Source organism: Argopecten irradians, chromosome 3 (assembly GCF_041381155.1).
Source record: "Argopecten irradians isolate NY chromosome 3, Ai_NY, whole genome shotgun sequence".
Classification (NCBI taxonomy): domain Eukaryota; kingdom Metazoa; phylum Mollusca; class Bivalvia; order Pectinida; family Pectinidae; genus Argopecten; species Argopecten irradians.
In genome coordinates, this window is record NC_091136.1 from 32,691,850 (window position 1) to 32,972,734 (window position 280,885).

The 280,885-nt window shown below is 35.5% G+C and overlaps 9 protein-coding genes and 1 long non-coding RNA gene across 28 annotated transcripts; 4 read left to right on the forward strand and 6 right to left on the reverse strand.

Annotated features, from left to right (window-relative positions):
- Positions 1 to 3,460: 3,460 nt before the first annotated feature.
- On the reverse strand, positions 3,461 to 12,712 carry LOC138318280 (tubulin epsilon and delta complex protein 1-like). Its single transcript, XM_069260485.1, has 8 exons — positions 12,515 to 12,712; positions 10,803 to 10,902; positions 10,418 to 10,623; positions 9,732 to 9,896; positions 9,140 to 9,238; positions 8,745 to 8,831; positions 7,995 to 8,177; positions 3,461 to 7,350 (listed from the first exon to the last, which is right to left on the reverse strand). Exons 1-8 carry the CDS (start codon positions 12,626 to 12,628, stop codon positions 6,970 to 6,972), a joined length of 1,335 nt encoding a protein of 444 aa, XP_069116586.1. The 5' UTR covers positions 12,629 to 12,712; the 3' UTR covers positions 3,461 to 6,969.
- An 86-nt stretch (positions 12,713 to 12,798) lies between these two features.
- LOC138318281 (UPF0696 protein C11orf68 homolog) lies at positions 12,799 to 25,560 on the forward strand. Of its 3 annotated transcripts, none has more exons than XM_069260486.1 (3): positions 12,799 to 12,987; positions 17,237 to 17,405; positions 17,907 to 25,560. In XM_069260486.1, exons 1-3 carry the CDS (start codon positions 12,951 to 12,953, stop codon positions 18,565 to 18,567), a joined length of 867 nt encoding a protein of 288 aa, XP_069116587.1. In that variant the 5' UTR covers positions 12,799 to 12,950; the 3' UTR covers positions 18,568 to 25,560. The 3 variants fall into 3 exon arrangements, with proteins under 3 accessions (XP_069116587.1, XP_069116588.1, XP_069116589.1); XM_069260487.1 differs by having other exon boundaries at positions 12,802 to 12,962; XM_069260488.1 differs by having other exon boundaries at positions 12,811 to 13,118.
- A 9,642-nt stretch (positions 25,561 to 35,202) lies between these two features.
- On the reverse strand, positions 35,203 to 58,599 carry LOC138318284 (ryanodine receptor-like). 2 transcript variants are annotated; one of them, XM_069260501.1, is made up of 33 exons: positions 58,415 to 58,599; positions 58,125 to 58,218; positions 57,753 to 57,923; positions 57,510 to 57,581; positions 56,069 to 56,168; positions 55,702 to 55,781; positions 55,503 to 55,579; positions 54,926 to 55,080; positions 54,369 to 54,586; positions 52,805 to 52,909; positions 52,596 to 52,677; positions 52,201 to 52,271; positions 51,941 to 52,006; positions 50,760 to 50,839; positions 47,631 to 47,949; positions 47,192 to 47,290; positions 46,876 to 46,961; positions 46,336 to 46,536; positions 45,839 to 46,048; positions 45,367 to 45,516; positions 44,722 to 44,812; positions 42,269 to 42,355; positions 41,674 to 42,039; positions 41,370 to 41,488; positions 41,098 to 41,158; positions 40,467 to 40,613; positions 40,115 to 40,246; positions 39,355 to 39,403; positions 38,742 to 38,849; positions 38,330 to 38,394; positions 37,813 to 37,913; positions 37,485 to 37,536; positions 35,203 to 37,076 (listed from the first exon to the last, which is right to left on the reverse strand). In XM_069260501.1, exons 1-33 carry the CDS (start codon positions 58,591 to 58,593, stop codon positions 36,978 to 36,980), a joined length of 4,092 nt encoding a protein of 1,363 aa, XP_069116602.1. In that variant the 5' UTR covers positions 58,594 to 58,599; the 3' UTR covers positions 35,203 to 36,977. The 2 variants fall into 2 exon arrangements, with proteins under 2 accessions (XP_069116602.1, XP_069116603.1); XM_069260502.1 differs by lacking the exon at positions 50,760 to 50,839 and adding an exon at positions 51,341 to 51,420.
- A 4,585-nt stretch (positions 58,600 to 63,184) lies between these two features.
- On the reverse strand, positions 63,185 to 68,628 carry LOC138318285 (UPF0696 protein C11orf68 homolog). 2 transcript variants are annotated; one of them, XM_069260503.1, is made up of 3 exons: positions 68,547 to 68,628; positions 64,414 to 64,582; positions 63,185 to 63,911 (listed from the first exon to the last, which is right to left on the reverse strand). In XM_069260503.1, exons 1-3 carry the CDS (start codon positions 68,569 to 68,571, stop codon positions 63,251 to 63,253), a joined length of 855 nt encoding a protein of 284 aa, XP_069116604.1. In that variant the 5' UTR covers positions 68,572 to 68,628; the 3' UTR covers positions 63,185 to 63,250. The 2 variants fall into 2 exon arrangements, with proteins under 2 accessions (XP_069116604.1, XP_069116605.1); XM_069260504.1 differs by lacking the exon at positions 68,547 to 68,628 and adding an exon at positions 68,391 to 68,540.
- Positions 68,629 to 71,991: 3,363 nt separating this feature from the next.
- On the forward strand, positions 71,992 to 77,963 carry LOC138319632 (tubulin epsilon and delta complex protein 1-like). The gene is given in 8 exon segments (XM_069262783.1): positions 71,992 to 72,108; positions 72,110 to 72,187; positions 73,819 to 73,918; positions 74,100 to 74,305; positions 75,639 to 75,746; positions 76,100 to 76,210; positions 77,225 to 77,306; positions 77,803 to 77,963. Coding segments are annotated over 8 exon segments (882 nt in total). The 5' UTR covers positions 71,992 to 72,072.
- Positions 77,964 to 86,431: 8,468 nt separating this feature from the next.
- LOC138318283 (ryanodine receptor-like) lies at positions 86,432 to 195,661 on the reverse strand. Of its 10 annotated transcripts, none has more exons than XM_069260491.1 (83): positions 165,462 to 166,844; positions 157,218 to 157,340; positions 149,872 to 149,973; positions 142,018 to 142,089; positions 141,392 to 141,467; positions 140,070 to 140,182; positions 139,575 to 139,671; positions 139,098 to 139,191; positions 137,950 to 138,024; positions 137,487 to 137,643; positions 137,136 to 137,303; positions 136,588 to 136,709; positions 136,326 to 136,450; positions 136,067 to 136,131; positions 135,624 to 135,759; positions 135,056 to 135,157; positions 134,781 to 134,899; positions 134,258 to 134,391; positions 133,664 to 133,902; positions 133,104 to 133,290; positions 132,605 to 132,815; positions 132,203 to 132,307; positions 131,277 to 131,380; positions 131,063 to 131,149; positions 130,601 to 130,760; positions 130,381 to 130,454; positions 129,965 to 130,056; positions 127,654 to 127,698; positions 127,091 to 127,175; positions 126,671 to 126,791; positions 126,466 to 126,562; positions 125,896 to 126,032; positions 125,675 to 125,739; positions 125,215 to 125,319; positions 124,772 to 124,891; positions 124,141 to 124,319; positions 123,212 to 123,367; positions 122,446 to 122,514; positions 120,683 to 121,517; positions 120,233 to 120,416; positions 119,862 to 119,948; positions 119,483 to 119,748; positions 119,015 to 119,136; positions 118,324 to 118,579; positions 117,963 to 118,112; positions 117,430 to 117,539; positions 117,073 to 117,125; positions 116,685 to 116,783; positions 116,268 to 116,366; positions 115,564 to 115,843; positions 114,191 to 114,315; positions 113,684 to 113,832; positions 113,132 to 113,351; positions 110,338 to 110,467; positions 109,928 to 110,167; positions 109,455 to 109,680; positions 108,895 to 109,157; positions 107,561 to 107,757; positions 106,847 to 107,067; positions 106,516 to 106,606; positions 106,070 to 106,207; positions 105,536 to 105,699; positions 105,342 to 105,420; positions 104,874 to 104,963; positions 104,496 to 104,630; positions 104,117 to 104,182; positions 103,924 to 103,999; positions 103,572 to 103,695; positions 102,773 to 102,805; positions 98,473 to 98,716; positions 98,043 to 98,161; positions 97,502 to 97,612; positions 97,012 to 97,250; positions 96,552 to 96,633; positions 95,244 to 95,270; positions 92,576 to 92,724; positions 92,124 to 92,259; positions 91,450 to 91,494; positions 91,137 to 91,255; positions 90,778 to 90,953; positions 90,044 to 90,202; positions 88,996 to 89,268; positions 86,434 to 87,015 (listed from the first exon to the last, which is right to left on the reverse strand). In XM_069260491.1, exons 1-83 carry the CDS (start codon positions 165,525 to 165,527, stop codon positions 86,887 to 86,889), a joined length of 11,700 nt encoding a protein of 3,899 aa, XP_069116592.1. In that variant the 5' UTR covers positions 165,528 to 166,844; the 3' UTR covers positions 86,434 to 86,886. The 10 variants fall into 10 exon arrangements, with proteins under 10 accessions (XP_069116595.1, XP_069116592.1, XP_069116590.1 ...); XM_069260489.1 differs by having other exon boundaries at positions 115,555 to 115,843; XM_069260490.1 differs by lacking the exon at positions 165,462 to 166,844 and adding an exon at positions 195,276 to 195,661 and having other exon boundaries at positions 86,435 to 87,015; positions 115,555 to 115,843.
- LOC138318287 (uncharacterized) lies at positions 167,369 to 198,180 on the forward strand. 2 transcript variants are annotated; one of them, XR_011207862.1, is made up of 5 exons: positions 167,369 to 167,640; positions 186,641 to 186,694; positions 196,896 to 196,974; positions 197,202 to 197,322; positions 198,033 to 198,180. It is a non-coding gene; the product is annotated as an uncharacterized lncRNA (long non-coding RNA). The 2 variants fall into 2 exon arrangements; XR_011207861.1 differs by lacking the exon at positions 198,033 to 198,180 and having other exon boundaries at positions 197,202 to 197,866.
- A 9,859-nt stretch (positions 198,181 to 208,039) lies between these two features.
- On the reverse strand, positions 208,040 to 221,484 carry LOC138318289 (TAF6-like RNA polymerase II p300/CBP-associated factor-associated factor 65 kDa subunit 6L). 2 transcript variants are annotated; one of them, XM_069260510.1, is made up of 12 exons: positions 221,338 to 221,484; positions 219,212 to 219,668; positions 218,945 to 219,031; positions 217,855 to 218,005; positions 217,408 to 217,467; positions 214,754 to 214,842; positions 212,884 to 212,961; positions 212,358 to 212,459; positions 211,476 to 211,600; positions 210,420 to 210,552; positions 209,869 to 209,997; positions 208,040 to 209,242 (listed from the first exon to the last, which is right to left on the reverse strand). In XM_069260510.1, exons 2-12 carry the CDS (start codon positions 219,380 to 219,382, stop codon positions 208,088 to 208,090), a joined length of 2,280 nt encoding a protein of 759 aa, XP_069116611.1. In that variant the 5' UTR covers positions 219,383 to 219,668; positions 221,338 to 221,484; the 3' UTR covers positions 208,040 to 208,087. The 2 variants fall into 2 exon arrangements, with proteins under 2 accessions (XP_069116611.1, XP_069116612.1); XM_069260511.1 differs by having other exon boundaries at positions 219,212 to 219,393; positions 221,338 to 221,446.
- On the forward strand, positions 221,457 to 263,270 carry LOC138318288 (pyruvate carboxylase, mitochondrial-like). 4 transcript variants are annotated; one of them, XM_069260506.1, is made up of 22 exons: positions 221,457 to 221,594; positions 235,818 to 236,100; positions 239,468 to 239,652; positions 240,056 to 240,221; positions 240,461 to 240,606; positions 241,690 to 241,807; positions 242,082 to 242,352; positions 243,526 to 243,688; positions 244,099 to 244,281; positions 244,554 to 244,788; positions 245,266 to 245,292; positions 253,912 to 254,136; positions 254,299 to 254,455; positions 254,838 to 254,944; positions 255,313 to 255,446; positions 256,064 to 256,313; positions 256,710 to 256,838; positions 257,402 to 257,517; positions 257,855 to 258,034; positions 258,429 to 258,677; positions 258,949 to 259,089; positions 259,338 to 263,270. In XM_069260506.1, exons 2-22 carry the CDS (start codon positions 235,902 to 235,904, stop codon positions 259,596 to 259,598), a joined length of 3,642 nt encoding a protein of 1,213 aa, XP_069116607.1. In that variant the 5' UTR covers positions 221,457 to 221,594; positions 235,818 to 235,901; the 3' UTR covers positions 259,599 to 263,270. The 4 variants fall into 4 exon arrangements, with proteins under 4 accessions (XP_069116607.1, XP_069116609.1, XP_069116606.1 ...); XM_069260508.1 differs by lacking the exon at positions 221,457 to 221,594 and adding an exon at positions 221,706 to 221,796; XM_069260505.1 differs by lacking the exon at positions 221,457 to 221,594 and adding an exon at positions 234,744 to 234,900.
- An 11,764-nt stretch (positions 263,271 to 275,034) lies between these two features.
- On the reverse strand, positions 275,035 to 276,507 carry LOC138319633 (GTPase IMAP family member 7-like). The gene has a single exon (XM_069262784.1). The coding sequence runs from the start codon at positions 276,505 to 276,507 to the stop codon at positions 275,167 to 275,169; it is 1,341 nt and encodes a 446-aa protein (XP_069118885.1). The 3' UTR covers positions 275,035 to 275,166.
- Positions 276,508 to 280,885: the final 4,378 nt, after the last annotated feature.

Genomic DNA, 280,885 nt, shown 5'->3' on the forward strand with positions numbered 1-280,885 from the left:
TAGATTTGTTTTGTCGGCGTTGATTGGCTCTCGAAAATTAATTGACCAATCAACGCCGAGAAAACAAATGTACTACACACATATGAATATGACGGCTAGAGATACACATTTTTTCAATCGGAAATTTCAAAAGGCTGTATTGAGCAAATGGATGGTATATAGATAAACACTAACATACCGGTAAGTTTGTTTTTTACCAAACTTTAATTCCTATGAAGCTGAAATGTTGACATGCAGTGGTTTTTGAGCTACCCATTAGAGCCCTGGCGTGTTTATCGGAGGACACCACAGTGTCCGACCAGTTGAAATCTGGCTGTTTTCCGATGTTTCTGGATACCTAGTGACATTAATACGGCATGCTATATATTGTATCATATACCAAATTAAAGATAAATTATCTGGCTGTCGATTGAGAGTATTCCTATTATTATATCCTATACGGTTGGTTAATAATCATACTTTTTCTGAAATTGGGTAGTGTTATATGGCCGGCCGAGTTATAGACCTTGACCCAGTATTACAGTTATACTTATATTAGAAACGAACACCTGTGATCTAATAGAGAAAAATAGTGCATCCTCTGTTGGCCAGAGGACTTCGATCATGAAACGTTAATGTTAGAATTAAATGAAGTTTTCTTTGTTTTAATGGTACATTTCAAGATGTTAGATGGACGTGAGGGTACCCGAAACAAGATTATAAGTGAAATGGGTTGTTTGATGTTGACATTATGGGTTAATATCTTTGGACATTTCTATAGTGTCCGCAAAGCACCAGACATCTGTAAACCAGAAACCTGCATCATCCTAGTGTTGCCAGGATTCCGGAGAGTAAAACAGGACATATCTTCAACAAAGTGTGTACCGAATACCTCGCCGTTGTACCGTGTATGATTTTATAGGACGTAATCCACGAGTACTATACCGTATGTCAAGAGCATGCCATTTCACATGCTAGATGTATGTACATTTCGTGGTGCGTAAGGATATTCACACATAAATCACTAAACACATCAGACAATGTGGAGTTCTGTTTTCATTCGTTCGTGTGTAACATCACCATGTAACACATACTAAGTATGTGTGTGTCCTATGTATACTGTTCTAAAACACACACACACTCATCGCAAAAGTAAAATACGGAGACCTAATATCAAATCCCCATCAAATAGAATTAGACCAGTGGCTGCAAGGAAGTAAATTCACAGATAATATAAAAATACATTGGCACTGTCTGATATTGACTAATCATAGTGTAATGGATGATGTAAACTATCGATATGCTAGGCACCATTCGGTGTAGCTACTGACAGTCAGAAGGTGATATCTTTTCCGCTACAAGTCAGTCAGAAGGTGATATTTTTTCCGCTACAAGTCAGTCAGAAGGTGATATCTTTTCCGCTACAAGTCAGTCAGAAGGTAATATCTTTTCCGCTACAAGTCAGTCAGAAGGTGATATCTTTTCCGCTACAATAGTCAGAAGGTGATATCTTTTCCGCTACAAGTCAGTCAGAAGGTGATATCTTTTTCGCTACAATAGTCAGGAGGTGATATCTTTTCCACTTCAACAGTAGCTACATTCGGTGTAGTTTGCTGGACGGGTGGTATGAACAAGCTGTAATGTTTGTTATGTTTTATAGTTCATTTGAGCAGAAATTTAATGACTCATGTGTCCCCAATTCTTCTCTGACGTTAACATCTTGGAGTGTAGAAGCAGGAACCATATAGCAAGACGAATGGAATCAATCACATTGTCAATGACAAGTTAACAAATTCCTCAAAGTGTTGGGAAGATCTTCAATCTACTGAAGTGGCTGGTTAGGTATTTTCCATGGTTCAGTGCTATATCACTACTGCCGCTGTGTCAACCATAGGTACTGGAAAAAAACTTTCTTCAATGTTGCAATAAACAAGTTTGGCGTAGGGATTGTCCTACATATGTTGTCACTTGGTGCAGTGTTGCATTAAGCTGCAGTTTTGTAACGACACTTTCCACAGGGAGTACTTAATGAATGTAGTCAAATGACTGATAATACAAATGCCATGAAGAGTGTAGAAACCATTTCGTGCGTTAAACTATTTTTCTTTTGCTTATAAAGTGAGAAGAGTGGTGGAATGTTAAGGAAGTCCTTTTAAGATATTGTTTGGTGTTAACATTTGTTGAAATGGTAATCTTTTGAATGTCAAATGTTTTTGGACGTGACCGAGAAAGATATATTTCCATGGGCGGTGGTTGTCCCATTCTAAATATATCAGTAAGAATATGTTAAAGCTGATGAGTTAGGAACTTAGGATGCTGATGAATGGGAATAACCAATAATCTAGGACAACCAAGGCAACACATGCTTCACTGTTAAGGGAAACGTGTCCAATGCGTTTGTTCCACGTATCATCTGTCTGGTTTCTCTGAAATTATCTAACCATTCTATACTTTATCAAATGAAGGGTCGTCATGAAACATCGGATACCCACACCTGTAGATGTGAGAATTTGCGTGCATATATATATGGTTCCAGACATTCGTAGGTAAAGGTAGCGGATGGCTTTAATATCAGCTTCAAATCAGCAAAGGAGACCACCATATTATTGCCTTTTTTATAACTAGACAACATGGCAGATTAACTGAGACCATGTGGAGCCTACCTAATATCTCGCCTCCGTAAACAATCTAGAACTGGATATCAACAAATGAATGAGGTTTGCTGCCTTGCTGGTATTATAAACTTTTAACATCAGCATGTTCTGGTTACAGTGTAACATCAATGTCAGTCTTCCCATAGTCCCAGCTCATGATAGGGTAGACTATACATTGAAGCTGCTATTGCAACGCTGTGTTTCTGTACCCTTGATGTGATCATAAATGGACATCTGATCTGTTTACTCTATGTCAATTAATTAAAATAATTGGCAATTAACAAAGTAGAAATACATGAAATAAATTTTGAGTTTAGAATGTAGAATATGTGTACAGTGAACAAAAGAATCTAGACGTTCATTGGAAGTGAATGATTAAGATTAACCAAATGATATCTGGAACTGTCTAAGGGAAAATAGTCCCAGTAAAGGAGTCTCTATCGGTACTAGTGATGGTAGTAATTCCATATTGTATCTTAATTTTTTTTCTTTATTTGAGAAAAGCACAACGAAACTAATAAAAGACTAAGAATTTATGAAATCAATAGCCTTTTTTTGGTGAATTATATATACATGTATGTCCTTTGTACTGTACTTTTGAATTACAGATCATTTGTTAATTATAACAAATTTTTGGTAATATTTTCCCTCCTTTTGCCAGAAGTCCTCTGTTGTTGACATTTGTACTTTCCAACTGACAGAGAGAGTGGTATTGATGATGCGACATTACAAGCAGGCTCAGCAGCTACTATCATCTTTTATGTGACATGAATGGTAATATCTCGAATATTTAAGAACGAGGGCAATGCATGATGCCATCTCGTAAGGCAATAGGCCTGAGCACTAGAACACTTTTTTTTTCAAAGAAACAAATTTATTTAATCTAAAAGTTTGAACATGAAAAAACAAAGTATCTCTAATGAACTTTAAAATAAATTAAACAACTGCATTAATTATAAAACACAAACAAATTAACATTACATAAAATATACCACATGGAAAGGATTTACTTTTCTATATAATGAAGGAGCTCTAAACCTTTCATTAATTCATTGGCTGAGTCTATACAGAATGATAAATAGAGACCGTAATTGTGTTTACTGACGGACATTTTCTTTATCATAATAAATGTACCGTACGTATGTCAAACGTTTTCAGTTAAACAAGTGATCACTATTGACTTTGAGACCTTCAATATTAGCTCTATTTTTTCTCTGGTAAAAGTTATTTGTTTGGTAATGTTTTAAAACCTCCCAAGGTGCTTTCCTTCTTGGACATGCTAGGATTTGATGGAGAGACCAAGAAAAAGAGTCAATCTGACAGTAACTGGCAATAGCACTATGTGAATGTGGTTCTCATAAATGACTAAGAACAGGAAGGTTTGTTATATAGAATATACGGACACCTAATTAACAACTCACAGAAACCCTAGAATGTAGAAATTTCACAAACTTATATAATTGTCATACTTCTACACATTAACGACAAGTGTAAGGTTTTCAGCAAGATAAACAACAGTTACAGACCAAATATATATACATGTATAGATATATACCTCATATAAATAAACATATATGTACTGTAATGCTGATGAAACATATTTCGTTAAAATAGTATCACTTAGTTAATGAAATACATATGATGTTTTTCTCGCTGAATTATGTTATCAACTTAGCAGGAAACAAAGATCTACATGTAATCTTTTAATTCATTATTCATGTGTGAAAGAAATATTATCACATTACTCACAACGAAATCTTTAAATAGGTTAAATCATATAGCAAAACTTGTTCCATGCTTGTATCATCACAATGAACATAATGCTTTACCATTACAAACTCAAAATAAAACATCACAGTAAAAACAAACAAATCAATCACAGATATAGGTGATCACAAGTAACTGTGGTCCATCTTGTCCTGACAAACATGTCTCTTTATATATAATATACAGCTACTAGTCAATTCAGGACAAAATATTTCTTCACACTAGTAAATTAACGACAAAATATTTCTTTTATTTCTACTAGTGAATTAATGACAAAATATTTCTTTAATTTCTACCAGTAAATTAATGACAAAATATTCCTTACTTTAAATTCATTAAAAATTGTTTCATATTATTATCCATATTGTCATTCATTAAAGGAACTCATTTAAATTGGTTATTTTAGCTGCTATCCATCTCGATTAATTTAATGAACAAAGCTTGAATATTTATTTTTATTATTAACTTTGCAGCATGCAATTAATTTCAGTAAAATCTTAGCATGATTTAGGATTATTTTTCCTAGCCTCCATTGTTTAGTGCCTGGGAATAACAACTTAACAATAATTAAATATCATGCTTATATCAAAGGTGAAGATACATTTCAAATTAATCATATTTGAATATAATTCCGTTTAATTTGGATAGATGATGAAATGAAAATCCAATTGATAGCAGTATATAATTGGGCATATAATCCAACTTGAGTATGTGTACTATCACAATGCTGACCTTATACTATGTACATAGTGACTATGGCTTTTCTATAATGTTAAGTAGTATGTAAAATGTACATTATGTAGATTGCACAAAGGGACATAACTGTAACTCGTACAGATACAGATTATTGCAGAAAATACTGCCTTTAGTTCAGCAAACAACAAACATTAGAGAAATATACCCAGAGTAACATTATGTTTCAGGAAAGTATCCTTACTGCCGTTCTATCATAAGATTGCACGATTGTGTTACAGTACTAGTGTATCGACTCACTGTAGTAGATTACATCGCTACATGTTACAAGTGAAGTGTCTATGTAACACGCATTGTGATTGGCTGAAGTGTGTATAAATGTTACACAACCTAGTTGTACATCCCCGGTAAACAATTACAAATGTTCAAATAGATAAACATCTGAAAAATTAATAGTTGTAAAATAGAAGTATTACACCGTAAAATAAATAACGTTGATATATAGAATTCGTGCTGTAAAAATATACATAATTGTTTTGATCCAGTGTGTTTTTTCCGTAGTACACCTAGCACATGTGACGAACTTGACGGACCGAGTTTCCTGAAATAGCTGTTGTAAATATATAAATACTATAATTGCAAAAAAAATCAAACATAGAAAGAGATAACACAAAATCAGGTTATACTAGCTGTAGAAGAATACATAATATTGATTTAAACATAATAATTATGGTAGTGAATAAATATGAAGGTCAGGAAGAAAGTATCTGCTTAAACATAGCTGTTCAGTTTCATAATTATGTGTGTTTGCACATGTGTACGTTACTATTTTAATATCTCGCTAAAACTGCACCAAAACTAGAAGCGGTTCAACCGATCACAGCCAAAATTAGAAGCAGTCCCCAACCGATCATATGTCGACATGTCAAAGCCACAAACCGATCTAAAAGTATGCGAAAGGGTAGTGAAAATGTACAATGATGGGGTGTCATATGGAAATATATCTAAAGTGGTCAGCGTTTGAAAATCCACCTGTCGAAACATCGCAAAATTGTACGAGGAACAGCATGGTTCTCTGCTTCCACGTGTTCGGCCTATCAAGACACCAACAAAGGTCAGTGAAGAAGTTGTTATATTCGTTGAACATCACAAGAAAATGAAACCAAGCATAAATGGTTGTGAAATCCGAGAGAAACTTATTGAGGCAAACGTGTGTACTTGTATGTAAATGAAAATGTGTCTGTTCTGTCGCAGAGCAGGTGAACAAATGTAAACAAACGTGCTTGAACAACGTGGACTAAATCTTGTCTTCCAACCACCATACTCTCCTCAGTACAATGTTGCCGAGTATGTATTTCATGCCATGAAATACAGGCTTCGTAACATCCGAGTTCACAGAATTAGCTATCATCGATGCCCTGTCTGATATTCAGGTTCGGAACTAAGTCGCTATTATGGACTGTGTGGTTATGTTTGAGATTAGTCCTGTAACATGTAGCGATGTAATCTTCTACAGTGAGTCGGTACACTAGTACTGTAACACAATCGTGCAATCTTATGATAGAACGGCAGTAAGTGTCATTTTTCAAATATGTTTATATAATTTGACTATTATAACAGAAAACTCTCCTAATTTAAACTTTTAAAATTGTCCTTTCTAGTACAAGTAGAAGACAGACAAACTGACTTGATAATAAAATCATTAAATATGAATACTGTATGATGCAAGTAATATCATTGCTGTTGTTGAATATTCCCAAGATTCATCACTCTGTTAAGGCCATCCCCTTTTTTGTAGAACAACAATGTTATAGACTCCCTGGGGGAAAGCTCTATCACACACACACACATACATATACACTAGTAACTCACCACATTACCGATATCCTTTTGGCTGAATACAAATAGAGTCTGGTATGCTACTGGCTATAACATCCAAATCAGAGCAGTAATGAGAACGTTTACGCTGAGTCTCCAGTTCAAGTCTTTTAAGTTGTGCCTCCAGAACAGCGATTTCTGATCGAATGTCTGTGGTTGTATCGGCACTATCTCCTTGTCCAGACCGCTCTCTCGCAGACACCTGTATGTTTGAAACCTTCTTACTGGTTGTATTCCTTTGATAAAACAGTTCTGGGTCCTTGTAAGTCTTCAGCACTTGTTCTGTGTTGTCCAGAGCAAGGTTTGCTCTTTGTAACGAAATCTCCATATTGATGGAAGTTAATAAGTTGTCTAATTCCTGTTCTGTTATTGTGCTTCTCTGTAACAAATCACAGTGTATTTGTAATAAACATCGTATAAACCAAAATAAAAGTCATAATTATAACCCTAAATCTACTACATGTACATTACTGGCCAAAAATATCTCATGGTCAATACAAATTAGAACAGTCTACAATATATATACATACATTTGTATGTATATGGCATTAATGAATTTCCTCAGTACATGTACGTTTTAATTTTACAGATTTCAAATTTAAAGGAAATAAATCATAACTAGTTTACGAAAAATTTTCTAACATAATTAATCCCTAAATGATCATGAGAGCCACTGATGATTTCTTTTCTCTCTTGTGATGCCCTTTGATTGTTTGGAGCAAGAACATCTTCAAATTTTGCTATTATCATAAAAGACAAGTATTTATGTATGGAAGTTCTTTATTTAAATTGAATTTTCTGCTAGTGTAGGGTATATAAGAAACAGTTTTTTGATTCCTTGGGGGTTACTTTATTCAATTCACAGTAAGGCTCATTTAAGGATGGGCCAGGTTTAGAAGGCAGAAAAAAGCCACAGTATCTGGATAAAAATCAGCAACCTATGGTCAGTACCTCACAGCTGCCCAACATGGGTTATGAACTTGGTACCCAGAGGTGGACTGTTTAGTGGCAGGCATTACTTACCTTGGACTCCCAAACATCCTCCAGTTGTTCAATGATAGACTCGTATTTAACAATAGCCTCCTCTAGCTGTAGTCTGGCAGATTCCATGCTGCTCACACTGTCAGGTGGAATGTTGTAATACATCATCTTCCCTGTAGTTTGACCAGTAGAAGAGTCCTGCATCTTAAGGTCCAAGACACTTTCCTATAGACAAGAGTTCATTAATTTAATTTTGGTTGTAACACAATGTTTCATCAGTAAAATCTTCTCTGTCTCAAATCATAGACCAAGAAAATAAAGCACACATTTCAATGATGTCATAAACAAACGACAAATGACCCTATCATTTGTTGATTTTTGGAATCAATAAAAATTTGATATGTCATTGTATAGACTGAAAACTGAAGAACATCCTTTTTCATAAACTACTTTGATGGTTTATTCAGAGTGCCTTTTGGAGTTTTATCTCATTATCCTTATATACCCTAGTATAAAGGTAAAAGTACATTTCATTTTTGTATCAATTTTCTTGACATTATAGGGCCTAATTTTGCAAAATAAGGAGACTACAAGATATAAGAAATGTTTTGGTGAAAAATGCATGTACCTGGTACAATAAACTATAGTATAAGAAATAGGTACAAGGAACGATTCTGCAGGGCAGTTCTTTTACACATCATCATTATTAAAATGGTCATAATATTACATAATTTATAAATATGGAGCAAAGACTCAATTCCAACAATGCAGACATAGAGCCATGATAATTACCATCCATTTCCAAAACCTCTCCTCTTGCTCAGACCATGACAAAAGTATTTGTAGTCGTTCGTTGTCTTTCTCCAGGAGATGAAATACCTAAAGTAACAAGCACTGTCATCCTTATTGAAGATTTATTAAAGAACTATATGACTTTACTTATAACAATGAAATACTTATCTTTGATTGTTATAAGTTACCAATACTTTTTATTCTATTTTTGATGCTAAACTGAAATGATCTCTGATTTTAATCACAATTTGCATGCTATGTCTAAAATATTACTTTAATACACGAATCAAGCCTCTTACCAAAAATGGTGTTAAAATATTACATCCAATCTTGAATCAAGTGTTGAAAACAAATGAAGCAAATTGTTACTTATATTTCAAGTTATAAGTATGTACCTTCTTCAAGAGGTCTGGATGCTTGAGCATGTGGACTTCAAGAGCAGTGAGATGTGACAGGCTTGGGGTTAAGGACACTCCCTGAGTACACTCACGGACCTTTGGTATACAAAGTTTTACTTATTTTATTGATAAACCTTTTTCAACCTGATTTTAATGCTTGAAGTTTGTACTAAAACACAAATGTGCTCATCGTGCATGGTACTGACACTTATCATGGAAATTTACCAAGTTAAGTAATATTTGTGAGTACATTTTGTATTTTATTTGTTCAAATTATCAGTCTTCTTGGATGTTATGGAGCTTCTAGTATGTAAAATATAATAAGTGTATTTTTACAACATCACCAAAAAGCACTAGCTGACCTCTGTTGGTCTGAGCTGACCATAGAGAGACTACCTAATTGCCCTTCTTCCTGTAGTGACTTTTGTGGCTGTGTAGTCCAATACTGCAGTAACAGTCTCTACTGTAGCAGTCATATATTTAGATAGCCATGTGCTTTTATCTTGTTTGTCATCATCATTCATGTTAAATTTCCTTTTCTGTGTATTACCCTTTTTGCATTTTTAGCATTTGATGAATAATTATGTACCTTGTGGTCAAGTTTGAACTTTTCTCTCTGCAGGCTATAAAGGCGTTTGAGACTGGACCTCATCTTGCCGTTGAGGAGTTGAAGATGCTGCACTTTCTGTACAGGGTTCAGAGACTTACTGCAGGTAAGGTAGTTAGAGGAATGGATATTCTCTTCCAAATCAAACTGCAATATAAACAGAACAAATTTCTACATTGTTTCACTGGATAATGTTGTTAATAGTATGATATTTCTGACATATGTTTTATAATCAGTGTAGTAAAACCTTACCTTGCAAGACAAGACCTTATTTGTATTTCTATATGCTTATATTATTATAAGTCCTATAAAAATGTATTAAAAAATCAATAATTCTCCTGTTTCATGGTTGTAATGTTTTGACCACTTTCAAAAAGATATTCTATGATATCGCAATCAGAACATACCTATTGGGTGAAAATGCCCTTTTAGCTGATATTTTAAATTTTAGTTTAAAACATTTTCATTATGTTCAGGGTTCTCGTTAAAAGTCGGTTGCCGGCAAAAACAGCCATCTATTTCTTGGTTTGCAACCGGCTATTTTTTTCAGAAATAAATATTGGCCACAAGGGGAGCTTGTGGACCCATACCACCTATCATTAATTTTCAACCATTTATTAAAAAACTTGTTGAGAACCCTGATGTTACACAAATTGTTCTTGACTTACTTCATAAACCGATAGGGTGTTTTCATCAACTGGAGAAGAACATTGCTCCATAAATTTGACAATAACATTTTCTTTACACATAAGCCAGGCGAAGGCCAACAATAGCTCCCTGCTTCCTGAACTCATATCATTGGGGAGCAATGAAAACTCTTTTGAGTAGAATCCTCGACTCTGCATACTCTTCTTCACATACACAGCTAGCTCCTCTGAAACATCATACTTTACAGTAATAAAAGGTATCATGTATTTTTGCCATTTGGACAAACAAGACTAAAACTATATACAATTTATAAAGTCATTGATTTCTTTTGTTTCATCTAAAAGGCAATTGTATTCTTCCACACAATGACAATAAAGTTTTGTTTTTTTTGTACTTTTACTGTACCTTGAGTAAGCTCAGAATATGCCTTGATTGTAACATCATCAATAACACCATACTTCATGAAATATAGTAACTCAAACAAGAGTCTCCAGAACGGGACAGTCTGAAACGAAAATTAAATCAAAAATTTATAAATGGCAAAACAAAGTCACTAATTAAATATAAAACAATATGTAGATACATATACATGTACTGTATATTTACATCTGGATTTATTAAATAAATTACTTTGTTACCACCTGAATATAGCTACAAAGATACAATAACATGCCAAAAACGGCTCTTGTCTCCTACATATAGCTACCTCATGCAAGTATAAAAAGAAATATTGATGTGACACAGTGTATATAAACTCTATTTTAGGGGATCGTAGGTAGATTGTGAGTTCGAGGCCCGGATAGGGCACGAGTCAATAAATTGTCATGCTTTGTTAAATTGTGTTTTTTTGATATTTAAACTCTATTTTACATTGATTGCCAAGCAAGTTATACAACTTCATTACAAATCACTTTCGATGGCCCGGATGAAAGTGCGCGAGGAGTCTTAAGAGTGGGAGGAAATGGGAGTGCCCGGAGAAACCCACTGATGTGTTTATACCATGTACACATGTACACATGGACCTATATAGCAATCTAGTAACTTAGCTGGCTACGCAATACTTAGCAATGCTTCTCAAAATTGTTAGAGGTTTTTTGAAATGGCACGTCATGTTTAACACCCAGTAAAAATAATGTTCAATATATAATGTGCATGTAAATAACAGGAGCTTAATTAATATTCTATTGCCAAATAGGGTTACTTCTAAAGACTGAAGAAAGAGCAGGCCTATGTGATCCAGTGGTAGCAATCTACGTCATCAATCTTCTTCTTCCTCCAGATCAAGAGTCAGACTCAAAGGGTTGAGTGCATTTGACTCTGAAAGGTGGCATGAAATTTAATATTGGTTAAAAAATTTTGAATAATTATACATAGATCTAGTTGATGCATTAATACCACAGAATTTCAATATAAAGAGTAGTCTAGTGTGTGGAGTGGAACTTTATCAAACGCTTTGGAAAAATCTAGGAGTGCGATATCAGTTTGTTAATTATTGTTTAGGTTTTGGCGAAGTCATCAATAGTGTGTATGAGTTGGGTTTCAGTGGAGATTTTTTTGTCGAAAGCCATGTTGGAGATTTGTGTTCTGATCTAGATGTGACAATACAATCTGACAATGTACTGTGAAATCGGCTGTGTTGTGGGTCGAAAGTCGGCAATTTTGTATGATCTCGCTTTAATTGTAAAAATATTTATCATTTTGAATTACAGCAAAAAGATCGAGTTCACGGGCCTACTGTACATACAGATGTAACAGGAGAGGAGAAAATGTAGCGGCCAGACCGAGATTCGAACCCGGGACCCTCAGAATACTAGCCGAGTGCTCTACCGACTGAGCCACCCGGTCACCGATGATCGACCCAGTCCAATCCCGCTACACTCCTCCCTCCTTTCTCGAAGTCTTCGCCCTTCCAAACACCACCACCGTGGGTTATTTAGTTGGGCGCCAATTCTGTAACAGGAGAGGAGAAAATGTAGCGGCCAGACCGAGATTCGAACCCGGGACCCTCAGAATACTAGCCGAGTGTTCTACCGACTGAGCCACCCGGTCACCGATGATCGGCCCAGTCCAATCCCGCTACACTGAAGCTAACCACAGGCGCCTGTGCAAAAACTTACAGCTTCGTCACTGTTAAACTTCGCCAATCTGAAAACTTCTGCCTTAATCTTAGAAGTTCCATTTCTTCTCAATAGTTTGGTCAATAATTCGATCGTTTCTCTTACTTGTGACATAGCTTATGATTTAACCATAATATTATAGTCTGCAACGGAGACTGATTTTTAACGACAAAACATGTGCCGTGATGTACTATATATTGTAGTTAGGATATATTATATTTATAATCGATTAAATTATTTTTAATTCTTATTGAGTGGTATTTAGGATATCTTTCATCAATACTGATTTCTAGAAAAAAAAATAAAATAACAATATATTTTGCATATATGTGTATATCATAAAAATAGCCGAGGCTATCGCAACAACCGGAAGAGTACTACCGGGCGCATTCGAACAGAAAGTCAACGTTCATTAATATCAAGATGTCGGCATCAGATGATAGCAGTTGTACGTGTGTGGTTCATTAAGACAAGTGGATATTTTAGATTATATGCAATAGTTTAACATGGAAGTCACTGATAAAAAAGAAAACTCGAGAGATGACTCAATGATGCATTGTACTTTACACATTGACATTGTACTTTCGATTTACCCGTGTTTAAGGTGTTTCCCCTCGTTTAATTTTCTTTTAATTTGCTCACTGAAAGATTGGTTGATAAACTGTTTATTAAGGCTTTTGGAAATATTGTACTCTCAATAACCCTACCTTACCGTCTGTTTTTCTCAAAATACAATTTTACACACATATTTTCAAAGCTTGGTAATTGACTGAAATATTACAAACAACAACGTTTTAAGCTCACCTGGCCCGAAGGGCCGGTAAGGTGAGCTTATGTCATGGCGCGGCGTCCGTCGTCCGTCCGTCCGTCAACATTTCCTATAAATCGCTACTTGTCCTAGAGTTCTGCATGGATTGTAACCAAATTTGGCCACAAACATCCTTGGGGGAGGGGGAACAGAACTTGTATAAATTTTGGCTCTGACCCCCCGGGGGCAGGAGGGGCGAGGCCCAATAGGGGAAATAAAGGTAAATCCTTTAAATCGCTACTTGTCATAGAGTTCTGCATGGATTGGAACCAAATTTGGCCACAAACATCCTTGGGGGAAGGGGAACAGAACTTGTATAAATTTTGGCTCTGGACCCCCGGGGGCAGGAGGGGCGGGGCCCAATAGGTGAAATAGAGGTAAATCCTTTAAATCGCTACTAGTCATAGAGTTCTGAATGAAATGTAACCAAATTTGGCCACAAACATCCTTGGGGGAAGGGGAACAGAACTTGTATAAATTTTGGCTCTGACCCCCCGGGGGCAGGAGGGGCGGGGCCCAATAGGGGAAATAGAGGTAAATCCTTTAAATCGCTACTAGTCATAGAGTTCTGCATGGATTGGAACCAAATTTGGCCACAAGCATCCTTGGGGGAAGGGGAACAGAACTTGTATAAATTTTGGCTCTGACCCCCCGGGGCCAGGAGGGGCGGGGTCCAATAGGGGAAATAGAGGTAAATCCTTTAAATCGCTACTTGTCATAGAGTTCTGCATGGATTGGAACCAAATTTGGCCACAAACATCCTTGGGGGAAGGGGAACAGAACTTGTATAAATTTTGGCTCTGACCCCCCGGGGGCAGGAGGGGCGGGGCCCAATAGGGGAAATAGAGGTAAATCCTTTAAATCGCTACTTGTCCTAGAGTTTGGCATGGATTGTAACCAAAATCAGCCACAAACCTCCTTGGGGGAAGGGGAACAGAACTTGTATAAATTTTGGCTCTGATCCCCCAGGGGCAGGAGGGGCGGGGCCCAATAGGGGAAATAGAGGTAAATCCTTTAAATCGCTACTAGTCATAGAGTTCTGCATGGATTGGAACCAAATTTGGCCACAAACATCCTTGGGGGAAGGGGAACAGAACTTGTGTAAATTTTGGCTCTGATCCCTCGGGGGCAGGAGGTGCGGGGCCCAATAGGGGAAATAGAGGTAAATCCTTTAAATCGCTACTTGTCCTAGTGTTTGGCATGGAATGTAACCAAAATCAGCCACAAACATCCTTGGGGTAAGGGGAACAGTAGTTGTATAAATTTTGGCTCTGATCACCCAGGGGCAGGAGGGGCGGGGCCCAATAGGGGAAATAGAGGTAAATCCTTTAAATCGCTACTAGTCATAGAGTTGTGAATGGAATGTACCCAAATTTGGCCACAAACATCCTTGGAGGAAGGGGAACAGAACTTGTATAAATTTTGGCTCTGCCCCCCCCCCCCCCCCGGGGGCAGGAGGGGCGGGGCCCAATAGGGGAAATAGAGGTAAATCCTTTAAATCGCTACTAGTCATAGAGTTCTGAATGAAATGTAACCAAATTTGGCCACAAACATCCTTGGGGGAAGGGGAACAGAACTTGTATAAATTTTGGCTCTGACCCCCCGGGGGCAGGAGGGGCGGGGCCCAATAGGGGAAATAGAGGTAAATCCTTTAAATCGCTACTAGTCATAGAGTTCTGCATGGATTGGAACCAAATTTGGCCACAAACATCCTTGGGGGAAGGGGAACAGAACTTGTATAAATTTTGGCTCTGACCCCCCGGGGGCAGGAGGGGCGGGGCCCAATAGGGAAAATAAAGGTAAATCCTATAAAACGCTACTTGTCCTAGAGTTCTGCATGGATTGTAACCAAATTTGGCCACAAACATCCTGCGGAGAAGGGGAACAGAACTTGTATAAATTTTGGCTCTGATCCCCCGGGGGCTGGAGGGGTGGGGCCCAATAGGGGAAATAGAGGTTAATCCTTTAAATCGCTACTAGTCACAGAGTTCCGCATGGAATGTAACCAAATTTGGCCAGAAACATCCTTGGGAGAATAAGAACTGAGTTTGTATAAATTTTGGCTCTGGTCCCGGGGGGCAGGAGGGGCGAGGCCCAATAGGGGAAATAGAAGGTAAATTCTTTAAATCGCTACTAGTCATAGAGTTCTGTATGGATTGTAACCAAATTTGGCCACAAACATCCTTGGGGGAAGGGGAACAGAACTTGTATAAGTTTTGGCTCTGGCCCCCCAGGGGCAGGACGGGTGGGGCCCAATAAGGGAAATAGAGGTAAATCCTATAAATCGCTACTTGTCCTAGAGTTTTGCTTGGATTGTGACCAAATTTGGCCACAAACATCCTTGGGGGAAGGGGAACAGAACTTGTATAAATTTTGGCTCTGACCCCCTGGGCGCAGGGGGGGTGGGGCCTAATAGGGGATTTAGAGGTTAATATTAAAATTCCTTCAGAAAAGAAACAATGAACCTGTATTCAGAACATTACTTGGCATTACAAACCAGGTGAGCGATACAGGCCCTCTGGGCCTCTTGTTTTAATAAGGTTTGCTTCTTTCTAAGCGGTCCAATATTTAGTCCCGGACTATTCTTTGTATAATTATGTATGAATAAATGTCGGGCTAATTGGACGGTATAACTTTGTTGTGGTTTCCACTTTTAAATAAAGGAGATACATTAATAATGGTATGGCAATCTCCTGGAATTTTGCTTTCATTTCATGATGACTTTTGGGATATAACAGAAACATATACTCTCTAATATATGTTTCTGGATATAACTTCTAAAGGTCCGACAATTTTTCGTAAATAGCTGTCACTAATTTGAGATGGAAAATATCGGGGCCTGGCGATTTTTTAAACCAGTTCCTTTATAAAGTTTTTGTCGATATTTTGATTGACTTCAATACAGTTACCGTGTACTTACAAAATTTGGATGGCTCATCAGTGATAGACTGGTAGAAGACTGATCCAAAATATGTATTAATTTCATTGGCAGTGTTACGGTTTTGTTGATACCATCAGCTTTCTCGACGTTTTTTAAAGACATCCTTATTCATGTTTTGTCTCTTACGTATTTCCTAACAAATCTTGATGTTATCTTTGATGTTTTCCACCAACTCTTTCTCATAGATATAGTGGGAAGGTCAGATAGGCTTTAAAATTCCTTTCTGTTTTACAATGTACATGTATCTTACCCATTGCGCCTTTTATGGCAAATTGACAGCTTCGAATTAATCGCTTCAATGTCAAGATGAGATTTCAATCGTTTTTTAACGTGCAATATAATGTAAATGTTCGTGCATTTTGCTAGAACTTCTTGACGGTACTTGGTTGCTGGCTTTCTGACCTTCATTTTGAAATTGACCAAAAAACCGAATAACAAATTGCTGAATTGTCTTGGGACCTTTGGAACTATAGTGTACACCAACAAGCATTGGTAGTTTCTATACAAAAATTGTGAATCGAGAAGGAAACTATCTTGATTTGTCACGTTGTAATACTCATAAAAATGTGTCACTGTTAACTATTCCACATCCTCAATATTCCGGAGGTTCCGATCACTTACGATCTATACACCCCTGGACTATCTCATAGTAAAATTGAAGGCAGCTCAGCGGAAAACATCTGACCAATCACATGCTAGCAAAGATTTCCTCTGAAGACTACAGAGAGAGCGACGCCTAACATCAACGCCACACAGTCGACCACAGTGTACCGTTATACGGCTCTTTTGATGTACATCAAATGACTGAATTACCTGTACTGTTCTGTTGCCTCCAGTTTAACTATGAAATAGTCCAGGGGTGAAGAGATCGTAGGTAATCGGAACCCCTTGAGTATCGAGGATGACTATTCCACTTCAAAAAGTAATGAAAACCCTTTGTCATTTATCATTTATTATATCTTTCCTTTTACAGCCACATTGACTTTTGAACAGTTTATCACCAAGCTGACGGAGCTCTCTATTGACCCCGCCGATTTTTATAAGAACTACGTGGAATCTACTTGTACCTATGTTGTTGGACGTACCCCAGCACCATTTGACATGTGGTTGGAGGCTAACATGCCTTCTAGGGTCAGAGAAGGGTAGGTTTACACAACCAAACTGTATTGCATGGATTATTTGTTTGTCTTTTGCTTTCTTTCAAGCAATCTTTTTAAGTTTTATTGCAACTTGGCACAATTGTATATGCTAATAGCTGAAGTTATTTGTGCCATTATTTTCATACTCACGAATCAAGAGGAGCTTTTAATATTTAATTCAAAATACAAAATTACCAACATATTCAGAATTACAATATTTACAATGCATATGTTTTAATTTTAAAAGTCCAAATATTAGCTGAAAATTATATTTGGTAGTACTTTGAGTACCTTGTTTTCTGAACAATGTTCAGTACTTTTCATCGCTGTTATTGATGTTTGTTCAGTACAGTTTGCTACATTAAAAACAACATTGTCAAGTCAGGTGATTGAAGCTTGTTCATTTAATACACAGTCATTAATTTATTTCATAAGTTAGTAAGAAAACCCTTGGGTTTGTCACTGGCGAAATATTTAAGTTAAGAAAGATGTGTTTTCTTACAGTGATGACATACCTCAGTTTGTTGGGGTCTTAAGACCACGATATAAAGAGAAACAGAAGCCCGACAGCGACACGTATGAAGAAGAGTCCTCATCAGAGGAAGAGGAAGAGAGTTCGTCAACTGATGACGATGAATGCGATTCTTCAACAGATGATGAAGAAACCGTGTATCCACCACATGTGATGAGGATGTTGGCTAAATTCTCAAAAGAAATTTCCTCTGGAAAAGAAATAACTAAACAGCTTGTTTTTGATCTAGCTGTTGAATTTGGAATTACGACTGGGAAGTGGATGCTGATTCCTGTGCCAACTGGGGTCAAGGTCGATGTACTGTGGACCAAGATTGCTCGGTCCATCGTTGACGGCAGCATTCCAGGTTGTCATTATGCAAAAGTATCCACAATGACTATTGAAAAGATGCTGGGAAATAATAATCCAAGTCATGTCATATGTATCTACAATGACAACTTTCTTGATATGGATGAAGTGAGAGCTTTAGAAAGCGGTATCCGTGCCATTGGGATACGCGGGAAGCTATCGTACAAACCTGATATTTTTACATACTGTGGTGTGTATAGAAACAATCGGTGGAAAATCACTCCAGTCATCTACCAAAGTAACTATGACGTCAAATCGAAACAGTCTAAGATTGATGTGTTTTAGAAACGTAGCTTAACATTATTGCAGCACACAGCATGTGAAAAGGCAGTTAACATTTATAACAGGAGCGAGGTCTATCCTGTATTTAATCAAATTACATAAGATATCTTATATAATTATATAAGATATCGTATATATAGCATATAAGATATATGATATAGAAATTAGATAATATGTCTTATTTAAGTTAATAAGATATCTCGTATTATATATAAGATACCTCGTTTAATTTTCTATATAAGATCCTGCATCTTATATCAAATATGGGATATTTAATTACAAATGTAATATATAATATAATTTCTTATATAATTTTAATTTCGGTGTTAATTAACGTATCTTATATAGAATGAGATTTTGTTAAATTAAAAACCTTTTGGCCCTTTCATGAAAAATCGTTGCTATTAAAATATCTTGTATAACAACGATATTTTAATTATGTAAGATATCATATTTATATAAATAATTGAACGACATATCTTATATACGATCCTATAAAGAATCCCTTTTGATTTCTCTATAAGATATTTTATATAGTATATGAATATATTATATCGTATTCAAGATATCTTATATAACAACGATATTTTAATTAAATAAGATATCTCGTTCATATAAATATCTTCTATCGTATTCAAGATATCTTAAATACATGCATTGAAATTAAGGATCGACATTGCTCCTTGAATAAATGTTATGTTGGCTTGCCAGATACATTAAGCTGTTCTCATAATCGATCTGATTACGTAGGTCATCTGTAGACTTATACAAGTCACCATATAATATATCCATCACTGCATAGTATCTGGTATATATGTATATGTTATCTTTTCATATTTTAAGTTCTTCCTGTGTTATTATGTTAGACTGGCTTGAAATGACGCCAAAATTTGTTGACTTAGTTTAACTTTATTAATAATGTGCCAACATCAACCTCGATATTCCAGGGCCTAGACAATTTCATAGTAAAACGGGAGGCAACAGAATAGAACATGTAACTAAATCGTTTGATATGCATCAACGATACACTGTGGTTGACTGTATGGCTTTGAAGTTGGGCGTCGCTCTTCCTGTAATCTCTACAGAATTTTTAGCTCACCTGGCGCGGCGTCCGTCGTCCGTCCGTCAACATTTCCTTTAAATCGCTACTAGTCATAGAGTTCTGCATGGATTGTAACCAAATTTGGCCACAAACATCCTTGGGGGAAGGGGAACAGAACTTGTATAAATTTTGGCTCTGACCCCCCGGGGGCAGGAGGGGCGGGGCCCAATAGGGAAAATAAAGGTAAATCCTATAAAACGCTACTTGTCCTAGAGTTCTGCATGGATTGTAACCAAATTTGGCCACAAACATCCTGCGGAGAAGGGGAACAGAACTTGTATAAATTTTGGCTCTGACCCCCCGGGGGCAGGAGGGGCGGGGCCCAATAGGGAAAATAAAGGTAAATCCTATAAATCGATACTTGTCCTAAAGTTCTGCATGGATTGTAACCAAATTTGGCCACAAACATCCTTGGGGGAAGGGGAACAGAACTTGTATAAATTTTGGCTCTGACCCCATGGGGGCAAGAGGGGTGGGGCCCAATAGGGGAAATAGAGGTAAATCCTATAAATCGCTACTTGTCCTAGAGTTCTGCATGGATTGTAACCAAATTTGGCCACAAACATCCTTTGGGGAAGGGGAACCGAACTTGTATGAATTTTGGCTCTGATCCCCCGGGGGCAAGAGGGGTTGGGCCCAATAGGGGAAATAGAGGTAAATCCTTTAAATCGCTACTTGTCCTAGAGTTCTGCATGGATTGTAACCAAAATCAGCCACAAACATCCTTGGCAGAAGGGGAACAGAACTTGTATAAATTTATGCTCTGACCCCCCGGGGGCAGGAGGGGCGGGGCCCAATAGGGGAAATAGAGGTAATCTTATAAATTGCTACTTGTCCTAGAGTTCTGCATGGATTGTAACCAAATTTGACCAGAAACATCCTTGGGGGAAAGAGAACAGAAAATTGTATAAATTTTGGCTCTGACCCCCTGGGGGCAGGAGGGGCGGGGCCCAATAGGGGAAATAGAGGTAAATCCTGTAAATCGCTAATAGTCATATAGTTCTGCTTGGATTTTAACCAAATTTGGCCCAGAAACATCCTTGGGGTTAACAGAATTTGTATAAATTTTGGCTTTGACCCCCTGGAGCAGAAAGAGTGGGGCCTAATAGGGGAATTCAGAAAAGAAACAATGAACTTGAATTCAGAACATTCCTAGGCATTACAAACCAGGTGAGCGATACAGGCCCTCTGGGCCTCTTGTTTTTTCAGGCCTGTGATTGGTTCTGATTTTTCATCAGATGGTGGTCATGGGCTATTCAAATCGCCTTTCGTCCGCGGTCCGTCGTCCGTCCGTTAATAAATCTTGTTACCACTATTTCTCAGAAATCACTGAAGGGATCTTTCTCAAATTTCATATGTAGGTTCCCTAGTTTTGCATATTGCATTTTTGAGACTGACCGGTCAACAAGATGGCCGCCAGACAGCCATCTTGGATTTAAATATTTAAGTTTGCTTCCGCTATTTCTCAAAAAAAAAATGTTTCCGTAGGGCCATAGTTGTCCATATTGCATTTTGGGACCGATTGATCTACAAGATGGCCGGCCGTCCGCCATCTTAGATTTTGATAGTTGAAATTTGTTACCGCTATTTCTCAAAAGTACTGAAGGGATAAGTCTCAAATTTCGTAAATATGTTCCCCTAGGCCCTAGTTGTGCATATTGCATTTTGGGACCGAACAGTCAACAAGATGGCCGACTGGCCGCTATCATGGATATTGATAGTTAGAGATTGTTACTCCTATTCTCAACAAGAGGCCCAGAGGGCCTGTATCGCTCACCTGGTTTGTAATGCCAAGTAATGTTCTGAATACAGGTTCATTGTTTCTTTTCTTAAGGAATTTTAATATTAACCTCTAAATCCCCTATTGGGCCCCACCCCTCCTGCGCCCAGGGGGTCAGAGCCAAAATTTATACAAGTTCTGTTCCCCTTCTCCCAAGGGTGTTTATGGCCAAATTTGGTCACAATCCCAGCAAAACTCCAGGACAAGTAGCGATTTATAGGATTTACCTCTATTTCCCCTATTGGGCCCCACCCGTCCTGCCCCCGGGGGGCCAGAGCCAAAATTTATACAAGATCTGTTCCCCTTCCAAAAAGGATGTTTGTGGCCAAATTTGGTTACATTCCATAAAGAACTCTATGACTAGTAGCGATTTAAAGGATTTACCTCAATTTCACCTATTGGGCCCCGCCCCTCCTGCCCCCGGGGGATCAGAGCCAAAATTTATACAAGTTCTGTTCCCCTTCCCCTACGGATGTTTGTGGCCAAATTTGGTTACATTCCATTCAGAACTCTATGACTAGTAGCGATTTAATGGATTTACCTCTATTTCCCCTATTGGGCCCCGCCCCTCCTGCCCCCAGGGGATCAGAGCCAAAATTTATACAAGTTCTGTTCCCCTTCCCCCAAGGATGTTTGTGGCCAAATTTGGTTACATACCATTCAGAACTCTATGACTAGTAGCGATTTAATGGATTTACCTCTATTTCCCCTATTGGGCCCCGCCCCTCCTGCCCCCAGGGGATCAGAGCCAAAATTTATACAAGTTCTGTTCCCCTTCCCCCAAGGATGTTTGTGGCCAAATTTGGTTACATACCATTCAGAACTCTATGACTAGTAGCGATTTAAAGGATTTACCTCTATTTCCCCTATTGGGCCCCACCCCTCCTGCCCCCGGGGGGTCAGAGTCAAAATTTATACAAGTTCTGTTCCCCCTCCCCCAAGGATGTTTGTGGCCAAATTTGGTTACAATCCATGCAGAACTCTATGACTAGTAGCGATTTAAAGGAAATGTTGACGGACAGACGGACGACGACGGACGCCGACGGACGACGGACGACGGACGCCGCGCCATGACATAAGCTCACCGGCCCTGCGGGCCAGGTGAGCTAAAAATTGGTGACTGGATATGTCTCAAATTTCGTATGTACGTTCCCATAGGCCCTGGTTGTGCATATTGCATTTTGGGACCGAACAGTCAACAAGATGGCGGACCGGCCCTAGTTGTGCGTATTGTATTTTGGAATCGATCGGTAAACAAAATGGCCGACCGGTCGCCATCTTTGGTAGTCAAAGTTTGTAAAGCAGAGAAAATATCTCTTCTTTCAATTATCAGACATAGATCATTCTTTGGTGGGTGCCAAGATCAGTCTGGGATCTCTTGTTTCCTCTGAGCTGCCTTCAGTTTAACGTGAGGTTATCCAGGGGTGTAGAGATCGTAAGTGTTCGAAACCCTTGGAGTATCGAGGATGGGCCAACATATGTTACATAGATAATTCTAGCCAGGTGTTTTTGTTCTTTCCCAATACCTTTGTTGCTTGAACTCTAATAGCTACCATTTTAAGATTGTCTGTACTTGGATGTGGAAAGGCAGGTTATGGAGTTCCACAAATACGACGGTTCAGTCCTGTCTAAAATGGTTCTATGATTACAGGGTTTAGTACAAACCTTATAGCCGGTAATTTTAACAGGAATGTTATTTTCACTATTTATGGGTCAGTGTCGAGATTGCGAAAGTTATGATATGCTAGTAAATAAGTAATAAAGTTTACTCTTATCGTAAGATCACAGAACTGTAATTTTATGGCAGGAAAATGTTTAATTGTCTCGGAATAAGTAAAAAAAGGGAAAGTTTGGACCAGAGGCGAAATAACCGGCTATACGGTACATGTTATTATTTTTCAGGTCAGTCCAATCCTCGGAGACCTATGCATGGTTGATTGTACTACGCTACGTATACACTACACTTATCACACGTGTAGCGTAGCGTAGTACAATCAACATTGGGTCGCCGACAATTCACACTTGATGATTATTCTAGAACATACAATCATGGGGAATCATGAGGTTTTATTAGAATATCTATTGTTCTATTTTGAATGAATTGAAAAATTTTACTTTAATCAACATAAAAGAGTGATTGAAGTCCAGAGCATCATATAGTAAACAGCATTACTACAATAATGTATTTCGTTACATTCTAGTCATTATCAGGATCTAGTCGTCATATATAATTTATAATGTGTCAATGTGGTTAAAATAAGTTTGAAATAAGTTTAAAATAAGTGTGTTTTATGAAATGTAGAGCTTGTTCATGTGTTTTTAATCATATTTAAATTTAATTTGTTTGTGGTGATTGAATGTATTGTTCATAAAGTACATATACATTTTAGTTTCATTTAGTCATCATCATAAAAATTCTGTAAGAATAGATTTAAGCTGGCCTTTTAGTTCACCAATACAGGATTATAAGTGTTTTGATGAGTATATTAAAACAATAAATTACTTTTAGAAAAAATTGCTGGATTTTGATAATTTCAAGAAGCTCACTATAATGACCCGAAATATCCAGGTTAAGGTTTTGGTGGAAGTGTTGAAATACTGTATACATAGCAACTGATATTGATTTCCACGATAAAAAAGGATTACAATTGTTGTGTATGGACAATCAATTTACTAATAGTGAAAACACAGTATTTGAGAGAATTACGAGATGCCAAATGGGCAGAAATAGGCAGGTTAAGATTTTGATTTCCTTAAACTGTGGATTATTTATAACTCAAAACAGTTCTATTATTCATTTTAAGATGACATGCATGATCTTCTACTTAACTGAGTACATTTTATCATTAGCTGAGAGGAATTTACCCTAAAAATGGATTTGGTTATTTGACATTTAGAATTATACTGTAATTCGTTTTTGTATGCAGCATTGCTAGGAACACCTTTGTCTGAAGTGTTAAGTAAGATTCAAAATGAAATTGTGTTTGCATTTCTTTGAAATTTTCAGTTGAAAGTTTCATACTATTTACTTGTTTGAGTGTTATATTTGAGTTATTTGTTACGCGATTAATCAATAATTCTGGTTTTCAATTCAATTTTGATATAATATTCAAATTGAATTTCTCTTGTATGTGTGATAAATTGATGCCATGAAGATTTATGTAATCTATGTCAAAATCTTAAAGGGCCACTATCTTTCCGAAACGGCTTTTAATTTTTAAAATAGGAATGCAAAACGAGATCAATGATTTTGTAGAGTCGCAGAAGTTATTAACTATACGTTTACTAGCACACTTATCATCACCTTCAGAACTGTTTAATTAGAATAAATAAAATGTTAATTTTCATAACGCGGGTCGTTTTATGTTTCCCGTCGTCGTCCTAAATGCCGCGCGGTAGTTGACTATCACTGCGCCAGACGGCAAAACAGCGAAATAAATCTCCACTTTTATCGTACATTAGACAGGAAATCTTGCATATGTTTGGTGTTGTAACCTCATCTTAAGCCATCGATATATATTTTCTTTTGTTATTAATGTTTTTAAGAAACCTTTAAATTTTGCGACGGAATGGTAGTGGGCCTTTAATAATCTAAATACACAAGACAATTATGAAAATAAAATAGTACTACATTTTTCCATATTTACTTAAAACATATGGTGGTTATTTTGGTATGTCAAAATTTCAATATCAACCTGATGTTAAAATTTCTTAAACTGGTATTCATTTCTCAAAAACATAGCGTAATACAATCAAACCTCATTAACTGAAGATGACGAATTATCTGTGTACTAGTATTCAACTTAATTTTACTAATGTATATAAAGTTTTTGTTTCATGTCCAACAAAAAATGAATGTGACTTAAGTTAAATGGAGTCATGATTGAAACGAAATTATCTTCCAGTTACGAATTCTAGTTAAAAAATATTTTCACTTTCAGGTTGATGGTCAAATGTACCTATGCCGTATTGATTGTAACATTAATGCTTTTACGATATTATTGTTTTTTTTTGTGTGTTTGTTATTCAATTGATAGTTCAATTAAGAATTATAGTTATTATGTTAATCATGTGCCTTCAATAAAGCTTAGTTAATTAAAAAAAATGCTTAACAGATTTGTGTGGAGTTAATCATACATCCTTTATTTGACCTGCCCTTCCTGCCCCAAGGGGTTGGGAGGGGATCGAGTTACCGTTTATATAAAAAAAAGATCCCCCTTCCACAAAATATTTCAAAGTTGAGACTAGCTTTTGACCAAATTTGGTCAAAATCCATTGCAAACTCTATGATAAGAAGCATTTAAATGAATTCACATGACGATCAAGGAAAGTCAAAATTTGTACTAAACCTACTTCCCTTCCACCAAATATATTTCTGACCAAACTTTGTTAATGCAAACGAATTTTGTTTAAATGAATTGACTCTATTTGTTATAGCGCAGCCATCCTGCTACGTCAATGCATCAAAGTCACCATTTATGTAAAATCTTTTCTTTCACAAAGGACGTTCTTACTATTAACGTATTATGGGAACTTTATGACTGGTAGTGATTAAAATAATTGGGCCCTCGTCCCTCCTTCCCCATAAGGGTTAAAGTCCCCTTTGGTACACAATCTATTCCCCTTTCGCCAAGCATGTGTCTTACCAAATAGTTAAAAATAATTTTTATATAAATATCGATTTAGATTAATTGATCAATTTGCCTCCATCCAAGATGAATAGAGTTGCCATCCACACAAACTATTTCTCCCAACGATAGTTGTGACCAAATTTTAACAAAATCTGTTGAGAACGTATGGATAATAGCGATTTAAATGAATTTACCTCTTTCCCTTTTTTGGTCCCTTCCCATTTGATTCACTATCAGGCTAGGTAAGCAAGATATGCGGAGGTTATCAACACCCGGAAGATATATACTAGGTATCGATTAGGACCTAACGTTAACGTTATCATTCATCTAGACGGTCAAGATGTCAAAACGAACTAGGTATGGCTAATCAGTCACAGATTCTATGGGTTTTTTTGGGGTGCTACAGGGACCGTCCTCGCCGTTATAAAATATCTAAAAAAATGATGTATTATTTTTACGTTAACTCTTCATTTTTCTACAATCATACAATCGCCAGAGGAATTTGAAAACTATCGTGGTTTTCTGAATCCGCAACTAACTCCCGAACATTAAAGATAAGCTATCGTTTTAGTTTAAAGATGCTCGACCGCTGAGAAATAGTATTTTTTCACTATCAAAAACAGGAGCAGACGATTCAGTATTTTTCTTCAGTTACAAAAGTTACTTACTTTACACCATAACCACCATTGAAAAGTTTGAGCTTCTAATTTTACTTGAAGTTAAAAATATGAAAAATAATTAATTGCATCCCGAAAAAATTCCGTGTCACTATATCATATATGGAATGAAGTACTAATTGCGCATGCACAAATGGCGTAATAAATTATTCTTTACTATTTTAAGTGTTAATTAGACATATATATTATACAATTATCGACCTATTTTCAGGTGGATACGGTGAGTTATCAACCCGAGTAAGTGATATATCCCGAGGCCGGAGGCCGAGGGTTATATCATTTACGAGGGTTGATAACTCACCGTATCTACCTGAAAATAGGTCGATAACTGTTTTATTATATGAAAATAACATATATTTACCCGGCTATTCAAAAAGAATTAACTACAAAAACAGGATGGTATTTGCAAACTTTCTGTTTACAAAAGTAGTTACATGTAGTATTAATGGTAAATATCCAAATGCTCCTTGCTAACGGTGTAGACTCACTGACTGGTAGAACCGGAATATTGTATCAACTGCAGCCCGTCTGGCATTCTTGAACGTTTTCTATAAATTGCAGTTTGCAGTTCATTTCTGTTGATAACCGTTGATCGCAGTAAACTTGCTGCCTTCCGCCATAATAATGACGTCACAATAGACTGTGCCGACGTCATTGCATGAGGGAAACTCCCGTTACGCTATATTTGGGTACGACTCGACGTCAAAAGTGATTATGACGTCACATCTCAAGGGAATTTTCCTCGATCTATTTTTGACACAGCTGTAGAAAGTGAAATCCGTGCCATTGGCATACGGTGGAAGCTATACTACAAACCTGTTATCTTTACATTCTGCAAAGTAGATAGCGGAAGTAAATGGGGAATCGCTCCAGTCATGTACCAAAGTAACGTCAAATTAAGGCAGTCAATGATTGAAGATTATATTAAAAAATGTACCTCGACAGGTGAATAAACTGCTGTCAAAACTGTTATAGGTGTGTTGTCTATAGCTAGTATGAGTCAGCATGTGCCACTATCCATCACTGCATTACATTGCTAAATAAATCCCTTTGAAGTTCCTCCTGAGTGGTTCAGCTTAGACTGTCCTGAAATGATACAAGTATGGGTTACTAATGGACCAAGTGTTATTATTGGATTAAATGGCTGATGATATGGTTATAGTACATTCTTTTGGCCGACCATCATCAGACGTTGGTCTATCAAAATCGCCTTTCATCCGTGGTTCATTGTCCGTCCGTCCCCAATCTTATTTGAAATTAGAATTGTAGTTCCGCTCAACTACTGACCATATTAATAAATGCTGCATCTATTCAACTATTCAACCACAGTGAAACCTTAAATGTTAACTGAAACCGGAGGCGCTAGGATAATGTTTTGAGTAATCCTAGCATTCGAATTTAAATTAATTTGAATACCAAAATATTTTGAAAGAAATGGGCGCATTCGAGTTAAATGAGCTCAAAGTTATGAGTTTCAGTTATATATTGGTAATACCTCATAGCTGGTTATTTACGTATGTTAAAAAAAAAAAAAACAAAAAAAAAAAAAAAAAAAAACGGGAAAATGGAATTAATAAAGAGATTAAAAATTTTCCGATCTAGCTTTTATTGTATATATAAAGAAATTAACTTTAATGTTCATTAATGTCTTCTGGCTTTATAGAGCCTTTTGGCATTTTTGGAATACCTTTAGGATTTTATTTCATTCAGTAAATTATGTTTGTGTGACCCACATAAAATGCATTCCTTTGTTTTCAGTCAAAACCTTTTTAGTTACACTTTGTAGCTTTACTTTTGTTTTAGACTTATTTTTTTTACGTTATTAACTTAATTTCAAATGAGTTTGTGCTTTGTTGACTTCTGCTATTTGTAATGTCAATTCAGCTTACAACGTTTAACATAATATTTCACCTCATTCATGTCTAGTATATACATGTATATTCACAATTTTTAGTTCAATTTAGAATCTTAGTTATTATGTAAATAAAGCGTAGCTAAACAGAAAAATTATCGGATAGATTTGGAGTTACTTATTTATCATTATCTAGCAATTTGTTGGAGAATCAAATGTTTCGTCCGTTCCGTCCCTCCGAAAACAATTCTTGTTACCGCTATTCCTCAGAACGTAATGGAGGGATCAGATCTTTCTCCAATGTCATATGCACATTCCCTTTGATCCCTAGTTGCATATATTGCATTTTAGAAGTGATCGGGATAAGCATAGTCGAAATGTAGTCATCAATAATTTTGGCAGTGGAAATTTGTTAGCGCTATTTTTTAGAAAGTGCAAACGGGACCTGTCTTAAGTTTCAATGTAAGCTTACATTTGTTTCTCTCAGAAGATGCTGTGCATATTGCATTGTGAGACCGATTGTCATCAAGATGGTTGAAAGACAACCAACTTGGATTTTTCATCATGCTTCGTCCGTAGTCGTCCGCCGTCAGAAAGCTTTTCACATTTTAAAATTCTCCTCAAGTTCTACCAGTGCGATTTGGCTTAAACTGGCCTGAAATGATCCTGACATGGTCTCAACAAAATGTTATTTTTTTCGGGTCAATCCGAAATTCAGTATGACCGACACAGCCGCCATGTTGAAAACACATTTTGAACTTCCTCTCAGGTTCTACCGGTGCGATTTGGCTGAAACTTGCCCGAAATCATCCTGACATGGTCCCGACAAAGTGTTATTTTACAGGTTGATACGAAATCCAAGATGGTCGCCCAGCCGCCATCTTGAAAACACATTTTGAACTTCTTCTCGGGTTCTACCGGTGTGATTTGGCTGAAACTTGCCCGAAATGATCCTGACATGGTCCCAACAAAGTGTTATTTTTCAGGTTCATCCTAAATCCAAGATGAACGCCACAGCCGCCATCTTAAAACACATTTTGAACTTCTTCTCAAGTTCTAATGGTGCGATTTGGCTGAAACTTGCCTGAAATGATTCTTATCTTGACAAAGTTTTAGAATGCCAACCATAACACCATTTCTAGTTAATTTCATCTTGCCAATGTAGTCAGATGACCGTTAAGGCCCTTGACCTCTTGTTATGGTTGTGGATTGTTAAATTTTTTAGAAGGTATCGAAGGAATCTTCAATTTCATATATATGCTCCCTTTGGTGTTGGGTTGCCATTATCGCATGGTCTGATCGATCGGACAAGATTGCCAAAAGTTAGCCATCTTGGAATTTTTGAAAGGAAGTTTGTTACCGCTTTTTCTCAGAATATCTTGAAGGGGTGAACATTAATATTAGCTTTCCCCTAGCTCTCTGTTGTTCATATTGTATTTAAGAAAGGACAAGGAAAACTATCTAGACATGTAGCTATATTAGATTTGACAACTGAATATTGTTACCGCTATTTCTTAGAAAATTTAGCTTTCCCTCGCTCTTCGTTGTGCATACATGAAAGGTAAGTTGCGGTAAATACGGACGTCCGGTCAATCCTTATTAACTACCTCGTTTGAGAAATTCATTATGACGTCATAATCCCTTTTCGTCTATGACGTCATAATACCTTTCGTATCTATGCGCAAGGTTTGCCGCAGCATTCTCTCGTTTGCCTGAACTACAAGTAATTAGCACAGCTTATACAAAATGGGTTGTTATAACTCAAAGACGGACGGAAACGAAAAGAAACATTTAAGACTGCGCTTCTGGAGAAAACGAAACAAGGTAAAGTTTAAAAATCATTTATAAGTTGATACACTGTCGCATAAACATTTTCGATCAGTTGAGCGTTATCCTACATGTAGGTTTCATCCTCAATGGAGGCATTGATCAAACTTAACCACTTAACGTGTTCTTTTGAAAGAATATTCTTATATATAGCCATTAGCTCTACCTACTGAATGTGACCGTGTGGGGCTTAAAAACCCTGAAATGGATCCTCCTGAAATTACGAATAATGTTAACAATCAATTGTTCTTTATTTCTCGTTTAGGTCATGTCCAAAGGTAAGGGGAAAGAAGTACAATCCATTATGGATTCTGATGTTGAAAACACTACCTGCAGGACGAAACAGCTTGTTTTGATGCAACTCAAATCGGAGGGGATTAATCCCAAGAAAGGAAATGGAGGAGTGGCTTTTGTCGTCGAGATCTCTGAACCCTCACCCTCTAATACCCTTCCCGGAGTCCCAGAATGTGATAACTACAAGTGCGCCACATATTCCCAGACACCGTTCCCACGCGCAAACCTTCCTCCTCGTCGTTTGCCTCCAATCATTAACAGAGCTGTCATGGAAGCAAAGCAGGAGCGAGCAAGAAAGAATAGGGAAAGGAAAACGACTGAGAGAAAATCAAAGTGTGCAAGACAACCACGCAGAAAATGACTTCCTATGATCTTTCTCTCTCTTTTGAAATTAAAAACATCAAACAAATATCTTAAGCTCTTTGTAGTTATTTGCCTTTATCTAAACAAAAAGCAATAACATTTCGTCTAGTTTGAAGCGGTACTTTTCACGCAAACAACCTAATGGTTTTAAGACACGCCTGGAAATAGGATAATTCAAAACTGAGACGAAATCAAAGTGTGCGAAGCAATCATGTAGAAAATGACTTTTTAGATATTTCTTTCTCGTTCTATCTCTCTTTAAAAATATGTTTTTCTTTGTTTAAGTCCTTTGTGTTTAATTACCTATATAATAGTTAATAATTATGTCAGTAAACTACCTTTTTCTGTTTGTTATGTTTTTGACGATCCAAATGATGTATATTGGGTACATGAAACTCTTTTAAAAGATCTGTGAACATGTACCAGTAAAGGAAAGACGTAATAGGACCAGAAAGTTGTCATATATAAATGGTGATCTCAGACGAGCGATCTACAGGAAAAGAATGCTTTTTAATAAATACTGTAAGTCCAAAACTACAGCTAACTTGGAAAACTATAGAAAACAGAGACATTTGGTAAATAAATTAAAGAAACAATCTATATCTGATTATTTAAAGCAAAGTGTAGTGAAGGCCCGCAGAATAAAGACTTTTGGTCCACTATAAAGCCATTTTTATCCAAAAAATCTCTCAAGGGTGATAACAGCATTGTATTATCTGAAAATGATAAAGTACTGGTTGATCGAAATACAGTTTGTGAAATTTTTAATACTCATTTTAGTACTGTGGCTGACAGCATTGGTGAAAACATGGAAAACATGAATTGCGAAACACATGAAGCCATTGTAAATATTGACAATCATATTGATCCATCTTTTAACAGGTGTAGATGGCATATCATGCAGAATTCTGAAATCATGTAAAAACTCTATCAGTCCCATCCTTGCAAATCTTGTAAATTTCTCCATTTCTAAATGCGTTTTCCGCGATCGTTTAAAGTATGCTCAAGTAACTCCCATTTTCAAAAAAATGACCCTTTGGATAAAAGTAATTACAGACCAGTTATCATACTTCCCAGTATTTCCAAAGTTCTTGAGAGAATTCTGCACCATCAGCTTTCTACATATTTTAATAATATTTTCCATCCATTTTTAGGGGCCTGTAGAACGGGCTTTGAGCGCCAGACCACATTACTGCGCATGTTGGAGGACTGGCGGCAGGCCTTCGTTGATCACAACAATGTTGGGGCTATTCTGATGGATCTTTCCAAGGCCTTCGACTGTCTTCCACGTGACCTGTTCCATCGGGGGAAGCTACATGTATATCCCTCATGAGCGGCTATTTGGGTTACAGGAAGCAGAGGGTGACATTGGGAGGAATCACTAGTGAGTGGATGTCTCTCAAGAAAGGGGTACCCCAGGGCTCAATACTAGGGCCTCTCATTTTTAATATTTTTATCAATGATATTTTTTACATTATTAAGGAGGCAACTCCGTATAATTAAGCGGTTCATAGAAAATGTTATGCAAGCAAACCCAGAGAAATTTCAATCTATATGTTTAGGAAAGAAACCTCTTGAAAATTATACTATTTCAGTCATAACATTGTTTGTGGAGTGTAAACCTTTAGGTATTGATATAGACAAGCTTTTACAATTTGACAAACATGTTTCTAATCTATGTAGGAAAGCCTCACAACAGTTATCAGTTCTAAAAAGGATTGGACATTTCCTTCCAAAAGCTACCAAATTTTGATTTATAAGAGTTTCGTAATATCTAATTTTGATTAGTGTCCCCTTATTTGGCATTTCAGCAACCAGGAAAATCGGAACGGTGCAAGAAAGGGGCTTGCGATTTGTTTTAAATAACCATACCTCCAACCTTAAAGAACTGCTTGCTAAATCAAATCTATCTTTTCTCCATGTTCACAGGATGAAACTCATGGCTTGTGAAGTTTTTAAGATTTTTAACAATACTGATCCGAATTATATTTGTAATATTATCAATAAAAATGAAAACTCATATAATTTCAGGTCAGAAACACCACCAGGTATGGGAAAATGTCCTTCAGGTACGAGGCATCCTGCTTATGGAACAGCCTCCCAAACAACTTACGTAAGGTGGATAACTACGCAGAGTTTCGGAGGCTGCTTCGTACTTTTAATTAACCTACATGTAGTTTTTACTGTATGTCCTGTGGTGTATTTAGACTAACACTACAACTTTCTGTTTCATAAACTGATATGTTTTAAATCTTCTCCATAGAAATTTTGTATACTGCTCACTCTTTCATGTATGTATCTAAAACTTTGTGCAACTTTTAGTTTCTACTGCATTTAACCTTTCTTAAATTATCAACATCAAGATACAGCTTTAACCACACTATTTTAGTGGATATTCTGTTGATTCTTACTTTCGCTATTTAGTTTTAATGCACATTACACCCTCTGGTGTTTTATTTCTACTTAGCAACTCATGTTTCTTTAGTATATTTGCTGCATGCTGTGATATCTCTCGTTGCCATATGTGTTTCTTTTGCTGTTTTTGTATATTTTATATATCTGCATCCCTGTACGTATATCATAATACTAATTTTACTTATGTTATGTCGAAATATAAGCTCTTCGTAGCTTATGTTCTTTGTTTAACATATTCGACTATAAATAAAGTTTCTTGTATCTTGTATCTATATTGAAAAAAAAGAAATGATGTTTGGTCTTTTGCAGTTCAAACTTTCGTCTTCAAATCTAAGAGTTTTGAGACATAATTATAATGGAATATATTCATGTCATAAAATTGCCCTTACTAATTACATTATTGATTTATGAATAATTGAAACGAATATTGAATAAATCAATTAGCGCAATCTTAAAGCCTTCAAAAAATTCCCAATGTTAAACATTCCCGATTACTTTAAAACCATGCATGAAGAGAAACATAATCCTTACAAGGATCGTATTGAAATAGCACAACTTTTAAAAAACGGTCTGTTGTGTTTTCAAAAATTAATTGTTGAAGATAACAGCAATAACACAAAATGGTGTAAACGTTAATAAGGGTACATGTACGTAACTAGCTTTATATACATGTAATATATAGCTGTAGTGGAGTATCCCAGGGCAGCGTCCTAGGTCCTCTTCTGTTTACAATCCATCAGTCTGATACAATATTCTCCTAAGAAACAGTCAGTGACTCCAAACTTTTCAAATATAATATCAGAGTCCTATAAAGAACTGCATACAGACATGTTAATGTACATCACCTCACTTTTGGCCTTTGGTTGAGCGCTTGCCTCTGTGAGGTAGGCTCTGGGTTCTGTCCTCTGGTCGAGACACACCAAATTCTATAAAAGTGGCAGTTTCTGCTCCTGCTTAGCGCTCAGCATACCGGGAGTGGGACGACTGGTTCGCTCGTTGTTAGTATGTGACCGGGTGAGTGTGTTGCTTGGTGTCTTCGGTGGCATGCCTCAGTGATATAGCACTATAAAAAGGGCTACAGTTCCACTATACAAGAAGACATGACACATACCGCAGTCTCCCAAAACCTGCACCCCACACTTACATACACGCGACACACCGCAGACATGGGAGGCCGTCCTTACATGACCCTGGCTGTTAATATGACGTTAATTAATCAAACAAACAAACAAACAAGCAAGCACAAAGGCGCACAACTTTTTCATTAACCAATCTTGATAACAGCTTTCTTTAAAATTGGAATAGCAATCAAAGAAAGAAATAACATATTGATGTCACTATGATACACTTAGTGAATTCCACTTACATCTATGATAAGGGAATAGTATAAGATTATTTAATAATTCTTTTTCTCCGAAAGTACTGACGACGGACGTATGTTTCAATTCCATGGCAGGCTCCCCCTTGGTCTTGATAGTTTATTTGCTATCTCTATTTCTCAGAAAGTTCTGAAAGGCTCTCTCAAATTGTAGTAATTTTGGTCTGATGGATGACTGCACACACCGAACTCGATTATTTAAATTTCTCACATAAACATGTTTTGTGGAGAATATGAACAAAGAGTAATCTTTATCATTTTAACTCTAGTTGTTGCTCAATGTGGTCTGACCCCCGTGTAAAATGACAATGCAACAAAATTTCTTCTTTTATATAAAATCGTTTTATTCAATAGGGTAACCATTACCATGGTAACTGTTCGACCATGATCTGGAGGCGGTAACAACAGCATCAAATTGACCAGCAAGTGAAAAAGAAAAAAATAATAATGAAAAAAAATGCACAGATATTGTGGAGGATTTTGATTGATATAAATAGAACATTCCCATAATAAATGCATTGGTAAAAATGAGAAATGAGGCCAACACACCCCAGATTTATGAGAACACAGCACATTAGTCATGCTGACAACATCCTCAACTCTAGTTAAGTGTGTACATACATTGTATACATTAGGGTTCTCTATACATGATATGTTGATGTTCTGGGTAACCAGAAAATATGGGGATGAGCAAATGGAAGACTAATTCTCTCTGTCGCTTCAAACACTTTATCAGAAGTTTGCTATATATTATATTCTATTGCACAATCAAATAATTAACAAGCTTAATATGTTTTCAAGCTGAAACATATTTTTAGATACTTTTTAAAATCTATCAAGAAAATATATAACACATTTATCAGACATTTGTATATAAGGGGGGACACACCTGTCTTATTTACAGCAAACACCTATAGCGTGCAATTATTTTCAATTAAACAGAAATCAATAAAAATTTGGCAAAATAACCCAATATCAGCTAAAATTATAAAATTGCAGGCAAGGATCTCCTACAGAGATTTCCTGACTTTAAACAAATGAAAATAAAACTTTCCAGCATACCCTGTATGGTAATTTAAAAATTAAAGAGTTTATATATAAAGGGCATCAAAATACAAGATTTGACAGCACTAATTCTTTCTATGAAAGGGAACCTGTCTTACAAACAATAAATAATATGAAACCATTTACAAGAATATAAATAAATATCCATCTAACCACAAGGGTTTACACCATAAAACTTCACACCCTGATGTCTGTCTACGCCTGTCAAATAATGGCACAGGTTCAGAATAAGGGTTGTTATTGTATAAATTAATTGTTAAGCATTCTTAACATGTACATAAACTAAAAACAAAACATTGCACGCTTTCCCATTCTCACAGCAAAATCAAACGGTATTCTTAACAGACTACTTGCAACTTTCCTGCTACAGAAAGCATTTGCCAATTTTGACCAAAAACAAACTTTCAACTCTACATCACATTTGTCAATCACAAAATAGGGACTCTTTTGCATAATACTGATTTTTTTTCAATAACAAGTGCAAAGTTTATTTCTGAATTAACAAGTTTTCATACAAATAAATCTGTAAATGAAGACTTTGTTACTATATATAGAATCAGACCAGCAGTACAATTAATCTGGTAACCTCTGACCTACAACGATCAGTGAAAGAATCCAAACTTATGGACTATTAAAACTTATAGACTATCAAGATAATGTATCACCCATGTGAGTATATATCACATAGCACACCAGGTATGGGTAGGGTCTGTGATGGGGCACCATGTTGATGCAGTCTCACACTGAGGCTGGTCACCATGTTAACGGAGAGATAGCTTTGCTCCAAGGCCAGTCACCGTAGGAAGGTTGATGAAAAGCTCACATGCTTGCACCTTTATTCCTGAGGGGAAATTCCGCGGATGGACTTGTTTTGATCCCCAAACTTTGAGCAGCTAACATCCTCTCCTATTGGGGACAGAACTACTGAAAACATCCAAGGTCATACTTTGGTAGATGACCTTGATGGTCAGGACTGTCAGCCTCCATTTGAGAATTTTCGGACTGTCATCAGTCTCTCTTTGGTTTGTATTAAGTTGAGGCTTCATCCTCGTACTGCTTCCTGAAGCAGTCACCGACAGGGAAGAAATCCCAGCACCTCTGCTGATACAGCTCCCACACATAGGACTCCTGGGGATACAGAACATAGACATCACAAGTCACAGCAGATAATACAAAATGTCTTTTGTACCAACCCAAGAGATTGCAGGTATTAGACTATATAGCTAGGTTAGTGAATTTCATATGTTTAACTATATCCTGTACGTAGGCTTAGAGCACATACTAAATGCATCTGAACATTAGACTACATATTAATACTGGGGTTGCTCTTGTATCTCCTTATCTTGATTTTGAACATTTCTTTCAGTCTAACAAGTTTCTGCAGATGCCTCTTATACAGGTGATATAATAAAAATTTTGTCCTTAAAAAAATGATAGAAATTTAGTTCAGACATTGATGAATTCACTCAAACTTATCATTTGTTGTAAATTATTTGGAGTTTTACAGACTATCAACAAAATGAAGAAACAGCTCACCTGTCCCGTGTATTCTGTATCAGGCTTGTTAATTAAATGCATCAAGAAGAACCTGAAACAACATGATTCATTTATCTATTAATTATTTGAAGTCAAATTTTATTTATTGCAATTTAACTCATTTACCTCCAAAATTCCAATGAGGACTATTCTCTCCTTTGATCCTTTGAAATAGAAGAATCTAAATGAGTCTTCAGAGGTGAACAGATTTATAGATGAAAACGATTGCCTCATATTGATCAAACTTTGTGATCTAGGTATTTTTAAAGTAAAGAATTCACAAAATAGATTTTAGTATACAATAAACAGCATTTTCAGCAATACTTACATGTAATTTGCGAAATTATGTTCATTCTTGACATGGGTCTCAAACCCATGCGGTATCTTATCAAAGTATTCTTTTCCGATACCACAGATGAAGCATTTCGACTGAAAAAGAAAAAAAAACGTATATATAAAATATTAAATATTATAACTTTTATCACATCTGCAGTGAGTTCACCAATAAATAAGTACAAATTCTTGCTGAGAAGTACACATGTGGATTAGGAGTTACATTTATATAGTACCAATACAATATGAGTGGTCCTAAACAAAATCTAGAAGAAATTGAAGAAGAATTTGATTGCATTGTATATATAGTTCATGCTGATAGTTTCAGTGTCACAATAATTATTTTTTAAATATTGATTCCAAATCCCAGGTCACAGTTTGTGACAACAATCAGAACCACATATTGCAAAACCTGCCTTAGTGACCACCTCCATATAAACACCATCTGCTTAGTCCATTGGGTGGTCTTTATAGACAGGTTTGACTGGTAACGTGATAAGCTATACACTTACCTCCATATCTTCTTTGACCTGTTCTAGCTGGTCTCTGAGCTCACCAAAGGCATCAATGATCAAACCTGTGATGCAATAAGATCATCAGACTGAATGTGACATATCAGATGTAAGTCATTTCAAAACTACAAAGTTTGTTAATATAAATGACCTTGGTCTACTTTCAAGGTCAATTGGGTCAAATAGGCTAAAATCTTTAAAGGACAGATTTTCAATCCCAATGCATGTGTGCATGTCCAACAAGCTCAATGTTGACCAGGAGTAGGTTTCATGTGCCAGCATGCAGTGATATAGGATATTCAAATCTGATATTATGATCAATAATAAATGTACATTGATCTAAACAAGGAAGACGACTTCCCATTGTCTTCAGAGACTGATGTAGAAGGATAGAAATGTACTGAATATTTACCCTGGATGATGGCCAGCAGGATGACAATGACAAAGAAGAAGAAGGTGATATCGAACAGGATCCTGTACACTTCATACGCGTCTCCGTCAGCAGGCTCAATCTCGTCACCTGTCATACAAAATAACATATACCATTCAATTGTTTCATTTATAGAGAAGTTTCACAATCTTCAGATCATGTAAAACATCAGATAAAACCAGTTATGTAATGGAGGTCTAGGCATAAACAATCAGCAGCACTCTACAACCTTATTAAGGTTCCGCTTTTGGACTAAATCAGCAATGATGCTCTAATAACACTTCAACAAAAGGTTTATTCCGCACAGCAGATGCTACTAATTGGGTTTTACAATATTCATTATTTTTTCCTTTTGTATATCACTCTTGTTGTCATAAATGGAAGTATTTGAAGAGTCTTACAGGAAGAAACTGGGCACAATAGGAAAATTTCTGTGCTTCCATGGGCAGACGACACTGGTATACTGTAAAGAGATTTTACTACTAGGTGTGTGTTTTGGGGTCTGATACAGGGATTGAACCAAAGGCTTATGTATGTACAACTAATGTACCATATATGAAACATTAACCCCTAACTAGGAAGAATTCTGACTTACCTATACCACCACCAGCCCTGACACCAGTGTGGAGATGGTACACAAAGCACTGCAAAGATAAAAAATAATGATACTCTTAAACTAGTCAAGCTATATACAGTAAAATGTTTGCGAGTGTTTTATTGCCACTGGTTCTACTTGAAATGTTTAATTCACTTTAACATGTTCATGTCTACATAGAACAGGTTACAGATTGTAAAGTCCAACCTTCCCATCTATAAAGGACACCAAAGGCAATTAGCAATATTGTCTTTTATATGTCCTTTATTTAGAGGTCAACTATGTAGCAAATTGAACCAAATTGGGTTGATAAGTCTGTCCTTTATAGACAGGTGTCCCTTATATAGAGGTTAAATGTATAACTTAACCTGCCTAAAAAGGACTACTGAGACACACAGCGTAATTGTTCATCATTGACATCATAGATAGGTGTCCTTTAAACAGAGATTGTTTATAGTTCATCTTACTTCTAATTGGTATCATAAGAACAACATCCTAATACTGTAAATGTACTTATTTTAGCGTTAGTTTTATTTACAGCACTTTTCATGCTGTCTTAGAAGTGCTAATTCATATACAACACTAAATTTTGTAAAAGAGTATTTGCAGTATTGGACAGCGGAATTGCACGAATTTAAATCATACTTGACAGTTTTTTGCATTTGCGCTCAAATAAGTACTTTACAGTAACACTTGTAACAGCATTAACTCTGAGAACAGCTGGTAGAATAGCAGTATAACCTGACAATAGAGAACTTACGGTAGCCATATCATGACACTTGTAGTCTATGGAACCATCCTCCTCCTTAACGTAGAATTTACGGAAGAAGTTGAAGGCTATCACAGTGTAGATATACACAATCACACTCGTCAGCATCACAGTCAATACAAGCTGTAATAGATAGTATATAGTTATATCATCTAATTCAGTAAACTGTGACACAAACATCAGAAAATATCTGGTGTTATCTCTACTACAGAATATCTTATTATAAGTTGAGAATTCCTGAATAGAAATTTGTACTTCACAGACTGGTGGCCTTTATCTCCTTATAACAATTGGATAATGAGGTACATGATACACAGGCCTTGTTTTAGTCAGACATACATACCTGTTTTCCATTGTGTGTGACAGATTGCAAGATTGTTCTTAATGTCTTGAAACCAATAGCAACATCCAACAAGTGAGCGGCGAAGAAGAAATTGTTGAAGTTGCCGAGGACGGAGAAGATGAAGTACCACAGTAAGTACAGGAATGACTGTAATATAGAGTATGGTTATAGTTACAAAGTACACAAATACCACAAACTCTTCCTGTTCAGTATGCTATTGTTCTGCAAATAAACCTATCTGAATTCCTTATTTCATTATTCTGTCTGAATCAGGGCTCAACTCCCAGCAGCATGTAAAAGGTAGAACAGTTTTGGTCTGTTGGTGTTTTAAGCTAATGATGTGTCAGATTATACTGGTAGTGGAAACCTGGAGTTTTTAACAATAAACCATTGACCACCAACCAGTATATATCAATCAACACCCTCCCATAAATCATGATTCAAAAGTTTAGAACAAGAGGTAGAAAGATGGACATCTAAACTACTTGGGTACTTAGATCCTATACAACGGTCTAACAGGAATAACATTCAGACAGTAATAGCTACAATAGTAGACTGTAAAAAACTTTAAAACATCAAATTATTAATTATGATAATATTTCAAAATGGAGTTTGTTAAAAGAAGACTTACATTGTCAGTGAAAATGACACCCCACTTCCAGAACTGGTACTGCCAGTCAAGGTTACGAAGGCTGGAACAGAAGGGACGCAAAAACATACAATTACTTTTAACATACCATAATTAATTCTAACTGTATGTAGTCCCATTCAAACAAGCTCCTGCTCTTAAAATCTGTTTTTGAGATAAAGAAGTGGTTAATATTGTAAAAATCATTACAATTATAGTTTATAATTTATTTACATTACTTACAGATTTGTAATGATATTTTAAATGATACGTACAAAGCAGGGAGGATGCTGGAGCTTTGCTGTTCACCAATTTTGATGGAATCACCCTTATCCATTCCCAGGAGATTACTGATGGCTTCGTAGTCGTACTGGTCAGCATAGCGGGCTCGAACCTGTTGGTATAGTGAAACAAAATCTTTCATAGCATAGTCAACACAAGTTACATAACATTTTTAAATGTCAAAAAATTTCAAATTTTTCATATTGGTGTCCATGTTTGTGACAGACTCTTAAAAATGAAGTTTTTTAAAACATTAGACCAACAAAAAAAAAGGGTTGTCTCAACACAATACTTTACCTTCTTCTTGACAAACTTGTCCCAGTAACTTTCAGGGAAGGAACATGTACTGAGAACCAGTTTGTCCCATCTTCCCTTGATATCCTCTTCTCCTGGCTGTTCGGCGATCCACATGCCCTCAAATTCCAGGTTACGTGCGATGTCCTTTTCACGTTTGAAGATGACTAGAGGTACTTTAAGACAGTAATAGGCTATAAGCATGGAGAAGGCTGTGAGTGTGTGAAACAACGCCAGACCTAACATTAATGGTTCTCTCCAGTTCACCTCGCCCTCCATAGATATGTATTCCTCATCATCATCATCAGCCTCTGTTCCGTTCACCGCATTGTCTAAGTCGCCTGTGGCCTCGTGATGTACCTGGTGCACCTGTAGTGGAAAATAAGGGGCATTTTTCTTACGGTTTTTCTTGAGTGTTTGTTTAATGAGAAAATGAGGTCTGGGCTTTGACCTGGTATATTTCAGCCCTCATCTTGAAAAGCATTCTTCAAATCACTGTTATAGTTCTTTTGTATGTATAATGCACAATCTTGTATAATATGCAAGTACACCTTTTAATTTTATTTTGGAAAATAGTGGATACTCTGTAATTTGTTACCTTGTAGGAGAGCAGCATGATGTTGATACCAAAGGCCAGAGCCAGGGCAACGTATTTGAAGTTGTAGAAGTTCCTGGCAAACAAGCTCTGGAAAAAAGAAAAAGATCTCACTTTTTAGAAACAGTGTCTAAAATCTTTCTATTCTACTATCTCTCCATTCAAGACATCTCTGACAGCGTCATATATCATTTTTGTTTCCTATATCTTTAATTTGAAGTTGAAAATAAGTAATGCTCATACAACAAAATCTAATTGAGTACTGATCAAAATTTTGTGTTTTTACTATCAAATACTTATATATATTTACTACTGCAGAAGATTATTGGCAATCAGAGGTTATTCAAACGAGCTAAAAAATCTTTTAAATAATATACATGTACAATGTACATCAAAGAAGGAAAGCTAATATTTCAGTTTCTTCCCAAACCCAACCTTTGCCCATGCAAACGGAAGGATTATATACAAATCACCACAACTGTAGGATACACATATAGTGACCAATCAAGGAAATTCAAATGATAAAGGTCAAAGGTGACTATGATGTGATCATTTTGGTGTGTAGCTAGACCTTCAGTTACCAGTTACCATGGAAACCATGCAGGCATCATCGTCAGATATCTTAAGGAAAAGTGTGAATCTGATTTTGTTTAAAACTAGAAATATCTGTAAGACATATAAATGCCCAAGCCACCATATACATGTAGCAAAGCATGATGCCGCCATGCGACAAGACAAGACGGACATGGGTAACACCTGTATAGTGACCTCTCACCCTCATTTCATGATAAACATTTTTTGAATTGAGAGTCAAATAATGTGTGTGTAATTTACATCCAAGTATAGGCAGAACTAACCTCAGACCTTAAATTTGTACTTTACTGTTTGAAATAAAAATCTTTTTCATAAAATTCAAACTGGTGCAGTAAACAAAATGCGGACTTTCAGAAACTGACAGAATCAGAAGGACCTTGTTCAGTAATGTCAGTTTGACCGAGTCATAAACATGATATTAGTAATCATAATAAAAAAATAGTTAATTAATACATGTATAAAAATTAAGTTAAAGTGAAACAACTGTTAATACTATTATGTATATTGGGGTAACAATTGAAAGGTTTAGCTAAAAATGATCATAATGTTAGTGCCACTGATTCAGTGGAGATACTGCTGCCCTGCCAACTCTCAAATTTTACAGAAGTATTTGTTGATATTTAAAAAATGAAGGTGTGAAACTTTGAAAGTTGGCAGACATTGCTTTTTACATCTTGATTATATACAGTATTTGTTAGTAACATAGAATTCACAACAAAAGGAATTTAATCTAAGATATGTTCAAAATTATTTGTAAAAAATAAAAAAAAATACACGCAGACAGTTAGAGCCTTATATACATGGGTGTGCAATGGTTAGTGAAAACTTATGTGTGTCCCATCTCAATTACCATAATACACTGAAAAATAAAAACAATATTTCAAAATAAATTAAAAAAGAAAAGAAAATAAACCATTATTCAATGTGAAATCATGACCGGGGTTAAAAAAAGGTGTCAACATCCGCTCCTTCATCTAATCATCAGTTGTAACATTCACACTCGCTACAGGGAGATGCATGTTAACATGGGATTGGCTAAAATTAATAACTTCCAAGTGTCCAACACATTTGATTGGTTAAAGTTGATAAAGTCTCATGTGTCAATATACATGTAATTGGTTAAAGTTGATAAAGTCTTATGTGTCAATACATGTGATTGGTTAAAGTTGATAAAGTCTCATGTGTCAATATACATGTAATTGGTTAAAGTTGATAAAGTCTCATGTGTCAATATACATGTAATTGGTTAAAGTTGATAAAGTCTCATGTGTCAATACATGTGATTGGTTAAAGTTGATAAAGTCTTATGTGTCAATACATGTGATTGGATAAAGTTGATAAAGTCTCATGTGTCAATACATGTGATTGGTTAAAGCTGGTAACTCCTATATATGCCAACAAATACGATTGTTAAAGTTAATACATATCTCCAATGTCTTAAGACATGTGATAGGCTAAATTTATTTTTTCATATTTTCATTCCATAATTTGCAAAATTCACTTTCAAATATAATCATATGAAATTAAAACCGAAATAAATCTGGCATAATGGTATGACACACTTACATCCATTGAATGAAAACATCATTCAAATATTATCGCTAGACAATAAAAACACTTTGAAGACAAAAATAAGGAAACCTCCTCTTAACAAAACATTGCTTTATGTCTTTAATAGTGTGTTAAATAGTTTACTTTCATTCTACAGATACTTTTCAAACACAGTCGTGACAAATTTTAAAATCATGTCAGATGTTACAATAATAAGGTTAGTTATCTACAACACTCAGGCACCATAGGTACTACAACATAATCTATAAGCTACATCCCAGCTACGACAACTACACTGTAAACAACCTTACCAGCACATATTTTCCATAGTCGAATCCTTTAGTTTCGTAGGGGATATCGTCCTCGTCAACAGGTGGAGGTGTAGTACTACCGTAAGCTGCCCTGAAAATTACAAAGTGTCAAAACAATACTGAATATCGGAAGATTAAATTCGTAAATAGTTTGAACAACAGGTGGTAGGTGAGTGAGCTCCTGTAGCTGCCCTGAAAATCACAGATTCAAAACATTGTTTAAGATCAATTTCGAAAAATAATTAGTAAATAAGTAACTTTTTAACTTTTTTTTTTATTTCTGCATGGTACTGGCTCATATAGAATATATACAAGAATATATACACCAAGTCATTTTTGCTAGCTTCAAAGAGGAGTAGGCAAATTGTAGGGATCATAACACTTAATTGGCTAGAGAAGATGCTACAGAGTAGTCTGTTTACAATTTCAAATCTAAAATATTATCCAATATCATATCTATCCTCCAATATACTCCTCCCCTTTAAAGTATTCAGACAACAAACCTATTGGTGAAACACGGTAAATTACCAGACACCTGAACTATTTGGAAAGTCACTGGAAGAATGTCAGCCACCTTAACCACTTAGCCCAGAGGTGAGATCTATAAGAGAGGAGTGTCTGAAACCATGACAACTAGTTACTCACTTGGCCATCTCTGGTGAAAGGAAGGACTGTTCTGTTGTTTGTGCGTCATGTGTTGTGATAGCTGGTTCCTCATGTGGTACTCCTGGAACAGTTCCTTCTGCTGTGGTGTCGGTACTGGGTTGAGTTGTTGTGTCAGAGTCCAACTGTATTCTGTAAAATGTACAATATATTTTGATTATATACTCTTATTCTTTTAATACCTGAAAAGGGGTATAAACAGTGAAATATTGCACACAAATGTTAATACAACAATGCAACTAAAACTAATAGCAAATTATTAAAATTGGAACTATCTGTAAATGTCTGTCCTCAATTCTATATAAAATTGCAACAAGACTGGATGGGATGGGAATTGACATGTACAACACAGTAGGACGGGACAGGAGGAAAGACATGGGCAATGCTATGTCCCTTAACATGGCATAGCCATAAAAACTTCTTAAAAGTTTAATTCTTGAGGAAATAGACTTACGTTGATTCACCATCTTCTGTTGTGATAGCCACGCCGAAAGCTCTAACAGGTTCAGCAGTCTCGATCTCCACTGGTGGTACAACGATGGGTGTTTTAGGCGGTTCCTTAGGCTCCGGGGCCGGTAGGGCCAGTATCTTGGGTCCCTGGGGCGCTGTAGGTTCTGTAGTCTTCTCACCCATCATCATGTTAGCAACAAATTTAAGTAACGTCCTGTAACAAAGAAGATACATCAGAATAGGAACAGGTAAGATTTGGGTGTTTTTGTAACAGATACACTTACAAACATCTTGAAATATCTCATCATACAAGTCTAGGAGAATTCTGTTCTAAGTGAATATGAATCACTTAAGATAATACACAAACCGTATCCAGTACACCATGAACATACAAGTAACTTATTCACTCCTTAGAACACATTTGAACTCTTCCTATTTTATAGCTGGGACAGTTCATTATGAAATTGCAGGGGTGAATGAGTAAATAAAAGTGGAACTCACCAGAAGACATGGAAGAGGAATGTGAGGAGAGTGAAGAAGATTTTGAAGTTGAGTTTGATGAGAGCCTTGAAGAGCTGCCAGTAAGACATACTCCTGTACATCCTGTAGCCAGATTTGAGGTTCGTCCAGGTGAAGAATGATAGAAGTGTAAACACACTGTCCATCACAAATCTGTAGCCCATCTTCAATGGCTCCAGCATCCTACCATCACACACAAACTTATCAATTGCAGGCAAATTGCATTTCCTTAAATTTTCTTTACATTGATTATTCATTTACTGAAATCTGACGTTAATTTGTTAACTTGTTTGTATGCAGCTTATAATTTCACTGCTGATGTAAATTTTAAAATTCTAGACCTGCCTTGTATTTATGTCACTAAAAAGTTATGGGTATTTTGGCTTAATTCATGCTTTTTTAATTACAAACCTTAATAATTCCACTGTAGATTTTATTGAAATTTAAAGTTCAATTTTGTGTCTTAGTGTTAAATCTCTGAGTACTCCACAGAGTTAAATATAAATATCTCGGTGTGCTTACCCTCCACCTCCTCCCTCTGTACCCACTCCACTTCTAAGGGAGGCAATCCTTTGTTCTTCTGCACTGATACTTGTGGCATGTTGCATCTAGCAATAAATCGTTTTCATAGTAAGCTGTGGCTGTTTTTATGAAATAGTCATGGTATAAATCTTTAATACCTATCATATACATTTATTATGTAATTAGCTAAAGAAGAGCTTTCTGGCATTCAGGAAAAGCTTTCTGTCATTACAGTTGAAGATTCCACAACTTTTTAACAGATACAAACAAAATGATTTGATAAATTCAGATGATCGAGTAACATGCTTCTACATACCTCAAAGATGGTGTCCTCACAGAAGTTGACGAAGCTCTCCAGTTTCTCTTTGTCTCCTCCATCGTTGACCACACTATGGAGGAAGGACCGTTTGGACTCCTAAAGATATCAAACGTTATCTATCTAATTTTAATAACATTCTTTTTCAACATATTTCTACTAAAGAATACCTAGAATTACAACCTGTTATATTCAAATGCAACTTTCAAGTAGGGAATTAACCAACTGGATTATCTAAATGAAGTTACAAGATTTAAGTAATTAAATTCCTTAATGATTAATTGAAAAGTACCTTGACACAGTATACATTCACATAATTCAAATGAAACAAAACATATTATAATTCTTACATGTGCATTCTAATATCTTATATGTTGAACAGTGTTTTTTTGCCATTATCTTAGACATTTGTTTTTTTTATTGATTCATTTAAGTTTACCTTGATCTGTGGTTTTTCCCATTGGTCAATATGAGACTGCGTGATCTCAAAGTAGACACGCTCAATCCTGTTGGCACTGCCCATAATCTCAATCCTTCCCAAAAATGGCTCAAAGTAATCCAGAACACTGCGAGCCTTCTCCAGGAAGCGCTCCAGTCGCGGGTCATTGGGCATGTGCTCCGACAGATTGGTCAGTAGTACAGCCATGGTGAAACCAATGTCTTTGGCAGGATTGTGGAAACGGTCAGTGAACTCGTTAAAGTCGACCTTGCCATCCTGGTTGGCGTCTACACACATCATGATGTATTCGATCTCCTCTCTAGAAAGACAGAGGTCAAACAAAGTTATGACATAACATGATGATAGGTATGGCTCATCATCAAATTTGGATGGATGTAAAGCAATGTGATATGACATAATGTACAGTGGACCCTTGATAATCCAAACACTTGGCCAAATCATCCGGATTGCTAATTATCTGGATTGCCGGATTCAGTTTATTCATTTAATAATCAAATATTTTTCTCGATATTTCCATAAATATCTATCAAACTAATTGTGAGCTGTTGGCCTCCAGGTTATTGCGAGTCCACTGTAATGATAAACAGGAGGCTTGTTCATAGTGGCAATATCTTTCAGCTCAGAAATTTAAGTCTTTAAACTTGTTTATCCCCTGTTATAAAACAAACAGAAGACACTTTGAAGTACCTGGTATTTCTTATGTTAAATATGATAAGTATAGATATAAAAGACACTCATTATATCAAACAAGCCTTCGAGTTGTGCATACACTGATAAGCCAGTAGTGCAGATTTAAAGCCTTGGGCCTGAAAAGCCTTTTCAAGAGAAAGTTGAGCAGGATTTGTGCTGGAGTTTGTTTAAAGCTAGTTGTACAATAAAGAATACTTTCCGACAGCTTTATATCTGTAGAGCATATATCAAGTCTGAATTGGTTATCAGAATAATGATGGTACAATGGTAGCTATGCAATCATTTTTACAAAATGTATGATAAATCATTTACACACACAAATATCAAAATATTGAAACATCGAACCATTTTCAACCTAATAAATCTATTGAAGTTTTTAAACAAAGACCATTTAGCTACATAAGCACTAATTTTAATGGTCAAAGAAGAGAATAAGTACCCATGTATTATATGTGTGTAAAAGAATTAGATTTTAGATATTAGAATATATCCATATTTTAGAATTAGATATATACATTTACAGTATAGATACCTGTACAGGAAGCTGTCCCTCATACGGGCATCTCAATTTAGGGTAAACCAAAGTTAGGGAGTAAAACCCTTGGTGATTGGATAATTGTATGTACCTTTTTGCGTAGGAGTTGGGCTTCCCTGGGTAGGGGTATAAAAAGGCCTGCTCCAGCCAGTTCTAGTCGAGTCTAAGGCTTCCATTTAGCTGTGACTTCACCTCCCCTCCCAAAAGCCTCCATTTGGCTGTGTCCCTTAGGTCTCCCTTGTGGACCTGTATATTTTAGTTAGGTGAGTATTTATGACCCCCTCCCCTTCTCCCAGTGTAGTGTATACCCCATGTAGTGGTGGTTAGGGATTCATTGATAAGCTAACTCGTATGTGTAGTAGCCGTGTGTAGGGAGTAGGGGGATGAAGCTGAGAAGGTCATTAATCACATCTATTTATAGGTAGATGGGGCTGTTATAGGTGTGTCGTTTGGAGAATAGGGGCTAAGCGGTGTAGGTAGGCATTGTATCATTATTATATATCTGCATAACCACAGTTACATTTATGTCTAATAAATATAGGTGTCATACACATTTGCATTGCCTTTAGTCTTTCTGTCATCCAATGGTATCCTTTTTGGTAAAGCTAACAAATTAAGCCCGGACAGAACCTTGGGCCCCCGAACCTGGGTTGACCTTACACAGTGACGGTGTGTTCGTACACGTGTGGGAAATTCCTCGCACGTGTGACGAAAACTGGTACTTTTACATATACCATACTGTCTAAAGCGAGGATTCCTCAGCAAAAAGATGCCTATTGACTATTGGGCTCAAATAAATGGTTCAAATGGTAATAATGCCTTATTGTTTATATTTATATAAGGTTGTAAGCTTATTAGGTTGATAATGGACACAATGTCTTCTCCTGTAATATTATAACATAAGACAACATTGACACTAACTAAACTAATGGAGAACAAACAGAATATTCATGCCTTAGTACAATCAAAGAATGGCTTAGATAGAATACACAAATCACATTATAGCAATTAACTTTGATAATATTACATATTTTGCTATTTTGGTTAATGTATATGTACTACAGAAAGAGGATTGATGTCATTATACAAATTTGTAGTACATATCTCTGGTAAATGCAGCATGCATTTTTCCTATTTACATATTGCCATGCAATGTAGATGACAGTCTTTCTGATACACACCACAAAAAAGTTCATGAAAGAAGAGAAAAAAACGTGTCCTTCCTTTAAAAGCAAAAGAGAAACAGTTGAGATGTCAGAAGAAAACATTAGTTGGTAATTTTTTTTAGAAAAGAACTTAACACCAAACACATGTTTTAAAGAACCTGATGAGTTTATTAAATGCTACATCTGGTTATCAAACTATATAAGGAAATATGGAATGGTGCACATGAGTTTTTAATATCTGGAATTTATTTCACAACTAATCAATGTATGGAATAATGATGTCATGTGAGAGAATATTTTCATCTGACCCAAGAGCTAAAATTAGAAACATGTCCCACAATGATAGGCATAGAGGTGAATTGTTGAATCTTACAGTAGAGTGATTCTAAAAGTATGTGTTGTTTCAAAAAGTTTGATCCTCACCATTTCTGCAATTTCAGAAATTTCTTTATTTATCTAAATCATTTCTGTCCCTTAATTGTTTTTAGGTTATGACCACAGACAAACCACGGGATGTTTATTTTTTTTCAATGAATTAAGATTCATAATCTTATACATGTGCAATGTTAGTTGGTACATAAGGATCCTAGGGCAACTTTCGGCGGAATCAAAATAAATTGATGCATCACTCTGCAAGTGTTTGCATCCGAAATAAATCTGGTGATGAATGGAAAACATCATTCCATGCTGGCTGGGGGTTTCTGATAACACACTTACTCCGAGTAGACTTTCATTGACTCCATAGCTTTGCGGAACTCTTTAGGCGAGATCCAGCCATCTTTGTTAGCATCAAATTCCTATTGCAGACATAAAGAGACGTGTCGTACAGGCAGAGACAGATTACAATATTATAGATATATAGTCAGTCCACAGATACTGTGAAGAGAAGTTAGGTTACTGAAGCAGGCAATTCTGTACCAGTTCTCCATGCATCAGTGCTGTACACATAAGAACCTACCAACATTAAATTTTTCTCCATTCCCTTTATGCACTTTTTTTCAATTGCAAACCATTTTGCTGGATTATGCATAAATTTGCATCAAACCTATTTGCTTTTGGCTTAAAATTCACAAGGTTTGCTTTGGATTGTTCAATAATGTATGGATTTTACCAAAGCTTCAGCAGATTTTTTTTCGAATGTTGGAGCTATTGTCACAATTTTAGTGGTAGTTAGATATGATAGCTGGACAGAATTGCCGACTTCACAAGCAAGCACGCAATGACAGTTCTATCTATACAGTGTATGCACACATGTGACGAGTGATGTTATGTGAGTCCATGACAGCTGATATACGGACCGTGTATACATTTTCTGGGCCTCCATGGCTTTCCTGAACTCTTTAGCTGATATGTAACCATCCTTGTTCGTGTCAAACTCCTAAAAGTGGACCAACACATTCAACAAATCTGACTACCAGTACAAATATACCCCTGCTCCGCCAGGTACAGTATAAAGGCAATGTCATTATACTACATGTCTGACCCTCACAATTAGCACTCTTAACTCATGTATCACATCCGACAATAAGTACAGTTGAATCTCAATTTTGAAATTTACAAAATTAGAATCTATTAGAATTTGACATTTCAGTTTTCACCATTGCGCTGGTGTACTGCATTAAAACACAGTAATCATTAATTTACAGAATCATTAATGTACCATTGCAAGACGCAAGTATAAACGCATTAAATCAGTACAACTTTGTGATTTTTTTAAATATTAAATGGCAGACAATTTTTATATTCAATAGATATTATGTGTGCATTCCCTCAATATTACATAAAATATCAATTTTCATAACTTATATAATAGTAATTTAGTTTTGTTGATTTTTTTTTGGTGCCAATAAAACATATCTAATGTAATAAAAGCATGCTTATCAGATCAGAGTTATTACCAAGAACGCTTCTGAAGATGTTAGGTCCTTCATCTTAAGGAAGATGTCAAAGAACTTCAGAATCATCTGAAAATAGAAAATAAACAGGCTATGTCTACCACCAATGTTAATTACAATATATCAACTTGAGAAACTATCAAGAACTACAGATTCTATTATTAGAACTTCTGATTCTAGGTTAGGATATTTGGTATTGTTTTTTTGTACAATACCAAATATCCTAACTATGCCAATTTTGTGACTGTTTTAGTTTTACCAACCTCTACATTTCCTGACGACTCTACCAATGTGTCCACCATCTGTTTACCAATGGCACCGTTCATCACATTACCTGTAAAATTCAACAATAACCCCATGATTTAACCCATGAAGTAAAAGCTAAGGTCTACCGCATTTCAAATACCTCAAGATCATATATAACTCCCTTTTAACTCATCAAATTAGTTACAAACAGATAGATATTTTTTCAGTGAAGTCAACATCAAGATCAAATCACATTTAAAATACATTCAAGGTCATTTATAACTCCCTTTTGCATAAAAAATAGTTACAAATAGAAAGCCAACATCCACTGATTTAAATGTCAAGGTCAAATACAGTTCAATTACCTCAAGGTCATTTAAAGCTTCCGTTTAGCTCAATTACAAGAACCTACCTTCCAGCATGGACAGCAGCATGATCATCATGTCCTTCTGAAGTCTCATAAACTCCCTCAGCAGTTCCAGTTGTGATGGATCCTAGCAATACAACATTTACAATTATTTTATTAAAATTCATATAGTTCAAAAAATCATATACTTCAAGCAACAACTTTCAATTTAAATATCAATACATAGAATACTTAAACTAAAGCCTGTAACATACCTTTGATAACTTGTCCTGCATGTGAGCGAAGATGTAGAGGAATCCTCCAACAGCGTCCCACAGTCGACTGTGGGCCAAGGCCAGCTGGTTCTGAGAGCAGGGACCCTATCAATAGAAATGTGTGGAAATTATAAGGACTTATAAACATCACATCGGTTGTTACATTTAGAAGGATGAAACATTTATACATTAGCTTATAAAACGTCATAACCATTAGAGTTACGTTCTGATTGGTCCATAAACTTCTAATAAAACATCACAATCATAGAGTTACGTTCTGATTGGTCCATAAACTTCTAATAAAACATCACAACCATAGAGTTACGTTCTGATTGGTTCATAAATAAACTTCTATCACAACATAGTTAGTTATGTTCATAAACTTCTAATTCAAAAGTTATTGGTTCTAAAAACATCAAACGTTCGATCATAAACTTCTATAAATCACAATCATAGATTAGTGATTCATAAACTTCTAATAAAACATCACAACATAGAGTTACGTTCTGATTGGTTCATAAACTTCTAATAAAAATCAACCATCATAGATTATTACGTTACGTTGATTGGTCATAAACTTCTAATAAAAACTCGTTCAAATTCATAGATTACGTTCTGATTGGTCCATAAACTTCTAATAAAACATCACAATCATAGAGTTACGTTCGATTGGTTCATAAACTTCTAATAAAACATCACAAACCATAGAGTACGTTCTGATTGGTCCATAAACTTCTAATAAAACATCACAACCATAGAGTTACGTTCTGATTGGTCCATAAACTTCTAATAAAACATCACAACCATAGAGTTACGTTCTGATTGGTTCATAAACTTCTAATAAAACATCACAACCAGTTAGATTGATTTCATTCAGATTGGTTCATAAACTTCTAATAAAACATCACAACCATAGATTACGTTCTGATTGGTTCCATAAACTTCTAATAAAACATCACAACCATAGAGTTACGTTCTGATTGGTTCATAAACTTCTAATAAAACATCACAACCATAGAGTTACGTTCAGATTGGTTCATAAACTTCTAATAAAACATCACAACCATAGATTACGTTCGATTGGTTCATAAACTTCTAATAAAACATCACAACATAGAATTATGTTCAGATTGGTTCATAAACTTCTAATAAAACATCACAACCATAGAGTTACGTTCAGATTGGTTCATAAACTTCTAATAAAACATCATCACAATCATAGAATTATGTTTCAGATTGGTTCATAAACTTCTAATAAAACATCACAATCATAGAGTTACTTCAGATTGGTTCATAAACTTCTAATAAAACATCACAAGCCTTGAGTTACGTTCTGATTGGTTCATAAACTTCTAATAAAACATCACAACCATAGAGTTACGTTCTGATGTATAAATTAAAAAATGGTTCGATGGATAAACTTCATATCAAATCACCATCAAATCAACAGTTCTGCATTTTGATTGGCTATCTTTAGTACAGCATATCCTTAGCTTATGAAAACTGCCATTTCACAATACATTTTCTTATTCATCACCAATGCATTCTGAATTGCCAGACCTACCTGAATGTACTCAGTGAGAGATCTAAACATTTGCTTGGCCACCTTGATGGCCCGTACAAAGTTCTCCTTGCCGGCCTGGTCGATGAGATCCTTGCCAGAGTAGTGCCAGTAGAAGTCCATGATGGACTCCTGGAGACGGAGAAGGTAGTCCACAGTACAGATGACTACATTTACTGTGGTATTGTTACCCACTTGTGTCCGCAGGTAATTCTGGAACTCTGCATTACATGGAAACACACTCAATATATAATCATCAAATAATGAAAGTGAAGCAAGCAAGAATTCATTTAGAGATTCTTCTATACAAAAAACCTCATAACCTATAATCTTGATCAATATTTAGCAATAATTCTTGAATATAATCATAATCTAATCTGCTGATGATCTGTTTTTGACACACAATATATTTGAAAGTACTGTATATAAGACCTTTACATTATCATTTTAATAATAATCACATTATAATGATGTAGAATTACACAGGATGATATTACCATCAAAATGAAGAACATTTCAAACATCTGAAGATACCTCAGACTGATGGATCAAGGCCTTACCTAAGTTGTGACCTTCACAAAGAAGTTGAAGGAATCTGAACAGTTTGATGGTAACCTCAGCATCATGGAGATTTTTCTCCCCAGCTCCTGCATCAGAACTCACACCCAAACCCTCAGCCTTGTTGGTCCTCTCAAAGGCATCAAGGTTAAGGACACTGAAGAGAACAAATGATACAAGAATGTTATTGACATTTATCAAGAGATATCAAGGACAATGACACTGTGGCAATAAGATAGTTGATGGGGGTAGGCAAAATATTTCTATATGTTTAAGATGCTGTAAGACTAGACTTTACACCAATGGTGAGCTTTGTGAAAGTTACACTAGCAGATTTCAAGATTAGCCAGTAATATGGAATGAAGATGGGATGGATATTGGCAACTCTTCATGCCCCTGCTCTCCATTTTGAAACAGGGCGAGGCTAGTGTGCTGCCAGCCAGACTTCAAACCAATACTAGAACATTTAACATTTTATGACGGGCATTAAAACTGTAAAACTTAAGATTTGCTAATTAAACCTCCAGCTATTTTTAGACCACTAAGAAACAGATGTTGTTTATCTAGTTTATAACTTACCCACACTGTTGCATTAGACCAGCAATGGAAGTGAAAAATCCCACATCCTTCTTATCCTTCAGGTGGTTCAGCATTTTCTGGAACAAAGAAAGAGGTACAATGGAATAATTCAAAAGTCTTATGTATACAAAAGAGAAAATATAATATTCAAACATAACATAAAGAGATTGTTTAAATGTAAACTTGTTTATGGGCTTACCTTTTGTACTTCGACGTTACCTCCTCCGAGAAGGGAGATTCCAAGCTCGATCGTGTCAACCACCATTGGACTGAACACACCTGTAACAGTGATATAAAGTCAGCAACTTTCCATATGAAGATAAGTGACATTGATTTGGAACTTGACGGAGACAAGAGTTAAATATACCACACCAATTAGGGTAGCAGTAGTCTGTGTTTGACCAAAGTCAAAGAAAATCCATGTTCAGAACATCATACATACATGCTTACCAGGTAAATCCTTTATTTACAAAAGTTGTTTTGTTTCTATTCTGTAACATATATGCTGCCAAAAAAACCTAATTAACACAAACTTACAGAGAGGTTAATAACAATCGGTCACCTACCTCGACTAGCACTAATGTAGAGAAGCATCATCTCTGCTGATCCCCGGTCAGCCAATCGTGACTGCTCGAACAGCAACTGTTGTTTCTCCATTTCCTGTTCCTGTATGGCAAAAAGGTTAAAATTTAAAATGCTAGGAAATAAAATAGAAAGTTTTTCTTTTCTTTTTAATATTTCAAGTGTATGTATACAGGAAAGTAGTAACTGAAGTTTTTGAGCAATTAAATAGTATTTTATATTTTCTCCCAAACTGCCAACAATCAACATTAAATGGAGCATGAACTATTTATATTACTATAAAAATTATTTGATTTGGTGCGGTCATATTTTAGCTTTAGCATGATCTTAACAGATTAGACAATTATGAATTAGCGCAATCACTATAACGGTTTTATATATAGAAAAACAACTAGCGCAGTCATATTATAGCGCAGCATTTCTAACGCAAAAAGCGCTAAATAAGATTAGCGCTAAAATGTATAATATGCTGCTTATTGAAGGATACAATACTCTGATGTAAATGTATTATAGCACCTGTCTGTTTTACAACAAACCAATTTATCTGCTTTCATACAAATAACAGCTTGAAATGTTTAAGATGATTGCAATGAACACAATGATGCATTTAGATTTGGAAGTATACCTAGAACTAATTGTTATCAATTTTACACAAAATGTTATACACAGTATTGAAAGTGCTTCACATATGACTCATACTACCACTGTAATAAAGTTCCATCTTTGAATGAGTGCTTTTTGGATTACAGAAAGGAAGGTGATGTCCAAGGATAATGAGATCTTAGCTGCCATAGTTGTTAAAAAATTCCTGCTTGGTGTTAAATAAAATTTAATTCTCTTAACATTTTAATTCGTTTGAAATCAGTGTAAATGTACAATTTTAGAAATCAACACATAACAGAGTATATCGATATGAAACACAGCTATGACAAGCTAAGAACGAAAGTGATAGATAAAGTTGTAAGTGAGGGAAACAAGACAACAGAATAGAGGAAGGGGAGGTAACTATATAGGGTGAGAGGTCAACTGAAGGTCAAGGCTATACAATGACATTGTCTACAAAACTAAAATGATCTACCCACAACATATTGTGTGTGTGGTACAGTGATTTGATACCTTCAAATGTTCCGTTTGCAGCTGTGGTGACATCAAAGTTTCATCGGATATTGAATTACGTTTTGACAAAATGTGATTATTTTTTTTTGAAATCTGCATATGACCTCATATATTTTATATCAGTCTTTATACAAAATGGCGACTTTAACCTATGACCTTTAAGACGTGTCATGCTATTTAGAGTGTATATCAATGGAGGAAGAGGATAGAGACGAGAAACATGACCAGACATTATAGAGATGTTTTACAGGTAGAGAACTTGATAGAAGAGTAAGAGGTAAGGGAGATAAAGCAGACAGGTAAACTTACCTGGAATGAGGATCCTGGTCCCTCAGCATCACCACCATCATCATCCTCATCTTCCTCTTCACAGTGGCAACTCTGGGGAGATAATCACAAAGAACGTTTTATAGATCCTTTGTGCTAGTTGTTCTTTCACTCACTGGTAACCCCCTATTTACCCTCCAACATTGAATTATAAGCTAACATTATTTTTCAGTTAACCAAAATCTTTAGTTCACCTTTGCATGACTTTCAATGTAATAGACTTACCTGAGCCATGATCTTGGAGTAAGCCATGTACAGTTCATCCTCTGGCAGGCTGCCCTGTTGTTCCTTGGTTGCGGCCCGACTCAGACATGTCATCAGTTGTTTTAGGGAGTCTGGCTTCTCCTCCTCATCTGTCTCCTTCTTCTCAGCATCTTCTTCAGCGTCATCAGATTTCTACAAAGGTCAAAGGTCAAGGTGAAACTTTTAAATGTATTTGTAAGTTGTTCAAAAATGCATTGCAGCTATAATCTTTCAGTGTTTTGTTGTGTAAAATGGAACAAGAAACAAAAATTGTAAGAGGAACGATTATAAGTGTGAATTAAAAGTGTAATTTGACAAAATTCAGATGATTATATTCATTTTGACAGGTCTTACCGTGAGGTCTTCGATGAGAACCTTTTTCTCACACTCCTCCATGTCCAGCCATTGTTTCTTGTAAGACTTCATAAACAAGTTAATGGCTCTGTGCCTGTAATTATAGAGGTAAATACATTAAGTAAGTGTTCTAAATTTTGAAGCCAGGGCAAGAGCCTTTAATGGATTTGCCACAATGCAAAACTGATGCTGACTTCAACTCTGATGCTGACTTTACAGTACAATCCCACTGAACCGCACTGCCAAAGAAATATGGTGGGAGCAGCTAGGGATCAGTTGTCTTTACCCACCTTGGTAGGTTGTGGAGAGGCACCATCCTGAAGCAGGCCATTACAGCTCGCTTCCTCTGACTAGAGATCACTTTCTTCCAGGCATTCTTGTGTGACGGAGAAGGGTGTTCAACCTGTGAACAGAGATAAAGCCTATATAGCATCACAGATTTATATACCTTGTGAAGCATTGCTTGCATCCAGAAATTTTTCTCCAAGCAAGCATTAATCATGTAAACCCCAAAGTTGTTGGGACAACTGACTGGACCCAGATAAGATCAATATTTGTGGATAAAATACCTACGATGGCATCAGGGTAAGACAATTTACACTATCCTTTAGTACTTGTTACAGGGGGGATACAGTTATAGTCAGCAGATGCTGCAGCAAAATAAACAGAAAGGAAATCAGAAAGGAAGAAATGAAATAAAACTAAACTAAAATCAAAGCAAAAGAAATCTTACAAAGACGCTAAGCAAAAAAACAACACAGAAAATTCATGATTCAGAGTCGAGTGTATTGTTAGTCATATTATTTGCCTGTGCCTTCAGAGATGTGAAGTGTATCATCTGCAATGCAAACATCTGAACTGATCAGAGAAGAAAAGCAGAAAAAGCATTCTACACAAAGTGTACATATACTATTATAAAGCAAAGGGATAGGAAATACAGTTAGAGAGAAGTAGTTCTAGTGCTGTAGGCTTTTATATCACAGCCAGATATAGGTAACCCTTCCTCAGCTATCTCTTATAGGTAACCCTTCCTCAGCCATCTCTTATAGGTAACCCTTCCTCAGCTATCTCTAATGGATAACCCTTCCTCAGCTATCTCTAATGGATAACCCTTCCTCAGCCATCTCTAATCTAAATAATTTTCAATTGATACTTTTTCATATGGATATTCAACAGAAAATTGATCTATCAAACAGAAAGATTTAGAATATATCAAAATTTTATTACAAAACTCTTTAAATAATGTTAAACCTGAAACTTTTCACTGTCCTCCTTTAAGAACTTTTAATTAGTAAACCTTCACCTTTACTTGTTGGACTTGCAGAAATCTTTAGCAACATTTCCTATAGCCACAATACTTTGATAGCAAGTTTGATAATCCTTGACCAATGTAATGTTCTTTTTATTATTACCTATAGTATATCCTTGACCTCTGTAGTCTGTAATATTCCAAGGTTACAAGGTTTGTCACCTTGACCTTTCAAAGAATATTTGTATTATATTGACCTCAATTATATTCAAAGGTTACAAGGTTTAGTAACCTTGACTTTTCAAAGAATCTTTGTGTAACCTTGACCTCTATAATATTCAATTCATACAAGATTTAGTTACCTTGACCTTTCAGATATCCCCTTGATAGAATATTTGTGTAATATTAACCTCTATGGTTGACCCTTCAGTTATATAATAAATGTATAATTTGCACTTTTCTTCTGCAATGCCAACACCCAATTCTTAATCAATTGACGAAGTGTCATAATTATTTCTGAAGAAGCAATATAATAGAAAGGACAACTTACAAAGGTCGACAACACATAATACATATTGAAAGACAAAGAGTATATATTTGGATAGTGATTATACAATAAAACAAGAATCGGTTACAAACACACTATCCTAACACATCACAAACTGTGTTACAAATCTGCAATGGTTATTCCATCATGTCAGATGGCAAATGAATGTTACTTAAATTTCAAGTCAATGATTTTCTCCCATTTTTCATGAAATTATTGTCTTTTAACAGATGAACAGATGGAATTCTTGGGGTCCAATCTCTTCATGACCATCCAAGGGTCAAAGACAAAAATTATCTTTATTGGCCAATGCATTTACACATTGGTCTAATTGGTTTAAAATTTGTCATTTGGGACCCTAAGAAAGTGGTCTTGATACTTTTGATGACAGATTCTAATGCAACATAGTTGAAAAAATTCAAAATGGGAGAAATTGTGTATGGCTATGATGTTAGTGAATTCACACCATTCCAACAGCAGCCCATGAGAGTGTTTTTACCTGTAACTAAGAAAACAATGTTAATGAATATATAAGCCAATGATCAGGAACAGCCATCTCGAGTATAACCTGAAGAACCACACAGGGATGGGATGTATATTGACAAGATAATGCAGACTTTTGATAATATCACTTCTCTGGTTTGAAAATTTTTTTTCTTCTGAAAATACAATATCTACCATGCATTCGAAATGTCTTCAGAAAGATTTTTTCAAAATATTTTTATCTGAAAATGCAATACCTATCATGTGTTTGAAAAATATACAGAAAGATTTTTTTTCAGAGATATTAACGGATGGACGACGGACCGCGGACGAAAGGTGATTTGAATAGCCCATGACCACCATCTGATGAAAAATCAGAACCAATCACAGGCCAGAAAAAACAAGAGGCCCAGAGGGCCTGTATCGCTCACCTGGTTTGTAATGCCTAGGAATGTTCTGAATTCAAGTTCATTGTTTCGTTTCTGAATTCCCCTATTAGGCCCCACTCTTTCTGCTCCAGGGGGTCAAAGCCAAAATTTATACAAATTCTGTTAACCCCAAGGATGTTTCTGGGCCAAATTTGGTTAAAATCCAAGCAGAACTATATGACTATTAGCGATTTACAGGATTTACCTCTATTTCCCCTATTGGGCCCCGCCCCTCCTGCCCCCAGGGGGTCAGAGCCAAAATTTATACAATTTTCTGTTCTCTTTCCCCCAAGGATGTTTCTGGTCAAATTTGGTTACAATCCATGCAGAACTCTAGGACAAGTAGCAATTTATAAGATTACCTCTATTTCCCCTATTGGGCCCCGCCCCTCCTGCCCCCGGGGGGTCAGAGCATAAATTTATACAAGTTCTGTTCCCCTTCTGCCAAGGATGTTTGTATATGATTTTGGTTACAATCCATGCAGAACTCTAGGACAAGTAGCGATTTAAAGGATTTACCTCTATTTCCCCTATTGGGCCCCACCCCTCTTGCCCCCGGGGGGATCAGAGCCAAAATTCATACAAGTTCGGTTCCCCTTCCCCAAAGGATGTTTGTGGCCAAATTTGGTTACAATCCATGCAGAACTCTAGGACAAGTAGCGATTTATAGGATTTACCTCTATTTCCCCTATTGGGCCCCACCCCTCTTGCCCCCATGGGGTCAGAGCCAAAATTTATACAAGTTCTATTCCCCTTTCCCCAAGGATGTTTGTGGCCAAATTTGGTTACAATCCATGCAGAACTTAAGGACAAGTATCGATTTATAGGATTTACCTTTATTTCCCCTATTGGGGCCCCGCCCCTCCTGCCCCCGGGGGGTCAGAGCCAAAATTTATACAAGTTCTGTTCCCCTTCTCCGCAGGATGTTTGTGGCCAAATTTGGTTACAATCCATGCAGAACTCTAGGACAAGTAGCGTTTTATAGGATTTACCTTTATTTTCCCTATTGGGCCCCGCCCCCTCCTGCCCCGGGGGGTCAGAGCCAAAATTTATACAAGTTCTGTTCCCCTTCCTCCAAGGATGTTTGTGGCCAAATTTGGTTACAATCCATGCAGAACTCTATGACTAGTAGCGATTTAAAGGAAATGTTGACGGACGGACGACGGACGCCGCGCCATGACAATAAGCTCTCACCGCCCTTCGGGCCAGGTGAGCTAAAAATTCTGTAGAGATTACAGGAAGAGCGACGCCCAACTTCAAAGCCATACAGTCAACCACAGTGTATCGTTGATGCATATCAAACGATTTAGTTACATGTTCTATTCTGTTGCCTCCCGTTTTACTTATGAAATTGTCTAGGCCCTGGAATATCGAGGTTGATGTTGGCACATTCATAATAAAGTTAAACTAAGGTCACAAATTTTGGCGGTCTATTTATAAGCCAGTCTTACATAATAACACAGCGATAGAACTAGTTAAAATATGATACAAGATTTAACGGTATACATATATACCAGATACTATGCAGTGATGGTGTATTATTAGATGGTTGACTTGTCATAAGTCTAACAGCCATGACCTACGAGTAAATCAGATCGGTTTATGAGAAACAGCTTAATGTGATTCTGTGTGCAAGCTCACAAGCTATAAACCTTTATTCAAGGAGCAGTTTGTCTGATCAACTATTAATGTTTCAATGCATGTATTTAAGATATCTTCGTGAATTCGATTTAGAAGATTATGATAGTGTGAACGCAGCATATCTGCGATTTAATTTAAATATTCGTTGTTATATAAGATATCTTGGATACTAGACCCGAATTATGTATATTCTTTATAACTAACATGAAAAGATAATCTTATAGAGGAAATCATAACTAGGGCTTTTCTTTACTAGGATCGTTTATAAGATATGTCGTTCATCAATTATTTTATATAAATATGATTATCTTACATATTTAAAATATCGTTGTTATACAAGATATTTTAATAGCAACGATTTTTCATGAAAGGGCCAAAAGGTTTTTAATTTAACAAAATTCTCATTCTATATAAGATAACGTTAAATTAACACCGAAATTTAAATTATATTAAGAAAATTATATCTATATATATTACTTTTGTAATAAATATCAATATTTCGATATATAAAGATGCATGGAAAACTTTTATATATTGAAATTTAACGAGGTATCTTATATATATAATACGCGAAATATCTTATTAACTTTAATAAGGGACATCATTATCTAATTTCTATATCATATATTCTTTATATGCTATATATACGATATCTTATTTAATTATATAAGATATCTTATGTAATTTGATTAAATACAGGTATTAGACCTCGCTCCTGTTATAAATGTTAAACTGCCTTTTCACATGCTGTGTGCTGCAATAATGTTAAGCTACGTTTCTAAAACACATCAATCTTAGACTGTTTCGATTTGACGTCATAGTTACTTTGGTAGATGACTGGAGTGATTTTCCACTGATTGTTTCTATACACACCACAGTATGTAAAAATATCAGGTTTGTACGATAGCTTCCCGCGTATCCCAATGGCACGGATACCGCTTTCTAAAGCTCTCACTTCATCCATATCAAGAAAGTTGTCGTTGTAGATACATATGACATGACTTGGATTATTATTTTCCAGCATCTTTTCAATAGTCATTGTGGATACTTTTGCATAATGACAACCTGGAATGCTGCCGTCAACGATGGACCGAGCAATCTTGGTCCACAGTACATCGACCTTGACCCCAGTTGGCACAGGAATCAGCATCCACTTCCCAGTCGTAATTCCAAATTCAACAGCTAGATCAAAAACAAGCTGTTTAGTTATTTCTTTTCCAGAGGAAATTTCTTTTGAGAATTTAGCCAACATCCTCATCACATGTGGTGGATACACGGTTTCTTCATCATCTGTTGAAGAATCGCATTCATCGTCATCAGTTGACGAACTCTCTTCCTCTTCCTCTGATGAGGACTCTTCTTCATACGTGTCGCTGTCGGGCTTCTGTTTCTCTTTATATCGTCGTCTTAAGACCCCAACAAACTGAGGTATGTCATCACTGTAAGAAAACACATCTTTCTTAACTTAAATATTTCGCCAGTGACAAACCCAAGGGTTTTCTTACTAACTTATGAAATAAATTAATGACTGTGTATTAAATGAACAAGCTTCAATCACCTGACTTGACAATGTTGTTTTTTAATGTAGCAAACTGTACTGAACAAACATCAATAACAGCGATGAAAAGTACTGAACATTGTTCAGAAAACAAGGTACTCAAAGTACTACCAAATATAATTTTCAGCTAATAATTGGACTTTTAAAATTAAAACATATGCATTGTAAATATTGTAATTCTGAATATGTTGGTAATTTTGTATTGTGAATTAAATATTAAAAGCTCCTCTTGATTCGTGAGTATGAAAATAATGGCACAAATAACTTCAGCTATTAGCATATACAATTGTGCCAAGTTGCAATAAAACTTAAAAAGATTGCTTGAAAGAAAGCAAAAGACAAACAAATAATCCATGCAATACAGTTTGGTTGTGTAAACCTACCCTTCTCTGACCCTAGAAGGCATGTTAGCCTCCAACCACATGTCAAATGGTGCTGGGGTACGTCCAACAACGTAGGTACAAGTAGATTCCACGTAGTTCTTATAAAAATCGGCGGGGTCAATAGAGAGCTCCGTCAGCTTGGTGATAAACTGTTCAAAAGTCAATGTGGCTGTAAAAGGAAAGATATAATAAATGATAAATGACAAAGGGTTTTCATTACTTTTTGAAGTGGAATAGTCATCCTCGATACTCCAGGGGTTCCGATTACCTACGATCTCTTCACCCCTGGACTATTTCATAGTTAAACTGGAGGCAACAGAACAGTACAGGTAATTCAGTCATTTGATGTACATCAAAAGAGCCATATAACGGTACACTGTGGTCGACTGTGTGGCGTTGATGTTAGGCGTCGCTCTCTCTGTAGTCTTCAGAGGAAATCTTTGCTAGCATGTGATTGGTCAGATGTTTTCCGCTGAGCTGCCTTCAATTGTACTATGAGATAGTCCAGGGGTGTATAGATCGTAAGTGATCGGAACCTCCGGAATATCGAGGATGTGGAATAGTTAACAGTGACACATTTTTATGAGTATTACAACGTGACAAATCAAGATAGTTTCCTTCTCGATTCACAATTTTTGTATAGAAACTACCAATGCTTGTTGGTGTACACTATAGTTCCAAAGGTCCCAAGACAATTCAGCAATTTGTTATTCGGTTTTTTGGTCAATTTCAAAATGAAGGTCAGAAAGCCAGCAACCAAGTACCGTCAAGAAGTTCTAGCAAAATGCACGAACATTTACATTATATTGCACGTTAAAAAAACGATTGAAATCTCATCTTGACATTGAAGCGATTAATTCGAAGCTGTCAATTTGCCATAAAAGGCGCAATGGGTAAGATACATGTACATTGTAAAACAGAAAGGAATTTTAAAGCCTATCTGACCTTCCCACTATATCTATGAGAAAGAGTTGGTGGAAAACATCAAAGATAACATCAAGATTTGTTAGGAAATACGTAAGAGACAAAACATGAATAAGGATGTCTTTAAAAAACGTCGAGAAAGCTGATGGTACCAACAAAACCGTAACACTGCCAATGAAATTAATACATATTTTGGATCAGTCTTCTACCAGTCTATCACTGATGAGCCATCCGAATTTTGTCAGTACACGGTAACTGTATTGAAGTCAATCAAAATATCGACAAAAATTTTATAAAGGAACTGGTTTAAAAAATCGCCAGGCCCCGATATTTTCCATCTCAAATTAGTGACAGCTATTTACGAAGAAATTGTCGGACCTTTAGAAGTTATATCCAGAAACATATATTAGAGAGTATATGTTTCTGTTATATCCCAAAAGTCATCATGAAATGAAAGCAAAATTCCAGGAGATTGCCATACCATTATTAATGTATCTCCTTTATTTAAAAGTGGAAACCACAACAAAGTTATACCGTCCAATTAGCCCGACATTTATTCATACATAATTATACAAAGAATAGTCCGGGACTAAATATTGGACCGCTTAGAAAGAAGCAAACCTTATTAAAACAAGAGGCCCAGAGGGCCTGTATCGCTCACCTGGTTTGTAATGCCAAGTAATGTTCTGAATACAGGTTCATTGTTTCTTTTCTGAAGGAATTTTAATATTAACCTCTAAATCCCCTATTAGGCCCCACCCCTCCTGCCCCCAGGGGGTCAGAGCCAAAATTTATACAAGTTCTGTTCCCCTTCCCCCAAGGATGTTTGTGGCCAAATTTGGTCACAATCCAAGCAAAACTCTAGGACAAGTAGCGATTTATAGGATTTACCTCTATTTTCCCCTATTGGGCCCCACCCGTCCTGCCCCTGGGGGGCCAGAGCCAAAACTTATACAAGTTCTGTTCCCCTTCCCCCAAGGATGTTTGTGGCCAAATTTGGTTACAATCCATACAGAACTCTATGACTAGTAGCGATTTAAAGAATTTACCTTCTATTTCCCCTATTGGGCCTCGCCCCTCCTGCCCCCCGGGACCAGAGCCAAAATTTATACAAACTCGGTTCTTATTCTCCCAAGGATGTTTCTGGCCAAATTTGGTTTACATTCCATGCGGAACTCTGTGACTAGTAGCGATTTAAAGGATTAACCTCTATTTCCCCTATTGGGCCCCGCCCCTCCAGCCCCCAGGGGGCCAGAGCCAAAATTTATACAAGTTCTGTTCCCCTTCCCCCAAGGATGTTTGTGGCCAAATTTGGTTCCAATCCATGCAGAACTCTATGACTAGTAGCGATTTAAAGGATTTTCCTCTATTTCCCCTATTGGGGGCCCCTCCTGCCCCCGGGGTCAGAGCCAAAATTTATACAAGTTCTGTTTCCCTTCCCCCAAGGATGTTTGTGGCCAAATTTGGTTACATTTCATTCAGAACTCTATGACTAGTAGCGATTTAAAGGATTTACCTCTATTTCCCCTATTGGGCCCCGCCCCTCCTGCCCCGGGGGGGGGGGGGGGGCCAGAGCCAAAATTTATACAAGTTCTGTTCCCCTTCCTCCAAGGATGTTTGTGGCCAAATTTGGGTACATTCCATTCACAACTCTATGACTAGTAGCGATTTAAAGGATTTACCTCTATTTCCCCTATTGGGCCCCGCCCCTCCTGCCCCTGGGTGATCAGAGCCAAAATTTATACAACTACTGTTCCCCTTACCCCAAGGATGTTTGTGGCTGATTTTGGTTACATTCCATGCCAAACACTAGGACAAGTAGCGATTTAAAGGATTTACCTCTATTTCCCCTATTGGGCCCCGCACCTCCTGCCCCCGAGGGATCAGAGCCAAAATTTACACAAGTTCTGTTCCCCTTCCCCCAAGGATGTTTGTGGCCAAATTTGGTTCCAATCCATGCAGAACTCTATGACTAGTAGCGATTTAAAGGATTTACCTCTATTTCCCCTATTGGGCCCCGCCCCTCCTGCCCCTGGGGGATCAGAGCCAAAATTTATACAAGTTCTGTTCCCCTTCCCCCAAGGATGTTTGCGGCTGATTTTGGTTACAATCCATGCAGAACTCTAGGACAAGTAGCGATTTAAAGGATTTACCTCTATTTCCCCTATTGGGCCCCCGCCCCTCCTGCCCCCAGGGGGCCAGAGCCAAAATTTATACAAGTTCTGTTCCCCTTCCCCCAAGGATGCTTGTGGCCAAATTTGGTTACAATCCATGCAGAACTCTAGGATAAGTAGCGATTTATATGATTTACCTCTATTTCCCCTATTGGGTCCCGCCCCTCCTGCCCCGGGGGGGTCAGAGCCAAAATTTATACAAGTTCGGTTCCCCTTCCCCCAAGGATGTTTGTGGCCAAATTTGGTTCCAATCCATGCAGAACTCTGTGACTAGTAGCGATTTAAAGGATTTACCTCTATTTCCCCTATTGGGCCCCGCCCCTCCTGCCCCCGGGGTCAGAGCCAAAATTTATACAAGTTCTGTTCCCCTTCCCCCAAGGATGTTTGTGGCCAAATTTGGTTACATTTCATTCAGAACTCTATGACTAGTAGCGATTTAAAGGATTTACCTCTATTTCCCCTATTGGGCCCCGCCCCTCCTGCCCCCGGGGGGGCCAGAGCCAAAATTTATACAAGTTCTGTTCCCCCTCCCCCAAGGATGTTTGTGGCCAAATTTGGTTACAATCCATGCAGAACTCTAGGACAAGTAGCGATTTATAGGAAATGTTGACGGACAGACGGACGGACGACGGACGACGGACGCCGCGCCATGACATAAGCTCACCGGCCCTTCGGGCCAGGTGAGCTAAAAACGTTGTTATTTGTAATATTTCAGTCAATTACCAAGCTTTGAAAATATGTGTGTAAAATTGTATTTTGAGAAAAACAGACGGTAAGGTAGGGTTATTGAGAGTACAATATTTCCAAAAGCCTTAATAAACAGTTTATCAACCAATCTTTCAGTGAGCAAATTAAAAAAAATTAAACGAGGGGAAACACCTTAAACACGGGTAAATCGAAAGTACAATGTCAATGTGCAATGTACAATGCATCATTGAGTCATCTCTCGAGTTTTCTTTTTTATCAGTGACTTCCATGTTAAACTATTGCATATAATCTAAAATATCCACTTGTCTTAATGAACCACACACGTACAACTGCTATCATCTGATGCCGACATCTTGATATTAATGAACGTTGACTTTCTGTTGGGTCACACTTAATAACGACAAGAAACGACAAGAAACGACAACAAACGACAACACGTTAAATATAAGGAAAAGTTAGTGACAACACAAGATATGTCATTCAGTACATTAAAATGAATATTTCTACCAAGTTTTATGAAGATTGGAGCAAAAATGAAGGAATTAGAGCGATTTTAATATTCTGAAATCGGCCGCTGGTCAACGATAAATCGAGTGACAAGAGGTTTGCCGTGACGGTATACCGACAACACGTTGAAACATCGAAAATGTTTTAAAAAACCTAACGACAACAGAAGATATTTTATTTGTCATACTATATTGCATATATGTACAAAATTTCATTAAGATTGGAAAAAAAATGAAGACTTTATACCTGTTTTAATGTTACGAGATCGGCGACTGGTCAGGTTTACTACCGACAAACAGATCGACGACTCACACACGCCTGTACACACGCGTGTGTACGAGTGCATAGGGTCTCGATACTGTTTGTCTAAGCCATTATTGTGTAAACATCATTATAGTCGGTGTAGAACTCTAGGCCATACTCAATACACGAACACTTTTGAAGATAATTGTAAAAAAATTTCTTACATGTGGTTGAATCCAGATTGTTTTCTTAACATTCCACAAATAGATGCTTTTATTAATGATTTCATGGTTTGTTTACTTGTCAGCCCTGTGTTTCAGCAGATTTGAGTACCCAAAATGGAACAACCTCCTAAATAATTAAAGTTTGATTAATAAATGTCCAGGCATGAAAAAAACTGTTTGAATTCATTTAAAGAAAGTTCAAACATATTTTAGTTTATTCAGGGCACATGTCTTTCAAAAATATTCCATTCAGCATTTATTTTCTCATTTTAAAATATATGGTGTTTTTAGGGGTGTCGCACGACGTCGTTTCCCGGAGTTTTTCAAAATTTCATTATTTTTAAACACAGATAATAAGCAACTGGAAAGAAAATTGTCACAAAATAGTCAGCACCTTAGTTTTTTGTTCAGGACTGTTATTGTTAGTTTAGATTGCAAACTGAAAATTCTGTATCACATATTTTAAAAGTGTTTCATTTTGGGTAGCGTTCCAAATTGGGTAGCGTCACGTTAGTTTTTTTGTGTGTGTGTATTTTTAGCTGCGTAAATATTTTTATATTAATTCACTTTTTTTATTAACGCGGTAACTTTATTTAATACGTTTTATTTGAAAGATTAAGTTTAAATATCTTGAATCCCGTCTTGCGGGCACACAAGATTTCGCTTGCGTATCGTAAGTTTTAATTTCGGGAAGCTTACAAATATTACGTTTATTTAACACTTTTTATTACTGAACTTACACATTTTATTTATTGAATGATTTTTACTGACACATACATACGTGTAATTCATTTGAAAAGTATTAGAAGGTCAACGAATTTTAACTGTTACAACATCTTGAATCCCGTCTTGTGGGCACACAAGATATTTCGCAAACATATCGTAAAATGTCCAACTGATAATTTCGCAAACTTATCGTTTAAAGTCTAACTGTTTAAGAGAAACACAATCCTTAAATATCTTGAACCCCGTCCTGCGGGCACACAAGATTTCGCTAAGACATTTTTTCTGTTTAGACGGACCGTGCGATTCTGTTCATTTCCACGTACACGTTTTCGTGTATCCGGTTTTTTCGCGATGGCTGATGTTTTTGTAATAGTTAGCATTCCATTAGTGGAAGATATAAGTTCCTTTTTCTGCTTCACAAGTTTCAAAAACTTGTGCACGTTCCGTTGTCGTTGTCTTTGTCTTTGGCAGTGTTCTCCAAAATACTGAACTGATTTTTAAATGTTGCGCATGCGGAGCTAATTCGTACTCTCCTATTCCGTGACGCGATCTGCGCACGTGGTTGTACTTCGTGTTTTGTATGTGCTCTAATCGTTTTTCGAAATTTTCCAGTCACCAACAAGCTTTATGATGTCATTCATTGATTCGCAATTGTTGTTTTTCCAGCCTTTGGGTATATGGGGGCATCGTACTCGGGCCTCAACCACCCTGCGCCGGATAGTTGGTAAAGTTTTTTCAGACCAATATGTACCCATACGTTCACCATACATATTGTCGATTTTGCTTGATACTGAATCAAATTCTTTGATAGTATCCAAATTGATCAGTCCATCCTCGCCAAAGATAGACGACATTATCGGCGCTTTTTCATTGTCGTTCATTCATGCTCCCGAAAATATACGCAAATATTTTATACAAAAATGTACAATAAAAAAAACATATATTAATGTATTTCTTAAGATAACATATGGGAAGTATATATACACACCATATGTTGACATAACAATAAATACAATCGCGAACTGTAATCACTCTGATAATATACACACGTGTGTGCTTCTTCTATGTATACTGTATGCAAGCCGTCGTAGACGTTTCAATGACCATTACTCATTCAAATCTTCATCAATAGTCATTACAATTGACATGAATTACTTTCTTTAGATATAGGTTACATATATTATTATTTGCGGGTAACATTACTGCGTAATTTCGTAAAATAATTTGTGTTGTCGGTCGGATCTAGATCTCTACATGTAAGCTTGGCTTACACACATGTATACACTCTGCGTCTCTTCATATTTGAAATCGTCATTACTCCGGTATTTTTACTCCAATCTTAATGAATTTTTGTACAGAGATGCATTATGGTATGACAAACAACATATCTTATGTTGTCGTTAGGTTTTTCTAATTTTTTAATGCTATGATGTGTTGTCGGTAATACTGAACATACACACTCGCGATATAAATCTGACCAGTCGCCGATCTCGTAACATTAAAAACAGGTATAAAGTCTTCATTTTTATTCCAATCTTAATGAAATTTTGTACATAGATGCATTATAGTATGACAAATAACACATCTTCTGTTGTCGTTAGGTTTTTAAAACATTTTCGATGTTACAACGTGTTGTCGGTATACCGTCACGGCAAACCTCTTGTCACTCGATTTATCGTTGACCAGCGGCCCGATTTCAGAATATTAAAATCGCTCTAATTCCTTCATTTTTTGCACCAATCTTCATAAAACTTGGTAGAAATATTCATTTTAATGTACTGAATAACATATCTTGTGTTGTCACTAACGTTTCCTTGTATTTAACGTGTTGTCGTTTGTTGTCGTTTGTTGTCGTTATTAAGTGTGACCGCTTTCTGTTCGAATGCGCCCGGTAGTACTTTTCCGGTTGTTGCGATAGCCTCGGCTATTTTTATGATATACACTTATATGCAAAATATATTGTTATTTTTTTTTCTAGAAATCAGTATTGATGAAAGATATCCTAAATAACACTCAATAAGAATTAAAAATAATTTAATCGATTATAAATATAATATATCCTAACTACAATATATAGTACATCACGGCACATGTTTTGTCGTTAAAAATCAGTCTCCGTTGCAGACTATAATATTATGGTTAAATCATAAGCTATGTCACAAGTAAGAGAAACGATCGAATTATTGACCAAAACTATTGAGAAGAAATGGAACTTCTAAGATTAAGGCAGAAGTTTTCAGATTGGCGAAGTTTAACAGTGACGAAGCTGTAAGTTTTTGCACAGGCGCCTGTGGTTAGCTTCAGTGTAGCGGGATTGGACTGGGCCGATCATCGGTGACCGGGTGGCTCAGTCGGTAGAACACTCGGCTAGTATTCTGAGGGTCCCGGGTTCGAATCTCGGTCTGACCGCTACATTTTCACCTCTCCTGTTACAGAATTGGCGCCCAACTAAATAACCCACGGTGGTGGTGTTTGGAAGGGTCTCGTGTGTCTTCGAGGGCGAAGACTTCGAGAAAGGAGGGAGGAGTTTAGCGGGATTGGACTGGGTCGATCATCGGTGACCGGATGGCTCAGTCGGTAGAGCACTCGGCTAGTATTCTGAGGGTCCCGGGTTCGAATCTCGGTCTGGCAGCTACATTTTCTCCTCTCCTGTTACATCTGTATGTACAGTAGGCCCGTGAACTCGATCTTTTTGCTGTAATTCAAAATGATAAATATTTTTACAATTAAAGCGAGATCATACAAAATTGCCGACTTTCGACCCACAACACAGCCGATTTCACAGTACATTGTCAGATTGTATTGTCACATCTAGATCAGAACACAAATCTCCAACATGGCTTTCGACAAAAAAAATCTCCACTGAAACCCAACTCATACACACTATTGATGACTTCGCCAAAACCTAAACAATAATTAACAAACTGATATCGCACTCCTAGATTTTTCCAAAGCGTTTGATAAAGTTCCACTCCACACACTAGACTACTCTTTATATTGAAATTCTGTGGTATTAATGCATCAACTAGATCTATGTATAATTATTCAAAATTTTTTAACCAATATTAAATTTCATGCCACCTTTCAGAGTCAAATGCACTCAACCCTTTGAGTCTGACTCTTGATCTGGAGGAAGAAGAAGATTGATGACGTAGATTGCTACCACTGGATCACATAGGCCTGCTCTTTCTTCAGTCTTTAGAAGTAACCCTATTTGGCAATAGAATATTAATTAAGCTCCTGTTATTTACATGCACATTATATATTGAACATTATTTTTACTGGGTGTTAAACATGACGTGCCATTTCAAAAAACCTCTAACAATTTTGAGAAGCATTGCTAAGTATTGCGTAGCCAGCTAAGTTACTAGATTGCTATATAGGTCCATGTGTACATGTGTACATGGTATAAACACATCAGTGGGTTTCTCCGGGCACTCCCATTTCCTCCCACTCTTAAGACTCCTCGCGCACTTTCATCCGGGCCATCGAAAGTGATTTGTAATGAAGTTGTATAACTTGCTTGGCAATCAATGTAAAATAGAGTTTAAATATCAAAGAAACACAATTTAACAAAGCATGACAATTTATTGACTCGTACCTTTCCGGGCCTCGAACTCACGATCTACCTACGATCCCCTAAAATAGAGTTTATATACACTGTGTCACATCAATATTTCTTTTTATACTTGCATGAGGTAGCTATATGTAGGAGACAAGAGCCGTTTTTGGCATGTTATTGTATCTTTGTAGCTATATTCAGGTGGTAACAAAGTAATTTATTTAATAAATCCAGATGTAAATATACAGTACATGAATATGTATCTACATATTGTTTTATATTTAATTAGTGACTTTGTTTTGCCATTTATAAATTGTTGATTTAATTTTCGTTTCAGACTGTCCCGTTCTGGAGACTCTTGTTTGAGTTACTATATTTCATGAAGTATGGTGTTATTGATGATGTTACAATCAAGGCATATTCTGAGCTTACTCAAGGTACAGTAAAAGTACAAAAAAAAAACAAAACTTTATTGTCATTGTGTGGAAGAATACAATTGCCTTTTAGATGAAACAAAAGAAATCAATGACTTTATAAATTGTATATAGTTTTAGTCTTGTTTGTCCAAATGGCAAAAATACATGATACCTTTTATCACTGTAAAGTATGATGTTTCAGAGGAGCTAGCTGTGTATGTGAAGAAGAGTATGCAGAGTCGAGGATTCTACTCAAAAGAGTTTTCATTGCTCCCCAATGATATGAGTTCAGGAAGCAGGGAGCTATTGTTGGCCTTCGCCTGGCTTATGTGTAAAGAAAATGTTATTGTCAAATTTATGGAGCAATGTTCTTCTCCAGTTGATGAAAACACCCTATCGGTTTATGAAGTAAGTCAAGAACAATTTGTGTAACATCAGGGTTCTCAACAAGTTTTTTAATAAATGGTTGAAAATTAATGAATACGGTTGTTGGGGTCACACAAGCTCACCTTGTGGCCAATATTTATTTCTGAAAAAAAATAGCCTGGTTGCAAAACAAAGAAATAGATGGCTGTTTTTGCCAGGCCAACTGACTTTTATACCTCGTAACTCGAGAACCTGAAACATAATGAAAATGTTTTTAAACTTAAAATTTAAAATATCAGCTAAAAGGGCATTTTCACCCCAATAGGTATGTTCCTGATTGCGATTTCATAGAAAATCTTTTTGAAAGTGGTCAAAACATTACAAACATTGAAAACAGGAGATGTTATTGAATTTTTTAATATATTTTTATATAGGTTTTTATATGCTTATATGAAATGTACATAATAAAATGGTCTTGTCTTGCTAGGGTCAAGGTTTTTAATACACTGATTATAAAACATTATGTCAGAAATTATCATACTTATTAACAACATTATACAGTGTCAACAATGTTAGAAACATATTTGTTCCTGTTTATAATTGACTGATTTGTATCTTGTAAGTGAACTATCCATTACTCTAACTAGTCTTACACCTGCGTATGTAAAAGTCTCTGAAAACTCCGGTTCACTGAAAGTGCCGAGTCATCTACAAATCCTCAACGGGGGGGGGGGGGGGGCGGGGGGGGGTCATGATGAGGTCCTAGTCTCAAACGCCTTTTTTAGCCTCTGCAGAGAGAACATAAGTTAAAACTTGACCACTAGAGGTTAGAATAAATTGATTCATTCAAAATGCTTTATAATAATGCAAAAAGGGTAATAATACACAGAAAAGGAAATTTAACAATGAATGATGATGACAAACAAGATTAAAATAATGAACATGGCTATCTAAATTTATGACTTGCTAACAGTAGAGACTGTTTACTGCAGTAGTTGGATCTACACAGCCACAAAAGTCACTACAGGAAGAAGGGCAATAATTAGGTAGTCTCACTCTATGGTCAGCTCAGACTAACAGAGGTCAGCCTAGTGGCTCCTCCTTTTTGGTGTGATGTTGTAAAAAGTACACTTATTATATTTTACATACTAGAAGTCTCCATTAACATCCAAGAAGACTGATAATTTTGAACACAAATTAAAATACGAAAATGTACTCACAAATATTACTTAAACTTTGGTAAGATTTCCATGATAAGTGGTCAGTACCATGCACGATGAGCACATTTGTGTTTTAGCACAAAAATTTCAAGCATTAAAATCCAGGTGGAAAAAGGTTTATCAATAGTAATAAGTAAAAACTTTGTATACCAAAGGTCCGTGAGTGTACTCAGGGAGTGGTCCTTAACCCCAAGCCTGTCAAAATCTCACTGCCTCTTGAAAGTCCACATGCATCAAAGCATCCAGACCTCTTGATAAGAATGGTAATACTACTTATAACTTGAAATCATATATGTATACAATTTGTCCTTCATTTGTTTTCAACTCTTGATTCAAGATTGGATGCAATATTTTAAACACCATTTTTGGTTTAAAGACCGGCTGGATTCGTGTTTTAAAGTAATATTTTAGTACATGAGCATAACCAAATTGTGATTAAAATCAGAGACTCTTTTCTGTTTGCCTTGCATCAAAAAATAGATTTAAAATGTGATTGGTAACTTATTAACATATCAAAAGATAAGTATTTTTCATTGTTTTAAGTAATAGTCATATAGTTCTTTTAATAAATATCCTTCATATCAAGGTATTGACAGCTAGTGCTTGTTACGTTTAGGTATCTTACATCTCCTGGAGAGAAAGGACAACGAGTGAACGCGAACTAGACAAATTACCTTTGGTCATGGATCTGAGCCAAGAGGAGGGGTTTTTGGAAATCGGGGGATTGGTAAATTATCATGGCTCTATGTTCTGGCACTTGTTATGGAATTGAGTCTTTTCTTTGGACCTCCTTATTTTATTATATTATGTTTTTATTATTGGACCATTTTAAATAAGGGATGATGTGTAAAAGAACTGCCCTGCCAGTATCAGTTCCTATTTGTACCCTTTTTCTTATACCTATTTAGTATGTATTGTACCAGAGTACATGCATTTTTCACCACAAACATTTCTCTATGATCATTGTAGTCTCCTTAATTTGCTCAAAATGTAGGCCTTCCATCATTAATGTCAAGAAAAGGAAAATTGATACCAAAAAATGAAATGTGACTTTTACCCTTATATTTAGTGGGCTATATAAGGATAATGAAGATTAAATCTCCAAAAGTGCTACTCTGGAATAAAACCATCAAACAGTAGTATTATTGAAAAAGGATGTTCTTCAGTTTTCAGTCTTTATACAATGACATATCAAAAATTTGTTATTGATTCACAAAAATAAACAAAATCGATACGTGGTCATTTGTCGTTTGTTTATGACTTCATTGGAACATGTGGTGCTTTCTGTTTTCTTGGTCTATTGATGTTTGAGACAGAGGAAGATCTATTTTAACTGATTTTGAAACATTGTGTTCAACATACACAAAATTATATTACATGAACATCTTTGTCTATAGGAAAAGTGTCTTAGTATAGACCTTAAGAGGGCAGGACCTCTTCTATCTGGGTTAAAACTACCAGGGATGATGATGTTTTAATGCAAACAATTCAACATGACAGTCGTGTGTGTGTGCGCTATGGAATCTGCCAGGACCTACAGCTGAGAGGAAGGCCATTGTTGAATTACGAGTCTATAATCTGAAACAAATTGAGATGTTGTGGTTGGGGCATTGCGCCAGTGTAAACAGTTAATGCCCTGCCTCTTAAAGAACTGTCCACCTACTGGGGTACCAAAGTTTCTATAAACCATGTTGGGCAGCTGTGAGGTACATGACTCATAGGTTGCTGATTTTTATTCCAGATTACTGTGGCTTTTTTCTGGCCTTCTAAAACCTGGCCATCTTCCTTAAATGAAGCCTTTACTAGTGAATTGAATGCTAAAAGTAACCCCCAAGGAATCAAAAAAACTGTTTCTTATATACCCTACACTAGCAGAAAAATTCAATTTAATATAACAGAACTTCCATTCATAAATAACTTGTCTTTTATGATAATAGCATAAAATATTTGAAGATGTTCTTGCTCCAAACAAATCAAAGGGCTTCACAAGAAGAGAAAAGAAATCATCAGTGGCTCTCATGATCCATTTAGCAGGATTAATTTATGTTAGAAAAATTTTTATCGTATTAACTAGTTATGATTTTATTTCCTTTAAATTTGAAATCTGTAAAATTAAAACGTACCGTACATGTACTGAGGAAATTCATTAATGCCATATACATACAAATGTATGTATATATATTGTAGACTGTTCTAATTTGTATTGACCATGAGATATTTTTGGCCAGTAATGTACATGTAGTAGATTTAGGGTTATAATTATGACTTTTATTTTGGTTTATACAATGTTTATTACAAATACACTGTGATTTGTTACAGAGAAGCACAATAACAGAACAGGAATTAGACAACTTATTAACTTCCATCAATATGGAGATTTCGTTACAAAGAGCAAAAACCTTGCTCTGGACAACACAGAACAAGTGCTGAAGACTTACAAGGACCCAGAACTGTTTTATCAAAGGAACTACAACCAGTAAGAAGGTTTCAAACATACAGGTGTCTGCGAGAGAGCGGTCTGGACAAGGAGATAGTGCCCGATACAACACACAGACATTCCGATCAGAAATCGCTGTTCTGGAGGCACAACTTAAAAGACTTGAACTGGAGACTCAGCGTAAACGTTCTCATTACTGCTCTGATTTGGATGTTATAGCCAGTAGCATACCAGACTCTATTTGTATTCAGCCCAAAAGGATATCGGTAATGTGGTGAGTTACTAGTGTATATGTATGTGTGTGTGTGTGTGTGTGTGATAGAGCTTTCCCCCAGGGAGTCTATAACATTGTTGTTATACAAAAAAGGGAATGGCCTTAACAGAGTGATGAATCTTGGGAATATTCAAACAACAGCAATGATATTACTTGCATCATACAGTATTCATATTTAATGATTTTATTATCAAGTCAGTTTGTCTGTCTTCTACTTGTACTAGAAAGGACAATTTTAAAAGTTTAAATTAGGAGAGTTTTCTGTTATAATAGTCAAATTATTATAAACATATTTGAAAAATGACACTTACTGCCGTTCTATCATAAGATTGCACGATTGTGTTACAGTACTAGTGTACCGACTCACTGTAGAAGATTACATCGTTACATGTTACAGGACTAATCTCAAACATAACCACACAGTCCATAATAGCGACTTAGTTCCGAACCTGAATATCAGACAGGGCATCGATGATAGCTAATTCTGTGAACTCGGATGTTACGAAGCCTGTATTTCATGGCATGAAATCATACTCGGCAACATTGTACTGAGGAGAGTATGGTGGTTGGAAGACAAGATTTAGTCCACGTTGTTCAAGCACGTTTGTTTTACATTTGTTCACCTGCTCTGCGACAGAACAGACACATTTTCATTTACATACAAGTACACACGTTTGCCTCAATAAGTTTCTCTCTCGGATTTCACAACCATTTATGCTTGGTTTCATTTTCTTGTGATGTTCAACGAATATAACAACTTCTTCACTGACCTTTGTTGGTGTCTTGATAGGCCGAACACATGGAAGCAGAGAACCATGCTGTTCCTCGTACAATTTTGCGATGTTTCGACAGGTGGATTTTCAAACGCTGACCACTTTAGATATATTTCCATATGACACCCATCATTGTACATTTTCACTACCCTTTCGCATACTTTTAGATTGGTTTGTGGCTTTGACATGTCGACATATGATTCGGTTGGGGACTGCTTTCTAATTTTGGCTTGTGATCGGTTGAACCGCTTTCTAGTTATTTTGTGCAGTTTTAGCGAGATATTAAAATAGTAACGTACACATGTGCAAACACACATAATTATGAAATGAACAGCTATGTTTAAGCAGCAGATACTTTCTTCCTGACCTTCATATTTAATTCACTACCATAATTATTTATGTGTTTAAATCAATATTATGTATTCTTCTACAGCTAGTATAACCTGATTTTGTGTTATCTCTTTCTATGTTTGATTTTTTTTTGCAATTATAGTATTTATATATTTACAACAGCTATTTCAGGAAACTCGGTCCGTCAAGTTCGTCACATGTGCTAGGTGTACTACGGAAAAAACACACTGGATTCAAAACAATTATGTATAATTTTTACAGCACGAATTCATATATATATCAACGTTATTTATTTTACGGTGTAATACTTCTATTTTACAACTATTAATTTTTCTGATGTTTATCTATTTGAACATTTGTAATTGTTTACCGGGGATGTACAACTAGGTTGTGTAACATTTATACACACTTCAAACAATCACACTGCGGTGTTACATAGACACTTCACTTGTAACATGTAGCGATGTAATCTACTACAGTGAGTCGATACACTAGTACTGTAACACAATCGTGCAATCTTTATGATAGAACGGCAGTAAGGATACTTTCCTGAAACATAATGTTACTCTGGGTATATTTCTCTAATGTTTGTTGTTTGCTGAACTAAAGGCAGTATTTTCTGCAATAATCTGTATCTGTACGAGTTACAGTTATGTCCCTTTGTGCAATCTACATAATGTACATTTTACATACTACTTAACATTATAGAAAAAGCCATAGTCACTATGTACATAGTATAAGGTCAGCATTGTGATAGTACACATACTCAAGTTGGATTATATGCCCAATTATATACTGCTATCAATTGGATTTTCATTTCATCATCTATCCAAATTAAACGGAATTATATTCAAATATGATTAATTTGAAATGTATCTTCACCTTGTGATATAAGCATGATATTTAATTATTGTTAATGTTGTTATTCCCAGGCACTAAACAATGGAGGCTAGGAAAAATAATCCTAAATCTTGTGCTAAGATTTTACTGAAATTAATTGCATGCTGCAAAAGTTAATAATAAAAAATAAATATTCAAGCTTTGTTCATTAAATTAATCGAGATGGATAGCAGCAGCTAAAATAACCAATTTAAATGAGTTCCTTTAATGAATGATTAATATGGATAATTAATATGAAACAATTTTTAATGAATTTAAAGTAAGGAATATTTTGTCATTAATTTACTGGTAGAAATTAAAGAAATATTTTGTCATTAATTCACTAGTAGAAATAAAAGAAATATTTTGTCGTTAATTTACTAGTGTGAAGAAATATTTTGTCCTGAATTGACTAGTAGCTGTATATTATATATAAAGAGACATGTTTGTCAGGACAAGATGGACCACAGTTAACTTGTGATCACCTATATCTGTGATTGATTTGTTTGTTGTTTTTACTGTGATGTTTTTATTTTTGAGTTTGTAATGGTAAAGCATATATGTTCATTTGTGATGATACAAGCATGGAACAAGTTTTGCTATATGATTTTAACCTATTTAAAGATTTCGTTGTGAGTAATGTGATAATATTTCTTTCACACATGAATATATGATTAAAAGATTACATGTAGAATCTTTGTTTCCTGCTAAGTTGATAACATAATTCAGCGAGAAAAACATCATATGTATTTCATTAACTAAGTGATACTATTTTAACGAAATATGTTTCATCAGCATTACAGTACATATATGTTTATTTATATGAGGTATATATCTATACATGTATATATATTTGGTCTGTAACTGTTGTTTATCTTGCTGAAAACCTTACACTTGTCGTTAATGTGTAGAAGTATGACAATTATATAAGTTTGTGAAATTTCTACATTCTAGGGTTTCTGTGAGTTGTTAATTAGGTGTCCGTATATTCTATATAACAAACCTTCCTGTTCTTAGTCATTTATTGAGAACCACATTCACATAGTGCTATTGCCAGTTACTGTCAGATTGACTCTTTTTCTTGGTCTCCCCATCAAATCCTAGCATTTGTCCAAGAAGGAAAGCACCTTGGGAGGTTTTAAAACATTACCAAACAAATAACTTTTACCAGAGAAAAAATAGAGCTAATGTTGAAGGTCTCAAAGTCAATAGTGATCTCTTGTTTAACTGAAAACGTTTGACATACGTACGGTTACATTTATTATGATAAAGAAAATGTCCATCAGTAAACACAATTACGGTCTCTATTTATCATTCTGTATAGACTCAGCCAATGAATTAATGAAAGGTTTAGAGCTCCTTCATTATATAGAAAAGTAAATCTTTCCATGTGGTATATTTTATGTAATGTTAATTTGTTTGTGTTTTATAATTTAATGCAGTTGTTTAATTTATTTTAAAGTTCATTAGAGATACTTTGTTTTTTCATGTTCAAACTTTTAGATTAAATAAAATTTGTTTCTTAAAAAAAAAAGTGTTCTAGTGCTCAGGCCTATTGCCTTACGAGATGGCATCATGCATTGCCCTCGTTCTTAAATATTCGAGATATTACCATTCATGTCACATAAAAGATGATAGTAGCTGCTGAGCCTGCTTGTAATGTCGCATCATCAATACCACTTTCTCTGTCAGTTGGAAAGTACAAATGTCAACAACAGAGGACTTCTAGCAAAAAGGAGGGAAAATATTACCAAAAATTAGTTATAATTAACAAATGATCTGTAATTCAAAAGTACAGTACAAAGGACATACATGTATATATAATTCACCAAAAAAGGCTACTGATTTCATAAATTCTTTAGTCTTTTATATTAGTTTCGTTGTGCTTTTCTCAAAATAAAGAAAAAAATTAAGATACAATATGGAATTTACTACCATCACTAGTACCGATAGAGACTCCTTTACTGGGACTATTTTCCCTTAGACAGTTCCAGATATCATTTGGTTAATCTTAATCATTCACTTCCAATGAACGTCTAGATTCTTTTGTTCACTGTACACATATTCTACATTCTAAACTCAAAATTTATTTCATGTATTTCTACTTTGTTAATTGCCAATTATTTTAATTAATTGACATAGAGTAAACAGATCAGATGTCCATTTTATGATCACATCAAGGGTACAGAAACACAGCGTTGCAATAGCAGCTTCAATGTATAGTCTACCCTATCATGAGCTGGGACTATGGGAAAGACTGACATTGATGTTACACTGTAACCAGAACATGCTGATGTTAAAAGTTTATAATACCAGCAAGGCAGCAAACCTCATTCATTTGTTGATATCCAGTTCTAGTTTGTTTACGGAGGCGAGATATTAGGTAGGCTCCACATGGTCTCAGTTAATCTGCCATGTTGTCTAGTTATAAAAAAGGCAATAATATGGTGGTCTCCTTTGCTGATTTGAAGCATAATAAAGCCATCCGCTACCTTTACCTACGAATGTCTGGAACCATATATATATATGCACGCAAATTCTCACATCTTCAGGTGTGGGTATCCGATGTTTCATGACGACCCTTCATTTGATAAAGTATAGAATGGTTAGATAATTTCAGAGAAACCAGACAGATGATACGTGGAACAAACGCATTGGACACGTTTCCCTTAACAGTGAAGCATGTGTTGCCTTGGTTGTCCTAGATTATTGGTTATTCCCATTCATCAGCATCCTAAGTTCCTAACTCATCAGCTTTAACATATTTTTACTGATATATTTAGAATGGGACAACCACCGCCCATGGAAATATATCTTTCTCGGTCACGTCCAAAAACATTTGACATTCAAAAGATTACCATTTCAACAAATGTTAACACCAAACAATATCTTAAAAGGACTTCCTTAACATTCCACCACTCTTCTCACTTTATAAGCAAAAGAAAAATAGTTTTAACGCACGAAATGGTTTCTACACTCTTCATGGCATTTGTATTATCAGTCATTTGACTACATTCATTAAGTACATCCCTGTGGAAAGTGTCGTTACAAAACTGCAGCTTAATGCAACACTGCACCAAGTGACAACATATGTAGGACAATCCCTACGCCAAACTTGTTTATTGCAACATTGAAGAAAGTTTTTTTCCCAGTACCTATGGTTGACACAGCGGCAGTAGTGATATAGCACTGAACCATGGAAAATACCTAACCAGCCACTTCAGTAGATTGAAGATCTTCCCAACACTTTGAGGAATTTGTTAACTTGTCATTGACAATGTGATTGATTCCATTCGTCTTGCTATATGGTTCCTGCTTCTACACTCCAAGATGTTAACGTCAGAGAAGAATTGGGGACACATGAGTCATTAAATTTCTGCTCAAATGAACTATAAAACATAACAAACATTACAGCTTGTTCATACCACCCGTCCAGCAAACTACACCGAATGTAGCTACTGTTGAAGTGGAAAAGATATCACCTCCTGACTATTGTAGCGAAAAAGATATCACCTTCTGACTGACTTGTAGCGGAAAAGATATCACCTTCTGACTATTGTAGCGGAAAAGATATCACCTTCTGACTGACTTGTAGCGGAAAAGATATTACCTTCTGACTGACTTGTAGCGGAAAAGATATCACCTTCTGACTGACTTGTAGCGGAAAAGATATTACCTTCTGACTGACTTGTAGCGGAAAAGATATCACCTTCTGACTGACTTGTAGCGGAAAAAATATCACCTTCTGACTGACTTGTAGCGGAAAAGATATCACCTTCTGACTGTCAGTAGCTACACCGAATGGTGCCTAGCATATCGATAGTTTACATCATCCATTACACTATGATTAGTCAATATCAGACAGTGCCAATGTATTTTTATATTATCTGTGAATTTACTTCCTTGCAGCCACTGGTCTAATTCTATTTGATGTGGATTTGATATTAGGTCTCCGTAATCGGTATTTTACTTTTGCGATGAGTGTGTGTGTGTTTTTAGAACAGTATACATAGGACACACACATACTTAGTATGTGTTACATGGTGATGTTACACACGAACGAATGAAAACAGAACTCCACATTGTCTGATGTGTTTAGTGATTTATGTGTGAATATCCTTACGCACCACGAAAATGTACATATATCTAGCATGTGAAATGGCATGCTCTTGACATACGGTATAGTACTCGTGGATTACGTCCTATAAATTCGGTACACACTTTGTTGAAGATATGTCCTGTTTTACTCTCCGGAATCCTGGCAACAGTAGGATGATGCAGGTTTCTGGTTTACAGATGTCTGGTGCTTTGCGGTCACTATAGAAATGTCCAAAGATATTAACCCACAATAAAAAAAATCAACAATCATCAAACAACCCATTTCACTAATAATCTTGTTTCGGGTACCCTCACGTCCATCTAACATCTTGAAATGTACCATTAAAACAAAGAAAATTTCATTTAATTCTAACATTAACGTTTCATGATCGAAGTCCTCTGGCCAACAGAGGATGCACTATTTTTCTCTATTAGATGAATTTGTCGTGAAACTAACAAACTTTATCTTCTCGATTAGACATAATTATTACAAATTTACAATGCCTTTTTCTGTTGGCCTTTATATATATATTTAACAAAACAACTCTCATATTGTAGTAGTTCTCAACTACGAAAGTCATTTAATGTTTTTGCATTTCATTCACTCGTGAAAAAGTGGTCCGCTAGGTGCTCCGGAAGAATGAGCGTTGTTTTTGTCATCAATGAAACCTGCCATACACATCGACTAACAAGTTGCAACCTCGGATGAGAATGAATTTAGAGAAGTTCTGGTTCTATTTAAAAAGGAACAAAATACTAGTTTGTTCTACTCAAACAACCGATCCATTAAAAAATTTCTCGTTTCATCCATATCGATGGTGTCAATGATAATTGCGAGTTATCAAAATAGGTAGACAGTAATACATTTGAACAGTTAGAAACATTCAGAAATTATTTGAAGACTTTTTAAGTGGGACTAGAGATTTGTAGCTTTCCAGTAGATCGTGCAGCAACAGATATCAAGTAACAATACGGAATACGTGGTAAGTTCAAGGACTTTTTCACTAAAATTGCAACTTGACCTTTGGTAAGCCTATATCTGATTTATGAGTGTCATTGATGAAACATTGAACGTTTCCGTTACCAGAGAACTTGGTTATTCGTTTTGTACGTATCCAGTTTAGTTATATTAAACATTGCCATCTACGATTCTCTCCTGGTAATAGATATTTGGCTGGCAAATATCACCATTAGAGTGGCGGAAACTACTCCTGTGTGGTACCAGGTCGAGTATTTTCCCCTTCTACTTGTATTATTCGTGCTAGATTTTTCATTTAAAGGCTGTCTCAACACTGTGTTGTGTTCTTAGGAAGACTTCTATTGATATGTACAGTATTGGATACATATCCTTAATAATATTTGGATCATATATCAGACATAGGACGGGAGACGTCCACATGCACCTTCATCTACAGTGCCGAACCATTTTCTTTTGCTGTAAAAAGATTTAGAAGGGATAAATGTGCATATTTCAATTACAGTCAGCCTTGATGCTTTTCTAAGGTTGCAAATCTGAATCCAGTCATCTTCCTTTTGATTTATGATTTATACATTCACTTCTGTTTATATTTTTAATAGCATGTACAAATATTAATTTAGATTCTGACGTATTTTAATTCACTCCATTGTCTTATACCATAAGTAGTTACAGATAAAGTTAATGGCTTTATTTTTGCAACATTGATCATAGAATGATATCAGCTGCTGCTCACCGTGTTATAATTAGTATTATGTATCTCATATTTTTAGAAAACCATTTATACTTAGACCTTAGTATATAATTCTATGGATTTTCCACGTAAAGCGATATACCCCACTGTAATTAGTTACTTTACCATATGGCAAGTAAATTAGCACTTGTATTAAACACTAGTTACAACTTAAATCAGCTGATCATGTCAGCAATTGTAGAAATCTTCTCATTGACAAATAAGTACTCGTGAAAAAAAATCTGGTGAATCAGAAATGATAAAGTTGAAGACATCAACATAAACAATATCATGCAGCTTGATATGCATGAATGGTGTAAAACACATTGATATATATACAACAACCTCTACTGTAGATATATAACAACATGTAGGGATGGATATATAGGGTACATATAACCCATGGTTCATACCTACAACACGATCACCAATCTGAAGATTAACAAAAAATCTCACCCAAAATAGCAACATGCAACAAAGACAGTTTATAGCTCTGTGCAGCAATGATCAAGAGGATTTTCTTAAATATTGGTACAATATTTTATCAATTAAGGATTTTTTTTGTCAAATTGATATAATAGAAAATTTAATTATTTCATTTAATATCAAATTTTTGGTATTTAATATTGCAACCTGTACCAACTGAACAATCAAACATGCTTTCTCAAAATGACAAATTATCTCCCCTTATTTTCCAACATTTGATTCATAAATAGAATTACCGCACAGAACTATGGGAAACATGGACAGAAGAAGAAATAAATTGGCAAGGACCATCCACTTCAATAGTTCAATAGTTCACAGCATTGACATAGGGCAGTCATTTTGTGATATCATGTTTTAACATTAATTTTTATAAACAGGGTTATCATTTAAAAGATTTCATATGTTGTTTTTATCAGTTAAGTAATTTTGTTGAGGCACAAAATGTCTGCCACATGTCATCAAGTGACCAGTACAAGACAAGAAAACTGGCAATACCCCGGATATGATTTCCTCACGATCGGTGTCCTGAAAAAGCAGTGACGTGGCACATCTTAGTATGATAGCAATAACCTAACAAATCCTACAACCTGCCTGTTCATAATCACACATCAGCAACATGAAGATGGAGGAGAGGTATGATGTTATAGGTAAGGAAGCGGGGTTTGTCACCATAGCTACACAGCTACATGTAACCACTGAAAGCATTACTATCCAGTCTCTGCATGTTATAGAGTTATCTGCCCTTCCAGGCAGGTATCAATTGTGATGTCATAAGCGTGTAAGTTGAAATTATGTTGTTCAAGTCCTCTGAGAAATAGGATGATGTTATGCTTGCAGACATGACATAACAATCAATATCTACCCACAAGGGCAGTTAACTCTTTAATATGCAAATACAGAAGAGTTGAGGGTCACACTGTTTCAAGGTTGAGGGTATATTAGCTACACAAGAGGCATGGTAGAAGCTCATTATACTGACAATTTTCCATAGGACTTTTAGACCATAGACAATACTAAAACTTAAATTTGATATCATACATAAACATTTACTGATTTTGTTACAATAGATTTTGTTACAATATTAAAGACAAATGGAGTAAGTTACTAATTTGAATTCATAGCCCGCTTCTTATAAAATGTTTTATGTACTTTGTTTATGCGGTTATAAATACTACGGTAGATTTTATTACCAAAAATAATAAGAAATTATTAAACAATTCTTGGTGAAAAGTCTTTTCCCTTTTAAGACTTTCTCGCTTGTCAAAGGAATGAGGAGATTGAAGGTTGTATTGGTGTATCTGATCAGTATGGTAACATCATCAGGAGAAATTATGTGATCTATTGTCAGGTAGTGAGGAGGGGAAGAGTTTTTAATGATATAATGACATTTTTGTATGATACATGAGGATGTATTAGCCGATACCACAGTTAGATGTATGATGTGCAGTTAGAGTATAATTATTATACACAAACATAATACAGATAAGACTGGCCCATCTGTGTTTGTTTATTACTACATAGTAACAGTGCTAAGTATTAAAAGTGACGTAGAATCCTATACACATGCGACGACCCTTCTCCCTACTGAATGTGATACCCTATTGCCTAGATAAAACCACTACCAGAGAGACAGACAGCTCAGAATTAATCCTACTTTTAATACTAAACATATATAATACAGTTTGTTAATATGCTAATGAAGACTTATTAGGTGAAAACCTGAGGGAAAATATCAAAATAACAAGATATTCATAATGTTTAAAGCTTTAACACTGATACATGTAAGAACCTGGGAAGAACAACTCTAACTATGTAAAATATCCACCACATGTATCAAGCACCAATGAATACATTCTAGTGCTTCTGTATGTGGTGGTAACAAGGGCACCTGTTCTTCCCGGACACATTCCTGTTAATTTCATTGGTCTATCAAGGAAGAACAAGTTCTAATCCAGGCAATTTCATTGGTCAAAACTATGAGAAAATAACCAATCAACAGCCATTTTCAAGGGAGCTCAAAGCAATGTGCTCAATCAAAGAGTATATTTTGGAATATTGGTTAGGATAAGAAAGAGAAATCCATGTATCTGGTTAATTCATTTTTTTTCCTATATCAAATATAATTTATTTAAGGAATAAATTCTATATGTAATGAAATAACCAGCTACATCATAAAGCAGTTTTGAGGAAGAGAGAATAATATTGGACAATAGCTAGATGTTTAACTCATAAGTCATATAGTCAATATGGTATATATAAGCCACATTCTGTGAAGCATACAGCATACACAAAATTCAAATAATCAACAAAGAAATTCATCACACAGAGCTCAAATTCAAACACAAAGTTTATTAACATAATAAATAATGATTTACTAATATTTTCTTGATTTAAAACTGAGCAGCTGCGCTTGTGAAGAAATTCAATGAAGTGGTTGATATACACCAGAGTTGAGCCGAGAACAATTTTTGTTATGTAGGAATAAATCCCCCACACAAGACTTACCTCAATTAACTTCTGCTTGGCATGCTGTAGTAACTCTTGTTCCCGTCCACTGAAGAAACTTAGGCCAATGGGAAGGAGTCGTTTGAGACATGCCACATTGAGACTGTTGTGAAGTTCCATCCTCTTTTTCTCACGTTTACGCCCATGGCGTTTGCTGGTAGTCACGTTCTCTGGGTTGTTTGCTGACACAGCTTTATTCTGGCTTGGCATGATCAAGGCCATGTTGTCTATTTCATTGGCCATCACAAAGTTCTGTTCCTCTCGTTTAAACAGCTGTTGTAAAATACAAATTCTATAATGGTATCCACAAACATGTTTCCTAATTTAAAGATGCTCCACCGCTGACAGCGCATAAATGATATTCATTATATGAACAATAATTGGTGTTTAATCGTGTATATCTAATTTTTTCAGGATGCAATTAATTATTTTTCATATTTTTAACTTGAAGAAAAAATTAGAAGCTCAAACTTTTCCATGGTGGTAATGGTGTAAAGTAAGTAATTTTTATAACTGAAGAAAAATACAAAATCGCCTGCTCTTGTTTTTGATAGTGAAAAAAGACCATTTGTCGGCAGTGGAGCATCATTAAAAACTGTATCTATTTTGTTAATTATAGCCTAAACGAAAATAAAATACAAATCAGTCTTGAATCAAAGTTATGAAAATAGTCTGAAGATATCAAAGTACTGAAAGCACTTATGCAGTATTCTATGATAGTCTGAAGATATCAAAGTACTGAAAGCACTTATGCAGTATTCTATGTGTGTTAGTTGGAATTAAACATATTTCACCACAGTAAAAAAAGGTGTATTATCCACTACTTCATCTCATTTGAAAAGGTAATATTGTTCTATCATGATTGTTTTTTTTTATATCATTTAATTGGCTATACTTCTAGACACTCATAAATTGCATACCTCCGGATAAGGGAGTTTTAGTTTTATAGTTTAAAATTATTTCAGTTATTTTTTTAACCAAAGCAATACCATTAAACAGTTGAAGGTTGTCAAAGTGAAGTTGATTTTCTCCAAAGTGGAATACTTACAATTGATCTTGACCAGAGACCAAACATGACTGCGACACATGTGAAGAGCTCTTCAGCTTCTACGGACGGATTCTTCAACCACTGTGATCTGTGTAGGTCTACATACTTTATCAACAGTGGATAGAATGCATAGATGTCTCTTACCAGGATTCCAAAGGCCTGAAGACAACAAGGTCAATGTTATCATCATTGTCATATGCAAAGCTATATTGCAGCTTAGATTACGCGTTTGAAACCAATGTCATTATTAATAGTTGGTTATTATTTACCTGACTGTGTAAATAGTTAGTAAGATATTTCTTTGATAATTCAAGGTTCATAATTTGAAGTCTTGCCTTTATTTTTGTTTATTATAACTATCCATAGTATAAATATTGATTTCAATCACATCTTTATAAAAAAAAAAAACATTCCAAGGAATCTATACATGATTACTGTATTCGACCCAATAAGCGCCCATGTCACTATAAACGCCCCTCCCCCTATTTCAGGCCTCAATTTCAATTGCCCATGTATAAATAAGGACCAAAATTACATAAAACGGTATAGATTTGCAATAATTTCGACTTAGCACCTTTTCATTTTTATCAATTTTTTAAGTGCCCTGGGCACTTATTGGGTCGAATACGGTGCATAAAATGCTGTTAGAAAAGAAGTTCTTCAATCACACGGAGATTAGCTTAATATGCAGTATAAGATCTGGTATTTAACTCAATGTAACTAATGTATCATACCTCCTGTGTTTCCTGTTCAAGGTCAGCTACATCTGTTGTGCTATGTTTACTTGCCAACAAACGTTTCTCCAGCTGCTCTACACCAGAGTTACCTTCCCTTAGCTTCATAGCGATGGGCAGGAAGTGCTCTTTGATCATGTCTGGGGTAGAGTTGACAATAATAGGCTGTGTTCGGGCTGGAAATAAAAGTTTACCTCATGAACTAAAATTCCAGATTTAGATTTTTGTAACAAGTTACAAATTTGAACAAAGTGTTTGATTTTAGTTCTTCAATTGTAACCATACAAAAGAATCTTTGTTTGTAATTTTGATACCTTATGTATGACAAAATAAAAATTATGTGTCAACATCATACTTACTGGCAATCCTGTTCATCCAGGGAGCGTCTGCACTGCCAACATTGTTTCTGATCAGTTTGAGTACGTTACCAAGGACATTGTTCATCAACTCTCCTGTTACCGTGGTAACTTGTGTCACTCTGAAATATAACAATGATACATGCATGTTCTTCCTAATAAATAATAACACTGTAAAATATTTCATCAGAAAGTTCATTCCTTAAATTTTGTCATGAATCTGACAAAACTTTTTAGAGAAACCTTCAATTTTTGAATCACATCAATGACTACATCTGTGTTCTGCTTTTAATAATATTGGGTAGGTAATACTTACGAATCTATGGACTTTTGTCTTTCAACCAGCCAGAATGGTAAGTAGCTGAAAAAAGAATTCAAACCATGATGAGAACAGAAGATATCAGTAATTGTAGATAACATGACTTTGAATTTCCTAAATTGTAACAACAAGAGATCCCAGAGGGATCTTGGCGCTACCAAAAATGATCTATGTCTGACAAATGAAAAAGAGTTCTTTTTTCTGCTTTTCATACTTAAACTTCTATTCTCTGCTTTTCAAACTTAAAGCTATCAAAATCCAAGATGTTAGTCGGCCATCTTGTTGATCGATCTGTCTCAAAATGCAATAGATAAAACAAGGGCCCTAGAAGAACCTACAGATAAAATTTGAGAGAAAAATCCTTCCAGTGCTCTCTGAGAAATAGCAATAACAAACTTCAATTATCAAAATCCAAGATGGCGTCCTGTTGGCCATCTTATTCATCGATTGGTCCGAAAATGCAATATGCACAACTAAGACCCTAGGGAAACCTGCATGTGAAATTTTAGACAGATTCCTTCAGTACTTTCTGAGAAATAGTGGTTACAGGAAGTGTTAACGGACAGCCAACGGACCATGGATGAAAGGCAATTGGAATAGCCCACCATCTGATGATGATGGTCTAAAAACTATAAAAATCACACAAGTTAATTCTTAACTATAAAACTAACCTGCAGAGCATGGGTAATGTGACCTCGATGACGTGAGGGGCCTCCTGATATTTACCGCCCGATTGAGCCAGCTCCTCAATCTCCAGGATGATCTTGTCTAGTGTTGGTAAGTTCTCATTGAGCTGGTCCATCACCTCTGTGAAATAGAGTATAATTTGCAGTAGTACTACAGCCATACTATATATACTGATGTGGGCTGGTAGCTAGACAAGAAAGACAATCACAATACATGGCAAGATTATTTCCATGACATTTTTTACAACTAGTATGTGTGCATGACATATTTCTACCTATACCTTTTGGAATCATCTGATAGATAATTGCCTCCTGTTTTCATCACATAATCATTGGGTCCAGTTTTCCCCTGCTGAATATTCATATATAATAAACTTGATAATTTAAGCACTTTTGAAATGTTGTATTACTGGTAAAAAAATATTCTGGAAGTATACCTTGAGCCTCCAATGAGTGTTCTGATATCTTGCCCTCCAGTCCGTACAGTATAGAAATCTTGTTGTACTTATTCAGGTCAGGTTCGAGGAATGCTACAGGGAAACAGGCAGCAAATGATCCAAGGCATTCTCCCAGAGCTGGTCTATGTCTGTTGGAAACACATATGTCATTTTATACTCAGATACAGCTCATCTATGTACAGATAACAAAATCAGACTTTTCATATAGTAATAAAAACATATCCTCGTTTCCTTTTGGTTCTCTTTCATAAGGTAAAGAAATACATAGCAAACAATGTTAATATTTTTTCACATATATTGAGTGGTTTTTAACTTACCCAGGAGAGACCAAATACACATTGATAAAAAATAACAATTTCTTTGAATAAATTTTCTGCATATAAGGTAATAAAGAAATATTCCAACCTTACAGAATGAAGTTTTTATGTCAAATCTGACATTCACAATTACAGACCTAGATGTATGAAGATTGATAAGTTAAGCTGCAAAATACTGGCTTTGTATGTCTGTTAGCTTAGTGTTTGGTCATTAGCAAATAATGGAGAAATAAAAGGTGAATTGGTGTAGTGACTGAATGAAGCGGAGTTCAATTGTTGGAGTATAAATGTGATATAAATAGTTAGTTGAAATTAAATGAGTAACAGTTTTTGTAAAATAGGGGACGCATTCCTATACTGGAACAATAATTATGATTCCTGTTTAGAATTTCAAAAACAACTTGCAATGGCTATGGCAAAATTAGTTAAATTTATTCTGTTACCAATTCTAAAAATTTGAAAATCATTGCAACCGATTTTAGAGAAACTGTACAGCAGAATGAAATGATTCAAAAATTGTATCTCTAACTACGAAGCTAGAAATTTTCTTTTCTTGGGAAGATGATAGTAAATAACTAGATTCTGTTTGATAGAATGATAGTACTAAGGACAAAACTATATGTCCAGATCCTTGATATAACAAAGAGTGCACAGAGGTGTCAGCTAAAGCTTCATGGGGAGAGCCAGTAGGCTGTGACATACAGTGTCATGCATGTGAAATGTTGATATACCATGAGTGTCCTAGTATAAAAGTGTGAGATTTGTTTTAGACTTAAAATAGTAGCTTGAAGATTGAGTCACCCAATTAACTGCAGAACAAATGTGTGACAAATAAGTGCAGATAAATCATGCAATAACTGTATTAATATCACCACATTCTTAATAACACTTCAAACTTATATTTGAGCGATTAGTATTGAGACATGAAATTTACAAAGAACAAAGTTATGATAAGCTAACCAGTGTTATTTTAGAACAAATATTATTTTAACATGTATTCAATTTTAAACACCTGTGCAGATATCATTCACCAGATGTATAGGTACCAGGCATCAAGAACCTGTGCAGGCATAGGTACAAGATATCAAGAAACTGTACAGGCATACATGTAGGTACAAGATATCGTGAAACTGCACAGGTGTAGTTACCAGATAGCAATCACCTGTGCAGATGCATGTATCCAATAAGAAAATCCTACACATATATCACATGTACAGTTCATAGCTATCTATAGATACAATACCATGTCTATCTGTATGCCTGAACATCATGTATCTATAGCCAGTGGTATTTACATCACAAAAACAAAACAACAGAGGCAATTAAGTTAGTATTCAACAGAACTGGGAATTGTCCACACCTCGTACATGCAAAGTAAGACACCAACTAATAGGCCTGCAGCCAGCTTTGATTTTTTTCTCTCTTAATCACAAGGTTAAAATTACCAAACATTTAGAATTCTGCAACAGCAACTCTTAATTTTCAATATTTGTGTTAATTGCATTGAAATATTAGTTTTATTAAGCTTTGAGGGGACGTTACACACAAAATCAGCACACACTGACTTATAAAGGGTTTTTTACACAACAGAAGCACACTTATTAGTAGGGTGAACATTTTAATGGATCAGACATTTTAATTGGTTTATAAAATCATTTCTAAAAGAGATATACAACTGACTTACCAATACTTTCTTTCTCAGTCTTTGAATTAAGGTCTAACTACATTGTAGATATAAATCTAACTCAGCCATTGCAAGTTGGTAATTTTCGTTTAGTTAAAAATTTTCTGTGTTAAGAGTGGTTAAAATGATAACAGGAACAGCTGAAAATTTCTACTGAAGTGATCTCAACACTACACTAGAAAGCAGAAAACAGTAAAGTAACTTGCCACTGTTATTTTGTTTTTGGAATTAATGGTATGTTATCTTTCAAAGTTAGGTAACAAGTATATATATGTCAATTAATATATTAATTAACCCATCAACAAATAATTGGTAAATAACAAAGAAGTAAAAAAGAATTGTTTCTATGTGGGAAGCAAACAACATTCCATCAAATAGTCATATCTAACTTTGTCTAGATAGCGGTGAGGCCAACGGGAATTCAGACAAGAACTTTAGAATTGCAAAGCATTATGGGTAAGGAGTTTCTGAAAGATCTTCTGAATAAATGGATGATGAAATAAAAAAGTAAAAAGTAACACAGCCTGGCTTGGTATGCTAACGGATTATGTACAAAATATAGACAGGAATCAGCTTTAAAGAAAATTCACAACATGCGGAATAAAACATGAAATGAACGTCACACGCTGAAGTACAATGGCTATACCTGGACAACTCCGATAAGACTGATTCCCTACAGCACAGGACGTTGAAAGGGGGAAATAAAGAAAAAAAAACACAACTGTACAGTCATAATCTTTATAAATGATAATAAAACAAAACATTCATAGATGTGAAAATACAACTACAAACCGAGACAGCAAGCCAATTTTCTATACACTAAGTTAGCTGAAACTATAATTTGAAACAAAAAGAAAATTGTTTCAAAAATGTATTATTTCAAAGAATATTAATACAAATTTTTTTGACCAATGTATTTCATACTTTAGATTTTGTATATAGAAGGAGATTTCTGTTTGTTTGAACATCTGGTGCAACTTCCTTCGATAACAGATCTTGACTCTGGCAAATATTAAAATTTGCATTCTAAGACAAAAGATAGTTACTGAGTAAAATATGTTAAATAAAATTAGCAACATAGTGCCATAGTATAAATATATGATATGATGCTGAAAAATATCTATGGTAAAGAAAGGTTAAAATCCTCACGGTCCTAGAATGGCATCTAAATAATTCAAATTAATCTTGGTTTCTGAATTAAAAGGAACATAGTCCAAGGCTTGACTGTTGATTTAAAAAAAAAAATTTCAGAATCTGTCATATTCATTCAGGGTTAAACATAGGAAAAAGAAATATGGAATAAAATTTCTATGAATTTGATGTGAAATGGAGACAACACTATTGCCACTTGGACAAGCTGGGTGCCTACATAGTCACTACCATACTGTATAAAATGAAAACTGAGGAAGCATATGATAATACACAGTGATATATGCTGGACATTCATAACGACGACATTCGACCACTGCCAGTATATAGGGCAATCATGTACCTAGCTTCCTGGGCTTTATTGAGAAGCCAGCTTGGAAAGGCAATTCAAAATGTTCAAATTAATACATCATTAAATAGAAGAGTATATAAGGAAAATTCTCTGGTTAATGACTAAAATTTGAAAACCTTTTCACACTGTAACAAAACAATTATTAAAAATATATTCAATATCATATTATTTAAACTATTTGAATAAACTATTTCCTAGCTATTCAATTTCTGATTAAATTTGACTGACAATGTTTTCTAGAAATATCCAATAAACCATGTCTTAAGAGTGAAAAAAGGTAAAAATTGAATAAAAATCAAAAAGAAATTTACTTGAAAAATCAATTTTTACCATGAAATATGAAAAAAATGAAAGGAATGATTCAAAAATTTTTTTCACAAATGCTTATATTTTATTTATTCCCTAGCATCAGATGAGCAATATATAGATGATGAAGGGAGTCTGTAGGCTTACCTTTGTACGATCTCCGAACTACTAGTACCAAGAGAGTACAGCGAGTTAAGGATTCTGTAGCAGCACAACTGGATATCTCCCACTGCAAACAGGATTTCATATTTATCATTAACCTAAACAAAACAATATAAAGCAGGAAGTCTTTTGCTGCAGGAATTTTTTGCAGAAAGAAATTCTTTGCAGCAGGAATTTTTCGCAGAATATTACTAATGTTTTTTGTGTAACATTCTTACACAGACAGGGTCATTTAAAGATTTGCACCCAAGAGAAAAATAGTCAGTATCCGGCAACTGCCTTACGTAAGTTTCCAAACACAACATATAGCAGGGTAAAGACTTAGTGTTATAGTATTAGCTATTGTTTTACGATAAATAGTCTGTAGGAGTTAGAAATTTGAGCTGAACATGTTACATAATTCCCATCATGCATTCTATGTACACTATGATCCTTTTACACATACCGATGACGTCTGCTCCAAAGTGGCTGCGCCCTAGGTGGTCAAACAGTGATGACAGCACCGGTAGAACGACCATGTGGACAAAGTCAAGACTGGTGGCGCCCTTCAGAATGGTGCCCTTGATATGACTGAATCGGCCTCGTTTGAGATTGTCAACGACCTGGGCAAGGTCATCTGCTGTGTTGTTGAAGAATGGCAGAAGAGACGATCGCACCATTTCTGGGCTGTTCTTCATGACAGACCTAGGACGGGAATTGAGTAGCATAATTATCATAAATGTTATTCCTGTTCAGGCTAAAGCAGATTATGATGTAATGTTTACAGCAGCAATAGCAATGTATTCATGTATCATATTCAAATATATCTACTCCCGTAATCCAAACAATGATTTTAATTAAGTAACATTGCGAAGGGCTTATTTGCCAACCCCCTTCAGCCAATTAGCTTGTTGACAGTACTGACAAAACCTAACGATACATAAGATATAACCTACCTGGCATCCACAGCTTGGATTAGCACCTGTAGACATCGAACTGAGATGTTTACATCATGTCCGAAGGCCTGGATCCTTGTCCTCAGTGTCTGGGCCAACTTACAGAACAGGCTACAAACAAGGTCATACAACATGTATATAGCTGAAACCACCGCATCATCCCAATAATGCTTTAAATGATAGAACAAACCATCAAAATAAATAATTGTGTAGACCATATTTTAAATATTTTGTATATTTCTAGAGTCTTCTGTCATTGAAGGTTGATTTGGTAATGAAGGTGTGTAAATTGTTGCATGATTCATACACGAGAATATCAGTTTTCATTGAATTTTTTTCACACCCAAGTTATAACATAACAGGGGTACATAACTCTGTTCCTAAAGGTAGATAACTCTCTCCTAAGCATATGGGTAGATAACTCTCATTAGGGTAGATAACTCTGAATAACAATAGGCCTTGATCAATGGTGGAATCCATAATCTGGTACAATATATTTATATTTTTCAAAATTTTTCCATAATTTCTACTGAAGACCTACCTGGCAGTCATTTCCTTCTCCTTGACTGAGGCTGAAGCACTGCTGGTAGGCGAGTTGGGTTTGCCTACAAAATACTCACGATGAGCTGCAAAATACTTCTCTACAAAAGGCAGTACCACCTGTTAAAATCAAATGTACATTGTTAAAATTTTTTATAAAGCTATAAAGATATGAGACTTAATTATCACCAGTAACTAAAAGATAGACTGTAGAGATCACCATATGGATGTAACCTGTTATTTTTGGTCTACCTTTGTCTCACTCTCAAATAGCAACTATCATTTCAAGAAAACAATTTCAATTTTATGATGAATACTTCATTACCTTTGAATCAGCAGTATAAATGATTACTAACTTTACATATAAATTTCTACATGATTAAACAAAATTAAACATGGTAAACCAGAGAGACATCCTTGTTTTATGTTACCTTTCCAAAGAACTTGACATCCTCTGTAGCGATGCTGTAACTCTCACGGCGAGAGAAGCGACTGCTAGGTCTATTCTGAGTCATGTGGATTGCTGCATCATCAAAGTATTGAAGAAGTTTCTCCAACAGGCTGTAGGCAAAGCGCTTTTCTGTCGCTGAAACACCGACACCGCTGTCTGCCTCAGAGTCCTTGCTAGGCCTGGAAGATGATTTTTTCTGGCTTGGCATCGATGTTGCTGTGTCACTGTGGTGAGCCATGGACAGGAGAAAAGGTGTGACATTTACAGGGAATCACAGGGGTGACATAGACACAAGCATCGGGTGTACGTACAGACGGAGAGAATTTAACATTTACAATGGGATGGACGGAAACATTACAACATATATACAGAGGAAAAGAAGGATTTTAAGACAAATACAAAGAGAAGACAAATACAACAAGTATTGGGAAAGAAAGGAAAAAAAAGAGAAAAGAGAAAATAATTAAGTGTGGTATAAGCAGAATTTGCAGAAAAAGAAATTGAATAAATTTACCCTCCAATTTGAAATATTCAGTCAACTTAGTCAACTAATTGAACCAATGGCACCGTATCATAATTCAATACTGACTAGCCATTCATGTAAGTTTATAATATATAGACACATTGCAACAATATTGTATACTTTATTAACATTCTGTTTGTTATCTTAATCTAGTGGTCACATTAAAGTCATTTCACAATCAGTGGAGAAAATAATAACTCATAATCCAACCTAGAAACAACCAAATCCATTGTTCATTTTATCTATCTGCTATTTCAGATTATTAAAAACAAATGTAAGATAGTTTTTTCTCAAATTGAAGGGTAATTCTAGTGAGCAAAATTATTAAAAAAATTATTCAATAATTTTTATTGTAACATTCATCATAGCATACTCTTCAGAGTAAATTACATGTACATATATATAATGTACTTAAAATTACTGTTTTCTGAATATGTAAATTATGCATGATGATAATCATGAATCAAAATCATTTTTCAAACATTCATCAAATTTGATTTTGCTTCCATGGCAACAACAAGCCAAGCTTAATGGTTATGATATATCAAAGGGAATGGTCATAGCACTTAATGTATCTGGGTTTGGTTAACTCGTGCACCTCTCACACATTAGACATGCAACTACTGGTAAGGGAGCTACACATATATCAATTACTTAGTAGGTAAGCACTGAGTATTCAAATCTGCATTACAAATCCTGACAAAAGATTATTTCTACCAGCAGTATCTCAGTTTGGTATGATTACTCTTACATCCTATCAACAGACAGGGTCATTTAAGGACGGGTCATGATCAGGTTTAGGTGGTGGAAGAAAGTCAGACTGCCTGGAGAAAAAACACCAACCAGTGGTCAGTACAGGCAACTGCCCCACATGGGATTTTAACTACTTATATTAGAGGTGGAGGACTTGTGGTAATATGCTGGAAGATCTTAACTCATCCACCATGACCCCAAATATCTCAGTTTTGAAGGTAACTTTGAAAATCAAGATTTTTTTCTGCTAGATCATGATGTTTTTATATAAAAAACTAGAACTGTCTCTGAGACATAAATGCTCCCCTGCAGAATGTTATGGGATGGAAATGTGGGTAGAACTATATGCACCTCTCAACATTTTTCATATTCTGAATATAAAACCATTACCAGGGTTTCCGTTGGAAAGATGCCAGAATTGGTATGTTTGAGAAATCCTACTTTCTATGTCAGATGGAATTATACATGTACCAGATATTACTCTTCAGGTTAAAAACCATGAACATGATCATAGAGTTATAGAGTTTGGAATTAAAAGTTACAAGCCAAATAAAAATAAGGTTTAAAACAAAATTCAATGACAAAGCAGAAAATGTTAAAAGCTGATATACTGGCTTGTATATATGGGCAAGCACACACAAAATGTAAAAGTGAGAAAATGGCCGACTCACACACAGCAACAAATGCAATGATGTTAAAATGTTATACAGTTAGTATAATTAGAAATATTCTCAGGAAAGGGTACAAGTGCAATCTAAAATCTAAAAATTAAAATTAAAAACTGTCAAATTTTCCTTTTTTAATTCATCCATATTACAGAGGGATATATTAAAAAAACAAGAGGCCCAGAGGGCCTGTATCGCTCACCTGGTTTGTAATGTCAAGTCATGTTCTGAATACAGGTTCATTGTTTCTTTTCTGAAGGAATTTGAATATTTACCTCTTATTTCCCTATTGGGCCCCGCCCCTCCTGCCCCCGGGGGGTCAGAGCCAAAATTTATACAAGTTCTGTTCCCCTTCCCCCAAGGATATTTGTGGCCAAATTTGGTTACAATCCATGCAGAACTCTAGGACAAGTAGCGATTTATAGGATTTACCTCTATTTCCCCTATTGGGCCCCACCCTCCTGCCCCTGGGGGGTCAGAGCCAAAATTTATACAAGTTCTTTCCCCTTCCCCCAAGGATGTTTGTGGCCAAATTTGGTTACAATCCATGCAGAACTCTAGGACAAGTAGCGATTTATAGGATTTACCTCTATTTCCCCTATTGGGCCCCGCCCCTCCTGCCCCCGGGGGGGTCAGAGCTAAAATTTGTACAAGTTCTTTCCCCCTTCCCCCAAGGATGTTTGTGGCCAAATTTGGTTACAGTCCATGCAGAACTCTAGGACAAGTAGCGATTTATAGGATTTACCTCTATTTCCCCTATTGGGCCCCGCCCCTCCTGCCCCCAGGGGGTCAGAGCCAAAATTTATACAAGTTCATTCCCCCTTCCCCCAAGGATGTTTGTGGCCAAATTTGGTTACATTCCATGCAGAACTCTAGGACAAGTAGCGATTTATAGGATTTACCCCTGTTTCCCCTATTGGGCCCCGCCCCTCCTGCCCCCGGGGGGTCAGAGCCAAAATTTATACAAGTTCATTCCCCCTTCCCCCAAGGATGTTTGTGGCCAAATTTGGTTACAATCCATGCAGAACTCTAGGACAAGTAGCGTTTTATAGGATATACCTCTATTTCCCCTATTGGGCCCCGCCCCTCCTGCCCCCAGGGGGTCAGAGCCAAAAGTTATACAAGTTCTGTTCCCCTTCCCCCAAGGATGTTTGTGGCCAAATTTGGTTACAATCCATGCAGAACTCTAGGACAAGTAGCGTTTTATAGGATTTACCTTTATTTTCCCTATTGGGCCCCACCCCTCCTGCCCCTGGGGGGTCAGAGCCAAAATTTATAAAAGTTCTGTTCCCCTTCCCCCAAGGATGTTTGTGGCCAAATTTGGTTACAATCCATGCAGAACTCTAGGACAAGTAGCGATTTATAGGATTTACCTCTATTTCCCCTATTGGGCCCCACCCTCCTGCCCCCGGGGGGTCAGAGCCAAAATTTATACAAGTTCTTTCCCCCTTCCCCCAAGGATGTTTGTGGCCAAATTTGGTTACAATCCATGCAGAACTCTAGGACAAGTAGCGATTTATAGGATTTACCTGTATTTCCCCTATTGGGCCCCGCCCTTTCTGCCCCTAGGGGGTCAGAGCCAAAATTTATACAAGTTCTGTTCCCCTTCCCCCAAGGATGTTTGTGGCCAAATTTGGTTACAATCCATGCAAAACTCTAGGACAAGTAGCGTTTTATAGGATTTACCTCTATTTCTGCTATTGGGCCCCGCCCCTCCTGCCCCCGGGGGGTCAGAGCCAAAATTTATACAAGTTCTGTTCCCCTTCCCCCAAGGATGTTTGTGGCCAAATTTGGTTACAATCCATGCAGAACTCTAGGACAAGTAGCGTTTTATAGGATTTACCTTTATTTTCCCTATTGGGCCCCGCCCCTCCTGCCCCTGGGGGGTCAGAGCCAAAATTTATACAAGTTCTGTTCCCCTTCCCCCAAGGATGTTTGTGGCCAAATTTGGTTACAATCCATGCAGAACTCTATGACTAGTAGCGATTTAAAGGAAATGTTGACGGACGGACGGACGGACGGACGGACGACGGACGACGGACGACGGACGACGGACGCCGCGCCATGACATAAGCTCACCGGCCCTTCGGGCCAGGTATTGTAAAAAATTGAAAACTTCAAATGTATTTTTCATTTTTCAGATAAATAGGTAAAAATAAGAAATAAATGTTCAAATCATTTTGTTCACATTCAATTCAAGTAATTTTTAATGGTGAAGCAAAATATAGGGTGCAGACACCACAGCAAAAGTTGATGGCTGTAAAAAAATCTGAAAACGTGATTTCAACCGATTTGGTTTGAGAAGGAGAACACAACACGTTCTGTTGTACTGTATATACCTAGCACCTTCCTCCCAAGAGCCAACATTCTCACTAAACAGAGCAACGTTATATGTTACTATCACCAGCAAAACAACCAAAATCTCGAGGTAATTAGAAGTCAAATATATTCCATCTGTGCATATTATAGAGTTACCTGCCTTTTTGGGCGGAAACTGGTTGCAATGTCATTACTTTGCAAGGCAAACTTACACCACTCTCTTTGGTATTTGAGAATTACCCATGTAACACCACAACCAAATTCTACCTGCAAGGGCAGATAACTCTATAATGTGCAAATTCAGAATATAAAAGTTAATGTTAGTCTGAATTAGTTAGTTGATTTTCCATACAAAAAAATTAATTTACTTTGAACAGTAGTTGATACACCATATTTTTATGTATTATTGATATGTTATATGCCGAATAACTTAGCATATACACATAACTTGCACAGATACAAACAAATACAATCAAATGCCTTAGTTAGCATTTGTTAGAACATCATCAAATTGTTCATGCTAACAAATTGAATTTAATGTTAGATTTTTACAGACTCAGATGTTATGATAACAGAGGTCATGAAGAAATCACAAACTTGATAACACAAATATATATAAGTTGTTTGTAGACTTGCATTTGGACAGTACTATGTTAGTTGTATCTACTCAGGCATCTACTAAGACTATTATTATATCATGAACACTTTGACTACTAGTCGCTATGCAATGATATTGGTTAACATGGATACAGTACCATCTAATATGAATATCATTCTGACGTAACCATAGTAACCAGATCTTACTACAAATCTACCTACCTGTGAATTCTGAAGCCAAGGAACTGAAGGAACTTGAGGAGCTCATGAGCGTGATCACGATCTTTCTTCTTTTCTTTGTCTGTGAGGGTATCGTATGGCACCAACTGTGGGTGTACTCCTCCGCCTGTTTCATACAATTAACATTACATTTATAGATCCGAGAATGTCTATATCATCAATGAGCAAATACATTAAGCCTAAGCTTTTACGAAGTCATTCATATTGTTCAGGACAAATACCACCAAGTCTCCCTAAATTGATCATTTTTTTCTGTAAGAATTTCTTGAGAATAGCATAGGTCGATCACGTCAATATAAGATATTAAGTGAATCCTTCAGTTATCTGATTTTACCAATTTCCTCTAATTCTTCTTTCTTCTTCTTAGCCCACATGTCATGAGAATTTTCGGCCAGTCTCTCCGCAAGAGTCTAAAAATAAGTAAACATAGGATGTCAACATTTGAAATGGCTTCTTGAACAATCTTTGCATAAATATTATCTTGACAAATAAACAGTACAGAAGATAAAGCCATAGTAGTCACTTACCTGCATTTCCCTAGTGATGGTCATGTTCCTGAGGTCATAAGGTCGTGGGCTGTAACCATGGTCGTGCTAAAACAAAAGGAATGTATACAACGAGTTAAATGAGGTAAAAAATATTGAAACAGTTGTTTCTCTACTTAAACCTGACACATAATTTGAATGAAAATTATAAATGAATAATGATAATTAATCCACAAAGTTACATAAATAATCTTGAATAATCTTTCAAAATTCATTTCTTTTCCTAAATATAATTGTTTAGATGCTTACTCCTATCCAGTATTTCCACCATCATCGCTATAGTTACATATCTCCAGTATCATCGCTGTGGTTACATATTTCTAGAATCATTACTATGTTTAAGTATTGCTCTGCTACCTACCCCATCCTTGGACATGCGCCGTTTCATGCTCTCCCTGTTGGCGGCCAGCCTGCTCTGGTCCTGTGTGAGGGTCCAGCCCCAGGCCAGCATGGCTTTTACACCCTCCCTAACAGGCTCCTCATATTTGACCTTGTCCTGCAAGGGAGGATATACAACAGATAACAAGGGCAGGAGGGGAATATTTCAAGATCCACTGTCCATTGAAAAGTTGTATCTGTATCCACTGAAGAAAAGTGTATTATTTCGATAATGGAACCCGTAATAGATGGATTTGAAATACAATTTGATAGATCAGGTTCGACTGTATACCGAAGTATTATCCACATGAAGTTACTTTATAACTTCTCTGACTATTGTACCTTTTTGTGGTATACTTACGCTCTCGTTCAATAGGTGATAGGGTTTGAGCATGTAGTGTGTTTTCCTGTCATCGTCATAGTTTGTGCCAAACAACCATCCACCATCAATCTGGAATTACAATGGAAGATTTGTTTTTTCCTCAGTACCATCAGACAAAAAATGTAAAAATCATACACATAGTGGCCTCCATTTCATTTTAGATTATCTCCCCAAAGTCAAATTATCTTCCTTAGTTCTAACATTGTGTGTATCCACAGCAACATTCAGAAGATTTCATGTTGAACATCTAGAAAATTACTGCCATGCACAGTAATGATATAAGCATGGACAAGCCCATTACTCAGTCTTTCTGAGGAAAAATATTTTTGTTCAAAAGAATATCCTGAATCTAAACATCAGTTTGTGCAGACTGATGTCCTAATTCACAAAATTAATGCTTTTACAATCTGTTTTTAAAAACAAATATACAATTACTACATCCATTACCTTTTTCAATGCCCAGTTGTCATGGAAATGCTCAGCAAATTTAGTAATGGCAGAGTCCAGGGACTGTGTTAGGTGGACCCTGAAAGTAAATGTAAAGTGTTGAGATTTGATATAAAAACAATAATCTTTGAACCCACCTGATATAGGATATTTTAAAATTCATCAATCTATGAATATCATAATAAATGACTGACCTGTAGGTGTTGACAGGGGTTGGGTTGTAAGTGCCCTCAGCGTCCATGTTTGCCTGTCGTAGCCAGCTGTCATCCTGGTAGGTTAGTGAGTAGTCAGGTGACAGGGCACAGCCAATGGCAGACAAGCAAGGTAGAGCTTTCGAAAATAGTTCTGGGTCATAGGCCTGAAAATGATGGAAAAAAAGGTTTAATCACACATGCAGAGTCTATGTAAAACTACAGTCTCCTGATTGATCACAGTGGAACCTTGATAGTTCAAACTTGAAAATCTCAGAGACCCTGAATAATTTAGAGTGTTTGTTCAGTACCAAGTAAGCTTAAATACTGTCAGTTGTTAGCAACTTAAGTTATGTCCATTTTTCAGATTTCAATTAAAAGGGGTTTGACTGTAATTGATGACATGAGCTTCAGACACGAAGTATAGATGTGTAAAGTTACCACGATATAAAATCATAATTTCGATATTTTAAATATTAGCGTCAAAATTTAAATGGTGATTTGATATCAAAGCTCACAAATAACATATCCACTTACTCTGTGACCCAAAGCGTCGAAAATTCCATTGAAAAGCACCATGGTGAGCCTCTTCTCTTCCTCTGTGGCAGATCCGTAAGACCCCCAGCCTCCGGCACTGTAGTAGCGACCACATCTCTCATAGTACGAGGTCAGCACCTGTAAGGGTAGACAACCCATAAGCATATCATCAGCATCCTTGATTTACACCAATTTATTGTACATAATCTTTAGCAGGTCTTAGTTGTAAATGATGTAAACAGTGATACGGTCCACTTGGGGAATTTTTTTGTGTCAGACTAGCAAGTCCAAGGTCGTGGATTTGATCTTTGCTAGTAGCAAACTACTCTTGCCCTGTTAAAAATCTATGTTGTGTAATGTACATGAAAAATCGTTTATTCTAGTTTCTGAAATGATTGCATGTCATATTACACAGTTTTTTAAGACTTAGGACTTGCTTCACCTACCCTCAGGGGTACGACTGTGTTCTCGGACAGTGCAGGTACATCAAGGGCTAACTTCCTCAGCAGTCTGGTCATGGTGGGGGGACGAAGTTGGCTGAAAAAAAAATATATTAAATTCACGGTGAATTCAGACCTTTAGCTTGTCTTTGAAATGCAAAAAGTACTTTCATTCTGATATCTTCCACATTTGATAAATGTCACAAATACATTCTACATGTGATTTAATCCATTACTTTTCAAGTCAATAGGAAAATTTAGCAAAGAAATAAACAACTTTATTTGATGTCAATTTTTAAATGGGTGTAAGAATCAAGTTATAGAATGTAACACTTACTTAGTGAAAGCGACGAGGAAGTCAGAAACAGCCTCCATCTGACCTTTGGTGAGTGATCGACACTTGGACAGACGGTAGACCGTGTTGAGAGTGGAGTCGAGAAGTGTGGAGGCGTGGTCAGCATCACCGAAAAAGTGGCTGTAGTTGGTAAGAAGTGGAAGGATGGAGCTGCCAATGTACCGGTTCAGGGCCAGTGCAGTGTCACTGTCTGATCCAGTAGCCTGTAATACCAAAAATTTGTTATATTCGTCTATCTCTTACAGCCACCTCATGTTCTGTGGCAAGGGTAGGGCAAGCACATGCTAGTTATATACACACCAAGTGTTAGCATGATTTATACATTGAATTTATCTACTGTAAACAAACTTTCTTTTGTTTCTGATTTGCTTTTGCAATCAAAGTAAATTCTCAACAGTTGAAATCGAATCAATATCTACAGTACTTATTTTATATTCCCAAATTTTAATCTTCGCTAACTTATTTTGAAATTGAAATCACAAAAATTTAATAGCTGTGAAAGAAAGTCTGTTTACAGTATTATAAGTATCATTATAAACAGAAATATTTTGAGTTTATCTGTTCTTTAACAGTGTCTTCATCCATAAAATTGACTTTATTCTTTATCTGAATTCAGGGGTTGGGTGATAAAACAGGGTAGAGAACACACAGGGTATAAGTATAAAAGTGTCCTGTCACCCCTGTTTTATACATTACATTAGCGGGACGTACAGTATCCAGCGTTGTCGCAGCACGTAAGTCGGGGAGGATACCATCCTCTAGGATCCTGAAGAATGTGGCCTGATCTTCAATGCCGTACACTCGCTCCAGGAACAGCATCACTGAAGCTTTGTGAGCAGGGGAGAGGCCAGGAGGTAAATCCATAGCAGCAGCCCCACCACCCTGACTCTCACCTACAAATACATAGTGGCTATCATTAATGAATACATGGACAATGCTTTGTGAGCAGGGGAGAGGCCAGGAGGTAAGTCCATAGCAGCAGCCCCGCCGCCCTGACTCTCACCTACAAATACATAGTGGCTAGTGTTAATGGATACATGGACAAAGCTTTGTGAGCAGGGGAGAGGCCAGGAGGTAAGTCCATAGCAGCAGCCCCGCCGCCCTGACTCTCACCTACAAATACATAGTGGCTAGTGTTAATGGATACATGGACAAAGCTTTGTGAGCAGGGGGGAGGCTGGGAGGTAAGTCCATAGCAGCAGCACTGCCAACCTGACTCTCACCTACAAATACATAGTGGCTAGTGTTAATGGATACATGGACAATGCTTTGTGAGCAGGGGAGAGGCCGGGAGGTAAGTCCATAGCAGCAGCCCCGCCGCCCTGACTCTCACCTACAAATACATAGTGGCTAGTGTTAATGGATACATGGACAAAGCTTTGTGAGCAGGGGAGAGGCCGGGAGGTAAGTCCATAGCAGCAGCCCTGCCACCCTGACTCTCACCTACAAATACATAGTGGCTAGTGTTAATGGATACATGGACAATGCTTTGTGAGCAGGGGAGAGGCCAGGAGGTAAGTCCATAGCAGCAGCCCCGCCACCCTGACTCTCACCTACAAATACATAGTGGCTAGTGTTAATGGATACATGGACAATGCTTTGTGAGCAGGGGAGAGGCCGGGAGGTAAGTCCATAGCAGCAGCCCCGCCACCCTGACTCTCATATACATATACATAGTGGCTATTGTTAATGAATACATGGACAATGCTTTGTGAGCAGGGGAAAGGCCAGGAGATTAGCAGTCCCAACCTGCCTTACACATAGCCAATAGTTTGGTGTATGCATGGATGAATTATGATTTTTTATTTTGATTTCGTAGACATTGTAGGTTTGTTGTTTCTTTAGCAAAGTAACAGATCCAGCTAGTCTACTGTAAGTATCGATTATGAAACCAGATTTTATAGGCATGGTGAAAAGAACTTACAGTAGGTCAGTTCTTCCTAGAATGTTCTGTAATGACCCAGGTGGTAAATCCTAAAAAGTTTTGGATGGCATTTGAATTTTAACAGATATAAGTTGTCTACACTTACTGTCATCTCCTGGTGTAGTACTCTGGTTGACAGGCAGGATAAACTTGAGACCTAAAACACCCTCTAGGTCCTGCATGGACACCAAACTGCGAAGGATGGCTCTGGCTCGGATGGAGTCACTGCGACCTGATTTAATTGTCTCAGCATCTGGAGCACAGCGGCCCAGTAAGTCCACAAGTCCAGCGTAGAAATTTAGGATGGCTCCTCCCATGTCGATGTAGTCTTCATCATCCTCAGGTGGTAACTGGGTGAAGTTGTACTTCCTGTTAAGATTCAAAGGTTAACAGGTCATATTATTTTGAAATTTTCATAGTCCACCAGTTATGCTGTTAAACTATTAAGGGTATAGAGAAACATTAGTTCAGATAAACATTACCCAATATAGGTTCTCAAATACCAGAATCAAGTAAACCATTTTAAATACGCTTAAATAGTTACAACAGGTCTTATTGCAAATGTAGCTGGATACAAGATGCATTTATCGATTCAAATCAATTTTCACATTCATATTGTTTCTTAGATTATATTTTTCCATTTATAAACTATCACATATAACATACGTTTGGAACAGATATCTTCCACCCGAGTCGTCATCGTCATTCAAGGCTGACAGGAAGCCAGCAGACAACCCGTCTCGAGCGGCTGTGATCTGTTCAGACATCCTGATACCGTCCTTCATGGCCTTGAGCAGGCCACCACCCTCGCCTTTTAGTGCTGGGCCGAGACACTCGGGGCGACGGATCAACAGGCGTACCACAAGGTTGGAGTTCTCCTCCACACTCTCACCTGTAAATCACACATGTTATTAAACAATCGGATATATAGATTACTTTTTCATAACAATTGCTTCGAAAATATCAATATTCCAAGTTTTTTGTGATAGCATATCACTCCAGATCTCCAACATTTGTTTGTCACAGAAAGACGACAAACATTCAATGTATGAATTGACCACAACATGAATTATTATATTCTCCTGAATATCATAAAAATATGAAATATTCTTACATCTGCAGCTATTTTGGAAACTTACCATTGACCCAGACACAGAATCGGAGGAAGTCGATGAAACGTTCTCCCTCGACTGGATCCCATCCAATGTCAGGGTAGTTTTTCTCAAGGAGTTCTGCGTTTGACTGGAGACCACAACGTGACAGGTAGACAGCTACTTTCTCCAGATGTGCCTCCCTAAGGGCCAGGGCCAGCTCATTGTTGTCCATCAGGGAGGAGTATGCTACATCCAGGGGACACGATCCTCGTAGTGAAGGGCGAGCTGTGGGGGTCAAGGTCACATACAGTTATTGTTATATAACAGTTGAAACGAGTTGAGAAAACATGCTGTATAAAATTTCCATTGGTTGCATTATGACTTCACATGTATGAGGAACTTAAAGAAATGAAATTACTAGTGTTATTTGAGATTGTGACAATGTTAATACTTACCCAAAAGCATGCTACTGTTCTCCAAAAGATAACTAAGATGTTCAAACATAGCACGTTGGTTCTGGCGACTTGTACGACAGAAATAACAGAGGAATCGACAACACATGACCACCATCTCAGCCGCAGCATCCTGTAACAAGTAAGGATGAGGTCAGAGGTGAGAGAAAACACATAGACATGTGGCCATTGGTAGTAAGATTGGCATTCAAATGAAGTTATTTGGAAAAGTTTAGCCAAACCTTTAACAAATACATGTATATATTAAGATTGTATTTCTCTGCAAATATGACAAAAAGTCTCTTAAAACACAAATTGTGACCTTTTTGTCAAATCAAAATTGCTTTATGTTGATGCTCCAACTGAAACATAAATGCTGCAATGTAGTCCTACTAAGATGATGTCAGTAATATATGAAGAACCAATATTTAAATCTTATGTACCGTGCATTTATGAGTTTAGGCAATAATGGGTAATACTGGACAGATTGTACACAGGAAATGCACCAACATATTCAGAGTCAAGGCCACTTCATACCTCAACAATATATGGCAAATGCAAAAGAAAGAAAACTGTCTAAATGAGGTATAACGATAAATAAGTGTTTAAAATAGAAGCAGCACCATGCAATACTACACTATAAATGGCACAGCATGAGTTAGCATTGGGATACACCATACCATACACTAAAACAGGAGAATCTCAGAGGTCAGCATCTTACCACTACTAAACAACAGTCCAGTGATGTTATAAATACATCTATATACAACATTCTTATGTCATATGAAGCGGGGAATGGAATATATATTCATCAGAATGCCAATAAACACACTGCTACAACAGCATGACAGGAGTGTTGGTAGCCATGGTAACAATACAACAAAGGTCAAGGTCACTTCCAAAGGTCAACTAATATATGAGCATAGCAATGACTGGGATGTGCATATCCACTGTTCCTTAAGTTGCCTGTTTTATTTCACCTTTTGCTCCATAGAAACCAGATTTTATCTTCATATTGCTATGGTTACTTTCATCAATACATTTGGTCAAGGAGAGGTTTCTATTCTATATTTGAAGTACATAGTACATACACATAAATATGTTATATATTGTTGGATAACTATTTGTTTTATGTACTGCTTTAATGTTTATTTTTGTTTTGACAAATTGATGTGGTAATGTGTTTATTTGTGATACCAATTCCTTACTTATTATCTTTTAATTCTATTTTTCACATCTGTAACAACAATGCAATGTAGCACTGCAATGCTAATATCCCCCTGTAGTTGAAATAAAACTAATATTGTCTAGACCTTCTCCCAGTGCATATTATATCCAGGTTCACCTAGTGTATAATGTATATAAGTTAGAGTAATTTTTCTATACCTGAAAGTTTTAGGGGATAAAATCTGGTGTCTTGAAGCATGTGAATGCAGACAAGGCAATCACTTACCCAAAATTTCTTCTTCATTTCCTGCATAGACTGCATGTATATGAGAAAAACTCAGCAATGAGACTCACACCAGCACCAAATACCTTATCACTTAATTACAAATCTCCTTAAGGCTGCATTATCTTGCATCCCGATAAAGACATGTGGAGCATGACACATGGAGTCGTTCCTCAGCCATTAATGTTCTGAATACAATCTATTTTGTGTGACAGCTACATTATTTCTACAATTTCCTTATCAAAAGTCGTACACAAGCCGTATCTTTTCAACAATGTATTGTGCAACACACCTTTAAAGAAGGCATTCAAGTGATATTAGTATTAAGTTTCTGTATGTTAAAAAGGATTCATGCTTTAAAATAGTAGTTAGTGAAAGTTTTGACATCTGAAACAAGAAAACCTTTCCCAAAATCAAAATGTGCATGATAGCATACACAAGATTATTATTATTAGTCTGAGATTCTTTTTATTTATAGAAACATGACATGCTTGTCAATTATAAACTGGGACAAATTTATCAGCATTTGGAATTTTGGCATCAATGCAATAAATAATATCATTTCACGATTCATTTTCTTGCTTCAATTCCTACAAAGTTACATTTGATAAAGTTTGTGTGTGATAAAGTCTCCAGAAGTACTTCATACTGTATGCATCAATAGATACAGGAGACATATCATCAAAAGCTGGACCAAGAGTCTCAAATATGCATCAACTACTATGTCAGGAATGTTAGAATGACACAGTATCAATCTTTGGATAGCAAGCAAAAAGCAAACTTTTGACACTAGCAGAATTAATGCAGATCACAATCAGTTCTACCTCTCGATAATAACAAAATGCAAACAGAACTTGATCGATGAAACACAATGCATACAATGTATGTCAACAAAGTTTAGTAATAAATCGTTTATCAACTCAACCATCAACATGTGTAACTTCCTATATTATCAGGTGAAGGGAGGAATTTTATGAGTATTTTTTTATAAGTTCAGACAACATACCAAAATTATACTCTACATAAAGTACCGTAATAAGATCATCTTTCTAATGAGAAATTTCCTTGAATGCTTGTTTTTTTTCCCCTTTAATGCTTGTTTTTTTCCCAAAGTGAATTATTGATCTAAACTGAAGAATGACATTTTCAGTTATGGTTGAGCTGAATATAAATGAGAGAATAATGATTTGAAACTCAAGCTAGTATGATAGCTACTTATAGCTCATGTGGTGAATGAAAGTTAATGTGAACAAGATTTAAAAAGAGTCATAAAGATAAAATGCATACCGTAAACACATAAAACCTAAACCAGTATGACAAAGTTTAGGGGCACCCAGACCCACTGACCTTGGTGTGTTCGGCTAGACTGTCCATGGTCCCTGCAGGGATGAAGGATGACCGCCGCCCTTGGGTTGTTGTTAGCTCGGCCACACCACTCGTGGCAGATTGCTGCTGCTGCTGGGCTTTATTGAGAGTGTTCACCATCAACTGCATGACGGTCTCGTGGACACAAAGAGCTCGCATCAGGTCAGGGTGCTGGAAAAACACTTTGTTATCCATCAAGTCCCTGTGTGGATAGAAGCAATTCCAAATGATGTCAAAAGCTTTCAGAGACAAAACTTTCATAATGTAGTCTTAATTGTCAAATAAAATGTTTGCATATTTTGTATTCTTTGCATTTTTTTGTGTTCTTTGCATTTCCATGATATAAATACTGTAATTTGAGGCTTTGTATTGTTAAGATACACATCTTTTCTTCTTTGTTGTTTGGAATTTTTCACACTGATACTTAATACTGTTCCTGAGCCTTGATTATTGAGTGATCCCTCATTCATACATGCACATAGTGACAGTATCATTAGCAGGTATTTCCTTTTAGAACCAAGAGAAGTGACTCACTTGAGGCTGTTCTTCATCAGCTCCTCTTCATCAGGACCAGCCTGTACCAAGAGGAGAGCCCGGATGTTACCAAGGGAGTGCAGTAGCTGGTCAATGTCTTCCTTACTGGCACTGCTGATCACGTACGCCTTCTCCATGGCGGTCCTCAACTACAACCACAATGCATTTCCTCAATATATCGGTCAAAGGTCAATTTGATCAAAGACATAGAAACATGGAGGAAGTGACAGCTTTCAATCAATCAGTGATTTCTAATAGCAATCAAGAATCAATCAATGTTTAGAAATACCTTTCTTATCTATGTGTGCTATCCCTTTCACATTAAAGAAAATTGATAATCTACATTTTCATCTAATTTGATTCAATCAATAAAAGGACAAATAATTCCAAGATAGTTATATTACACAGGTTGTGACCATAAATATGAAAACATGAATAATCTGTAGATATACAAAGTTGAACTTGTCCTTTTCTTGATCTGATAAAAAAAAACCTCCTTAAGCATACCTCTCCAATGCCGTCGTACTGGCGGTGAAGCAGACCAAACATTTCTCTGACCAGGTCCTGGTTTGTCATGAAGGCCTCCTCCGCCCAGGATATCATGGTATTCTGTATCAACTTCTGAAGACTGTCTGTAATCCACCAATCAAATCATCTCTTAAATACATGACTTGGCCGAGACCATTTTTCATTTAGCTGGTCAAAGTATTTATAGTGATAAAGAAATTTTTGCACTATGAAATTTATTGTTAACACATTTAAAGTACAAAAATGTTATTTTTTACAAGAAAATCATAAATAGCTTATCAAGGAAAAGGCCTGTATGAATTACTGGTACAAACAGTTTATATAACTCATTACAGAAGAGTTGAGTTAGGCACAATAACAAAACTATAATTAAACAGACATTGAAAAGCAATTCTGGATAAACCACATCAACTTCACTAAGCACAATGCCTACAATATCTAATATTTGATCAGACTAACACATCATGTTAATTAGGCTTATTTTACTTTCAAATCAAGTTACATCTTCAGTGACTATCTATCTAACAATGCACTCCACACTTCAAGACAGCCAGCAAATTTCTAATGATTTAATATTTTCAAAATTTTTAAAAGATAAATATATCATTGTCAAAAAAAATTACTGCAGTGAATCATTGATTCTATGTCATAATCATTTGATAAAGAAAAATATCCATAATGGAAACTCCTTTACCAAGCAATAGATAAAAAAGACCTTTAACAGAAAAGGAAAATATACCTTAATCTAGCCACTTTAAAGCTTAGGAAAAGACAGTTAACAAAATTAACTCATTTTGATTAAGCTACCATTTTTACAATGATTTTTTTGTGTAGAATTACTTCAATTTTTCTTAACATATTTTTTTTTAACATGCATTAATTATTTATGAAATTGAAATGAAGTAGAAATTAAAGAAATATATTTTAGAGCAGATTTGTGCAAGATTATATATACAATAACTAAAAAGTATTTTGATATGAAAAATAAGAAAGATATGAAAGTTAAATCTCAGCAAAATTTGTGAAGAATTTTTGTTTACAAAGTGAAAGTAAATGAAGCAAATTTTGTAAAAAGTGAGTTGATTATAATTTTCAAACCACTACAGTGTTACCAATAAAATCCACGTCTAGATGCAGCTGAAGTATACCAAAGTGCAGATGCAGATGAGTAAAGCCTTTAGCCGCACTGGAATAACTGGTCCAAGCTTTCGAAAGACCATGATCATCAAAGCAGGTGCCCCGACTATCTGAAAGCTAGCTAGCTGCTGGCCCGCTAACTACCACTACACCTAAGGCGTGCTGTGAGTATCACGAGAATCGCAGTGAAAACACTCATGCATTACCTATCTTACCATCTCTTGGCTTGGACACTTCTTGTTTCTGCTCTTCCTCCTTCGCCTTCCATACCAGTTTCAGGAGTTTTTCTCCTACACTAGGAGATGGTGGTGCCTCTTTTTCATCTAGGGCCGCCTCCATACCCTCCTCCTCGTCCTCCGGCTTGCTTGGCATGGAGCAGTGTTGTAGTAAGTTGGCGTGGAACGTTGTTAGTCTGTCCTTCAGGTCTTCTCGGCACGGACATGGCATGTTGGGATCAGCATCTTCCTCAGTCTTGAAGGCTAATAAGTTCCTCATCTACAGACATAAACAATCAATGAACTCTGTTGGAGAGCCTATAGGCAAAAGGATAAGTTTTACAGCTCCTTCCAACATCCAATATTAGGATGAGTTATACTCTATCTAATGGAAAACAAAAACTGAAACATATTTGTGGTAGAGCTTCAGTATAGGGTTAGACCTGTCTATAAAGACCAATCAAGTGACAAAGAAAAAGGGTCTTTAAAACCAAGTGGTCTATGCAGACCGGCCAAATTCAGTATAAACTGGCTACTTGTGACCACAAAAAGGTGGTCTTAGTAAGCAGGTGGTCTTCATACGCAGGTAGTCGGTAAGGCAAGTCTCACTGTATTTGATATGTAGATTAGCAGTCTAATGCTAAACCGGAAGGCCTTGGCCAACTGAAGTGATATAGGATACATTTAATCTTTGTTTTCCTTACCTGTTCGTGGGGTGGGCATCGGAACTCTTTTGTGATCCTAGCAGTTACAGCAGACGATAAGTTGGACTGTTTAATTTCTTGGTATCGCCTCAACTGATCCTGAATGAGCAAAACCAAGATTTTCACGTTAGCATCAAGTCGACAACTTCTCAACAATCAACCTTATTATTATAATAATACAGAAATCATGGACGATACTAACTGCAAAGAGAGGAAATCTCTCGACAAATGAAAGTAAATCCTCCACCTATAGTGTTTGAAAAGGTCATTTTATGATATTTCAAATACAATCTGACATGATTCGTTGCTCATTTTGTATTAGAGAAAGAAATGTGTTCCTGTGATATTCAAATATAATTTGTCATAACAATATAGTAAAATGAAGTGCTAATTAAGATACTACTAAACGTTACTAACGTTTTGGCAGTCTCCTACAAATTCGTCAGAGAAGGAGACAATGGACTCGACTCTGTGTCTGAGCTGCAGGTTACACAGGTGCTGGAGGATCCTACACATCTGAAAGTAACAGGAAAATCAGTAGTATACAACATCAATTTGATCATCTGTCTTGATATTTTTTCACTTTCTGATTTTGATTTATTTATATCATGTGTTTATAAACATCTGAATATGTTTCCAGGTGAGCCAGGATTTGATGGTGGAATTTACAGAGAAAAACTCTGACCTATGGCCAGTTCCTGAGAAAGTCTTTACTACTTAGTCACTCAAGTTGTCAGCATTAAACTAACCTGCCTTGAAAATGCATGATTATCTGATAACCTAGTTACGAAATGTTCGCACATACCTCTAATTTTACAGGCTCATCCAGCTTCATTTCCAATAAACCGGGAATGTCAGCTGTAAAATGATACAAAGAATTAATAATTCAGAAAAGTTATAATGCCTATTTAAAGTAAAATATATCAATGTAACTGGTTTCTATATATAATCATAACGGTAATATCTCATATAGATAGGTATATTCCATAATCATCTGTGTTGAAAGGGTATATAGGGAGGTTTGGCAAATCTATTATCACACCAGCACAAGGTACTAGGGTATTTCGAAACAAAGTGAAACTTTTTTTTATTTGCAAACATATGAAAAAAAATTAAAATTAATGAAATTGATTTTCTAATCCAGAAGATAACATTAACATACTATGAATATCTGGAAATGCCTTTGGATTGACGAGTTGTAAGAGCTCCAGGAGATCGTCATCGTTGAGAGAGCCCATGACAAGCAGACGGTCAATCACCTTCAGTAGTGGTCTGTAACACAAACAGATTACATCTAAAGGTCTCTGTCCAACTATAGGGCATCAATGACAAATTATAAAATCCTAAAGACAAAATATCATTCCAAGATCAAACTTTGTAATGTTTATAAGACTGGAATTGAAGATAAGTATAACCTATGTTATAAATTTTGAAATACAATCATTTAATTGGTGTCCTTAGTCCGGAACACAATCTACAATTCTCATCACATGTCCTTATGAAAATAGGCTTTATACAAGAGACAACATGTGAGACAAATAAGGCTTCTGAGTCCTGGCTTTACGATCACAAAATAATTTTAGATTATTAATACCGGTAATTTAATCCATAACACAGTTTAATAATCCTAGTGCCAGATAGTGTCAGATATCCATATGGGATCTCTGCTCTGAGAAATCCTATTGGTATACTTACACAAACAGATTGGCATTACTTCCTCCAATTGGATCACGGACATGAGCACCACCATTTTGTACAGCTTCTTTGACAGCCTTCATTACAAAGAACTTGAGTTTATCCATTGGGAAGTAAGGTGCTGTGCAATCCTTACCTCCACCCTTTACCCTACAAGAGAATATCAAAATACATGTCGTGTAATCATATCTGTGCCAGAGAACTCTTCAAAACAAGGAAGAATAGATAATGTCTAAACAATTACTCAATTCATCTACTCTATTTTTAGATTAACTTGAACATTTTTGTCTTCGAAGCGTACTTACATCTGGGCCATAGTTTATTGTTTATATACAAAATAACAGTGTAGGTCATGCTTTACCTTGCTTCGATGTCCTTTTCTGAGATGGCTAGTTGTGGTCGGATAGACACACTGTTGTCCATGCTGGGAATCGTGTGTTTTGTCTGGTGTAGCTGTGTGTCAGTACTGATGGTGCGGTACAGACTAAGCTTGGGGCTTTGTGCAGACAGCGGGATGATAAACTCGTTGGTGGTCCCGAGTCTGGACTGGGCATGTGATTCCAGGTGCATGGCAATCAACAGGTTATGATAGCCATTCCTTAGTGGACCTGACAAGCCTAAAACAACAAGTCAATCTAATTATAAACAAGCATTTTTAAAGGACAGCAAGCTCTATAGACACAACAAGGTACCATATTTGCAGAATATGGCTCATCTTCTTGATGGCCTAATGTTTACTCAAAGTTATTCTAAGCTTCACACTTTGTTAACAATTACTTATGAGTAAAAGTGTAACTTGTAAATAAAGTGCTTTATGTGTTCCCTATCATCAGTTTTATTTGACAGTGAAGTGTTATATACTGTGTTGTCATTTGTACTATGTTTAGTTCTGACACCATTTAATGTACTGTTTTACAAAAACAGGAAAACAGCTAAGGAAATAGACACTCCAATGGAACAAAACAAAATCCTATAATTCTCATATGTCTAACCCTTGTGCAAATCTTATAAATTTGTGCTTATATATATATAATAAATCCCTGAGTACTTACTCTCACTCTGTATACAGTACATCAGTTGTTTCTCATTGATGTGTTGCTGGAGGACATTGGCTACTCTGTGGTTGCCATGGGAACAAACACTGTTGTATAAATCCAACGTTTTGGCATGGAAGCTGAAAGAGATGAAAATAAAGAATGCTTAGATTATATACCTAGAATTTATATCATGTAATTGATTTTGTAGAAATAATAAGAAAGCCAGAATGAATCAAAAGTATTGATAGATTTTCTACCAACCTTCATTGCCTTTAATCCTTCCCAAACTTCATAACACCAACCCAGTTCAATTTGTTTTCAATGATTTACATCTTAAGATTAAATCTTCATGAAAAGTGGGGCAAAATTTTTTCTTGAAACATTAAAACACTATGGTAACTACTCAGTATCTTTTATTTTGCTGGTCAGGCTTCACTTATAATCCATAGAACCACCTATGAAATCTAAGTATGGAAGCCTTACTCCAATAAAGTCTGGTGTTCTATAAGCTCCAGTATGTCCAGACTGCGGTCCTCCTCAGGTATGTATAGTGACATCATATGCTCTGGATTACTACACAGCATACTGTAGCCACGGGTGGCCATTCGTAGTGTGTGGATGTCCAGCGTCTTTTGGGGTACACGAGCCCAGCTACTGGGGCGCAGGACTTGGACGTCTAGGCGGGACGGGCAGGCAGGCACCACCTGTTTACGGCCACGGAACACAGCTGCTGACAAGGGCAGTGTTTGCTTGGAAAAAAAAGAAGATTCTTTAAGAAGTTTTAGTATATAACATTGAGAATGACTCAATGGATTATCAGTTTCAAAAGGGTCCATGTAATATTTAAATGCTGTGTACTCACTTTTGTGTGGCCAAGTTCAAACTGAAGCATCTCCTTAATGGTAGGCTCACAGATCACAGCTGGGAACAACTTGGTACCTGGTTCCACCTGGTACAAAAATTTCACGTATGTAGGAGTCTCTTTTTCCAATTATAAAATACAAAACTCTCTTTATGTTGCAAGTCTTTTCCACATAATAGAGCTCCTCTGCTTATCCTGTATGCCATGCCCAAATAGACAGTATCACAAAAAGAGATCAGATTCAAATAGATAGCTTCATCTTTCTTTAACACAGGTTCTCTTGCCCCTTTATCGTGTTCCCTTTGCAAAAAAAAAAAATTTCACCCTCCCTTTGCTGAGGCATATACCAGGGAAGTGTATCTAGGCCTTACCTGGTATTTGTTGGCGACCTCTTTCCCGTTGACAGAGAAACTGAGAATACCAGTGGATATGTCGATGTAACAGCCAATGACAAGTCCTGGTGAGGATCGTTTGGAAGACATCTCCTGATTTGTTCCTCCGTATCTCTGCTGGAGGTCGCCGGCAGATACCATGTAGGTATTCTTTCGGCTGACACTGAAAAAAACAACAACAACAAAACAAGGCTTTTAAATCACAGCAGAAATTATCAAATAAAAGATATCTTCATCATGCAGTTACAACATGTATTTATTAAGTCAGAAATGCATCAATAAGATTAGAATGCAAAAGATTTTTTTGTACGTTTGTATGAATATAGTACACGCAATTTAAGAAATTTTTACTGAACATCAATTTTCTGCTCTTTTCAGTAGATTTTTTAGTCTTGCTTCAATATCTTTTATTATATCTTGATTATTTACCTCTGTTTTATGGCATAGTTGTTATCGAGAACAGACAGGACAACATGTCTGGTCTTCTTCATCTCAAAGTTGGATTCGTTGAAATGGAAGCCGGGAGTGACCCAGCCAACGAACACTTGAGCAGGGTCCTGACCAGGGAAGATTCTCACTGAGAAGTTATACTCATCAATGGAGTCAGCAATGGCCATCAGCTCCTGAAGGTCACCTTCAGAGTTGTCTGGGTCAGAGCCCTCACTTCCTGTGAAGTCTCGGCCAAACATATGACGCTTTCCCATTGCATCTTGGAACTCATAAGGAATAATCCCTCTGGGTGCCTCAATATTGATAACAGGCCCCTGTGATGTTGGTGTTTCTCCGTTTGTTGTCATGGAGTCGGTCGTTTTTGATGGTGGAAGAGTTTGTGATCGTGGCTGAGGACTGGGTTTCTTTTCCCTCTGCATTTGATAACCTGGCATCTGCTTCCTGTCAAGGCTGCCGTACTCCACACTGCGGGTACGTTTTGAGCCCTGAGGGGAAATGTCACGAGCCTTCTTTAAGAATGCTCCAAAGGGTGACTTAGACTTTTTGGCTTTCTTTTCACTAAGCTGTTTGGCAGTGTCTATCAGTTTGTCACCAAGCAGAGATAATTTGGAGGAAGACTTCTTTTCATCTGGAACAAGCAGACCACTGCTCTGATCTCCATTGAGCTGTGATTCACTGATGGCAGTTTTGAGTCCAGTGGAAGCGCGATCCTCAGGATGAGCTTCGTCTAAAGAACGCCCACGTCCTTCTGGTTTAGAGAAGTTTTTGCGCCGGTTACCAGCTCGCATGTCATCATCATAACCTCTCTGCATAGCTGTGAAGTATAATGAAAGATTTAGTTTCAAATTGCTCTATATAAAATTTCTTAAACATAGTTAATACACTTGACACACATCTCTGCTGCAAGCATACATAATTCATTATTCATTTTGATAAAGAGCAGCAGAGCTAGAAAATGTGTATGAATTAAAGAAATTGTATTTTACAAAATAATTAATAGATTCTAGTGATCATTCTATTTTTATTTTTTGACTTACCTTTTAATGACAAAAAAGGACAGATAATTTCTCAATGCTGTTCAGTAAGAGTTTATGATGTATACTCCACTATTATCTATTTCATTCTTTTATGGATCAAAGATTTCTTACAGAATGCAGAGAACTTACAGTTGTCACACATCAATAGTTTTGAGAAAGGTTCATGCTTGAAATAGTTCAGCATGCAAAGGTAAAGTATTAGTCCTATTTCAATAAGAGTCCATTAGGAGATAGTCTTTATTATGGTAAAAAATGAAGCATGAATGAATCTACCTCATTTTGATGTGAATAGTAAATAATAATGAATGACAATATATTTTATAAATATATACTGATTTGACGTTATGCAACTTGTAGTGCACTTATTGTAATTTGTGAAATTGAAATCAGTTTTATATTATTTTCTCTGCACACTAGATCACAACTCCTGGAAGACAATATTTGCACTTTCCAAATGGAAAGAAGAAACAAAACTTGTGTACAGAAATAAACCCTTGACTAACAGCTAGTCTATAAATTCTGAAGACATCTCAAACAGTGAAACATGCATCTGAAAACGTAATTCTTTATACATGTTGATAGACTGACCATAAAAATGAAGGAGTTTGATGTTAATCCATCTTAACCTTGAGTTTACTTGTAACATGTAACTATACTGTACAACATCAAACATCTGAACAACATTAATCCATTGTGCTTCCTTACGCTTGCGGATCCTGATGTCCGGACCACCATTCAGCATCCCTCTCGGAGTGTAGTCATCATCATCCTCGTCTGGTGAAACCATAAATATCGAATCAGTACGGAGTCTTACCACAATCTTAGTGATATGATTTACCATGTTCTCACATAACCTACTGTTACCATGGTTACAGTGACCTGTATTATATCATTAATTCTGGTTAGTAGATAATCAACATTTTTTGTTTTGTTAAAGCGTATTAGGGTCTGGTTTACAATGCAAAGTTATTAAGAAAATATTAGTAATGTGTATAGCAATTTGTCTGGATAAAACATTCATTTGGTTTGTTAGATGGGATTCATTTGTCAACAGATTACATCCTTGACCTTCAAGACAAAACAAAGGACAGACCTATCAAGACATTAGTCAAAGGAGAAGGATCAACACCAATACAAATGTAAATAGGCAAAAACAGCAATGTGTCAGTCAGAAAATAAAGGACAACACTAACTTGCACAATAAATCAAGGGAGATAACTCTTAGGTTTATTCTACAGAGGAACAGATCCCTATTCAAATATGCTGGAATAAAGATTGTGGGAATGGGTAAGAATCCAAAGGGAAAAGTTTGAAAAGCTGTACAAGAATGGAAGGAACCCAGAGGGTGGCGTATTTCAGTACAAGAATGGAAGGAACCCAGAGGGTGGCGTATTTCAGACAGACCATCATATGGACGGGATAACCAGGATTTAAAAGATAAGGGCCAACAAGGGGGATAACCTGGACTTACGAGACGTAGTAGTCTGGGACTGTGACCCTGTTGGACTTAGAGATTTCTCTTCCATAGGAGTAGTATCGCCCGCGTTGCCGTTGACGACAGCTGACCCAGGAAGGTCGACCCCTGCACTGCTGGTGGGACTTATATCACCTACCCTCTGCTTAGCCTCTGTATGAAGATAAAACCATGCAAAGCATGCAGCGTCTGAGAGCTCCCATATGGTGGTACTGCCCATTCCATATTGTGACGTAACACTTATGGTAATTTATTCCAGTTTCAAATTGCCAAATGGGATGAAAATACTTTCAAACTGATTGAGTTCTATTTCTTGAAATATTATGTTCATGCAGCAAAGAAACATATTTTGTTTCTTTCTAATTTTTCTTTCATTTTGAGCAGGATCTTTATCTGTGATGATTAGGAGTACAGGTGACAGATAATAGACTAGAGATGTGAAGCAATTTTTTAGTTATGAAGATTATAGAAAAACAATATAATCTGTATATATGATAAATAATAGCATTATCCTGGTTACAAAGCCTCTACACTATGTAAGCTAGTCACAATCAGTTATTACACATTCATGCTTAATATTCTAAAACCAGATGTTAAATTCATGAAAGCATTTCACTCTGAAGATGTCAACTCTTGCTCATGTAAATCATACAATATTCCAATAATGTACGAAGCCTCAAACGTATAAACAGAATACAAATGTAATTTTCATAACAAGTCGTGACATTTTCCTTACTTACAAATTCATAATTTCTTTAAATCATTTCTTTAAAACAAAGCAAAAGATAATACGTTTAAAAATGTTTGACATGAAAATTTAAGATAAAGACAATCTGTAATCTTCTATATTCCATTCTTTGGTTCTAGGAAACACAAATCATTTAGTTATATGAACATTTGGTCTACTGGTAGCCCTTTCTATTTACCTGCGATAAGCCTGCTGCGTCGTTCTAGGGATCCCTCACTGATGTTAGCATCACTAGACTCCTCTCCTGGGTAGTAGTCATCGTGTTGTTCCTCCTCGATATCCATCTCATGGTGCCGAATATTCTCAAGGTTCATTCGCCTCTCGTAGGATGAGGGGTAGCCACTGGATCGCTGGTCCCTTCAAATCAAACATAATGACTCATGTAGTCTTGTATTAAGTGTATTAAGTATTAAGTTTATTTAAAGCTGCTCAATTCAAATCATCAGAGGACTTCTAGGATATTAATCTATTTAATCCTTCATCAAGTAACCTTGAATTTGACCTCTACATTGGATGACCTTGACTCAGCCTTTATCATTCCCCAGACTAACCGTGGTGTTGTCCTTAGTTAAGCCTAAAATAAAGTGTTTCCTAAACTATTTCTTTTGTTACTTTGGATTTGAATCCCTGGATTACGTTGTATTTGACCTTAGTCCAATATGACCTTTTATTTGACCTTTGTCCAATATGACCTTGTATTTGATCTGAGTCCAATATGACCTCTTTGAATCTTGTCTTTATATAATGATGTTGTATATGTTTTTATTGACTTACCTTAAGATAAACTTCCTATGGATTATTTTACTTACCTTGGGATAAACTCGTTATGGCATTTAACAGGTAGACTCAGCCTCAGATACTCCAGGTGTACCTTTTCCAGTCCACCAAATGTCTTAGACAGGACCTTCAGACACGGTGTCACATTGGCTCTGTAACATACAAGTCCATTTTTACTGTATTTAACACCATAGTATATATATAATTATGACCTGAAGATGTTAAAAGAACACTAATTCAGTGTAATGATGAATATCATCAACCCCATCCTTCAACCCTAAAACTCCAGAAGCATTTTCTCTTGGTAATTTTTGTTTTACTTTCCAAGTTCTGACTATTGAATTATAACATTTGACCTTTACCTCTTGTCCTATAACATTTGACCCCTGACCCTTGACCTATTAAATTTGATCTTATACCCTTGTCCAATAAACTTTAATCCCCTGACCTTTAATATGTGCCCCTAAGAACTTACCCTCCTGGAATCCTCTGGACCTGTACACTGGGATGAGATGAGGTGACAGTCTCAAACAAGGCTTGTTCTTTACCGTACCATAGAGTCATCTTCCTGGTCATATTCCTGTTGGACATTTATCAAAAATAACATGTATTCACATTAATTGTTAAGCTAGTATGAAACATTAGGAATAGTGTATTTCTAGAACAACATAAATTATTAAAATACTTCATTTTATGCTTTTATTAAGTTTCAACAATGTTTAACCAAGCAATGTTTATAAACTATTAGAAGATTACTCCGCCCTTTCCAGACTACTTTTTCTTTATTGTTGTCAATGCTGCTAATGTGTCCAAAATGGAATGGAACCATGGAATTATAACTGGGCTGAAAAGTTTGGATATGGACAATTCTATATGTATCTTATGGTAGGGACAGAGAAATAGGGTTTGTTTGATAAGAAAGTAAAAATACGTACACACAGAATGGTTCGTAGCCCTCCTGTAGACCACAATAGGTAAAGTACTTGAGGGTGTTCACATCCTGTAAATTATACAAGCAGACTAATTACTGACAATTTATAACATACGGAAAACATTTTATCACCACAAACAATTTCTCCTTTATCATATTGTTTAGTGTAAGAGTATCCCATAAGTAATCATAATGAACAGTGAAGATGATGAGTTAATAACTCACCTGTCCAAAGTTGAGCCTGGCTTTCTGATGGCAGCCGAGAGTAAATGCTGGAACATATCCTTCCTCGCAATCAATACCTCTGAAGGCAATTTCCTGGCCCAGTGAGTCCATCATCAGTTCTCCATTCAGGGAGAAGGCTACAAATTGAACAATAAGGTCAATATACCTCAATCACTTTTATACATTTGTTCAAGAATTTTACATGAATAACTAAATAATATTATACTGTATAGGCATCGGTTAAAGTGATATATTTAGCTAAAACGCCTCATATAATTTAATGGTGAAAATAATGGGCTATTCCCTATTTGCATATTTCAGAGTTATCCGTCCTTGTGGGTAGGTATTGATTGTGACGTCATGTGTTTCAGAAAGGGTAAAAACGATGTGAGTTACCCTCACAAAATAATGACATCACAATGGATACATACCCGAAGGTATGTAACAAAAAGCTTGGTTACATGCAAAGATGGAATACAGTATATTAGATTATAATGCAATTTCTGTACAAAATAATAATACATTTTCTTTTGTTTAAATGAAAAATGTCATATGTTAAACGGTACTCACTGATGGTCCTGTCCTGTAGATCTAACATACAACCGATGAGGTCACCTGCGGCCCAGTGTTTACCATACTGCTCCGCTCCCTGGTACCATTTACAGCCCTGTAATGGAACAACCATGTTACTTACAAAGCACTGAATCTATTAATTATTACTTCAACCAAACTTAAGGATGTAATTAAATAGTGGAATTATAAAAGTAAAACTCACAGAAAATCCATCGAAGGCATAAGACATGCAGTCTACTCCAATTTCTGTGCTAGAGTCCGATGAGGCCTTGGCCCATCCACACTTCATATAGCCAGGGGTGATAACCTCAAACTCGTAGTACCTGGTCACAGTAATGAAATCAATATGACATCATGATCAGTTGGATTTTATTGTGTTTTTATATAACGAAGGCTGTGCACGAGCTTGATATAGAGAAATCATGTATCGGAAGTTGTTTAGCTTGGTGTAAAGAAAATCTTATATGTACACAGTGTAAACAATCATACAGTCATGTCTCGCTTTCGCTAGAGGGAGTTTGCCTTTATCTCAGTCAGTAGGGTGGGGGACCATACAGTCCGGGGTCACAAGTCCAAGCCCGCTTTGTGGCACACTACTCTCGCCCTGTTACATGTAACTCACCATTTGCCTGAAGTGACGGCGTAGGTTAACTCCCCTCTGTATGTTCTGGTTGTCACCTGTTTACTCGGAGTGTCCTGACTCACAGCTGCCAAACAAAAATACATCAGATAAACTGCAGGTTTTTATAAGAAATTTGGGTCAAAGACATTTATCATTATCTTTCTTTTTTCAATGATAGACGATGCTTTATAGCTTGCTCAAATGAACAATGGTATCATATTACTTAAAACAAAACCTACCAAGATACAAATTATTTCTTAGTAATGATGTATAAAGTGTAAAAAGATTTGTAGAAGTTTTGAACAGTATTTCTCAGAGTTGTCTTTATCACTTAGTCATAGGATATGATTAAACCAACTGATTTAATTAATTTGTCATCCAGATATATGGCCACAAACAGCATTAAAATGATAGGACTACAAAATAACAACAAAATATGCCAGTTCTATTTGCAGACTAAATGTAAGCAGCAGTTTATCTATCTTATTAAGTTTTTAATAAATGGAATCATTTTTTAAGTTTGTGTTTATCTGACCTAAGAATTGACAGCTCAGTGGTCCTACCTTTGCGGTGTCCATAACAGGCCAAGTGATTATATAACTTACTTCCTATGCGCAGCGTTAAAGCAAGCAAAAAATCTATACAATACAAGCTCTTAAATGACAAACCAAAGTTGATCAAACATGCAGCTGAATATGTATCTAAATATGGATAAATATTGTATATTTTCACCTTGAAATTTGGCAACTTGGTTTGTGACACTTTTCAATGGTAGTCCAAATAGAACAAAAATCTATATGTTGGTCTATGTATTATAGATTCCAGTAATACCTGACTGTACTGGATAAGGTCTGATTAAAGATTATTTTCTATTGCTACATTACTTTTTTTCTATGAAGAGTCTGCCCTTGTGAGTAAGGTTTTGCTATAAAGATTTACCTGCATATGTTAATGAGTTTTTGCTATAGGAGTTTTCTGCCCTTGTAAATAAGTTTTTGCTATAAAGTGTTGCCTACCTATGTGAGTTTGATTTTGCTATAAAGAGCTGTCTGCCATATAGTGAATAAGTTTTTCTATAAAGAGTTGTCTACCCTTGTGAGTAAGTTTTGATAATTAAGGGTTTTTTGTGCTATAAAATTACATCTAAGATACAAGTCAAACTTCAAATATCTGGTCACAGGAGCAGGTATCTCAGCTAAACAAAGTTTCTAAAGCTAAAAAAAATGTTCTACATCACTCAGAGAAAACGGTGTTGATATATACTGTGCAGGAGTAGGTAAGTAAATCTTGCTGTACTAATATACAGGGATCAGGTGCAGTAAAAATCTCACAATAGATATATGTGCACAGCGTATAAGTATGGTTAAATATGGTGGTATCGTCTGAAGCAGACGGAGCGAGCGGAGCAGCCATGAGGTGTGTTATATATTTGAAATCCACACTATATCTGATAGAAGCTCTTAGTCCACACTGACCTGAGAATCGTTTGAAGAAATCATCAAGATCACATTTATTTTCAGAGTTGTAATCGCTAAACAGAACAATCTTTTTACAACATATTGTCTTCTAAATTATTTAAAAACCCATTTTGTTTTTATCAAAACCTTGCATTTAATGTTGTTTGACTTTTTATTTCAGAAATAAAATTCAACAAATTCAACTATTTAAATTCTTGCTTTAGCATTTTTTCCAGAATGGCTTCAAGATTTTTACCAAAATATAAATGTAGAAAGTATCTAGCAAAAGACACACAATCTTTTACCACTGAACAGTTTGGGTTTTTCTCTAAAATGCTCTATATTTTATTAGATATTTTTCATGGTACCATACAGTGGAACTCGGTTAATACAAACTCGAAGGGACCACAATGAATCTTTGGTTTATCCGAGTGTTCAAATTAAGCGTGTTCTAAATTAAGTCAACTGACCGTCACTGACGATCTCTTTACTTTGTAATAGATCTACTTGTTCCATGTCTTAAAACAATGTGAGCAAGAAATATATCGAAATCGTCGATGGTGGTTGCCAAATTATAACAATAATGACGAATAAATCCAAAATATGTAGAAAGTAATTCTGCACATGTCAATTCATTTGTGATTGCATTTGTAACACAGTGCCAGGTGGCTAGAGATTAGTTCCGTTCCAGAGATCACACCATACATGTGACAGGTGTCCGAGAGCACTTGTTTTGTCGCCTTTTCAGTTGAGGAAATGTTTATGTAAGTAACACACCTTTACTGCTGCTTTATATCGCTGATTATTGTTGATACAATATAACTTAGGTTCAATGCTAAACATTAAGCAGTTTTTCCATGTTTTAGTAGTTGTAAGCGGCTGTTGAAATGCTGTTTTACGGCTTATTTATGAAAAAGAAATTGGCATTTTCTTGTTGTGCAATATATCTAAATTAGAGTTATACAAACATTTTATGTATGATATTAGTCATTCGGACCAAAAATTTACTTTGTATTATCCGAGTATTTTGAGTATTCCATGTTTTAATTTTCCGAGTTTGTTAAACAAAAATAAAGAAGGAATTCAACCGGGACCAGCAAAGTACTTGGTATCAAGCCGGGTTGTCCAATTATTCAAGTTCATATCCAGCAAGTTCCACTGCATATCCATATTTTTTATTCTTAAACTAAGCTTTTGTACAGTTTTTTAACCATTCATTTTCAAAACCCAAACAGTTATAGTTATACTATTTATTACAGATATAAAAGTAATATTCACTTTTTATAATGAAAATCAAAAAGTATACTAAAAATTTTGTAAAACGTCTATAGTGTGTCTGTCTAATGGAATAACAGATATAATGTTGAGAGTGGAGCTCGGTGGGTGTAAGTCAGAAGCATAAGCTGCTAACACAAACCTGTCATACCCGTCTCGCCGGTCTCAGAGGTGGGCGGTTCTAAACTGTACATGTAGGCCAGTAAGGTACGCACTGTCTGATTGGCTGTCTCCCTAAAGATACAATCCAATAGAAACACTTGAATCAATTATTTAAATTTTCAAGTATTATTTCAGTTTCACCTTGGTAATTGCAAAATTAAACTTCAAAAGTGTGCATAAGATCACCATGAACAAATCTTGTATTTATAACTTTCTTTATTTATCATAATATCTTTAAGCAATGATAACAGTTTCAGGTTTAAAGTCTAAGCAACACCACTTCTGACCAATTTGAGAGTATCCATATTTGATTGGGTGCATTTATATTATATATATGAACAAACCAATCCGTTTCTTTTTAAATCAAGTATTATTATATTTTTGTGCATTATATACCTGTTTGCCTTTTTGATGTTATCATCAACTTTGCTGTATGGCACCAGATGTGGGTTCCTCTTGGTGTGTGGGTCCTAGGAAAAACAATACTCAATATTAAGATCTATTTAAACCTGATAATAAATTGACTTCAAAAAGACACAAAAATTACGATTTTACTATAACCCTGAGATTTCAAATATCATGAATCAGATTTCAGAGACATGATCCGTAGACCTACCTCTTGCCAGCCATAGGTCCAGCCATGTTTGATTCTGTCCTTGGCCCAAACATTGTGTGTATTCTCTGCTAACATGTCCACCAAGTTCTCCATGGTAGGGTCCATGTCTACAGCTGCCAGGTCTAGGGGCGTTGGTTTGTAGCCGTTTGATTGTAGGAAACTAAAACGAGGATATTGAACATTGAAGCTCATAAAAAATATTCAATGGAAGAAAATTCATCATTTTCATTATAGAAAAGACAAATAGAGTTGTGGTTCGTTGAGCTTCTATAGTATGGATGTATAATAAATTTATTCAAATTGATTTTCATAGTGACTGAATTTGATATTTTCATGCCCAACAACATTTTAAGGCAACTTACAGGTAAAATGTTCTACTGTACTTTTTTGAGGAAAAGTTATTTTCATGAGGTGTTGATTCCAGAAACAAAATTACACAAGGAATAAGGCATAAACACTTACTTGTTTGGTAGTTTGACAGTCTTCATCCTGTTGTTCTGTTCCTTCTTCAGGTCCATGCTGATATGGTAGCCAAGAGCCAGAAGTGTGCTGCAACATTGAAATATAAGTGTCAGACTATATCCAATCATAACCTATCAAGCACAGTTAAAGGTGTTTAAAATTTCAAATTTTCTTGAGAGAAGGAAATTCTACAAAGATTGCCTGGTTCACCTACCGAAGAGTCTCAAATGCCACTGTGATCACATATTTCTTCTCTGACATTGGAAGCCTCTCAAAGTTGGTTAAGGACGGATTCATCTTCTGGTGGTCATCTCTCACCTGGACAGAACAAAGTCAAAAGTGAAAGTGGGACAGTTCAAAGTCAAAAGTAAAAGTGGGACAGAACAAAGTCAAAAGTGAAAGTGGGACAGAAAAAAGTCAAAAGTGAAAGTGGGACAGAACAAAGTCAAAAGTAAAAGTGGGACAGAACAAAGTCAAAAGTGAAAGTGGGACAGTTCAAAGTCAAAAGTAAAAGTGGGACAGAACAAAGTCAAAAGTAAAAGTGGGACAGAACAAAGTCAAAAGTGAAAGTGGGACAGAACAAAGTCAAAAGTGAAAGTGGGACAGAACAAAGTCAAAAGTGTAAGTGGGACAGTACAAAGTCAAAAGTAAAAGTGGGACAGAACAAAGTCAAAAGTGAAAGTGGGACAGAACAAAGTCAAAAGTGAAAGTGGGACAGAACAAAGTCAAAAGTAAAAGTGGGACAGAACAAAGTCAAAAGTGAAAGTGGGACAGTTCAAAGTCAAAAGTAAAAGTGGGACAGAACAAAGTCAAAAGTAAAAGTGGGACAGAACAAAGTCAAAAGTGAAAGTGGGACAGAACAAAGTCAAAAGTGAAAGTGGGACAGTTCAAAGTCAAAAGTGAAAGTGGGACAGAACAAAGTCAAAAGTGAAAGTGGGACAGAACAAAGTCAAAAGTGTAAGTGGGACAGAACAAAGTCAAAAGCGTAAGTGGGACAGTACAAAGTCAACAGTGAATGATTTTCTTCTGTAAATGAAAAACCAGAAATCTACTCTTAGACAGGTAAATTTTAGAATAAAGATTACAATTCTGTTGTCTTGGAACAATCCTGTTTATGTAGGTCCAGCCAGTGGTACATACCTCTCCATAGGACCAGCCCTGCTCTATTTTGTTCATGGCCCAAATCTCATGTAAGTTCTCAGCCAGCTTGTCCCTCACGTTCTCTATATACACAGGAAGCTGAATCTGTAAATCCACCAAACATCAATATCAAAATATTGTGAAAAATCAAGTTAAGATAAATGTGAGTTTTCTAGTTAAATATAAAATGTATTTTTGAATTGAATGCAAATGGCTATGACTGTCACTGCAATAGACACATGTATAAATATGTCTTCAATTTTCATACAAGTCAGATATGATTCAGATATTATGTTGACTAAAAAATGCATTTCTTCCTATGCAGATTTACATGCTATGTAAGTATTGCATTCTTAGTACATTTTTATAACCATAGTTCTACTGATAAGTCACCACACTTACATTTGAAGTATCCACAGGGTTTGGCACAAATGGTGTATATTCACAGATCTCTGTTGGACCAGAGATGATGTTACGGTCAATGTTCCCAAACACAAAACATGGTTCGATCTTGACCTTCTCTTTGGGGAGGAGACACTCCACTATTGCGGTGTGGTTGTCTGGGGGACCATACTTTAGCCGTCCATGGTCACCGCCCAGTAAAAACCGACAGCTGTATAAGGCAGGAAAATATGAAGAATCTTAGGCTGTTTTTTTTTAAAAAGCATTTTCATGTCAATGATAGAAAATATTGGTTCATAAATAGGCCATTGGCAACTGCAGATGGCTAAGAAAAGATTTGCCTAATACCAAATACTTTTGTATTTGCAATAAAATTAGTTGCAATTGAAATAAACATGTATAAGCTTTTGACAAAAAGGTTGCAACAAAACGATTTATATAATAATAATAATAATGAATGAACTTTTGAATATCTTATTCCAAACCCTTGTAGATTTACCTGGTGCTGGCAGACATGGATAGAACTGGGTGAAAAAGACCATCGATGTTGAAATCTTTAAACACTCCAGGAACCTTGATTCCATTGACCGAGAATGTGATCTGAGGCACGGCAAGGTCAAGGCTGCAGCCAACAACATCACCTTGTTTGAAAATACCTCCTTCCCTCACTAACCTAGGGCGGCCACCTGTGGGACGGGAGATATAGTGGTTATTGGACTGTGAAGGTTAGTATACATTCTAATTATAGCTGAAGATCATCATTTACTTCTACACTACGGAAACTTGACTTTCTAGACAAATGTATTTGAATATATAATTTTGAGTCAGTGTTGGCATAACAGAGGAGAATGTCACCATTTGTACATGTACTTAGACAGATAATACAGGGTGTTGTTAAATACATGTGTTGTTATAATCTAGTCTCCCTATATGACTTTGCTTGTGAAAGAAAAATACTAATAAAAGTTGGTCAAAATAACATTATTTTCTAATAAATTTTTCTAAAAAATAATCTTCTTTTAGAAGTTTAAGGAAGTACAGGTTATAGTATAAACTCACCTGTCCAAAGGTTTTGTCCATCAAAAGCATACGAGTACAGGTTATCTCCTGCACCGTTAGCTCCCCACTTCTCCCCGCCCCCGGGGTGGGGCACGAAACCCTGAGTGTTGGTCCATCCCAACCTGAGTATCGGTGAAAGGTGAGACAAGATCTCCACGCGGTCCACTATCACCTCGAAGTACCATCTCTTGTACATAGAAGAGCCTTCCTTAATACCCACGTACAGGTTTGGCTTCATACTGGTCACAAAATACAACACAATTACTCAAAAAAATCAAATACCAAGTGATTATAGGAGTTGTCCTTTCCTATCTATACATACTCATATACAGTTAAATCGGTAAATAAAGACCACCTAAAGGAACAAGGAATAATAGAATCTTACATGGGTCTGTCAAGTGGACAGGGATATCTTTACCCAAGTGAAAGATTATGGCTAGTCAACCTGAGACTTGCCAAGGGTTGGCAGCCAAATTTTAAATGAATCTCAGACATAATGGGAGTTAAGCATTTCATCTTTAATCTTTACATTCACTGCTAAAGAGAAATATTATTATTCTAAGAATACTTGTGAAGTGTGTTTGGAAGTGTTACCTGCTGAGGTGGTCAATAAGTTTGGTTTGTAGTAGTAAGTCACAGCCAGGTAACAAGTTATCACAGATCAGGTTTTGGTTGGTTCTCACAGCCACTCCGTTACCAACACACAATGAGCAAAGCACATCCAGCACCTGGGGTCAAGGTCAAACAATGATAAAGATCAAATCAAAAGGTCAAACCCACAGAAGAAGAAGTAATAAAATTGACGCAAGATCTGACAATGACATCAAGACCAAACATTGATGAAGGACTAATGTTAAGGTTGAACCCAAAGAAAAGTGAAACATTGATGCAAATCTCAAGGTCAATTGAGTTATTGAGCTCAAATACAGTAGCAAGCTATACCAAATTTAATATTTTAAAAAAGATAAATGTTTATCATCATTTAGATCTATATTCTGAAATACACTGGTTTGATATTAAGAAATTAATTAAAATTCTATAAACCTGAATGAATTGTGTTATCTCTAAATCAAATTCATTTCCATAGAAACCCCAATATGCAAATCAGGATGGGTACCTTTGGATCCCTGCCGTGGCGGTCTATGAGGGATATAATGGTGTTGATATGTTTCTCCTTTATCATGTTTAGAGCCTCAGGACTGTCTATGAGGACACAGTGTAGCACCTCTAACACGCCTACAACACAAAATCAGAAGGTTAATTAGCCAAGGAACAACACAAGTTTCAGAGATACTTAACAAAGTTTGATGTTTTGATAAAGTCTAGCCAGAAATTTGTGTGTCAAATGAAAACAGTATTTTAAAATTAAGATTTACCGGTTTATATACTTACCTTTGGAGGACTGTTGACTTTCCAGTCGGTCAACCAACCAGTCAAGGCGGTACGATTGGGCAAACTGGGCACAGTTGGCACGGTTACCACGAATCATGGCCGCTACAAATAGAAGGCAAATAGTGATATTCAAGGACTTAAAGAATTAATTTGAGAAATGAATGCAAAATAGATGTACAAGGTGACCTTTTCTTGCACAGACTAGGGGAGTTTCCCTTTCAACTATGTAATCTAGCAGTAGGATGTTTGCTTTAGGAACCAGGGGTTTCTAGTAAGATTACTATAAAACAACTAATTTTCCTATCTTAACAATCAATTGGAAATCAATGTAAAAAATTTTTTGAACAAATATGCAATAGAATCATGAGACTGTAAATCACTAAATTAAACTGGCATAAAAATGTAGTTAGGCATGAAAACAAGAAATTAAATTCTGCAAAAATGATTTGGTTTGCAACAGTTTGAGAGCTAGCTAAGGTAAGACATTCTTCTCTACAACTTTAGGTCTATTGATCAAAATTGAAGTGAAGTTACAAGATCAACTTTAAAGTAAATATGATCTACATACCCAGTAGTAAATATAGGTAACTAGAGATGTCTTCGTATTTGTTTGAAGCATCCTCCCCTGCATAGTGGGCGAAATGACGTCGACTTTTGTACTGACTAAACTTGTCGATTGTCTCCAAGATCAGGGCTATCATACCCTATAGTCAAAAAAAAGTTCATCAACATATGCTTTTTTTACAAACAGCATTTTTATTTGATTTTTAGTTCACTTAGATCAATATATACTTATATATGTTTTAGAAGTAAGATCTGCACCAATAATCTTCTTTAAATTAGCCAGTCGGAAACAATAAAATATTGAGTTGCACATAATGAAATTGTGTGTCCTTATACAAAATATTCTTAAGCATTTGATTTTAAAATTATTTGAGGATTGCTGATTTTAGTAATTGTGTTTAAATAAGGAATTATTCTTTTAATTATAAAAGGCTAAAATATAATTACCTCCTCTTGGAAAAGATCTTGTCTGTTTCTTAAAGCTCGTAATTTATTTTGTTTTTCTTCGTGTTCTGAAAATTGAAAATACAGATTAATAATTAGAACAACTAAATCAGATAAATGGAAAAGGTTTTGAAGATGAAGATTTATGAATATCTTTTAAATTGTTACATCATTGGTACTAAATTTTAATAAAGAAGGTGTTCCTGATGGGAACAAAATTGGTGTGGTCGCATAAACTGTAAACTACTTCTACATAACTAACCTTCCTCATCCCCTGGCTGAGCAAAGTAGTCGATAAGATCTTCAAGGCACTTGAGTACTTCTGAAAGGCTAACACGAGACCAAGATGCGCTAGACTTTCCTTCCGTCTTCAGGCAGTCCAGAGCTCTGAAAAAATAATATATTAATATTCTTTCAACACATTTCTAATACATTTCAAATTAATCAGGACCATTGGATAAAAATGAAATGGTACTTTTCAAAATGAAATCTCAAACCGAAATGATTTTGGGTGATATACATACTTGATGAACTTTGTGAAAAGTGATTGACATTTGCGGATGACCCTGGCAGATCTGGACTCCTCCTCCTGAGCTCGGCTCAACGAGAATCCGTCGTCCATGTGTCCTTCTACCAACATCACAGCCTAAAATACAAACAAAATACTTCTGTGTTATATTGAAAAATAAAACTGAATTATGTATTAAATTGGTTATCAAATAAAAGATGACAACTTTTAATTTTAATCTTAACGTGACCCTCAACTTTATAGCAAGAGCTATTGCACTTACAGTAACTCTCCACTTTTCCATTAGGATGGATAAAAAAGAAAGGAACAGAATTCAAGGAGAATTCCTTTCTTATTTCTACTGTAAATACCACTCCATGAAAATATATCTTATTGTCAGCACATGTTAACAAAACTTGACATCTGTGGATCAGCACTTATTTGATTTTATGAAATCATGATATATATTTGCAAAGACTTTTCTGGAACCATTGAAAGATACAAATTAAGAAAGAATGCCATGATTTCTACATAATTGTTCCTTTGAAGGAATTCTATGCAAACCTTTTTCTCCTCGATTCTGCCAAGGCCTCGTTTCTTGGTCTCAAATGTCTGGTAAGAGAGCCATTTCCCTGTGTCGCTGTGCTGGATAAACACCATGGAGTCACCGTACTTGATGTCTGCTTTCCCCATGCCTTCATCCTCACGACCTTCAGCTTGCTTCTTCTCATCCTAGGTTAACATATTCCAAAATTATTATCACCCGCTTTATCGACCAAAGACAAAAATTTAAACATGATCAAAATGCTACCACATGATTCATCAATTTTCAAAAAGTTACTTATGTTCAGGACTTTAATTCATAAGAGTTTGTTGCAGTGTTCTAAATGGCAGATAAAGCTATAGTGAGTCTACCTTAGATGCCATCAATACAAATGAGATGCTCTTCTCGTCTGCTTTGAGCCTGTGAACAGTGATGACGTTATTGTCGCTGGTTACCGCCAAATATCTGCCGGATGTTACATGTCGTAGTCTACACTGCTGTCCCCATCCCATAAATCCACCAGCCCACCTGTGGATGAGAGTCAAATAGTTTAGACAATCTCATTGATATTTATGATATAAATCTGAATTCATTCCATACGACCTAGTTTCTATATAAACATTTAACATGACCTAGTTTCGATACATTTTTCATGACCTAGATTCTACATTCTATATGACTAATGTGCTTACAAAATTCCTCAGTTTCATTTTTGTACAAGTTCTTCACTCTTATGCTACTAAATTGTTATATTCAGTCAAATCAATTTTGGTAGTTTACGATAAAAAATTCCCATTTGACCTTCACTATTTGAATAATCAATATTTGACCTACTTTGTTCGTATAAGTTCTATCCGCCAGAGTGACCTTGCATGGCTACATACTGCTCCTGTTTCATACATGACCGCCCTGAAATAAAACCAACATATTTATGATAATCTTTTTTGTAAGATTTATCAACAAGAGTAATAAAAATTATAAGTCAAATCCAAATGAAAAATGTAACATTATAATGCTTTTTATACTCTGAGATACAATTATTACTTTGCAAATACTGACACAATTTCTCAACAAAGCAAATCATATTTATACATGTCATAAATATTTCCCAAAGCTTTTAGCCCTGGACATTGATGAATGAGAAGACTATAAGCCCATACATAATCTGCTGTCGAGTCTACAGGAATGAGGATGGGAGCTAAAGACTAAAATTCTCAGCAGAAAGAGTTATGCAATTCAGACTCTGATTTTATTTACAATTTTTTTTTCTGAGAATCTCCAAAGGATGTCGGACCGGACATTTCCCGTTTCCTTCATATCACTGTGGAGACACAAAGCACTCAGCTACATCTAATCTGGTGTAAAATGCTACAATAATTTATTGATTTCTGGGAAAGAGAAATTTGGAGATTGTCTGAAGGCAAGCATGTTCTATTTGTAATGCAGAGTGGCAGAAGATCAGAGTGTCAGGGCTATGACAGATTAACACTATGAGGCCTCACTGTTTCTCCTCGGTGATCGCTAAAACAAGATAAACACACTGTCACTCAACAGGTAGCACATCATGTTCACACAATTTCATATTTCCACCGAAGCCAGAAATGTCAGAATTACTGAACAGATTGTCATTTATCGTTCTTAGCCCCTTATAATAGGATGCCACCACACAATATAATAAAATTTCCCAAAATTGAATACCCAGAAACCCATTGTTGCTAAGTAACCCCTAACTACCATCGTTGAGAGAGAAGGGGAAAATTTTTATGCTGTTTACATTTCGCTACCACATGCAAATCTAAAATTGAATATTGTGTCAGCTTTTGAACAAAATACAAAAGGTCTCTTCCTGAGAATGATTTGTCAAATACAGACTATACTAAATGAGCTATAGCACTCAAACAGTATACAGTAAGGTGTCAAAGTGGTAGAAAGTACTTAGTGTAGTTGTAAAGGGTTGGTTTCTTCCTCAATGAGGTACTTACGTAAATTCGTTTTCACTTCCTGCCTCTGGTATCGTTAGACATTCATCCATGTGGCCATGAAAAAGTCGTATCACATCACCTCCAAGTGTGTTACCTACAAAAAGACAAAATACTTCTGCCAAATCTCCAAACAAAATATAATAGAATTCTTTTATTTTCCTTTTACCAATGTAGCTAAACAATACAAGCAATACACTTTCATGTGTGTGGGTATGTACCATCTTTGAAATATAACAATGGAACCAATGGAATCAGTTTATGAGGACTAATGTTTCACTCATTTACCCCTAGAGACACAATCGAGCTCTTCTAATTCAAAGATTGGAACAGTTCATTATGAGTTTTAAGGGGTGAATGAATTAACGGCTTTGATATATTTCATTAGTCATATGTCAAACTTAAGGAATGGCTGAATATATAACTTTATAAAACAAAGAAAACTTAGCTTATTGTGGTGAAATAATAAGAAAGTCTTACCTAGAGATTTCTGACTAATGGCTCCTGAACTCATAGGTACCACGGTCCATAGTGTCTGTTGGAAGGATGCTATCACCATGGAGCCTCCATAGATATGCTGTAATGTACCACAATATTAGTCAGGTTAATCTTAATACATGTACAAGGATATCAACAGTCATATCATAATTAAATAATACACAACATTTGAGTATTGGGACCATTAACAGGTACACCATTTGATGTCTGAGATATATATGAAGACTTTGTCATATGATTGTAACACAGTTTGATTTGGCTGTGTTTTGTTTAATGTTCTAATAATAACAAATGTCATTTAAGGATGATCAACATTCCTAGCTACTGCACCAACATACTGGTTACAAATGAAACAAAAGTTTGAAGGGTAATTCCAATAGAAAATTTGTCATATTTTTCAATTACCGGTACAGAAGAATAAAATCATACATAAAATGAAAAAAAAATGTATGACATTGTGTAACCACTTTTACTTACCAAATATCTTTCTGAAGCTACACTGACAAGGATAAGGTCGTCTCCTACTCTGACCTTTTCACCTTCTGACCTCTGTTTAGAAGCTGGATGGATGGTCCACCAACAAGACTCACCTACAACAAAGATTATATTTGTTTCAGAGTGTCATATATTTGTTTATTTGTCTGACTGGTTCCAATTAGCACCTATACAACCTAAGATCTTAAAAGTATGCCAGTGTTTCAGAGAAACCAAATCAAACTTGTGACTTGGAAGAGAATTGCAATAATTTAACAAACATCTTGACCCAATAATAACCAATATGTATGCAGTATTAATTGTTCAATCTGGCCCTTGTCTAATCCAGAACTCCAAGTATTCTGGTGAAATTGTATGACATTTTCCTTCTTAATTTATTTTCCTGGTAATTGAATCCTCTGTACCCCAGAAACCTAGCTATACCAGCCTAATATGCCAACCCTCAGTGACATCCGCTTAGACAAGTTACACTGTATTGCATGCTGTCATCAATACTAATGCCGCGGATATCATTGACATTTTTTGGTGTTTTCTTAGAATTTTATTTCAGCAAAAATTTAAATCCCATTATGAATTTTTTTCTTTTTTTAAATTGATAAAAAAGAGGACGATATTGATTTCTGCTCTGTTAAGTAGGTTGAGAGACTGCACGCTGTTAATCTCATTTAGGTGTGCATATGCGGTTTGTTCAGTTGTCACTCAAGCTGTAAGTAAAACAAATGTCTGCTGTGTTTTTCAGTCTGCATTTCTTGATTCCATTAGTATGGAGACCTCAGCGGGATCCTAGACCCATCAGATACGTGTTCTACAGCACTCAACTCAATACTAGAATTTTGTTAATGGTTAGCCTCACAGGACATTGAGAAATGTCAATGTTGAAAGTTTTGTCATAGAAATAATTGTCTCTACAAGTAGTAAGTACGTATCAAATTATTAACTACACATGTTTAGCACTTCAAACCTCAGTTTTATCAAATCCTCAAATTTCAGAAATTTCTCAGTTTCAAATTGAATATTTGAAATTGAGACAGGTAAGTGGCCAATTGAAGGTATAATCATGACTTTTAGTACAGAAAGCTATTGTGAGACCAGACATTGTTAATACTAGATGGAAGTGAATACATGTCTGTATAGAGGTATCAAGTCAGCAATGACCAGAGCAAAGGTAGCTATTCTTTTGAACTCAGACCATATAGGACGCTTTCAGATTTACATGTCTGATGAGAAATCTGTTTATAGGATTTAAAGTCGAATAGATCACTAATTGTGTAAACATTGATGTAGGTAAATTCATTTAATCATACCATGTGCAGTTTCTTGTAGACCAACATCAAAGGCGAGTTTGTCGTTGGATGAGCTGGTTGACAGGCAGGACAGATACTGAAACAATACATTATTCATCACTATATTTTCATAGGTTCATGATGTCAATAAAGATTTAAGTTGATGGACAAACATTTTGTTCATAATAATATGTTCAAAATTAAACAGAATGAAGCAATTTCACAAATTCCTATTTTTAAATTTGCAATATTAGCTTATATATAAAAATTTAACATAAATAAATGTTTTTAATCACATTTCAGTGTATCAAAATTTAAGCACACATGCTACCATATTTTAACCATTAAGTTTAAATATATATTGCAGCAATTTAAGTAACTTTCAAGGCAAAACATTTTTTTTTCACTTTAAGATTCCTTTCTCTTGAAAGGTTGACAAGAACAGACAAAATTTTGCTTAGAATTCCTTGAAGGGCAAAGATGTCAGAACTCACAAATTGTACATTTACCGTAATATGTATTTATTTAATATTAAATTATTAGAAATAAATCCTGTGAGTGATCAACAGTTAGGGTTAACAGGATCCAACAATTTATTGTTCAATTAAGGGGATTATTTTCAGAATCCCCAACAAATCCTCACTTACCATGTTGCTATGGAGATGCCTTAGTAACACAGCATGGCCATACAGCAGTGTTCTGTGGCCAGATTGGGCCGTCTGCAAACAGACAAAACAGTACAATTATGATATATCATCTAAACACACAAATATGAGATATATGTGGAACAAAAGTATGAAATGCAGATAATGTTGAAATTAGATGTAATTGAATTATATTTTATTTGATAACATATTGTCCATGAAAATTGTTGATTGTCTAAGAAAAGTTATAGAGAAAAGGTCATGTCAAATGATGCACATTAATTTTTACATATGCATATTCTTATCTGGACATGGAAAAGAGAATTTCAGAAAAAAATAATCTGGCCAAAAAAAAGAGGCGCATTTATTAGGAAACAAAATATGTTTTTTTACAATGGATGTGGGTGAGCTGTTTGCCAGATTTTTATAATTACTGGCAGGTATATTTAGTATAGACAAAAGCTATCCCAGATGCTACCAGGTGAGATAGAGGAGAACGACTCTGGGTATACATCGACACAGGCAAGAAAGAAAAACACTACATCCCTTCCATCGAATAGTAGTCATATACCATAGTTACCCACAAAATAGCCCCCACTATCCCATTAGTATATCTATAAGTCCTTTCTTTTATAGGGCCATGTTAATTGATAAATATTGAAGTTCATGAAGTTCTAATCATAAGTTAAAATGCCTTAATATAAAAATCTTTCATCCCTTTTGGAGCTAGACAGTAGAATTTCAATAAACAAAATAATGTGCAAAAGACCACAGAAAATCAATGTTAAGTCCGCAGAAGATCAGTGTTATAGTACGTGGTACAAAAGTCCACAGAAAATCAGTGTAATCAGTGAAGAAACAGCATTTATATTACTCTTGGCAGTTTGACCTTTTCAGAATTCATTAGATTTGATTTTGTGGTTTCTGCAGACATATGCTTGTCTGAATCCTTAAATCTCTAATAGACAGAAAAGTACAGCTACATTAGGATCAATAGCACAAGTATAAAAGCATTACACTACATCAGTCGTGAGGATTGGGCAGACCCAGACTTCACTCGGAATTCACAAGCTTGTTTTCATATCAATGCGAAATTTAAAATGCAAAGTAAAACATGTGAAATTGAAAATGCAAAGTCTAAAATGTTTGCAGCATGGTAAGACAAAATGTCAGACAATCTCATTTGTCTGGAACGTTTTATACTATCAAGGAATTTTATTTGAATGTTGAATTTTATCTCAATTTACAGATTGAAATAGAATATGGAATAAGGAAAATAGGTGAATTGGCTTCAGAAGTATTTTCAATGTTTCAGGTTTAGATGAACAACCCTTTTAGCAGGTTTATGAATATAAATGCAAATGGGACTAAGCAAAAATTCTGCACAGATATATATAAACCCTCTCATTGCAGTAGCAGCTTCAACTAAGCCTGGAGCACCACGATCCCCCCTTTCATGTCCTCATCCTCTCTCTTGATTTTCTCCTATAGAGCGAGGATTTTCATATGGTTTTTATGTTCCGTATGCAGTTCATATCTCCCGAAAGCCTAACTCTTATGTAATCTGAAATCTTACAATAAATGTTGTGGTTCATGACTTTCCATGTTTTTGTATAGGATCGTTTTTATGTAGGCAGCTTGTTGATTCTTAAATCGTAAATAAACTTGGAATAAGGTGTATACATTGCCATCGACATGGTTACCTGCTGCTGGCCAGATTTTATAAGATAATTCTCATTATATATAAACAGAGATGTGCCATCGACATGGTTACCTGCTGCTGGCCAGATTTTATAAGATAATTCTCATTATATATAAACAGAGATGTGCTGCTGCCAGACATGGTGTACTGTACCAGATCTGTAATATTGTAGCACCACCCGTCAGTTATATATCACACCTCCACCCACTCAAAGTATTAAAGGCCAAGGGACCAGCAGCAGACACAGTGCTAGTAGAATATCTCAAATCTGATAGACATATTTCTTTCTTAAATCTTTCAAATTACCTGGTTTTAATATTTGCGAGTTTCAAGAGAGTAAAGGGAGATGATACCATATATATTTGTGCAGTCAGAACAGTGGTGAAATGAAATTTGATAGCTTAATTTTTTTTTTTAACTTTCACTGTACCTGGTTATTGACTGTGATGATGGATTTCTATATCATATTTTTACTTTAGAAATGCATGAACTAAGAAATGAGGATAATGAATTGATCAAATCCTCATTTATTCATAAAATTTTCACCCACTGCCTACTTGGATGCACCTTTGCACCTCAATTTTTAGAAGCTAAAACAGTCCACCCACAAAATTATATGTCAGTTCCAAACTAGAGAAGAAAGTACACATGGCCACTTCATATTATTCTTCCTTCAATAAAACTGTCCCATTCACATTTATTCTTAACGAATCACTTCAAAGATTCAACTTTGCTTCTCAAAGATTTATTCCCTATAGTTCAGTACTTGCATAATTTCCAGTTTATTCTAATATCTTTTTGAGTTTTTTTATTCATTATTTTATCTAATTCAACTGAAGGCTTAACTTGAAAATACCAGAATCATCTTTGTTATCAAAACTGATCCAGTCTAAATTGAAATTCCCATTAAAGACTAACTGAAGGAAGTCACTTAAGCAATGAAGGAGTGCTGGATTCCTAATACTAGTTAAATATGCAATTTAATTATACCTCTGATCCATGCTAATACCGAGATTGAAGGAAGACAAAACAATGCTGCCACACACAGGATTGAAGGCTAGCAAGTCAGTCTTTCTATGCGACTAGTAATTGAAGGGTTTCGCCACTGAGGAGCTCAAGGTTTCCTATAGATGGCTATGGGAATCCTGACTTAACCGCACTTCAACATTCCCTGGGTCACCGTGAAACATATGGCTACCATAAGTCTAACTACCTCTAAGAAAGACAGTAAGATCCACGTCTAGAAAGCTATGAGGTGATATTGACGAGTACATCAGAATCGACCAATCAGATCAATAACTGACAATTACAGGTTTCTCACACAGCCACTGTCACAGCCAAAGTGCAATTCATTTTAGTTGTAATCACTTTTACTATGAAAACCTCTCTACTTCCTGCCTCGGCTTTCTTATTGATTTTTCTTCAGCTTTCCATTTCCTATGTATACATCATTTTCCTAAACAATTTTTCCGTTTGACATTTATTGAGATATTTCAGAGGATAAGCTTTATTGAAATTTTGTGGACAGCCACTTGAGTCTAGAAATTAGAATTTTCTATCCGTACGAATATTGCAAATGGTTTGACCTTGAAAGCCAGCAAGCTATAGACAAATTACACACACCAACTTCTCCTCTGTATAGATCACTGATTGTTTCCAAATGGGTATTGCTTGTCATAAAAGTGCCAAACGCACAGCTTTATACTTCTTTGACTTTAAAGCACACAGAAAGTCAAAATACAAATTGAATATAAGATGTCAAACAATACACCAGTTAAGAGATTTAAATCTATTATTATACCATGATGATAAAGTGAACATGGAAATTGTCTGTATTACCGTACTCAACCCCATAACCCCCTAGAGCACTTAAAAAATGGAAAAAATAAGGGGGCGCTTCATAAAACCAAATTTGGATTAGCCTTTCACAAAATTACTGGACAAAGGAAGCCATAAATTAATTTGCAAAAAAAATCTAACATTTTTGTATTTTCACACAGCATTTAATTTGAGGTGAATGAAATTGAGGCCTCAATAAAGGGGGGGGGGGGCACTTATAGGGATGGGGATACTTATTGGGTTAAATACGTTACTATACAGTAACAGGAGCTGTAGTAATGGATGCCATTAGTGTGTGTTGACAAATCTTACATGTCCAATAGTTACTGACTTAGCTTGTGTTAGCAGTGTCAAATGACAATGGGTAATGGATTCTGGTAGTATTGACAGAGTCATAAGGCCATACTGTTTGGTTACATGCAACAGGTTCTTGACAGTGTGTCTCAACCATTTTTGAAGTAAAGTCACATTTCCAATTACCAGCTACATGTAGTTGGACTTTAAAAGTCCTGTAGTCATGTAATACATTGTCAAAGTTTATAAACCTTTTTGGTCAAGTAATACACCTTAGTGTTTTACCAGAAAACAGTATTTATTAGTAACTGGAATGAATGCAATGCCTTTAAGTCAATAGATCATATATATACCACAAATTACTGTCTGACTTCTTAGAGAGTAGAGCTATGATATTGTGTTGCAATATAAACCTCAGTAAAAGGACATATCCCTGTGAATACAAATCAATGTCGATCATGAAAATTTGATAATGTGTAAAATGATTTTTACCAGTATAAATTGCATTGAAAATTGTCGTGTGATAATCAATCATCACACCATTTTCAAATTGGATGCACAACAAGCACACTTTTGCCTGAGGAACTGATAGAGCTGATATAAGGCTCATAGATGAAATTAAAAAAAAAAACTCAGCAAAATTTACCTGGTTAACAGTGATGCACTACAACAGGGCAAGAACTGTCTACAACATTCTACCAAAACTAGAAGGCATAAAGTCACTGTCTCCAAATGAAATCGGAACTACATGGGAGTGTCTCCAAATGAAATTGTAACTACATGGGAATCAAGTTTGTGACAGGACATGGTAGATAGGACAAGACAGGACATGGGAAGTCAGGATGAGCATGGGTAATTAATATTGCATGCTCCCACATTTCATAGAAGGGAGTAAACTCAGAAAGCTTACTGTTTTCTTTAAGAAATCTACTTGACTATATCTACATTGTAGAACTTGTACTTTTTTATTTGTAAATAGCTACAAAGAACCCTAAAACGTTTGCTGACTGACCTCATACCTCCTGAAACTGACCTACATGTCCTCTGTAAGTCTATCATCATACAGAAACTGACCAAGCTTACTTATTGACTTCTAATCATCTGACCTATATCATTATTGAACTCTTCATTAGCTTAAAGAAACTCACCAAGCTTGCCAACATGACCTTCTATTCAGAGAGCAATTCTAACATTTCTGTCATTTCAGGCATAATAAAAAATAAATTTTTGTTGCTAGGTAACTGACCTGTATTTGGATTAAAATGACCAAATCCCCAAACAATTGGGATCCTTCATCGAGGAACAGAGCCCTGTATATTCTCATTAGAGATCAATAGAGATTAGAGATGGCCATATATCTCCTGGAGGTTTCCGATGGTTTATGGAGGGACATACGTCTCGACGAGGTCACAGGCAGTCAGAGACAAATAAATACCATTAAAGGCAGTAACATCAACTGAACCTACTCATTTGATTGTCATTTGGACCTACAAAAATCAGATTTTATCTTCAAGGCTAACAGTGGTTTCATGAGAATGACATTGGTAAATCCCATCAGAATCTAGTCAGTCAGAACACTGTGCCGAAAAAAACAATATTAATGGTCAATACATCAACATCCTTCAATTTGATTTAATGATGGCATATTGTCATAAAACATATTGGGCTTCACAATAGATTTATCAATTCATTTTCGAGAAGAACTGAATAAATGATAGGGTCTGCATGTAAAACAACTTGTTATGATGGAAATCTAAGGGTGATATGCCATACTGTTAACTTGTTCATATTACTAAATATAAAAGCCTGTCAAAAAGGGGGAGGGGGCTTATTACTGAATGGGGGTTTATTACCTTTAAAATATGGTAACAACTACTTCACAAGTCTATGAAACATCAATAAGATGGCATAACAAAATAAATGGGTTGCACAAATGTTCCCATAGATACCATTACCATGGTAATGTGCAAGATGCCCAAATTACATGACCTTAAGATCCAGCAAAAACTGGAATTTTATCTATTCAATTCCTTCTAACAGACTCTCTTTCTTATGTTTCCCTTGACTCTGTATCACTTTTGGCCTTTAGTTGATCAGCATTAATACATTCGTAAAAGGCTCTGGCTTCTGTTCCCTGGCACCATGCATGCAGGATACTTACATATGGGAGGCCATCCATAAAGGACATTAAATGATGGTTGAAAATTAAACAGAATAAAACCATAACAACCATCCAATGTATTCTTAATAGTTGCTGTTTCCTTAAGTAGCAGAGGTCTCTATCACTTGGTTACAAAGTACAGGTACCAAAAGCAAGTCTAGGACCCAGTGCCATCAATTAATTCCTTCACCACTGAAGACACATTTGAACTCTTCTGATTCAAAGAATGGAACAGCCTATAATTTTTTTCAGGGGTGAATGAGCTTACTTTGATATTCTTCATTACAGAAGTTACTGGAGATTCTGAATGTATGAAATGGTTATTACTCCTTACTACATACAACACCCTAGCAGAGTGATTTCAAAATGTGTTTTACGCAAAACATGAATCCTCCAGGAAAAATTCATAATCGTGATTCTTGTAAAGATTTGATTAGACTGTAAACACAGCACATTAGGGAGAGAGTACGAAAACCTCTAATTTGATGCAGAAAGGTAAAATCGATTTGGAGCATAGTTGGAAGCTGCAATCATTTGTCATTTATTGTCTCAATCTCGACAATGTTCCTCGTAAAACAGCTAGTAAATGTGTTGGTATTAGGATAAAAAGTTCTGAGTGTTTCCCAGGTTTATATCTGTATATATATATATATAATGTGAATATGTGTTATACTTTGCAAAGAAATATATCAATAATTGGTGTGTGTATACATGCGGGTAATAATATCTAAACTTATTACATCAAATTCAAGGCAGGATTATATTAGTTTTCTATCACTTGTGAATTTTTTTTTGAAATATTTCCCCTGAAAACAAAAACCAGTTTCATGGGAAATCACTGTTAATTGTAGCAGTAAAAAACCAACTTGCTTGGGTATTGAAATTATGGTCATTGTTTTCAGAAAATCGATGCATCAAAAATCTCTTTTTTAAAACTCAGGTCCCCATCACATGAGGGAGTACTGAGAGGAAAATTAAAATGAAACTGTCATTATATTACAGAATTACTAGTTGTGTTTTGTGGCTGCCAGGAGTTATTGATACAAGGAAATCTCCTAGTACTAATTGAGGGTGTTTAGCCCTTTAGGGAATAAAGCATCAACTCGGTGAGGTGTGGGCCTACTGGGCCATTGTCGCAGACAACACACACTACAATGTTTGTACAATTTTTATTTGAATATTTATTTTGAATTTTTTTTTCCTAGCATGAGTCACTTTCAATATAAGTGCATTCTGCATTCTGTGGCTTGTGATTTGTGAATTGCATGAAACAAGAAGCTTTTCAAGGTGCTTTATTACATTGCACTACTTTTAAAGAAGTTCACATGCTTTTGGATCTCAAGAGTTTACTTCATATTTCAGATCTAATTATCATGAAACATAAAGTCTTAGGAAAATTCTATTTTTCCTTAAATAGCATTCTTCTCAAATTTAAGAACATCAATTTCTTGAAAAACTAAAAAAAAAGTTTAAGATAGACCTCTCACTTGCTTGAAACTACACTAGAGTGATGCCCCCTTGCATTGCATTACACAACAGTTAAGCAAATTGACCATTCCATCAGATTTGTTAAATTCTTCTATAATGTACTAGGTATACAATGACTATGATAAGCATTTTTTATGAAATGGAGTGGCCAGAACAGGCTCAAACACAAGACCTCCTAACACTAGCCAGATCAATGCTTTACCGATTGACCTACCTGGTCACCAATATTCCACCCAGTCCAGTCTCACTACACATATTTCCATTGATATGGTAAAAATTTCGGAATTTCACAAAAAAAACAGATATGGATGGTGAGGTAACTTCGAAACTTTTGGTTAACATGTCAGATAAATGACACCATGTAATCACTTACCGTTGAATCCTGGGATGATTGTCCAACCATTTCCTGCAGAGCCCTGACCGAAAGAGCTTGCTCCAGTACAAACGCACATACTGATATATCGGGTGGTGTGTCCTGTAAAACAAAACACAGCATTTTAGGATTGTAATCAACTGCCATCATTTAATATTGGAGGCAATTAAAACAGGGTTATCAGTTGTATTATTGAATATTACACATTGTGTGTCAAACAGAGAGGTATCCCCTCCAAAATACAATCAAACCTTGCTAACTGGAGTTGTTGGGAGCATGAAACTTTGTTAAATCAATTTAAGACTCATTAAAGTGTAATAGAAAATACAGTGATTTTTTTTTCTGGACAAACAAAACACTTCAACTTACTGTATACCCACTTATTTTCTTGTGTAATTATTTTTGGTGTATTTTGCAGGTGAAAGGAAAACAGGAAACTGAACTGCCACTAATTTTTTTTAAATAGTTTTGAATATGTATACATATATATTAAAGAAGAATCATTATAATCTATATCCAAATTAAATGTTGTGAATATGTTGTTTGGCAGAAAAACACAACATTTAGTTGACACGAAAATAAGTTGACTTACAGTAAGCAGGCCCTTTGAATTACAATATATAAGTTGGAGAAAAGCATATCCATTTACGATTAAACAGTCGACATGTCTTATGCAAGCAGCCAGTATTTATTGGCCAGAATATATTTATTCTGATCTATGGATATATGTACTTGGAAGGAAGTTCTGCCAATATCCTAGACAAGGCAATTGTAAAACATCAAATCCATCAAACATCTAAATAGTTGTGACATCTGTATATTTACAGCCATGATAGAAAACAGAGATTTGGGCTCTTGGCCACGGACTAGCCTTCATCCATAGATACAGAGGATAAACAGAGAGAGTATATAATGTTAATGTCATTTATAGCTGGTAGTTTTACTTGGAGAGGTTTATGGATGGTACCAACAAAAGAAACATCCTGACCCACATGTAATACATGTCAGAACATCGACATTGTCATTCTTCAACTAGAAATTCTGACTTTGGACATTCACATTATATATACAAACCCCCTATCAACAGCTTTACTATCTGTAAATAAAACCACTAACCTGTGCCACGAAACCAACCTGGTTCAGAAAACACTAATCTGGTAAGTTAACTACAAACTAGGTATTTCACATTAGCTTGTATCGCTTACCATTAAACTGTCTCATCAAACACAAGATTACTTTTTTAGTAAGTTAATTCCCTAACCACTAACCTTGTATGCTGTTGCCAAGCTAACCATTAATCTTACTAGTAAAACCTTTTCAAGTTAAACTTGAAGAATCCCTAATATACGTCCTTAACCAATGAGCTTTCAACCTCTGTAATCCATTGAACATAATATGTATGACTTATATATCAGAATTTTTGACCTTATATAGACTGAGAGTATAACATATTGCTCAGGAACTCCTCATAGCTTTAAGGTAAGATGTTTGCTTTAAATGAGAACCTAAGGTTGACGTTGAGTACACACTGTACATAGGGCATTGTGACATAACCAATCTACGTTGAGTACACACTGTACATAGGGCATTGTGACATAACCAATCTACGTTGAGTACACACTGTACATAGGGCATTGTGACATAACCAATCTATGATGAACTTATACATCATCAACCCAATAATTGTGTGGACAATTTGATGAGTTGATAGACTGATCATAGTTCTCTTTTATTTGATCAAGAAAAAAAATTTGTCATAATTACAGTCAAGGTTCAGGGGCAAAAGTACAAAAAGATAGAGTGTTTTGTTGCTATATGCAAGATGTAATGGCATCCAGCCAATAACATGTGTAGTCATCACACCAAGGTATTGGTGGCAGCTGTTAATCACAGTGTTATAGGCACCTAAACCTATGATTCTCAAAATGAATTACCGTAGTTAGTCTATAATGAATCTATAGTCTCCTGAACCTATGATTCTCAAAATGAATTACCGTAGTTAGTCTATAATGAATCTATAGTCTCCTGAACCTATGATTCTCAAAATGAATTACCGTAGTTAGTCTATAATGAATCTATAGTCTCCTAAACCTACGATTCTCAAAATGAATTACCGTAGTTAGTCTATAATGAATCTATAGTCTCCTAAACCTACGATTCTCAAAATGAATTACCGTAGTTAGTCTATAATGAAGCTATAGTCTCCTAAACCTATGATCTGCAAAATGAATTACCGTAGTTTTTCTATAATGAACCTATAGTCTCCTAAACCTACGATTCTCAAAATGAATTACCGTAGTTATTCTATAATGAAGCTATAGTCTCCTAAACCTATGATCTGCAAAATGAATTACCGTAGTTTTTCTATAATGAACCTCTGGTCTCTTAAACCTACAGTTTGTTAAATGAATCACCATAGTTATCTTTGTGATGTACCCATGCTCTCCTAAACCTAAATGGTCTCTTAAACCTACAGTTTGTTAAATGAATCACCATAGTTATCTTTGTGATGTACCCATGCTCTCCTAAACCTAAATATCAACAATATCGGCAATAGAAGCCGTCTTTGTTAATATCTTTAGTGCAAAAACCATCCTTCTAACATTAAAAGATATTCTCAGCTTTAGCTAAAAATGAAATTTGGCATGCTAACAGAACATGTCTCAATATTTATTGATAGATATATGCATAATTGAATGCCTGTATTAAAATTAGCCTGAAATCTAGTTTTAGTTTTCTTAACGACATATCAAAGCAGAGTTCTATATGTTTACCAATACCTAAGGCTGTAAAACCAGACAGACTTCCAAACTTCAGATGTAGTATATATATGTACCTACAAAGGCTTGTGTACCTAGTCACTGATTACCTTTACACATGTATGCACCAGTCTACTGAACTAATACACAGAACAGACAGCCCACCCTGTTGATACACAGATCAGGGAGAGAGGGTGCCAGGTAAAAATGCATACAACAATGACCATAATCATTAGGAGCTAGACCCTCCAAGATTCTGATAGAATATTTGATGAACATGTCTGAAAAGAATGTGACAGGGGAAGAAAAAGTCAAAACTCATACCAAAACTACATTAAAACTTCCTTATCTGGAAGTCCAAACTCACCAACTACATTAAAACTTCATTATCTGAAAATCCAAAATCACCAACTACATTAAAACTTCGTTATCTAGAAATCCAAACTCATCAACTACAATCAAACTTTGTTATCTCAAAGACCAATACCAGTTTAAGTCAAACTTCTTCATCTGGAATCCAAACTCATCAACTATGGTCAAACTCGTACCAACTAATCAAACTTTTTTTAATTGGAAGTCTAAACCCATATACATGTACATTATGTCTTTAGAACTATTGCAATAGCTGTAGTCAAAGTGGACTAAATACCATAGTTATTCAAAGATACCTGGGACTTTGTATTCCAAAATTTGAAGTAAAAAATAGAATAAAAAAATTAATGTACATATTTTCCTTTCATGAATTTTCCCATTTACTGTGAACAGCTGTGAATGCTGTATTGCTTATCTATATGAAATATGCCTATATGAGATAATCTATGATCTCATGATAGTCCTGTGATCATGACCATGGTTCTGTTCTACACCCCATGCTTGTACCCTCCCTAGGGAGCACTCCTCCATGTGTTTTCTATATACACAAACAATATAGACAAATTAATGTGTACTGGAACTCATCTACTCCTCAATGGTCGGGTTACATACAATATACACATCCAATATTTCTTACTAATATTTCTATTTTTTACTGAAAATTGTACAATGCTGCCATTATAGTGCTTACTGTAAGTAGTAGGCATGTGTACTACCATTGTTGTGTGTATACAACATTAAATCTAATGTCTATCATTTATTTCTCAATTTCATAGTTTGTATGGGATACTTTGAGGTTTCGATAAAAAAAAACCCAACAACAGATGTCAAAAAAGATAAGACTTTATTCATTTCCAATTGATTTCCTTAGAAGATCACGTAATTATAGACCTGTTTCATTAATTCTTTAAAAGTTTAAAGAAATAATACCAATAATACTTTAACCTCAGAATTCATTTGGGAACTGGAAAAGTCTTTTCCTAAAGGAACCAATACAGACAATGGACAAAACCCAATCATTGAGCTAGACAAAAACCAAGTTATGGCTTAATTCCCCAAGAGTATAGCAATGTGTTTTGTACATATTATACAGAACACCAAACCGAACCAATTGAAACACATAACTATTGGTATAGGACACCTGGATACCTGATAATGCTATCTATAGGCCTCAGCTTACCTACAGGACACTTACTGACAAACAGGTAAAAAACAGACACGGAAAAGATCAAATCAATGAACAAATGACACTATTCAAATATCATTGTTCTCAAAATATATGTATATTACATTCAATAATGGATATATGAAAGGCTATGTATCATTTTCTATGGCTTTATATGCAATTTGTTATTTTGTTGACAGGAATTTAACAATGATCCAGAGACTACCAATGGCAGATCCACATATATACATGTACCTCTAAAGTTACCTGTTCGGTATTAATTTCTATATGTACACTATTTCCCAAATCATTCAAAAATGAAATGTATAATCTAACAAATCTTTATTTTACTCATATTTGCTTTAATGTTTCAAGTCCCTTCCTTGCTTTAATGTACAATTGTATAATACAACTATTGACTAAAACAACCCAACTTCAATGAAATACAGTTATCTCCCTTCAAAGACAACAGTTACCTCCCTTTAAACATATAAATCTTAGTGCGACAAGTTGTGTCCCTTAGGAATATGTTTGAAATTGAAGGGAAGTGTAATCAAGGATACTATAATTATATTCCAGAGATTTATGAGCAATCATTGATTCAACGCTTGTGTCATTCATCAGTATATACTCATGACATGTGGACAAGGAGGGTGTATATACCTCACCTACCAAAATAAACACTAATTGACAACACATGGCTCAATTATTTACCATAGAATATCCCAGAACTGGTCAGCCCTCACCTCAAATGACCTCACTTCATGTGAGCCAGTGTGGCAAAAAATGATTGGTTTAGGTATAGTCATCATTTAGTAGGTGACTTTTGATTGGCTGAGTTGGACAGAGTGGATTATGTGGCAGTATTTGATTGGATATAGATGGAGTAATGAAGGATGATATGGCTACGTGGCGCTCTAAGAATCGAGATTCCTTTGATGACAACTATGTGCCAACTATGTCTACGGAATAAGAAAACACAGAAAACATTAATGCAACTACTGGTTATTGTGTGTGTAGAGCACCTGCAACTGTTTAACACTACACAGACAGCGTCCGACACAGCGGAGGCACCGCTATTCTGAAAAGTAGAATAAGATCCCTACAGAAAATATGAAGATTCCACATAGTACGGAATCAATTCATTATTAAAGGCAGCCCATGTTAACCTACTTGACCCAACCCCCACCCCCAAAGACACCAGTAAATTCCTGTTAATTGCTACAAAGAAATTTTTAGAAAATTTGATATTGTGTATTTCTTTATAAACATGAAGCTAATGAAGCTTTTATTTTTTGGGGAGGGGCGGGGTGGGGGGTGTGGGGGGAGGGGGGGTATTTTTGATAGCAATGTAAATTAAATATGGTATGGGGTGGATTTTAGTCTACATTGGATACCCTAATTCACTACTTAATAGAGTGATTGTCAGTTGATATCACATGTGTTCCTTTCTTACAGTGGCAGTGCCAAGTATGTTGCTATGCTCAATAATTTGGGCAAATCTAGTCTAAAAATATAATTTACTTTCAAATATACCACAGTGGTTATAAAGTTTTGCTATTTATAATTTTGGAAATTTAAAATAGGGAATCATCACCCTGTAGTGAAACTGATACATTTTTGGGCCAATCGCCAATAGTATACTCATAATGTTGATAATGTTTGGACTACAAGGAATAGCGTCACACAAGATACAGTACTAATAGGTATTGTAGTCATAGAAACAGTAGAATGACTCAAGTACAGAATTATAAGAAGAGTGGGACAATAGGTTCTCTCTGCTCTAGTTGACTCTAATTTTCCTTAGTATAAGTCCTCTTAGTGTTGGCAGACGGCCACCTCAGTCTGTATGTATCATATCATATATAGACTGGTAGGAAAAATACTCTTTAGATAGTCGATCATACACCACCCACTCTTGACCAACTTAGAGACCCAAACAATTTTTTTTTCACAAAATTGTGAACATTTACTTTCAAAATTCTATAGATACATCAACTAAATATATTTGTATCATTCAAATGATACTCCAACCAACTGTATCTCATTCACCCTAAAATTTCATAATGGACTGGTCTAGTCTTTGATATAGAGGAGTCTAAATATGTCTTCAGGGGTGAATGGGTTAAAACAAGTATAATGTAATAGAGTCTGTAAGGGAGGTAATTCTCAAACATTTAACAAGGGATTTTTGTATAAGTCAGGAAACTTGCTTAAATTTCTTATATCTCAAATCAAAATGTTTTAGGGATGAAAAGGTCATAAATCTAACAGTATAAATGTAAGGTTTTTATCTAAAAAAAAGACAGGGATTTGATACTGTAAACAAGGGAGGTAACTTTAAACATTTAATAATTATAACGAAATATATCGTTCAAACATAAACTGTAACAAATGTATTAAAAATTTCAAATAGTTGAACGGATCTGTGGCTGCTGTATAGAGTTTCCTTTGTTACAGATAGGTGTGTTGTACTGTGTGGGTAAGGCTACCAGTACACCAAACATTTATACCTTGGTATGCTTCACACCAGCTGTAATGGTTATACAGATACAGAACTGCATCATATTCACTCACAATAAATTACATAGATATATCAATTCATTATGATTATATAGACAATCATCCTATACCAACACATTCACTGTGTATATCATATACTCTCTTTGCCACTGAATGCTGAGTCTAATCCTTCCCTTTCTTACCATGATTTCTTAAATTAGAATACTTACCATTAGTGTGACCAATTTACAGTTTGTAAAAATAACACTTATATAGCAATTTTATTAAAATCAGACTTTCATTCCACTACATTTATGATGAAGTGTACATTTAAATGTAAATAGATGCAATGAAAACAAAAATCTGAGCTTGTATAATAGATTTTTGTAATTAAATGTAAATTTTTTAGAAGAATGATCATGGAGGAGAGATAATCATTTGTTTGATATTACACTGTAGCTAAGAAACAGGGGAGATAACAAAATGTTCAAAAGTGAATTGAAACCTCTTGCTAGGGGAGATAATCAATTGTTAATTGTTAATCTTACCTTGCTTGATACATTTTCTAGGAAACAAGTGCGGTTTCCGAAGCCTTCTGCTGCAAGACATACTCGCTCTGTTGTACTACTTTCCCGCGAGGATGTTACACAGCTGAGACAGACTGTATCATCCTGAAAAACAAAACAAATTTGAATCAGTATCACTAAATTCATTTCCAAATTTTTTAAACAAAAATATATGTTAATTTGTCCATTAAATAGGCCACCTTTTTGCCATTTACTGCTTCATCTTGCATAATGTTCGAGCCAATTATAAATCATTAAATCAATTCCACTGACATTATGTAATAAACTCTTTCACTAAATTTATTTAGGAAAAATACTAAGATTAAAAGTTAAGTCTTTAATTTTGTTCTTTGATATTGTATTTATCTTTGATATGCTTTGAAATACCTGATTAATTCTTAGGAATTGAACTTGTTTTGAAATTTGTAAAATAAATGAAGCCTTTTTTTGACATCTAGGTATCTTTGACTAGTAGTAGGTGACCAGCTTGACCACTGTTGTTTAGGTTAACATAAAGACCTCACAGAAAATTGTACTCTAATCCCACAACATCTATCACCATAAAGCTTCCCACACACCCTGATTCAGGCATCAATTAGCCAGACAGATGCTTGTATAGTGCATGGAATCAAATGATCAATGGTTATAGACTATGATTCAATTACTAAATGGATGGTTGTACTGAGCACAGCCATAAATTGTTGACACTGCCCTGTGTAAACTCGGATACATGATATACTCCTGTGTGTGTTATTGGCTAGGCATCATCATTCATATGCTGAAATAAAATCCTTTCTGTTGGTTATATGAATTAGCTACTCAACAAGCTATATACTCAATGATTTGGATTGGTTGGTTTAACATTCTATTACATGTAAAAGCTTGGTCATATAAGGATGTGGCAGGTGGAAGAAAGCCAGAGTACCTGGAGAAAAAACCATCGATCAGCAGTCAATACCAAGCAACTACCTAACATGGAAAATGAACTTGCAATCCAGACTGAGGTATAGGCTTTATGGTAATATGTCAGGGAAAACTTGACCAATCGGGCACCACCATATTTATTTATGTGTGCAAAGTACAAACCCCTTATCGATGTTATTATAGTTACAAACATAGTAATTTCTCACCTTCATTAATCTATACAAATCAAATGATATAAAACCAAGCAATCAGCAGTCATTCAAGCAATGTCAAGAAGTAAATAAATGATCATCTTACGATTTTTGTATTTTTCCAATTGTTTACATTTGCTGCTACCCTCTTACGTGGAGAAAGCATAAGTTAACCGAGTATAGATGTAATGAAAAGGAGAAATGAAGAAAAAAACCACTTAGAGCTACTGAGACTGTTGCTTCCATTAGGAAATAAGTAGAGCCACTCCCGATTCTACATGATCAGAAGATATTGAGCAGCCTCCAATTAAGGATGTCTTCCCAGTAAAATCAATGCCACAATGAACTGACACCTATCCTATGTCACAAACATGAGATCACCAATAGGAATGTCTTTTAGGAGCAGAAATACACTATCAACTTGGTTTTTCTTATACTCAACTACAGATCATTAGTAACCAATTTTATTCACCAAGCTATTCCTGGCTATAAATGTTGATATATAATACCTGTTTCAAAATCTGTTTCCTGTAAATCAGCTTTAAAGTTTCTAGTCTTGTTAGCTGAAGGCTTAGAGATTAAAAAGTGCCAGCATTTTACCACAAGACATTCACCTCTGGGCTTCGAGTTCAAATCTTATCTCGGCACATCCTTACATGACCCAGGCTGTAAAGCCAAACAAATTAAACCAAAGCTCTTCTTCATACTGAGATATTATTATTTGGAAGGACATAGCAGCACCAGGAAAATCCTTCAGCTCTGTAATGCTTGCCTCTGAACTTATATAAATACAAGGAATGACCTTAAAAATCTGACAGGTGGCCCCACCAGGTGAAAAGCAAGTATGTTTTCACTGTGGCATCAAATACCACCCTTGTAAATACATTAACCAACATTTACTCAGTATCAACTTTTACATCGACTTTATTACTAACCACAAAGCATTCTCTATCAGCAGCCATGACATCACCTGTACCAAACTAATCCCGCTACCTGTAGACTAATTAGCTGTATACCAAAGGTACAAAGACATTTGATCCCTAGTGTACTGTGTCAATGACACACTGACACAACCTTGTAGTCAGCAATTAATTACGCCAACACTATCGTTCAACCTTATTAAACCTTATAGACATAGAAGGTTCAAGGCACTGTACAGGCATAAACTTCTATTAATCTCTCGGAATTGAAAGAGAACAAAATGGCTCAAGAAGAGCAGATATATAGGATATTGGATATGATGGTTGGTAATAAAGTTTGAACACACGATGAGGATGGTAAGTCAGTCTAAAGTACAGACATGTCCATCTCAGTGGTGTGCCTTTTTGTCTGATCTGTTAATCCTCTCCTGATCAATGTCGGCTGGTAAAACAATGGTTCCAGGACTTACAGTACAAGTCTCCCACAATGGCACAGAGATGGAAAGCTTGGGTCAGTTGTAGATATATTATCAGTAGACTGTAATTTGGAGATAGGTAATCATCTGAGGGGACAAGCTAGGAGCAAGGTAGCCATTTGTGGAAAGTGGAAAGAGGGATAGCCATATAGGCAGCCATTTGGGTCAAGTACGCAAGACAATTTGGGTCAAGTATGTAGGACAATTCGGGTCAGTAGGGCGGTTGAACTTTTTTTTATTTATGCAGTCAAAAGACATCATGGAACTTTATATAGAGTGTCATGACAGCATGTTCAGCAGGGTCACGAATGGCAGCTGAACAACAGCAGTATAGAAAGATCAAGGCTGAAACAACAACTAGAATTCATGTATGAGCACCAGTAGGGATTAAATCGTCAAAAATTAGCCAGACAGTATTCCTATATTGACCCTGACAAAATGTAGTCAATAGGAGTAAAACGACAGTAGTATATTGGGTCAAGACTGGAGGAGTATGCAGGTTACAGTTATTATCTTTGGGATGGGAGAACATGGAGATTAATCAATCCGTCTCTGGAACTCGTAACCTTAAACCATGCCTACAAATCAGCATAAAACTTTGCTTTATGAGATTTCCTTAGGTTTTGAAAGAAACAATATGCTTTAGATCAGTGACAAAATGTGTTAAAGATTCTATTGGACTCAAACCAATAGGCTTGTAACATATGTAGTTTGGAATGAGTTTCTCAGTGATATGAGATTTAAGGAAATAGTCTAGACTTTTTTTTATTCAATTTATTCCTTTGTTCTGAATAAGAACATTAATCAGAATTGAGACATCCTTGTCCTCCCAGGGGATCTTATACCAAGAAACAAGACATACATGTGATTCCTATGCTGTCTACATTAGGTTGCAGTTAATAAAAAGTATCTATTTCATCTTAAGAGTTCTAACTGACCAGTATAATATCAATGCCCCTTCCTTGCATATCCAACCTTTGACCTTTGACCAATATGTTTGATTCCTGACTTTATGAACATTATCTTTAACCCCTAATCAACCATTTTGAATCTTAAGTAAATCCTTGACATAAATGTATGAAACCATGTAGTGTTTTGGCCACTAATATGCCACTAATTATCAAATATGAAATAATTTTAACCCAAACCTACAATGTCTAAACCTGACGTAGCCTTTATCCCTTGTTTGGTAAATTTGACCTTTGACATAAGTTCCTGGAATTCCTGATAATTGCTTATCTCTGATAATAATAAGATGTTACTCATGCAGACTGAGTTGCTGATGTCTTCAGTTTGGTTCAATCCACTGGAATAATGTAACAAGGTTTGTCTGCCAGATAGCACATATAATATAAACCCCAGTCTCCACTGGGTATTAATTGGTACCACCACTGTTCTCCTGCAAAGCTGTATAATGTAGAATTATAAGAGGTTTAAAATTTCACCTGTCTTCATTTGAGCTTATTATGGCTGTTAATCTACAGTATTGTAATGTCATCAATAAATTTATTTTCAATTTATCAGCATTCAAGGCCATTCCAGATCTAATGAAATTGTTAATTCCTGATAATTTTGTTATAATTAAGTTGATAGTCGTTAGTTGTCTTCCTTGTAAATCAAGTATTCTAGTAATGGAATCATTCTAAATATCATTAATTTGACATTCTAATGAATTACTATGGGAACACCTTTCATTTTATGAATTTACAGAGTCATTATAGCTATCTTTTCCTTGTGTCAGACAGGCTGCTATGCATATTTTATAAGATACAAATAACAAATTTTAAAAACATTATATATTGACTTTGGGGACAGGTAACACATGCATTTATAACAAAACAATAGTTTATGAATTTGTAAGCAGCTGGCTTAGCATTGTAACAAATGAAAGAGGATATGTCTGCTGATCAATACTGTAGTTAATTCCTAATTGTGTTCAGAATTATAATTGATTAACAAAAGACAGAACAAAAATTGCCTCCTAGATATTTCCTGGTGTAGACATTCAATACCTTAGTCTTTATAATTAACTGAACATTCTTTGGGGGAGAACCCCTTTACCTAGCAATAGCAGGTGCTCTTGTCTTGAAAGACAAGGTCAAGCTAATTAGCTTTCACTTCATTGACAGATCATCCTGTTTAAACTAATATAATTTCAGACATAACAAAAAAAATCTATTTAAATGAGGTTTTGAATTCGTTGAGGTTGAACTGTGTATGATTTTCATATGTTTGATTATTGTTGGACTAATTTTGTTGATGAGGCCTCTTGGGTACTTGGACAGATTATACCACCACATTTGTACCAGTAAAAATGTGATTGACTTAACAGTTCCAGAACATTGGGTACTTGGACAGATTATACCACCACATCTGTACCAGTATATATGTGATTGACTAAACAGTCCCAGAACATTGGTACTTGGACAGATTATACCACCACATTTGTACCAGTACATATGTGATTGACTAAACAGTCCCAGAACATTGGTACTTGGACAGATTATACCACCACATTTGTACCAGTACATATGTGATTGACTTAACAGTCCCAGAACATTGGGTACTTGAACAGATTATATCACCACATTTGTACCAGTACATATGTGATTGACTTAACAGTCTCAGAACATTGGGTACTTGGACAGATAATACCACCACATTTGTACTAGTACATATGTGATTGACTAAACAGTCCCAGAACATTGGTACTTGGACAGATTATACCACCACATTTGTACCAGTACATATGTGATTGACTTAACAGTCCCAGAACATTGGTACTTGGGCAAATTATACCACCACATTTGTACCAGTACATATGTGATTGACTAAACAGTCCCAGAACATTGGGTACTTGGACAGATTATACCACCACATTTGTACCAGTACATATGTGATTGACTTAACAGTCCCAGAACATTGGGTACTTGAACAGATTATATCACCACATTTGTACCAGTACATATGTGATTGACTTAACAGTCCCAGAACATTGGGTACTTGGACAGATTATACCACCACATTTGTACCAGTACATATGTGATTGACTTAACAGTCCCAGAACATTGGGTACTTGAACAGATTATATCACCACATTTGTACCAGTACATATGTGATTGACTTAACAGTCCTAGAACATTTGGTACTTGGACAGATTATACCACCACATTTGTACCAGTACATATGTGATTGACTAAACAGTCCCATAACATTGGGTACTTGGACAGATTATACCACCACATTTGTACCAGTACATATGTGATTGACTTAACAGTCCCAGAACATTGGGTACTTGGACAGATTATACCACCACATTTGTACCAGTACATATGTGATTGACTTAACAGTCCCAGAACATTGGGTACTTGGACAGATTATACCACCACATTTGTACCAGTACATATGTGATTGACTTAACAGTCCCAGAACAAGCACTTATGATTATATTAATACTTTAATAATTCATTCAGAGGAGAATTACTTTACATAAGCCCTCCCTGAGGATATTGATAGTGTCATTGTCTTATTGCTATCTTAATATGGATTCATTACCGAAATTAAACCAAAGCAATTAATACCTTCAATCCCTATATGAATATCATATTTCAATAGTAATTATTGAGAAACCCTCTGTAAAAGCTTGTATTTCAAATAAAATTTATATTTACTTCTGTCTGATATCATATATATGTCATAATGCTCTATTTAGAAGGGTATATTACATAAATGTTATAAATAGAGAGCCATTTCTGTACAGTCACTATACTATAAAGATAAGCCACATGTGTCTATATGTGTGTATATTGGGCCTGATCAGTCCCCTGGCAGCACTAAGACCTAATAGGATTAACTAATTAACACTATAACATGTATCCTCTGACTGTAACCCTGCCCCACAGCAATAAAACTATATGAATATCTCATTGGCCTCTGCAGTGTTCTTAGGGTCTGGCACCAGTTTACTGGGCTAAATCATAGGAGAAATCTGTTTCATCAATGACACAACACTTAATCTGGAGTCTGAATACACATTCAGTAAATGATGGTTAAAACTCTGATTTTGGAATAAGACCAACACTAGACATTCCCTTCTCTACAGTTTCATCTTGCATCATCATCTTTCTATTGACCTTACCAATAGTCAGAATAGAATAGAAATCTGTTTAACGTGAACATGCCTACAGATGTACTAACCATGATGCAACACATTTGTTAATTTGTGTCTGAATTACAAGGTATCCATTTAGCAAATGGGTGTTTAAATTATGGTTTTGGAATGAGACCGAAGACAAGAATGACCCCATTGACAAATATGTACAGTGTGTACAGTAATAGTTCATTAAAATTTTAAAAGACTAGAATACTCTTTTTCTCAGTATCGACCTGACTATAAGTTTATATTTCATAATTTTATGAGTGACATTTTAATAATGACATAAAGCATTTTGTGGATGATAGAGGTGTTTTTGCTGTGGGGGTGGAAAAGGTGTTCTGAAGAAAAGGCATGTTGGGGGTGGGAAATGTGCTTTAGGAGGGAAGCTGTTGTTTTTGCTACAATAATGAGATGATGTATCCACCAGCTGGACAACAATTGGCCTAATGTACAATGAGATACCTATACAGAGGTTCAGGGAGTCAATCAACAGGCTTTAATTCATTATCCATTGCCAACCTTGGCTTAAATGTCAACAGACTACAATTGATTAACCAGACGGTCTAGGCATTTTGATTGGAGGTATATAATACAAACTGACCTTTCTTTAAACGTTTCTTTGATTTTAGCAAGCCTATATCACATCACAATAATTAACAAATACCATGGTTCAAGGTTACAGATATTCTCAGTGCAAAAGTTCAAGGATTAGCGGAGGTGGTATTAATGCATACAAGCTGGTATTTCGGTTAGATTCTCCATTTTCATTATCCCTATTTCTATCCTATTTACACAGAAACTGATTTGAATTACAAAGTATTCATTCAACAAAGGATTGCATCTAAGGGGTATATATAAAAGTATGAAGTCTTACAAGTCCCAGCCTACACCTATAGCTTTCAAACATTCACCAGACAGTGACGTAGTCTGTATCAACATTATATAACACACATGCTACTGCTGTTATACACACACAATCAAAGTATCATATATACCAGATAAAAATAGATACTATATAATATTCTGTGTAAATATCTTTATCCTTAACTCCTATCAATAATCAATTATACCAGATTAAGCGCCTCCCTGACCCATCTGAATGCACTTGGTGTCCAAAGTCACCAACCTTTCCAACCCAAATACAAATCCAATTTCCCATTCATACCCTTGGACACAACGACCTCTCAATGTATCACCAACCCCAGAACAACACAGAACAGAACATTTGTCGAAATGCTGCATTAACTGTACTAATTACTTCTTTAAGACACTATTACCAAACTAATCAGTTCATTTCCAAATCAACTGATCTAATTCTCCCTCTCAGACTCCATCAAAACCCTGTCAACCCCGCATTTCCTTTCCCTAAACATTTTCCTTGGAAACACAACATATCCTAACATAACTTGATTGAGACACTGAATTGATTAAATTGTCTACAAATTTACGACAGAAATCAGGGGAGCACTGAGCCTAAGAGGTTTTCAATTATCACCTTGATGAACTCAACACTGGTGCTAGCTGAGGTTGCAATGGTGGTCAGCAGGAGAAATACTTACACATCGAATAATGGACGTGGATTCTTCTTCATATTCATCCAATTCATTTTTCACACCCATTTTCATAGATCAATAATCTCAACAACAGGTTCTATCCGTTCACATACATCTGCTCCGAGGAATACTGATCAGTTGTACGGAGGATGTGCATATGCACAACATAGGTCCATACAGCCTCCAGACGCACAGTTAATATACAGCTTTCTTACCAATGTTAGCTAACTATACTTTCTCTTTACAAGTTATATAACGTTGATTGATTTAGATCCAACAGGAATATGTAGGTTTCAAGACAGACATAAAACAGAAATAATTTAATACCTTTTTCAGATCTAAAGGCAAATATATTTCACAGTTCAAAAAATTTCTAATTCTTTCTCTCTTGATTTTTTAACTTATTTTTTTCACTCCATAAGAATGACAACAAAAATATACATAAATTTCACTGCTGTAGAGGCAAACACTGATGAGTATTCAGAATTGGTACACGAACCTTCGGCTTAGCTTGCTAAAAGTGCACTGTGGCTTTGAGGTTAAAGCCAATGTCGGAGTACTATCCACGCAAAGCAAAAAATAAACTGTAGAGTTTCCATCAGCACACGTATCAGTATCAATGTCTGAAACAGTTATTTTTCCCTGTCATAAAACATTCGAGAACACAATCGGCTTTTCTGACACCAATAAATTAGGCCTACCTATATCTGATGGCTACATTAACACTGAGCTGCCCTGGAGGATTGCCCCATATGGCTGCATCCAATACGATATTTCTTCTTGCCTTAATTTGGTGCCAAAATGTTATTTACTCACAAACTAAAAAGACAAATGCCAAGGGACAACCAAGCACCTGCTAGAAATTAACAATTGTAATCCAATTAGAGAAAATTCTCCTAAAGGAGAAGTTTAAATAGGAAATGAATAGTTTTCCACTCCAATGATTTCCTGATTAAGTGTTAAATGTCTTTGCTTGCTCGTCTACAGTAACGAGGTTAAACACTTGATGAAGTAAAATTCTCTAAGAAACTCCAATATGCACTTGTCAGCTTATGACTTCACAACTGTTCTCTACAGGAGGCTTGCTGAACTGTTCAACGTTCACTTACTGCCCTTAGAAGAATGTGTGGAAATTAAAATGTCTTGATATACTCAGCATGTAGGCAGTTGATGGCAACATTTCAAACCTGGAATTAAATCTGCATTAAAGTTACTACCACTTTTCACAGTGTTAATTCCTGGGACAGCAGTAAAACCCAGGTCCTTCAGTATACAGAAGGATCCATTCTCAGTCCGGACATCAGGGATCTGGTCTCACTCCCCACACCGCTCCAGAGAAGATGGTTGTTGTACAGGAATCCACAGAAACAGTATTGGGTTTTCCTGCTCTGGCATAAAACTGGGTGAGGGCCCGAACCCACAGTCTAATCCTAGATATCAGGAGATAACATAGTACAATCAACTGCTGCCCATCTTGTTCTGTATACCTCCAACATAACTCCTGCTGATGATAAATTAATACCAGATATCAGATTGGGTTTGGTTGACAGGGTCTCCCAATAACCAACCTGACAATGCTATACAATGTAGTCGTTGTCATGTACCATGTGATTGGGGTCAGAAGTCAAGCATGAGTAGTCTTCATCATCAACCTACTCCTCCAGGAACATTCACATTGTGCCATCATGCATGGACATGTGCAACTGCCGTAATACTTTCTTTTACAACATATGATTACACCAATATTGGCCATTTGTTGGCGTTTGATAGTTTTGATGTCTCGGTTACCAAAGAGTTATCTGACATCTACCGCAAACCAGCACCGGTATCAATCATATAGCATATAGACTCTAATTGCAAACAGGAGGTTCAATGGCAGCCAAGGGGCAGATAAATAATTAAATCCTTCAAAAGCAGGCAAATATTGAAAGCTGAAGCTATGTCATTAACTCGTCAAATGTTGTAAAACCTGACGTGTTGCGATGACGAGTATCATCATCATCAGTAATGAACAGGAAGATGCCTGTGACAGCTATGTGCACATACATGCAGTTTTATACATCAATAATTGAGTGCCAGTTGACACATGTAGTGTTCCTCATCATTGCCCAGGTAACCAGCTGTTACACCTAGTCGTAGTAGATGATGAACAGCCAAGGACAGAACAAGCGGACAGATCAGCCAGGTATGTATAGACAATCCTCATAATTAGGAAATGGTTAGGTTGATGTCTAATTCAGGTTCTTTTTTATGATATGTATAAAGGCAAAAAATGGTACAGATGTCTTATTATGGTGTATGTATATAAGGGGCAGCAATTAGGTGGAAGTTGGAAAAGTTAGAGGTCAAGTAAGTGCAAAAAATACTTCTATGCATTAACCAGTATAAATATACACTGCTTGTAAGTTAAGTAAAAGAAACCATCTGAATCTCATTTTTATTCAAGTGTACATATAGAGTAAATAAAATAGAAGAACTTAAAAGTTTAGAATAGAGTTATAGGATAAATAGGTGTAGAATTGAGAGTAGACAAAGTGCTAGAGTCAGTGCAAATATCATACAGTGATTTAGTTCACCTGTATATGAAAATACTTTCCTTTTGTTCATATAGTTAATTTTCTAAATGTACATATAGAGACAAAAGATACATGTTAGATTGTTCTATGTAAAAGGACAGCAGCAGATGGAGCAGTATCTGGAGACTTATTTTGTAATCAATATTTTAGAATTGAATTCGTTTTTCATTTTATCATTGACATAGAAAATTGCAAAATTGAATTATGTAAGCTAATTACAAGGTCTTGATACATTAGAAATGCTCATTATATAAAGATACTAACAGGTATGTCATTATAAGGCTTTGATAATATTCCAACAAGTCTCTTAATTAGGACAAGTCTCTTAATTAGGAGAGAAATCATACTTTTTCACAGCGGTTTTTCATTAGGATGGGCACCTGATTATCGAAGACGACCATTATTGTCCACTAACCCTATGGTGAGGTCCCTGATTACACTGCCAAGGAGGTTCCTAACGAGTGGGAGGAATGTCAGAGACATTAATTAGGGAGGAAGGGTCATAAACCTGGTGTGTCAACCGTCTCATTAACCAAATGATACGCTAATTAACAACACTCTGTTGGAGGTCCCTAACAGCCACCTCACTGATTCAAAACATATTGATGATAAATATCATCGGTCAGTACCCCATTAATAGATATTTAGAAATATCATCCAGTATTGCTATGAGTTTATAGTACCTGTGGCTGACATAGATGGTATAGTCTAAGTTTTAATCTAATGTCTACTGATCATGATGAACTTCTGACCTTGACTTTGAGGTGATTGTACATTCATGATCCTCTGACCCTGACCTTGAAGCAACACTAATGTCCTTACAATAGAATCTGGTCATAACCTCAATATCTACATGATATCCCTTTGACCTTACATGCAAAGTAAAGTTGTGACCTAAGCTTGATATTGAAGTGGTCATAGCTAAATTGTCTAATTGTAGGTTTGACCTTAATAAGACAATTTTGTCCTTGCTTCATGCCATATCTATTATGACTTATGAATTTCTGACCTCAACCATTATATATCAGTTCCATCACTTACGTTATGTACTGGTATGAATATAACTTACTGCTTTAACACATATTTTCTTTCTTTTTATACATATTTTCCTATTTTTTTTTGCGTAATTTTTTTTATTTCTTAATCACTATTGCATACAATAATGAGTTCAGTCTGTTTTAGCTTTAGAATGTACTGAAGGAATTTATCCTTACTCTACCAAAAGCCATTTCTTCCGAGGTAATAGAGTACTGTATCATGCTGAAGTTAGCCATTTACCTTGGTGCACTGTAAAACCTTTCCAACACTAAATCATATATAGCCAGTAGGCCCTATGTCTAGAGTATTATCATAATTGCCATGGAACAGGTATGAATCAATTAACTTGCAAGCTTCTTAAATTTAAATTGCATGTCTAGCAATTTTACGAAGTATTTTGAAGATGAAATTGAATCTCAAGGACAGACATGCCACAATCTCCAGTGAGACAAACTTTGGTAAACAGGAAGTGGTCATCATGATCAGGTGTTACCATGACAACTGTGACAGTCGTTGCTGACTTCCTCTAACAAGATACATAAAATCATATTGCTTTTGTTTGTTCATTTAATTTGTCATGTATGCATTACAGCTTTGGTCTACAAATGATAATGACTGCAGTATACATCTTCTGGAAGTATAGCGAAGTGTTTCTATCTCACTTGTAACAAGGACACACCAGAAAAGTTTTGACCTGCAGTTGAACACACAAATGCTAGCAATCCAACATCTTAAAGCTCTTGTCAAAGCAAAAAATCATCTGGCACCACATGTAATAACAAATGCTTCTCCACAAGAGACAAATCTTTTTTCACAAGCTTTATTTTAGATGGGAATACTTTCAGGAAGAGAGAGGATGCACCAACAACTGGCTACTGTAAATACCTCTCTCATAAACAACTTGACTTAATTAATATCGGAGATAGGCAGACTCTTAAGCCAGAGAATATCTACAAATTGTAGCGATGTACATAAACTACAGTTAGCCTATAAAACACATCTATCTTACCACAACTTATAACTAGCTCCAGAATGATGATGGACATCGTCATGCACTAAGATAAAAAAATTCAATAGAAAACTCTGTGTATATCTACATATATACCAGACAAGTACGTGTATCTTCAATATATTGAACAAGTAACAATGTTCGTCTTCTCTGATTTTATGGTTTCGCCGAGTTACAGCCCTGCTGTCTGTGGAAGAAGCTTGATGAGTTCACGCTGTAATTATTACATGATAAATATCACCAAACAATTCCCAGGATAATTCATCAAGGGAGATAACCTCTTCATTATCCACTCCATATTTCATCATCCCGTGCTCCCCCTGCCTATGAAATGAGAGCATAGCAGACAGTAATAAAGTAATTCAAAACACTCATAGGGGACACAAATGTCTTTCCTCATCACAGTTAAAGTCAGACGCTGAGCTGGATTGAGATACTTTTAAAATAGAACAGACATCATCTGTCTTAAGGATTGGCTTTTATATTATTAATTACGACCATTGCTGAAAAATTGATTTTGATCACAAATAAAGTCATCAGTTAAGAAATAATATCAACTGTGATTGATATATAGGTCAACATTTACTACCGTATATGACAGAGCTTTACTCTGTGTTAATTTGTTATGATAATATCACATCACACTTTTTTTCAATAAAAATAAAACAAAGACATTTTCTAGTCAATGTCAAATCTTAAAGATAAGACAATCCTAGGAAGTCAAAGAATGTTCCAAGTAGAGCACAGCATGAAGAAACTTTTCATACCTTAAATGGGCTCACTGTATTCGATGAGGTCTTTGATACCTCCTTTAACTTTTATCTTATTGTCTAACGTTTAGATGTAGTAGTAAGATGATTTGAGAAGTCTGTTAGTCATGGAATCATTAATTACCAGGGTTGTGTGCATGTGTGCATGTAAACAACAATTAGTAAAACAATCGAGTGATAGATGACTACTGCCAGGAGATTCCACGGCACGGGCCGCTGATAGATAGCTCCGTATTAAACAGAAGTTAAAGCATATTTTATTACACTCAACAATTAATTATTTTCTCAATTCCTGCTGTTTTGGAAGCTAGCACTAGAGAATTAATTATGCTTTATCAAATTCAGGAATTTTCTATTTGATCATAATTTTTTGTTTTCTTAAATTTGTATTGATTTTTAAACTCTTGCATCTTAGGCAATGGGGTATAAGATAGTATCAAAACATGAAGTTTTACAGGGAACTATACACAATACATTGTAGTGTAAATGATTTAAAGGAATTATGGAATGAATCTTTTATGCTTAACATCATTAAGAATAATTTTAATAGCTTTGTAAATTATCCTTTAAATTTTGCGAAAGATTAATGAAATATATATGTTTAGTTAAACGAGATAAGTTTGTCAGCATACAATATTTTTTTAATTTTTTTTATTTTGCATTTGAAAATGTACTGCAAGCATCTTAAAATATAAGCTTGTATTAATCTCAAGTACAGCCATTACCATTTTATTTAACATTGTCCCGAATTCTTACTTAGCATTGGTAGGTAAAGGGAAATAACTCTACACTAAATTAAGGATGCCTGCAAGCTTTAGCAAAATACATTGTCATTAATCAATATCACATTCACCATAAACTATCTTTAAACTTACTTCTGCTTTGATAAAGAGGTAGGAAGCTGAATTTTCTTTCACTATAAAGTCTGCCTAATCTTAAAACTCACTACTTTTGAGTTCAGCACCATCAGTAACTACACTTGAATCTGAATTGATTCCAGTTTTTGTTTCTATCTTATCTGTTTTCCATAATTGTGTTCAAGTTTTATCTTTCAAATTTTCAAGAAAATGCCATCTATTCATCTTACTTAATTGATAAAAAAATTCCATCAATCATGTATAATCTATATTGAGTTGTAAATATGAGCCTGCTAATGTTTGTCAATTGTTAGATTAAATATTAATAATAGCCACACTGACTGTAAAGTACAGCAGCTATACCATGGACCTGGCAGATACATGGAATTTATCTCTGACATTACACACATGAACTACCTAGATAGGAAGCCTTTCAAAATACCTTTAGTCTGTACATAGTACCTTTACAAAAGCCTCATATTGAAGCCTTGGAGCTTACATTGAAGCCTTGGAGCCTTACAACAGAACCTTGTAGCCTCACAGTCTTACTTTGGAACAATGTAGCCTTACAATGAAGCCTTGTAGTCTTACATTGAAGCCTTTTAGCTTATACTGAAGCCTCGTAACCTTACATTGAAGTCTTGGAGCCTTACATTGAAGCCATTCTTTAGAACTTTGGAGCCTTACATTGAAGCTATACTTTAGAACCTTGAAGCTTTACATTGAAGGCATTCTGTAGAACCTTGGAGCCTTACATTGAAGGCATTCCTTAGAACATTGGAGCCTAACATTGAAGCCATTCTTTAGAACCTTGAAGCCTTACATTGAAGGCATTCCTTAGAACCTTGAAGCCTTACATTGAAGCCATACTTTAGAACCTTGGAGCCTTACATTGAAGCCATACTTTAGAACCTTGGAGCCTCACATTGAAGCTATACTTTAGAACCTTGGAGCCTTACATTGAAACCATTCTTTAGAACCTTGGAGCCTTACATTGAAGCTATACTTTAGAACCTTGAAGCCATTCTGTAGAACCTTGGAGCCTTACATTGAAACCATACTTTAGAAATTTGGAGCCTTAAATTGAAGCCATTCTTTAGAACCTTTAAGCCTTACCTTGAAACCATACTTTAGAACCTTGGAGCCTTACATTGAAGCTATACTTTAGAACCTTGGAGCCTTACATTGAAGCCATTCTGTAGGACCTTGGAGCCTTACATTGAAGCTATACTTTAGAACCTTGGAGCCTTACATTGAAGCCATTCTGTAGGACCTTGGAGCCTTACATTGAAGCCATTCTTTAGAACCTTTAAGCCTTACATTGAAGCCATTCTTTAGAACCTTGAAGCTTTACATTGAAACCATACTTCAGAACTTTGGAGCCTTACATTGAAACCATACTTTAGAACCTTGGAGCCTTACAATGAAGCCATACTTTAGAACCTCGGAGCTTTACATTGAAACCATACTTTAGAACCTTGGAGCCTTACATCACAGCATTGTAGCTTTACTTTGGAACATTGCAGCTTTACTTAATAACCTTATTGCTATAAATTGGAGCATTGTTACCTTATTTTAAAACATTGTGGCCTTACATTGGAAAATTATAGCTTTGCATTCTTGTGTATAATCCTTGTATAACTGTGGTTTGACTTGCGCCTAATTTGGGTTTTTTTCCACATTGGACTCTTGTAGCTAGTCTCACATTAGAACCTTATTAGAAACTTTAAAGCAATTAAGTTTCATATCTTCACCAATAACATGACAACTAAAAATGTATCATTCCTAAGTCCACTTTGTTCACATTACACCAATAGGGCCAAGTGATTTACCAGAGAGATAGATATACAAAGTCAATCATCATCTTGGAATAAAGTGCTGTTGAGCAAGGTAGCAGATCAATTTTAAACATTTATGTAGCCATTGTGTGACTATACAGTTCCCAGTGTAGGTGACCAATTGGTATGTATTTCCTTTACATGTACAGATCATATTATTCCACTGCTCACCAGGTCAACAGACAACACTGTTACCAATCAATCAGAAGTCAAATGTCTTTTGGCCATTCCTTCCTATGGGGGCGCCTGCTAATGAGCACCTGAGGAGTAAATTGAGGAGTACTTGAACTTTTCACCATGAAGTAACTGGTGCTAATTAGGATGTATAGCATGAACTAAGAGACACAACAGGCACTACACAACCGCTATCATCATCAGGAAGCTATGATTGAAATCTCACCAATTTCTGATGATGCTTAATCATCTGTCATAACCTTACTAGTAAACAGTAGGTAATGCTGGATCTGTTCTAGGAGTTTTTACAAACTATAAATAACTAAAGTCAAATAAGGACTGCCAGGTCTTATCATTAAGGAAAGGCAAGGGTTACAGAAAAATAAAACAACAACCTACAACCAGCTATCTGGCAAACTGCTCCTAGGCTCCTTTCATAAAACAACTCTTTCCATGTAAATACTCAAATTTAGTTGGATCTGTAAGTCAGAATTTATTACTCGAGCAAAATTGGTCATTCTTAATCATTTCACATTTACATCTGTAAAAAATCAAACTAGTCTGTTTAGGAAATCATAAGTGTGGATTAACTGGACCAGTAGAATTAAGGCGATACAGATTTCAAACCATGTTGCTCTTCATTCTATAAAGTTTGTCTTCTGCAATCCAACACCAATGATAGAGACAATACTCCAATAGGCTGATTTCACCAACACACTTCAGCCATTACAACACTACTCTTAGTTTACCTAAATGCACGTAAAAACCTTCTCCCGACAGGAAATTGAAAATGCTACTTGTCCCTTTGACAATACCGTCCCGTAACCCACAGACATAACCTGTTATAGAAACTGTGAATAGCGACTATGAACAGCGATTCTTTCCTGTGTACTGATGTGTTACGTTCATTACACCAGAACAGGAAGCATGTCTTGCCATACAAATATCATCATTCCCAGAGGGACATCTCGGTGAATATTGTGCATTATTGATGTGCCCTGATGTCCCCGGTTACCGACAGCCAGGTCTGTAGGTCTGTACCATAGTATGAGGGAGTCACAACATTACAGGTCTGTCTGTCCTGAGAGTCCAGTTTCTAACTCAACCACAAACCTGAATATTTATCACTCATTTATTTCACTGATCACTGCTGTACCAAATATGGAGATAGCTTACCTTACCCTGAACATTAGCACCAGTGTCTGACTCTGGTAGCTGTGACCTTGCCAATTAACCTTTGATCTAGCCTATAAATCTGTGACCTTGATTCTGTCCAAATGACCTTGACCTTGTGACTTTGATTTAAAGCAAGTTTAATTGTTAATGGTGTACATAGTGTATTGTCACTATCTAGCTTCAATCTAGCAGAGGGATTCTCCTTTACCTAAACCATTAAAAGAGCAACTTTGTACGCCAAAGGTTACAAGTTAACATCCAGTACTCTCCAGTTTGACGTCTGCATAAGTCAAAAAGTGATAAAAGAATTTTGACACCTATTCTTTCATCATTAATTTTGCCTATTGAAGAATGTTTATGAAACATTACTGAACAGTGTAATAGAAATACTGCAAACATTTGTCTATTCATGATCAAATGATGAAATCTTTGAAATTGTGTCAGGTTTTTTCCTATGACAAAATATGGCAATTAAAGTCACACCCAGAATACAATGGATTCTCTTGACATTTCAGGTCAGCTTATCTTATATATGTAGTTAAATTCTGTCAATACACTACAAAGTTATTCATATAGATTGGGGATTTTAACTAGTCCCTGAATACAAATCAAATGTTCAACATTAAATTTCTACTAAAGTTGTCCATTAGTGTATAGTAATTAAAGCAGTTTCAAACATGCTGACCACTATACACATACAGCCTAGCTAATGGAGGCTTGGAGAACTAGAGATTTATGTTCTTCAAATTCAGATTAACAATAGAAAAATCTTGTTACCCCAGGTTTTTGTCGTCAAAACATATCTCATAAACACCAATACCAATAACCCTAAATATGACGTCCAAGACAAAACCGATGAGAAACATTATGTCGTCTAGAGCCATTCATTTTTTTCAATTTCCAAATATTTTATTGACAAAAAAGATTAATTAGTTCTCTCAACTTATTAAATCTTTTATAGTTAGGAAACGACTGCTTTATTGCTTACAAAACCCCAGTTATTACTAGACTTATACTGTCTCATTGACATATATCTTTTATGATAATTATCTGATACAACTATAGATTGGCAATTGCATATGATTGAAATAGCTGCTAAAAGCAGTCAGTACAAGTGAACTACATAAGACACCTTACTGTACTGAAACCTCATGACCTATGCACCTGCATGACCTTTAACCTTCTGCATGTGAGGAAGCATGCACCTGACAACTGCACATGTTTATCTCTCTAGCTGAATGTTTTACAAAATGTATAACAAACAGCAAAGAGCATCTTTGTGTTCAATAAAGATGCCTTTTATTCTGTTATGTATATCTCGTAAATTTTACATGCCAGTCTAGTACCCATGGCCTACTGTAAGCTGGGTATCTGATAGTGATTTCTCTTGTTGCTAGGAGATGTTACTTCACAAGTTTTCTGACAGTATCAATAAAACAGACAATAACTGAACATAAATGGTAGACATCGTTACAGAGCCAGACAGCTTTATCATCCATACTAATAATAAAAAATGCCCCGGATATTGGTGCCAATGAACCTGTACAATCAATAAAAGGTGGTGTACGTGTATGACACAAAAATGAGCAGAGGTCATATGATCACCATTTCTGGAATTGGAGATTATAATTTCACCAATCCATACCCTCTCCCCCTTATATTCGCTCATACGCATATATTTTAAAATTGTATAAACATCACCATTTACATAACCAGAAAGAATTTTATAATAATGAAAAACATTTGAAATATTAGAATGTGCCATTGTACATCCCGTCAGGTAACCCACATATACACAAAGTGGTTCTCTTTTCTTTCCCCATTACTCAATCTCCATCAATGTAATTCAGTATCTGGTCATATATATAGCTTTTTCTTCTACTTAATCAATGGTATATTTCATTTTGACTATGATAGTTCAAGAGTTCTACCAAAACATTCTGCAGGTCTACATCTACATAAGCCCAATAAAGTGTTACATCAAAGCCATAAATCATTATCACAAATTACTATTGTCATGCAAAGCAGAAATATTTCACTTCCTATCTACAACCGAGCATGTGGTCGTGTGTAATTCTGTGACATGTTGTTTCATTCCCAATCTAATATTTATTTAATTTTCATTTCATTTTTTATAGTCAAGTCATAAAATTCTTGTAGAATAACCATATCACTAGTAATCCTATATTTCATGAAGCTATATAGTTTTTGAAAAAAAAAAAGCTATTACACTGAACAACTATACATTAACTTGCACATTATGATATTCTCTAATGTTCATGTCATTTTTCCACCAAAATCATCATATGGTTGTAAAATAGTGCTAATTGATAATATATTTCACAAAGCACTTTTTTTATCAATTACATTTTGTACATGAAAGGATACCAGATTCATAATATAATTAAGGGTAGCATCAGTTTGGTAATGACATGTGATAAATTAATTAAGGAAGTCTTTAATTAGTTTATAGTAATGTAAAAAGTGCACCTACAACCATGAGCACATTGTAGATATCGGTTCTCCATTCTGGCCCTCTATTTTTGGTGGTGATAACTCCAGTTAATATCTCACTACCACCGTTATTGCTGTCTGCCTCTGTCTGGGGATGGAGAAGATCGTCCATGACTTTACTGTCCAGTTCTGTCACCCAAACTGGTCATGTCTCATCCCCGTCAGACTTTTAACTCCTAAATCTGTCTCCATGTAGTTTACCATTTACCATGGTTACATAATATTACAGAATCAAAATACTACCAGACCTAAAGACATAAAGGTCTTTTTATCAGTTTTACTTCTGTTCAATGGAATAAAACTAATCCTATCAAAAATCAAAGAAGCACTAGTGCTAATAGTTTGTGTTGGACAAACATGGGCTAAGCCAATTTACAGAGGTCCTGTGGAGATCCGATTATAGGAAAAGAGGTTACATACAAGGTGATGTACATCTAACTGTCTCCATAGCAGCCGCTCACTGGCCCCCTAGTAGGGGATGTTTTGGGCCCTTCAGCTGGATATATTGACTTAAGCTATAGGGATAAAGGTTTTATTTGTAGTCTGAATGGACAGTCTAAATAAATTAACCTCCAGGACAAAGGAAAACCAATAAACATACATATCGAAAGAGAATATCCTCTATAATTCAATATTGTAAAAGAAATTCTGTAAAATTCAATATTGTAATAGAAATTCTATAAAATTCATTATTGTAATAGAAATTCTATAAAATTCAATATTGTAATAGAGAGGTAATAAGAGATAAAATCTGCAAATTTAATTCAAAGCTGGTTTTTAGCTGATGTCTACATCAGTAATGTTACAGATATTTTATTGTATCATCCTGTATAATTAATATTACTCTTACAAAATATTAGTTCATAAATAAAGGATAACACACTGTTATATACAGTAAAATTTGTTTTAGAGGACACCTCTGTATAATGACCACCTGCTTAATCTGCCCTAGTTGTCACCTCTGTATAAAGACCACCTGCTTAATAAGACCACTTTCTTGGAGTCCCTGGGTATCAACCCTATTTGTATATAAAGTCTATATTAACATTTTTTTCTGTATCCCTTGTGTGGTCTTTAGTGATAGGTGTACTGTACTTTGATCATGGAGCAAAAATTATTAATATATCCTGGTATTTGAGCAAAATCAGTTGTTAAGAATTATCTCAACACTGCGAATCCAGACGGGATTTTGTAAACGGTTTACCATGTCATGAACAACTAGCGCTCTTGGCTCTAAGCTGACAGGAAATTCATTAGCTAACACTTGAGCAGATTTAAACTGGAGAAAATTCACTTAATGAAATTTAGCTGATGTACTTTACGGTATCACACTTCCCTGTTTTTTACGATGAGTTATGTTGTTGAGGAACTTGCTTGTCTAATTCATGGTAACAGTGATTTCACCAACATTAAGCCTTAAGTGTACATGTCATGTGGTTTTACAATTTACAGGCATGTCGTAAGAACTTTTAAGTCTGACAATTCCGAGGAAGGTGTTTACATCTTTATGGGGTATGTTCTTGTTCTCCAAGACGATAAGACTATTACATCTCACATCTCCACCTTGATAACTCTTACATCTCACATCTCCACCTTGATAACTCTTACATCTCACATCTCCACTTTGATAGCTCTTACATCTCACATCTCCACCTTGATAACTCTTACATCTCACATCTCCACCTTGATAGCTCTTACATCTCACATCTCCACCTTGATAACTCTTACATCTCACATCTCCACCTTGATAACTCTTACATCTCACATCTCCACCTTGATAGCTCTTACATCTCACATCTCCACCTTGATAACTCTTACATCTCACATCTCCACCTTGATAACTCTTACATCTCACATCTCCACCTTGATAGCTCTTACATCTCACATCTCCACCTTGATAACTCTTACATCTCACATCTCCACCTTGATAACTCTTACATCTCACATCTCCACCTTGATAACTCTTACATCTCACATCTCCACCTTGATAACTCTTACATCTCACATCTCCACCTTGATAACTCTTACATCTCCACCTTGATAAGAATTTATAAAGAAGCTTTGCTTGTGTTTGTTTAAAAAAAACCCAGCCAGTGTCATTTAAGGACATGCCAGATTTAGGAGGTGGATTGAGAAAAGCCAGAGTACTCGTAGAAAAACCACCAACCTGCAAACAGTACCTGGCAACAGCCAAACGCGGGATTCAAACTCAAATTCAGAGGTGGAGGGTTATTGGTCTTAAATCGAAAAAAATTCAAAAAAAAATTGGAAAATGTGTTTTTTAAGGTGACAGTACCATCTAATTGAAAGTGTGACGATAATCTGCAATATCATCTCAAATAAATAAAGTAGTCAAAGTTAATATATACCACTATCCATGTAAAAACTAAACAAACGATAAAGTCTAGTGTGTTACTGACAAACAAACAAGTGCTGACGGCTCTATGATGTCTACATAATCTGTTATCGATTCAAATAAAATACTTGTTGTAAGATCTTGTGTAAGAATGTGACTATTGATTGCAATAAAAACCAATCCCTATTTCTATAAGTGGAGATATAAAGTTTCCTTTTATAGTCTTAATCAATATTCTGTCTATATCTAGGGCTATATACTGGTCGAAGAACGACCAAACGCCAGAAATAACCCACACCAATTAGCAGTCAGATATGTCCACCAGCAAAGTCCTCACAAGATAATCACAGATCATACTGTTTTAAAACAACACAGACTAAGGAATAAACAATACAGACTAAAGAACAAACAATACAGACTAAAGAATAAACAATACAGATGAAAGAATAAACAATACAGACTAAGGAATAAACAATACAGACTAAAGATTCAACAATACAGACTAAAGAATAAAAAATATAGACTAAAGAATAGACATGTTGAATATGGCACTAGGAAAATTATAGCAACTTAAGATACAGAAACAATTCCTGGTGATAAAGCAGTAGTAAATGGATATATGAATACCCTGAGTAACCAAGAAATCATTAGAAGAATATTTTCCACAAGTGAGTCTATCACACATGATTTTCAGTCACCATATATCTCAATTGCTAAAGTCTCTTGAGCCTTAAAGCTGACAATGCAAGTTAAAATTATTAACATGATTTTTTTAAAAATAAGTATACTCGTTTTTCCAAGAATCGTTTATGAAATCCCCGGTTGTGACGATAATCTGCAATATCATCTCAAATAAATAAAGTAGTCAAAGTTAAATATATACCCACTATCCATGTAAAAACTAAACAAACGATATAAAGTCTAGTGTATTACTGACAAACAAACAAGTGCTGACGGCTGTATGATGTCTACATAATCTGTTATCGATTCAAATAAAAATACTTGTTGTAAGATCTTGTGTAAGAATGTGACTATTGATTGCTATAAAAACCAATCCCTATTTCTATAAGTGGAGATATAAAGTTTCCTTTTATAGTCTTAATCAATATTCTGTCTATATCTAGGGCTATATACTGGGTCGAAGAACGACCAAACGCCAGAAATAACCACACCAATTAGCAGTCAGATATGTCCACCAGCAAAGTCCTCACAAGATAATCACAGATAAAACTTAGTGTATATTGAAGTGTTTGTATTAGTTCGTATTGGAAATATGTTGGGATATAGCTGACAACACATCCATCTATTACTTCAATGAAATATTGTCAGGTGAGTGCAGTGTTTATTTTCAATTTGACATTGTTATTTGCAATATCGGGCATGTGTATCTGAGACAAGATATGTTTAGAATGATACACGTGTGTCAAGTGTCCGTGCTTTATATAGGGGGTTGGCCAGTGAAGGTTACTAAGCAGAGCAAAAGAAAAATGGCTGCCACTTCCTTAGATACCACACTGTCATAACTAGGGGATGTCTCAGAAACAATTTTTGAAAAAAAAATATTTCGTTAATATTTTTTTTAAAATTTCAACTGCATGTTTATATCTCAATTGCTTAAGTCTCTTGAGCCTTAAGCCTTAAAGCAACAGCATAGCAGACGATTCATGGAAGGGGCTGAGTGGTAATTAAGTTGTCCTGACATATTACCACACTGGGTCTAAAGTTTGAATCCCATGTGAGGCAGTTACCAGATAATGACTGCTGTTCGGTGATTTTTCATGGATACTCTGCCTTTTCTCCAAACCCCGACACATCCTTAAATGACATGGCCTGGCTGTTAATATGGCATTCAACTAATCAAAACAAGATTCATATGGATCATCAAAATCATCCAATGGATAAATAGATAGGCTTAACTTTCAATGGTTAAAAATCGCCTTTTTTTTTAAAGTATGACCAATTTGTTCTTGCAATTTTTAAAGATAATAATTTGGCCCTAAATGACCTTAGCTATTGTTAGGACTTAAAAAAGTTCTGCAACAAGCAATCAATATTTGTTTTTAATAAAATTGATTAATCAAATTCACATAAACAGTGATTTGCTTCATTCAGTAAATCCAGCATTAGCAAAGCTAGTGCATCCCAAGTGAGTTTACGTCTGGATTGGCAGTAAGCACCATTGATGTGCAGCTCAATTAAGGACACATTAATCTGCACACCCCTCTGGTTATATCATTATGTAAGGTAATCCTGGACATCCTGTGTACATACACACAGAGCAGGGCCATTCTAGGGTCATGACCACCCGCAGCAGGTGATATAAGCAGTGATAGAGACTTGGCCAGTGTGTGACTCGAGCATGTCCTCATTGATTTTATCTGGTTATTACCTGATTGGACCTGATGGACTAACATCTCAACTGGACACAATAATGATTAGATCAATATGGAACACTGGGATATGTTCAATGAAACGATAACTCAATCAATGGAGCAAAGAATATAAGCTCAAAACGAAAGTCTTAATCTCTAGGATCAGAGAGATCAAATGTACTTTTCCAGAATTTTATTCTGCTTTTTCCTCTTTCTCTCATCTTAGTTGTCTTTTGACTAGTTTTTGTTTACTGCATGAACTAATTTCTAGGAAATATTGTAGTTTTTCATATTTTCATCATTGCATTAATTAGCAGCCTGTCCATACTTGTTTTATTATCCATAATCAATCATTGTCTCCTGGCTCTTAAATACAGACCACTTCAATCGTAAGATCTGTACCAAACAGAGACTGCATTATTGCCTATTATAATCATGTACAGGGCGAGACTGAGTCTCGAAAAAGTGCAATTGAACCTTGTCTAATGCCAGAGATCTCTGACTCTGACAGTCGACGATGATAGAACAATTCCGTCTATAAATCTTCTCCTGTCTCAGTGAATCACAGAACTCATTGCAATGCATTATGCAAAAACATCCTAGACTTGTCTTCCTCCTTTCTGGCAGTTAAAAAGACAGTTGTATTGTTCTTTCAAGGATACCGCGGCTGGCATGGTAACCATTTGTCCGTTCAAGGATATTGTGCTTGTCATGGTAACCAAACCACATGTGAATGGGTTCACCAATGTTGGAAAATCGAATAAAATAGTTGGTTTTTTTTTTTAAATATTTAATTATAGCTGTCAAATATTCCAAATTCTGGTGGACTAATTAAATGCTCATGATTTGTTTAAGTCAAACTTATAAAGTTTCTGTCAAGTCAAGAATTAGCTTGTTTTCTATGTAAATTGTAATCACATTTCTCTTTGTATATACCTATATGGTAACTTTAATACCTGGCCATGTAGGTTTTCCCCTGCAGGACACAGTAGACCTTGTGCAGGCAAATCCTGACAAATAAACATGATGAAGGAGGAGGTGTGTAAATTAGCTCTGCATTTACAATGCTTAATTTCAATTACAACTAATAAAGTAATAATAGATTTTTTTTAAAGACAACCAAGTGTATGCATGTATTTATATTTATGCACATAATGAGATGCAGTCAAGTGTGAATGCCATTGTATTTTTACATTCATTACTTGTTATGCAACAATAACTGCCTTCCTACCTGTAATTTTCAATGCTACACCACGGATGTTCTTGGACAACACTATACCCAGATGCAAGTGGCACAGTAACTGTTATCAACTGTTGACGTGCCCTCTCTTCCATAGATATTCCATCATGATTAAGAACCCCAATTCACCAGGGAAGAATTTTTTCGTAACAAAAACATTTTTGGAGCCAACTAATTATATAGGTATTAGTGAGATGCTGAGGGAAGTTTTTGCATTCTCTGTGAATAATTAGCGTTAAGGACAATAGCACTCACCTAGACACACGCCCATGAAAAATTAATACATGTACACTACCAAAGGTATTATAGCATTTGTTCTGTCTCCTTGTGCTAATATTTCTAATAGAAAAGCACTGTGTTTTTTCTGCATAATTAGGCTAATCTAATTATATAATAAATTATCAGTTTTCTGCCATAATAATCTTTTGTATCTACTGCAAATAAAAGATTTATCCTAGCTATCAGGATATATCTTGGATACTTTTTCCAATTTTAGTTTTAAAATTTAAGATTTTTAGTTTTTAATTTTAAAATCTTTTCTTCATTTCTTTATGAATGATAAATCTCCAGCATGGAAGTCCATGGATGATTACAACGACTTCAAACTTTCATTAATACATTTTTTTTTTAGTAATTAAGCACCCCCCTCCCCCCAACCCCAAAAGTGGCAGGCATGGAAAAGACTTGGTCAGGTCACTGTGTACCCAAATTACTATTTCTCTTTGTGCTTTTCAGTTGATATAATATGGTCCATATGTTCTTCTCAGTCCTATATAGTTCTTCTACAACCCTACAGTGATGTGCTGTTAGAATTATAGTCCTATAACAAGAAGACTCCTCAGTACAAACATACCCAAACACCTATACACCAATAGAAACGCTACATTACTAATTAGTATCACCTGTTAGGATGCCTTTAATTATAACACTGTCCACATATATTAGTATGGCTTCAGAGTTTTATATATGTACATTACCTGAACAAAGGATGTTATGATCAATTAAGGTATGATATTACAGATATATACACAGAATTATTTTTTACAAGAACAGAGATACCATTACATACCATTTACTTTTTTTCTTATTTTTAACTTAAAAGGCCCACTACCTTTCCGAAAAGGCTTTTAATTTTTAAAATGGGAATGTAAAACAGATCGATAATTTTGTAGAGTCTTAAGAATTATTAACTTACCGTTAATACTACATTTATTATCTACTTCTGAACGATTTGATTAAATTTAAAAAAATGTTTATTTTCATAACGCGAGTCGTTATTTCCTATTATCCGCGCCGCAGCCTTTGATGTAGCTGGGGTGCGAGGTTACCGCTTATTTATGAGCGTGGCTGCCATTATCGTACATACCATTTACTTTTTTTCTTATTTTTAACTTAAAAGGCCCACTACCTTTCCGAAAAGGCTTTTAATTTTTAAAATGGGAATGTAAAACAAGATCGATAATTTTGTAGAGTCTTTAAGAATTATTAACTTACCGTTAATACTACTACATTTATTATCAACTTCTGAACGATTTGATTAAATTTTAAAAAAATGTTTATTTTCATAACGCGATTCGTATTATATTTCCCACCTTCGTCCTAAATACCGCGCTGTAGTTGACTATCACTGCGCCAGACGGCAAAACAGCGAATTGACTCTCCACTGTTTTCATATATTACGCAGGAAATCTTGCATATGTTTGGTGTCGTAACCTTATCTAAGGTCATCGGTATGCATTTTTCGATGTTATTAATGTTTTTAAAGAAACCTTTATATTTTGCTCCGGAAAGGTAATGGGCCTTTAAAGGAATTAAAACTTTTAAAAAAATTATGAAAATTACTTTTATCAAAAACCCTTCAGTGAAGGAAATTAATCAACTAATGTTTAAAGCAATTATAATAGGGAAAAAAAGTGGAAGTAATTTAATAACTTTAATAACTTCTTTAAAATCTGTGGTAATTAATTCTTCAGAAAAATATTTGTTATCCTAATTAGTTTTCCCTGCTCACTGATAAATGATACTCTATAAGACAGGACATTTGTTACATCATAACCAGGTTCGCGATCAGCATGTAATAGATCATTGAGATGGCTCCTTTGTGCTACATTTGTTTCACTCATTTTATCAGCTATACTGACAAAAACATGACCTCTTCAATAAAGAAAATATAACTCATAAATCTAGGCATGTTTTGCTGTGGTATATTTTTGTCTCCTTGCAATGCCTACATGAAAATACTGTCCCCATGAACCACACTGCCAAAGTCCTCCAACAGGAAACTCCTACCTTGTCACATTACATACTGATCTACCAGAGTTATTTCCACTCTAAGAAGGGAGGTAAATCTGGTAGATCAGAACGGTCACATTGAAGTGCTGCCCCAATGAAACATACTATGAATGCTAGGAAACCCACTAGTCAGACCAATCTTTAGGATATCAAAATAATCACATAACTTTGTAAGTTAAAGTTTGATATTTTTGTCTCTGCAACAAGTCTTATCCTAAGTTTCAAATTAGGGGAGATAATCTAGAATGAGAACTCTGTTGAAAAAATCTTATAAACAATTTAGGGTTTGGTGGCAAGTCTAGAAACCCCATAATCAGTGACATTTGACTGACAAACCAGTGTTCTTTAGGAAGCTGATATTAGCTTTTGATATATCACAGAAACCATGCATCATATACCATTGCTTGGTGTGTCTGGTGGATCTGTCTCGAATACACATTAACTAATTAAATTACAATGTTGGAAGAGAAACCATAGCGATGCTATATCATTAGCCACTCATTAAAATATCATACCACTCCAACACTGCAAATAGATTTGTTTAACACTAGTCCACTGAGTGATTACATACAGACAATATGATGACCAGACCTGATGGACAGCCCACAAGCTACAACACAAGTGGCAATCTGTCCTCCCCAACACAACTCAGGGACACACACACTGGTAGGGCCAATAAAACAATTCATTTACATGGGATTTGGCTGTGACAATATTTACCAATTGTCCACTTCATTGCTGATCGACAATTCATGACCCAGGGTTTTTTCCTGTTAGACAGTTATTTTCTCATAGATTACTTCACGTTGGCCAGGCTTATGGTATTGACCTTCATTATTTACAGTAAGAAGTGTATTTGCTCTCTCATGATTAGTCAAAGTCGATTCTCAGAATAATCACTTCTGTTACGTAAAATACTGGGAGGTATTTAATAAAGATTATTTTAGTGTTTTTTTTGTTTTCTCCATCACAGATAAACAGCACCAAATAATGGCATTCAACATGGAATACCAAGCATTTAAAAGTGGTAAGTTCCATCACAATGAAATTGCAAGACTTCAAACTGCAAACCACAAACAGCACACAACACACTAGACAAGGACATTGATTTGAACACAGGTATCTAAGGAAACAGGCATAAAAGGAAAGAGCTCAGGCTCTGATTTCTTGAAACAAAATTGCAGACTCTAGTACCTAAATTTAATACGGTATGTGAAAATTTTGACAGAAGTTTTTTGTTTTGAGCCTAATCTTATCCTTTCTCTAACAAAAAGAAATAAAATCAGAAAATTTTTTGGTCGGAATGTTAAAAACAAATTTTTAATGCCTACAAATTATTTGACACTGAACAAATTTTTCCGAATCCATCCTAAGAAATTATAATGAGTTTATACTTACAGAATTGCCCATAGATACAGAATATATGGCATCAGATAGAGATTTTTTGTATAAATTATTTTTTTCAAAATAAAACTGAAAATACGTTGGAAGCCTATATGCTAACAAGACTTCCTGTATGACCTTAGTTAGAATCTCTTGTATGTATGACCTTTGTTACATTTAGAGTAGATGTGATGCATGTATGCTAACAAAGCTTACATAACTATTCCTCTATCATTTGATGCCTGTATGCTAACAAAGCTTACATACTATTCCTCTATTATGTGATGCCTGTATGCTAACAAAGCATACATAACTATTCCTCTATTATGTGATGACTGTATGCTAACAAAGCTTACATAACTATTCCTCTATCATGTGATGCCTGTATGCTAACAAAGCTTGCATATTATTCCTCTATTACGTGATGCCTGCATGCTAACAAAGCTTACATAACTATTCCTCTATCATGTGATGCATGCATGCTAAAAAAGCTTACAGACTTTCCCTATTATGTGATACCTGTATGCTAACAAGGCTTACAGACTTTGCCTATTATGGGATGCCTGTATGCTAACAAGACTTATATAACCATTACTTAGTGAAGATTCAGTGATGCCTGTATCCTGTAAGCAAGCTTGTAAATGTGCCTCATGCATGACATTGGTTACAGAGTTAATGATGAGTTTTCCTTATCTCTGTACCCCTTATCAGTGACACCTTCTGTTTTACTTGCCAACATGTTTACTTATGTAAAGTATATAACTGTAAAATACTAGAAAATAACCTAATGAATACACAGAATAGAGAGTACAAAGAGTTTATCAATACATCTTTTCGGAATAAATTAGTCACTGAGTTTAGCGTTCATTTATAGTCTTTCCTCATCCTGATTCAAGGTTTTTGTTCTCAACATCTGGAAATAGTTGCCGCTGGCTATTTCTGTTTGGAATTTGGCAGATTGGATGATATTGTTTGTTGTATATATACAACAGACATTGTATACAAGACATACAATGACTAGCTCCGCCAGATGACATTGGAATCATCATACAACTGATTCTTTGATTTTATACATGTTTTAAGGCACTGCATGGTCATCCCTTTGACCTTGACCTCTGACATTATATATGTAACATCAATGTATTCAGGGGTACTCATTTGAATGGTCACCCTCACACAAGCCTCAGTATTACGCACACACATTTTCTTTTTTGTCAGTAATATGATCTGAATTGCGTCATTGCTGTATTATTCCAATGTGACAAACAAACAACAGAGAATACACAGAGGGATATAAATAGAAAACCAGTGTATCAAATAAGATGTATACTGTTTTCTTCCAGACATATTTTACATCTTTTTTTTTTTGTATTTCTTCAGCGTACAGTGAAAAATGGATTAATAATCTCCATGAGACATATTTGTAATGTCATAAATACAATGCACTTTAAATTTCAATTTGAAAAACAAAATAAAGAAATATCATAAAATGCAAATAAATAGAGCGAACTGGACTAAATGTTCGAGGAATGAAAAGATATTTTCACAGCTGAGAGCACCTACATAAAGAGCCTTATATATGAGGGGAACTAAAATCAGCTGGTTTTATATAGGTTTATTATCACAGTGTCCTAATTTTAAACTCAGTCTAGTAAATAGCCTCTGGTTACATACAATTTGTGGGCTTTGTATACATTGACTTTGTGTTCCATGTATTTTACTGCTGTGGCTTCATATTGTGTATCACTTGTGTTGTGACTCAAGCTTCAGAGCTTATGGAAGTTATGACAGAGAAACGAAATGATAGAGCAATGATCATAACTCGTGGGTTTCCTACAGTGAAACGAAACGATAGAGCAATGATCATGACTCGTGGGTTTCCTACAATAGGCCATACTATGAACTTATATATATTTTAATTATCTTAATTATTTTCTTGTGAGATAATCTGAAATATTACAAAAAACACCCAATATAGTCTTGTCTATAAGAGATAATTGATATCCCATATTCGGTCCAATAAGTGCCCCTCACATTTTTAGGCTTCAATTTCACTTACTTTAGGGTAAATGCAGCCTAAAAATACAAAAACTTGGTTATCTTATCTATTTCTTTTTCAAATTGATCTATGGCTTATTTGGTAGAATAATTTTATAAAAAGAAAGTCCAAATTTGTTTCTATTAAGCGCCCTCTAAGTTGCTTTAACTTTTTAAGCGCCCTGGGCACTTAATGGGTCGAATACAGTGTATTAGTTCCAAACTAGAGGGAGATAATCTGAGATATTACAAAGAATTATCATAATAGTCTTGTCTCTAAGCGCTAAGGGGAGATAATCTTAAATATAACAAAAGTATCCATAATAGTATATTAAGCGCCCTCTGAGTTGCTTTAATTTTTTAAGTGCCCTGGGCACTTAATGGGTCGAATACAGTGTATTAGTTCCAAACTAGAGGGAGATAATCTGAGATATTACAAAGAATTATCATAATAGTCTTGTCTCTAAGCGCTAAGGGGAGATAATCTTAAATATAACAAAAGTATCCATAATAGTCTTGTCTCTAAGGGATAGCCGATTTTGGTTGTTCAAAATTAAGGGGAGATAATTTCGAATACTTAAAAAATGAGCATCATAGTCTTGTCTATAATCCAAACTTAGGGGAGATCATCCTCATTTAAAGGGCCACTACCTTTCCGAAACGGCTTTTAATTTTTAAAATAGGAATGTAAAACGAGATTAATAATTTTGTAGAGTCGCAGAAGTTATTAACTATACGTTTACAAGCAAACTTGTCATCGCCTTCAGAACTATTTAATTAGAATAAATAAAATGTTAATTTTCATAACGTGGGTCGTTTTATGTTTCCCGCCGTCGTTCTAAATGCGCCAGACGACAACACAGCGAAATGACTCTCCACTGTTATCGTACATTAGACAGGAAATCTTGCATATTTTTGGTGTTGTAACCTCATCTTAAGCCATCGATATATATTTTCTTTTGTTATTAATGCTTTTAAGAAACCTTTAAATTTCGCTCCGGAGAGGTAGTGGGCCTTTAAGATTACAGCAGAAAAATTTAAATCCTACTCTAGTAGTGTGGATGCCAGTTGAACAAACAGGACTATGATAGAATAATAGAGGTGAATGGTCATTAGTTTGAATTATTATTTTATAATTATCAGTTCCAAATAAACTTATTTATCATTATGCACTTGCTGTACTGACAGAGCAAGAAACATATCACATTCCTTTACATGTCTTTGATGTAAAAGGCTTTCTAATTTTTCTTATTTTTTATATTTCAGGGAATAAGTTGACAAGTTATGTCCAAATTATAGACACAAAACTACTAACTAGCCTGGCCTGAATGGTATGAAAACAAAGCTACCACTAAGCTTGGCCTGACAGTCATAGAATACTGTAAGTATCTGTACCTGTCTATCCTTGTATGGGAGGCACATCAAGGCCTGCAGTAAAGAGAATCATATGCTATCTGCCCAACTCTTCCTCTGAGTGGGAGGCTCCCCAAGGGGGCTCAACTTCATCAGTGAGGCTTAATGGGGCAGACTATAATAGCATGTTATCTAGTATACTATGGACTCTTCCAACAAAGTGAGGCTCCCAAAGGATGATAAACATCACCAGTAAGATCTATATATGCTATACAGCTTACAGAGTGGGGCTCCCTAAGGGGTTAACATTATTCCTGTCTGGAGACAGAGACTGGGTGGTTACATCACATGGAGACTTCAGCAGGGTTTTATGTTGGTGGAGTAATGGTGGTATGGTATTGTTCACCAGAGGATCCTGCTATCTACTCTATCTATAGACTGTTTCCTCCAGATGTGACTGAAAAACCAACTGTTCCATGCATGGCTGTCAAAACTTGAAATCCATTGTCTACACTCAGTGAATGCTTTATGACTAATTTGCAAGACTACACTTTTTGTCATTTCTAACTACAGAGATCCCCTTAATTATACCCCCTGCACTGGAGTTGATACACAAACAGTGATCAAATCCTGATCTTTTTTATGATATCCTCTCTGAATATATAGATATAGCTAACTTTAAGCAGAGACCCATCACATATATATGAGTGTATACTGTTTACACAACATGTGGGGATAGGGAAGCTATTCAAAATATTATGGCTTATTTGCCAAGCCAGGCCCAGTACTTAGGTATGTGTAAAGCATTTGCTGATGTAGAAGAGCTTCAGCCATCAAGTGTGTACACAGTTCAATAAAAACAGTGGAGAATTACTGGGTGTACAACCTTATTGCTTCTCTCAGCATCAAAAACAGTTGCCGAAAATCTACAGACACAGAGAGTAAAGTTTCAATAACCTCTTTGTACAAGTATAAAGCTGATTTCAATTGATGAGTGACAAGCTTGCAGGCAACTCAGATCTTTTCTTCTATGAACAACTGTACTTTGGTGATTATCTGTGGCAGATTCTAAGAAAGTTGAAAGGGGGGGGGGGGGCCACAATGTAAATTGAAGCAAAATTGTATGGCCAAAGTGAATCTCCAAGGGTTGAGGAGTTGTGTGCCTGGTCAGCCCCTTCTTTATCTGTCATTTAACTGATCTGGTAACTCTGTAATCTATTACAAGCTATATGTAAACCTAAGTTATCCATGTACGATACCTAAGTTACCGTATTCGAATCAATAAGCGTCTCCGTCCCTATAAACGCCCCTCCCTTTTTTTGAGGACTCGATCTCATTTGCCTTGACTTCAATACAGACTGAAACTATGAAAACCAGGAAGATTTCTATATCATTTCTTTTATAAATTGAGTAATGGCTTACTCTGTGCAATACTGTTGTAAAATATTAATATTTTGCTTTTAATAAGCATCCTTTCATTTTCTTTTAATTTTTCAACCGCCCTGGGTACTTGTTGGGTCAAATATGGTATATGAAAAGATATAACTCAAATCTAAATAAGAGCATATTCGTTTTTCTCTTTTCATGTTATAGCTACAAGATAAAAAGTAATCAAGATATCTTCCTTCACTGAAATTACCAATACTCTTTTAATGATACTTCTTGAATATTGGTATTCTTCATTAATGGCCTTTTTCAGCATCTTCATAACTATAGAAAAAATCACAAATAAAATGTTGGTACCATCACTCAACAGATGATTTATGATGACAATCTAAGGTATTGGTGAAGTTTGTGCTTCATAGAAAGCCAAGAAATGGACCAGTCTTTGCTTTCGTTGATGAGTTCATAAGCAAAACATTTAAACTTACCTGGTTACAACAGGTATTTATCAATGACTTTTGATAAGCCTCCAATAACTTGATATGTGAGGAAATACCAACTTATACATAAATATAGCCATCCTTGAAATGACTGGTTATTAATGGCGCAACACGCCAGATAAACGTAAAATAAGAATGGAAATTAATATATTGACCAGTTAGCGTCTATATCCCCTAAACAGGATCAATATTGATAAGATATTTGGTATATATTCCACCATGATATAGAATTAGGATTAATATTTTAGGTAGGTACTGTAACTTGGTGTAGATCAGGTTCAATACAAACTGATCAATAGTTTATACAATGTGTAATCATCACATATTTATGGGCTGACCTTTCTATCAACTGTTAGTGACAGCCATTATATATTGAATTCATGTCACTATAATGTACAATACGTACGGATAAATAGGACTTCTAAGACATGTCCATCACAAACAAAAAGTCTATTAATATAAAATGAAAGAACCCCTGGATAAGTAATGTGTTTTGATGTTCAGTCTTGCAGCCAGAGATTAGCTAGTAATATTCAATCACTTGCATTTAAAAACTGAAACCTCTTCTATTTCATCCTGAAATCATTTAACACTATGCTGGCATCAAAACGTTTCTTTACTTAATCAAATTAAAAAAGGATAAAAAATGTGAAAATACCTCTTTTAATTCCATTTTCTGTACATTAGTCTATGATTGTTTATGATACATTAGGTTATCACATAATCATATTGTTCTGGGATCAAACTCAGAGCCTCCAACATACTACAGTCAACAATAGTTGAGAAGAGCACGATCATACTCTGTCCTTGCATGTTACAAAAGTTAGCTCCCTTGCGGGTAGGTAGACCAGACCCTAAGTTGTTGATACAATTTTCTTAGTAAAATTGTAATCCTAGATTTTCTCTTCCTAGTTTGAAACTTCAAATATGTCACAGAGACAAAAAGTATCAAGCCAAATTTTTAGTGACAATATTCTAGAGACTGGTGGCCAATCTAGATAGTATTCCAGACTGTGTGATAACTATGAATAAAAACATCTTTTTGATGAAGCTTCATAATTTCTGTACTTATCTGAATTATATTTACTCAGTAACATGCAATGCAGCCAACGTATGCAAACAGAAAACTGATTGGTCAGGTTTTTATGAGTGTACATGATAGCATGTGTGTGGAATAAAGTTTCATATCAATGGCACAAAATCAACATTTCCCAACAAAATCAATAGATTTTAATAATAACTGATGTTTTAGAATCCAAGACTTCTTATTGGGTTGGGGAAAAGGAGCATTTACCAACAGAATTCAAAATATATTCCAGTTCTTTCTTGGCAATATCACTCAAAGGGCACACTTCAGAATATACATTTACATGCATTAATAAATACCTATCATAGCTGAAGGTTCCATATATAGATTTGTGACTTTCTTTGTGCACATTAAACCAGCCACCAGACTGACCTTAAAGTTGTTGATAGAAATTTTTCCGCTGAATTTTATTGCTATAGATAAACTCATTTTTTATTTTTACACGTAGATTTGCTTGGGAACAGTTAAAAATTATTTCACTAAATTATATATTTTTTAGTCATGCCTTTTACAATTCAGGTTTTAGTTAAATATATAAATTGATTTCAACACATATCACAACAGTATTTAAAATATCAAGTTAAAGTTTTCACATTTATTATAGATATTACAGATAATATTCCAGCTTTGGGAATCATTTGGCTCTTGTAAGAAAGCTTCCTGGTAGCGTTCACCAATCAGAAGCTCTTGTAGAAATTAGAAATGCTGGTAAGTACACATTCATCTAAAGAACAATCCAAGTTGAAGTTGTCCTATATGATGGAGCTGAATCATGATGATTGACTTCCACTACAATCACTGCCAAAGTCTACAAAAGTTTATAATCCAAATGAGTATGAACACAATTGGGTTCTTTGGTGCAGCACGTGCAATCACATTATAAAAGTGTGCACATGCAAGTAAATGTGCACAAAGGATTTAACATTACCTTGGTACTTTTCATAGTTTTTTCTTACAAGACTATAGGTAGGTAAGGATATCAGGTACAAATCACAATCACACACACACAATAATTAACACCTGGAGTATTAGCCATCGACAATCAATAACATGGGTTTTATCAGCTGATGGAACAGTGATTTGGATCTAAATTGGTGCTAATTACCCCCACAGACCATAAGCTACACTACTGATCCAGTTAACTCTCTCCTCCTCCCCCTCCATACTGCTTATCTGATTCTGTATCACTGGATTAGGGAGGCTAATGGGGAGGAGCCCCCCCCCTCTCCTCAGCATCACACTGCTAATTGTTTACATTGGTGAAGATTGCCCCTCTGTTCATTATACAAGATCCATATGGATCTATTACTGAATGTCTTCATTATTCATCTCCCTATCATCCACACACCCCATAGCATGACATAACCGCTAGCACCACAGCCATATAAAGCTGACTGATAAAAGTTTACAGAAAACTTGAGAAAATGAAATAAAATCCTCAATTCGTTTTTCAGAGTGGAAAACACACAATTAAAGTGTAATTTGAGTAACAAATGTTTTTTCCCTTTCTTTAACCGGTGTCATGTCCTAGACTTACACAATATGATATCAGTAAAAGATTTTTTTCTTTAGTACCAGTCTACACCTGACTTTCATTTCCATTACATATTTTACACGTTCACATCATCGTGGGTATCCCTTTATAAAGAACATGTAAGTCTTAACTTAATTTTGTCTAATAAAATTTCATACGCCCCTGAAAATACAGGTGAACGACCTCAAAACATTGAAATATACCGGCAGACGACGAACGTGCATTACATGTTCAAACGCTGTTATCAGCTGTTCGATTGGAGATCGATACGACATTGAAAGGTACACACATGTATGACATGTTAATTCCACTGATGAAGACTTGTACATACCGTTCGGAGAAAAGAAATATCATCCTGCTCCGAGCCCCCTCCTTCACCGGGGTCCGCCATGTTGTGTGTGTGAAATTTTCACCGGTGTGGATGTTAGTCGCGTTTTTCAGAAGGCTAACGTGAATTTACTGGGGCCTTTACGGGAGCCGCTAACTGTCCGCTGTTCACGGATAATCCTGGACATTCGTTAGCTGGCTACCAAAACATTGGAAACGAAAAATGTCTGTCAGGTTCCGAGAGGGTCAGTATGAGCAGCAGTCTTACACTCATTTACATAGATTAAACGCCCATTGAACAAAATCTCACCGACGAACTCATGGAATGGCAGATAGCAGTCACGCAGCTGCTGCATCAGAGGTGTGCTAAAAATAGACTACGCGCTACCGTTGGAAAAACTCGGTTCAGGTAGACCGATCACATCGTGTTATATCACTATCGGCGAACGGTCGAGAGACCCCTATTTCACACTTTACCAGTCATCCCTTTATGTTGAGAAGCTTTTGTCGTTTTGCTCTATACTGCCTGTGTGAAATGATTAGTTTAATAAGCGCATATCAAGTGGTATTTCATGGCAATTTGATGCTGACAGGTTTGATGTTCAACAGAACAATAGTTGGGCTATTGCCTTCCTATGAACCGTTACACCATTTGTTGAATATCAAAATGCTATTAAGGCTGATCATGTAGTCTATTAAAAACGACCGCACTTGCTTTTTTAAACTATTAAATGTATGATCATAAAATAAATTTCCATACCTATTGGGATAATATATTTTCTTTTAATAAAATAACAGAATTCAGAACATTTTTTTCCATTTCATCATTAAATGTATAATTTTGATCAGATGAAGCACAGTGAAGCACTGACTTGCATGACCAGGTTGAAGTTTTGATTAGTTAATGGGCCTGAATATTTTTTCAAGTCTTCCAGTTTCTATTGAAAATTTTTAATTAATTTGCTCATAACAACTTTCAAAGCTTTGAAAACAATTTTTTAATAGTCTTAAATTCATGAATATGGTTATATCTGCCATTTAGATTGTTATTTTGCTATCTGAGATTTGGAATTTGATTGTTGAAATATTTCCAATATAATTGATACAATCTTGCTTCAGAAGTCAATGAACTTTAGCTATTTAATTGTCATTCTTATATGTTAAATTCAATAATCATCTCCATTTTAAAAATATTTTTCAATTCCAATGTGGATTATATTTTTCATGTTCTTTTTCCAAGACTGGAACTAATGCTACTGAAGTTGAAGACCAGTCTGATAAGCTTCTGTTCAATAAGTACTAAAGGAGTGAAACTAAGGGAACTCTTATAAATCAGAGGGGTCAAATTAGGGCTCACAAAATTTGATTATATTATTCTAAGACTGCTGGAGGTAAGGCTGTTATAAAACCCAGGATATCCTCAATTACATTATGTACCAGTATTATCTTGCTTTTTTTGCCAATATATTGATAGAATCTACATTTATTTATTGTAAAGCATGATACATGCATCAAAATTATAAAATTTTGTATTTTTTTTCGTTGAAATTTTATAAGGATTTTGCTTAATTATCTAAGTGAATATGTATTGAAATTATGGGTAACTTGGTTTTTATTTCCACAGATTATGAAGGGATGAGAAATAGCTGGCAAATGCATATATCATAATCAGATTAAAATGGAGGACTTGATCAGTAACCAAGGTGAAACTTCATTTACAAAATTATCTACCTGTTGGTCTTCTAGTGAAATTCATTTTCATAACATTATCTTGCATATTTTCATATATCTTTGTTATGTTAGGGCTTTAAACCTTATACAGAGTAATAATTGTTAAAAGACATGATGTTTTACTATCATGTATTAACACTGATAGTCAAGAACTTGTGTTGAGACAATATAAGATATGTGTACATTCCTGTATGTGCAGCCAACAGTCTAGTGAGGATTTGCCATCTCCAAGGGCGATGTATTATGTAACGATAGGACATAAACAACATGCAGTGAATACACAGTTAGGAGCTAGGGTCTGGGCTCCTGTCACTTACAGGGTAAGTATGATCATACCAAGTGGTATATGGTACAGTTCTGTGGTACACCAAAGACACAGCATACTTATATATAGCGCCCGTAAAAAAAAGTTACAACACTATCAGGGCAGAATAACACATTATGGTGTACAGATCCCTGGATCATGCAATAATGGGTTGGTCAGGTGGCAGTGTCTTTTACCAAGACAACATCCCTATAGGCTATAGCTATATGACATGAAACAGGTCATATGGGGCACCTGCCCAACCATGTGGGGTACTATTTCCCCAAGTACAAGTTTTCTTCCACTTTAAGACTCCTCTCTTCCGTCCATCTGGATTATCTTGCATAATTTATATAATGTGCCTCTGAACTGTTTTAAATATACTGGTAAATGAAGTTTTCTTTTTCCTGATATTGTTGAAAGTACAAAAAAATAATTCAAATTAAACTTCATTTCATTTGTTTAAAGCTTGTAATGTATTATGTAACAGATATAATTACATGTATAATCTATGTTATATGTATATTTTCTGACACAATGCATATGTTTTACAATGTTGAAAAGTGTTCTACTACTAGTAGATTCTATTCTCTGTAGTGAAAACAATGTTTCAATCCTACATTCACCTGTTTAATAAATGCATAATAAATTTATTTTTAAATAAAAGGAATATAATTTTTTTTCTTGTCTTTTTTTCCCTTCATCAACTTATACCTTTATCAATAGGTGGAGGCTTCAAAACTTAGTAATAACAGAAATGTAAACTTCACAGCTGAATGGTACGCTTTACAATAAAGCTCAAACAATGCAGATGCCATAAGTGGGAATGTTCCAAGAGTCCCTCTTTCAGGGTCGAGTTTCATCAACATTCATTAATTTTTAAGGAATTCCTTAACTTAAACTTCTCCACATTGGTAAGAGTTAAGGAGAGATCCTTAACTGAAAACTTTTTAATTAACTTCTATAATGTATATCTATGAAAACTTATAAGATAGGAATTTCTAAAGGTAAAGATGATAGCTAGGCATCAATCTGATAGTAGAATGGGCTAGCTATCAGTCAAGTATGGAGTCAAAGTCAAATGATCTATCTCACTCTACCATGATATGGGACCATTTACGAATAGTTTTACTTTAAAAGAAGTCAATTGGTAAAGAAATAGAATATCTGGACCAAATTGGAAGACTTTGTCTAGCCAGCATTTTGCTGAGTGCTAACTATCCAAATTTTTCACAAAGTTTGAGATTAACACTATTTATTTTTCAGATGCATGTTTGATTACTTTTCTCCTGCATTCAACACAAAAGGATTAGTGGTTTAGTCATGAAGTACTGCATCTTGATCACAAATGTCGCACAAATTTGAGTAATTGACAATGTGATGGCAAATCACACAGTGATGGCAACATCACAGATGACTGTATGTAGTAATGAGTACAGTCTTAACAGTTCATATAATGACTAGGAGATAATAAAAAAATAAATCTCTTAACAGTTAAATGGGAAAATATAATGACAAAAAAGTTTAACTAACCAAGAGAGCCAAATTGTCTTAAAATGAGTTCATCTAACCAAAATGAAGTCAATTTTTTTTAGTAAGGAGACATTTTGTCTTGAGCATAGGGGTCTGGAGTCATTAAAAGAGTGTGTAAAATTATATGACAGTCATTTTGACAAGTGAGTCAGTTGGAACACGATATATACATGTAGAATAAATAACAGGGAAGGAATGGGCTGTATTTACATGAAAGGAGTAATAGGAAGGGGCTGCAGAAGAAGGGAGTCACTCCGACAGATTAAAGGATTCAAGTCTCTTGGTCAGAAGTGAAGTCACTGATATAAAGGATTCAATATTCCATAGGAAAGGATCCAGTATTTCTGTTATAATGGAATAACCCAAGAGAAGAGGAGTCACTGTTATAAATTAGGAGCCAATCTTACAGGAGAGGAGTCACTGTTATGAATTAGGAGCCAATCTTACAGAAGAGGAGTCACTTATAAATTAGGAGCCAATCTTATAGGAGAGGAATCACTGTTATGAATAAGGAGCCAATCTTACAGAAGAGGAGTCACTGTTATAAATTAGGAGCCAATCTTACAGGAGAGGAGTCACTGTTATAAATTAGGAGCCAATCTTACAGGAGAGGAGTCACTGTTATGAATTAGGAGCCAATCTTACAGAAGAGGAGTCACTGTTATGAATTAGGAGCCAATCTTACAGAAGAGGAGTCACTTATAAATTAGGAGCCAATCTTACAGGAGAGGAGTCACTGTTATGAATTAGGAGCCAATCTTACAGGAGAGGAGTCACTGTTATGAATTAGGAGCCAATCTTATAGGAGAGGAGTCACTGTTATGAATTAGGAGCCAATCTTACAGGAGAGGAGTCACTGTTATGAATTAGGAGCCAATCTTACAGAAGAGGAGTCACTGTTATGAATTAGGAGCCAATCTTACAGAAGAGGAGTCACTTATAAATTAGGAGCCAATCTTATAGGAGAGGAATCACTGTTATAAATTAGGAGCCAATCTTATAGGAGAGGAATCACTGTTATGAATTAGGAGCCAATCTTACAGAAGAGGAGTCACTTATAAATTAGGAGCCAATCTTACAGGAGAGGAGTCACTGTTATGAATTAGGAGCCAATCTTAGAGGAGATTAGTCACTTATAATTTAGGAGCCAATCTTACAGAAGAGGAGTCACTTATAAATTAGGAGCCAATCTTACAGGAGAGGAGTCACTGTTATGAATTAGGAGCCAATCTTACAGGAGAGGAGTCACTGTTATGAATAAGGAGCCAATCTTACAGGAGAGGAGTCACTGTTATGAATAAGGAGCCAATCTTACAGGCGAGGAGTCACTGTTATGAATTAGGAGCCAATCTTAGAGGAGAGGAGTCACTTATAAATTAGGAGACAATCTAGGGGCCAATCTTACAGGACAGGAGAGGAGTCACTGTTTTGAATTAGGAGCTAACCTTACAGGAGAGAAGTTACTGTTATAAAGGACTGGAGTCCATTACATAGGAAAGACCTTACTGATATATAGTGGTCACTGTGAAAAGGTTGCCAGTTTTTGTTCAATCAAAAGAAAGAGTTATATTCCAATCAGGAGAAAACACAGCAGGAAAATAGTTGACTTTCCAGGATAAAGGATTGAGTCATTGATAGAGGAGCTTGAGGATTGCAGCCAATGTGGAACAGTCGGTAAGTCGAGCAGGGTTTGATTGAGTTGGTCAAAAACAATTCTGATAATCACTTGTATTCTAGAAAATATTTGTTTCTTCTTTGCAAGAAATAATGACATATTAGCATAACATAATTATTTCAAGATCAATATTAAAACTTTTGTTTCTTGCAGTGGTAAAACTTAATGCCAATATACATGATAGATTATGTGTATTCTGCAGAAGTTCTCCATTCACATGAAGCTGATTTTTCAGAAGTGTCTAAACATACAAGTGATTGATATTTTAGGAAAAGGAATTGATCAGAATTTTATCTTTAATATAATACCTCCTTACCTTATCAAGTGAATTCATAATTAAAGATTCTCTGAAAAAAAGAAGAGTAAAAAATACATACCAATATTCTTTAAAAAAATTGTTACCATGTGACTCATATAAACAATAGCATATTGTAAATTGTTTTATTATTAAGTGATGCAGCTGTAGCGTCTTTACCACCAAACTCCTGACATGTCCAATGTTAATCCAATCGTGTCACTAAGTTGCTTTTGTAATCCATATACCATATAGCTGGTCAAAAGTATTTGCTATTTAAACTAAAAAGGAATTTAAGTGGATTTAAACATATAAATGATTCAACAATTTCTCAATATTCCATGGATCAAGAATTTCATTATGAAACAGAGTTGATACTTTGTGACTTTAGAATCAACTATATGGTTATATTATAAAATGTATATTCTTATGTGGTCAAAAGTAGCTTTACTTTACATTTCATTCTATCAAACATTTCATAAAATCTAAATAATAAACATTTAATGTTTGCATCTACAAAAGAATTCGAGTTCTCCTTTTCATTTGAAACTCTTGGTTATATCATGCATGAAGTAATTTATGAGGGTTCCTAAATCTAAATCACGTCTACATTGAGTCACGTATTTGACTTTTGCTGTCTGAGATTTTTTATATTTTCATCTATAGACAGACCGAGGCAGACAAATCTGAAGCCATATATCACACCAACTTATCATTTCAAACCATATGAACACAATCATTTCTTTTTCTGAAAAGGTCAGAAGTCTTGTTTATGTATGGAGAGTCTGGTGTTCGTTGGTACAGACACCATGACACTAGGTCGCCCGTCGATCTCGTAACTCCTAGCTCCAGCAGCTATTGAGGAATATCATGGTGGTTGTCTTTATCGATATAGTCGCAATTCAGAATAAAATCAAATTCAAATTTTATGCTGGTTCGAATGAATGAAATTATATTCGAGTACTTAGTGTTGTGCGTTTATAAAGAAGAACTAATGCAATGGTATATAGTTCAGTCTCTCATAGGACTCTTGTTGGGGTAGAATTTCTTCATATTAATTTCTTTTCTTTTCTTTTTTTATAGTTATTAACAACATATGTAACATATTAAGATCCCACACACATTAATATCATATCTATCCAGCAATAATTCCATAACTGGTAATGAAACCATCTCTATCATCATTCTCTGGAGAAATATACGCCAGTATATGGGGGTCACAATTAAGCCATTTAGCTAATTGGGTTATAAGTTCAAACAGCACAGTAGCACTGTTGGAAGGTGCTGTCGTTTCATTTTCCAAAAACTGGCCTTCCTTCATTATCAAAACCTTGTACAAACCTAAATTGCCATAGCTGTTTATATATTCTAATAAGCAAAATTCGCAAAAAGCAGTGCCATTATTGGTCTATAATAAGACTTCTACCCCTCTTCAAAAAAAACCAAAGAAAATATTCAAGTTTCATATTCATTTTTTTATCTTATTACCAGGTTATTATGAAAGCTCGTTGACATCGTTGGCAAAGAAAAAAACCAAAATATTTGATTGATCATAACACTTCTGAAATATTATCTGTTTCATTCTATTTTAGCAGATGTAGCCAATTTTTCTTTCATTGCAATCTGATATAGTTTGTAACAATAGACAAAACAAATAAACATGATATAAATACATTTTCATATACATAATAAAATGGTAAAAACTAACTTACCAAGTTCATTTGAGAATGCTGTCCAAGGCTTGGCTGCTGCATTGATACGTCTCTCCGACTTTGTGCCCCATAGACTTGTAATCAAACCTGATCATGCGGTATGCTACGATATTAAAACAAGGTGATCACATGTATACAATAGTGATCCGGAAAAAATCCACACAAGACTGGAGTAGAGGCTCTTCTTTGGAACAAGTAGATAAACATATGGTGGTGCAGCAGCTAAATTAAGACATGTGCTTGACTATCAATACAGCTCAATACCTCTGACATTTACCAAATTACAGGATTCAGTTTAGATTATTCAGGTTCTTAGGGAAAAGTAATGAGAGGTGAACTTTTTAGGTTGTGACACAAGTAAGTTAATTTACCATCGCAGAACTGGTAATTATTCTGATTTCAAGCGGAGATGGACGAGCAACATTGTACGCAGAAACATTTGATCTGTCAGGTGAGGAGATGCTGCCTGATTATGTACTTAACAGTAAACTTGAACTCTAGGCATTGTCAGATAGAGAGAAAAGTCTTTCTCTAGCATGCAGCACTCTACAGATATGGGTCAGCTGTTTGATGTTCAGGTGCTGGCAGTTGCTTCTTGGTGACAATAAATGAAGCCATCAGCATAACACACTAACATACTTACAGCTTTCCTCCATATATCTGATATATTTGCTGATCTTTTTATGATCTTTTGGAAATTTATGTTTCCATTCAGGAATTAGAGACCTGCTCCATGGAATTCATTTCTTTGTCTAAACTTGGCTGGAGGAAGGAGAGAGATGGTTTCCAAATTGCCAAACAGCATCAAAACCTTCAGTCCTGTATATATCTTGTACATTTAATTCTGTGATGTCTCTTGAAATTATTGCATAACCAGACAAATGGATTGATGATATGGGATAATCAATGCTAAGTTTTGTTAATCAAAGTAAATGAAACAAGATGTCTACATGCCATGTTTGATGTTGATGACAATATTTGGTGTAGTACAATGATTCTATATATATGATATAATAAATAACTAATTGAAACATTAAGCCTTTAAACAAGTATATGGGATTGATGACATCTATGTGGTATGTTTTGAAGCAAGATGACATACTTGGGAGGTCCTTGTGGTGTACAAACGTTTACTTTAGTCTCCTAATGTATCCCTGCTAGAGCCTAACACATAAATAAGCTCTTTGTAATCTCTGCCTTGTATACAGTTTAGACAGGTTATTAAGAACATCATCTATGATAGATTAGAATAGATTATTACCTTCAGAATTGTGAACGTACACTTTCTACCACAAACATGTATAATGTATAAGACTGCATATCACACATTGACGAAAGAAAAATGTTAGTACACAATCACCCATAGACTTGTAACAGTAGTACACAATAGCCTATACACTTGTACAAGTAGTGCACAATCATCCAAAGACTTGTACCAGTAATACACAATCACCCATACACTTGTACAAGTAGTGCACAATCACCCATACACTTGTACAAGCATGTTGGTGAGTATTTACTACTTGTACAAGTCTATGGGTGTTTGTGCACTACTTGTACAAGTCTGGGTGTTTGTGCACTACTTGTACAAGTCTATGGGTGTTTGTGCATTACTAGTACATACTCATCAACATGCTTGTACAAGTAGTGCACGATCACCCATAGACTTGTACAAGTAATACACAATCACCAATAGACTTGTACAAGTAGTACACAATTACACATAGACCTATACAAGTAGTGCACAAACACCCATAGACTTGTACAAGTAGTACACAATCACCCATAGATCTGTACAAGTAGTATGCAATCACCCATATACTTGTAATAGTAGTGCACATTTGTCTATAGACCTGTACTAGTATTACACAATCACTCATAGACATGTACAAGTAGTACATAATCACCCATAGACCTGCACTAGTAGTACACTCACTCATATACTTGTACAAGTAGTACACAATTACTCATATGCTTGTAAAAGTATATATACATGTAGTACACAATCATACATATGCCTGTAGAAGTAGAACATAATCACCCCTAGACTTGTACAAGTAGTATACAATCACCCCTAGACTTGTACAAGTAGTATACAATCACCCATAGACCTGCACAAGTAGTGCACAATCACTCATAGACTTGTACAAGTAGTGAACAGTCACCCATACACTTGTACAAGATATTGACTAATCAGTAGGAGTACACTAATGAAGCAAGTCACACCTAGAGCTGCTGTATTTAATTGGTCAGGAGTTCGAGGAAACCTTTTCCAAGTTTAATGCGCCCAACAGAATCTGACCCTGTAACGTACATTTCCTGTCAGCCTCAGCCATAAAGAACATAATACTAGCCAATTTAATTCATCGTGTTCCATTTTTCATGAGCTCCCCTGAGAAAAGGAGACAAATGTTCACAAACAGCAATTTTCATAAAATCAATGCCTGCTATACACAACCATAGGATTGACCTGGAAGAGCCGTCTAAAACATTTCAACATAACCCTATTTGAATTTCAAATCCAGGAAAAAAGACAATGCATGCCAATTGCATATTACCATGGTGTAAGTTACTCAATCCAGGAAGGCTTACAGCTTCCCTGAATAATAAATATATAATTTCATCACAGCGCATTCTCCTGTTACTGTATTAAAAAATGTACGTAGTTAATGGTTCGTTCAATAAAAGGTGCACTTTGTTTTCTCTGTCATAGCTGATTACATAATTTTTTTTTCGCTGATAAATGTGTCTTTTACTAGTACATCCATTTCAATTCCAATGATGCTTTGTCACATTTGGATACATATGCATACAGTGTAACTTGCCTAAACCAAATATCACACTGGGACCAGCATACTTGGCCACTATAACCAGGTTTTCATATTCTACAAGTCTTAATTATTATAGATTAAGAAGGAAAATGCTATACATTTACCCCAGATTACACAAGGATACAAATTAAGTAAGAGCTGGTTTTGACAAATTATACTGTAGTGTACAAGGGATGTTTGAAAAGAATTGCTTATTTCTCTCTGGAGCATTGCAGATCAAAGTGCCTGTCAGGACTAGTATTTCTGCCCAGCAAAGAATGCTTTCAATTTCGGAAATCACATGGGGCAAGGTCTAGAGAATACGGAAGGATGGAGTAAAACAGGTACTTTTTCTTTCTTCACAGTTGCTGTAACTATTGAGGAGGTATGAATGAGAGCATTGTCATGTAGAAGACTGGCAAGCGTATGCATGTTGAAGACCAGTGGCAGTGCCTGATTTATAATTATAATTTATTTAGTTTATTCAGTAATACATGAAGTACTTTACGGTGATGCTTTTGCCCAACCCAATCACTACTGCATTAATTGATTTCTTTAATTGAGCCTTCAGCACCTCGATAAGGCATCTTTATTTGATTTGTTATCCATCTCCTAACTTTTATGGAAAAAAGGCATCTCCCTGGCAAACACCTTAAAATTTGACGGTTCTGAAAAAGCAATCTGGTGATTTGTAAATCACTTAATTTTAATTTGTTGAAATTGAATCCAGACAAAACTGAGTTAAAAAGTAACAACTTTCACATTTTACAGGTCAGATTTTCAGTCGCCAAGTCCTGAGCACTTATCTATTGAATGGAAGTCATTTGAAGGATTTCAGCATCTATGTAATTGACCATTATATACATGTATTGATCATGACCGAACATAAATATGACACTCTTGACACATAATATTTAAATAATATATTTGAGTGCCATTTCTATGTTAGGTCTAACTGTAATCCAGTTTTAATGTAGGTTTCAGTACACTTATCAAGTCTCTAGACATCTCAAAAGACCCTATTTCAAGATTTTATAATATTTCACCCATTACCTCCTAAAATTAAATGATCAAATTAAAGTACATGTAATTAATTTAAGCAAATTTGTAAACTTTTAAAGGGACAATTCAGTCTAAGAGAACATTAAAATGTGTACATATATCGGAAACAAACCAGTTCTAATGGAAATTAGATCAGTCTTTTTTCTGTGATATGCCAGAAAAGCCCATGGTTGTGAAATGCGTGTGAAATGTTCAAACTTGCTCGCTGTCCGCCATTACATATTGTGGTCGAACATCTTGTATGCCGAACCCTGTCCCTTGCCCGTAGAGTAATGCAACTTTTGTCTAGACCTGCTCAAATTGCTTGACAGTAGTGTGTTTACCTTATTAGGTGAATTGTCTTGCCTAAAAAAATCATTTTATCGCCTCCTCAGTGGTTATGTAGTTCGTTTGTTTAAAGTGCGTGACTTTGGCTTGGGTATGGGTACAGCGTACATAATGTACCTGCTTAATCGTATTGATCAACGATTTGTCATTACAACGGTATCAATTAAAATACTACACAATGACGTGGAATTTGTCAATAATTTGTGTTATATGTTTCATAAGAAATGTAGAACAATACATTTATGCCATATTTGCTTCTTGGTTATGTAAAAGAATTAGCCTGAGTGAATTGTCTCTTTAACCAAGCATGCTGGAGACTAAATCAAATATTCAATAGGTCTTTGATTTTTCGCTTTTTAGGAGAAATTGTTTAAAAGATTTCAGACTATCAGGTATTTCTCTGTGAATGAAAACCATGTTTTAAGCATGCATACATGTCAGTACACCAAAGAATCAAAGCATCTAATATTTGAGTAAAAGTTGCTTTAAAGTTTTCGAATATTTAAGCCATGTAACCTTAAATACTACAGCTCAAAATCTTTTGGGTATTTAGAAGTTATTTACAATGTTTTAGTCTTTTGGACCCTTTTGCCTTGAATGAAATTAAATTCATTCTGATCATTGACCTATTTCTTAACTTTTCATCCAAATATTCTACAGACCTAATTACATATTAAATAATATTACCATTGGTCTCTGGATCTCAAGATTACTAATTACTGTATTCAACCCAATACACATCCCAATCCCTATAAGTGCCCAATCTCCCTTTTTAAGGACCCAATTTTACTTACCAAGTCACCTTTAGTTAAATCCAGATTGAAAATAGGAAACCTCTGTAGTTTTCTTTTTTTTTTTTAAATTTCTTTTACAAATTGATTTATAGCTTACATTGTACATTATACTTTACGAAAGACTAGTCCACCCCCTCTTTTTAAGTGCCCTGGGTGCTTATTGGGTCGAATATGGTAATTAAGAAATCATTGTATCATATTGGCACTTGTGATACTAAAGTCATTCATATGAGAAAACTACTTTGTAGTCCTTAATTCTAGCTTTTTATGTGTACAGGATCAATATTAATTCTTTTTGAGAATAATTTAAGTGTCAAAAAAGAGACTGAAATGGCCTAATAACTCTCTGAAGTAGAAACTACTGGTATGTTGTTGCACTATGTTGTCAATTCTGATTTAAATATCAGCTGTAGTTGCACACTGGCTTAAGAAGTACACCATATCCTTTTTTTTCAAAATACACTGTGATACATCCATAACAAGAAAACTTCCAAACATTCAAAGACCCCAATGATATACTAATCATTTCTCATTTGTATAATGCTTTATTTTTGCTATACACATTTCACCCTATCAATCTGATGTAAAATCTCGCGGATCTTTCACCTTCAACTTTAAAGTTAATGGCTTTTTATTGCCAGCACCGTCTGAATTCTCACCTTCTGAGGAATAATAATGAGGCTTAAATGATAACTGCTGTTTAAAATCCTCTGGATCTGACTCTATGAATTCATAAGCATCAAAATTAGAAGCTGTTGAGGAGGTACTGGTCTTTTGACTCTGTTTCCGTTTTTTGCCACTATGTTTAGTGTCTTTTTGATCACGAGATGGTGGTGAGGGTACAGCAATAGGTTTGATTTGAATTTTGAGCGGTGGACGTCTTACAAACTTGAGTTTGATGCCTTCACTAGTGTCACTTACAGTACTAACGGCCAGGTGAGCTTGACTTGACCCAGGATAATTAGCATCCTCACCCGGCTCTCCTTCACGAGCTGGCTGAGGTAACTGTGGTGGTTTGACAGGAACCAACCTTCTTCTATCATCGCCAAATTCGTCCTCCTCATCGTCTGTGTCAACCTCCTTGTAACTTGGCTTTTTTAACACACGCAAGTCTTTTTTGGTTTGATTTAACATGTCTTTATGTCTCTGCTTCTCGATTTCTAACAATTCAGCTGACCGTCGCATATGATGCTGGCGTAACAGCTCAAGTTCATGTGCTTGTTTGTCCTGTTCTGCCTGTTTCATTCTATCAATCATTTCTTGTCTTTCTCTTTGGATGCGCTCCTGCTCCTCTCTCTGTTTCCGTAACACTTCCAATCTTGCATTTTCTATTCTTTCTCTCTCACGCCTTTCCTTGTCTAAAATTTCCTGAATTCTAACCTGCTCCATGAAGTCCGCGAGGAGTTGGTCCCCGCTTTTAGCTGCCTCGGGATCAGTTAATGATACAGTTTTCTCCGTTTTCTTAGCTACAAACACTTTTCCTTTGAGATCAATTTTATCATATAACAGTGGAAGTCTAACAGCTAGACTGTCACCAAAGTACTCGTACATCTCCTTGTAAAACCGTGCCACAGAGGATTGTAGTGCTGAAGAGCTGGAATCAGACTTTGTTTGAGACGTCTGCTTCTTGGGTTTGGAATTTGATAGTTCTGTCTTACTGTCTTCATACTCCTGTACTTGTTTCTCAAACAGTCTGATGTGTTTCTTCATCACAAATTCCACTGCCAACTGAAAATTAAATCATCCTACGATCAATAATAAGAATTACTGACATAATAACAAATCAAACACAAAGCATTAATTATTATATATTGTAAACCAACTAATTTCCGTGGCGACTTATTTTCGCATTTTCTTACACAACAACAATTCATAAATTAAGACAAAAATAACACTGACTGCACAATCTAGTGGGCAAAATAAACAGATTGGTTATTTGTAATGTGGCTACAGGAACTACAATAATGGAACAAAGTACTCCAGAACACCACTATATAGCTTTGTCTGTTTCATCAAATAACACCTGCAATATGACTATTCATTATTTCAAGAAGAGTTTGTCATTCATCACTTGGGCTGACATTAACTTGTTTTGATAATACTGGAGTGGAATAGATATTGCAATTAATTTCAACAATTAAAAAAAAATGTTTAAACCTTTCTCTTAATCAGTTAAATCAATTAAGTTAAATATTTTTTGGTATTAATGATAAATAACTTTTTTTTTCCTCAAGACAAACTTCTGTTTTTATGTAAAATCATCACTAGGATCGTACTTCACGGTCTTAAATACCATACCTCAGAAAGGAAAGTTTTCAAAAAGGATGTAATTTTTTTGAAATTGTCCAACCTACCAGCATGGCACCATGGACCTTGTGGGCGTCGGCCTTTGTGATAGCATTGGCGTAGGATGTATCCTCTAACACAGTGGTCAGATGGGGCCAGTAGACTGGGAGGTGGGGAATCAGCACGTCCTCTACAGGCTGTAAGGGAGGTAACTCTTATAATACTATTTAACTAGTTGATGTAGTGAATCTTTACACAACAATCTTCTTACAAGTACACATTAATGAACGCATCGCTACATTACACTTTAAAAATGTAAGATCATTTTAAAGTTAAGAGTTAAAAAGTATCTCAAAAGCACAAATATTTTTTTATAGATTCAAATGCTAGGCATAAACTCATGAAAACAAGTAGAACTTGGAACTGTATTGTACACCCTGTTGTTAATATATGGATTCATCAAGTAGAGATGATGGAGGGAAGTCCGACTTCTGAGAGAAAACCCAGCAACCATCAGACAATACCAGGCAACTTGGGTTGTAAACAGGCAATTCAAATGTAGATGCCTTATGGTAAATGACAGACACCTTAACCACTTAGCCATTTAACAAATACTAACCTTGTAACCAAGGGCAGTAAGGCCCATGACAGCACCATAGTGACAACAGAAAGGCTTAGCGTGGTCACACAGAACTTCCTTCAGATTCTTCACAGTATTGTACAGGAGGTGGTTAATGGGACTAGACCAGGACCTGGAAAATATATAACATGACATGTACCAATATATGCCATAAAGTAATACCAACGGTTATTTTCATGAGGTCTTAATAACTTTGCAGTTCCTTCATGTGCTTGTGGAGAATTTTTCATGTACAAGGATATTTAGTCTTATATTAAATGTTAACAATCATATATCAATCATCGAAAAAATAAGAGATGCAACTCCTGAGCCAGGTACTAAATGGTACATTCTAGGTTCATCTGGTGCTGCTGATATATCAATTTACAATGGAAATGTTTATTCTAGCTTTCATGAGCTTAACATTGTTTCTTTATATTGTAAAATAAGATTATTTGGTAGGTATTCAATTTGACACAGATTAATCGTTTACAATAACTTTTTGTATGTTCATAAATGTATGGAAAAATCCTATTCAACCACACATCAAACCAGACTCATCCAAAGGAATAATGTGACACTTCAATTTCACATAAAATACATATTTCTTATAAAGAAACCAAAAAGAAAATACAAAAAATATTCATAACATACTTCTGAAGATGATATTTGAAAAATTGTCAAACATAGATGGTTAAACGTTAAAATTCTTGTAAGGAAATACAAGCTAACAGATAAACAAATAATTTGATTTCTATACACCCAATTTATTTTCGTGACAACTAAATGTTACTTTTTTCTGTTGCACAACTCATTAAAGACAATTTCATTCTGCTGTTTAGACTCTTATGATCTACTTCACTTGAGTTTAAATTGATTTTGCAGCGACCCATTTTCACAATTTCCTATCGCCCATGAAATACACATAAATAAATATAGCACTGCTAATTCAAATCAACATCAAAATAATGAAAACACAAGCTTTCTGGTATCGACCTAATTATCAACCACAACTGCCTTAGAATACAGGAGAGTTCCCTTCAGTTTAATACCTACATGATAATCTGTGCCAGCAGACGTGCAGCGTAGTCACGCAGAGCCCAGTGGTCATTGGACGGATTAATAGAGGCAGCTAGAGGTTCTAACAGACAGTAGGTAGTGCCTTGTACCATCAAGTTCAACTGTAGACAAAACATGGTGTAAATCACTTGATCATCCACAACATTTCTACTAAAGTCAAAGTGAACTTTTATGTTATTTATCTGATTATCAACTTACAACTTAACATATATATAGACTTATAACCTTAGAAGTTTCATAAAATGAACAATCTTTGCCATGTTAATCTTTATATTTTAATCAAGTCTGTGAAATTCCACAATTTCTTTTGGACTCATTATTTCTATGAAATCATTAGGCCATTGTAATGACCTATCAGACACTATTTTACAGTCGATTTTTACACTAAGAGATGATAACATCACATTTTAAGCCAATGAAAATGTTTGTTAAAAGCAAAATTGCATTGTGCATGTTTTGCACTTTCATTATTAACTTGTATCTGACCAATCTAATTAAAATTAGACTTGTGATTCCGCTCAACTATGATGCTCTATGATACGCTCATATACAAGATCTAACAAATCCCTGTCCGGTGTCACCTCAACATGACCTCTGGCCTAGATTCGGAACATCTCGTGACGTACTGGTAGCCATTTATACTTCCGAGAGATTTGAAAACAGTGACAATATGATTTCATAGGCAACACACTGAATGGCTCACCACAGGGGTCTTGCTGAGGTGAACCCGAACATAGAGTTGTAAGATCTTGTTTTGGAGCGTATCATGGTGGAACGGAATTACAAGCCAAATTTATTGTATAACTAGTCATACTGATAATGTTGAGTTGTCAAGAGCTCATTTGTACTAATACTTACATAAGGCTGGGGCTCCAGGTATAATGATGTATTGTTGATGAGGGCTTTTATAGTATGAAGCAGTTTTGTAAGTTGGCAGATATCATGGCTCACTGTTTTTACCTGAAAATTTACATGATTAGTAAACATATAACCAGGTTTTTTTTCATCTATTGAAAATTATATTTAAAGCCATAATTTAATATTACCATGTAGATTGCACTTTTATGGACTAAGTAGAAAACAACACATATTAAAATATATTAGATTGTGAATTTCCTTCACATTATAGCAAAATAATTAATATGTATTTTAGAAAATTAATTATAAATGCAATGTACATAATTCTGTATTGGCATATTGCTGAGTTATCTGTTCTTGGTGTAAGTTATAATTTTACATCATATGCATGTAAGTGTATCATCATATCTTCCAAACTAAACAACACAATCATTATCTACTCTCAAGAGCAGGTAACTCAGTGATATGCAAACATTGGATAATAAACTTGCAATACTTCAACAATTTAGAAATGATGTGGACTTACCCCATTGGCTACAAAACTAACAAAGCGGGGAAGAAGAGGTACAATATGGGAGTTGGTCCGGAGATCTTGGAGAGCAATCTGAGAACAGCAGATTTAATAATAGTTCTATTCTGCAGAAATATCAAATATGAAATCATACAAAACAACACAATTAGTTATTATCAAGGTTTGGACCAAAGTTGTTTTGTTTATGAAATAATAATGGACCTGGAGACTTTATATTATTGCGGACTGAATTTAAAGACCAGTACTGTAAATTGTGATATTTTGGAGTTTTTGTATCAAAAAGCTTAAGGGGTGATTAAATTTTCGTTTCCCTATGCCATGATAATTTGTGACGCATTACTTCATTTCGTCAAAAGAAACTGAAAATTTACTTTGCCTATACACATATATCCCGCTACAATGAAAAACTGACGTGATCAGTTTTGAAACATTATCGTTACAAAGATAACCCTTTGAAATACTGGTCTTCAATAGAATTGATTAATCAATAGTCACACATATAATCATATACATGTTTGCACAAAAGAAAGACTCTGACCAGTAATGTTGGTTTTTTTCTGGATTACAGCATATACCTTAAAGGTATGTTTATGTAACGGGATCAAGTATTTTATCCAGAGCACGTGTTCACATACCTAATAAATGGCATGTAGATTTATTGATTGCTATATACAAACAAATAAATATGTCGTCAAATTTTGGTGTGTGAAATTTTGGCGCTTTGATGTCAAACGCCAAATAAGCCAAAATATGACCACATCCAAAATATCCCAATTTACGGTTTTTCTAAATTATTAGTTTTACATATAGTCCTGCAGTTGCTGACCCCTATATAAAGCCATAGAGGGCAGTGAGACATAAAAGGATGAAGCCATGCTACACTGGGTCTTTATTTTATACTGACCATCTATGGCTTAGCTGGGGATGAGTAACTGACTATATAACAATCTTATATCATAGAAAACCATATTTATTTTATAATAGAGTCAATTATAAGTAAAACTTGAAGCATGTCGGCGAATGATACAAACAATAACTGTTTAATCATTCAGAAGTCAGCTACATGACAGTATTTCTTTCTGGTTTCTGTGAGTACACTACTGTATAAGGGAACTGGAGAATGAATCCCTTTTGTTCTCAATTCAATAATCTTTTATATGTCATGCTGCTGAACTGTTAACCTAATAAGTCTATGATGAGTGATGATTAAGCTACACAAATCTCACCCAGCTTTTTATAATCTCATCAGTTTTCAAATGGCATAGGGGAAGCAACTTATAAAGAAAATTAGCTCACACGCGCTAGAAAATAATGTGACCTCATCAATACATACGGCGTAACTGTGGTGCGCATTGTAGATGACGTCATCAATTTTGACGCATAACAACGTTCCTGCAATAATGGCGCAATGGAAAAGTTGAAAACCAAGTGAAATTTCATATTTTTTTTACTAAGTATAGGAGAAAAAGAATGAAAGATTTTGGCCGTCAACCCTCGGCAAGCCTCGGGTTGACCGGCCAAAATCTTTCACAAGGGTTGAGATATCCCTGTCTACTTCACAGACCCATGTAAGATTCTATTAATCTTTTCTTTAGCAATCATAGCATAAACCTGTGAAGTATGAGAGAATAATAGATTCTCACACAGGTCTGGACAAACCGAATGAAAGATTTTGGCCCAGTAATGGCAGCAAAAATCTTATACAATGGTTGAGATATCCCTATCCACTTGACTTATGTTCCATTCATTTTCTAACATACTTAAAAAAAGATTAATATTTCAGTAGTTCAGTATTTCCATCTCCTGATTATCATAGCAACCATGAGATAACCCTGGGGAAGTATGATATAAAATCTATACTAGCCTTCATGGCCTCAGGATCACAGCCGAGAATGGCATTGGTTACGTTATCAAAGTACATCTGTAGATCTTCACGTTTGATGATAGGTTTGACTACAAAAGAATTTGTAACAAAATACAACATGTATACTTCTTATCAAAGCATGGACATCTTTGTGTGAAATATCAATTAGAGCAAACAAGGTTTTTTTCAGGGTGCCATAAAATGCGAAGAACAACTTACATATTAGAAACATTCATCTTTTATATATTGGAAACACAATTTATGAAAGTGATGCAGTGAAGCTGGGTTACATAGAATTTGCATGGTCTTCATTTTCATTATACCCTCATAACCTAAACAAAATAAAAATCTATTCCTTACATTCCAGTTTTTTTAATATCATTTATTCTCGAGACAGTTGGATATTTTTTTTTTTGAAACACCCATATTTTTTCTCTCCCATCATCGTCAACGAATGCGATTGAACAGATGATTGTAATCAAGTCATACATATGTTCCCACCAAAAGTGGGGTCATGACCCCACATTTCCTGTCGCATTGCTACGCAATTGGCTATTCCCATAACAACAGAAACACTGCACGTGTTGTACACTGATAATGATAATACTAGAAAGCATGGTTATGAGTCCATGTCAGTGCAAACTGTAAATATAGTACTATTGATATTACCAGTTATATAAATAGAGATTGAGGTTGATCACTACATCAGCATTCTTTCGCTATTGCCTGGCAGGCTGGCAGTACACTCTCGATACCTTGGTCACAGTTTTGGTTATGTTATCTCGACGGTGCCGGCAGGTGGCGCTGTTACATCACACACACGTGTTGCGGGAAACACGGTTGTCAGTAAGGAAACACGCTTGTCAGTAGCTGAGCTACTGTCAAAATGGACGACTTTGTTGAGCGTGTTAACCTGGTACTGTCATTAAATACAATGAGAAGTTAGCCGTTGTTGTGTCAACTTATCTATATTTACGACCTGATACCAGTACAACAACTTGATTAGATTTTTTTTGTCATATTTATTTGATTAATCAAGAGATCAAGGCAACACATTAGGACCTAGCTGCAGTAGAATAATAAGCATCTGGCATTCATAACACGAACTGTACAATACGTTCTTGCTTAAGATAACTTTTAAAATACGTTATCATTATCTGATAAGAGTGTTAACATTGAATAGTTTGATATTTGAGATTTTGATGTCATACGAGTGTTCTTTTCCATAATATAGACTATGATACAGTTGTTACAGCATATTAGGCCTACTCCTTTTCCGGCAGTTCCAGTATAAGTTAACAGTGATATAACGCTGTAGACAAGTCACAGAAAATTTAAGAAAGAGGTTTAAAACAGATACTAACATCAAGATCATTACTTGTATTACATATTATGTCTAAATCGGCAACACGTTAGCACTGACATTGACTGTGCATTGTTATCTGAATATTGTTGGTTCGGTTAATTTTTATTACAGCCGGAGATCATGATCACCTTTAGAAAGTTGTCTGCAGCACGATCTAGTTAATGTTACACGTGTATACATCGGAAGTATGGTATGGAAGCACAATGTGTTGCAAACAATACAGACTGTCGTACTTTAACAATACAGATGTAGACCAACTGTAGATTAAATGAGCATGGTTTTCACGAAAAAACAACAACATTCCTACCATTCCAAATATTTTTGGCATCGTTTTGAGATCAAATAATATTTTATTTGTTTAAAGATGCTTCACCGCTGACAAATGGTATTTTTTCACTATCAAAAACAGGAGCAGACGATTAAGTATTTTTCTTAAGTTACAAAAGTTACTTACTTTACACCGTTACCACCACTGAAAAGTTGGAGCTTTTAATTTGACTTCAAGTTAAAAATATGAAAAATAATTAATTGCATCCCGAAAAAAAAATCCATAGCACTATATCCTATATGGAATTAAGTACTGATTGCGCATGCACCAAAGGCAAAATAAATCATTTTATATTATTTTTTGTGTTAATTAGACATATATATACACAATTAAACACCAATTATTGTTCAAATGATGAATATCATTTACGGTATGCTCTGTCGGCGTCGGAGCATCTTTAAAAAAACACCAAAAGCCAACTCACAGAAATGGTAAAAGTAAACTACCTTTAGCTTCTGTACGTGTAGTCCGGTTTCCTAATTCATTAAACATTTCAGTCTTCGATTTCTACATGATAATGTTCCAACGCTTGCCAAAAACTAATCCACACTGATGTCCGATATGACTATGGTAATTACTGTACATACTTAACGTAATCTTGCAATATGTAAACTACTTCAGTAACATCCCTTGGAGTCTTTTAATGTAATGTACGTTGTCGCTGCAGCTATAATGAAAATACCTGTGTAGGCTTACACATGTGTGTATGATGTAACAGCGCCACCTGGCGGCACCGTCGAGATAACATAACCAAAACTGTGACCAAGGTATCGAGAGTGTACCACCAGCCTGCCAGGCAATAGCGACAGAATGCTGATGTTGTGATCAACCGAAACCGTTCACACTATTACTGCGTCAACAGTAAAAGTACATGTAATGTACAATGTCCTATTGACAAGAAATTACATTTGACATCTCATGTCATCTTGTTACGATTACAAACCCTAAACAGTAACTTACTGAGATTTTGATGGAGAGCTGACGACACTTTTGAGACTCCTTCCACTGCCAGCCAGTGAGCTAAAAAACAACAAATATACATACCTTTCTATAATGCAGACATATTTTACTAAAGCGCAGTGTAAGGAATATTTGCAACAAAATGGCTTTTAACAGTCAACTTATTTAAAATCTATTATTCTGTAGTTGAAAATTTGAAATATAAGCATTACAACTTCACTGCACTTAAATACAATTATTAATTGTTTTATAATATTTTGATCTCAGTATGTGTCAATGTATTTGAACATAAGTGAGATTTAAATGATTAGCATGATGTATGAAAATGTTGATCAGTCTTACAATAATTAATGTACTGTTATATTAATGTTCAACCAATCAATTTAAAACCCTCTAAGCCTTATAAAAATAGCACCAACATATAAGAGCAATCAGTTCCAACTGTACCTTTAATCGAGGTTTCTCCTGGATTTTTCGGAACATAATTATTGAAGGCAACATTGGCAAAATTGGTTTCTGTATCTTCTACAAAGAAGAGTTCGCCATCTTTGGTTTGTCGGAAAGGCAAGTTTTCTGGAGATCGATATCCATGGATTGGCTAAAAGACCAAAAGTAAAAACAAATTAAAATATATGCTTTTCAAAATCATTAAAAATGTGACTAGATAGTAAATATGATTATTAGATTCCATAATGATCCCAAATATGGAAACTGAATTAGTTTAAAGATTTTTTTGCCAAATTTGTTTACTGAGAATTTGGGGGATTTTTGAAACAAAAGTACACTAGCAGTTCATGGACTTTATTAGCTGCAATATTGTAGCTCAAAAGACTTTTATACAGAAAAAGGTGTCGTCTTTAGAGCTACAATTGGTGCCTACTACTGCTAATGGAGCAAAGTAATTGTTATGCAAACCATTATTAAAATATTTGCATATATTTTATCTAACTTGTTTTATATTAATTACCTGCTAGGCAATAAAACTGAACCGTGTAAAATATCAAATTCTCAGCAAGACGTTATTTTTTACATATACATATGAAGGCCTTTCTGAAGAGAATTTATACGGCAAGTCTACAAATTATGAATTTGACGTCTTGTGAGCGATGTGGTAGATATTAAGAATGGTAGTTATGTTTTTGGAAACTGCAAATAAGTATAGAAAATTGTGCCCAAATGATTTTCGGAGGCAATGCTCCACTAGGATACATAGGGACCAATTCATTCTCAGCCAAAAGGTGTAGTAGGCCCGGTATGTATATTCGTTCTAGGACTTTATGGCATAACATCATTCGTAATGATTTTCGGATTACTGTAGTACTGGCATGGTAAAGGGAAAAACTTTATTGACATTAAATATCTCAAAAATGGACATGGGTAGAAAGGCATTTGAAAAAAAAAGTACTATTGAGCAGGGAATTTGAAGTAATAATAAGACATTCAAATGCTCATGACTACTGGTAATGGTCTGCATAACGAAAAAAAAAATTGTTTTTTTTTAAAGTGACCATTACACACATTATATTGAGTAACTCACCTGAACATCGCTGACTTTAAGTGATTTATTAAAATCATCTGTGGTCATCTTTTTCCTTTTGGCGTGTTTCATATACTGCGCTCCATTCTAGAAAAAAAAAGACATGTATACGTACACTGACAAAGACTTTACGTGATACTAGTAGTACTAGTAGATCTTATATAACCATAAACTTTGCATTTTTGGATTAATTAAATTTATTTACAATGTAAGCCATGTCTAAAATCATTGCTATGGAATTATACATGTTAACTAGTAGATACCTACCTGAGCTGCCTCCCGAAGCCTATAACTGACATCCTCTCCCAGTAGAGCAGCCACATCATCTGGCAAGTCGGAATGTCCTCCAGCTTCTGCGATAAGTCTTATGGATTCCTTTGTCAGGATGGCAAATCGTTTCTCATCAATAATAGGGAGTCTCCTGTCTTCTTTTTCCATATTTGTTTAAACTTGTATTACGAAGACATGTACAGTTTCTTTAATTCATTTTGTAATCTTTACACACATGACAGAATCTTGCTCTTAATTAACTGCCTATTGTTATAAGTCAGAGTGTTAAAAATATGTGACATATTTGGAAAAATGTCAGTAGATCATGATCATTTATTGCTTATAATGTTGTAATCAGTTTAACTTAACATTGTTTGCAAAGATATTTCCCCTCCAGTCTACAATGCATTATGACTGTCTATTTTAGTTGCCTCATTTCGCAGTATAAAGCATCCTGAAAAATAAGCAAATTTTTTTTAACTTTTGCAAATTTCCTAAAAAAAAAGTATAATTAAATTATATCTTACACTCGATTAATATTATATACAGAAGATGTTCACTGGTAAATTATAATGTTTACTGTATCAGACTTGTTTTAGCTCTTAATATTATATTTTCTTCCTTTTTCCTATCATCCCCCTCTGTTGTTATTATTATATTTTTTGTGACAAACTGCACATAGATTTATAGCTGCGATGACGTAGCTCTGAATGACGGACGGAAGATTTCTGACAGATGGTCGTCGTCCGAGCTACGATTCCGTCCCATTGACCGTAGTGTTGCAAAACATCCAGCGGTGAAAATGTTGCATTTCAAGTGTGTCATGTGATTTTGTAATTAAATTCAACGATTTCAAACATTTACCAACCTCCATGTCTAAATTATGTTTTAAAGCACTTCTGAATGGCTCACATCTCCGACACGGCTCACTTGGCCGCCATAATGCTTTTCGTTAGAAAGTCTCGCGCTCCAAATATGGCAATTAGTACCATATATGGAATGACCTACAAATTTTCATTACGAAAGAAATATGATGTCACAAAGTTTTTAACATGAATTTTAAATATTCTTTTTTGCTAAATTCTAAGTAATACTTACATTTGTTCAGTTCCACCATGTTTATTCTAAGTTTGTTGGCTTTTTAAAACTTTTAAACATATTTTACCTGTTGAGTGTTTCATTTCGTCACGGTTTCCGGTAAGTCAAACATGGCGGCGTATTTGAACAGAATTATACATGTGCTGTGTTTGCCTTGGATTTTACCACTAATAGTTGATGAAACATCATAATCGAAAGGTTTGTGAATTGAATATTGATCATAGTTGTCAGAACAATACAGTTATATAAGGATATTACCCGAAAAATATAATTTTATCAGTCTCAAAGTGCACATGTGGATCACAGCCGGGCTTGCAACACTAGCGGCAACGGGGTGGAATTCATACCCTGCCAGGAACCGGAGTGGAGGCTGGGTATGATTATTCGTTCTAATAGATTTAATACTCATTCAAAATTGTTATTCATATATAGGATGCAGTTATTTCTGTTTAGAAATCACTGAATCACTATTTCTCCTGAATGTTAGACTCGTACATTTTAAAAATTACACATTCCTATAAGCTTATTTATGTAGATTTTTCAGTGGATGTATTCTAATAGGAAATCTCTAAATAAAGAAACAAATTTACTGTTAAAATCAATTTGTTAATGGGTTATAATTAAACGCTTGCAAATTGTGGCGTATATCTATTTCTCAGATATGCACTCGGAAACAACAGTCTATTTAACTACCCACTTTCAAAACCCTTTTAAATTTATTTTTGGCTAAAAATGTATTCGTCCTTGGTACCGAATTGGCCAAACATGTAAAAATGACAGTATGAACTTAGAAAAGGCAAAGACCTACGAGCATACAAAAGTGCAGTGTTGGACTTGCTCAACACCATCGTATAGCGATATCATAAGACAAATAACTTTTGTGCTCATTTCTCAAAAACAAAATTATTGCAGGTGTCATCAGAAGAGAAATATAGGTGTTTGAATGCGACAACTAGATAAATCAGCAATCGTTAACGCTATAAAATTATCAATAAGAAAGCATGTCGTCTTTTCATATTTCTTACCTATAAATTAACTACATTTTACATGTATATTGATGCATTTTAACAGTAAACATTATCCGGCGGGCACCTGCTTCTAACCGTGTCGTCCATGTTTATTTTTCAGGCTCACTTCCGGTTGAGTTCGAGCTAGGAGTTTTCACATCAGGATTTAGTTTCGTAGCCGCTTCTTCCGCAGCATCTTCGACCAGCACATGACAAGTTTCTCGGGTGATACAGATGTGCAATACTGCAATATAAGGACAGTGTTGGATAGATAGGTATGTATAGTCTATAGATATGGATATTTTGTGGTATTCTGCTGATATTCTGGAAGTCACAGAATCATGTCGTCTGCACGTGTTCGATTAAGACTAATGCCACTGTTGATATACACACATGTAGGCCATGTCCCATGTGTGACTGTGAATGGTTTTCAACAGGTTAGCTTCAGTCTTGACTTTTAAGGTATATCATCACTGTGTAAGTATTAATTATTGCATGGCTTTACTAAACTTCCAATGCAAAAAATAAAACTACAGTTATGGTATATAATTTTGAAACACGTGATTACACACGTCTACTGTATAATTACAGCTGTTCAGCTTTATGTTTATTTTTGTATTTATCTCTGATATAGCCTACTTGAAAAAAAACGACAATTTTCAGACACAGAATAGAGAGTTTGAAACAAATCCTATATAAGGTGAAAAATATTACCAGCAAGAATATCTAATCATAAAAAATGGTGGTATTAAATTGTATTTATTGAAAATTTGATAAAAATTTAATACGGGAGTTTCGAGATCTCAAAACGACGTGGGTAAAGTACATTTTACCGTCGATTAGTCCCACCATCCGGTGATTATGAGGTCATGAAATTCACATCAAATGATGACGTCATAATCACCGGTTGGTGGGACTAATCGACGGTAAATTGTACTTTACCCACATCGTTTTGGGATCTCGAAACTCCTGTATTAAATGTAAAAAATGCCATTGATTTATTATAGGTTTTTAATGACCTATTTTACAGCTATAAGGTCATTACAATAAGGATGGCCTAGCTCTCATTGGCCTAGTAAATACATGCACTAACTGTTTCATATGTGAGAGTTTTATGCCTCGATCAGCAGTTATTTTTTTTGGTGCATTTGGGGGGCGAAAATTTGGCCCCTTCCCCTACAAAAATTGAGCTGTATTTTCCATATTTCATGTAAATACATTTCCAAATAAAGAAAAACCTCTGCTAAATATATGCATTTAAAGGAAGGAAAAAAAGGAAGGAAAAATGTAGTATTTTCCCAAATTAAAAGGCACAGGCCCATGAAATGATTATATACAAAAATCAGTGCTCAGATATGTTTTTGGAGACTCCAAGACTACAGCATGTATATTTGTGTTTTGTCTCCTAGTTGAACTCTCCTTGTTATAGTGGAACTGCCAATATAGATGCCAGAGCTTTTAATTTGCAGACAATTTTCATAATGCGCTAGCATGCATTATGAGATGATTGTCTGCAAAGCTCTGGCATTAAATAACATTGTTTAAGCTAGACCAGGAAAACCGTTTATTAAGGATGATTTAATCAACAAGATGGAACAGCCATTTTGACGGTGATCAGTTGACGTCACCACGTCAACATATATGTGACGTAATAATGGGCATGTTTTCGGTGTCGGTTATACCATCATGTATACAAGCAACTGTAAATATTCTATAGTAACAAAATTATATTGGAATTTAACATTAACAAAAAAAGTACTCTGTGGGGAAAAAGTACAAAAAAAAAGTACACAATTGACTGTATGTTAAATCAGTTGTACACCTTAATTCATGCAAGACTTTCTGAAGACATGTACAGCTTAATTAAGATTAAAGATTTAAATTGCAACATAGCTACGTATTGTATGATGACTTTATTGGAGTACTGATGCATGTGCAATTAAATTGATGCTATCCACGTGCATTCTGTTATTATCATCGTTTTATCAGTGAGTAGCCTGCAGTGTAACAGCTAGTAAGTAGACTGTTGTATCATAGATTCTGTCTCCAGCCACAGTATCTTTGTAGGAGGGATTTCTGTTTACAAAGGATAAATGATACCATGCTGTGGATCCCTGTAAGGGATGCTATAGAATTACATGCAATGATATCTCACTCATTTATGAAAGGAAAAAATTCCGGAAAAAAAGATCAAATTACGTCTAATAACGTCATGCATGGACAATATTGGAGTTGGTTGATCATATGATATTTCAATGTACAATGGTACCTTAATAGCTTACAATACAATGCAGCTGTTGCATGCAAGAATTGTACTTGTTAACCCATATTGCATGATCTTAAAAGGCAACTAAATATAGGATCTTATCTTTTCTCTTTTTAGCCAACCATCATCAGATGGTGGGCTATTCAAATCACTTTTTGTCTGTGGTCCGTCATCCGTCCTTCCGTCCGTCCGTCCGGCCGTCCCTCTGTCCGTTAACAATTCTAGTTATCGCTATTTCTCAGAAAGTACTGAAGGGATCTGTCTCACATTTCATATATAGGTTCCCCTAGGTCCCTAGTTGTGCATATTGCATTTTGGGACCAATCAGTCAACAAAATGGCCGCCAGGCAGCCATCTTGGATTTTGATACTTAAAGTTTGTTATCGCTATTTCTCAGAAAGTACTGAAGGGATCTTTCTCAAATTTCATATGTAGGTTCCCCTAGGGCCCTAGTTGTGCATATTGCATTTTGGGACCAATCAGTCAACAAAATGGCCGCCAGGCAGCCATCTTGGATTTTCAAACTTAAAGTTTGTTATCACTATTCCTCAGAAAGTACAGAAGAGATCTATCTCAAATTTCATATGTAGGTTCCCCTAGTGCCCTAGTTGTGCATATTGCATTTTGGGACCAATCGGTCAACAAGATGGCCGTCAGGCAGCCATCTTGGATTTTGATAGTTAAAGTTTGTTATCGCTATTTCTCAGAAAGTACTGAAGGGATCTTTCTCAAATTTCATATGTAGGTTCCCCGAGGGCTTGAGTTGTGCATATTGCATTTTGGGACTGATCGGTCAACAAGATGGCCGCCAGGCAGCCATCTTGGATTTTGATACTTAAAGTTTGTTATCGCAGAAAGTACTGAAGGGATCTATCTCAAATTTCATATGTAGGTTCCCCTAGGGCCCTTGTTGTGCATATTGCATTTGGGACCAATTGGTCAACAAGATGGCCGCCAGGCAGCCATCTTGGATTTTGTTAGTTAAAGTTTGTTATCGCTATTTCTCAGAAAGTACTGAAGGGATCTTTCTCAAATTTCATATGTAGGTTCCCCTAGGGCTTTAGTTGTGCATATTGCGTTTTGGGACCGATCGGTCAACAAGATGGCCGCCAGGCAGCCATCTTGGATTTTGATACTTAAAGTTTGTTATCGCTATTTCTCAAAAAGTACTGAAGGGATCTATCTCAAATTTCATATGTAGGTTCCCCTAGGGCCCTTGTTGTGCATATTGCATTTGGGACCGATCGGTCAACAAGATGGCCGCCAGGCAGCCATCTTGTATTTTGGTAGTTAAAAATTGTTATTGCTATATCTCACAAAGTACTGAAGGGATCTTTCTCAAATTTTATATGTAGATTCCCCTAAGGCTCTAGGCTAATGCGTTTTTGGATCGATCGGTCAACAAAATGGCGGTCAGGCAGCCATCTTGGATTTTGATAGTTAAAGATTGTTATCACTATTTCTCATGAAGTACTGAAGGGATCTTTCTCAAATTTCATATGTAGGTTCCCCTAGGGCTCTAGTTGTGCAAAATGCGTTTTTGGATCGATCGGTCAACAAGATGGCCGCCAGGCTGCCATCTTGGATTTTGATAGTTAAAGATTGTTATCGCTATTTCTCAGAAAGTATTCAATGAATCTGTCTCAAATTTCTTATATAGGTTCCCCTAGGGCCCTAGTTGTGCATATTTCGATTTGGGACCGATCGATCAACAAGATGGCCGCCAAGGAGCCATCTTGGATTTTGATAGTTGAAGTTTGTTACTGCTGTTTCTCAGAAAGTGCTGAAGCGATCTGTCTCAAATTTTATATGTAGTATGTTTGCAAAAGTTTGAAAAGCATAGAAAAGATCCCTCTTTCCTTTGTCAGACATAGATCATTCTTTGGTGGGCGCCAAGATCCCTCTGGGATCTCTTGTTCCTAAATTACTTTCTTCTTTCTTACATCTCTCTTGACATCTCTTTTGGCCTTCAGTTGAGCACTCGCCCCTGTGAGGTAGGATTTTGGTTATGTCCCCTGGTTATATAGTGCTCATGGTCAGCATATAAAGGGAGTAAGATGACTGGTTTGCCATTTAATAAAATGTGACTGGGTGGGGTGTCCTTGTTTGGTATCTTCGGGTGGCATGCTTCAGTGAGATAGCACTATGAAAAGGAGCACATGTAACACTGATATACTGCAGCCTCCCAAAACATATACATCCACACACCTCAACACATTGCAACACAATGGGAGTCTGCCATTAAATAACCTTGGCTATTATATTGATAAACCAAACCAAAGCAGCAACAAAGCAACATAAAAAATGCACCAGAAATGGGAAAAAAAATCCTACTAAATTTCCATGTTAATAATATAATGGAAATCAAATTCTTGCAAGCTAGTGATTGCTCTTTGACTTGTGGCTATGCCTTTCCATCTACAAAACAACCTCCAAATTAATAGTATAAAGTCTCACTTTGAACACAAACTTCATTCTGACTTTCTTAAATGACTTCTGAAGATATCAATGCTGTATCCATACTTTGTGTAACTCATTCTAGGTAATCAAGATCCATTATATTTATAGAAAAGTTCTATATATAGCTTTATTCAGTGTCGGGAGTAAAAAATTAAAGTGGAAACATTATAGGATATTTATAGAATTTCTTATTGATCACCAAGAGTACATAAATGGAAACTTGCTAGTTATACAATGCTATTGTCAGAGCCTATATTCATTCATATTCTTAGTTAGCTGCAGCTGGTTGGGCTTTTAAATTTAATGAGTTAAATACAGGTATGTAATGCATTGTAATACATATCACAATAATAGGTCAGTTAGTGGTGACTCTATAGCTTATATTCAATGTTAAAGAATTTTGTGTAAAAAATTAAATTATAGATATATACATGTACATACGAGCAAGAAAAAATCATCTTGTAAAAAATGAATTTCAATTGAAAAGTTAGGCGATTCATGCAGGTTTCCAGAAATCTGATTTAATATTTGCATTTTTCCTTGGGGTATATATATATATACTGTAGTCTGTAAAATGATAAAATAAGGTTAAATATTCAAAGGCTTTTAGCTAAACGAAGTTTTGATGTTTGCAATAAATGTTTAAATTTCCTTTTTATCAGTGATGATATGCATGCATATAAGTACACTTCATGAAATAGTGTCAATTGACAATTGAAATTGATTCTTAGAATGCTCTGACACTTCAATGGGAAAAAAAGAGATATATGTAACTGACAGCTTTTTTTTCTATTTGCACATTAGAATATATTTCTTTGGTTCTTTTTGTTAAAGTTGATATATCTGTGTATATACTTATATAATTAAGTGCACATGCTCACCTATTTACTTACTCATCTGTGAATGATATCCCATCAGAATAATATACAAATGTATGAAGCGAACTGTAAAAGATCACCTTCTGATATATATATATATAAATATATATATATATATGTATATATGCTGCATTTAAAATTAAAATGTAAAGACCTATATCTTTATACTGCTTATTTTTGCAAAGTGTATTAAATATACAAGTTTCACTCATTATAGCACCCAACCACCTTCCCTCTTCCCACAAAGTTTGCAAGGGTTACAGTAGTATTAGAATCAATATCTCTGTCCGAATGTACCGTGTCAACATTGTCAAGACAATTTTTAATTGAAAATTACCAAATTTCTTTAGAAGTTCATTTGGTGAATAAACTTTAAAGTAAATATTTTAGCTTGTATATTATCCCATAATCCACTAAAGACAGTGAACTCTACAGTAGCTACTATAGGACAAGTCCCATCTTCAAAGACAATGAGGCCCTGGGCTTTTTACTCACTTAGTTGTAAAGACTTTATTAACTCATTTTTGGATGCATAGCTATAGGGTCACAATGGTGTTATATCGTTAGATGTATTTTGTTTGTAACATGGCAAATTAGGTTATTTATATGATAATCTAGGATAGTTAGATATATTGTTCTAATGTTGATGTTGACGAGTAGTTTATTTGTAATTTAAGGATCATGACAAACAAGACTACAACAAAGACATTCTTATCTAAAGCTGATACTAATTACTATGTGTTTATGTGAGAAAATGGTAACTGTCTGCTACGTGTCACGTACCACTCGACTATATGGTACATATACAATAATACGTACAATGGGGTATCATCTTGTAAAAAATGAATTTCAATTGAAAAGTTAGGCGATTCATGCAGGTTTCCAGAAATCTGATTTAATATTTGATCATTTTTCCTTGGGGTATATATATATATACTGTAGTCTGTAAAATGATAAAATAAGGTTAAATATTCAAAGGCTTTTAGCTAAACGAAGTTTTGATGTTTGCAATAAATGTTTAAATTTCCTTTTTATCAGTGATGATATGCATGCATATAAGTACACTTCATGAAATAGTGTCAATTGACAATTGAAATTGATTCTTAGAATGCTCTGACACTTCAATGGGAAAAAAAGAGATATATGTAACTGGCAGCTTTTTTTTCTATTTGAACATTAGAATATATTTCTTTGGTTCTTTTTGTTAAAGTTGATATATCGGTGTATATACTTATATAATTAAGTGCACATGCTCACCTATTTACTTACTCATCTGTGAATGATATCCCATCAGAATAATATACAAATGTATGAAGCGAACTGTAAAAGATCAACTTCTGATATATATATAAATATATATATATATATGTATATATGCTGCATTTAAAATTAAAATGTAAAGACCTATATCTTTATACTGCTTATTTTTGCAAAGTGTATAAAATATACAAGTTTCACTCATTATAGCACCCAACCACCTTCCCTCTTCCCACAAAGTTTGCAAGGGTTACAGTAGTATTAGAATCAATATCTCTGTCCGAATGTACCGTGTCAACATTGTCAAGACAATTTTTAATTGAAAATTACCAAATTTCTTTAGAAGTTCATTTGGTGAATAAACTTTAAAGTAAATATTTTAGCTTGTATATTATCCCATAATCCACTAAAGACAGTGAACTCTACAGTAGCTACTATAGGACAAGTCCCATCTTCAAAGACAATGAGGCCCTGGGCTTTTTACTCACTTAGTTGTAAAGACTTTATTAACTCATTTTTGGATGCATAGCTATAGGGTCACAATGGTGTTATATCGTTAGATGTATTTTGTTTGTAACATGGCAAATTAGGTTATTTATATGATAATCTAGGATAGTTAGATATAATGTTCTAATGTTGATGTTGACGAGTAGTTTATTTGTAATTAAAGGATCATGACAAACAAGACTACAACAAAGACATTCTTATCTAAAGCTGATACTAATTACTATGTGTTTATGTGAGAAAATGGTAACTGTCTGCTACGTGTCACGTACCACTCGACTATAGGGTACATATACAATAATACGTACAATGGGGTATCCTATAACTAGGTCATTCATAGCTTCAAATTTTTTTCAAATCAAATTACAATGTGTAAGGGAAATGCTTTTAGTTTGTTAAACGTTGATGCTCTATGAAATTGATGTGAGAGAATCTGGAACAGGTTGATGCATATGTGACTTGTATATGTTTAACGGAGCAGTCTTTGGCGGGAAATGGCTATGATGTATTTGCTAGCTATTAAAATTGCCTCCGATTAAAATGAGGGCAAGGTTAATACATATAAAGCTTACTTGCATGAATTTTAACTAATTTATGGTCAATTAATTAATATATATGATCTTATTGCGTTATAGAGAGCCAAGCTACATTTCAGGTGTTCAAAACGATCACTACGGACTAATCAACTTAAAGGCCCAATGTACTCATATTTTACCTGTAGCATGCTGGGATGTAGGGCTTCCAGATTTGTGAAAATGAATTACCATACCTTGACCTACTTTCAAGGTCAGAGGGGGTCAAATAGGCTTAAATCTTGAAAGTTCTACTGGTGCGATTTGGCTGAAACTTGTCTGGAATGACCCTGTTATGATCTTGACAAAGAGTTGTTACATCTCTGGTTGGTCCAAAATCCAAGATGGCTACCAGGGCACCGTATCTAATTAATTTCCTATACCGCTATTGCCAAGGTAGTCCGTTGATCGTTAAGACCCTTGGGCCTCTTGTTCATTACCTTGGAGAAAGACAGGTTCTTTACTGTCTATTTACTGGGAATGTGTTTAACAGTGACAAATAATTATAATGACAGCTAGTATAGACACTATGGAGAGGCATGTGTGATTCTATATGTGGTCTTGAACAGTGAGCAAGCTTATATATAATTTTGTCGTACCGGAAATTGTGGGGGATGAGGTTGCATTGACAGCGCCTCGATTGAAAGGGGTATCACATCCTAGGGTAAGACAAATAGGTTTAGGACGACTCAGTTTGTTATGGATATCATTGGGGTAAACACTCAGTACCCCCACTATTAACTTCACTGTAGATATTGTGTAAAGTTACTAAATTCCATATCTAAATTACACCTTGCTCTGACAGCGCGTGTGGGTCAAGATGCCGGTCTGTTCTGTTTGTCAAGATTAAAAGTCAATAGTTGGGACATTAGGTCAGTAATTAGGATGTCTGACGGAGGTAGTTGTTACCGATACAGGAGACCAATTGACTGAGTCTATAAATATTATTTACACACTTAAAAATGTTTCAGTTAAAAAAGTCACAGCTATTACTTAATTATTATGTATTTTTCTTTGAAATATTGGAGTATTTTTATAGAAACTTTAAATTGCTATATAAAGTATTTTTGTATTATTTATATTATTTTTAATTAGAAAAAGGCCAAATTGTTAATTATTCATATTTTTTATATCATATATTCCATATGTAAGGCTATTTGTTAAATGGAATTGTTTGTTACTTACCTATATTGTATATATTTTACCTATGTTATCGGAATTGTCTCCCTTTCTAAGTCATATTTCAACTAAACATAATTTTCATACCAAAAATCCATAACCAGACAGAAAATCTGTTCACTAAAGTATTTGTGAAAGATAAATTAAGGTTAAAAACAGATTTTGCTATTATTCAATCAATAATTGGTAATGTGTTGTACTAAAAACTCATAAAAATTATCATATCATGCAGAGCTCTATTAAATGATCAACAATATGGTTACGGACACTACATTTGTTCCATGTAACAAGTCTTACTTACCTTCAAGCAAAATATCCACAAATTCTGCAGTATATGGCCTCAGGATCGCCTTTAGATGTCTTCAGAAAAACATATGTAGCTTTCAATGCCTCACTATATAGCTACTTGGCAATGTGTGTGTTTGAAAAACCGGAATTTTCAGGACCCACACGTTGTTGTTTTCGACGTTATTTGCTTGATAGCTTATTTAGTCAAAACAATATATAAAGAAACATACAATTTCAAAAATATAAAATTTGTGGTGTCATTGTTTATTTTTTAGATATTCTACCAATAAAATGTGTTAAGGGTTTGTTATACACTATCTGAAAACATGCAGTTAGAAATTAGGTTATGGACACTACAGCAAAATTGTATTGTCCGTAACCTTCACGACCTTGTAGTTCTAAAGCAATACTCATAAGGAAATTATTTTTTACATGTTATGGGATATTAAACCAAGTAGTTACTACACACAAAAAAAGAAATAGATCTTCAAAGCAATATATAGGAATAATGGTACTGGTTACGGACACTACATTTTTAGCTCACCTGGTCCAAAGGACCGAGGTGAGCTATGGGATACCGCAGCGTCCGGCGTCCGGCGTCCGGCGTCCGTCAACAATCGTCTTCTTCTCCATAACCGCTGGTCAGATTTCAATAAAATTTGACTGGTAGCATCCTTATGGGCTACTAACTGAAAATTGTACAAATGATGGGGCTGACCCCCAGGGGGCCTGAGGGGCGGGGCCAAAAGGGGTCAATTTGGCTATTTCCATATAAAAGACTTCTACTCTGAAACCAAGCATGGGATAGCACCCATAATGCAATGGTAGCATCCTTATAGGGTGGGGATTCACAATTGTACAAATGATGGGGCTGACCCCCCAGGGGCCTGAGGGGCGGGGTCAAATGGGGTCAATTTGGCTATTTCCATATAAACAACTTCTTCTCTGAAAATAAGCACAAGATAGCACTCATAATGCAATTGTAGTATCGTTATAGGGTGGGGATTCAAAATTGTACAAATCATGGGGCTGACTCCTGGGGGGGCTGAGGGGCGGGGTCAAAAGTGGTCAATTTGGCTATTTCCATATAAACGACTTCTTCTCTGAACCAAAGCATGGGATAGCACCCATAATGCAATGATATTATCCTTATAGGGTGGGGATTCAAAATTGTACAAATAATGGGGCTGACCCCCGGGGGCCTGAGGGGCGGGGTCAAAAGGGGCCAATTTGGCTATTTCCATATAAACGACTTCTTCTCTGAAACTAAGTATGGTATAGCACCCATAATGCAATGGTAGCATCCTTATAGGGTGGGGATTCAAAATTGTGCAAATGATAGGGCTGACCCCACGGGGGCCTGAGGGGCGGGGTCAAAAGGGGTCAATTTGGCTATTTCCATATAAATGACTTCTTCTCTGCAACTAAGCATGGTATAGCACCCATTATGCAATGGTAGCATCCTTATAGTGTGGGGATTCAAAATTGTGCAAATGATAGGGCTGACCCCCGGGGGGCCTGAGGGGCGGGGTCAAAAGGGGTCAATTTGGCTATTTCCATATAAATGACTTCTTCTCTGCAACTAAGCATGGTATAGCACCCATAATGCAATGGTAGCATCCTTGTAGGCTGGGGATTCCAAATTGAGCAAATGATAGGGCTGACCCCCGAGGGCCTGAGGGGCGGGGTCAAAAGTGGTCAATTTCCATATAAATGACTTTTTCTCTGCAACTTAACATGGGATTGCGCTCATAATGCAATGGTTGCATCCTTATAGGGTTTGGATTCAAAATTTTGCAAATGATGGGGCTGACCCCCCCCCCCCCCCCCCCCCCGGGAGCCTGAAGGGTGGGGTCAAAAGGGGTCAATTTAGCTATTTCCATATAAACGACTTCTTCTCTGCAACTAAGAATGGAAGAGCACTTATAATGCAATGGTAGCATCCTTATAGGGTTGGGATTTGAAATTTACAAATGATAGGGCTGACCCCTGGGGCCTTAAACGGCAATAGATGCGAGGTCAAAAAGGTCAATTAGGCCACTATTTTCATATAAATTACTTTGTCTTTGAACCTATGTATTGGATAGCATATTTGTATGGTATCAATAGCATCATTGTATGGTTGTGATTCAAAATTAAACTTTGGGAGTCAATTTTGCTTATTTTTCTAATTGTCAGATTCTTGTGATAATTACTAACAAAAAACCAGGTGAGCGATACAGGCCCTCTGGGCCTCTTGTTTTACTTTTTCTTTTAGAGAGGAAAAGTGCCTCATAAAACTTCTTTTTTGAAAAAAAAAGATTAATTTTGCTTTATCATTTAAATAACTAGTTGCAAGTAGGACTTAACTATAAAATCCATAGTTTAAGTATAAAATTTACAAATTTTTAGGCTATAACATGGGGCAAGTTTTGAAAAGTGAAAAAGCATAACGAAGCAGGTAGTTGTAACAAATTACATTTTCATCGCCATTTTTTATTGTATCCTTATGAATGATACATCATTTGATTCGTAAAAGAATACCCTATCTGGTTTTATTTTAATCTTTTCATTAAACCTATTTTATAATGTGTTTATTTGGTCTGGCAAAAACAGGTTTTTTTTAATGCAACAGCATAACGTCGAAAAATGGGTCATTTTCAGCATTTCCTTTTTGTATAACTCAAAAACTACTCAAAGCAATTCGCATGAAATTTGGGACACAGTCTCAGTACTATACACATTTGTTGAAAATGGTTAACAAATTGAATTAACTTAATAATTGAAGCTGGTATGACTGTATAACATTTGATATTTTTAAAAGAGCCCTTTATTGTGTTTACCCGTATATCAGAACAGTTTCAATAATTTGGTTTAAAAAATGTACTATACAGTATATATGAATCAGTAATGTATGTGCTTCATTTCACTTGTGTTTTTCCATTGTATTGTATATACAAATGTAGATTGTTATCATATGCATGTGATATATATTTTGATGATTTATGTCAATTTTGTTTGTGTTTATATAATGAGGGCCATATGGAAGATTAGCTCCATGCTAAATATATAATGCCACCCTCAATAAATAAAGTATTATTATTATCATTATTATTATTGTTGTTAACTTTTGTTGAATTTATCTCCCTTTGTTCCTTTTAAGTTCTGTTTTAGGGAATTTAATTGTAAATAATAGCCTTAGATTATAGTAAATTGTTGAATCTTTTGTTTACTTTATTTTATGATTTTATTCAGTTCAGAAGTTTTTATTACAGTTAATTTCACCGCATAATGTAGCTGTTATAGCTATAAAACATTCCAATTAAGGTGATTTTTTCCGCTTTTTGCTTTTGTTATCTGTTTATTTTATGTTTATATGATAAAATGTTGACATTTATTTCATCTTCTGGTTTTACTTTCCACTGTGTCCCACCGGAATCTCAAAAGAACATTGCAGAGGGAGAACTTGAGGAATCTCTACTATATACACGGAAGGCTCACCCATTCGCCGAGACCCCCTCCTGCTACATATGTACATTTATTTGTGTTATTAAAGTCTCTGTCATTCAGCTGACTGAGTAATGCTTCTTTGGTTCAGTTGGGTTGTTGTCTACTGCGTTGACCAATGCATTTAAGTCCATTATAATCATAAGCCTGTTTTTCTACATTAGAGTTGCTACATCATATGTTGAAGTGTCGTACATGATTGCCCGTCTGCTTGATCAATCGTATAAAACTGCAGTTGACAGATCTACTAGAGCTCTATTAAAGATATTGTTGTTATTGTCAATTATTTTAGAAAAGAAAGTGTTTCCTCAAACTAACTGACAGCATGTGTATTGAGTGTAGATAAGTGAATAGTATAAATACATATTGTACAGTTCTGATCAGGTCACTTAATACAGTGTTCAAAGGTAACACCTGGAGTCAGGAAACATTATGAAGATGTTTAATGGACTTTGGACTTTTTACCTGTAAACAGGATTTAGTGTCAGTTATAGGATGTTTGGCCTGTAAACATGTTATTTACTATAACGGAGTGATAGGTTGTCAGAAACCCAAAGCTCATTTACAACTGCATGGTAAACATGTATAATGTTAATGCATCATATCACTACACATAGAAGTAGGTGAGGAGTTATGCCGAGGACTGAGCTCTTCAGCAACTAATGGTGTATAACCACTCAGCTTTACTCAGGTATTTTAAATAATGTCAGATATAATCTTTCGTCTAATTCCATCATGGCACAGATATATATTTCTAGTCACTGAAAGATGAAATGGGCTTTAAATTTCCAAGATACCAGTACATTTTTTTTTGTATTTTTAGTTGCCATTGAATGTGTTATACATTTATATACACACGTTTAACTTATTGTGTTTATAATACAGTATTATAATTGAATTATAATATACAGTATAATGTTATATAATATTATTATACATGTATTATTATTTTAGATGGGTGTAAGTCTGAAAGTTGATATAAAAAGTACTTTGATTTAATTCTCATACTGAAAAATTCTTTATAATAATGATAGCAAATGTTTGAAAATTAATCTAATAAACAGTTTTGTGTTTGAAGACTTATGATGTAGGGATTAAAGTTGTAGCTGGACATTATGTAGTACATTGTATTCTTATTAAACTGGGATTATTTTGCTTATTCTAATTTTAAACCTTTAAATGCTTATGAGTTAATTAAAGACTTAAATGCTGCATGATCAGAACATTTTGTCAGGGTTAAGTTTACTTCAATGAATTACAATGACCTTCATTCAAGGCCACATGTTAAATAGACTGAAAATTTTGACTTTTTTGTCAAACACTAAGATACCTAGAGACCTATTATTTGGCCTGTGCTATTCTGAGATGAAGGTCTATCAAGTTTGTTCAAATAAATGACCTTGGCCTTCATTCAAAGTCACAGGGCTCAAAATTTTTGAATACATTCTTATCAATATATAAAAGGCATAGAGACCTGATATTTGGTCTGTTATATGCAGGGAAAACAGGCTACCAATTTTAACTAACGAATGACCTTGACCTTCATTCAAGGTCACAGGTGGTCAAATAGGCTGAAATTAAATCAAATGAATATTTTTCTCGTTTCAGATTTTTAATAAAAATAGATTTGTCCAGAATTCTGAGGTCGGCGGACTGGAGGTGAATCCCTGAAGTGACCACTGCAGAGCCGGGATGCTGCGACTACAGGCAAAGGTGTCTAGACTCTGTGCTGGAGCTAGGAACCAACTCTTGTCAGAAGTCGGGGCCACAAATAAACCTTGTCATGGCTTCCGACTCCCAAAGGGGGTGGCACAGTACTCGGCCAGCAGTACAAGTGCTGTTCCAAAGACAGATGAGCGGGTGATAAAAAAACTGATGGTGGCCAATCGAGGTAATTATCCGAGGTCGTGATGTCATAAAAAATGGCCATCCTGCAGGGTTTCTATGATACTCTAAAAAGTTTTACTTTTGCAAGATAATAATAATTTTGTGAGAGAGCTCAAACACAATTTGGTTTGTTTTTCTGAGTTAAAAACCTGATTAAAATCCAGGGTCATTTAAGCATGTGACAGGTTTAGATGGTGGGTGAAAGCTGGAGTACACCTAGAAATACAAATATGTTGAAAATAACAATACCACAAAATATTGTAAACAAGAAAATGAAGTGGTTTATAGTGAGAGATTGTAAAACTAAAACATATGCTGGACAGCTGAGATGTTATTATAGAATTTTGAGAAACATATACGTTTATTCGATACTAATATCAAACTTCATTTTTCAATATATATGGACTTGTGCTCTTGTATACTGTCCTTGGCTGTTTTATGAAAGTTATATTTCATCACCTGTTGCCATGCTATGTAAATCAGCAGCTTCAATACAACATATTAATATACAGGTATGCTGATATTCATTTGTAATTTACACCTGTAACATGCTCAAATTTGACGTTAATTTTATTTCATCATATGTAGATCTTATATTAAAGTATCAATTATAAACTACTGCAGCATCAGACAGTGTGCCCTGTCTTACAACTGGTATTACATTATGTATATATATATATTCATCAATAGGGGGGACCGGAATGGCCAAGTGATTAAGATGTCTCGACATATTACCACAAGCCCTCCACCTCTGAGTCGCGATTTTGAATCCCATGAAGGGCATTTACCAGGTACTGACCGCTGGTCGGTGGTTTTTCTCCTGGTAATCCGGCTTTCCTCCAACAACAAACCTGGCATGTCCTTACATAACCCTGGCTGTTAATAGGACATTAAACTAAAAAAAACAGCCAAATGTTCATCAATGGCCACAAAGATCAAAGGCTAATATATAGTACTGTATTGGTAATAATGAGTATATGTACAGGGTTCGAAATTAACACTCGCCAACTGGCCAAATGCAAATTGTTTTTTGAAATGGCAAGTTGAAAAATATTGTACTTGCAATTTTTGGCCAGCGGATACATTGTTGTTATTCTCAATATATAGAACCAGACATCCAAACACTGTTCATTATGTGAGCTTAGACAAAAGCAAGTGATACTTTAATAATATGTTACAAGCTTTCATTTTCACAAAGTGCCATATTCTGAAAATAAATTGTTGTTACACTACACTACAGTGACACTAAAAATGTTCCAACATTTATTGTTACCTACAATAAATTAATATAATAAATGTCGATGAATTTGGTTTGCTTTTAATTTTACTTTAAAGTGGTAAGCAAGTTTCTGATTTGGCGAGTTGAAATTTTACCAACTTGCCGAAAATGGATAGTGGTTTAAAAAATTAAATTCTACCCCTGATGTATTGGAATTTTTACCAGCAAAATTGCTCTAACAAATATAAATTCACATTTAAAAATTTCAACTTCAAAGTATCAGATCAAATCATCCCAGACACAGTAACTTTGTTTACTCATTCACCCTTGAAAATTCATAATGGACTGTTCCAGCTTTTAAATCAGGAGAGTTCATCTATGTCTTCAGGGGTGAATGAGTTAATATCGTGATTTGTCGTGGAGACATATATGTACTTTTGTGCCTTATAATCCCTTTTACAAGGTCAAATGGGACATCTGAGCTAGTAAATTTTTTTTGCATATTTTGTGGATCACCATATGTATAGAGCGTGTAATTTGCCAAAGTTGGTAAGGAAAATGTGCAAATCCAAAGTTCCTGTAATGCATATTCCTGTATCTTTTTTATCGTGTATGTATGTTGTATGAGTTATTCTTGTACTTGTGACCCTGATAGTGCTGATTTGCCTTTAATTATTTAATTATAACCTTCAACTGGTCCTGAAATCATGATCTACAAAAAACAGCCGAGTGTGTCAAATATATCTTGCTGTTTACATACATTTAGATGTGTGTATCATATAATTTTGTCTGGGATAGGAGACATGATTACAGACTATAACACTAATGTTAGGTTGTACTGGAGAGATCATTACAGATGTGTATCATTATTATAAGTGACTACTGTAACTGAGTGAGGCTTTTAAAGGCTCCTCACCTGTCTCTATCAGATCAATACAACTCCATAGATATCATCACAGCCTGAGATAGATCTCTACTGCAGGGCCCCTCAATGTATCTGTACCACCAGGCTACAGATTGTTTAGGCTTCTGCCCCGCCACTATCACTCCATAGCAGCACTCCAATCAATACCCCATCAGAACATCACCACAAATAGATTACTCAATAGTTTTCTCTTCGCACGTCACAAATCTCTTTTGGGGGTATTAATTCAGTCAACTTGATTTGTTTGCTCTTTATTGGTAGAAAAAATCTGAATCAACAAGTCTCTTTGTAAGACAATTGTTGTATTTAGACTGTATTGTGTGAGCAGTGTACATGTCTATTGTAGTGTGCTGCTGAAAGTGAAAGTCATCTTAAGGTCAAGTTATTGAAACAACAATAACATAGTATTGATCGCCACCAGACACAAGACAGAACTGTTAACTGTAGCAAAATAATTTCATTATATAGCCATCAATCTTTATCTTAAAGATGCACTGTCATTGGTTGAATACTGACTAAATAATAAACATGATATTTTATATTGGCTTAAAATGTGTTTACAATGGGCTTATTCATTTGAACATTAACGTCTGTATTTTTCATCCGTGATAAGTTACAATATTACAGCAGGTGCTGTAAGCACTAATGATTTCCACTGCTGTAAATGCTTCTTGTATTACATAATTATACATTTTTATCAACAAAACATGGAAGCCAAGAAAAGAAGTTGATGATTGGAGTTGTCCCTCAAGAACATATTTTAAATACCTGTAGATTATTTCATCGAATTCAGCAGTGTACATTCAGGGCATTGTTTCACTTATTGATTGAATGGTTAAGGTGTTATTAAATGTTATTACTTAGCCCTCCACATCTGGGTTTGGAATTTGAATCCAACATTGTCCACTTGCCAGGGAGTTAATTGTAGACCAGTGGTTTTCTTCAAGAACTCTGGCTTTCCTCCATGTCCTTGACCTGTCACATCCTTTAATGACCCTGACTGTAGGACATTGAACAAAATAAAAATCCACAATAAACATTTGTAATAACCAAGTCAGAAACTGTGAAAAATACTAGGGATGTTAACAAATATTTGAATATTTGTTTGATGGCATTGGTATTCGAATATGAAAATGCTATTCGAATATAAAAGCTGATCTTTTATGCGAGTTATAATAATTGACAGTAACAAAGATATTTATTTTTAAATCTGGGACCTTTTTGTAGGTGAGATTGCCATCCGTGTGTTCCGAGCATGTACAGAGATGAATATTCGCACGGTGGCGATCTACTCGGAGCAGGACATGATGCACCTTCACCGACAGAAAGCTGACGAATCGTACATCGTAGGCAAGAGTCTGCCTCCTGTGGCAGCTTATCTAAATATCCCAGACATCATCAGGATAGCCAAGGTCAGTCAAGGTTCTGATAAATCACATACAATTTAATCTGGTTTTATGTTCAGTTAATGAGAAATTATACAATAAATTATTTATATTTCAATACAATCAAGGAATCTGCAAAGACAACAAAGTCATGTTGTCAAAGGTTATCTTTCATTTCAAAAGTTTAAATTGAATGAGTTTGACTATTATGAATACTCAAAACTGTCTCTACTCTCCAACGTTTTGATCTACTTCGTCCTTGTCAAAGACATACCATGATAAATTGTTTTGATAATGTACTTTCTACTCAAATAATATATGGGGGACACAGTGGTAGTGTAAGTTGAAAGTTTTTCAAATGTAACCATTCCATTTAACACCTAATTGATACACGTCAATCTTTACTCCATAAACTTACCTATTGTTGTAGGAGAATGATGTTGATGCCATACACCCTGGGTATGGCTTCCTATCAGAGAGGTCAGACTTTGCACAGTCAATCATAAATGAAGGAATCAAGTTTGTTGGGCCATCCCCGGAAGTGGTGCGCAAGATGGGGGACAAAGTCGAAGCAAGACAGGCCGCCATTAGTGCCGGTGTGTATCTTTTCTTTTTTAACATGATTTCCATATGAACATGAAGATTTCTGTAGCAGTACTTATTGTATGGCTTATGTATAATGTCGAATATTGAAAAAATTCTCGTATGTATATAAACTATGTATCCAGTCTAAACTAAATTAAAAGAAGAATCATTCATTGAAATATTCACTGATTGATCAACTATGCCTATAAACTGCTGTGCACATTATAATATAAGTACTATTGTTTTACAGGTGTACAGGTGGTACCTGGGACAGACAAGCCAGTACAGTCCATAGAGGAAGCCCAGGAGTTCTGTCAAAAGTATGGCTTACCTGTCATCTTCAAGGCTGCGTACGGAGGCGGAGGAAGGGGCATGAGGGTTGTAAAGAGTTTTGATGTAAGTACATTCATAATTTACAGGGGAAGGTAGGCAAAGAAACCTATGTAAAATAGCTGACTCTGAGATTTTTTATCTACATGGTTAACATAATATTGTTTTGATAATTTGGAGAATTTTGCATCTTACTAACAGAAATTACAATCTGTACCCAAAATGATGTCCCGGATTTCCGAACTGGTGTGTACAAATAACTTTACAGAGATCTGTTCCCTGACGTTACCATCTGGATTGTAGGTTTTTAAATCGCCTGTCATCCGTGGTCCGTGGTCTGTCCTTTCGTCCGTCCGTCTGTCCGTCCGTCTGTTAACAATTCTTGTTACCACTATTTCTAAGGAAGTACGAAAGGGATCTTTCTAAAATTTCAGATGTAGGTTCCCCTAGGACCCTTGTTGTGCATATTGCATTTTCGGACTGATCGGTAAACAAGATGGCCAACAGGAAGCCATCTTGGATTTTGATAGTTGAAGTTTGTTACCGCTATTTCTCAGAAAGTGCTGAATGGATATGTCTCAAATTTCATGTGCAAGTTTCCCTAGGGGTCTAGTTGTGCATATTGCATTTTGGGACCAATTGGTCAACAAAATAGCCTACAGGCCGCCATCTTGGATATTTATAATTGAAGTTTGTTATCACTATTTCTTAAAAAGTACTTAAGGGATCTGTCTCAAATTTCATGTGCAGGTTCCCCTAGGGGTCTAGATATGCATATTGTATTTAAAGACTGATTGATGAACAAGATGGCTGACGGGCCGCCATCTTGGATTTTGATAATTGGAGTTTGTTCCTGCAATATATCTCAGAAAGTAATGAAGGGATTTGTCTCAAATTTCATATGTAGTATGTAGTAAAAGTTTGAAAAGCAGAGAAATGATCCATCTTTCCATTGTCAGACGTCAGATGTCAGATCATTCTTTGGTGGGCGCCAAGATCCCTTTGGGATCTCTTGTCTGTATTTCTATGTTTAGAGGCTATTGAACCATAGTAATGCTTTGTGTAAATGGTAAATCATTGATTCTATATAAAATTAGGATTCAATTTATCTGAGTTAATGAAGTAAATATTGTGTTTATATTTGCTCAGGAGGTTGAGGAGAATTTCAAACGAGCTTCTTCTGAAGCTGAAGCAGCCTTTGGAAATGGTGCTTTGTTCCTGGAGAAATTTATTGAGCGTCCCAGACATATAGAGCTGCAGATTCTAGGTAACTCCACACACCATTCTATACAAAACAACGTTCTTATCCAATGAAAAATTTTCCTTTGATACTGTTATGCTTTTATATGGATTCATAAAGATTTTGTTTTTTCAAATTGAGGAAGGAAGGACCAGGTTAGATCTGATATTTGATTTGATATATGTGTTACTTGAACATGTAACAAAAGATACAAGAAAAGCATATGTGTATATTTTGATATAATGGTAGATATAAAGAATTTGTATGATGATTTTCTATATTTACCCGCATTCTCAAACAGGTGACCGTGACGGAAATGTGGTTCACTTGTATGAGCGTGACTGTTCTGTACAGCGTCGTCACCAAAAGGTTGTGGAGATCGCCCCCGCGCCACACCTTTCTCCAGCCATCCGTGACAGCATGGCCGCTGATGCTGTGGCACTGGCTAAGCATGTTGGATATGAGAACGCTGGTACAGTGGAGTTCCTATTGGATAATGATGGAAATTACTACTTCATAGAGGTCAATGCCAGACTTCAGGTGGAGCACACCGTCACAGAGGAGGTCACAGGGTAAGCATACAATCACAGAAGAGACCACAGGGTACATACCATATATAGGTCAATATATAATACAATGGAGGTCACAGGGTACATATCATATATAGGTCAATATATAATACAATGGAGGTCACAGGGTACATACCATATATAGGTCAATATATAATACAATGGAGGTCACAGGGTACATATCATATATAGGTCAATATATAATACAATGGAGGTCACAGGGTACATACCATATATAGGTCAATATATAATACAATGGAGGTCACAGGGTACATATATATAGCTCAATATACAGTACCGTGGAGGTCATAAGGTACATATCATATATGTAGGTCAATAAACAATGCCAAGGAGGTCACAGGGTACATATCATATATAGGTCAATATACAGTACCATGGAGGTCATAAGGTACATAATATATATATAGGTCAATAAACAATGCCAAGGAAGTCAGGGTACATATCATATATAGGTCAATATACATTACCATTGGGGTCATAAGGTTCATATTATATATAGGTTAGTATACAATACCATGAAGGTCACAGGGTACATATCATATATAGGTCAATATACAATACCATGAAGGTCACAGGGTACATATCATATATAGGTCAATATAAAATACCATGAATGTCACAGGGTAGTACCATATATAGGTCAATATACAATGCCAAGGAGGTCACAGCGTACATATCATATATAGGTCAATATACATTACCATTGGGGTCACCAAGTTGATATTATATTTAGGTCAATATACAATACAATGAAGGTCACAGGGTACATATTATATATAGTTCAATTTACAATACCATGTAGGTCACAAGGTACATAACATATATAGGTCAATATACAATACCATGGAGGTCAAAGGGTACATATTAAGTATGGGTCAATATGCAAGTATATGAAGGTCAGAGGGTACATCATAAATGTTACTAGAGGTCATGGAGTACATTATAGTTAATACACACTATCTTAGAGGCTACTCAATGTCACAGGGTACACATTATATTCTGGGTGAAAGACGTGAACATTAATGATGTCAATTTATACTAATGTGACCTGGTTTCTTCTACTCAACACTGTCAAATTCTGCTATACATGTACAAATATAATTTATGTATCTGAGAATAAAATCTATTGATCATGTGACACCATACGTATTGTAGGGTTGACCTGGTACAGTCCCAGATAAAGATAGCAGAAGGCTACACCCTCCCAGAACTGGGACTTCAGCAGAAGGACATCAACCTCCATGGTTACGCTATCCAGTGTAGGATGACAACAGAGGATCCGGCTAAGAACTTCCAGCCAGACACTGGCCGTATAGAGGTACATAGACAAGTATTGAACAAAGTTAGGGCATTTACTACTGATATTAAAAATAAATAATACATCTTCAGAATTCATATTTATTTTATACATCAGTGTGGAGTATTGTACTAAATTGTGAATACAAAAAAACTTTAACAACTACCGTATCCGACCCAATAATCCCCCAGGGCATTTAAAATTGAAAAAAATATAAATAGGTGCTGATAAGACGAAATTGTTGCAAATCTAGACAGCTTTGTGTAGATTTGGTCTTTATTTATGCGTGGACAATTGAAATTGAGGCCTCAAAAAGGGGGAGGGGTGCTTATAGGGATATGGGCGCTTATTGGGTTGAATACGGAATATGATGTAGTAGATGATTTCTTATGCATCTTAACCTATATGGTCTAAATACAATTATTATGCAGGTGTTCCGTAGCGGAGAGGGAATGGGCATCAGACTTGACGGTGCTTTAGGATTTGCCGGAGCTATTATCTCCCCTTACTATGATTCCTTACTGGTGAAGGTTATCGCTCATGCCTGGGATCACTCATCAGCATGTGCCAAAATGCTGAGGACACTTCGTGAGTTCAGAATCCGAGGTGTGAAGGTATGTAGAAGATTTGTTTGTGATATTCCTGTAGATCTAAACCCACATTTGTCAAAATGACTACCATTATTTTAAGGCCTATGTAGTTAGGATCAATATGTAAACATCTGCATGAAATGATAACATAAGCCTATCAGAAAATGACATACTCCAGTCAGTATTTTGGAACGAAAGAAGACCTAACAATTAAGATCCAGTGAGAAGATGTGTGACTTTCAGAGCGATCAAGGCTAATAAAAAACACAAAAAATTTTGAACACCATTTATTTCAGACCAACATCCCGTTCCTATTGAATGTAGTCCAACACCAGCAGTTCCTATCAGGATCTGTAGACACTTACTTCATAGATGAGAATCCACAGCTGTTTTCCTTCGAGCCGACACAGAACCGAGCCCAGAAACTTCTTCACTACCTCGGCCAGGTGATGGTGAACGGCCCACAGACCCCCTTGGCTACCCCACAGGTCCCCTCCGACATCATACCGTCAGTTCCTGAGGTCCCATTTGGTATGTATTCTTAATGAATAATGACTTGAAACTCTAAATTGTCTAGAACTAATATGTTAGTACAGGGTTTTTAATTTGATTATTTGTTATGCCTGCACCATGAGAATGTTTGGGGTGGGTTAAAGAAAGTGTCATGCATGTTTGTTCTTTATGCCCAAGCGTAACACTTACTCAGCAACGCACTACTGTGGGAAGACCTTGTTTGAAAACCAATGTATTGTTATGGGGTAGGGAGGGGCCTAAATTAAGTGTTCCCCATGTGTATTCCATCATAATATTGCCTACTGCCCAAATGTCATTATGAAGGTTTGGGTATTTATATTTTACAGACATCTCTAGTTTTACAAATATTATGGATTCTCTCTATAAAATAGATATAGGTCACATGATGGAATTTTATCTATGTACATTTATATTAGATTGTCATTTCGTTGAATTAATACATATATTGTTCATTTCTAATTTGTCCTTGTGTAGATTCATCGTGTGATATTAGCAGTATCGGTAAGGTCTAGGGCTCATTTCCACAGGCTATCAACATACAATGTAATATACACTGTCTATGTATACATGTACTTCATTTGAATACATCAAACCTGGCTCATTTTGTAAAATTCTCCTAAAGAAAGCAATGCAGAATTTAGGTGAAAATTTGTGTCAACTGAACTACAATACTTTCATCTTGAAAAGTGGAATTTAAAGAATTACCCTGACCAATGTGTCCCATAATCTGTTTCATTTTGATATTACAAAGAAACGCCATTGTACATTGAAACTTACCAGTAGAAATACTTTGGTTGTATATACATATAACTACATTTGATAGTGAAAGAAGTTGGGTGTGGGACAATAGCTAGCTAGAGGATAGAAGGTTGGGAAGGGGTTTTGAAGTGTGCCTTTAAAATTATTAAATGAATTTCTCAGCAGATAAACTTGTTTTATTTCTGATTGGGTGCAGTAGCATCTATAATAGCCCTTACTATGATTTTTGCTTGTAGAGCTGAGTTGATTTTGTGTCATTTCAAGTATCAATTGATTATTAATGTAGAAACATTTAATGATATGTATTAACATTCTGAGTATGATAGAGAAAGCACTAAATGTCCACAAGTGTTTCACTTTTCAAAACAGAATTCTTGAAATCTTCAGGCATATCATATTGTTTTTAGAGAAATTAAAATTTAAAGTTTGTATGTGATTATAGATTTACAGTTTCTTGTATTCAGAAAAGATTTGATTCTAATAATCAGAAAAAATTACAAAGTATCTGAGGTCTGATTGGAATACTAGATACTAATCTGACCTTGGATACTTACTCATCTTATCTGATGGACCATAACTCTAACACTACATCAGCATACATAAAGTTTAAACAGTCATTACTGCTGATATAACATCTTCAAATGATTCCAATATGGTACATTATATTGCCTTATTACATGTGACATATATTACCGCTGACAGCATTGTGATAACTTAAGTCCCCTTAGAATGAACAAATTTAAATTTTATCTTAAACAGTACAAATAGTTCTCCTCTTTTACAACTGTTAGGCCCCTTGATCATCTTCGGGTACATGAAATTTTATCAACACCCTTTTGCCAAAACTGCTTTCTTGGAACAGCTTTTCAGGTGTGATGTTATTAACTGCTGTTGAAATGCAGCTCATATGTTGATTTATGATTTATAGTTTACTTTGAAGTCCTAAATATATGTTTTGTACATAATATTTTACAACTGCAGTATGTATGCATATGTTAATTTATATAATTTTAGTACATTTCTTTTTAATTTTTGATTCTTCAACAAATATCTGATTTATTGGTGATAATAACTCTGTACGATGGATTTTATTGTATACATTTGTATCTACCCGGTACTTGGTATATTTGCATCATTACATTTCTGTCTATTTTTTATAAAAAAAAAATTATTTCCAAACAGGAATTGATAAAATAATATATATTATAACGATGTACATTACATTTTATCATATATAATTAATTATGTCATTACAGTTCTGTCTATTTTTCATAATAAGTTGCTTATTTGTGTACAGGATTTGATTAAGATTATATTTTCAACTATTGAATTTAGGTATAAGATTTTCTCATCTGGTCCAGCTTATTTAATTGTATCAGATTAATATCTGATCTATTCTGTATTTACATATTACAGAGTTGTCTGCCCTTACGGGTAGGTATTGATTGTGATGTTAGGTTTTTGCGAATTTAACATCATACTTCTCAGAGAAAGACAAGAGTTTCGCTCACAAAATAATATGACCATGGATACCTAAACTCAAGGGAGATAACTCTGTAATATACAAAGAGGAAATATCTTAGTGATTTGTAGTCAGAATTCCACCCATTTCTAGATAAGACCTAGATAGCTTTTACGATCCATTATGATTGATATGGAATTTACAGAACTATTAAGTTCTCAAGATTTTCAACAGTCTATGACAAGTTAGATTGAGTCATCAAAAAGGAAAAAATGATGACTAGTTATTGACTAGCATTATAAACTTATATTTCAGAAAGGCATCATTTAAGTAAGTGAAATGAACACTCTTTCAATAAAAAAAATGTGTCCAGCTTATATTAAGATATGTGAATCATTTCCTTTGCAGAGTTAACTACCCTTAGTAATAGCGGCAGATATTGATTGTTATGTCATGGTTTAATGTGACATTTTTAGGTCATCTGACCCGAAGGGTCAGGATGACTTATAGTCATCATGCTTCGTCCGTCGCCGTGCGCCGTGCGCCGTGCGCCGTGCGCCGTCCGCCGTCCGTAAACTTTTCACATTTCAATCTTCTTCTCAAGTTTGACCAGTGGGATTGAGCTGAAACTTACATGAAATGATCCTGACATGGTCCCGACAAAGTGTTGTTATTTTTCGGGTCGATCCGAAATCCAAGATGGCCGCCACAGCCGCCATCTTGAAAACACATTTTGAACTTCTTCTCAAGTTCTACCAGTGCGATTTGGCTGAGACTTGCATGAAATGATCCTGACATGGTCCCGACAAAGTGTTGTTATTTTTCGGGTCGATCCAAAATCCAAGATGGCCGCCACAGCCGCCATCTTGAAAACACATTTTGAACTTCTTCTCAAGTTCTACTAGTGCGATTTGGCTGAAACTTGCATGAAATGATCCTGACATGGTTCCGACAAAGTGTTGTTATTTTCGGGTCGATCCGAAATCCAAGATGGCCGCCACAGCCGCCATCTTGAAAACACATTTTGAACTTCTTCTCAAGTTATACCGGTGCGATTTGGCTGAGACTTGCATGAAATGATCCTGACATGGTCCCGACAAAGTGTTGTTATTTTTTCGGGTCGATCCGAAATCCAAGATGGCCGCCACAGCCGCCATCTTGAAAACACATTTTGAACTTCTTCTCAAGTTCTACCAGTGCGATTTGGCTGAGACTTGCATGAAATGATCCTGACATAGTCCCGACAAAGTGTTGTTATTTTTCGGGTCGATCCAAAATCCAAGATGGCCGCCACAGCCGCCATCTTGAAAACACATTTTGAACTTCTTCTCAAGTTCTACTAGTGCGATTTGGCTGAAACTTGCATGAAATGATCCTGACATGGTTCCGACAAAGTGTTGTTATTTTCGGGTCGATCCGAAATCCAAGATGGCCGCCACAGCCGCCATCTTGAAAACACATTTTGAACTTCTTCTCAATTATACCGTGCGATTTGGCTGAGACTTGCATGAAATGATCCTGACATGGTCCCACAAAGTGTACTTATTTTTCGGGTCGATCCAAAATCCAAGATGGGTCGCCACAGCCACCATCTTGAAAACACATTTTGAACTTCTTCTCAAGTTCTACAAGTGCGATTTGGCTGAAACTTGCATGAAATGATCCTGACATGGTCCCGACTAAGTGTTCTTATTTTCGGGTTGATCCGAAATCCAAGATGGCCGCCACAGCTGCCATCTTGAAAACACATTTTGAACTTCTTCTCAAGTTCTACTGGTTCGATTTGGCTGAAACTTGCATGAAAGGAGCCTGACATGGTCCCAACAAAGTGTTGTTACATCTCTGGTTGATCCCCAATCGAAGTGACTATTTCTCCAAAACTACTGAAGGGATTTCAAACAAACCTTGCAATAATCCTTATATTCCATCTTTGCATGTTACAGAGTAACCTCCCTTGTGGGCAGGTAAGTCTGTAATATACAAATACAGAATATACAGTATAGATGTGTGTAATCTATATCATAATAACAGAATCTTACATGGCTCGGTCAAATGGACAGGGATATCTCAACCCCAGTGAAAGATTTTGGCTTGTCAAACCGTGGCTTGCAGAGGGTTCACAGCCGAAATCTTTCACAAGTTATGCCATTTTCTTAAAATTGAGAAAGAGGGTATAATTGGTCTCATGGCTGACAGTTTTAATTTCTTTCTAACAATTGCATGATTTTATTATAGCAATACTTTTTCAAGCAGACGAACTCATATTCCATAACTGCTGACAAGGGCACATAACTCTATGAACAGATGCTACAGTAAGCTGAACAGTTTTTGTGTGGAGGCAGATAACATAGGATTTGCTTTGTTAACTGCTTACAGAAATCTAACATGATTTGGTAATGATAGTTTTAGGTTGACCAAAATTCTTCTCCATCTAAGTCATTATCTTCATTAATTTCCTCTCCTTTCTTTTAGCTTATGCATGTTGTAAGATAAGACAAAACAGAAAATGTCTTTGGGTTGTTGGAACAAATATGAGCAGCAGCTTCATTGCACTAGCAAATCAGATTAAAAATATACAGCACACCAATGAGATATCTCCAAAGATAGTTTAAAACCAACAGGAGATACTGTCCACACCTGGTCTAGAAATAATAAATTATTGTAAACAGTGAATACACGTTTACAAGAATATATATGCATACAGTAATAACAATAATGAGCATCAAATATATGTAATATATGGTAAACACATATGGTTGGTTCAGTCGTAAGAATAGGAGAGAGCGATTCACACACGCCACATGTCCGCATACATTGGTGAAATCAGGGAATCTGTGGATCACAACAAAATTATTTGACAAGCAGAATCTTATGTCACATTGAAAAAAACACAATATTTTATTTTCTTGCATACATCTCTGGACTCTTAATAATAATTTAAGATAAAAATATCCCATCCAGCAGGTGTTCTATGATTTAAAGGTTTAAATTTCTCCACCTCAGTCTCAAAAAGTTCCAAACTTGTAGGGCAGTTACTAGATACTGTCTCGGTATATACCTAATGTTTCTTTAGTCACCCTAGCCTTCTAAACCTAACAAATGATCCTGACAGAATTTAAAAGATTAACCATAATATTTACAGTTTGCACTGACATGGACTCAATAACCATGATTTCTAGTATTATCATTATCAGTGTATAACGCACAACACGCATGGCGATTCTATTGTTACGTGAATAGTCTATGGTGTAGCAACGTGAGGTCATGACCCCACTTTTGGCGGGAACATATGAACGACTCGATTCCAATCAGCTGTTCAATCGAATTCGTTGACGATGATGAGAGAGAAAAAAATATGGGTAGATAAAGAATCTGTCATATAACTGTGTGAGAGAGTTCTTAATTACTTTTTATAACCTAATGTTGTAAATGAAGACACAAGCTTTAGCAGATGTCTTTTGTAACTTTTGAAAAATAACTTACGAGTGTGGAATAAATTCCATATCCAATAACGATGAGTTATGTAACCTGTTTCTTCCACAATTATATCCGTTTTTAGCCAATAGAAATACGACGAGGATAAGGTAACCTCAGTAAAAAGACACTAATTAATATTCAAAAGTCTTATTTTGATAAAGAATCCATTCATATAAAAGTCGTCGAATTAGGAACAACTTTATGTTGTAATATTTCTTATTTAACGTATTATTAAAGTTATTTTTTCAATGTTACTTAAAAAATAATACTCTTTGTCAGACTATAAAAAAACATGCGCACAGCAGAGCCGTGCCATTTACTTCCCGCCGAATAACCATCAATTCATTGGAATCAAGTTCAAGTCCGTTTCAGACTAATTTACTCTACCAAACTCACCAGCATTAAAGGATTTGTGCAGTCAAAAATGATAATTTCAATTTTTGCTGGGAATGGCTTTATTAGCACGTGTAGAAACCTCTCCGTGCCGCGCGCGACCGGAATAACCTGTAAGCCGTCGATATTGAGGTCCAAAATTCTGATTGCCCGATTATGCATATTTTCTAGCTCTAAACTGTGTGACGTGATAATAGTCCGTGGTTTATAGCTGTACTATAACTGATGTGCTATCACTTCCATCGACGGTCACAGGAAAAGCCGATCAATGATTTTTATATGATTACTTTTGAGTGAATTTAATCGTACATAAACTTTGGCTCGAATGTAAATAATTAAAAGAGTGAAATTTGATGTTTCAAATACTCTAATTTATGCTCTAATTGCAGGTATCTTCGTGTAATAAGGAAAGAAAATCCACACAGAAATAAAAGTTTCGGATTTTTTGTCGAGAAGTTCAGCAACGAATAAGCTTTAATTAGATAATGTTTTCCTGTAGTCTGTATCTTTGATACATTGTGAATTACAGTTTGTGACTGTAAAATGAAATTTTACGTAACAATTTAAGAAATCCTTGATTAAAGTATTGACGTACGTACACACCGATGATTGATAATTACAAACATTGTGTTGTGTGTTGCTAACTGAATAAATTGAGATACATTTATTACAATACCGTAAAACGTTTTAACATGTGGTAGAAAGAATTTACCGTATTTTTGATATTATAAAAGATCTAATATTGATATATTAAGCAAAACAAACTATTTTTTCCAGACCGAGTGGTCACTTTCAATTTTTAATCGATATACAAGTAGATACTCCGATATAGATATATGAATAGCCATGCCTTTGGTTTGATGGTTATGTAATACCTGGACCTGGATGTTGTTTACCTGTACACAACGCCATTCATTGAACTCACCTGTAATTACCTGGCCGCGGGCAATTTGCTATTCGGTGGACTATATCGGGTATTTGCTATTGTCTTACTGTCAATCAGGTTAGGACATACGTAAATTGGATTGTGATTTGAATTATGGAAACCCCGTACATCTATCCTCTAGGTTTTTTTTATTGCCACCTCAATTTTTAAAAATGAAGATTTAAAAGCAAATGGAAATAAAATATCCCTGATAATACCTAGGAATATATATATATATATATATATATGTCGTACACAGGTAAAACAATAATGGAAGTTGACTTATTCAGAAACAAAAATGGTTCTAAGAACTATTTCAACTAAAGATGTAACCTTAAAAAATAATCCAGTCTAATACTGTAATTACGGAATCATGGCATATAACAATCTCCCGTATTTTCTAAGGTATTAGTAAAAATTCTAAGCATGCATTTTCACCGTTTCGAATCTACATGTATAGTCATACAAAAAGGGTAAGAGCATTACCGCAATAAATATACTTATTTACATATCACTAAGTATATTTTTGAAAAGGTACAAGATATTATATCTATTTATAATGCCTGTATACAAGTAATTTCATTTTTCATTTGAATGCTATATGTGGTTACTTTTTGGATTTTACGATAAATGTTCATATATCATACTATTAAATCTCGGTAAAATATACAAAAGGATCGACAATGAATATACTATTTTTAGGATTTAGTATAATTTTGAAATAATGAATTTAAATCTACACTTATACTGTAATTTAGAAAAATATATCAGAAATATCATTGATGTATTTCTGCTTTTTAGTAAACGTTATGGATAAAGTTTCAAAGGCAACAATATAGATATACATATATTATTTTCGATATAAGTTCGGTATTGTTACTCCAATATCACACAACTGATAACCGTCCACATTTTATTTTTTCTCAAAAACTGCGCCGTGTTTGCATTGTTATGGCAGAAGTTTGAAATAAAAACACAGATTCTAGATATGTTCATGCTAAATTTTGGGATTTTTCTCGTAAAAAGATAGTGTTACATCAGAAATATATATAATAATGTATATTTGTTTCTGGTTACATTATCCTGTTTTTTATTACACAGAAATTTACATAATATGCTATCTCAGTCCAGACTGATCCGAACATCATTTTGATATCGCTATCAAATTGGACTGATTGTTTGAAATGGTGTAAATGGAATGCTTTGAAACTGAAAATATCTACATCATAAAGCTAGAATAACCGTTTACTCGAAAAACTCAAATTGTAGATGTAATGTATACGTGTATGTGCTGTATAGATATATAGTACTAGGCGTACCTTGTGTAGCAGCGGACTATTGTGACATCACAAGACCATGTGACCGCCTCGCTCATTATCTCTAAACCGTAGTCGACACTATCCGTAAATCACGACCAAAACCAACCGATAGCGCTAAAAGCTAGGTGATTCGTTGGGTGGGACTTGATTTTTCATTCATCCAACGCAATATCCTAACGTATTATCAAAACAAAAATTGGCTGCACAAATCCTTTAAGATCCTTTTCCGTCATAACGAGTTACACAGATTATTATACTTCACATAAAAAACATCACGTTTTTGGCAAATGCAATGATCTCGAAGTGGCGTGACGTCGCTCAATTATTGATGACATTGACATATGACGACATCGCACTGAGAAATAAGTAGTTAGGTCAAAGTTCACCGTGTCAGCCAATCAGAATGAGTACAGAGTTTATACCACATGTGGCATAAACAAATTGATAATCAACAGCTGCATCGTTTATCTCATACCCTGATAGTTGAATAACAGTGCCTTTTGTGGTAGAAATAGTATTTAAACTGTGTAGCTTCATTTTGCTCAGTAGAATGATGATGGTGATACATACATAGTGTCATTAGTGTGTAGTAAATTGATAAAAGATCAATACTTTGTAGTAGTAACAAATATCGATCATTTAATGATCATATTCCATATTATATACATTGTACATACTGCAGTATTAATTACTGTTTATACTCAAATTTATGTATATTAGCATACTCAGGTTGGAAAAATACATGATCTTGAATGTGTTTCTATAAGCTTCCCTCTTTGTTGCAGTGAAGTCACCACCTTCTGGTTGGAGAGACATCATTCTGAATGAAGGACCCGAGGGATTTGCTAAAAAGGTCAGGCAACATGATGGTCTATTACTAATGGATACGACCTTCAGAGACGCTCACCAGTCTCTGTTAGCAACAAGGGTGAGAACTCATGACCTTAAGAGGATCTCCCCGTACGTCTCTCACAGGTTTAACAATCTGTACAGCTGTGAAAACTGGGGAGGTAAGTCACACTGTATAAACATCTCCTCTGGCTATCTTATCTTGGTATTATTGTTTCCTTTTTCCGTTTGATGTTAACATGACTACCTGCTTAGATAACTCTGAACCTGTAGTGTGTATGTTTGAGGTATCAGTAACAGATACTTCATTGGTTACTTTCCAGGTGCCACATTTGATGTTGCCATGAGATTTCTCCATGAATGCCCATGGGAAAGACTAGCCACCCTGCGGAAGTTGATCCCCAACGTGCCGTTCCAGATGTTACTACGAGGAGCGAACGCTGTGGGCTATACTAACTACCCAGATAATGTGGTGTACAAGTAGGTGTCTGTAGATACTGTATATTCAGCTATTTTCACTGGGATATTTTTGTCATTTTGCACAACATGAAAATTGAATCAGCGAAATATTTGGAAATAGATGAATCATATAACATCTGAAAGCTAGATCATGATAATTTTATTTTCTCCTTTTCAGTTAGGTATTACTTTCTTCAATTGACAAAATATTTCAGTTCAAGTTTGTTGGCAAAGAAAGCTACTATCCGAGGTGAATAGCTACCACCTTCTACCAGGATTAAAATAAGATGTTGGCTGATTCAGTTAATAGATTTAACTATGTAGTATCCTTCACATCAAAATAGTAATTGGTAGAAATCCATTGAAACTGTCTTGATAAATGTGTTGATCTTTTCCTGTTTAGATTCTGTGACCTGGCCGTGCAACATGGTATGGACATCTTCAGGATCTTTGATTCCCTCAACTACATGCCAAACATTATAGTGGGAATGGAGGCTGTGGGCAAAGCTGGTTAGTATGTTTATTCAAAGTCATCATCTTTCTTAAACATCCTCTTTAAATTTCTGAAACAGCAGATAAAGCAAACCATCATCAGGATACTCCACTGTGGGTCAGTATTAAATTGAGACAAGGGGGCACATAGACTCACACACATTTGATCAGGTATTAGGCCAAGAGAATTCGCTCTAGAGAGACTAAGGAAAAGATAACTCTGTCTTTTACTGGGATAGGAAAAAGATTGCTGGCACGCAATTGACAATGAAGTAATTGCACGCGCTCGGCAAGGCTCATGTTGACCAGCTGAAATCTTTCACTCGGGAAGAGATATCCCTTTCCATTTGACAGACCTGAGTAAGATTCTTTTCATCTATTTCCAGGTGGAGTGATAGAAGCCTCTATGTCCTACACTGGTGATGTGTCCGACCCTAGCAAATCCAAGTATAATCTAGATTATTACCTGAACATGGCTGATGAACTTGTCAAGGCTGGTACACACATACTAGGAGTTAAGGTAAGTTTTCAGGCCATCAACTTTTATCATACTGCAGACCTTCTAAAGTAAGTTTTGATATGGTCTCAAGCTAGATTATTGAAGGTTTCAAACTCTGGTCAGTCTGCTATGTTTCCTCCTTTTCTTGTCGCTAAGCAATCACATATCTCAATACCTGAAGTTGTAGCATAGGTTTTTGTGTGTTGTGTCTTTGAGTAAATTACTGGAGAATGCAATGTGGAATATAGTGGGACCGGACTGTGTATATCCTCAGTGATAGTTCATTTAGTAGTCTAGACCTAGAGAATGACGGGTCATGGGTTTGTGCCCTGATATGACCTCTACATTTTGCTCTATTTTGTTAAAGCACAATACATGATTATGACTAAAAAAATTGGCAGGATCGAGATCTAGACTGAGGAGAGCTTAAAAAATACAAGATGATTAAATTTTTGGGATGCACTCTCTCTGTTGTGTCCTTTTTGTTCTTTTAGTGGTCAAAAAGTATAAAAAAAAAATCAATTTTAAGTTTAGATATCTGTTCTTCTTTATATCTATTATATTCTCTACTGGTTCATGTCTTTGTACTTAAAATTAATTAGATATGTATGTAACAATTAATGGCATTTTATGTATAGGACATGGCAGGGCTTCTTAAGCCCCAGGCAGCCACCATGCTGATTGGAGCGTTGCGAGAGCGATTCCCTGATATCCCTATCCATGTCCATACACATGACACAGCAGGTGCTGGTGTGGCATCCATGTTGGCTTGTGCCCATGCTGGAGCTGACGTTGTAGACGTTGCAGTGGATTCTATGTCAGGAATGACATCCCAGCCTAGTATGGGCGCTGTGGTAGCAGCTGTAGAGAGGACAAAGTTAGATACAGGTTGTGAAACATTTCCACTTTATGTAAAATTATAAGCTTCATTTCAATAATGGATATGTAGATACATATACGTATATAAGAATTTTTTACTAGTACATGTACTTTATTCTTGAGGCTTGGAATAAGAAAAATGTGTTAAAATTAATAGAAAAAATTGTAAGAGCGTGGACAGAGACAACCCTTCTATACTTCTTACTTTCGCTGATAATGAAATGGTATAACTAATTGAAGAAAATTTATTCTTTTTATAAAGTGACAGGCAAGAACTAGCTGCCATATTTGCACCATAATAAAGTTAATTTAACTGACCCCCTATAAAATGTTAAGGAGTCGAACCATGTCCAGTTCGGGTTTAGATCTGATAATAATCTTTAAAAATATCTTGATTTTATGTAGGTATCAGCATGGATGATGTGTGTAACTACTCAGCCTACTGGGAACAGACCAGGAACTTGTATGCTCCGTTTGAATGCTGTGTTACAATGAAGAGTGGCAACTCAGATATCTACAATAATGAAATCCCTGGTATGTACATTGTGTGTAATAGCAACAACTTTAAAGAAAAATTCCAATTCATATCATAAAGATTTAAATGTGAATCTCCGATTTGTTTCAAGTACAATTAAAAATGTGCATTAAATGTTGTGTTATTTTATGCAATTTTTTTATGCTCTTCTGAGCTAAATCACTTCTTTGATATCTTTGATATGTCAGAAATTTATGTCTCAAGGCAAAATAACTGATAATATTTTAGCACTTTTAGTGCCAGAATATTTTTGCTGAAATAATATTGTGCTACTTGTGGTATTTGAATTTTCTGTATTTTGTTAGCATAACAATCATTTTGAATGCGCTACTTCACCACTGTGTTAACCTGTTCAAGGTCATGTTTGCATTAAAGTTTGATTTCACAAAAATAAGTACATTTACAGTAATGTGTTGGTGTACAATTACTTATGAGATGCATACAACTTTATTTGTCATTTTATATAAATAGTCTATGTAATTGTGTTTTACTCTGTACCTACAACTGACATTGTCCTTTGATATAAACCAGCACTAAACTGTTTTCTACTGCTATTGTACAGGAGGCCAGTACACCAACCTGCAGTTCCAGTCTTATAGTCTGGGGCTGGCCGACCAGTTTGAGGAAGTCAAGAAAACCTACTCAGTCGCTAACAAGCTGATGGGCGATATTCCCAAGGTAGGGATATAAGCTTAAAGCTTGGGAACATACACTACCTCATCAAAGAAGTTTACCTAAATTACCATGGTTAAATTGATATCTACGGTGTTTGCATATTACAAAGTTATCTCCCTTGAGCAAAAGTGGTGAGGTTTTATCTGAAAAGTATATATATATATTACGCTCGCCAACTCATGACAACACAATCAATACCTACCCAACTCTGTATTGTGCAAAGATGGAATAAAATTGTTCGACTGACTACCATGGTATGTATCTAATTAGTGGTTGCAGGTATGGTGATCAGAGGAAACTCTTTTACTAGAAATTAATATTTCTCATTCTCCTTTTATAGGTCACACCATCCTCCAAAGTGGTAGGAGACCTGGCTCAGTTTATGGTCCAGAACAAGCTGACAGCATCCATGGTGGAGGAGAAGGCTGATGAGTTATCTTTCCCTAACTCTGTTGTCGAGTACTTCCAGGGTTACCTTGGTGCACCACCGGGAGGATACCCCGAACCACTGAGATCGAAGGTAAATTTATAATCAGCCATGTTCAGGTAGAAATTATCAGTGGATAATGTTTGTGAATGTGAATTGAACACATGATTTATCAACATGATAAAATGAGAAAATTGTGAAAGCTGAGTGTTTTGAAAAGCACAGAAATAGATGTTCTATTATTTTATAAGTTGCATGATCAGAAGTAAAATCTATTAGGCCTGTATACAACTGTTCGTCATTAATATCAATGTATCATAATCTAGAATGTAATATTTGAAGTTTGGCATAGACGAGAGCTGAAGAAATGTCTAGAGCTAAAATATTAGTGGCCAATAGGGAAAATATTGAAGGTAAACATAATGTTGCAAATTGTCATAAAAGCATTTGAACTTCAATAACCTTGCCTGACCTTGACTTTTTTCAGATCCTGAAGGACAAAGAGAGAATAGAACACCGACCTGGAAAGTCACTCCCTCCTATCAACTTTGATGACCTGAAGACAAGTCTGATGGAGAAACATGGCCAGGCTGTAAGAGATGTAGATGTGATCAGTTCTGCTCTGTACCCTAAAGTCACGGACGAATTCATTGAGTTCCGCAGTAAATACGGCCCTGTGGATTGTCTAGACACTAAAATGTTCCTGGTCGGTCCCAAGATGGCACAGGAAATAGAGGTAAGCTACTTTAAGATTTCATATAATCAATGATAATCTGGAAATGATTTGGCTATTTCAAATACTGGAATATTACTTTGAACATTAAAGTTTGTGGTAGGCATGATTCTTTACAAAAACAAAATTGATAATGAGTACTGTTTTCTTGTTCTTGAATGGTTATGCCATAACTTTATATTAGCCACAGAGAGGAAGGGTAGTGGGTAAATATACAAATATTGTAACAGTCTGGTCATCAAGAAATTTATAACACTTGGATTGTTTTTGATAGGTTGAGATTGAGAAAGGCAAGACCTTGTCCATCAAGACCCTAGCTGTGGGAGATCTCAACAAATTTGGCCAGAGGGAAGTGTTCTTCGAGCTGAATGGACAACTACGTTCTGTCATCATTACTGATCTTGAGGCAACAAAGGTAAATGCATCTGATATACTTTTTGTATTAGCATTATGTAGAATTTGATATTCCTTTTAGGGATGGGTTACTGTATGGCTTGTAATACATATGATATTCAAACGTTAATTTATGATGTACCATAATCACACAAACTTAACATAATTTTATTCATTCACATATTAAACTTAATGTTTTATAAAATCCCAACAAAACGTTTAGATAGCTGTTTTAACACTTTTTTAATCAACATCGAATGTTTCATTTAGGAGCTAAGTGTCCACCCCAAGGCCAAGAAGGGAGTCAAGGGTTCCATCGGGGCACCCATGCCTGGAACTGTCCTGGAGGTGAAGGTCAAAGAAGGGGACAAGATCTCCAAGGGCGACCCTATCGTCGTTCTGTCGGCCATGAAGATGGAGATGGTTGTGAATGCTCCTGCTGACGGTGTGGTAAAGAGTGTGGCTGCAGAACTCAATATGAAATTGGAGGGAGACGACCTTCTTTTAGAAATGGATTGTGAGAAAGAATAGACAGCTGACATTGTATATAGAATGTTGTCATAGTAACACCAAACCACGTAATGAGATTCAAATAGGACTGGTGTATACTGTTAATTTAATTTATCATTTCCTCATCTTTTCATACCAGATTATGTAAGCTACTCAAGTCATTAAGCTTAATTTGACATACTTTTTAATATCATATGCTTCATTTAGGCAATGTTATGTATTGTTACAAAATGTTTTAATCAGTTTTTCCATTGACAAATATTCATTTTTTTGGCAGGACCATACTAACAATATAAAGATTCAGATTGATAAGGATGAATTTTATGTAAGTCGCCCGAGGGCTACATACCTTGTATTAATTTGTTTATCCAGTTTATTTCCATAGTTTAATGTGTATAGGGAAGTAATGATATTCATTATCTTGTCTTGTCTGGATGGAAAGGCTGGTATTAAAATAAAGATGCAGCGTCCGTCTTCCATTTCTTAAATACATTCTTTGAAAAATGCTCTCCTTCAGAGATACAGTGTATTTGATCTAGTTTTTAAGGAACACTTTAGGGGAATAAGACTGATATTTTATAGGGGTACTGTAGGTATAATTTCAAGTGTGAATGAACTATACTTTAGTGTACTGGGTGTTATATAAATAAGATGGACAAACTGGATTATCAATGCATTGCACATAATTGTTCTTGCCATTATCCATCTTTTGTTGTGTAGATAGACCAATATAAAGCCCACAAAACTGATATTTAAACTCCTTGAAATCTGTCAATTACTTGCAGTTATACTTTATGTACAAATGGTCAAAATAAAGGTAAGCATTTACATTCATTGAATCCTTGAAATTTAAAGCCAAAAGACTACTTCATGTACAGAAAATTTCAGATGATGGATTCAAACAAAAAACACAAGATGAGTAATATGGGCATTACTGTTTTCTTTATTGTTTATGAGGTTTTTTGTTTTACCACCAAAGGATTTTTAATTTCTAAAATGTTGCATTTTTTCATAGATTTACAGATTGATGTAAAATATTATGTTCTATTCGAGATACTGTTACTATGAAATGGTTTTACATTTTAGGGTGTGTTATTGATGATGTATCACATCAATTTGTTTGCATTTACATAACACATCTAATATTTACAAAATATGTAAAGATCTCTATTCAGTCTACATTATTTGCTCAATGTACTGACATTTATGAAAGTTCTTTTTCCTCTATTTTGTTTTGTTATGGAATAAATATGTTGCCTTCTATAAAATGCATGCAAAATTGAAGTGGAGTTTGTCACTTCAAAGTTATTGCTACATTTCTTATAAAACTGCTATTGATTTTTCATTTGTTATTTTACTCGCAAATGATGTGTTCATTTTATGCATTTAAAAGTCAAGTTCATGTGTTCTAAAAACAACCAATAATTAGCCAATTATTAAGCTACACAAAGACCTTTTTATTATTGATATGTAAATCATGTAGAACTACTATAATTTAAAAAAATGAGCAAATATCAGAATACCAAATTCTTATTTAAGATCTAGCCAAATAGACTTACGGGTAACATTTCCACGTCATCTTATACTCCTAATAATATGTCCATGTAGCTATCATACTTAACTTGTATAATATACCTGTAGATCAAAGTATCTGTATCCTATAAATAAACATATCATATTATATTTAGATATGTATACAGTTATACTGCTGTTATAGGGTTTAGTAAATGTATGGTTAGTTTTGTTTACACCTAGCTCCAAATTATAAGAAATCATAAAAAAAATGCTGTAAGTCTATAAAAAAATCAATATCTGTAATTTTGACTTCAATTGACCATCAAAGGGGCCTCAATGTCCGCGTGGTTTAGGTGTTTCAGCATGTCACCACTAGATCCACCTCTTGGTTGCCAGTATAAAACCCACCGGGTGCAGTTTGTCAGATACCTGACTTTAGGTTCATGGTTTCCCTCCACATCCTAAACCGGACTTGCCATATGGTCTTTATACACAGGTCAAATTGTGTTATAATTTACCATTTTGGACCTTAAAAATAGTCTTATTATTAAGCAGGTGGTCTTTATATATAGGTGGTTGCTAATGCAGGTTTTGCTATAGGTATTATGGAGTCACAGGGAAATGTATGGTATTGGGGAAGAAGAGAAGGTCTGGATGTAGTAACAATATATACATATCACCAGTGTTATTGGTTCCTTGATGTTCATGATTACTAATAATAAAGTCTTAGTTCTATAGTTTAGTGGCCTCTTCATTTTCAGGAAAAATACAGCATTTTTGTTGTTTTTTAACTGAGCAAATGCATAATATCATAAGTATTAATAAGTGCTTGTTAAAGTACAGTCTTGTTGTGGGGATGAGGGACTAATATGGCGATCTGTTCATATTTTAGATAAACATTGTACATGTATTTCTTTACTGTTGAAGACTCCAAAATTGTAATTTGTAATTGATATATCATAAAGAACTTAAATGTTTCCTGAATATGTATGTTAAAGTAATTTACCAATGCATACTATCGCTAATAAATTCTGTACAAAATTTTCATATAATTCTTTTTTTTTTAAGAAAGGTTTTTAGGATTTTTTTCTCATTATTTTGCTAAACAAATATATTTGATATGTTAAATAGATATACTCTGTTGATACTGTAGTGATTTCATGTTATCAAACCTTAGCTAGACACCACCACAACAAGGCTTGTTTAAAGAGCGGACGGAAAGTAGTCATAGAAAATAGAATATTTTGACATTTGATTAAATAAACCATCATTTGATTTCATTATTTTTATTAAACATTCCAGGTGAAAATGATATATTTGTTTAAAGAAATTCAATATTACTTACTGAATTCTAATTTTTCCAGCTTACATCTGAATAACATTCTAGATCAAGTATGAGAGAACAATTGCCATTATCATAACCTACCAAGGTATATACTTTGATATTGATGTTTTGAAAGGAAACATTTACAGGTGTATAGTGCTTTTAATTTTTAACTTTCTGAATTATTAAAGTTATTTGCATTTATTGAACAAAGAATGCAGAAATATGTATCTCGTTAAATGATGTAAGCAACGAGAGAGTAAATCTTATTTACATTTTACAAACAATGCCAGTCTTAGGTAGAGAAGAGTGCTTTCATGTGTTCATTGGTTTTAAAGGTTTTAACCAAAAGTTGATTTTCCCAAAATAGATGCATGTATAAAAATGTATAAAGTTTTTATGTATACATATATCATAATATTTAATATTATCCTTACAAATGCATAGTCATAGCCAAAGGACCTTTTACGGATTGTATCTAAACAGAAATAAACTAAAATGTGGCTTTCACTAGCTTTCACCAGCGTAATATCTTTATGAAGTGAAATTGTAGAGAGTAGAATTCCATCCATTATGATAGCCTATCTAGTAATTAACTAATCCTATTATTTTTTATATGTATATTGGATCGATTTAGAAATATTAATATATATAACATGAATCAATGCAGTATAACAGCGACTTGTCAAACTGTACCTGGCATTATCGTTTTGACTGGTGGACACCCATACTTTGTTATATCGCTATGTTATTGTGTTTATCTGTGTACTGTTTGAGTTTTACATGTGAGTGATGCTGTATGTGTATAGACGTTATATAACCAGTATTTAGATGAAATAAACCATGAAATGGGACTGTTGTTGAGTTGGTAGCTACAAGACTGAGCTCATCAGACAATATCATTTAAGTCCATTATTTTTGTAGGTCAAATTTTTTGATTCTTGAGGAATTACGATTACCATCCATCATTCCCTTCATAAGAAAAATCTTATTACTCTGGTATTGGCCAGAAAGAGCTGCAGGGCTCAAATATTTCATATGTGGGTTCCTGACTGTGCCCACTGCATTTTAGATTGACCTAAAACAGCATGTCTGACAGTTCAAGATGAACCATTCCGAGACAGTTTAAAATCATCTGGTATATTGTTCTAGTATCATTTAAATACAAGATTGATAAAGCTGTCGGTTAGTCATTATGCGTTTTAATTGGAGCATATAAAAACTTATGGTCAAAAATAAACGTTCAGTTGAAGAAAGAGCTTAAACAAACATCATTGATAACAAACTCATATGTATGTCTACAAGCCATACTGTTCTCCGATCGTAAATAAACTACTACAGACCAAGGGGATACTAACCTATAAAGTAAGACAAACATAAGATCACTATAATTCTTACTGAAAGCGAAAAACAGCATTGTTCACTGACGGAAATCAACATGGGTGTCAAAAGGTGATTTTGATAGTCAAAAGGCAGATAAAATGTGATTTTGATAGTCAAAAAAGTGGACAAAAACGTGACTTTTATAGTCAAAAAGGTGGACAATAGGTGATTTTGATAGTCAAAAAGATGTTGAATCCTTTTGTTAAAATGGTACAAAATGGTACACGGCTCTCGCCACTTCCGGGCGTAAGTTTTTGAATTATGATCATAAATAATAAAACTAATGTGAAGTTAAGCTGCTAGCATTTATTACTATGTACGTGAAAAAGATGAAATGTGCATACAAATATTAAGGCAATGCAAACAATTATAATTGAACAATTGATAATATCATTGACACGATTATTGGACCTAAATATGACAAAAGCTATTTTTAAAACCTCAGAAGTATATACTGCTAAAGTGGGTACCGTTATTTTTGGGCGGGGATTTTGTTTTCGCAGTCACCCTCCAAACAGTCCGCGGTCATTGGTGGAAATTTCGCGCTGACCTGTAAATGTCGTTTGAATGCTTATAAATTACTCGTACGTATTGCGTTTTCCTCATTTTGTTTTTCAAGAGAAAATATTCACAAGTCAAAAAATCTCATTTTTACAGTATTTCAAGCATCATGCAAGCACAGGTTAACGACGCGCAAAATTAGAAAAAATTAAAATACTGATTTTTTTTTTGCGCGTCGTAAACCTGTGATACAAGTACCTAAAAGCTTTGTATGTGCATCGTGGCTATATGAACATTCATTTTACAATTTTACAATTAAAAGGGACACGAAATTAATAAAAACAAAAGATTGCTCAAACAAAAACTTGAAACAGATTATGAATTAGAAATAACAGTGATATCGCTTAACAGTATTATGAAGAAATAGTGCCCTCTCAACCAGGTTATAATAGATAAATAACACTAATTAGTTTGTCTATTTGTCACAAAATCACGTGGATTAGTTTGTACACATAAGCCAGGAAAAGAAAGGACAACAAAGGGTCAAACTTATATTTAGGATAGGCATCAGCTGGATAATATCATAACGGCTATTGTTTACCAAAACTGACGTGCAGTGTAGAAAATGTGTTATTAGATGCTAGATACAAATGTATAGTTTAATAGAATTACTGGTACTGCCTATAATATACCTCCGTGAAGTTGATTCCTAGTTCCCAGTTCCTTATTCCATTACTTATTCGATTCCCTGATTACTTATTCGATTCCCTGATTACTTATTCGATTTCTAGCTACTAATTAACACCAGAAATGGTTCAAAATGCATTATCATGCATCGCAATGATCTATTTTACCTTTTAATTACTCATTAAGGGCCCATTACTTATTCGAATCCCTCATTACTTATTCGATTCCCTGATTACTTATTCGATTCCCTGGTTACTTATTCGATTTCTAGCTACTAATTAACATCAGAAATGGTTCAAAATGCATTATTATGCATCACAATGATCTATTTGACCTTTTAATTACTCATTAAGGGCCCATTACTTATTCGATTCCCTGATTACTTATTCGATTCCCTGATTACTTATTCGATTTCTAGCTACTAAATAACATCAGAAATGGTTCAAAATGCATTATTATGCATCACAATGATCTATTTTACCTTTTAATATTACTCATTAAGGGCTCATTACTTATTCGATTCCCTGATTACTTATTCGATTCCCTGGTTACTTGTTCGATTCCCTTGTTACTTATTCGATTTCTAGCTACTAATTAACATCAGAAATGGTTCAAAATGCATTATTATGCATCACAATGATCTATTTTACCTTTTAATTACTCATTAAGGGCTCATTACTTATTCGATTCCCTGATTACTTATTCGATTCCCTGGTTACTTGTTCGATTCCCTGGTTACTTATTCGATTTCTAGCTACTAATTAACATCAGAAATGGTTCAAAATGCATTATTATGCATCACAATGATCTATTTTACCTTTTAATTACTCATTAAGGGCCCATTACATATTCGATTCCCTGATTACTTATTCGATTTCTAGCTACTAATTAACATCAGAAATGGTTCAAAATGCATTATTATGCATCACAATGATCTATTTTACCTTTTAATTACTCATTAAGGGCTCATTACTTATTCGATTCCCTGATTACTTATTCGATTCCCTGATTACTTATTCGATTCCCTGGTTACTTATTCGATTTCTAGCTACTAATTAACATCAGAAATGGTTCAAAATGCATTATTATGCATCACAATGATCTATTTTACCTTTTAATTACTCATTAAGGGACCATTACTTATTCGAATCCCTCATTACTTATTCGATTCCCTGATTACTTGTTCGATTCCCTGGTTACTTATTCGATTTCTAGCTACTAATTAACATCAGAAATGGTTCAAAATGCATTATTATGCATCACAATGATCTATTTTACCTTTTAATTACTCATTAAGGGCCCATTACTTATTCGAATCCCTCATTACTTATTTGATTCCCTGATTACTTATTCGATTCCCTGATTACTTATTCGATTTCTAGCTACTAATTAACATCAGAAATGGTTCAAAATGCATTATTATGCATCACAATGATCTATTTTACCTTTTAATTACTCATTAAGGGCCCATTACTTATTCGAATCCCTCATTACTTATTTGATTCCCTGATTACTTATTCGATTCCCTGATTACTTATTCGATTTCTAGCTACTAAATAACATCAGAAATGGTTCAAAATGCATTATTATGCATCACAATGATCTATTTGACCTTTTAATTACTCATTAAGGGCCCATTACTTATTCGATATCCTGATTACTTATTCGATTCCCTGATTACTTATTCGATTTCTAGCTACTAATTTACATCAGATATGGTTCAAAATGCATTATCATGCATCACAATGATCTATTTGACCTTTTAATTACTCATTAAGGGCCAATTACTTACTCGATATCCTGATTACTTATTTGTTTCCTTGATAACTTATCCGATTTCTTGATCATTTATTCGATTCCCTGATTACTTATTCGATTTCCAACCACTAATTAACGTTAGAAATGGTTCAAAATTCATTATTATGCATCAGAATTATGAATTTGACATTTAAATGTTCATTAAGGGCCCATTACTTATTATATTCCCTGATTACCTATTCGATTCCCTGATTACTTATTCGATTTTCTGATTACTTATTCGAATTCTAGCTACTACTTAACATCAGAAATTGTTTAAAATGAATTGGTATGTATTATAATGATGTATTTGACCTTTTAATTGCCAATTAAAGGCCTCTTACCTATTCGATTTCCTGATTACTTATTCGATATCACGATTACTTATTAGATTCATAATTACTTTATAATATCAAAAGTGGTACAAAATGTATTTGTTGGTATTATAATGAACTATTTGATATTTTGATTTAATAAGTGATTTAGTGGATAAGATAATTTTTCGACTGCAAGGAACATCACAAGAGAACGATGTTGCTCCGTCTCCTCATTCAGATTGTGTCTTATATAGAATTATGACAGTTTGTCTATAGGGTGGGTGAGGGTTGGATATCCGAGCCAGAACAAGCCGACATTCAGGACAGAGTTATCTCTTCCCTGAACAGGGCATTGCGAGCGCTGGCTTCATTACAGTGGTGTGTTCAGAATGACGAGCGTTCGCGAACGGACATACACGCGCGAGCCTATCCAACTAGCTGTTCGCACGTAAATCCAATTAGCAGGGGCGTAGGAAACGGAGGGGGGGGGGGGGGGGGGGAAGGGGGGGGGGGGGGGGGGGGGTGAAGGGTCCTCCTGCACATTTACTTTCGTACTTCATTCTAGGAAATTTTCCGCTGCGCGGCGCATTTCCTAAAACGTTCAAGCACATAATGTCAAACCTTAAATAGTAAAAATTCAATACACACAAACTAGACTAAAAATGTCCATCAAGGGATTCTATGTACTATTTTAAAAAATGTATCTTAAAAGATCAATTTGTTTATATGTCTTACCGAGACAATTAATTCATTTTTTATGTTACACAACAATGTGCCGATGGTGTGAATACATCGTATAACTCATCTCAGCCATTCAAAATCGTAATTTTTTTCCCCGGGGGAGACCTCCAGACCCCCTAACACCAAATTCTCGCGCCTTTGGGCGCTCGCATACTCATCAAAATGCATCGAAAAACCCATCTAAGCCATTCTAAATCGTAATTTTTTTCCGGTGGAGACCCCCGGACCCCACAAACACCAAAATCTCGCGCTTTCGGGCGCTCGCAAATTCATCAGAACTCATTTAAGCTAGTCTAAATCGTAATATTTTTCCCGGGGGAGGTCCCGGACCCCCAAAAAACAAAAATCTCGCGCTTTCGGGCGCTCGCAAAATCGTCAAAATACATTGTAAAACTCATCTCAGCCATTCTGAATTACAATATTTTTTCCAGGGGGTCACCCTCAGACCCCTAAAACACTAAAATATCGCGCCTTCGACGCTCACAAGCTAACTTGGCCAATTTGCGTATTCGTTAATTTCCTTTCAGCGACCCCACTGTCTATAAATGTGTACAAGGATTAAATTTAATGATATATGAAAAATGAACATAAAGCATATATGGTTGGGAGTTGAATTAATCTCCTCCTGTAGGTGCGGCGGGGGGTTACAAAATATTGAGGACCTTTGCCCCCCATTACGTTTCATCTTCCTACGCCACTGAATTAAATTTCAAAAATTAAAAGATAAAGAGAGACATGTTGCACTTATTAAAACGTGAGCTTTCATTCAACCCCTACTTCAATTTCAAACACTCCTTGTTTATGGAATTTTTAATTACATATTTATTCTGATATTAGTGCCAGAACAAGTGACGGGAGACACCATATCGGATGCGCGTCCAAGCACTTGCTGCCATTCAGGATGACATATTTCTTGTCGAACATGCGCTTACGGGAGTGGTCGCCATCCCGTGCACGCCTTAGGTGTTATTGCTCGCCAAGATCTTGTTGGCTAGGCGTTTTTCTGTTTTAAAAAACCGCGCAATCGAATAACCTTGCCGTCCCTGTTTGTTGACTTCATCTTTTCTGAGTCCATTCTTTTTGGGAGGACTCTTTTTCTTCTGTTCATAAAGGTTTGAAGGAGGACTTGGTCGCTTCTGTCCTTCTTTGAAATGAATGCAGATCGTGAAGGCAAGTACCTCGCAGGTATCAGCGTGACCCAAGAAGAATGCTAAAATTTCAGCTCCCCAGTCCCCTGTGCAGCAGAAGTGGAAGCCTTACTTCAAGGACAACAATGGGAATGATCCAAGCCCTCTTGGAGATAAGAAAAAGAGTTTCTGACTCCCCTTCCTTGGTCATTCCAGATAAAGGGTCTGTTCTGGAGGACTAGGCTCCTTCAGTCTCAAATTCTGGTCCTTCTGCCGCAAGACTAGGCTTCATGATAGGAAAGGATTATCCAACCTGGGAAGATCTTCCTCCTCCCGATCTGCCTGTAGGAGGTCGTCTGTCTGCCTTCCTTCCGGAGTGGAGGGAAATCACAGAGGGCTCTTGGGCCTTGTCTGTAGTTGTTGAGGGGTTGGGCATTCCCGTTTTGCGGAATCCTTCGTGTTGACAAAGCGCATCTTCTTTTCTCCTCCGGGGATCCGGATAATGCACTTTTAGAGACTAAAGAACGCGGTCGAGGAGGACTACACAAACAGCTGATTCTATTCAAGAATATTTCTGGTCCAGAAGAAGTCCAGAGCATGGCGTTCAGTCATATATCAATGTGATTTCAACAGGCACGTTGATTTTCCTAACTTCAAAATGGAGACTCCATCGGTCATCATAGCTTCAATGTGGGCCACTTCAGTAGAAGCCTACTTTCGTATTATCATCAAACAGTCGGCACAACAGGCCGTCATACCATACGCAGTTATGCTGAGAAAGTATGTACGTATGCTTTTAGATACTTGTATAGTGGATCTAGATCATTTTGCATTATTTTATGCCAACTTAGAAACCAAGCAAGTCAATTAAACTCAGATTTATATCAAGATCATCTTATTGATAATGCATCTTGTATTTTTGGCAGCTCTGTTGAGGATGTTTGTCTCTTCTTTCTATTTTACCCTAGATTTATAACTGAAAGACGACTTTTAATTGACTGTATGTCTCTCCTACAAGTAGATATCCAACTCAATCTTAAGTTGAATATTAACCTAAATGTTGATGTATATTAACTTGCCAACAACGGGGAAGTAATCACCTTATTTATGATCTAAATTCTGCAATGTGTGCATGCATCCAGAAATACATTGAATCAACAGGTAGACCTTTAAGCTTTTAGAAACTTTTAAGTAAAATTAATATATTTTTAATGCAACTGCATGTTTACTTTATCCATTCCTACTTTCCCCTTTGCTGTATCATATATTATGATGGGGCTTGACCAAGAGACTGGCGAAATCATGAAGGTAACGAACAAACAAATATTAATTTCTTTTCCTTTATGAATAGACATGTATTTATATATAACCATTTACTCTCTCAGTATTGCTCATGATCTGTATATTTGTGGTCGGTTAGGCACATAAAAGTAAGACACCATGGACATTTTAGTGCTGCCTGGTTACAATGAAAGTCGGGAGTGAGATTGACATCGAAGGATTAAGTTCAGAGTCAAAATCCAGTTTAACTTAAATCAAATTAAGCGAATATTGAATACTGACCAATTAATACCGTTATCATTTAGTGTTTAATACAACAGAAAGTTATGCATGTTATTTGTCGCTATAGGTAATTTCTTCTATAATATATGTACATCATCATCTATTGTGTGTTTTTCACTAACATGCATGATTTGTGTCAATTCTAAAATGATTAAATGTTATTTTATATAATCAAAATATATGAAAATATGCTTCTACATATACATGCATGCAATCGTGTGGAGGGGACGTATACAGGCCTTGCCTGCTGCCCGATCAAACTTAAATCTTTTGATTTAATAAAATATTTTGAAACATGGAAGAAGTCGTCACATAAATTCCGTTCTACTTGCAACAGGAAAGTTTTCCACTTCCGGACCATGTCGACTTCTTTGGTTTTCACCAAGCTGCTGCAGGTTGTCGTGAGGTTTACGCACTCCAGGGAAAGTATATTTCGACGATTCTCTCATGTTCCACCTAGTGTGAGCAGAACACCCTTTTTGCCCTTCTCAGGGCTTTGTCTTCCTGGGGAAAACATCTCAATACGATTCAGAGTATGGCTTTTCCATAATTCGAAAAGTTCGATAAGGCCAAATATCTTGCTGGTCTTGTTGCTCATGACTGGTCCTACGTCAAGATTCGCTGGTTTCTCAGTTTTCTGAGTTACCTCAACGCTCTGGTAGATGTGGTCTCTCTGGGGAGACATTACATCAGACATCTCCAGATGTTCCTCCTCGCGAACTGGGTCCCTACCATCAGATATGGGAGGCTTGGCTTCCTCTCAACCATTTTGTGAAAGAGATTGCTCGGTGGTGGAATATGAAAGACAATACGGAGATAATGTTCTCCGTGGGGAGGTTTCAGTTGTTCCATCCAGCTCCCACCATGACCTTGTTCCCGAATGCGTGATTAATAGGGTGGAGGGCTTATCCCGGTGACCATTGCCAATCTGGGAAACAGCTTTCCGGGCACTACGACGGGTGGAGATGAGGGCTGTTCTGTTGGCTCTGCAGGCTTTTCAAAAGATTCTGCATTCCATAGTGGTTTGTGATGCTATGGGCATCCTTGAGTTTTAATGTTCTGCCGAATACTCTCTCTAGGCGCCGCCAGACGGTTCTGACACAATGGCTGCTAAATCCCTCGATCTTCGAGGGCATTTGTCAAGGGTGGCAGGAGCCTCAAACAGACCTTTTCGCTACTTCCCTGAAGACCCAGTTGCCAACCTGTTTCTCCGGTACCAGACCAAAGGTTTGGGCTGTGGATACACTATCTCTGGATCGGGAGGGATACGTGCTTATGTTTTTCCTCCATTCAACCTAGTGAGCAGGATACTACTGAAGTTTCGGGAGCACCTTTGATCTCTCCTTCTGATAGTGCCACTGTGGCAACCATGGTTTGCGGAGCTCTTGTCCGTGTCTGGTGGATGTTCCTCTGGTTCTCCCACCCAGAACCTATATCCTGCACCAGCCTGGTCCCTGATTATGCATTCAGGTCCCGAGATCCTTTACCTTCACGCGTGAAAACTATCGCAGGAAGCTTCGCTCAGGCAGGTTTTACTCGGAAATGTCAGCTCGATCCTAGCCTTTGTGTTAGTCATTGAAGGGGCTCCCTTATGCATTTGGTGTCTATTTCCATAAAGTATTATCTTTTAAGACTATCTTTCTGCATTCTCTTGCATCAGGCCGCAGGAGTCTATGCATTGTCTATTCACTTTTCGTGCCTCTGTTGGGCCAGATAAAGCTCTGCTGTTACCCTTCTTACTAATCCTGTTTTTCGGCAAAGAATCAATTTCCTGGAGTTTTGATAAACGTGATAAAACCAGAGGGCGATGTACTCGATCTCGTCCATGTTTGCCCATTAACCAGGTTCATCAGGATATCTCCAGTTTATCTTCTGATGGATATGTCAGCTAATGAAGATTGTTTATAGGCAGTAATGATCAGTCTAGAGTTTTGACGAATTTGCAAGGTGGGGGCTGCTGAGGTTATTATCCTTGCGGCTTCGTTGGCTCTACTTAATTTCTCTGACTTTTACCTCCGGTCGCTGTTCTCCCATTCTGATGATCTTATTGCCTTGTGTCCGGAAGGGTCAGGATTACATATTCATCACACTCCGTCCATCGCCAACCTCCGTGCGTAAACGTTATATTCAAACGACTTCTTCTCAATAATCAAACGGCTTAGGGTATTGGTATTTGGCCTGAAACATGCTGGGGCGAAGGGTTACCAAGTGTGTTCAAATAAATGACCTTGACTTTTATTCCAGGTTATATAGGTCAAAATGCTAAAATCTTTAAACAACACCATGTGAATAACTAAAAGCCCTAGGGACCTGATATTGGGCCTGTCATATGCTAGCATGAAGGGCTACAAGTTTGTTCAAATGAATTACCTTGATTTTCATTCAAGGTCACATTCGTCAAATATATCAGAAACTTACTACTTCTACTAAAGAGTTCCTTGTATTGCCTTAATTGTTTGCCACTAATGTATTTTTGACAATGTTGAATTGTGTCAGTAGTCAGATGACCGTCAAGGCCCACGGTAAAACCAATTTTCATTATGTGATACAGGGTGTCCCAAAAACTATGATACTCTCTCAAAGTGTTCTAGTTTGTTTGATACAGAACGTAAAGCACGAAGAGATTCCATTTGTAAACTGCCTGGAATTAAAATGTTCTTTTCCTTTATAAAAACAAAATAATACATAGAATCTTCAATAAAAAGCAGAAAATGCAGTCAAAACAACATTACCACTGACATTTGAGCATCTTAAGAACACTGGTATCGAAGAGTTGTTCTGATGCCTAATATATATACATGGACGTTTTCTGGTGTTGGTGATTACGTTATGTAATTCTGGTAATACTCACTTAGAAATTATTTGATTTCTTGAGAAATGGGACATTAAAGAACCAAAATCACTACGTCTTTTTAAAGGATGGAACATGTTTCATTACCTGTATATTGTCCTCTTGACATGCCACTGTCCAAAATGTGTGACGTCATTATGACGTCAACGCTTTTTAGCAGAATCAAATTATTCCTTTATACATGTATTATTCATACAACACTTTGGAGTAAATGGATTCATATACATGTCTTTTGACCATGTATGTCATTTCAATGGGTAACATGACCTATGTGACACCCAGTATTTACCATAACTTTATGAAGTCCCACCCTTATGTTTCCTCCCCTTAATGAGTAATTAAAAGGTAAAATAGATCATTGTGATGCATAATAATGCATTTTGAACCATTTCTGATGTTAATTAGTAGCTAGAAATCGAATAAGTAACCAGGGAATCGAACAAGTAACCAGGGAATCGAATAAGTAATCAGGGAATCGAATAAGTAATCAGGGAATCGAATAAGTAATGAGGGATTCAAATCAGTAATGGGCCCTTAATGAGTAATTAAAAGATCAAATAGATCATTGTGATGCATAATAATGCATTTTGAACCATTTCTGATGTTAATTAGTAGCTAGAAATCGAATAAGTAACCAGGGAATCGAACAAGTAACCAGGGAATCGAATAAGTAATCAGGGAATCGAATAAGTAATGAGGGATTCAAATCATTAATGGGCCCTTAATGAGTAATTAAAAGATCAAATAGATCATTGTTATGCATGATAATGCGATTTGAACCATTTCTGATGTTAATTAGTAGCTAGAAATCGAATAAGTAACCAGAGAATCGAATAAGTAATGAGGGATTCGAATAAGTAATGGGCCCTTAATGAGTAATTAAAAGGTCAAATAGATCATTGTGATGCATAATAATGCATTTTGAACCATTTCTGATGTTAATTAGTAGCTAGAAATCGAATAAGTAACCAGGGAATCGAACAAGTAATCAGGGAATCGAATAAGTAATGAGGGATTCGAATAAGTAATGGGCCCTTAATGAGTAATTAAAAGGTAAAATAGATCATTGTGATGCATAATAATGCATTTTGAACCATTTCTGATGTTAATTAGTAGCTAGAAATCGAATAAGTAACCAGGGAATCGAATAAGTAATCAGGGAATCGAATAAGTAATCAGAGAATCGAATAATTAATGGGCCCTTAATGAGTAATTAAAAGGTCAAATAGATCATTATGATGCATGATAATGCATTTTGAACCATTTCTGATGTTATTTAGTAGCTAGAAATCGAATAAGTAATCAGGGAATCGAATAAGTAATCAGGGAATCGAATAAGTAATGAGGGATTCGAATATTTCTGATGTTATTTAGTAGCTAGAAATCGAATAAGTAATCAGGGAATCGAATAAGTAATCAGGGAATCGAATAAGTAATGAGGGATTCGAATAAGTCATGGGCCCTTAATGAGTAATTAAAAGGTCAAATAGATCATTGTGATGCATAATAATGCATTTTGAACCATTTCTGATGTTATTTAGTAGCTAGAAATCGAATAAGTAATCAGGGAATCGAATAAGTAATCAGGGAATCGAATAAGTAATGGAATAAGGAACTGGGAACTAGGAATCAACTTCACGGAGGTCTATAATATTCCCATTTATTGTCGTCTCTTTGAGAAATTTCTAGTAGCATACATTTTGATGTGTTATAATGAGTTAGATAAATGTTTTAAAAAAAGCATACACAATTCATAATTTTGATTTTCTCTTTGATGAATGTATCATGATACAGTACACGACGATGATTCTCGATTGTTAACTTTTTGTTCTAGTTGAGCGAAACGCTGTTCTTGTTGTCGTCGAAGATTTTCCATGGTTTCTTTTTGTTTCTGTTCAGCTTCAAGACGTTTCTTTCTATTTCCCTCTTTCTCTCGTTTTAGTCGTTCATCAGCCTCATTTCTTTGTCTTAAAAGATCATTTTGCAATTGAATATTCGCCTTTTCTAATCTTTGCTTTTCATTGTCATATCTGCGCATGCGCTCCTGTTCTTCAAATTCCATCTTTCGTTTTTTCTCCTCTATATCTTCTATCATCGTTTTGGTCATCCGTTCATGTTCATTTTGTTGCTGTAACATAGTGAATTGGAGATGTTCCATTTTTGCACTTTGTTGTCGCAAATGCTCCTCGAAATATGCTTTTTCCATGTCGGCACGTTCACGGTCTTCCATTTCACGTTGCCTGAAGTAGTCTTGTTCGCGAGCAATAGCTTCTTCTTGGTTTTGTAAATCCTGGGTTAGTCCATTGATTTGTAATTGCAAGGTTTGTTCTCTAGCACGACTTTCATATAAAATTTTCCTATTTTCTCTCTTCACGTTATCAATCTCTGTCTGGAACTCGGTTTGCAATGAGCTTCTAATCTCCTGCTTTTCACGTTCTTTCTCTTCGATAAGTTTCCGTTTTTCTTCTTCTATTCTTTCCTTTAACACTCGCTCTGCCTCTTTGTACATCGCATTGGTATAACACTTGCCACCATTCTTGTCGGTGATATCGCAAACAAGATCGATAAGATCCTTCACATCAACTTCTTGCTTTTCAGGTGACTGGGAGTTGTCAAACGCAAGGTATCTCTGACCACATTTCCCCAGGACATTCTTTAACGGGACTGTTCCGTCTTTTACACAACTGTGTATAGTAAGGTCCTGTTTCAGTAAATCATCTTTACGTGTAAAAACCACTATCATGTGATTGTAAACTCCTCCAAATATATCGGCAAAATGCTGAATGGTATTCTTCTCTTCTTCAGTAAACCTTCCGACAGGTGTAACATATACGACTGCATGCGGTCCTCGTGTTGTAATATTTATGCACTTTACAACCTCTTTTGTCACCTCCTCGTTGGACATATCGGTATCAAACAAGCCAGGAGTATCCACGACAACAAGGTTCTTCCCTAAGCGATTTGCTCTTCCTGACGAGCATTTACGGGTGATTGATTTCATAGATGTACTCGATTTAAATTCTTCTTTTCCAAGGATGGTGTTTCCTGTTGCACTTTTACCAGAACCAGTTTTCCCAATCAAAACAATTCGAAGCTCAGCCTCTTGTGTTTTTAGTTTAAACATATTTTATTGACATGAAATGACAAAAGGATAAGTCATTAAGTTTTACCAACTTATATGCGACTTCTCCTGAAATATAGAAAATATAAACATACATAAATGAATAGTCACGTGATTACATGGAACAAAATAGTATGAATTCACATAAAACACCAAGAACATTAAACTAGTAAGAGAGAGGGAGAAAGATAGAGATTAGTCCCTACTATTAGTATTCGTGTGATACCATTATAATATATAAAACAAGCGATGAAAAATGGGAAAAAAATCTTGACAACTTGTAATGATATAGGAAATAAGTAAGAGAGCGAAAGAGAGAGGGGGAGAGAGAGTGTGAAAGAGAGAGAGATAGAAAGAGAGAAAAAGATAGATGAAGAGAGAGAGAGTCGATCAATCAAATCTACCCGTTCTTACCAGGAATTGCTGTACAGCTTTTGCAATTTTCATGTTATTAATGATTGAAATGTTAGGATCACCTTTGCATAGAATATCAATGTTAATGGCGCCTTCGTACCACGATAAATCAGTGTTGAGAAGTGCTCGATGATTGGCATACAAAGGGCAAACAATAAAGAAGCGATAGCTGTCCTCACAGGGATGTCCACACTGACAATATGCAGAATCGGTAAGATTTGCTCTAAAAAGGTCATATTTTAGGGAACTTGCTCGGTTTCTTAGACGACAATGGAGGATATTAAGTTTTCTTGGTCCATATGTTGCAAAAGGAAAATTAAAGTTTGAATTTGTTTTCAGGGATTTCATTATATTGAGTTTAAAAGAATTTATGGAAGGAGAATTTCTAATGTTATGGTCTAAAACATTCCAAAGGTGTATAGTAGAGGGAAAAAATGAACTTTGAGATAATTGTAACCGATAGTAGTGTTCTCTTATTTGATATGCATTTCGTAAGTTATAAGGGGTTAAATTACCAACATCATCAGGCAATATATCTATGAGGAAACTTGGTGCCATACCATGAACTATTGAATATAACATCGAAAGTTTACGAGCTTCACGTCTCTTAGAAAGTGGCAGCCAACCGGTTTCGCGGTATAAAAACTCAGTTTTAGTAAAAACTGGAAGCCCTGTAACAATCCTTGCCGCTTCTAACTGAATATTTTCAAGTTTTAAAGAATTATTTACTCCGCAGTTGTCCCATACTTCACACGCATACTCAAGCAAAGGTCTTATATAAGTGAGATACAGTTTTTCCAAGTTATTTCTTTTTAGAATTAGTTTAAGTTTGCGTAGGGTTGCTATGTATTTAGTTACTTTACTTGTGATATATTCTATATGGATATTCCACTTACAGTCGTTAGTTATAATAACACCGAGGTGTTTGTGATTATTAGTAAAATGAATGGGAGTGTCATCAAAAGTAAGGGACGGGTTATACGGTAACTGACGATTAGATATGACTAGAGCCTCTGTTTTAATGGGATTGAATTTCATCAACCAATCTTTCGACCAAATTTCTAGTTTCCTTAAGTCCGATTGTGCTTCGTTCTCGATTAGAAGTAAGTTCGAGGATGAGTAAGAGAGTGATGTATCGTCTGCAAAAAGCCTAGTTAGAGAAGCAAGATTACAACAGATATCATTTATGTATATCAGGAAAAACAAGGGTCCAAGTACAGAACCTTGAGGAACACCAGCAAGTATTGTTTTAAAAGAAGATAATGATTGTTTTACAAAAACCGCTTGTTTTCTGTTACTCAAGTAGTTACTTATCCATCGAAGAAGTTGACCTGATATACCGTAATTGTTCAGCTTGTGTATGAGACCCTTATGCCATACCCTGTCAAAAGCCTTCGAAAAATCACAAAATATTAAAATGGAATGTTCATACTTTTCTAAGGAGGTAATTATTGAGTGGTAGATTTCAATAAGCTGATGTGAGGTAGAATGCATGGATAAAAATCCTGCCTGGTATTTATAGATTAAGTCATTATCAATCATGAAATTATAGATGTATTTATGTACTACACGCTCAAATAATTTACCTATACAGCTTAGAAGAGATATTGGTCTGTAATTAGACACAATGCTGGGGTCATTAGATTTAAAAATAGGCATAACATGAGCAATTTTCCATGCGTCAGGATATACACCAGACGAAAGGGAAAAATTAAATATCATAGACAGAGGCACACAAACTTCATTTGAGGCCAACTTCAACATTTTATGACTTATACCGTCAGGGCCTGACGCTTTTTTAACATTTAATATATCTAAGATGTCTAAGATTTCACTGGGAGCAATATTTATTTCGGATAAAACAGAGCCAGTACGACTATCAAATAATGGTAAATCTTTATCTAATTCATTTGCCGGTAAGTTGGAAACAGAGCTAAAATAATTATTTAAAAGTTCACATTTACTGTCGTTATCATATATCATTTCGTTAGTGGTACAGTCCAATAACGGGGATATCTCTGTGTTCTTCTGTCCTTTAAGTATATTTCTAAGAAGTTTCCAATATATCTTGGGATTGTTATTGTTATTATCTATCACTGTATCGATATTATCGTAGAAAATTTCTTTTGCCCTTTTTATCATGTTATTCACTTTATTTCTCATATGCTTATAATTACTCCTATTTCGATCTGTCCTATGGTTAAAAAACATTTTTTTAAGTCTATCTCTTTTTCTCATATAGAGTCTGAGGAGGCTATTCATCCACGGTTTGTCTGTATCTCTGACCAGAATTTCTCTGCAAGGAATACATTTACTTATAGCATCAAGAAATGTTTCAGTAAAAAAACTACACATTTGATTAACATTTGGCATATTGTTCAAAATATCAAACCACGGGATACTGCTTAATATGGTCTTTAGTTCCTCAACATTAGCATGCTCGTACTGCCACACCTTTCTTTTATAAAAGTGGTTAACTTTTACTGGAATTTTAATTATTACAAATGCTGCATCATGGTCACTAACTGCTCGCTCAATATTTACAACATCAGAAAAAATGACATCAACCAAATCACTAACTATAACAGGGTCAAGAAGTGTGGAAGACGTAGCAGACTGCCTGGTAGACTCGGTAATTACATTTAATAAATTATAATTTGTCAGAATATAACCTAAATCACCTCTGACATTTACAGAAAAATCAACATTTAAATCGCCTGTGATAATTACATATGAAGTTTCTTCAAATGCAGCATCAATCGAATATCGCAGATGCTGCCACAGGTCAGTACTATCATTACTAGGGGGTCTGTATAAGTTGCAAATTAGATAGAGAATATTTTTGCATTTTAACTGTAACCATATTAATTCAGTGTTATCAGATTCAAGGTCGAGTCTTCGCTTGGCGAAAAGGGATTCTGAGATATACATAGCGACACCGCCACCAAAACATATTTCTATCCTTTCGAAAAGGTTCAGAGAAACCATCTATTCGGATGTCAGAATTTGGAATAGAGTCATCAAGATGTGTTTCCGTAACACATAAAATATCAATATCGTCTACCAATGAATTCAAATAATTCACTTTATTCCGCAGACTGCGGATATTCAAATTTAGGATACTCAGAGCACTAACAGATAAACTGCTATCAGAGTCAGGACCTGGATTTGGATGAATATCCCCAGCTATTAGTAAAATAAATGCTAACGAATTATATGGATTAAGAATGAAGTGGGACAACTGCAGAAGCAAAACATATATTAAATGGACACAAATGAGTTTGGAAAGAAACATTTTGAAAATATTCGGAAGATTTTTCTTAAAAACAAAGGTGATTGATATGCAAGATATTTTACAATAGAAACATCCGATGGCAGCCCTCCATGCACATACATCGTTACCTGTCATGGGGGTTGAAAAATAAAGACGGTTAATGTGAATAGGAGGTCTACCAGCGGTAATATGATTGCGCATCTTGTAAGGTGGGTTGAATCGTAAAGACAGAAGAGAAAAGGAAGTAAAGTGAAATGAAAGGGAAACATTTGAAAAACAAGGCAGAGTACATAACACGGACAGGTTACAAGAAGTAGAAGAAATGGAACTCTTGAGTGGTGAAACATGGATAATCTCTGATTGGATAGAAGCAAGGTGTGGTGGGTAAATATATAAATTATATGGACATATATTTGAATCCTTCATTCATGTTATAAACACAGATACATGCATATATGATATAATATAAATAAATATATAACTATATTGAGTTGAAATTCACATACATGGACTAAGCATAGATACATGTATATAAGGTCGTGCGGTACAGTGGTACGATATATTTGGTTTACTTATAGATCAATAAAATAGAAAAGGATGATATAGATATAAAGCTAAGTTGAGTTGGAATCCAACTTCGTGTAGTGAACATAGATTCATGTATATATGCAGAGTACAGGTACGATTTATTCA

Excerpts from the sequence above, each read along its gene's own strand:
- LOC138318280 (XM_069260485.1), bottom strand. The coding sequence starts at position 12,628 with ATGTCACAAGTAAGAGAAACGATCGAATTATTGACCAAACTATTGAGA. Across the intron at positions 10,624-10,802 it reads ATATTCTGAGCTTACTCAAG|AGGAGCTAGCTGTGTATGTG; the intron begins GTACAGTAAAAG and ends ATGATGTTTCAG. Across the intron at positions 9,239-9,731 it reads AGTTCAAACTTGACCACAAG|GTCCGTGAGTGTACTCAGGG; the intron begins GTACATAATTAT and ends TGTATACCAAAG.
- LOC138318281 (XM_069260486.1), top strand. The coding sequence starts at position 12,951 with ATGATAGCAGTTGTACGTGTGTGGTTCATTAAGACAA. Across the intron at positions 12,988-17,236 it reads TGTGTGGTTCATTAAGACAA|CCACATTGACTTTTGAACAG; the intron begins GTGGATATTTTA and ends TTCCTTTTACAG. Across the intron at positions 17,406-17,906 it reads CCTTCTAGGGTCAGAGAAGG|TGATGACATACCTCAGTTTG; the intron begins GTAGGTTTACAC and ends GTTTTCTTACAG.
- LOC138318284 (XM_069260501.1), bottom strand. The coding sequence starts at position 58,593 with ATGCAAGCAATGCTTCACAAGGTATATAAATCTGTGATGCTATATAGG. Across the intron at positions 46,049-46,335 it reads TTCCTCTTCCATGTCTTCTG|GACGTTACTTAAATTTGTTG; the intron begins GTGAGTTCCACT and ends TCTTTGTTACAG. Across the intron at positions 42,356-44,721 it reads ACTATGGAAAATATGTGCTG|AGCTTGTTTGCCAGGAACTT; the intron begins GTAAGGTTGTTT and ends TCTTTTTTCCAG.
- LOC138318285 (XM_069260503.1), bottom strand. The coding sequence starts at position 68,571 with ATGTCGGCATCAGATGATAGCAGTT. Across the intron at positions 64,583-68,546 it reads GGCATCAGATGATAGCAGTT|CCACATTGACTTTTGAACAG; the intron begins GTACGTGTGTGG and ends TTCCTTTTACAG. Across the intron at positions 63,912-64,413 it reads CCTTCTAGGGTCAGAGAAGG|TGATGACATACCTCAGTTTG; the intron begins GTAGGTTTACAC and ends GTTTTCTTACAG.
- LOC138318283 (XM_069260489.1), bottom strand. The coding sequence starts at position 165,527 with ATGAAAATGGGTGTGAAAAATGAATTGGATGAATATGAAGAAGAATCC. Across the intron at positions 138,025-139,097 it reads GGAAGTGAAAACGAATTTAC|GGCGGTCATGTATGAAACAG; the intron begins GTAAGTACCTCA and ends GTTTTATTTCAG. Across the intron at positions 130,455-130,600 it reads GGACCTATGGCTGGCAAGAG|GACCCACACACCAAGAGGAA; the intron begins GTAGGTCTACGG and ends TGTTTTTCCTAG.
- LOC138318289 (XM_069260510.1), bottom strand. The coding sequence starts at position 219,382 with ATGGAAAAAGAAGACAGGAGACTCCCTATTATTGATGAGAAACGATTT. Across the intron at positions 219,032-219,211 it reads GGCTTCGGGAGGCAGCTCAG|AATGGAGCGCAGTATATGAA; the intron begins GTAGGTATCTAC and ends TTTTTTTTCTAG. Across the intron at positions 211,601-212,357 it reads ACCTGGAGCCCCAGCCTTAT|TTGAACTTGATGGTACAAGG; the intron begins GTAAGTATTAGT and ends TTTTGTCTACAG.
- LOC138318288 (XM_069260506.1), top strand. The coding sequence starts at position 235,902 with ATGCTGCGACTACAGGCAAAGGTGTCTAGACTCTGTGCTGGAGCTAGG. Across the intron at positions 236,101-239,467 it reads ACTGATGGTGGCCAATCGAG|GTGAGATTGCCATCCGTGTG; the intron begins GTAATTATCCGA and ends ACCTTTTTGTAG. Across the intron at positions 239,653-240,055 it reads ACATCATCAGGATAGCCAAG|GAGAATGATGTTGATGCCAT; the intron begins GTCAGTCAAGGT and ends CTATTGTTGTAG.
- LOC138319633 (XM_069262784.1), bottom strand. The coding sequence starts at position 276,507 with ATGTTTAAACTAAAAACACAAGAGGCTGAGCTTCGAATTGTTTTGATT.